The 263218-nt window shown below is 40.4% G+C and overlaps 16 protein-coding genes, 1 long non-coding RNA gene, 2 other non-coding genes and 1 pseudogene across 37 annotated transcripts; 9 read left to right on the top strand and 11 right to left on the bottom strand.

Moving 5' to 3' along the window:
* Positions 1 to 34607: 34607 nt before the first annotated feature.
* On the bottom strand, positions 34608 to 39857 carry ZMAT2 (zinc finger matrin-type 2). The gene is made up of 6 exons (XM_043913027.1): positions 39702 to 39857; positions 39281 to 39374; positions 38223 to 38346; positions 36931 to 37004; positions 36346 to 36491; positions 34608 to 35656 (listed from the first exon to the last, which is right to left on the bottom strand). The coding sequence occupies exons 1-6, from the start codon at positions 39717 to 39719 to the stop codon at positions 35513 to 35515; spliced, it is 600 nt and encodes a 199-aa protein (XP_043768962.1). The 5' UTR covers positions 39720 to 39857; the 3' UTR covers positions 34608 to 35512.
* An 888-nt stretch (positions 39858 to 40745) lies between these two features.
* HARS2 (histidyl-tRNA synthetase 2, mitochondrial) lies at positions 40746 to 47756 on the bottom strand. Of its 2 annotated transcripts, XM_043913013.1 has the most exons (14): positions 47708 to 47754; positions 47457 to 47607; positions 46035 to 46109; positions 45527 to 45646; positions 45312 to 45407; positions 44352 to 44477; positions 44158 to 44265; positions 43794 to 43892; positions 43410 to 43503; positions 42944 to 43071; positions 42609 to 42851; positions 42334 to 42450; positions 41961 to 42107; positions 40746 to 41544 (listed from the first exon to the last, which is right to left on the bottom strand). In XM_043913013.1, exons 2-14 carry the CDS (start codon positions 47562 to 47564, stop codon positions 41485 to 41487), a joined length of 1521 nt encoding a protein of 506 aa, XP_043768948.1. In that variant the 5' UTR covers positions 47565 to 47607; positions 47708 to 47754; the 3' UTR covers positions 40746 to 41484. The 2 variants fall into 2 exon arrangements, with proteins under 2 accessions (XP_043768948.1, XP_043768949.1); XM_043913014.1 differs by having other exon boundaries at positions 42020 to 42107; positions 47457 to 47756.
* Positions 47757 to 47830: 74 nt separating this feature from the next.
* On the top strand, positions 47831 to 60138 carry HARS1 (histidyl-tRNA synthetase 1). Of its 3 annotated transcripts, none has more exons than XM_043913010.1 (13): positions 47831 to 47991; positions 48265 to 48354; positions 53024 to 53143; positions 54626 to 54721; positions 55360 to 55485; positions 56110 to 56217; positions 56369 to 56467; positions 56695 to 56788; positions 56928 to 57055; positions 57152 to 57394; positions 58939 to 59055; positions 59244 to 59390; positions 59716 to 60138. In XM_043913010.1, exons 1-13 carry the CDS (start codon positions 47902 to 47904, stop codon positions 59785 to 59787), a joined length of 1530 nt encoding a protein of 509 aa, XP_043768945.1. In that variant the 5' UTR covers positions 47831 to 47901; the 3' UTR covers positions 59788 to 60138. The 3 variants fall into 3 exon arrangements, with proteins under 3 accessions (XP_043768945.1, XP_043768946.1, XP_043768947.1); XM_043913011.1 differs by having other exon boundaries at positions 59580 to 59721; XM_043913012.1 differs by having other exon boundaries at positions 47850 to 47991; positions 52963 to 53143.
* Positions 60139 to 60281: 143 nt separating this feature from the next.
* Positions 60282 to 63420, top strand: DND1 (DND microRNA-mediated repression inhibitor 1). The gene is made up of 4 exons (XM_043913020.1): positions 60282 to 60581; positions 60685 to 60802; positions 61195 to 61656; positions 62765 to 63420. The coding sequence occupies exons 1-4, from the start codon at positions 60558 to 60560 to the stop codon at positions 63226 to 63228; spliced, it is 1068 nt and encodes a 355-aa protein (XP_043768955.1). The 5' UTR covers positions 60282 to 60557; the 3' UTR covers positions 63229 to 63420.
* Positions 63421 to 63529: 109 nt separating this feature from the next.
* WDR55 (WD repeat domain 55) lies at positions 63530 to 68408 on the bottom strand. Its single transcript, XM_043913018.1, has 7 exons — positions 67906 to 68408; positions 65229 to 65329; positions 65057 to 65144; positions 64774 to 64953; positions 64577 to 64676; positions 64320 to 64489; positions 63530 to 64238 (listed from the first exon to the last, which is right to left on the bottom strand). Exons 1-7 carry the CDS (start codon positions 68094 to 68096, stop codon positions 63920 to 63922), a joined length of 1149 nt encoding a protein of 382 aa, XP_043768953.1. The 5' UTR covers positions 68097 to 68408; the 3' UTR covers positions 63530 to 63919.
* Positions 68409 to 71248: 2840 nt separating this feature from the next.
* Positions 71249 to 83411, bottom strand: IK (IK cytokine). Its single transcript, XM_043913004.1, has 20 exons — positions 83260 to 83411; positions 82627 to 82693; positions 80644 to 80736; positions 80068 to 80127; positions 78891 to 79058; positions 78552 to 78666; positions 78014 to 78084; positions 77879 to 77925; positions 76642 to 76805; positions 75626 to 75734; positions 75234 to 75273; positions 74855 to 75074; positions 74597 to 74615; positions 74053 to 74131; positions 73677 to 73757; positions 73069 to 73126; positions 72018 to 72106; positions 71729 to 71837; positions 71522 to 71556; positions 71249 to 71437 (listed from the first exon to the last, which is right to left on the bottom strand). Exons 1-20 carry the CDS (start codon positions 83273 to 83275, stop codon positions 71410 to 71412), a joined length of 1668 nt encoding a protein of 555 aa, XP_043768939.1. The 5' UTR covers positions 83276 to 83411; the 3' UTR covers positions 71249 to 71409.
* Positions 83412 to 83508: 97 nt separating this feature from the next.
* Positions 83509 to 85679, top strand: NDUFA2 (NADH:ubiquinone oxidoreductase subunit A2). 2 transcript variants are annotated; one of them, XM_043913029.1, is made up of 3 exons: positions 83509 to 83682; positions 83805 to 83911; positions 85482 to 85679. In XM_043913029.1, the coding sequence occupies exons 1-3, from the start codon at positions 83582 to 83584 to the stop codon at positions 85571 to 85573; spliced, it is 300 nt and encodes a 99-aa protein (XP_043768964.1). In that variant the 5' UTR covers positions 83509 to 83581; the 3' UTR covers positions 85574 to 85679. The 2 variants fall into 2 exon arrangements, with proteins under 2 accessions (XP_043768964.1, XP_043768963.1); XM_043913028.1 differs by having other exon boundaries at positions 83524 to 83682; positions 83805 to 83944.
* A 72-nt stretch (positions 85680 to 85751) lies between these two features.
* On the bottom strand, positions 85752 to 91444 carry TMCO6 (transmembrane and coiled-coil domains 6). 3 transcript variants are annotated; one of them, XM_043913015.1, is made up of 12 exons: positions 91251 to 91444; positions 91021 to 91133; positions 89143 to 89258; positions 88853 to 89036; positions 88456 to 88560; positions 88208 to 88293; positions 87867 to 87983; positions 87549 to 87660; positions 87259 to 87445; positions 87021 to 87115; positions 86426 to 86593; positions 85752 to 86194 (listed from the first exon to the last, which is right to left on the bottom strand). In XM_043913015.1, exons 1-12 carry the CDS (start codon positions 91333 to 91335, stop codon positions 86081 to 86083), a joined length of 1482 nt encoding a protein of 493 aa, XP_043768950.1. In that variant the 5' UTR covers positions 91336 to 91444; the 3' UTR covers positions 85752 to 86080. The 3 variants fall into 3 exon arrangements, with proteins under 3 accessions (XP_043768950.1, XP_043768951.1, XP_043768952.1); XM_043913016.1 differs by lacking the exon at positions 88208 to 88293 and having other exon boundaries at positions 87867 to 88003; XM_043913017.1 differs by lacking the exon at positions 88208 to 88293 and having other exon boundaries at positions 87549 to 87656.
* A 4834-nt stretch (positions 91445 to 96278) lies between these two features.
* On the bottom strand, positions 96279 to 96696 carry LOC122700275 (annotated as a pseudogene).
* A 2527-nt stretch (positions 96697 to 99223) lies between these two features.
* Positions 99224 to 102565, top strand: CD14 (CD14 molecule). The gene is made up of 2 exons (XM_043913019.1): positions 99224 to 99778; positions 99869 to 102565. The coding sequence occupies exons 1-2, from the start codon at positions 99776 to 99778 to the stop codon at positions 100985 to 100987; spliced, it is 1122 nt and encodes a 373-aa protein (XP_043768954.1). The 5' UTR covers positions 99224 to 99775; the 3' UTR covers positions 100988 to 102565.
* A 6003-nt stretch (positions 102566 to 108568) lies between these two features.
* LOC122700796 lies at positions 108569 to 118587 on the top strand. Its single transcript, XM_043913843.1, has 17 exons — positions 108569 to 108694; positions 108872 to 108957; positions 109028 to 109075; positions 109221 to 109340; positions 109926 to 110003; positions 110268 to 110350; positions 110860 to 110946; positions 111022 to 111138; positions 113705 to 113838; positions 115099 to 115307; positions 115380 to 115463; positions 116429 to 116482; positions 116577 to 116628; positions 116700 to 116770; positions 117164 to 117328; positions 118101 to 118259; positions 118342 to 118587. The coding sequence occupies exons 1-17, from the start codon at positions 108586 to 108588 to the stop codon at positions 118585 to 118587; spliced, it is 1902 nt and encodes a 633-aa protein (XP_043769778.1). The 5' UTR covers positions 108569 to 108585.
* A 1212-nt stretch (positions 118588 to 119799) lies between these two features.
* On the bottom strand, positions 119800 to 121700 carry LOC122700268 (probable UDP-sugar transporter protein SLC35A4). The gene has a single exon (XM_043913021.1). The coding sequence runs from the start codon at positions 121698 to 121700 to the stop codon at positions 120726 to 120728; it is 975 nt and encodes a 324-aa protein (XP_043768956.1). The 3' UTR covers positions 119800 to 120725.
* Positions 121701 to 122091: 391 nt separating this feature from the next.
* On the bottom strand, positions 122092 to 124625 carry LOC122700272 (SLC35A4 upstream open reading frame protein). Its single transcript, XM_043913030.1, has 3 exons — positions 124427 to 124625; positions 122936 to 123034; positions 122092 to 122326 (listed from the first exon to the last, which is right to left on the bottom strand). Exons 1-3 carry the CDS (start codon positions 124439 to 124441, stop codon positions 122129 to 122131), a joined length of 312 nt encoding a protein of 103 aa, XP_043768965.1. The 5' UTR covers positions 124442 to 124625; the 3' UTR covers positions 122092 to 122128.
* Positions 124626 to 124646: 21 nt separating this feature from the next.
* On the top strand, positions 124647 to 130971 carry APBB3 (amyloid beta precursor protein binding family B member 3). Of its 5 annotated transcripts, none has more exons than XM_043913005.1 (13): positions 124647 to 124809; positions 125365 to 125528; positions 125608 to 125684; positions 126462 to 126522; positions 126722 to 126868; positions 126991 to 127118; positions 127372 to 127377; positions 127536 to 127650; positions 127790 to 127874; positions 128114 to 128197; positions 128462 to 128577; positions 128716 to 128907; positions 130421 to 130971. In XM_043913005.1, exons 1-13 carry the CDS (start codon positions 124668 to 124670, stop codon positions 130655 to 130657), a joined length of 1554 nt encoding a protein of 517 aa, XP_043768940.1. In that variant the 5' UTR covers positions 124647 to 124667; the 3' UTR covers positions 130658 to 130971. The 5 variants fall into 5 exon arrangements, with proteins under 5 accessions (XP_043768940.1, XP_043768941.1, XP_043768942.1 ...); XM_043913007.1 differs by having other exon boundaries at positions 124659 to 125072; XM_043913006.1 differs by lacking the exon at positions 127372 to 127377.
* On the bottom strand, positions 129882 to 131660 carry LOC122700277. Its single transcript, XR_006342740.1, has 3 exons — positions 131547 to 131660; positions 130327 to 130416; positions 129882 to 130018 (listed from the first exon to the last, which is right to left on the bottom strand). It is a non-coding gene; the product is annotated as an uncharacterized LOC122700277 (long non-coding RNA).
* On the top strand, positions 131592 to 155617 carry SRA1 (steroid receptor RNA activator 1). 4 transcript variants are annotated; one of them, XM_043913022.1, is made up of 6 exons: positions 131592 to 131760; positions 131888 to 132013; positions 135910 to 136118; positions 136582 to 136690; positions 148920 to 148994; positions 154789 to 155617. In XM_043913022.1, exons 1-6 carry the CDS (start codon positions 131736 to 131738, stop codon positions 154929 to 154931), a joined length of 687 nt encoding a protein of 228 aa, XP_043768957.1. In that variant the 5' UTR covers positions 131592 to 131735; the 3' UTR covers positions 154932 to 155617. The 4 variants fall into 4 exon arrangements, with proteins under 4 accessions (XP_043768957.1, XP_043768959.1, XP_043768960.1 ...); XM_043913025.1 differs by lacking the exon at positions 154789 to 155617 and adding an exon at positions 151002 to 151108 and having other exon boundaries at positions 131700 to 131760; XM_043913026.1 differs by lacking the exon at positions 154789 to 155617 and adding an exon at positions 150734 to 150792 and having other exon boundaries at positions 131700 to 131760.
* On the bottom strand, positions 138204 to 143259 carry EIF4EBP3 (eukaryotic translation initiation factor 4E binding protein 3). The gene is made up of 3 exons (XM_043913031.1): positions 139937 to 143259; positions 138711 to 138884; positions 138204 to 138547 (listed from the first exon to the last, which is right to left on the bottom strand). The coding sequence occupies exons 1-3, from the start codon at positions 140037 to 140039 to the stop codon at positions 138519 to 138521; spliced, it is 306 nt and encodes a 101-aa protein (XP_043768966.1). The 5' UTR covers positions 140040 to 143259; the 3' UTR covers positions 138204 to 138518.
* Positions 145672 to 249897, bottom strand: LOC122700232 (ankyrin repeat and KH domain-containing protein 1). 6 transcript variants are annotated; one of them, XM_043912964.1, is made up of 35 exons: positions 249463 to 249897; positions 224125 to 224278; positions 215638 to 215794; positions 214767 to 214914; positions 213862 to 214009; positions 212265 to 212498; positions 209719 to 209813; positions 205776 to 206013; positions 205349 to 205540; positions 203434 to 203543; positions 193681 to 193737; positions 185838 to 185925; positions 184297 to 184424; positions 183960 to 184103; positions 182544 to 182646; positions 174526 to 175284; positions 168512 to 168657; positions 168231 to 168342; positions 167602 to 167747; positions 166959 to 167101; positions 166305 to 166518; positions 165294 to 165469; positions 164925 to 165087; positions 161808 to 161903; positions 161231 to 161347; positions 157748 to 157922; positions 156506 to 156962; positions 155905 to 156051; positions 154129 to 154278; positions 152336 to 153948; positions 149272 to 149448; positions 148006 to 148257; positions 147281 to 147456; positions 146424 to 146588; positions 145672 to 146144 (listed from the first exon to the last, which is right to left on the bottom strand). In XM_043912964.1, exons 1-35 carry the CDS (start codon positions 249751 to 249753, stop codon positions 146085 to 146087), a joined length of 7731 nt encoding a protein of 2576 aa, XP_043768899.1. In that variant the 5' UTR covers positions 249754 to 249897; the 3' UTR covers positions 145672 to 146084. The 6 variants fall into 6 exon arrangements, with proteins under 6 accessions (XP_043768899.1, XP_043768900.1, XP_043768901.1 ...); XM_043912965.1 differs by having other exon boundaries at positions 148006 to 148206; XM_043912966.1 differs by having other exon boundaries at positions 147281 to 147453; positions 148006 to 148206.
* LOC122701138 lies at positions 158634 to 158738 on the top strand. The gene has a single exon (XR_006342984.1). It is a non-coding gene; the product is annotated as a U6 spliceosomal RNA (small nuclear RNA).
* On the top strand, positions 221103 to 221209 carry LOC122701116. Its single transcript, XR_006342964.1, has one exon. It is a non-coding gene; the product is annotated as a U6 spliceosomal RNA (small nuclear RNA).
* Positions 249898 to 263218: the final 13321 nt, after the last annotated feature.

The following is a 263218-nucleotide window of genomic DNA, read 5'->3' as shown; positions in this document are numbered from 1 at the left end:
AGGTGGGTTCTTTAGCACTAGCACCACCTGGGAAAACAGGATACCCTCATGAGTTATACCCTTACTGAACACCACATACAAAAATTAACTCAAATAGATCCATGACCTAAATGTAAGACTTAAAACTGTAAAATACTTAGCTGAATACATGGCAAAAGCTTCATGACTTTCAGTTTGGTGATGATTCCCTGTATGTGCTACAGGCAACAAAATAAGAAATAGACAAATTAGACTCCAAAAAAGTTGAAAAATAATTTTTCCATCAAAAGACACTATCAAGGACTTCCAGTTTCTAGTTCTGAATGTAAGAGGCTTTGAAATCACCACTGCATTCTAACAACAAAAATTGAGCAGACTGAAAAAAAGTCAACACTCTCTTTCGGATATGTAAGAGAAGGAAGGACACAGGGCAAACCACTGCCCCCAAAATAAAAGAAATAGGGAAATACAGAAAGTCAGAAATTACTGACACAGAGACCCAAGAGCAATAGCCACTATGGGAATCAGAGCTGGAGCAGGAGTATTTGAATTGTAATGCATAAATTGCTGGAGGCTCAATGTGTTAGAGTCTCAGAGTTGAAAAATCTAGGGGGAAGCAGTTTGAGGTGAAGGAGGGCAAAAATGTTTTGAAATTTATCTCCCAGGACATGACCAGATTCCTACAGTAAATATCAGGAAAAAATCCCCTCATGTTTCTGGCAGTGGGAGGGGAAAAGGAACCATTGTGAAATACCCAGAGTACTCTTTGCTTCTTAATGAGGTTTTCCCTCAGGGGAAACTAATTAATGGAAGTTTAACTATTTATTGTTTATTATCAGAGCCTAACTGACCTGAAGGAACGGAAATACCCAATTCCAGCAGACTCTAACTCTTTGGCAGCACATATACTAAAAATCTAACCTTCCATAAGAGAGAAGAAAAACACCCAGTTCCAGGGCATTCTAGCTATCCTGTCTGACCTGTGGTGGAGGGAATGAGAAACACTTGTGAAGTTCATAGTGCAGAAGCATAAGGTCACTAAAAGACTGAGACCTAATCATAGGACTATAGAATGTTTCCCTTCTCCCCACACCTCACCACCTCATTATGATTAGACTAGTTATAAAAGTTCTTTTTACGGTTATATTATGTCCAACTATCAACAAAAAATTATGAGGTATACCGAAAAGGGGGGAAAAACTCCATAATTTGAAGAGCAGAGCAAACATCAGAACCAGACATGACAGGAATGTTGAGATTATCAGATTGGGAATTCAAATCAACTATGATTAATGTACTAATGACTCCAATGGATAAAATAGACAATATGTAAGAACAGAAGAGACGGGCAATGTAAACAGAGAGATGGAAGTCCTAAGGAAGAACCAAAAAGAAATGTTAGAGATTTTTTAAAAAATGTAACGGAAATGAAAGATGACTTTGATGACTAATGATGACTTTGATCTTCATTAGTCAATTGGACACGGATGAGGAAAGAATCTCTGAGCTAGAAGATGTATCAATAGATTCCTCAGAAAACAATAAGCAAAGAGTAAAAAGGTTTTAAAAAACAGAACATAAAATCAAAGGACAGTGGGCCAAATTTTAAAAAGTATAACATGCACATAATGAGAGTACTAGGAGAAGAGAGAAAAGAAAAAGAAATATTTGAAATAATAATGACTGAGAATTTCCTCCAAATTAATTTCAGACATCAAATCACAGATCCAGGAAGCTCAGATAATACTAAGCAGAATAAATGCCAAAATATCTACATCTAGGCATATCAGTTTCACATTATAGAAAATCAAAGATTAAATTAAAATTCTATTATTGTACTACAATTTTACTCTATGTTATCATCAGGGGAAACTGGGTGAAAGGTACACAAGATCTCTCTGTATTATAACTTACAACTAAATCTGAATGTACAATTATCTCAAAATAAAAAGTTTACTTTAAAAAATCCTGAAAGAGGCCAGAGGGAAAATACACTTTACCTATACATGAACAAATATAAAAATTATATCTGACTTTTCCTCAAAAACCATAGAACTTTCTCAACTTGATAAAGTGCATCCATGACAAGCCTATAGAAAGTTCAGTCCCTCAGTCATATCCGACTCTTTGCAACCCTGTGAACTGCAGCACACCAGGCTTCCCTGTCCATCACCATCTCCCGGAGCTTGCTCAAACTCATGTCCATCAAGTCGGTGATGCCATCCAACTATCTCATCCTCCGTCGTCCCCTTCTCCTCCTGTCTTCAATCTTTTCCAACATCAGGGTCTTTATCAATGAGTCAGCTCTTTGTATCAGGGGACCAAAGTATTGGAGCTTCAGCTTCAGCATCAGTCCTTCCAATGAATATTCAGGACTGATTTCCTTTAGGATTGATTGGTTTGATCTCCTTGCATCCAAGGGACCCTCAGGAGTCTTCTCCAGCACCACAGTTGAAAAGCATCAATTCTTTGGCCCTCAGCTTTCTTTATGGTCCAACTCTCACATCCATACATGACTACTGCAAAAACCATAGCTTTGACTAGATGGACCTTTGTCGGCAAAGTTATGTCTCTGCTTTTTAATATGCTGTCTAGATTTGTTACGGCTTTTCTTCCAAGGAACAAGTGTCTTTTAATTTCATGGCTACAGTTATCATCCAAAGTGATTTTGGAGCCCAAGAAAAGAAAGTCTGTCACAGTTTCCATTGCTTCCCCTTCTATTTGCCATGAAGTAATGGGACTGGATGCCATGATCTTCATTTTTTTAAATGTTGAATTTTAAGTCAGCTTTTCACTCTCCTCTTTCACTTTCATGAAGAGGCTCTTTAGTTCCTCTTTACTTTCTGCCATAAAGGTGGTATCATCTGCATATATGAGGTTACTGATATTTCTCCTGGCAATATTGATTCTAGAAAACACTTAATTGTGAAGAACTGAATGCCTCAATCTCTGACTGGAAACAAAGCCAAATGTCTGGTCTCGCTACTCTTTTTAGCATAGTGCAGGAAGTTCTACTCTGTGCAATAAAGCAAGAAAAGGAAATAACAGGCATATGGATGAGAAAAACAAAGCTTCCCCTAATTACAGATAACACAACTGTATACATTAAAACCTCAAGGAATTTTTAAAAACCTCCTAGAGAAGTCAGTTCAGCAATGTCACAGAAAACAAACATACAAAAATGAATATATTTCCATATACTAACAATGAAAATATACATACCAAAATTAAATTTAAAATACAATACTACCTATGTTAGCTCAAAAAAGATACTTAGGTGTAAGTGTATATCATATTCTGAAAACAACAAAACACTGATAAAAGAAATGGAAGAATATCTAAATAAGCGGGGATTTCTACTGTGTTCATGAATTGGATGACTCAATATGCTATGGGGAGATGTCACTTTTTCCTGAATTAACATATGGATTTAGCACAATTTCTACCAAAACCTCAACAAGATTTTCTATAGACATAGACAAGATTATATGGAATGGTAAAGGAACTATAACACCTCAAGCAATTTTTTAAAACAGTAAAAATTAGAAGGAACCAGTGTATCCTATTTTAGGAGTTATTATACAGCTGTGGAAATCAAGTCTGTATTATTGGTACATAAACAGACAGGTAGATCAATCTATGGAACAAAAATAATCCAAAAATAGACCCACTCAAATGTCCTGAACTAACTGAATTTGTCAAAGGTGCAAAAGCAATTAAATGCAAAAAAGACAGCTTTTCTAGAAAATACTGTTACAGCAATTGGACTTTGTTAGAAAAAACAAAAAATAAACAAAAAGACACACCTAAGTATCACATCTTATATTAAAATCAATTCAAAATGGATCATTACCATAAAAATAAAACATAAAACTCTAAAATTTTTACCAAAAATAGGAGAAAATGTTTAAGATCTAAGCATAGGGAAAGAGTTCTTAGACTTGATAGCAAAAACATAGTCTGTAAAAGGAAAAAATTGATAAATTGGACTTCATCAAAATTTAAGAAAGTTCACCCTGTAAAATATCATATTTAGGGTTTGGGAATAAAAGCTAAAATTTTGGAGAAATTGTCTGCAAGTGCATAAAACTGGCAAAGAACTCATATCTAGAATGTATAATGAAAAAACAAAATTCAACAGTAAAAAAGTGAATAGCCCAATTAGAACCTTGACAAAAGACATGAAGAAACATTTCACCAAAAAAGATATACAGATGTCAAAGAAACACATGAAAATATTTTCAATATCAGTAGCATTTGGGTAAATGCGAATTAAAACTATAATGAGATATCATTATATACCTGCCAGAATGGCTAAAATAAAAAGTTAAAATATCAAGTGTTAGCAAGGATGAAGAAAACTAGATCATTCATAAGTGGCTTCTGAGAATATAAAATACAACAGTCATTCTGGAAAATAGATTGGCCTATTCTTTTGGAATAGATAGACTTAAAATTGCACTCCTGGGCACTTATCCCAAAGAAGTAATAACTTACATTCACACAAAAAACCTCTAGATAAATGTTAATAGCATTATAAACATTGTTTACAGTATCCAAAACACTGGGGGAAAAAATAAGATACTCTTCAATAGGAAAATGGTATAAAAAACAAACCTGAAAAAAAAAAAAAAAAAAAAAACCTGAGGACTTCTCTGGTGGCTCACCAGTAAAGAATCTTCCTGCCAATATAGGAAACACATACTGGATCTCTGATTTGGGAAGATCTCACATGCTGTGGAGTGGCTTAACCCATGTGCCACAACTCTTGAGCCTGTGCTCTAGAGCCTGGGAGCCATGACTACTGAAGTCTGAACATCCTAGAGCAGGTGCTCCACAACTAGAGAAGCCAACACACTGAGAAACCCACACACTACAGCTAGAGAGGAGCCCCGACTTGTCGCAACTGGAGAAAAGCCCATGCAGCAATGAAGACCCAACACAACCAAAGATACTTTTTTAAAAAAGCTGAAAAATACAATAACTGAAGTGAAAAATTCGCCAGAGTAGTTCAACAGCCAAAACTAGTAGACAGGATAAAGAATCAGCAAACTTGGAAGGTAGGACAATGGAAATGTTTGAGGAACTGAAAGAAAAAAGATTGAAGAAAAGTAATTGGAGCCCTAAGGGACTCATGGGACACCAATAATTAGAATATATACATTATTGGAGCCCAAGAGTGAGAGGAGAAGGAGAAATGAGTAGAAAGATTATTTTAAAAATATACTGGCCTTCCCAGGTGGCTGCCAATGCAAGAGATGCAAGAGATATGGTTTCGATCCCCGGACCAGGAAGATCCTGTGGAGTAGGAAATGGCAGCCCGTTCCAGTATTCTTGCCTGAAAAATTCCATGGACAGAGGAGCCTGACTGGCTACAGTTCATGGGGTCGCAAGGAGTCGGACATGACTGAGCAAAGTGCACACATGTATCTACAAATCCAATAAACTCAAGGAACTCCAAGTAGAATAAATCTAAAGAAACCAACAGGAGAAGGAAATGGCAACCCACTCCAGTATTCTTGCCTGGAGAATCCCAGGGACAGGGGAGCCTGGTGGGCTGTTGTCTATGGGGTCGCACAGGGTCGGACACGACTGAAGCGACTTAGCAGCAGTTAGCAGTAGCAGTAAGTCTTTAGCTGTGGAAGCTATCAGTACCCCAAATCTAATGTAGGGAAAAGATAAGAGCAAGTCACTTTCAGCAAGAATGCCAAATGATTAGAGAACAGTATACAGTTGCCAAATACAGGTTTCACTTTCCCATGAAAATGCCTTTTGTCCTCATGTGCTAAGAGAGCTAATATATATATATATATATATGTATATATTTAAATTCTCTAGTATTCTGGCTCTCTTTGTTATGGAACAGATCTTAATAAGTGGTTTAATTTTAAAGAAAAATATTTTATTGAGACTTAATAGAGAATGGATTGTAATTATGGCTCACTCATTGGCATAGTTCAGTGTTTAAACGTGGCATTTTTTCCCCTCAGCTACAAGTTGCTAAGATTTGGTGCCTATGAACTATGATCATATGAATGCATGTGATAGTCCCATTCTTAGAATAATTACTTGTGAGGAACATAGATTAACTTCCTTATAAGAAAAAAAGTTTCTTAGGGGTTAGGAATCTCATGAACCTCACTATGAAATTACTACTGTGAACGTTGCTACGAAACTAGATTTCTGATTTAATTTGTCCTTCCTATCTCCCTTTATCTCTTTCTGTGGCGGAAACAGTGCTGTGTTTTTTATTTCATACAAGATAAAGACATAGAGAGAACGTCTCTTTTTCCCAACTTGCTCACTTCTCCACCTGAAGAAAAGTTTTGACATATATGCCTTACTGAGTATTTACACCCTTTAATATGACTTGGAATAATTTTTGAGGTTTACTGACAAACATAAAAATCTCTTTTGACTTTCATATGATTGTTTTATGATCACAGCTTTTCATGAATGTGGATATTCTATTTCTTTCTGATTTTGTCTCCTTAATTTAATTTGGTGGTGGTGAAATTTACTGGCTGATTTTCTTTTATTTTCCATTGAATGAAATTTGTGCTTGAATGAAGAGTGTATCTTAAACCCTTTTTTTGGACAGATTGCACTTGGATAAAATAGGCACCACTGTGTTGATAATGTAATTAAAACCATAATCATTATTTATCTATAAATGTGCCCATCATTAAATTTAATTATAGTGTATTCTTTTGTTGGATTTTAGTCTGCCACTTTGTAAAAATAACCATGTAATTATTATTTCAATTTTTAAAAAATTTGTGAATTGTAATCATTGTTAACAAGTTTTTAGAAATGAAGCATCACGGAGCTAACTGTACTCAGTTTTTAAAAAATTGTAAAGTTTGAGGTATATTCTGTGAATTTCTCTGAGACAAAAATGAACACTGAAAATAGTTGGGAAATTAACACAGGAAAATATGGATAGTGATTCCATGTTTATTTAAATTGCCATCATGGAGGTCAGAGAATGAGCTAATTAAGTAAAAGTAACTCTTATCTTTTGTTAAAAAAAAAGAAAAAGAAACCAACACTAAGACACATTATAATTCCACAACAGAGATTTCAATACTCCACTATCAATCCTGTATGAAATAACCATGCGTAAGATCAACAAGGAAACAGAAGACTTGAACAACTGTCTGTAGAAACTAGATACTAGAAACTAGATACAACAGACTTCTACAGAAAACTCCATCAGTAAAATATACACTCAATGTACTCAATGAAACAGTCTCCAGGATAGACCTTAACCAAGACATAAACCAAGTCTCAATAAATTTAAAAAGATAACTCACTAAAGGATGTTCCCCTTTAATGGAAATTAGAAATTAATAACAGAAAAAAATTGGGGAAATAAAAAATATGTAAAAATTAAATAATATATTACTAAATGACCAATCATCAAAGGAAGAAACATCAAAAAAAATAATAGTTTGAGGTAAATAAAAATACAGCACAACATACCAAACAATAATGGAGACAAGTGCTTAGAGGGAAATTTACAACTGTAAGTTCAAAAAGAAGAATGATCTTAAATTAATAAATTAAACTTCTACCTTAAGACACTGAAGGGAAAAAAGAAGAGCAAACTAAACCTAAATCAACCAGAAGGACATAAATAGTAAGACATAATAGATATTGATGAACTAAAGTAAAGAAAAAATAAAATATCAATAAAACTAAAAGATAGTTCTTTAAAAAGATCAGTAAGATTGACAAACTTTAGCTACACTGACAAAAAGAAAAGGAATAAAATTACTAGAATTGGAAATGAGAGAAAGAACATGACTACTGACCTTGTAGAAATAAGAACCATATATGATAAGGTTATATTGTGAACAGGTGTGGAACAACAAATTAGATAATGTAGATGAAATGGAAAAATTCCTAGAAAGACACAAACTACCAAAATTGATTATAGAAAAAATATAAAAATCTGAATAGACCTATAACAAGTGAAGAGATTGAGTTGCTGCTGCTGCTAAGTCGCTTCATTTGTGTCTGACTCTGTGAGACCCCATAGACAGAAGCCCACCAGGCTCCTCCATCCCTGGGATTCTCCAGGCAAGAACACTGGAGTGGGTTGCCATTTCCTTCTCCAAAGCATGAATGTGAAAAGTGAAAGGGAAGTCACTCAGTCGTGTCTGACTCTTAGCAACCCTATGGACTACAGCCTACCAGGCTCCTCCATCCATGGGATTTCCCAGGCAAGAGTACTGGAGTGGGGTGCCACTGCCTTCTCTGAGAGATTGAGTTAGTCATTAAAAAAAAAAAAAAAAAAAAAAAACTTCCCACAAGGAAAATCCCAGGACCAAATAGTCATTTAATAGAGGTTTTGCATCACACCTGCCAAAGAATAGGAAAAGAAGGAATATTTCTCAACTCATTCTATGAGGCCACTGATAGTAAAAGCAGACAAGATATTATAAGAAAAAAAAGAACACATAGAGACTTCCCTGCTGGTCCAGTGACTAATAAGGCTCTGCGCTCCCAATGCAGGGGGCCTGGGTTTGACCTGTGGTCATGGAACTAGATGCCACATGCCACAACTAAGAGTTTGCATGTAGCAACCAAAGATTTCACCTGCCACAACAAAGATCAAAGATCCCACAAGCTGCAACTAAGATCCAGTGCAGCCAAATAAACAAATAAAAAAATTTTAAAAACCTACCCATATCTCTTATGAATATAGACAAAAATACTCAACAAAATGCTAGTACATTGAATCCAGCAAAATTTTGAAAAGATAAAGCATCATGACTAATGGTGATTTATCCCAGTAATGCAAGGATGTTTCATCATCTGAAAATCTATTAGTGCAATACTCTAAATCAATAAAAGACAAAAACACATGATCATATTAATAAACGTTATTCTTTTTTATTTTGAGCCATGGGAAGTCCAAACAATGGCACAGAAATCCAAACATGGCTACATGTTGAAGTCTTTCCCAAGTGAGAACATAAAATTTAAGAGGCATTAATGAGGGTTTTGTCAGTTGAGGAAAAGGAGGAGGAGTAAAAGTAAGGAATCAGTGAAAACTGAACAAGGTTCTGGAAGTGGAAGATGGGTAAGGGAAAAGTAGAAAAGATATGGAGGGGAACGTAATGGGCTTTTGTGGATCTACAAATAAGGCATTTCTAACTTTCTCATGATTTTAATTTGCTTTAAGCAATTATTTTGTCAGGCAATTTTAAAGTCCAGTTTCAAGGTGGAAGAGTCCTCACAGAAATTAAATAAAGCATTCCACTGGGAAGTAGAAATATTATTTCCTTTGTGCCTCAAAATGAACATTCTAGTCCATATCAAAATTTCTCCAAAGTAACTATTATAATTCCAAATTATACCTGGTAAAACTGCACCAGTAAAAGATATATGAACGTAAATTAGCATACAGAGTTTCTACACTACCCATTTTGTTTTTGGGATAGATATTCTGATTATCTACAAACAGAAGTATAAAAAGTGAAGGCTTTCTTTGTTAATTAAATTTTATTATGAATTCTCCCAAACTGAGAAAGATGTAAATGTTGCCTAAAGTTCTTCCTAAGTTCCTAAAATTTATTTTTACCAGAATGAATTACTTGATGAAAACTAAGATTTCTAACATGAATAAAGGTCTTCCCACATACCATGCATCCATAGAGTCTCTCCCTGGTATGAATTCACTGAAATTGAGTAATCTGATAGCCACTATTTTGGGCTTTGCCACGTATTTTATATTTATAGAATTTTCATCATTATAAATTCTCTTTTGCATATCAGGATGTCTTCTTTGATTAAAAACTTTCTCACATTCCATATATTCATAATAATTCATACCAGTATAAATTCACCAACATGTATTAAGGATTGAATTATATCTAAAAGCTTTCACACATTCCTTACACTCAAAGAGCTTCTTGCCAATATGAATATTATCAAAGAACCTGTTGATACATGCTAATAGTTTTCCCATTTTGATTACATGCAGAGAATTTTTCGGCCAATATTAATAAACTGGTATTAAGTAAGTTGTTCATGCACAGTAAAGACTCTATTAAGTATTTATAGTCATAAAGCTTCTCAGCAGTATGAGTTCTCTAACATATAGTAAGGACTGAGTTAAGTCTAAATATCTTTCCACGTTTTTTAAAATTTGTATGCTATATTGGAGTATAGTTGACTTCCAATGTTGTGTGTATATACTTATATTCTTTTTCAAATTATTTTCCCATTTAGGTTATTACAGAATATTGAGTAGAGTTCCTGCGCTATACAGTAGATCCTTATTGCTTACCTATTTTTATTTTTTAGCATACCTATTTTAAATGTAGTAGAGTGTATATGTCAATTCCAAACTCCCAATTTATCCCTCCCCTCCCCACACCTTTCCCTTTTGGTAACCATAAATTTGTTTTCTAAGTCTATGAGTCTTTGTTTTGCAAATAAGTTCATTCGTATCATTTTTTTTAGATTCAGCATATAAACAATGTCATATTACATTTGTCTTTCTGTGTCTGACTAACTTAGTATGAAAATCTGCAGGTCCATCCATATTGCTGTAAATGGAATTATTTTACTCTTTTTATGGCTGAGTAATATTCCATTGGGGGCTTCCCCGATAGTTCAGCTGGTAAAGAATCTGCCTGCAATGCAGGAGACCCTGGTTCAATTCCTGGATCAGGAAGATCCACTGGAGAAGGGATAGGCTACCCACTCCACTATTCTGGGACTTCTCTTGTGGCTCAGCTGGTAAAGGATCTGCCTGCAATGCGGGTGACTTGGGTTTGATCCTGGGTGGGGAAGATCCCCTGGAGAAGGGAAAGGCTACCCACTCCAGTTTTCTGGCCTAGAGAATTTCATGAAATTGCAAAGAGTTGGACATTACTGAGCAACTTTCATTTTAACTATTCCATTGTATATACCATATCTTCTTTATCCACCAATCTGTCGATGAATGTTTAGGTTGTTTCTATGTCTTGGTTATTGTAAACAGTGCTAAAATGAATGTTTGGATGTATGTATGCTTTTGAAACACGTTTTTCTCCAGGTATATGCCCAGGAATGGGATTGCTGGATCATATGCTAGGTCTATTTTTAGTTTTTTGAGGAACCTCCATACTGTTCTCCATAGTAGCTCTACCAATTTACATTCCCACCAACAGTGAAGGAGAGTCCCTTTTTCTCCACACCTTCTCTAGAATTTATTGTTTGTAGACTTTTTAATAATGGCCATTCTGACTTTTGTGAGGTGATATCTGATTATAATTTTGGTTTGCCTCTCTCTAATAATTACTGATGCTGAGCATCTTTTCATATCTTGGTCATCTGTATGTCTTCTCTGGAGAAATGTCTATTTAGATTTTCTGCCCATTTTTTTATTGGGTTGTTTGGTTTTTTGGTATTGAGCTGCATGAGCTGTTTGTAAATTTTGGAGATTAATCACCTGCCAGTCAGCTGTTTGCAAATATTTTTTCCCATTCTGTGGGTTGTCTTGGCACACTTTAAAAACAATTTATTTTTAATTGAGGGATAATTGCTTTACAATATTGTGTTGGTTTCTGCCATACATCGGCATGTATCAGCTATAGGTATACACATATCCCCTCCCTCCTGAGCCTTCCTCCCACCTCCCACCCCATTCCACACCTCTAGTTTGTCACAGAGCCTCGTTTTGAGTTCCCTGAGTCATACAGCAAATTCCCACTGGCTGTCTATTTTACAAACAGTAGGGTATATGTTTCCATGATACTGTCTCAATTTGTCCCACCCTCTCCTCCCCTCCCCATGTCCATAAGTTTGTTCTGTATGTCTGCGTCTCCACTGCTGCCCTGCAAATAAGTTCATCAGTACCATCTTTCTAGATTCTGTATATATGCATTAATATATGATATTTGTTTTTCTATCTCTGACTTACTTCACTCTGTATAATAGGCTCTAGGTTCATCCACCTCATTAGCACTGACTCAAAATGCATTCTGTTTTATGGCTGAGTAATATTGCATTGTATGGACATTTAGGTTGATTCTGTGTCTTAGCTATTGTAATTAGTGCTGCAATGAACATTGGGGTACATGTATCTTTTTCATTATGGTTTTCTCAGGGTATATGCCCAATAATGGGATTTTGGGGTTATATGGTAGTTTTATTCCTAGTTTTTTAAGGAATCTCCATACTGTCTTCCATAGTGGCTGTATCAGTTTATATTCCCAGCAACAGTTTTACACATTTCTTATATTAATCAGGTATCTCACCAGTATGAATTCTCTCATATTAAGTCACTTGTACAGACACAATAATGACGTTTCTTACATTCATACAGATTATCATCAGTATGAATTCTCTGACTTAAAGAGTGAACTCAATTCAGTCTAAAGTCCTTCTTTTATATTCCTGTGATTTCTCACCTGTATGAATTCTCTGATGTTGAGTAACTTGTCCACACATAAAGGCTTTCCTTCACTCCTTACATTCATAAAATTTATCACCAGTATGAATTCTCCACCTTGAGGAAAGAATGCAATCAAGTCTGTAGACCTTCCCACATTCTTTATATTCCTATTGTTTTTCACCTGTATGAATATTCTAATGTGGACAAATTGTCCACACACAATGAAGGCCTTATCACATTTCTAATATTCATAAAGCATCTCACCAGTATGAATTCTCTAATACATGGTAAAGACTGCAATAAATCTAAATATTCTTCCATATTTCTTACATTCATTGGTTTCTCATCAGTATAAACTACCAATGTTAAGTAATTTGTATGCACATAAGAAAGGCTTCCCCACATTACTAATAGTCATAAAGTTTATCACCAGTATGAATTCTCTGGTTTACAAAAAGAACTCAATTAGTTCTAAACAACTACCTACATTCCTTATATTCACAAGATTTTCCATCAGTATAGATTCTCTGGTATTGACTATATTATCCACACAAATAACAACTTTCTCATATTCTTCTTTTTATAATTTTATTTATTTTGGCTGTGCTGGGTCTTCATCGCTGTGCAGGCTTTTCTCTAGGTGTGTGGGGGCTACTCTCTAGTTTTGGTGCATGGGGTGCTCATTGTGGTGACTTCTCTTGTTGTGGAACACAGGCTCTAGGGCATGTGGGCTTCAGTAGTTGTGGTGAGTTGGCTAAGTAGTTGCAGATCCCAGACTCTAGAGCACAGTCTTGATAGTTGTGGCACATGGGCTTCGTTGCTCTGTGGCATGTGGGATCCTTCCAGACCAGGGATCAAACCCATATCTCCTGAATTGGCAAGTGGACATTCTGCCACTGAACCACCAGGGAAGCCTTCATATTCTTAACATTAGTAAATTTCTAACCAATATGAATTCTCTATGGTATGGTAAGGACTGAGTGACTTAAATTTAAACATCTTCTCACAGTCATTGTGTTTTCACCAGTATGAGTTCTCTGATGTCTTTTTGTTTTGTTTTGCTTTGAGTTCCCTGATGTTGAGTAAACTGATATTCACTACTAAAGGTCATTCCACATTCTTTCTGATTACATTATTTCTAATTACAGCATGTTTTCTCTCAATTTTGATAAAGGTTGGATTTATGTTATTTATTAAACAGAATTTCTGTCTGAGTTATATGTTAGAAAATGAGATAACATGATCATTTTTGTAGATATTTTGTTGGTTCAGAAGTAACAGCAGTTTTCCATTGTTGAACTCTGCCATTTGATATTGGAATACATTCGTAAATGAATGTGGTTATGTTATACATCATTTTAACGTGTGTTTCTCACTTTGTGGTTTTTTTTTTTTTTTTTGCTAATGATGTATTGTTGTTGTTGAGCACTAAGTCGTGCCTGACTTTGCAACCCCATGGACTGCAGCACACCAGGCTTCCCTGTCCTTCACTATCTCCTGGAGTTTGCTCAAGTTCATGTCATTGAGTCAGCGATGCTCTCTAACCACTTCATCCTCTGGCACCCACTTCTCATTTTACCTTCAGTCTTTCCAAGTATCAGGGTCTTTTCCAATGAGCTGGCTCCTCACATCTCGCGGCCAAAGAAAGTACTGGAGCTTCAAAATCAGCATGAGCCCTTCCAATGAATATTCAAGTTTTATTTCCTTTAGGATAGACTGGTTTGATCGCCTTGCTGTCCAAGGGACTCTTAAGCATTTTCTCCAGCACCACAATTCGAAAGCATCAATTCTTCTGTGCTCAGCCTTCTTTACAGTCTAACACTCATATCTGTACATGTCTACTGAACAGATTTGCTGACATACTGAGTGTAGCATTTTAACAGCATCATCTTTTAGGATTTGAGATAGCTCAACTGGAATTCCATCATCTCCAATAGTTTTGTTGGTAATAATGCTTCCTAAGGCCCACTTGACTTCACACTCCAGGATGCCTGGCTCTAGGTGAGTGACCACACCACTCTGATTATCCTAGTCATTAAGACCTTTCTTGTATAGTTCTGTGTACTCTTGCCACCTCTTCTTAATATCTTCTGCCTCTGTTAGGTCCTTACCATTTCTGTCCTTTATCATGCCCATCCTTGCACAAATGTTCCCTTGATATCTCCAATTTTCTTGAGGAGATCTCTAGTCTTTCCCATTCTATTGTTTTCCTCTATTTCTTTGCAGTGTTCATTGAAGAAGGCCTTCTTATCTCTCCTTGTTATTCTCTGGAACTCTGCATTCAGTTGGGAATATCTTTCCTTTCTCCCTTACTCTTCTCTTCTTTCCCCAGCTGTTTATAAAGCCTCCTCAGACAACCACTTTGCCTTCTTGCATTTCTTTTCCTTTGGGATGGTTTTGGTCACTGCCTCTTGTACAATGTTATGAACTTCCATCCATAGTTCTTCAGGTACTCTGTCTACCAGATCTAATCCCTTGAATTTACTTGTCACTTCCACTGTATAATCATAAAGGATTTTCTTTAGGCATATCTGAATGACCTAGTGGTTTTTCTCCACTTTCTTCAGTTTAAGCCTAAATTTTGCTATAAGAAGTTGTTGATCTGAGCCATAGTCAGCTCCAGGTCTTGTTTTTACTGATTGTATAGAGCATCTCCATCTTTGGCTGCAAAGAATATAATCAATCTGATTTCAGTATTGACCATTTAGTGATGTCCACGTATACAGTCATCTCTTCTGTTGTTGGAAAAGGGTGTTTGCTATGACCAGTGCATTGTCTTGGCAAAACTCTGTTAGCTTTTGCTCTGCTTCACTTTGTACTCCAAGGCAAAATTTGGCTGTTACTCCAAGTATCTCCTGACTTCTTACTTTTGCATTCCAAAATAGATATAGCTACAATAATTTCCTAATGGACAAACAATATAAAAATATGTAAATCATGACATCAAAAATATAAAATACATGGAGCAGAGTAAAAAACTTTTGCATGTGATCAAATTTAAGTTGTTATCAGCTTAAAATAAGTTGTATCTATGTTTCAAGTAAGCCACAGGATAACTACAAAAAACAAAAATCTATAGTAGATACAGAAAATATAAAGAAAATGTAATGAGAGTACAATTGACACTTGAACAACACAGATTTGAACTGTGCAGGTCCATTTATTCACAGATTTTTTTTTTCTGAAGTAAATATTACAGTACTACACAATCTGCAATTGACAAAATCCTAGGATATGGAACTGAAGATACAGAGGAACCATAGATATGGTGGAACTGCATATAAGAAGGCCAATCATAAGTTACATGTGGATTTTTGACTGCATGGGGTGTTGTCACCACTAACCACTGTGTTGTTCAACTGTATACCACTAATACGGAAAACCATCAATTCACAAACAATGATAGACAAACAATTCACAACAAAGGAAGAAAAGAACAAAGAACTACAATATGGCTGGGAAACAATTAACAATATGGCAATAATAACTCCTTACCTACCAAAAATTATTTTAAATAAAAATGGGTTAAAATCTCCAACCAAAAGGCAGAGTAGCTAACTGGATTTTTTTTAAAAAGACCTTGAATATATGCGACCTACAAGGCACTCACTCTAGCTTCAAAAATACACATAGGCTCAAAGAAGATATTCATGATAATGGAAACCAGAAGAGAGCAGGGGTAGCTATACTCATATTGAACAAAATACCTTAAGTCAAATACTGTAACAAGAGACAAAGAAGGTTATTGTATAATGATAAAGGAATGAATTCAAGAGGACATACAAGTTGTAAATATATACATACCCAACATCAGACTACCTAATTATATTAGGCAAATAATAACAGATATGAAAGGAGTAATCAACAATAATAATTTCCAATTTTTTCCAATTTTATGTGTGCTCAGTTGTTAGTCGACTCTGCAACTGCATGGACTATAGCCCACCAGGATACTCTGTCCATGAAAATTTCCAGACAAGAATACTGAAGTGGGTTGCCATTTCCTCCTCCAGGGGATCTTCCCGACCCAGGAATTGAATCCACATCTCCCCTGTCTCCTGCATTGGCAGGTGGATTCTTTACCACTATACCACCTGGGAAGCACCTAATCAACAATAGAAGACTTTAATACACAAGTTTCTACAGTTAATAGATCATCCAGACAGAAACATTGAGCTATGCTTTAGATCAAATGGACCTAACAGAAATATATAGACTATTTCATTCAACGGCAGTAGAATATACATTCTTCAAAGCATACCTGGAACATTCTCCAGGATAGATCAGGTGTTAAGTCACAAAACAAGTCTTAGCAAATTTTAAGATTGAAATTATACCAAGTATCTTTTCTGATCACAATGGCATGAAATTAGAATTCAATAACAGGAGAAAAGCTAGAAAAATCACAAATATGTAGAAATTAAACAATATACTCCAGAGCAATGAATGGGTCAAAGACGAAATAAAAATAAGTGAAATAGTGAAAATAGAAATAAGTGAAATAAGTGAAAATAGAAACACAACATATAAAAATTACCGGATGGGATAAGGAAGCTGTGGTACATATACACCATGGAATATTACTCAGCCGTTAAAAAGAATTCATTTGAATCAGTCCTAATGAGATGGATGAAACTGGAGCCCCTTATACAGAGTGAAGTAAGCCAGAAAGATAAAGAACATTACAGCATACTAACACATATATATGGAATTTAGAAAGATGGTAACGATAACCCTATATGCAAAACAGAAAAAGAGACACAGAAATACAGAACAGACTTTTGAACTCTGTGGGAGAATGTGAGGGTGGGATATTTCAAAAGAACAGCGTGTATACTATCTATGGTGAAACAGATCACCAGCCCAGGTGGGATGCATGAGACAAGTGCTCGGGCCTGGTGCACTGGGAAGACCCAGAGGAATCGGGTGGAGAGGGAGGTGGGAGGGGGGATCGGGATGGGGAATACGTGTAAATCTATGGCTGATTCATATCAATGTATGACAAAAAAAAAAAATTACCGGATGCAGCAGGAATTCTAAGAGTAAAGTTTACTATACATTAATTTAAAAATGAATGCTCTCACATAACAACTAAAATTTACACCTCAAAAAAAAAACTAGAAAAATAAGAACAAACTAGGCTCAGTGTTAGTAGAAGGAAGGAGATAACAAAGATCAGAGCAGAAATAAATGAAATAGAGAAGAGAAAAACAAAGAGAAGATCAAGAAAACTTAAAAGATTTTTAAGATTAAATGAAATTGATAAAACTTTAGCTAGACTTACAAAGAAAAAAGAGTTAAAATAAATAAAATTATACATGAAAGAGGAGACATTACAACAGATACCCACAAATATAAAAAGGATTATAAGAGATTACTATATCCAATTATATGCAACAAATTGGAAAACCTAGAGGAAATAAATATATTCTCTATCAACTGTGAATCATGAAGAAATAAAAATCTGAACAGAGCAACAAAAAATAAGGACACTGAATTCAGTAAAATCCTTCCCAACAAGCAAAACCCCAGGACCAGACGGCTTCATGGGTGAATTCTACAAAACAGTTACAGAAGAATTAATACAAATTCTTCTCAAAGTCTTCCTAAATTTGGAGAGAAGGAAACAATCTCAAATTCATTTTACAAGGCCAACATTACCCTAATATCAAAGCCAGATAAGGATACTTCAAGAAAGCTACAGACTAAAAAAAAAGAAAGAAAGAAAACTACAGACAAATATCCCTGATGAATACAGATGCAAAATCTCCCAACAAAATACTAACAAATAAAATTCAACAGTACATTAAAAGGACCAAGTAACAAGAAAAAAAAAAAAGAAGGACCAAGTAGGGAAATTTCCTGGCCATTCAGTGATTAGAACTCTGTGCTTTCACTGCTCAGGGCGCATGTTCAGTCCCTGGTCAGGAAACTAAGTAAGATTCCCATTGGCCATGTAGCACAGCCAAAAAAAAAAAAAAAAAAAATCAAATGAGATTTACTCTTGGGATGCAAAGATGGTTCATCTTATGCAAATTGATAAATGTGATATTCCATACAAAATGAATGAAAGACAATAATAATATGATCATCTCAATAGAAGCAGGAAAAGTTTTTGAAAAAAATTCATTATCTTTTCATGATAAAAACTCTCAACAAATTAAGTATAGAAGGAACATACTTCAAAATAATTAAGGTCACATATAACAAGCCAATAAGTAACATCATATTCAGTGGTTAAAGGGTGAAAACTTTCCTTCTAATATGAGGAACAAGACAAGGGCGCCCACCCTTGCCACTGCTATTCAACATAGTACTAGAGTCCAGCTAGACAAATTAGGCAAGAAAAAGAAACAAAAGGCATCCAACTTCGAAAAAAAGTAAAATTGTAGATGACATAGTCTTATATATTTAAAAAATCCTAAAGACTCCACTCAAAAATTGTTAGAACTAATCAATGAATTCAGTAGTTTCAGCATTCAAAAACAATATTAAAAAATGGGTTGCATTTCTTTACACTAACAAACTATATGAAAAAAATCCCATTTAAAATAGGATCAAAAACAACAAAATACTTAAAAATAAATTTAACCAAGAAGTACATGAGTTATACAATAAAAGTTATATGACACTGATGAAAGAAACTGAAAAAGGGAAGTGAAGAGAAGTCACTCAGTTGTGTCCAATTCTTTGCGACCTCATGGACTGTAGCCCACCAGGCTCCTCGGTCCATTGGATTTTCCAGGCATGAATCCTGGAGTGGGTTGCTATTTCCTTCTCCAGGGGATCTTCACAACCCAGGGATCGAACCCGGGTCTCTCACATTGTAGACAGACGCTTTACCATCCAAGCTACCAGGGAAGGCTGGAAGAAAGAAAAAAAAAAAGCGGGGGTGGGGGGGGGGAGACACAAATAAACAGAAATACATCACATATTCATGAATTGGAAGAGTTGATACTGCTTTAAAATGTCCATACTATCCAGAGCCACCTATAAATTTAATGCAATCCCTAATAAAATTCCAATGACATTTTTTCACAGAAATAGATACAATTTCCAAATTCATATGGAACCAAAAATGACCCCTAGTACTGAAAGGAATCCAGAGAAACAACAACACGAGGCATCATGTTTTCTGATTTCAAACACTATTACAAAGATATGGTAATCAAAACACTATGGTACTATCATTAAAACTAAAATACAGACCAATGGAACAGAATTAAGAACCAAGAAATAAACCCATAGTTATGTGGTCAGCTGATTTTTGACAAGGAGCAAAGAATACTAAATAGGGAAAGTATAGTCTCTTCAATAAATGGTGCTGAGAAAACTGGATATTCACATAAAAAAGAATGAAATTAGACCAAGCTCCTTTCTTACACTATTCACATATATTAACTCAAAGTAAACCAAGAGATTAAATGTAAGCTATGAAATCATTAAACCTCTAGAAAAAAAATAGGGCAACATCTCCTTGACATAGATCTTGGCAATGATTTTCTGGATATGACACCAAAAACACAAACAAGAGCAAATATCAATGAGTGATATTTGTTGATATTTATCAAACTAAAAAGCTGCTACATAGCAAGAAAAATAATCAACAAAATCAAAAGGCAAACTACAGAGTGGAAGAAAATATTTGCAAACAGTATATCTGATAAGGAGTTAATATCCAAAATAGATAAGTGGTGAGTACAACTAATTAAAAAAATTTTTTAGTGGGCAGATATCTTGACTAGATATTTTTCCACAGAAGATATACAAATGGCCAACATGTACATGAAAATGTGCTTAACGTCATTAATCATCAGGGAAATGCAAATAAAAAACATAATTAAATATCACATATGCTACAATAGCTATTATGCAAAAAAATACAAGAAATAAATACTGGTGAGGATGTGGAGAAAAGGGGACTTTGGGGCACTATTAGTTGAAATGTAAACTGGTGCAGCCACTACAGAAAATATTTAGTATGGAGGCTTTGTAAAAAATTAAAAATAGAACTACTATATAATCTATCAATCCCACTTCTAGATATATTTTGAAAGGAGATGAAATCAGTTTCTCCAAGAGCCATCTGCATTCCCATATTTATTACAATATTATTGACAGTAGCCAAGACATGGAAACAACCTAGCTGCTGCCTCTCTCTCTCCTCTCACCTTTTATTTATTTATTTTCAGCCTAAAAAATTAAAACCTGCCATTTGTGACAATGTGGATAAACTTGATATTATACTAAGTGAAATATTAATAAGTGAAATGAAATATTATACTAAGTGAAATACATCAAACAGAGAAAGACAAATGCTGTATAATCTCTCTTATAGGTGGAATCTAAAATCATTGAACTCATAGAAACAGTAGAATACAGTAGTTGCCAAGTGCTGAGGAGTAAGGGAAAAGGGGAGGTGTTGGTTAAAAATCATCAACTTTCAGGCCATCCAGTGGTTAAACACCATGCTTCTAGTACATGGGGCACAGGTTCAATCCCTGGTCAGGAAACTAATATCCCACAGGCTGCCTCAGAACAGCTAAACAAAATTTTTTTTAAATTTATTTACTTTAATTGGAGGCTAATTACTTTACAATATTGTGGTTGTTTTTCCCATACACTGACATGAATCATCCATGGGTGTACATGTGTTCCCCAGAGAGGGGAGGGGTATGAACTTTCAAGTGTAAGATGAACAGGTTCTAGGAAACTAATGTACAACATGGTGTCTAGAGTTAACAATAGTGTATTGTATACTTGAAAGTTTCTGAGAATATTCTGTAATGTTCTCACCATAAAAACAACAAACTGGTAATTATGTAATACTAAAATGTGTTAAATAACTGTGATAAACATTTTGTAATATATACATGCATCAATATCACACACAACAAAGATCGAAGATCCCATGTGACCCAGCACAGTCAAATAAATAACTAATTTTTTTAAAAGACTCAGATGTATTCTTAGGATTAAAGAACACTTCCCTCCTTCCCATACACCTTACCACCACATCTTTAGGGATCCTGTAAAACAAAAGATTGCGACTGAAAAAAACACATATCAGATCTTACTTAACAAGTCTCTACATAGAACAAAAGACAACAAGGAAGACAAAAACAAGAACACTAGAGGAAATTTTAACCTCTCACACCTACAGCTATGGGTAAAAAGAGACTAACCCCCAGCCAGATGAACAAAACTTCACACAAACAAATCTATTTACCTCATTTTCTTTTAATTGGTACATCATGTTCAGCTTTCAACAAAAAACTACAAGCAATATTTAAAGGGATAAAGATACAGACTGAAGAGACAGAACAAGAATCAGAATCAGATATAACAGAGATGTTAGAATAATAAAGACTCAAAATTTAAAATAATTATCGTTAATATGTTAAGGGCTCTAGTGGAAAACATGCAAAAACAGATGGGTAATATAAGCAGAGATATAGAAACTCAAAGAAAGAATCAAAAAGAAATACAAGAGATGAAACTCAAATCAATTGTATATAACTTTTTCTAAAGGAAAATCCAAACAAAACAAAATTTCTCTCCAATTCTCCCAGAAAATTTTGTTTGCCACAAAGTGGCTATTGAAACTGTTGCAATACTATCAATTAAAATTAGAATCTTTCATGAATTTGAAGATGCTATGAAAGAAAGCACAACTATCTTGAACAGAAACTTAAAATGAGACCCAGTATCACTTTTTTTCCTCTTTCCTCATGGATAAGTTTTTCCCAAGTTATCCATGTAAAATGTCTTAGACCTACAATAACCTATTTTAAGTATATATTAATAACATAATTTGATACTTCAACTTCCTCTATTATCAATATGGTAATTATTTCAGGTGATAGATTGAACTTTCAATGAAGATTTCATGAAGTAAGTCTGACAATTCACTCTGCCACTTGAAGAAAAAATATCAGGTACATAAGGATGAGAGCAAGATGACTGGAGTCTGTTTTCAGGCTTGGTATTTCCAAAGCCAAACAGAATCCAAGTGATCATTATATAATGTTGGCTGGAATTGTGTTTCAGCTCTTGCTTGAGTCTGGAATATAAACAACCTTGAAATTGTATTCAGAGGGAAAGAAATTCTAAGAAGTGTTTATTTTTCAAATATGGATTTTAGAAGGGAAATAAATGTTCTAATTTACAAAAAAAGTAAATGCTAGAAATCACCAACACTACAACAGAAATGATGAATGCTCATCCGTAAAGTGGGCACAGCTAAGGAAAGAATCATTGAGCTTGAAGATATTTCAAAATAGAAACTCCCAAACTGAAAAACAAAGAAAAGAAAACAGTCGGGGTGGGGGGGAATGAAAAAAATATCTTAGAATTTGGGGACAATTACAGAGAAATGGAATCAATGGAATAAGTATAAAATAGAAAAGTATTGGGAGGGGGGGATCGGGATGGGGAATACGTGTAAATCTATTGCTGATTCATGTCAATGTATGACAAAACCCACTGAAAAAATAAAAAAAAAAACTGAGAAGGACAACAGCCATACATTTTTCTAAAAAAAAAAAAATAGAAAAGTATTTATTTTAAGAAATTGGTTCATTCTATTATAGAGATTGGCAAGTCCAAAATTTTCAGAGTGAGCTGTCAGGCTGCAGACAACAGAAGAGATGATGCTTCAGTTTGGTTCAGGTCTGGAAACCATCTCCTGCAGAGTTTACTCTTCCTAAGGGAAGATCAGTCTTTTCAAAGGATTGGTGAGGTTCAGACACATTGTGGAATACAATCTGCTTTACTCAAAGTCATTGACTTAAATGTTAATATCATCCAAAATATACCCTCACAGAAATATCCATAAGAGTATTTGACCACATATTTAGAGATTGTTACACAGCCAAGTTGAATTATAAAATTAGCCATCAAATCATGCAAACAAGAATAGAGCAGAATGGAATATTTTAGATGTTGAAAGAAAAAACTCAAAAAAAAAAAAGAAAAAGAAAAAACTCCATCAACCTAGAATTCTGTATCCAGTAAAGTTACTGTTCAAAAGTGAAGGAGAAAATAAAGACTTTATTACAAACCAATCACTGAAGAAATTTATCACCTGTAGATCTGCCTTGCAGGAAATATTTAAAAAGTACTTCAGAAAGAAATAAAATAATATAGATCTATCTAATGAAAGGAACAGCATTTGACAAGGAATAATGTAGCCACACATCGACCAACACCCAGTGGCCAGTGAAGTTTAAATGCTCAACAAGGACCAGCAGTGGGACAGCCATGGCACCAGGCATGTTATTCAGCTATGTCGAGTGGCTAAAGGGTATGTCCCTGCTCTTTAGGGCCTGACAAAATGTGGTCCACTGGAGAAGGGAATGGCAAACCACTTCAGTATTCTTGCCTTGAGAACCCCATGAACAGTATGAAAAGGCAAAAAGATATAACACTGAAAGATGAACCCACCAGGCTGGTAGGTGCCCAATATTCTACCAGGGCAGAGCAAAGAAATAGCTACAGAAAGAATGAAGAGGCTGAGCCAAAGCAGTGAAAGTAAAGTCTAATGCTGTGAAGAACAATATTGCATCAGAACCTGCAATGTTAGGTCCATGAATCAAGGTAAATTTGATGCAGTCAAACAGGAGATGGCAAGAGTGAACATCAATATTTTAGGAATCAGTGAACTAAAATGAACAGGAATGGGAGAATTTAATTCAGATGACCATTATATCTACTACCGTGGGTGAGAATCCCTTTGAAGGAGTGGAGTAGCCCTCATAGTCAACGAAAGAATCCAAAATGCAGTCCTTGGTTGCAATGTCAAAAATGACAGAATGAAAAAAAAAAAAAATGACAGAATGATCTCAGTTCATTTCCAAGGCAAACCATTCAACATCATAGTAATCCAAGTCAATGCCCCAACCTCTAATGCTGAAGAAGCTGAAGTTGAATGATTCTATAAAGATCTACAAGACCTCCTAGAACTAACACCAAAAAAAGATGTCCTTTTCATCATAGGGGATTGGAATGCAAAAGTAGGAAGTCAAGAGATACCTAGAGTAACAGGCAAGTTTAGCCTTGGAGTGCAAAATGAAGCAGGGCATAGCCTAATGGAGTTTTGACAAGAGACTGCACTGGTCACAGCAAACACTCTCTTCCAACAACACAAAAGATGACTCTACACATGGGCATCACCAGATGGTCAGTACCAAAATCAGATTGATTATATTCTTTGCAGCTGAAGATGGAGAAGCTCTATACAGTTAGCAAGAACAAGACCTGGAGCTGGCTGTGGCTCAGTTCTTCAGATCCTTATTGAAAAATTCAGGCTCAAATAGAAGAAAGTAGGGAAAACCACTAGGCCATTCAGGTATAACCTAAATCAAATCCCTTATGATTATACAGTGGAAGTGATGAATAGATACAAGGGACTAGATCTGGTAGACAGAGTGCCTGGAAAACTATGGATGGAGGTATGGAACACTGTACAGGAGGTGGTGACCAAAACCATTCCCAAGAAAAAGAAATGCAAGAAGGCAAAGTGGTTGTCTGATGAGGCCTTACAAATAGCTGAGAAAGGAAGAGAAGCAAAAGGCAAAAGAGATAGGGAAAGATATTCCCAACTGAATGCAGAGTTCCAGAGAATAGCAAAGAGAGATAAGAAAGCCTTAAGTGACCAATGCAAAGAAATAGAGGAAAACAATAGAATGGGAAAGACTAGAGATCTCTTTAATAAAACTGGAGATACCAAGGGAAATTTTCATACAAATATAGGCACAATAAAGGATAGGAATGGCAAAGACCTCACAGAAGCAGAAGAGATTAAGAAGAGGTGGCAAGAATAGACAAAAGAACTGTACAAAAAAGCTCTTAATGACCCAGTTAACCATGATGATGTGGTTGCTCATCTAGAGCCAGACATCCTGGAGTGTGAAGTCAAGTGGGCCTTAGGAAGCATCACTATGAACAAAGCTAGTGGAGGTGATGGAATTCCAGCTGAGTTATTTCAAATCTTAAAAGATGTTGCTGTTAAAGTGCTCCACTCATTATGCCTGCAAATTTGGAAAACTCAGAAGTGGCCGCAGGACTGGAAAAGGTCAGTTTTCATTTCAATCCCCCAAAAAGGCAAAGACAAAGAATGTTCAAATTACGGTACAACTGCACTCATTTCACATGCCAGCAAGATTATGTTCAAAATCCTTCAAGCTAGGCTTCAGCAGTATGTGAACTGAAAACTTCCAGATGTACAAGCTGGATTTAGAAAAAGCAGGGAAACCAGAGATCAAATTTCCCATATGCTATATCATAGAAAAAGCAAGGAAATTCCAGAAAAACATCTACTTCTGCTTCATTGACTATGCTAAAGCCTTTGACTATGTGGATCACAACAAACTGTGGAGTATTCTTAAAGAGATGGGAGTACTAGACCACCTTATCTGCCTCCTGAGAAACCTGTATACAGGACAAGAAGCAACAGTGAGAACCGGACATGGAACAATGAACTAGTTCAAAATTGGGAAAGGAGTATATCAAGGCTGTATATTGTCACCCTGCTTATTTAACTTATGTGCAGAGTACATCATGTGAAATGCTGAGCTGGGTGAATCACAAGCTAGAATCTAGATTGCCAGGAGAAATATCAACAACCTCAGACATGCAGATGATACCACTTTAACAGCAGAAAGTGAAGAGAGGAACTAAAGAGCCTCTTGATGAATGTGAAAGAAGAGAGTGAAAAAGCTGGCTTAAAACTCAACATTCAAAAAACTAAGATCATGGCATCTGGTCCCATCACTTCAAGGCAAATAGATGGGAAAATGTGGAAAGTGTCAGACTCCTTCTTCTTGGGCTCCAAAAATCACTTTGGACAGTGACTGCAGCCATGAAATTAAAAGATTCTTGCTCCTTGGAAGAAAAACTATGACAGACCTAGACAGTGTATTAAAAAGCAGAGCCATCACTTTGCTGACAAAGGTCCATATAGTCAAAGCTATGTTTTTTTCCAGCAGTCATGTGTGGATGTGAGAGTTGGACCATAAAGAAGGTTGAATGCCAAGAATTGATGCTTTTGAACTGTGGTGCTGGAGAAGACTCTTAAGAGTTCCTTGGACAGTGAGGAGAGTTCCTTTGACAGTGAGGAGATCAAACCAATCTCTCCTAAAGGAAATCAACCCTGAATGTTCATTGGAAGGACTGATGCTGAAGCCAAAGCTCCAATGCTTTGGCCATCTGATGCAAAGAGCTGACTCACTGGAAAAGAACCTGATGCTGGGGAAAATTGAAGGCAAGAGGAGAAGGGGGCGACAGAGAATCAGATGGTTGGATGGCATCACTGACTCAATGGAAATGAGCTTGAGCAAACTCAGGGAGATAGTGATGGACAGAGAAGCCTGAAGTGCTAGAGTTCATGGGGTTGCAAAGAGTAGGACACGACTTAGCAACTGAGCAATAACAATATAAAATATTTTTTCTTATTCTTAATTGATTGCAGGTCACAATTTGTTCAAAATAAAACAGAAACAACATACCAGATGGTTATAGCTGATGGATAAGCGATGATAGCAATGTTAGAAAGGGACAAGAAGAAATGGGGAAGACTTTGATATAAGGTATGTAATTACCCATAAAGTGATATAGTGTTATTTGAAAATGAATGTAAGACTAGTTTTAAATGTAACGACTAATAAATTTTAGAAGAAGAATAATCAATATACTAAGAGAGGTCAGGAACTGAAATCACATAAAATGCTCAATTAAAACCAGAATAGGCAGAAAAAGAGTGAAAGACAAAAAGGTGAACAAAAAACAAGGGCAGCAAATACAGATACAAATAAGGTAAATGTTAATCCAGCTATATCAATCATCACTTTAATGTGAATGATCTAAATATATCAATTAAAAGATGATATAGAGTAGATAAAAAAAAAAGACCAAACTAGATCTTGTCTACAAGAAACCCACTTTAGATATAAAGACATATATAGGTTAAAAATAAACAGATAGAGAAAGATATGCCATACTAACACTAATCAGAAGAAAGCCAGAAAGGCAGGGAACCCAGAGCTGTGCTCTGGGACAACCTAGAAGGGTAGGATGGGGAGGGAGATGGGAGGGAGGTTAAGAGGGAGAGGACATATGTATATCTATGGCTGATCATATTGATGTATGGCAGAAACCATCACAATATTGTAAAGTAATTATCCTCCAATTAAAATAAAATAAAAAATTTAAAAAGAAAGCTGGAATAGTTGTTTTAATTTCAGATAAAGCAGATTTCAGAGCAAAGAAAATGATCAGTGATAAATGTGGACATTAAGGTGGGGGAGGGTTCAGGATGGGAGACACATGTACACTCATGGGTGATTCATGTCAATGTATGGCAAAAACCACTAAAATATTGTAAAGTAATTAGCCTCCAATTAAAAATAATTAATTAATTTTTTTAAAAGGTGAACATTACATAATTTTAAAAGGGACCAATTCTCTAGGAAGACATAACAATTCTGAATGCACATGTCCTAACCACAAGCATTAAAATACATGAAACAGGGGCTTCCCTGATAGCTCAATGGTAAAGAATCCTGCCAGTGCAGGAGATACAGGTTCAATCCCTTGTCCGGGAGGATACCATGTGCTATGGAGCAACCAAGCCCGTTTGCCACAACTATTGAACATGTGCTCTAGGGCCCAGGAGCCACAACTACTGAGCCCACATGCTACAGTAACTACTGAAACCCCTGCACCCTAGAGCCCGTGCTCTGAAAAAAGAGAAGCCACTACAATGAGAAGCCTGTGCAATGCAATTAGAGAGTAGCCCCCACTGGCCACAACTAGAGAAAAGCCCATACAGCAACAAAGACCCAGCATAGCAAAAAACAAAACAAAAAACAGACCTCTCACTAACACATGGGTCAAAGAAGGAGTCACCAAAGATATTTTAAAATAACTTGAACTAAATGAAAATTTAAGTATCATATATCAAAATTTGTGGGATACAGGGAATTCCCTGGCAGTCCAATAGTTAGGACTCCATGCTTTCACTGCTAGGGGCCCAGGTTCAATCCCTGGTCAGGGGATTAAAATTCCACACTTGTGGCATAGCCAAAAAAAAAAAAAAAGTTATGGGATACAGCAAAAGCAGTACATAGAGGGAAATTTATAGCAATGAAACATATACTATTAAAGAAAGATCTAGAATCAATAATCTAAGCTTCCATCTTATGAAATAGAAAAAGAGCAAATTAAATCCAAAGTAAGCGGAAGAAATCTTTAAATATAATTAGAGGGGAGATACTTAAAATTTGAGTAGAAGTCAATGAAATTGAAAACAGGAAAACAATAGGCAAATTCAATGAAACTAAAATCTGGTTGTTTGAAAATATGAACGGATGAACCTCTTGCCAAGCTAACCAAGAAAAAAAAGACATAAGATACAAATCACAAATTCCACTGGAAATGAAAGAAGCATTATAATTATTGACCCCCAGACATTAAAAGAATAATAAAAGAATGGTAAGAACAATGCTGTCAAGGCTGTATATTGTCACCCTGCTTATTTAACTTATATGCAGACTATGTCATGTGAAATGCTGGGCTGGATGAAGCTCAAGCTGGAATCAAGATTTCCAGAAGAAATATCAATAACCTCAGATATGCAGATGACACCACCCTTATTGCAAAAAACAAAGAGGAACTAAAGAGCCTCTTGATGAAGGTGAAAGAGGAGAGTGAAAAAGCTGGCTTAAAATTCAACATTCAGAAAACGAAGATCATGGCATCCGGTCCCATCACTTCATGGCAAATAGATAGGGCAACAATGGTAACAGTCAGAGACCTTATTTTCTTGGGCTCCAAAATCACTTTGGATGGTGACTGCAGCCATGAAATTAAGAGACGCTTGCTCCTTGGAAGAAAAGCTATGACAAATTTAGATAGCATAATAAAAAGCAGAGACATCACTTTGCTAACAAAGGTCCATATAGTCAAAGCTGTTTTTCCAGTAGTCATGTGTAGATGTGAGTGTTGGACCATAAAGGCGGGAGGAGAAGGGGATGACAGAGGATGAGATGATGGTTGGATGGCATCACTGACTCAATGGACATGAATTTGAGTAAACTCCGGGAGTTGGTGATGGACAGGGAGACCTGGCGTGCTGCAGTCAATGGAGTCGCAAAGAGTCAGACATGACTGAGTGACTGAACTGAACTGAATAAAAATACTAACACTATATGGATGCAGACCTACTAGAAAAATAACATAGGAGAATAGAGAGGCATTATCTCACACCCATTAAGATGACTACTATAAAAAAAATGAAAACAAAATAACAAATGTCAATGATATGGAGAGATTGAAATCCTTGTGCACTGTTGATAGGAATGTAAAATTGTGCAGCTGCCATGGAAAACAGTATGGAGACTCCTCAGAAACTAAAAATAAAATTACCATGAAAGTGAAGTCGTTCAGTCCTGTCCAACTCTTTGTTACCCCATGGACTATATATAGCCTACCAGGCTCCTCCATCCATGGGATTTTCCAGGCAAGAATACTGGAGTGGGTTGCCATTTTCTTCTCCAGGGGATCTTCCTGACCCACGGATCAAACCCTGGTCTCCCACATCGTAGGCAGATGCTTTACCGTCTGGGCCACCAGGGAAGTCCAAAATTACCATATGATCCAACAATTCCACTTCTGGGTATATATCCAGGAAATCCTATCACATGCCACAACACATTATACTAAATGAAATAAGCTGGTCACAGAAAGACAAATACTGACAATTTCATTTATATGAGTTTCCTAAAGTAGTCAAATTCATAGTGACAGGAAGTAGAATGGTGGTTGCCAGAAGCTAGGGGCAAGGTGGGGGTGGAGAGTTAATAGATATGGTTTCAGTTTTGCAAGATGAAAAAAGTTCTGGAGATGGGTAGTGGTGATGGTTGCATAAGAATATGAACATAGTTAATTCCATTGAGTTAAATCCATTGTACTCTTAAAAATGGTTAAGATGGTAAATTTTTTCTGTGTATTTTACCACAATATTAAAAAACAAAGAAAACTGACCTGGCTTCCAGGTTGCATAGAATAATGCTCAATATCACTAATCATCAGGGAAATGTAAAACAAAATCACAAAGAAATACCACCTCACACCTGTCAGAATGGCCATCATCAAAAAGACAATAAACAAAAACTGTTGGCAAGAACGTGGAAAAAAGAGAATCCTCATACACTGTTGGTGGGAATATAAGTTGGTGCAGCCACTATAGAAACAGTATGGAATTTTATCAAATAAATTAAAAATAGAACTGAGGTATCTTGGAAAAATCAATTAGATTTGAAAGAAAAAAAAATCCTCTGGGCTTCAAGCAAAATGACCAAATTATTTAGGAAGGAAAAAAATCAGGTTGGCAAAAGGTTTCACAACAGCACACAAGAAAGGCAGCAAACAAGTTTTTAAACACCCTTCAGGAAAGAAGTGAGACCCAAGATTTATAACCAGCCAATATGTCCTTTACATACTAAGGCTATAGAAAATCAGCATTAAATATGCAAGAACTCAGAATACTGTACTCAGGAGTCTCTTTTGAGGAATTTACTAGAAAATTAGTTTCATCCAACCAAGAACTAACAGGAAAATTCAGAAAGCATCAGGATGGTTAGTATTAAATATACTAATAAGTTGTAGATCTGCAAGTAAAATAAAGGGGGTAACAAGGATGGGGAAAGAGTATGCAAATTGTTTTCTGAAAACAGCATGTCTCAATTTGGGAGGAGAGAAAGGGAAAAAAAGAATAAAAGAATTGATCTTTATGTAAGTAATGGGTTGGTTCAGCGGTAAAGAATTCGCCTGCAATGCAGGAGCCACAGGAGAAGAAGGTTCCATTCCTCGGTCGGGCAGATCCCCTGGAGGAGGAAACGGCAATCCACTCCAGTATTATTGCCTGGAGAATTCCATGGACAGAGGAGCCTGACGGGCTACAGTCCATGGGGTCGCAGAGTCAGAAGCAACTGAAGCGACTTAACACAGCACATGTACTAATATAAGAGGGAGTCAAGATATAGCTGACAAAGTAAACAATAGAGCCACCTATGGAAAAGTTATTTGAGGACTTAGAAAAGACAGAAGTATAACGGATAACTACTGGAACAAAAACGCAAACATTACTTAACATCAAAAGTAATTTTCAAAGGTTTTTTTTTGGGGGGGTGCGTGGGGGGAGGTTAGCACTTCCTTACTTCCGGGAACTACTGGATGAATCCAAGATGCGCTGGGTTCACCTCTGTTATTTTCTGCCCCAGTTGTAGAACCAGGCATTTCTCAAGGATCCCCAGTTCCTAGTCGAATGGGAGCTAAACAACCACCGGGAAAGGTGGTTACTTTCGCGCTTCCGGCGGGGTAGGAATCTCAAAACGCTCTCTCCGAGCGGGATCACTGGGAAAATGAAGGTGGGACAGCGGCAAAAGGACTGGAGAGCGCCCGCGGGTCTCGAACCACCCTCAAGAGAGAGTAATTTGACATGATGAAGTCGAAGGAACCGCTGAGCTACGGCCAGCCCGAGGACGATGTCTGTATTTTGTCCTCTTGACTGCCGAGAAAGAGTTGCGTCACAATAAACTAATCGGGGTATATGTGATCGGGCTAACTTGGCGACCTTAGAAAATCCATCTGCTCCCCCACCCCCAGTCCAGATACTTGGAGAGTGCGCACCTGTGAACACACAGCAGTAAGGGCCAAGTCTCCCCTCTCCTATCTCCTAGTGAGCTCTTCCGCAGTTGCTTCCGAGCCCTTTCACATCTATTACTCGGCAATCACCTAGTCTCTGACGTCTCCTCCAGCCTCTTGCTCCCCCGACAACACCCCCCGCCCCCCTCCACACAGGGCCGATAAGTGAACTTAACAATTTTCAGAGTGCCCTGAGTCAGGAGATTTGAATCTTTACAAGCTACAAATTCGGGCCTTATCTTGGAAATTTGCAGCTAACCAGGTAAACCCTAGGGTGCCTATCCCAGGTGTTACACAGTTCCCAGGTGTTATGTAGTATTATTTGTTACTATTTCAGAAAATTATTAGAAACTGCATATGAATACCCTATTCCTTTTGTGTACACTGTAAACAGCCAATTCCTACTTTTCTTCAGTTAACCATGTTTACGATTTCAGTGTGCATCCCTCCAGTTCTATACACACTATAAATATACACACAATAGTCTTGACTGGTGGGAGTGAGGGGTGCAGGTAGGCTTATTGGGGATTAGTTTGTTGGGTATTGTTTTGTGTTTGTTAACGTGTATTGGAGAGCTTTTAGTATGTATATAGATCTAATTCATACATACTGTAATGGCTGAATTCTGCTTGAGTATAAATGTACTAGTTTTACTTTAAATGTTTCACAGTTATAAACATAGCTGCACTAAATATCCTTGTATGTGTATGTATACATAAGCAAGTCTGTTTTTAGAACATATTTATACAAGTAGAATTGCTGGATTAAAGACTCTTTGTAAAAAAAAAATAAAATAAAAAAAATAAAGACTCTTTGTATTTAAATTTTTGGAGGTTATGGGAGAGATTTGAGAGGCCCTGGGGGTGCCTGAAGCCAAAGAATCATCAGAAGCCATACAGATCTTTTGTTCCCTAAATACTTTAATTGGCAATTCCACCAGAATGTACATTCCATGATAGTTGGGGCCTTGATACCTTGTGCCGTAAGATACTACCAGGACCTAGACAAGTTCAGCATCTCGGAACTCACTGAATGCATGAACTCACGTAGGCCAGTCACAGGCAAACTCTTCAATCAGAATGCAAAATTTCCTTGGATTTTTAGGAAGACCACAAACATCAAGAAAGTTTCTCTTCTGAGAAATTCTTCTAGGATTGCTCTAGGTTCCTAAATTTTCATCCCATCTCCTGCCTCCACCACTTTTAATTCACCAGCTTGAACCCCTCTAAACACCCATGAGCTAGACAGATCCCTTGGAAACTCAAACCACTTGCCAGTCCCAAGGGAACATAGAGAAAATGGACTTCAGAATTGCTTTTCAGTAGAGATAACCTGAACTCAGATTCCACCAGTACCAAAACGGGAGGGAAATCACTTGAAGTCAAGCTGAATTAGCTGCCTGAAGAATACTGAAGCACTGAAGGAACTCAGCACATTGACAAATTCTCCAGTCTGTCTTGAAAGGGGGAACAAAAGGACCCAGGGGACAAAGGCAGATTCTTACCAGAGGACCTGTAGAACAGAGAATCCTGCCAAGGAAAGCACCAACTAATATGTCTGCAACAAATACTGTAGGAGAAATTTTGAACTGGTAAAGACACTCTCAGTGTTTCCAGTGGCAAGATTCAGCATCAGAAATACAATTAGGTAAAAGATATGTCTGACAGTAAGGAAATTCTGCACAAAAGTCCAAACGGAAGAGTATATAGTACTCTGGGGGGTCCACAAGTGGTTCAGATGCTACATAAAGGTGTCAGAAGAGCTAGTTGAGGCAGAAAATGTCAACAATCCATATGGTAGCAGCCTTGTTAACCAAAATAGAGCCCACTTTTCAAGATACAGAACCAACTAACATTGTTATATTATTCACTTGCTTAAAACTTGTGTAATTACCATTCGTGTTTTTTTACTTTAAGGAACCGATTTCCACCCCCACTCCCCCCTACATCCCTGGGACCTGGCAAAGTACCTGATCCAGGGAATACCAAAGTTGTTTTTACTTTAGTTAACCAGTCTGTGCCATCTAATGCTCAAGTTAGACCAAACTAGGCAAGGCAGCTTCTCAATGGTTCTCAGTGGGGCTAGGGGAAGGAATTCTGCCCAGCCATCCCAACCTCCCAGGGACACAGACATCTTTAACTGTCACAACTTGGAGAAGGTGCTATTGGCAACTAGTGAGTAGATGCTAAATATACTCTAAATATCCTACAATGCACAAGGGTGCCCCCATAACAAAAGACTTATCCAGGCCAAAATGTCAACAGTGCAAAACTGAGAACCCTGTGCCTAGCCTAACTGCAGATAGTTAAGAAAACACTAAGTTTTCAACCCTGAGCTCTGCTGTTCCAAAACCAGCAGATCAAAGGAGGCTAAAAAATAGGAGAAGTTTTTTTAGACTCCTCCAGGCACAGATCCCATCAGAGGGAAGTATAACTCACGTCAAAGGACATCTAGAAAAAAAGTGACAGGGCTCAAATACAAGGAGAAGAAAAAGTGTGGGGAAGAAAAAAAAACAATACACTGGGAAGAATATGGAATGTTCCCACCAAATGTGAAATAGGCCCAGTCAATGCCATTTATTATACATGTTGAACAGCCTCTGAGACCCAAGGGCTCCCATATGAGGTTTTTTCCTTTTTCTTTTTTGCATCAAACAGGTTCTTCCAAGAGCCTGCTTACAAGGAAGACAAAAACAGAGTAATCCTCAATAAAATGAAACAAATAGGAAAAGCTGAACAGATTTTACATATGAAGAACAAAAGTTAAAAAACTCACCAGACAAAAACCACACCACTCATCCCATTTAATTTCCTGTTACATGCTCTGAAGAAGCTGAGAACACCAGGCCCCAAGGCAGCAATGCTCTTGAGGCTCTAGCTCAGGCTCCCTCTATGTGACAGATTCATGCACACGCACCCGCACATACCACAGATCCAGGCAGAAGTACACATGCATGCACAGGTGGCCAAAGAACCACAAGGGAGATGGGGGGGGGGGGGGGGGGGGGGCAGTCAAGGATATACTGTCAACTGGAAACTGGGGACCCAGAGAACCCTTCTGCTGTAGGCTGAGTCAAAATTAAAACAAAGGCAGAACACAGGATAAATGTAGGATGCTCAGATAAGAGTTGGACAGATGAAGAGGGAAAGATGCAAGGGGAGTTTCGGGAAAGCAGCCTCAGAAGAGGGGTTTTTCTTTATTGGGAAATCAGATGGTCAGAGGTCCTGTGTCTCCAGTGATATACTGAGGCTGAAGGAATATGCCATAGCATGTTCCTTTGCATTCTGTGCTCTCTCCCAAGGCAGAGGAAAACCAGAAACACCCACCCTCTAGCCCTCCCCATTGCCACTCTTACCAACTTTCCCCAGTACCTCCCCCAAAATGACATCCACACACACACAGTTAGGCCCAGCAAAAAGCCAAGCATAGAAAGCCTCAGTAACTCTTCTTGGTGGAACCAAAGCCAGAGAAGCCCATCACAGCTGCCATTTCATCATCCTCCTCAAATGTCAAGTCCTCCTCAGCCCTCCTTTTCTTCTCCTTCTGCTTCTCTTTCTTGTAGGCTTTGGCCTTTTCCTCCTAGAGGGGAAATCACTCAGAATCAGTTCAGACTCCTGAGCAAACCTTGCTGAAAGAGATAGGTGAGTGTCTTTTCCATCTTTAGAAGAAAAACATAGACAAAATTTCAAGAGCAAAGGAAAAGCCACAGTAAAGATTGTAAGGGACAGGAAAAAGAAGTCTCAGCCTGTGGAAAGCATTTCTCAATCCTACATCCCAGTTCATCTCTAGCTCACAACAAGGTGATGGGAGAAAAGCCATAGGGCATACAGTATATGCCAGGAGATGGTCTAAATGCTTCATGTAAATTACATACTAAGATCTCTATGAGGAAACAGAGGTACAGAGAGGTTATATAGCTTGTCCAAGATTCACAGCCAGTAAATGGAGGAAACAGAATTCTGACCCAGTCAGCCTGGTTCCACAGGCCTAATGGGGACTAGGTGCACTTAGTTAATAACTTAGTAGTAAAAAGAAAAAGAAAAGTATGGCCCAGAAAGTTTAGAAAAAAAGGACGGGTTTAGAGCCATTTCCTTCAAATTATGAGAGTCCCAAACAAGGGCAATAAATGTTTCCCTTAATGTATAGGAGTTCAGGAGACAAAATTCTCCTCTGGGAGTGGAAGTGGAATGAGGAAAAGAGCCTCCCCATGATGCATAACATAAAATTTAAAGCTGAAGAAGAAGGGACAGAAGGATAGTAGAGCCCACCTCTTCTCTGAGTTCCTTCATCCTTTCCTCAAAATCATAATCCTTCTGCTTCTCTTCCATCTTCTTCTTGTTGACTTCAAAACGTTTCTTCACCTGATCCAAGGTGGAACGTTCCACACGCATAGACATGCCCAGGTTTCGCTGATCTGGGTAGGGTCAATAGAAAAAAAGGTAAGGTTCTTAAAACTTCCTAAGTCCCTCAAAAAGTCTTTTCCTGACATTAAAAACAAAACCAAAAACTCATAAAACATGCAGTAAAAAATATTAGGACTAAAAAAAAACTTCTTGGCAGCAGCCCCCAATAACAAGATAAAGCAGCTTTCAACTACTCTTACTGAGCAAATGCACACCAATAGGAACAGTCAGGCCCAGGAGAAAACCATGGTTTGGACTTGTTGAGAGCCTAGAACAGATTCTCACCTCATGGACTCCAGGAACATTAAATAATGAAGTAAAGAATGGCCTGTGCTGAAGGAACTAGAGAATGCCCCAGACATAAAAAAGCTCAATAGAAACTACCCTCTCCCTTACCCCATCACAAAAATTCAATCTCAGCCTCAATCACAAACTACCTCCAAGCCTTACGTTTCTTTCCATTAATGTGATCCAGGAAGTTAATAGAGTCTTTCACCACACAGTCACAGACATTGCAGTAGTATCTAGAAAACAGAAAGAAACAGCACTAGTTTCAAATCTGGTTATAAAGATTTTATTGTTTTCAGCCAAGAAACTCATAATGTTTAGGTAAAAATTCTTTTTAGAGGAGACACTTCTCATTTCCACAAAGACTTTGCTCTTAGAAGAGTGTGGCTTGCAACCTCCAAGATGGCCCCCACAATGATACCATCTATATTTCTACCCTATATAGGCCGTTCCCAATTTGTACCAGGGTTACTCCGTGTGATCAATAGACTATATCAAAAGTGATGTTATGTCACTTCCAAGACTAGGTTTTCTAAAAAAACATGCATTCTGCTTAGTCTGTTCATGTAGATCACCTGCCCTGGGGAAGCCACTTGCTTTGTTGTGAGTAGCACTATGGAGTGGCCCATAGAGCATAGAACTGAGGCCTCCAAATCACAGTCAAGTGACAAGAGTTTGGACAAAGATCCTCCAGCCCTACTTACACCTCGGATGAATGCAGACCCAGCAGACACCCTGATGGCAGCTTTGTGAGAGACCCTGAGCTAGAACCACCTAGATAAGCCTTTCCCATATTACTTACCCATGTGAGATATTGTGAGCTATTCTTTATTTTATGCTGCTAAATACTGGGTTAATATATTAACACAAATAGCAACAGATAACTAACACAAAGAGGAAAGGTAACAGTGAGTTTACTCAGAGAAGCAGCTCAGAGAAGTGTCACTTGTTATCTGTGTTATGCTCCTGCTGGAAAACGCACGTAGACAGAGTAGTAGTGTTAGGCAAAAAGATGAAGAGTTCTTGTGAGACCTTTCTTCCTAAAGGTAAGGGTCTAGGAGGAAGGTGCACAACCAGGAAAACCATAACAACTACAACTTCTGTAGCCAGTCTTGAACCTCAACTCCCTTTATTCACCGCCGACAGTTTCTGGGCTCTATTCTAGCTGCACCTAATTTCTCCCCTAGAAATCTCCTCAGTAGTCCTTTCCTTCATTTCTTCCTTTAGCAGGAGAACAAATAATCCCTTTTAAGATATTAAGAAGTAGTTACAGTGCTAATATGAAGAAGCCTACAGAGTAACCCCCTCTTACAGACATGTTAACTAGAGACCCTGGAGGAAAATGGATGAAATTACAGGAAACAAGGTTGTTATTCTGGGGGCAGGTATCCTGCATAACACTTCCTGGCTGTTTAACACTTCCTGGCTGCAGAGAAAGAAGAAAAGCCACTCACCCTCCCATCTCAGACTGTGGGGTGGTCTTGGTAATGACAATTGTCTTCCCGAGTTTGGATTCCAGGTCCACCTTGTAGTCCCTATGCCGGAGAAGCTCTCGCTTAACTGGCTGCACTGGTTTTCCTGAAATATAATGGGGAAGGAAGTCCCTTCATTATTAGAGTTCCTTAACCAGAAAGGAAAAGAAATGCATAAAGTCCAAATTCAGAGGTCTACTTTCATTTCTTTTTTGAAACATGAAGCAAAGGACACAACAGTCACTTGTAGCAGCAGCTAAGAAGCTCAACACAAAAAATGACAAGCAGTTCTTAACTCTCTACATCTTTTCTCCACTTTAAAGCCAACGAATCTAAAAGCAATTTTTTTATTCATTAATTAACTGAACTGAAGGCAAAAGTTCTGAATTTTCCCAAAAAGCAAACTTTTAAAAGAACAGCAAGACCACTCTTAAAAGGGAGACCAATATTTAGGAAATAATCTGTTGCAGGCCAAGTACTATTATACAAGTAACATAAAAACTAAAAGATTTAGAGTATGTAATCTGGTGTGGAAGAAAGCAGAAGAATGTACTGTTTGAAAACAGACGAGAAAGTAAGATATTTCTTTCTACATAGTGGAATCTCTAGAAGAGGAGCACCAACTCCCTGACACTGTCTATCGCACAGAGAACAGTGCTAGACGCTAGGTTAAATACCATGTTTCCTGCTGGGAGAAAAAGAGGCTCTTCAATAGTAGTAACACACAGCAGCGAAATACTCCGCCTCCTGTCACTACTAAGGATTCCACTCTCTTCTCTGTACCTAAGGAAAGTACTAAATGAGCCAAGCAAAGGCAGAGCAAGAAAGCCGAGAATCACAGAGCTGGAAAGCACCTCAAAAGCACTTCAGTCCATCTCCTCGCTTTCACCTTATACCTGAAGAAACTGAGAACCAGGGAGGCAATACTCTGCCAGATATTACAGAAGTACGGAGGACAGCGCATTTCAACTCCCCACCCACTCTACAACCACTGCATCGCCTCTACAATACAGTTAGCACTTGATGGAGCAAGTACCCACCATCCTTCTTTTCTCTCTCTTCCGTGAGCCTCTTCTCGGCGAGCTTCTCATATTCATCTTTGTCCCACTTTCGGCGAAAGTCCAAGTTTTTTGTCTGGGGGAAGAAAAATGCGCTTAAGACTCGCCGCTCATCGTGTCCAACTCCTGGAAAAACTGAAGAAACCGCGTCCACGCTGCCAAGGCGGCCCGGGACTTGAAGAGAGCGAAGCCTCTCCGGACACCACTAGGAGGCTAAGGTTACCTCAGGACCCCATCCGAGCCCTCCCCTCCTCAGACCCTGCACGAAAGCCTCACTGGGGAGCTCTTGAACCGGAGCCATTATGTTGCGAAGAGGTGTCGGAAAGCCAATTGGGTGTGGAATATCCAGCGCCGAGAAACCACCCCCTAACCCCGACTCCAAGCCTCCTCACACAACACCTACCCCACTGCCTGACGCCATCTTCACTGCGAAGTGAATGGGAAGCCGGAAAATGCCGTAAAAAGCGGCCTTGAGCCGTAAAGCAAGCTTGCCTCCAATCAGGTTAAACGCTCCTGTTCTAAACGCGCTAAGAACTGGAGGGCTTCGAAAATAGGCTTGTCAGCCCCGCCTCCGCGCCGAGGAAGTAGCGCATGCGCAAGGAAAGTATGAAGCAACACGGAAGTAAGGGCGCCTGCAAACGTTTTTGCCCTGGCTTTCAAAACAGGCAGATTCAACTCGTCTTAACAAGAGGAAAATAAGATTCAGATCAGTGCTCTCTCATCTAGTCTAATAAACTTGCGTGCATTCCAGGAGTTTCCAAACCTTTAAGGCTGAAGCGCTGTTACAGGGTCTCAAATTAATTAGGCTTCACGTTAGTGCTTCACCGCAAGCACTAAAGATACAGCCTTAGAGCACTGAACTGTTTGTAAAGGTTGCAGCCTTCCCAACGCACATATACAAAGCGCTTTTTGCAGTTTGTCTCTTTATCTTGAAGCAATGCTAGCACCCTTTGAAAAGTGAAAGTTAAAGTGAAGTCGCTCAGTCATGTCCGACTCTTTGTGACCCCATGAACTGGGGCCTACCAGGATCCTCCGTCCATGGGATTTCCCAGGCAAGAGTGCTGGAGTAGGGTGCTATTTCCTTCTCCAGGGGATCTTCCCGACCCAGGGATCGACCCTTTGATTCACTCATTTTTCCTCCAGCTGAGAACATTAGGGTCATTTAATCCATAGGGCACAGTTTATACAACATGATCGCACTTGGAAAGGTGGGTACCAGCAACACTCCCGTGAAGAACTCTAGCAGATGTCTCACTATACACTGATTCAGTGGTGTGATTCTATCTCTAAATTGGGGGGAGGGGGAACTGTGGCCGCTCCCTTCTCTCAATACAGAAGCATCACCCCAGGGAGATTACTCCTAGCTCACAGAATCCTCCAGTGTACACTCAAGCATTTTCTATGGCCTATGCAAACCAACCCCTTGATAACAAATTACTCAAACTACTCCATTTAAATTTTATTTAATATATTATACAACCACTTCAAGAACAGCCACCTCCATGGCAGGACATGGAAATCAGAGAAGTGATTCCGGCACAGGTAATGGGCTCCAAAATCATATCTCCATTTTGTCAGGTCACCTATTAAGTTCAATGTTCAAGATTATTAAACAAACAGGCTCACCCTGTTATTATTAACGTGAATGGGCTAAAGAGATGCCACATCAATATGGGCAGTGCAATGCCCTTAGGATAGCACCTCTGTTTTAAACAGAACAGAAAGCAGTCACTTCCCCTCCTTGCTGTCTCCCCAAAACTCCCTGGACAGCCCATGACTAGGTTTTGGACAAACTTTCCAGAAGCCATAGTAGAAGGCTAAATATATCACTTTTGATCTCAATGGTTCAGAATCCTCTCAACCTGAGGTGACTTTCCCAGAGACTTGCTGACAGCAACCATCTCAGCACATTGTTGGTAGCATTCAATGGCATTTCAAACCTGCCATCTGCCTTGGCAGTTACAGCATATCTCTTTCACATACCAGCCATCATGTGTGCCCATGCAGCATAGCTGCTCACACTAGCCTAGGAGTCCTCAGGGCATTCTATAGTTCTGTACACAGAAAAGATAAGGATCCAGAAACACTTGTCACCCATTCTGGCCAGCAGGTGTGAAGTCCTTTAGGAAGTCAGTCCTAGGTGAAACCTTTTCTACAAAGAGTAGCAGATGGCATTCGGGTAATGATCAAGACTCAGACAGTCGTTTCTGAATTTCAGCCACTAGATTTTCCCGTTTAATGGCCACCTGAAACATAAGAGAAGCCTCATGTGACAAACTAGAGAGTGACACTAGTTTCTTAGCCTCTAATTTTCTGGATTCATTTACCTCTGCAACTGCTCCCACTACTTGGGCAACCAGTAGGGAGGAGTATGTGCTTCAACCTGACCTGGAGAATGTATCCCCTCAAAACTAAAGTGATTCAAACACCTAATCTATGTCTGTTTTGTTGATTAATCTTGAAATACCCATGGAGATTTCACTTGTCCTTTTGCCCATCCATCCAATCATCAGCTATAATGGTTGCCCAGGATGGAGCCTCATTCACCTCTATCACTATTAACCCTGGAGATACTTCCACAGCTAAAATATACGTATTTCTCAAAGAATCTAAGAAAGGTATGAACACTTGGTCCCTCCTATTTCTGGCTGGCCTGACTCACCTCCTCCCTGCTGGCCACTGAACGGAGCTTGATTATCCCTTCTTTCAGTTCTTGCTCACCAATAATGACCACCAGTGGAATGCCCATGTTCTCACAGTAGTGCAGCTGGGGTAGTAGTTTAGGGTTGTTCTTATACATCAGCTCTGCCTGAAAAGGGTGAAGTAAGAATAGGGGATTTAGAAGTTAAGCATACCACTGAAATCCCAGGAGCAAACATATCTAAAAAATAAGTACCTAGCCTACTTGTACTTAAGAAGATACTCCAGTGAAGACTAGAAAGGTCTTGAGTTCCACCCTAGGTATAAGCTAGAAGTGGGCCTGGTGCATGAATTCTACATATACCTAGATGGTGTGGATTTTAGCTCCTTTATACCTTGATCCCAGCATCCCAAAGCTCTGCAATTAGCTTCAACCGTTCTTGAAGAAAGTTCTTCTGTGGTGTGGCCACAAACACTTGGGTCTCTGTGGTCCGTATCTTCTCACCAAAAATCTAGTAAAAGAGAGAGAGAAAGTAAACTAATAATAACTTCTTTTGCACCAATATTTCAAAAAAACAAAAACAATCATCAAAAAAACAGTCCAACTGCACCTCCAGAAACATGAGTTTTTAATGCGTGCAGCCCCACTCTAACCCTACCAAGGACCTACCTTCATCCTCTGCTCCACAATGGAGAAGATTCGCTCTACTCCAATGCTGAGCCCCACACATGGCACCCTGTGGCCTCTGGGGTCAAACATGCCCACCAGCCCATCATAGCGACCACCAGCAGCCACACTGCCCACATTCAGTGGCTCCTCCTCAGCATGCACTGGGGTCTGTAGCAGCACTGCTTCATAGATCACTCCTGTATAGTAGTCCAGGCCTCGAGCCAAGCTCAGGTCAAAGGAGACCTGTGGAGACAAAGTTATAGTCAGTGTCACACAAGACTCAGGACCCTGAGAAACCTAGACACAGCAGGAGGTCAACTCCCTATTCAGCTAACCTTCTCAGCAACTCCAAATAAAGTCAGGTATTCAAACAGCAGCTTCAGGTCTCCCAAGCCCTCTAGGGCCTGCTTGTTCTGGGATAGTCTGGGATCCTGGAACATTTGCTCCACCAAGGATATCCCACCTGGGGAGACATGTGGGGAGAAAGAAGGTCTGTGTTATACACCCAGATGTGTTTCATTCAAATTTAACCCTAATGTGCTTCAACTAGTCCTCCTCATTTTCTTTAAAAAAAAAAAAAAAATCCTGATCATATCCAACCAGATTTCCCTCTTCTACCTCCATCTTTGATATCTGAAGACATAACTGGTTACAGTAAGTAAAAAGGTTATTAAATTCAAACCAGGCTCTGGAACTTAGCACATTTATGGAAAAGAGCTGTTTCAGAGGTAGAAGTTATACACAGATCACCCTTACTCTGGTTCTATCACCTACCTCTAAAATAAAAACACTGGTTCTTACCATGACATTGGACATAATCCCCAATTCGATCAGCCACTTCAGGAGCCAGGCCTTTCTTTACCACCATCTCATGTCTCACATCTTTCCAAGACATCTGCACAAACATCCAAACATTAGGCTAGCCCCAAGATCCCTCTTTTTCTAAATGGAAAAGGATATCTTGTTTCATTCATTAGGTATGTCATGAGTAGCTAACACTATATTCAGCACAATTAGAGGCAGTTTAGGAAATCTAGCCATAATCTCCACTGCACAGCAAAATTCAGGTCTTGTTTCAGAATGTCTCCTTACATTCCTCCCAGAAATAACTCACTTCTGGCCACCATCTCCTCTAAGGGTATAGGTTTGAAGGCAGGGTCTACTGAAGCGTGTCTTTTTCATTACCTTGTCTAGTTTGTCTACTGAGGAGCAGATGGCATGGAACTTGCTTTCAGGAACACCACAGACAGCAAATATTCCATCCAAAATCCGCCGGTCATTGATCTGTGAACTCAATGGAAGCAACCCAAATGCCTTGTCAATGACCTCCCCATCAAAACAATGGCAGTCCCAACACTCCTGACTCATAAAAGGGACAGAAGTTTCACAGAATGATTATATAGATATAGATATGAAATGCAACACTTGTACAAAGAAAATCCTAGAGCTATAGGCTCAATGGCTGGTGTCACCTATGTCTTGAGACAGTTTTGAGACAGCATTGAGCCAAATCCAGACTTCGCCCCTCAGTCCTCAGCTCTGGCCTCACCTTAATGAGAAAATCCCCCAGCTGCAATCCGCTAAGGATTTCACACATGATCTTCAAACATTCTGCATCAGGGATCATAGGGTCAAATTGACCAGCAATGTCAAAATCCTGCAGCAAAGAAAAAGATGGGGAAAAAATTACTGAGCAGCCAGGTCGTGGCCCCCAGAACTCTCAAACTCCATCAGGTTTCTTACACACTGGTAGAACTCCCGGTAGCGGCCTTGGACTATGGTTGGGCTCTCCCGCCGCCACACTTTTCCAACATGATAGCGTTTCATCTTCTTCACTTTATTCATTGCCAGATAACGAGCAAAAGGGACCTCACATAAATAGGTTAAGGAAGAAGGATACTGCATCCAAAGTTTAGGCCCAGTGGAAAGACATTAGGGAGGACTGGAGCTCTATCAATCAAATCTCATCCACTAGAATTAGAACAAGGACCTTCTTTGTCTCCTTTCTCTATACCCATGGCTTAGCAATCAATGTATGTTAAATAGTGTCAACGAAGGAATCCCAGCTAGCAAGACTGCAAGTTCTGTAAAAAGCAGTGGAAACAGAGATAGAAACGACTCAAGAACTTCAAGTCTGGGCATTCCCTCGCACTCAGATCAATTCTTAACTGTCTTAGAAGAGTCAAGCTTCAGAACCTGGATTTGTCTAAAATTTCTAAGTCAATTTTTCTTCAAATGCTCAAGGACCACCTACATCCTAATTCCCAAGTACCTGTTTAAAATACAGATTGCTAACTCCCACTCCAGCTACAGAAATAAGAACATCAGGGGCTAGAGGTCAAGAATTTGTATTTCGGCAAGCTTCCCCCAGGGATGCTGACATACTATTTTCCGGGGTGGGGGGGGGGGGGGCAACGCTGCATGGCATGGCATGGGGGAATCTCAGTTCCCCAACCAGGGATCGAACGTGCACCCTCTGCATGAGTCTTACCACTGAACCAGCAGGGAAGGTCACCTAACACACTATAGACTTAAACGACAATGCACTAAGACAGGCTGTGCTGGCAGAACTGCCTTCTGGAAGAAACCAGAAGTAAAGACTGCCGCCAACAAGACTATAGGGTCCCAGAGCCACTCTTTTCTGGTTAGTCAAAGATGCCCTCTGGGTTTGGAGAAAGGGAAGTCCTCCAGAACTCAGGATACAGTAAGGTCATAGCGCAATGACAGCAGCTCTCCGCCCTGATCCTGCAGGTCATAGATGAGCCCAGAGTCCTCTCCATACTTCTCAGTGAGCATCTCCTACAGAGGCCAAACACAAGTGCCATGTTAAAAGGAAAAGTCCAGAACATAGGCTAGAAGCCCCTTGTGAAATAAGGCATGTGAAGAAATGGGGTTCCTGCACTTTTTTCTCCTCTTACCTTTAGTTCAAATGCCGGGGTATCCAACCCCTTTGCTCCATGACGTTTAAAGCAGCTAACAACCACATCAAGAATTTTCTCCCTCACCACCATCTGCTGGGGACTAAGATCTCTGGTACCCTAGAAATCAAAAGGAGCCAGAGTGAAAACAAAACCAAGTCCATTTAAGACAAAGAGTTAAACTATATCTACAATCTAAGGTCTGGAGTTGAAATCACTTTGGGTTCAGATGACTATGAGCCCCACCCAGTACCTCCAGAATAGTAAAGACTTTTTTAAAATTAGTTAAAAAAAAAAACGTTAAAAGTAGGGAATTCCCTGGGGGTCCAGTGGTTAGGACTCTGTGTTTAGGATATGAGTTCAATCCCTGGTCAGGGAACTAAGATCCTGCACTGTAAGACACAGAGTATGGCCAAAACAAATGAAAACATTAAAAGCGGTTGGGAAGGGAAGCATAGGGCAGAACTCCAAGGCACTCTAATGGACAGGGTGAGATACAGGGTATTACCTTTGGGGTCTTGATAATAAAATTTGACTTCTCTTGATGAGGTTTCAGTTGGGATGTAAACAGTGCCTCTGCAACCTGGCAGAAAAAATGTGAGATACAGATCCTCTCATTCTGGCCAGAGGAACTTCCTTGGTGATCCAGCAGCTAAGGCGCCACACTCCCAATGCAAGGGGGGCTGGGTTTGATCCCTGGTCCCCTGGATCCCACATACTGCAACTGGGAGTTCCCATGCCACAACTAAAAGATCTTGCATGCTGCAACTAAGACCTAGCAGAGCCACATACTGGCAAGGACTGTGGTATCTCTGGCCCTGTGCACCACCAACCTGCAAATATTTTTGGCCCTGAGCAATAGGAACTCTGAACACTATGCTATCTATCCTAATCTCAGCGCACTTCCAAAAACCCAGCTGTATATGCAACACATATAAGATCAGGTGTTTACCATACAAGCTTCCTCACCAAATTTGGAGTTTCCAAATATATGGAAAAGTTTAACCACCCAAAAACAATGAAGGCACAAAGAAACCCAAGACTACCACCACTGACCATCTAGGAGTAGGGACTAATATGATCCCTAGTTCTGTTTCCACTCAAAGAGCAAAAAATAAAAATTGTTAATAAGACAGCAATGGTCATTAGGCTTAGAGATAGGGAAAAAATTAACTTGAAGACAGAAGAGAACCAGCCCAAGTACAGCGCATTCTCTTTCCTCCAAGAACAGAGAACAATGCCTGTGGAACAAACAGGAATGGATTAAAAAAAAAAAGATTAGTAGGATGCTGTGACTGCAAATAACAAAAGATATGCACCCTGTTGGTCATGATAACACAAAGCATCTACGAGGAAGTCAACAGTGTCTTTCCCAAGGTAAAACAGAATCTGTGATTTTACTACCAGCAGACTGTACACCCTTCCAGAAATATAGAGGGTGTAGTTCATACTTTGGCGGATTCAGTTCTCCAAGCCCACAGCCCCTCCTAAGGATCCATAATCTCTGAAAACTACAAACTGGGATGAGGGGGATTCATTTTGAGGTAAATTCTAACGTGAACTCACTCTACTTATGGTCGTTAGTGGGAATGTTCACATTCTTTGCTTAAATTTTTTTTTAATGTGTTTGACCCCAAAAGGTTCAGATAAGGATAGTGGACCTGTACTAAAATGCTCCCTTACTACGTAGCCATACGTAAGTCATTTAACCTTGCAGCCTCCGCTTCCTCAACTATAAAATGGAAATATAACCCCAACCTCTCAAGATTGCTTTGATGATTAAATCATAAAGCATCCTAAAAGGCCTTAGCTCTGTGTCGGTACATCTAGGGCACTAGATGTAATACGGCGGGAGTACAGGCTGAGAGTCCATGCTTTCAGACCTGGAGATCCTGCCCCGACAGACCACAGCTATCTCAGTCTGGCTCACCTGACTGTGAGAACGGACTGCCCTGATGCACACAGCACCGGGCGGCCGCCGGAGCTGACCAAGCAACACAGTCCAGGGTCTCCAATGTAGGAGTCCGAGCTGGGGCATCTTGCGGCAGGAAGCAGGATTTCCAGAACAAGAGGCAAAGGACCTAAGAATGAGGCAGACAGGACCCCAGGAAAGGTTACAGGACGCTGTGGAGGCGAAGCCGAGCACCAAAGATGAGATGAGTGCTTCTACACCTCTCACACCTAACAGCCGCTCCACTGCTCTCCGGCTCCCGCCCGGCCTCCACACATCCGATAGGAGCCGGAAGTGACTTTTTTATTGGGCGGTGGCTCTCTAGGCGTATGGGCCAACTACTCGATATCCGGAAGTCCTCCGAGTCGAGGCTGTGGCCACCGCAGCCTATCTAGCCAGCAGTCACATCCAGTCGGCAGCCAGTATGGCCGATCGTGCGGCTCTGGAGGATCTGGTGCGAGTTCAGGGAGAGCGTGTGCGGGGCCTTAAGCAGCAGAAGGCCAGCGCCGAGCAGGTGCGACCCAGGCGGCGGGAGAGAGGACAAAACAAGGCCAGCGAGGACAGAGCGGGGGTGGTCTGCTCAGAGGATAGGGATCTGGAAGAAGGGACTGGGCTGGTAAATAGCAGAACGGGCTGAGTGGGGAGGTAGTTGGGGTAGGATTTGGGGGAAGCAAAGCTAGGAGAGAGATATGGCCCACGTCCTGATGAGGGGGGGGATACTGAATGAATGGCTGGAGCGGGAGGGAGTGGCAGATGCGGTAGTCCAGCGCCGACTTTCCCTCCACAGATCGAAGAGGAGGTGGCAAAACTACTGAAACTGAAGGCACAGCTGGGCCCTGATGAAGGAAAACCGAAGTTTGTGCTCAAAACCCCCAAGGTAAATATCATTCCTTTAGGGAGCCTCCTAGAGGGTCCCTAATTCCACTCACAAGGACGCATATGCCTGCCTACCTGAACCAGATCACTGAGGAGGATCTGAAATACTGCATAGGATACAGCAGTTGCTCTTGGCGCCAGGCTGGACTGGACTCTATCTGAGTCATTCTGGGATGGCAAAGTGATGGAAGAAACTAGGCCAGCTGAGTGCTCGGGGGAGTCTACTCCTCCTTTCACTCAGTAAATATTACTGAGTGCTTACTGTGTTCCTAGCAGTGTACAAAGCAGTGAGTGTACCATGGTGAACAACATAGCCTGCCCTCAGAGAGCTTGGGCTTCCCTGGTGCATCGGTGATAAAAGAATTCATCTGCAATGCAGGAGACACAGGTTCGATCCCTGGGTGGGGAAGATATCCTGGAGAAGGAAAATGGCAACCCACTCCAGTATTTTTGCCTTGGAAATCCCATGGACAGAGGAACCTGGTGGGCTACAGTCCATGGGTTCGCAAGAGTTGCACACGACTTAGCGACAACACACACACACACACACACAGCTTACATCCTACAATGGAAACAGACTTGGGAAGAAAAATAATCCCACACATGGATATGTAATACAAGTTGTGTTAAGTTATGTAAAGAAATAGAAAGGATGCTCTGAGAAAAATAAGGGAGAACTGCAGAGTCTGAGGAAATAATAGACTAGTTGATCTGTAGATGAGTGGGAGACAGCCAGGTGAAGAATGTGAGGAAGATAGGTCCAGGTAGGGAAATCCTGAAGCAACAAAGAATCTTGGTACTATCTAAGAACTAGAAAAAGACTTTATGTCTGGAATCAAATAGAGAGGGACAGTAGAGTGGAATGAAGTTGCTAGCTCAGCCTCCATGATTTCAGTTCAGGTGACACTTTCTGTGAGTTCTATAAACTGGACTACTTAACCATCATCTAGGTACCCTTGGCACTTCATAAATACTCTGTTATTGCATTTATTGCTGACTTTTCATTATTCACATGGTTGATTTAACCTGAGAGGCTGAGACTAGGTGCGTGGGACTAAATAGGTATTCAATGAATATATGTGAAATTTACTTCCAGAGTAGGAGATGATTTGTCTTCCTTATGTTGAGATGTCACCTTTTAAGAGTAATTCTTTGGGCTCCTAAAATCATTGAGCTATTCTTTTCTACATGTAACTCATTTCAAACATTAAAAAGGCAGTGTAAAATCACAAGGCAGTAACCATCAATAGCTATTCAAACTATTGAGTGAAAAGATTAATGGGGATTTATTGATAGATCAGGCTGGCCTCACCTAAACCCAATGATCAATCTTAGCATCGCTAAAAGTAGGACTACCAGATATTATATTCCACCAGATGTGATGCAATAAGAAGTACACAGCACCACCTATGAAGTGTTCTTGCCAAGAACAGCTGAACCTGAATCTAATCAGTCTTCAGATCTAACTACCAGTTTACTGGAAATATGGGAAATGGAGGAACACAGGTTAAATGACCACATTGAGTATACTGTTAACCAAATCTAGAATGAGAAAAATTCTTTCAGAAAAATGACTCAATTTCCTCAATAAGAAAGGACAATTTAAAAAAAAAAAAAAAGGAATTTGTTGCAGATTAAATAGACGTGAGACACATCATCCCAGTACAAGACATGAAGTTATTTAGAATCTGATTCAGACAAGCCAAGCATAAAAAGATATGACTGCAACAATTGGGAGTAATAAACATGGTTTGGGCACCATCTAAAGGGTTGCTGTTAAGCGGGCTGATCTTAAGTTGTGTTGGTTGTAAGAAAGGTATTACAGTATTTTTCTTTTTAATCTTTGTATGTTAGAGAATCATACTGAAATATTTGTGGACGAAAGTATATGATATCTAGGATTTAATTTAAAATACTGCAGGAAAAAAATGCTGGGGCTTAGTTAAAAAATAGCAGATGTTGATAGTTGTTTAAGCGGGATAGTAGATACCTGGTGGTTCCGTGTACTATTCTCTATAATGTGTGTTTGAAAATTTCCATAATATAATGTTAAAAGAAAATGTGAATATAGTGAAGAGTTAATATCCACTCCAGTTTGTTGAAATACATTTCTTGACGTGTGATTCATAGTTAACAAAAAACTCAATATTACAGGGAAAGGACTCTTTCAAGGGACCTTCCTGGTCAAAATTACTTTCATAATGTTACATGCCCTTTTCATTTCATTTGCAATGAAGGTGCAAAAGCACTGGTGTGTAGAACTGCTGATGTCTTAGCACAAATCAACATGCTGGCATGGAGCTGTACTAATAGTCAGTTTATGTTCTTTACTTTCAAAAACTCACAGGGGAAAAAAAACATCAGTTTTACTTAAGAATGTCCGTGATAAAACAGTAAAAATTATTAATTTTACTAATCATTGACCCTTGAGTACACTTTTTTAATACTCCACATGATATAATGGGAAGCACGCATAAAGCACTTCTGCTGCATCCCAAAATAGAAAAAATACTTGGTGCCATGTATGAATTATAAGCTGAACTAGCTGCTTTTCTCATGGAAAACGTTTTGTATTTGAAAGAAAAACTAAAAGATAAAACTATTGTGTTAAAGATTTGGATATCTGGCAGATCTTTTAACAAAAATGAATAAAGTGCACCTTGACACCTCAAGGGAAACATTCAACAGTATGTGTTGCCAGTAAAATAAAATTCAAGTGTTCAAGAAAAAGTTAGAACTTGTTATTTTCCACCATGAGCCTGACAGCTTCCCAACACTTAAAACTTTTTTGATGAAATCTGTGGTGACATGACGGAGAAGGCAATGGCACCCCACTCCAGTACTCTTGCCTAGAAAATCCCATGGACAGAGGAGCCTGGTAGGCTGCAGTCCATGGGGTCGCTAAGAGTTGGACACGACTGAGCGACTTCACTTTCATTTTTCACTTTCATGCATTGGAGAAGGAAATGGCAACCCACTCCAGTATTCTTGTCTGGAGAATCCCAGGGAGCCTGGTGGGCTGCTGTCTATGGGGTCGCACAGAGTCGGACACGACTGAAGTGACTTAGCAGTAGCAGCAATGGTGACATGAACAAGTATGGTTTTCTGATATTGTATAATGAAGCATATCAACATTTGGAAGATCTGTATAACTGTTATCAAAGAACCAATATTTTCTAAATGACCAATGCATGATGTTATAAAATCATGCCTGGGTAAAATAGCCATTCCAAGTACAAGATAGAGTAACAGATCCTTTTAAATTGTAGTAAAATATAGATAACATCAAATTTGCCATTTCAGCCATTTTTAGGTGTACAGTTCAGTAGCATTTAGTACATTCATACTGTTGTATGACAATCACCACTGTTCATCCTCCAGAACTTTTTTGCCATACCAAACTAAAATTCTGTACCCATTAAATGGGGTAGTGATACCCCATTCTACCCTCCCTCCAGTTCCTGGTAAGCAGTGTTCTACTTTCTGTCTCTATGAATTCTGTGTTCCTTATAATGGATTTTAATGTGACAGTGTAAAAAGTTCATTGATGTAGTTTTAGATTCCACATTGTAACCAATCCTTAAGAAGCTTTCCCTCATCAGATTTTGGTGTAGTTTAGGAATATCTAAAGTTAGCTGAAAAGTTTATTAAAATATTCCTCCTTTTACAATTATACATCTCTGTAAGGCTAGATTTTCTTTATATACTCAACCAGAACAACATATCACCACAGAATTGAATGCAAAAAGCATATATGAGAATAGAGCTGGCTTCTGTTAATCCAGACATTAAAGATTTGCAAAAATGTAAATCAATGCCACTCTTCTCACCAAATCTCTTTGTTTTGGAAAGTAGTTACATTTTCCTAAACTGTTATTTTTGTTAACATGTAATGGATTTTCTTTTTTGTTAAGTGAATTAATATTTTTAAATGTTTGCAGTTTTCATTTCAAACATGATAAATATTGATAGGAATAATCCACTTTGGAGTCCTTAGTAAATAGTAAGAATATAAAGAGGTCCTACTTGTGAGTAGCATATAACAACCCAAACTAGAAGTTCTGACCTGAAAGAACAGAGTTCTGGTACTGACTGCCATGAACCTGCTGAGTGGCCTTAAATAATGATTTAACTTCTCAACATGTTCTAATTCATTTACTCAGTCCATGTCATAGGGCTATCAGAAACAAATTAAAGATAAGTAGTATTCACTAGGATTTTTTTTTAAGGTATGCTGGGAGAGAATATTACTTGTAAAATTTGGAATTCAATGAGTTAAGCCAGTTTGAGTTGCTTATATGCCTGGCATCAGGTAGATGTTTTCCGTTAGGCAAGGAAATGTTTTGTTATCCCAGAAAATTAGTTTAGGAAAATTTCTCAAGAGAACAGAGTTCCAAGAATTCGGAAAGATAGAACCAAAGTAAAAGATGCGTTAAAAAAAAAAAAAAAAAAAGATGCATCAAAATTTAGAAAGGTGAGAGCTAATAGGTGTGGTAGTTAATAGGGAATTGTTTGCACCTGTTTTACCGCTCAGTGACCTGTAGGGAAATCTAAGTTTGGGACAGAGTTTTCATTCATCATCATTGAAGTCACACTTGTATATTTCTAGACTGTATTGTTCTTTGTTTTTAAACCGCATCCTTGGTTCTCTGGCTGATTTTGACTCCAAGGGCACAAGAGATTATAGTCCCCGGCAGATGGCAGTTCGGGAGAAGGTGTTTGATGTAATCATCAGCTGCTTCAAGCGCCATGGTGCAGAAGTGATTGATACACCTGTATTTGAACTCAAGGTGAGAGATGGATGAGCAGAAATTATGTGGTGGAAGAATGGGAATACCAACAACAAAGAGGGTGGCAAGGGAGTGAGGCCCAAAGGCCTCTCTCTTATTGCAGACAAAGCTTGGTATTTTCTCCATGAGAAGGGGGGCAGGACTGGCATAGAGGGAGAGGGCCTGCTTTTTATTTACCTTGGTTGCAGCCAGCAGCTTCCAAAAAAGAGCCCTTTTCAGGAGTGGAAGCTGTTATGGCTCCAGACTACCCTGAATTCTGTGTCACCTGTACCCAAGATGTTTCCTAAATACAAGCAGATCAAACGTATAAAGGATAAATATGCAACCAAGTCGCCTATTGATGGACCCTGAGGTGTTTTCTAGTTCTATTAAAAAGCAGTTCTTGCATCACTCCCTGCTTAAAACCCACTGGCTCCCAGTGCATTTATAATAAAATCTAAGCTCTTTACTCAGGCTTACAAGGCCCTACATGATGTGGCAACTGCCTACCTTTCGCTTCTCATCTCATGCTATTCTTCCCCTTGCCCACTTTGCTACCATGGTTTTTTTTCTGTTCCTGGAACATACTAAATGTGTCTATCGTAGGGCCTTTGTTCTTGCTCTTCCCTCTTCCTGAGCTCCCTTTTTCCCTAGCTCTTTGCATGACTTTAATTTCAGAGTAAATTAGACATGATAGATTTTCATTTCATATCTTAATTAAAATGCCATTCCTCAAATAATCCTCTCCAATGTCTTTTCTAAAGCAACCCTTATCTAGCATATCAACCTATTTTATTTCCATTAAAGCAGCTATCACTATCAGAAATTATCTGTTAATTTGTTTCCTTGCATTAATGTACCGCCTGTCTCTTGTCAATACTTTAGAAGATCCAAGAGGGCATGGACTGCCTTTGTTCATAGATGGAGACACAGGGCTTAGAACAATGTCTGGTACTAGTGGGCGTTTATCTACAGGATAAATTCCCAGAGATAGAATTTCTGCATCAAATGGTTGTACTCATTTCTATTTCTACCAACTAGATTAGTTTTGCAAGTGCTGCCATAACAAAATACCATAGACTAGGTGGCTTAAACAACAGAAATGTATTGCCAGGAAGCTGGAAGTCCAAGATAAGCTGTTGGTTCCTTCTAAGGGTCACGAGGGAAGGATCTGTTCCTGGTCTCTCTCCTTGGCTTTTAGATGGTGTCTTTTCCCTGTGTCTTCATATTGTCTTCCCTCCTCTGTGTCCAATTTCCTTTTTATAAGGACATGAGTTTTATTGGATTAGGATTCACCCTAATGACCTCATTTTAGCTTAGCTACTTCTTTAAAGACCCTGTCCCCCAATAGAGCCCTAATCTGAGGTGACTGCGGGTTCAATATATGAATTTTAGAGGAAATGTAAGTTGAAATCAGTCATCATTAGAATGGGGGGTTTTGTTTTTAAAACTTCCTTTTAAATTTTTATATTTATCTTTGTGATCACATTTCTTTTTATCCAGGAAACACTGACTGGAAAGTATGGAGAAGACTCTAAGCTTATCTATGACCTGAAGGACCAGGGTGGGGAGCTGCTGTCTCTTCGATATGACCTCACTGTATCTTTTTAAACTTTGGATGGATTGGCCCTCACTGGGCTGGGGCTTTTTCTAGCCTCAGGTTTGAGGGCAGCTAGACATAGGTGGAATCAAATATAATGCATCTTGCAATCAGGAAATTCTTTCTCTAAAGCAGGAACTGAACTTTGGCTAAACAGAGCATAGCTAGCCGTAGAAGCCTTCTGAAATCCTGAGTGAGACCTCAGCTTTATGTCAGGGTCCAGTTCTGACTCTGGCAGCAATCCTCGGGCTTCAGAATACGTCTCCCTTGTCCTTTCTAATGGATGGCATTCTCCTTAATTGACCAAAAGTCTGTTTCCTTTATCTCCAAGCTATGTCAGAGAATCATCTGCTTAGACATCGCTGAATAGGGCCCCCTGTCTTCTCCCCGGCCAATCTGCCCACCCCTCTGCCGTGCTCACCACAGCCCCATAAGAAAAGAGCCTTAATATTTTTTGAGACTTCAGCAGCCCCTGTGGTAACAGAGTTGATTCTTGCTGATGTTCAGAAATGCTGTTAATCTTACAGGTGGTGATTTTAACCCACACAGGGTGGGGTTAGACCCCAGCTTCTGTTGGTGAGGATCATCAACTTCCAGACTGTGATAAGTAGGCCATTCTCCTTAACTTTGTCATCAGGTTCCTTTTGCTCGATACTTGGCAATGAATAAACTGACCAACATTAAACGCTACCACATAGCAAAAGTATATCGGCGGGATAACCCAGCCATGACCCGAGGCCGATATCGGGAATTCTACCAATGTGTGAGTATGGGGGCAGGCTGGGTGAGGCAGCACTCCCTCGAGCTAGTAGAACCTCCTGAGTACTCATGGTGTCCTGAACAAACTAGATGCCCCAGATAATGCTAACCCTAAGATTTCTTTAGTATTTTCACATACAGGACAGGGATTATTCTCCTCATTTTACATATGAGTAAACTTGAGGCTCAGGAAGATGAAGAGACTATAGGAATAAGAAGGGCAAAGTTAGGACTAGAAGTCTTGGTCCAGTGCTCTTTATATTAAACCACAGTGATAGGATGACAGCAAAGGATGAGGAAACTGGATTTGAGGTACTGTCATCCAGACTGGTGGCAGAGCTTCTAAATGAAGAGAGAAAATAATGGAGGCCAGGTAACTCCCCCCACAACAGTGGAAGGAAATAAGGAAAAATATTGAAAGTAATAGCCCAATAGATGGGAAGAAAACCAGGCCTGGTAAGAGACCCAGGAAGGCTGGGGTTTTCCTCTGGGCTGACAGTCAGACAGAAAATGAAGAACATGGCCCGCACATGAGTGCAATGAGGCCTCCTTCATGGAAAGCAGAGCTCCCAGGATCCTCCCTCAAGGTTAAACCCCTGAGGACCTCTAACTACCCCTCTCCCTACAGGATTTTGACATTGCTGGGCAATTTGACCCCATGATTCCTGATGCAGAGTGCCTGAAGATCATGTGTGAGATCCTGAGTTCACTCCAGATCGGCGACTTCCTGGTCAAGGTCAGAACTGAGTGGAGCTGTGGGGGGCAAAGCTGGGCCTGGCCTCTCACAGGAGAAGGTTCTGGTACAGAGGGAACAGTAGCCTAAGCATCCAGCATTATCAAGGGTCATGTAAAGAGATTCCTTATCACTATGCCTTGGGTCACTGTAGGTGAATGATCGGCGCATCTTAGATGGAATGTTTGCCATCTGTGGTGTTCCAGACAGCAAGTTCCGCACCATCTGCTCCTCAGTGGACAAGCTGGACAAGGTAACCACCAAACACTTGACTGTTCTTTTCCCAGGTGCAACCTTGCCCTGAGATATGGAAAAGATTAGGAGAGAGAGGGCCCTGCCTCTATGCCCACAGAGGAAGATTAGCTCCAGGATATACGTTGACAGGCAGCTTCTGCTCAAGACACCCCCTGAAGAGGGGTCATACTTGCTCTGCCCTGGGGAAGCTGTCCAGGGTTCCCTGACCCATATCTGTCTGCCCAGGTGTCCTGGGAGGAAGTAAAGAATGAGATGGTAGTAGAGAAGGGCCTGGCACCTGAGGTGGCTGACCGCATTGGGGACTACGTCCAGCAGCATGGTGAGAAACAAAGCCTGCCTCCCAAGCAGCCATCCCACTGCCCTCACGCTAAAGCCGAAATTCCCTTTTTGTGTGTGTATGCATACATGTATCTTTTTCTTCTTGTCAGTCAGTCTGGCTCACAGATCTGTCTCCCCAGGTGGAGTATCCCTGGTGGAACAGCTGCTTCAGGATCCTAAACTGTCCCAGAACAAGCAGGCCTTGGAGGGCCTGGGAGACCTGAAGCTGCTATTTGAGTATCTGACTTTGTTTGGCATTGCTGACAAGGTGAGTCAGGTTGGGATGGGAGTCTCAGCTGAGCTCCGGGGCTGGAGGCCAGCCCTTGATCCTTATCTGATACTGACCATGTTCTTGTCCCCCCAGATCTCCTTTGACCTGAGCCTTGCTCGAGGACTGGACTACTATACCGGCGTGATCTATGAGGCGGTGCTGCTACAGCCCCCAGCCCGAGCAGGGGAAGAACCCCTGGGTGTGGGCAGCGTGGCTGCTGGAGGGCGCTATGATGGGCTGGTGGGCATGTTTGACCCCAAAGGGCGCAAGGTGCCCTGTGTGGGGCTCAGCATTGGAGTAGAGCGGATCTTTTCCATCGTGGAGCAGAGGCTGGAGGTAGGGCTTGGGGCTGGGTGGAAGACATTCTGGGCAGCTGGTGGCACCTGAGCTATCTTCTTTGATCTCTAAGGAGGAAGTAGTACTGCACTGGTCAAGGAGCATCTTTGCAAAGAAAGAGAGGACAGTTGCTGTCCTTCAGACTCTTACCCTAATACAGGCCAGCTTGATGGATCTTTAATCATTCTTTCTTCACAAAGTCCTTTGCTCTGGGTCCCTACTTTGCTCAGAGCTGTCAGAAATCCAGGCCAATATATCTAAAGACCTGGATCTTTCTCATAATACAGAATACTTAATATTTTACTACTCTGTGCTTGGGCACTGTGCCTAGTGCTTTTCATGCACTGTCTAAAAAACTTCTTAGACAGCCTTCTGAGGGTGGTAGTGGTAGTAGTTTAGTCATGAAGTCATGTCTGACTCTTGGGACCCTATGGACTGTGGCCTCCCAGGCTCCTCTGTCCATGGGATTCTCCAGGCAAGAATACTGGAGTGGGTTGCCATTTCCTTCTCCAGGAGATCTTCCCAACCCAGGAATTGAACCCAGGTCTCCTGCATTGCAGGCAGATTCTTTACCAACAGCTATGAGGGAAGCCCAAGAGGGCAGCTACTTTTATTATTTACATTTTTCAGACAAGGAAACTGAAGATTATAGATAAAATAATTTGCCAAAGTTTAAGTGGCACAGTCAGAATTTGAATGCAGGCAGTCTAACTCCAGTCTTGCTCCCAATGACTCTGATACTGTCTCTAAGTGAGAAGCATGTATCTGAGGCTCTGGGATCCTTCAGATGGCTATCTTGACTCCCCAGCACCTACAGTAAAGTGAGGGAAGCCCTTCGTGGCCTCAGGCCCACTTCTGTTGCTACTGTTCTTAAGTAACCTTCCCATTGCTCCCATCCTTTTCTTGAGGTCACTGTTTTCCAACTGAAGTTCCAACAGGCAGCTTATATTGTAAGAACAATAGAAATAGTTTTCCATAAAAAGAAACAGGCAGCAGCAGCATTCTTTCTCCCCTCCATCCACACCCCTCCAATGGCTTTAGTGTAAGAGATAGTCTCTTGATTGTCAATACTAGAATTGCTAGGGGTGATTGGATTGCCTTCGTGAGTGCAGAATATCACTTCCTTATGATGGATCCGCAAGATAGTACATGGAGATAAGCTTGTTTATAAACTGTACATAAGCTACCTTTGTGTGTGCTCAGTCACTCAGTTGTGTCCAACTCTTTTCGACCCCATGGACTGTAGCCCACCATGCTCCACAGTCCATGGAATTCTCCAGGCAAGAATACTGGAGTGGGTTGCCATTTCCTTTAAAAGCTACCTTTACCCTCCATTATTTATTCTGGCAAGTCATATGCACAAGCCACTCAGTTCATTTCTTATTCTTCTAAGAGCTACTTCTTGCCTAATTGCTAGATGAGAAAAGACTAGCCTGCCCTGATGGAGTTGGGGCCTGTTCTCAGAATACTGACAAGAGCCTGCTCTGTTTGCTCACTGAAGGTGTTATAAAGGGTAGCTCAGCTCTTTCTTAACTCTTTTCTAGGCCTTGGAGGAGAAGGTACGGACCACAGAGACACAGGTGCTTGTGGCATCTGCACAGAAGAAGCTGCTGGAAGAGAGACTGAAGCTCGTCTCAGAGTTATGGGATGCTGGGATCAAGGTAGAGGAGGCAAGCCCCCGGGTGGCAGCACATTTGGGAATGCTGGACACACACGAAATAAAAGCTTGTCCACAGTGGCCCTGCCATTGCTGTGATTTCTTGGGGTGAAGATGAGAGTGAGGGGCCCCAAGAAGGTTGTCCCTGAGGACTGCAGAAGCCAGCCTTTTTTCTTCCCTGGTCCCCTGCAGGCAGAACTGCTCTACAAAAAGAACCCCAAGTTACTGAATCAGCTGCAGTACTGTGAGGAGGCAGGTATCCCACTGGTGGCCATCATTGGTGAACAAGAGCTCAAGGACGGGGTCATCAAGCTGCGCTCAGTGGCCAGCAGGGAAGAGGTAAGTAGGTGGGCAGGAAGGGGGAGGGACATGGAATGAATGCCATTTCTGGACGCTGCAGCCCACTCAAGACCTGAGCAAAAGTCTGGCATTCGTATTAGCCCCCTAAAGGACTAAGGGGGTAGGTAGCATGATACTATGCTTATGGTCTCCATCCCGACATACCCTGTGTCTCTCTGGCTTCCCCAGGAAGCACCGTCTCCCCTGACGTGTTGATTGGGTTCCTGCTCCCAGCGGAGCCAGGCCTGATGACTAGAGGAAGACATGGGCACTCAGCAGTGGAACACAAGATGCTCATACTACCTTGTCCTTCCTTCCTGGCCAGGTGGACGTCCGAAGAGAAGACCTCGTGGAGGAAATCAAAAGGAGAACAAGCCAGCCCCTTTGCATCTGCTGAGTTGAGCAAACTATCAGAAGAAAGTGGGACTGACACTATTTAAGGCTAAGATAAGACTCTGCATACCTACTTCAGCTTTGCACATTTCTGTCCCAACAGGAAGACCTGAAAAGTGGTCAGAACAGAGACTTTTTTATTTTTATTATGATTATTTTATTTGTAATCACAGACAAAAATGGTCAGGTACTATACCATTTTCCATATGGCTCTGGGGGCTTAGTCCTGCCAGTGTCCCTGGGCTACAGGGACCTGGCGCAAGATGGTCTCTTCTGCAGAGCCCTACAACCGGGTGGAGGGAACGTTCCCCACAACCAGCCTTGGAAGGTCCAATAAAATGCCTCAACCACTGGAGCCTGCCTGTGTCACTACCGCCTAGCCCTGCCTTCCTGGTCAGAGTCTGGGTCTCCCACTGCGACCACTTCAGCGATAGAAAATGGGGAGAGACACTTAACAGTAGCCCCCATGGGCTCTTCTGCAGGGTGGAGGGTGTCCCGGACGTTCTCATCTGTATGTAGCCTCCATCCAGCCAGTCTGCAAGCCATTTTTGAAGAGGTGGAGCAGTCTGCAGACGCACTTGCTAGGGTCTCTAGCTTTCACCTGCGGGTGCGAGGTTCGAACTGCGCAAGTTCGGCGAATACCCCACCCCCTTGGTGGGCGGGGTCGTGCTCAGAGCCAATGAGAGCTTGGGGGGTGGTGGGGTAGGGAAGCTTCCAGATAGGCAGATAGGGAGAAGGTTATAAAGGCGGTACGAGTGCGCAAGCTGGGAAGCCATGCAGTCCAAACGCGAATGTGAGGTAAGTGGTTGGATACTAGAGGGTTGATGAACCCTGGGCATCACTGGCGAGACGGGGGACGGACGCGGCAGTCCGCCATTCCAACCCACCCTTTTCCCCTCAGCTGTGGTGTGAGAGGGTGAATCCCGAGAACAAGGCGGCGTTGGAGGCGTGGGTCAGGGAGACGGGCATCCGGCTGGTGCAGGTGAACGGGCAGAGGAAGTATGGCGGGCCACCCCCAGGTAAGGTCGTCCCAGCCGTACGCCTGCTAGGGGGCTAAGCCAGCCTCTACGGCCCCGACTCGCCGCGTTCGGGGGAGGGAGGGGCCTGCCCCGAGGCTCCACTCGGAGTTTAGTCAGAAACCCCAAGCTACCCGTTACACGCCCCCCGCCCCCAGCAGATGAAATATGTAATCTGTGTCTTCCCACCCACCCGCCCCCTCGAGGAAGGGAGCAAGTCTAGTGTTAAGGTGCCAGCCCCATTGGTAATTCAGTCACTCGATTATGCCGACGACCCGGAGGAATACGGGTGTTTTACCCATTTTCACAGACGTGTGCACCCATACTCCCTTAGGACCCCGACCCAAGAACTTTCCGGTTGGATGACGGTGCCCTTCCCCACCCTCTTCTCCCAGGATGGGTGGGCAGCCCGCCGCCAGCGGGGTCGGAGGTGTTTATCGGGCGGCTGCCCCAGGACGTGTACGAGCACCAGCTGATCCCACTGTTCCAGCGCGTGGGCCGCCTCTACGAGTTTCGTCTGATGATGACCTTCAGTGGCCTGAACCGCGGCTTCGCTTACGCCCGCTACAGCTCGCGGCGCGGCGCCCAGGCCGCCATCGCCACGCTGCATAACCATCTGCTGAGGCCGTCCTGCCCGCTGCTCGTGTGCCGCAGCACCGAGAAGTGCGAGCTAAGCGTGGACGGGCTGCCGCAGGGCCTGAGCCACTGCGCCCTGCTCCGCGCGCTGCAGCCGCTGGGACCCGGCCTGCAGGAGGCGCTGCTGCTGCCCAGCCCCGGGCCGACGCCTGCACAGATCGCACTGCTCAAGTTCAGCTCGCACCGGGCCGCAGCCATGGCCAAAAAGGCCCTGGTGGAAGGTAGGACTGGAGACTGCGGGGGACCGCTGGTTGGGAGCACACACTTTATGCCGGGCACTTTACCTTTACAGGTCAGCATAGTTCAGCAAAGCGGGTTAAAGCTGCGAGAGCTTAGGGTCAGGTTTGAGACAGACTATTTGACCTCACGTTTTTATATTTCCACTGGTCCTACCAGCTATCAAAGACCTAAATGTAACACTTTCCACGCATTATCTCCTGACTTAACCCTACACACTAGTGAAACAGAACGTTGTCTCTCTTGAGATTGGAGACTGGTTTAAGGAAAATCGACTTGCCGGAGGCAATCAACTGAGCTTACCTTTTACACAATGTAGAACCTGCTTCCTGAGCCTAATTAAACAGCTTTTAGCACATTCTCTTGTTCTTGGCAAGTTCTTGGCAAGTATTCATGGTAAAGTTTAGCTATTGTGATGGTTATGAGGTAGACAAAGCCTGCCATCAACTAGTACCCCAAGGGAACTTAGAAGGTAGCAGTTATTAGGTCCCTTTGTAAATAAAGACAGTGAAGCCTAGAGAAGTTATTTAACTTAGGTTGCCTGGGGTCACAGGCTTCCATGGTGGCTCAGTGGTAAAAGAATCCAACTGCCAAAGCGAGAGACACACAAAAGACAGGCGTTTGATCCCCTGGAGGGGGAAATGACCACCACTCCAGTATTGCCTGGGAAATCCCTTGGACAGAAGAGCCTGCTGGACTACAGTCGATGGGGTTGCAAAGAACCAGAAACACATGCACACTTGGGTACCACCACCAGGAAATGGGGAGGTTAGAAATTAGATAGGCTTATGTGACTCCAGGGGCTTCCCTGGTGGCTCAGACAGTCAAGAATCTGTCTGAAGTGCTGGAGACCCAGGTTCAATTCAAGTGTCGGGAAGATTCCCTGGAGAAGGAAATGGCAATCCACTCCAGTATCTCTGCCTGGAGAATTCTGTGGACAGAGGAGCCTGGTGGGCTACAGTCCATGGGGTCACAAATTTGGACATGACTGACCAACTAACAGATTAAAAAGATGTGACTCCAAAGGACTCGAGAGTCTGGGAGTTTGGGCCTGGGGCTTAGACCTACCCTGTTTCTGCCTTTTTCCTGCAGGGCAGTCCCACCTCTGTGGAGAACAGGTGGCTGTGGAGTGGCTTAAGCCAGACCTGAAGCAGCGACTCCGCCAGCAGCTCATGGGTCCCTCGCTACAGTGCCTACAGCCAGAGGGCAGCCGATTAGCCCTGGCCAGGGACCAGGGGCTCGAGTTCCAAGGGTCTCAGGTTGCCTTGCAGCTGCTGTGCCAACGGATGAAGCTGGGCAGCCCAGTGTTCCTCACCAAGTGTTTGGGCACAGGCCCTGCTGGCTGGCACCGCTTCTGGTACCAGGTGGTGATCCCCGGGCACCCAGTGCCCTTCAGTGGCCTCATCTGGGTTGTGCTGACCCCAGATGGGCAGGATGGGCATGAGGTGGCTAAGGATGCAGTATCTGCACGGCTGCTAGAGGCAATAAATGAGTCTAGGGCCAGCCTCCTTTGGTCTACTGGGGCTGAGGCAGGAGGTACCATGGTTCAGCAGTGACCTTATCCTCTCCACAGGCAGCCTGTGTCAGCACCCAGCCCAGCAGGCCTGGGCAGCCGCTATGTGATCCCAAGAAGGGGAGGAGCCTGGGTCCTGCCCTAGACCTGAAACAGCCTCCCAACTGGGGCAGGGCCCCAGAACACCTGGGGGCAGCTCAGGTTTGGCCAAAGTTGTGGTGAAGGAACTTCTCTTCTCCCATTTTGGGGTTTCATCTGACCCCAAGGTGTTCTGTGTCACACACACACAGACACACACACCCTCTCTCCTCCTCCCACAGTTTAGTATGAATCTTTGCTTCTTATTTTCTTGTTTTGTCTTCTTTGTTGAAGTTTTTATTTGAGGGCTGGTGGAGCCAAAGAGTCAAACATCTGCCTTTGCCCCCACCACTTGGTGTTGTGGTTTTGGTGTATGTGTAGTTTTGAATTCTTCTATGCTGGTTGTATTTATATTAAACCCCTGGTTGGTGTATACCTGTGTCCGTGCTATCTTGCCCCAACTGTGGGCTTTGTTTTACACTGGCAGAGTGAGCAGCTGCCACAAAACCAGTACTTCCTCACACAATGTGCTGATCCTGAGCATCTTCTCATGCTGCACAATAGGATATTTTCAGTTCCCAGCCTCTCTAGTGATCCAACCCAGAAAACAAGACTTTTGTCCACTGAGAACCCATCCTGAGTTTCAGCTCATCCCTTCAGTCACTGTCATCCTCACTCTCCTCCTCCTCCAGAGTTGTGGCATCCTCTCCCTCTTCCCTCAGTCCTGCAAAGAAGTCATCAGTGCTCCAGGCCTTGCTGCTCAGTGCCTGCAGTGGTCCTCCCTTTTTCTTGCGTCGGCGGTAGTCATCCACCACCACAGCCCGCAGCTGGGCCATGTCCCAAAACTTGAGTCGCTGGTCATGGCCACTGCTGGCCAGGAAACGGCCACAGTGGGAGAGAGCTAGCTTCTCTATAGGCTCCTCAGCATGCTGGCCCACACTGCCCACCACTCGGTTCGGCAGGATGTTGACAGCCCTGGGCAGAAAGAAAAGTGTTGGGTTTGGGTTGGTTAGGTCTGCCCTTCCTATGACTTGAGGGCCATCTGGTTTCTCTCACCTGATGACTCCATCAGTAGAGCCAGTACACAGCAGACTCTCTGTCACTGGAACCATGCAGTCGATGGACTCAGCTCTCAAGGCAAAGCGGTCACTTGTGGCCCCAAAGCCATCCCAGTTGAAAAGGTAGATGGTACCTTCACTGGAGCCACACACCACCTTCTTCCCATACTGCAGGGAAACAGGGCAAAACATGTTTGTGGAGCCACATCAGATCAAGTCCCTATCACACCCTCATCTCACCCAACCCAATTGTACTTTCATAAGTGTGACAGAGGTGAGGTCTCCAGATTGGGCCTCAGAGAGCAACTCAAACCGGCGTCGCTTGATGTTGAAGACACCGAGGCAGCCATCTCCACTGTAGAGAGAGCAAAACAGCAGGCTTGGCTGGAGGTACTCATTGAGGGAGACATGTAATATAGGAAAAGGAGTGGGACACAGCTTTGAAGCTGTACCTGGCTGTCAGCAGCAGCTTCTTGGCGGGATCCAGAGCCATGTCAGCAATGTATTCCTCATGCTGCCGCATATCCATTAAGGGGCCCTCCTTCCTTTGGTCCCAGAGGCGGATGCCACCTGTATCATCCCCAGTGGCCAGAACATTCTCGTCCACCAGCAGCAGACTGTTGATGGGGGCACTAGAGACATAGATACAGAACTTCCTGGAGCACCTTGGTCCCAGTAGGGATGTACCGGTCAATCCTCATCTTTTATCTCAACACACCGTCGGCTTCCCCTTACCCGTGAGCCTTGGAAATGCGTCTTTCCAGTCGGCCCAGCTCCACATCTAGAAAATGGATGGCTTTGTCCTTGGAGACAGTAACAAGTTCTGGGGAGGAAACGCCCAGGTCATGGTACTGTTCATTGATCCCTTCCCACCACCACATTGCTGGCAGCCTTCCCTAACACTCACTCTGCCCATCTTCAGAGAAGACAACGGCTCGGCAGGACTTGAGGTGGTGACCTGAGGACCACAGCTCCTTGGTTTCTCCCTCTTGGCAGGAGTAGGAAAAGCTGGGGAGAATTGAAGAACAATGAATGACCCCAGACCTCACCTGGCAGTGTAGGACCAACTAGCCAACTTTCCATCTACCTAGGAGTTACTGATTGTACACCTCCAAGCCCAAGGAGCTTACCATCCCATTTTCCCATTTTCAGTGACTTTCAAATGTTACATCTTTTTTTCACTCAATGTATGTTTTGGGACCTCATCCCACCCCCATCCCTCTTCATCTTTGGAAACCCTAGCCTGGGGAAAGATTAAGTCTGAATCACTCTGGAAGTCCAAAACTAACACCAGAAGAACAGGCCAGAAGTTGAAAATGTAAAGATTAATAAAGACAGGGATCTTACACTCCAGGTCTATGGGAGCTAAGTGTGAAAGTGTTAGTCACTCAGTCGTCTACAACTCCGCAATCCCATGGACTGTAGCCCACCAGGTTCCTCTGTCCATGGAATTCTCAGGCAAGAATACTGGAGTGGGTACCCATTCCCTTTTCCAGGATCTTTCTCACCCAGGGATCAAACCCAAGTCTTCTGCACTGCAGGCATATTCTTCACCATCTGAGCCACCATGGAAGCCCAGGGGAGCTAAGGGAAGCCACAATTAATTATAGCACATTATGACAACATGCTGAAATAGTGGTAGGATGAAAAGGGAGAGAGAACAGAGAGATACCAGCCTGTAAGCTCAGCTTTAAGGCAAGTACCTGTCCAGAGATTATCCACAGTGCCTGCCTCAGCAGATCTTCAAAAAGGGTTCAATAAATGCTCTGTCCCAGTGTCTAACATGAAAAAGCTGCTTAATAAATATTCACAGACTGAATGAATACCTTGGAAGGGAAGAGAGTCCTGGAAAGCTAACCACATTGATGACACCTGAGTTGGATCATGAAGAGTAAGTAGTTCACCTGGCAGAGAACAAGGGGCAGATACTGGAGACAGATGCTAATATTCTTCCCACGGCAGAAAAAAGGGATGAGGAGAGTTCAAGTGGCAAGAGAGGTATGGCTAAATCTTGAAAGATGAGCTGAACTGGGCTTAAGACAATCATGCAGGCCAAACAGAAGTCTGAATTGAATTCTTTGGGCAAAAGGAACCTCTCTGGAATGGTCATGAGTTAACTTCAAGGCCTCCAGAAGGCAGTGGCTGAGGGCAGGAAGAGGAGACAAACAGAAGCCATGAGGGGTATGAAGAAAGGTGACTCCCAAGTACCTGACACTGTAAACGTGGACAGAAATAATAAACCTCTCTACAAAATAAGTATTATTGTTCTCATTTTGCTTTTTTCTGGCTGCGCCACTCAGCTTGCGAGATCTTAGTTCCCCAATCAAGGATCGAAACTGGGACCCTGGCAGTGAAAGCACCAAGTCCTAACCACTGAACCACAAGGGAATCACCCATTGTTCCCATTTCCAAAGATTAAAAAAAAAAAAAAATTTAACTTGCCCAAGGACACTGTAGCTAATGAAGGGTTTGGGATTTAAATCCATTAAGTAAATCTGATAGAACAACTCTCCTGGTTAGGGCCTTCCATGGCTTTTCACTGCTTCCAGCTTTTATTCTTTTATTTTTTATTCAAAAAGCAAACATGTATTGAGCACTCACCCTGGGCTAGAAGCAGCAGACATAATGAGAACTAAACAGACTACAGATTATACACTCCAGAACACCGTATTTCAAATTCTAGTCATGACCCATTAGTGAGTTGCAGTCAGCATTTTCTGTATGCCCACAATTACAATAGGATAAAATAAACCAGAAAATATCAAAGTGCACCACACAAAACATAAAAGGTATTTTTACTGTGGGGCGAGGTAAAAAGTTAAATTTTTTTTTTTTTTAGTGGAGGAGACAACATTCAAATTATTAACACAGATTACACATCATTATGCATTTTAGAAGGAAAAGGTAGATCTGGTGCCAAGGCAGATTCTAACAGGTAATCTAATTTAGTCTGCATCACCTTGGAAGAGTGAGGAGATGCTGAGAACTCTGGGACAATAGGTGCAAGAGAGGGAAATTCCAGGCAGAAGGATAACATGTGCAAAGGAGCTGAGCCTTCAAGGTGCATTTTTTAAAAGGTAACAATGAATAAGCACAGAAACAAAAAAAATCTGAACAAGGGCCAGAAGGTCAAGGCCTTTAACCAGATTAAGGAATCTAAATCCTAAAAACAAAGGTAAACTATTGAAGGGTAAACTATTCAAGGAAGTGAAGGGGTCGGATTTGTGTTTTTAAAACATCAGTTAAAGTGGGCAAGGAGGGAAAGCAGGGGGCCCAGTTGTTCCTGTTTCAGAATCAATACATATTTCGGTGGGAATTAAGTGTCTTGAAGACTACTTGTTCGCCTGCTTGTCCGGGCTCCGTCACGGCATTCCAGCCACTCTTTCAGTTCTTTCAAGAGATTTGTGTGGTAACCTGCTTAAAGCCGAACGTTATTAAACGAACTGGATAAGATTTGAGTCTTGTAAACTTAATCTCCCGGTAACTTTCTTTCCTCATCCCAGCTCCATTCCTGAGGAGCTTCCAGACTGAGCAGCCCTAGGCCCACCACACTCTTCACGCCCCCATCTCTGCCCCGCACTTACACGAACACGTCCCCGTCCACGTCCCCCGCTGCCAAGAGATCGCGGGCCGGATGGAACGCCAGCCCACTAGCCGGAGCCTCCAGGACGATATCTTCCGGAGTGTCCCGGATCCGGGCTGGGGCTTCTGTGGAGTCGGGATCCTCCTCGTCGCTCCCATCCTCCGCGGGCCTCTCCTCACACATGCGGTCCATGCACCAGATGACCTGAGCCGCGAAGGAACCGGGAGCTGAACCCAAGAACCAGCTACACAGCGGTAGGAATGGCCCAGGGAACCGCTTCAGGGTTGAGGGGCTGGACAGGAAGTGGCGTTTAGGCGTTCTCCGTAACCCGGAAGAGGCGGGGCCGGACTCGGCTCGTAGGTGGAAACGAACTGAGGATCTAGGCCGCTTATGCCGGGTACTTCCATGCGTTGCAATGGAGAGTTGCTGGGCTGGCTATACAGCACAACCGTCAACCCCCTCCTTGGCCACTTCACCTGGAGATGGGAACTGCGTTTTCCTGATCCAGGCTGACAGTTTGGTACTGCCTCCAGCAGTCAGCCATAAAGGCTAAGCCGGGAAGAACTTATGCTTTTGAATTGTGCTGAAGAAGACTTGAGAGTGCCTTGGACAGCAAGGATATCAAACCAGTCTATCTTAAAGGAAATCAACACTGAATATTCATTGGAAGAACTGTTGCTGAAGCTCCAATACTTTGGCCATCTGATGCAAAGAGTCGACTCTCAGGAAAAGACCCTGATACTGGGAAAGATTGAAGGCAAAAGAAGAGGGCGGCAGAGAATGAGATGGTTAGGTAACATCACAGATTCAATAGACATGAATTTGAGCAAACTTTAGGAGATAGTGAAGGAAAGGGAAGCCTGGTGTGCAAAAGGTAATGATGACTGCCTGCCCTCAGGGGAGGAGAGGAGGACGCCAGTCATTCATGGCTTGGTGAAAGACCAAGATGAGCCACAACCAGTTTGATCAGTAAGCGACAAAAGCCCACACCGCAAGAATTTGACTTGCCGGGGTCCCTGACAGCAGGCAGCCCACTCACACTTAAGCTGCAGCCGCGGATGGATACTGAACATCCTCGTGGCCAAACCAACAGTGCCCCACCAGTTCCTACTGTTTGGCTGCAGACCCTCAGCAGGACTGGGCTAGCAGTGCTGAGCTGGCAAGGAGTTGCTGAAAAGGAAAAATTGGCACAACAGTTCATATTCTGGTTACCAAAGATTCCACAAAGATGAGAGCACTCTGTATTGTGGGACACATGAGGAGGAGCCTGGGCTCCTGTCTGAAGAGAACGTTCTCACATTGTAGTATAAGGTAGTATAAGCCTTGTAAGACATCTTACATGCTGATACCCAGCTCCCTTAAGAAGAGGTGAAAGAAGTGAGGTTAGAGACCTCAGCGAGGCTCCAAGTCCCTGTATGGACTTGTGAGTCCTTGTTCCTCACTATGCAGCCACCTGGTTACTTCCACAAGGCTTGGTGGTACTTGCAGAAACTTATTTTAAACTGGTAGTCAACGGTCTGGATTTTATGTGACCCTCTAGGTATCTTCATTTGAGCCAGGTTGGTTTCTGTGACCTTTTCCCTAATTGTGACTGCTGACAACCACCATGAAATCAGGGTATCATTTACTGTCTGAAATTAACCCTTCTAGGTGTTATTTCAGACAGAGCCCAATTTCAGCCTCCTAGATGCCATGCACAAAGCTGGCTTCTTCAAAAAGCCCTTACTAGGGGGTATAGCTCAGTGGTAGAGCATTTGACTGCAAAAAGCCCTTACTCTCTCAAGGTGAAAGTAACCAAAGGCAATGGCTAAGGTAACCATCTAGCTTTTCTTGGATCCTGTAAGCCTTCAGGTTGTACCTCTGGGCAGGCAGTGGCAGCTATGGACCAGCCAGAAATAAATTGTGACCTTTGTTGACAAGTACCAAAGTGCTGGCAGTAAGCTGAGAAGAAAGGGATGGTGAAGGAGTGAGCTGAAAGCCAGAGAGCCCACACTTAGGCCCTGACAAACTGTTCAGTGTGTTGAAGGGCACCAAACCCCTCTTATCTAGGATAGGGATTCCTCAAGTGAGGGATTCCTCACTTCCCTTCCAACCCAGTAAGCAGTGATTTCTGCTTGGAATTACTGAAGATCCCAGGAGGGAATAAATCTGTGAAAAGTTTTTTTTGTTCCCAGAAGTGTTTCTCATCAGGTGCCTTCACCTAGAGTCCAGTCGTGCACAACCTTGGGATCAGACTGGCAGCCCATTGGGCTAACCTGAAGTCCCAGAGAACCTCTACCCTAAGACTAGGTCCCCAGATGAGTCTGATATTTAAGACCAATCATCCTTGTTTTTCTGTGCTATCAGTAAGGGTCATTCGTCCCTTCTCCACTGGGTATCCTGGCTACTATATATATTGCTTCAGTTCAGTTCAGTTCAGTCACTCAGTCGTGTCTGACTCTTTGCAACCCCATGAATCACAGCACGCCAGGCCCCCCTGTCCATCACCAATTCCCGGAGTTTATTCAAACTCATGTCCATCGAGTCAGTGATGCCATCCAACCATCTCATCCTCTGTCATCCCCTCTCCTCCTGCCCCCAATCCTTTCTAGCATCAGGGTCTTTTCCAATGAGTCAACTCTTCGCATGTTGTGGCCAAAGTATTAGAGTTTCAGCTTCAGTCCTTCCAATGAACACCCAGGACTGAGCTCCTTTACGATGGACTGGCTGGATCTCCTTGCAGTCTAAGGGACTCTCAAGAGTCTTCTCCAACACCACAGTTCAAAAGCATCAATTCTTCGGCGCTCAGCTTTCTTCACAGTCCAACTCTCACATCCATACATGACCACTGGAAAAACCACAGCCTTGACTAGACAGACCTTTGTTGGCAAAGTAATGTCTCTGCTTTTTAATATGCTGTCTAGGTTGGTCATAACTTTCCTTCCAAGGAGTAAGCGTCTTTTAATTTCATGGCTGCAATCACCATCTGCAGTGATTTTGGAGCCCCCAAAAATAAAGTCTGACACTTTCCACTGTTTCCCCATCTATCTGCCATGAAGTGATGGGACCAGATGCCATGATCTTAGTTTTCTTTTTCACTCTCCTCTTTCACTTTCATCAAGAGATTTTTTAGATCCTCTTCACTTTCTGCCATAAGAGTGGTGTCATCTGCATATCTGAGGTTATTGATATTTCTCCTGGCAATCTTGATTCCAGCTTGTGCTTCTTCCAGCCGAGAAATCTATTAACAGAAGCACAGCTCAGTAAAGGACTGAGCTGACTTTTTCCATGTGATTTTTATACAATCAGTGGGATTAGTCGACTTCTTGGTGTACCTGGGCCCTCAATATACATAAGATAAGACAGCAGGTTAACCAACTTTAATGGGATCAAAACATTATACAATAAAATTTATATACATTCACACACACACAAAAATCTTTCAACTTTTTTTTGGAATTGTATAAAGCAAGCAGTGGGGAGTAAATCCTTATGAAGATTATTCTTGGAGTTGGAACCAGAGATTTTAGTATTTTGGTCTTTTCACTTCAACTCTGCAATAGAAGGAGAAATGAACGTAAGATCAATATACTAAGCAATTCTCACCAGTCCCACAGAGGAAGAATGTTGCTGCTCACCCATCGGCTTCCATCTTCTTCCTCTTCTCAATGATCTGCAAGAAGAACAGTTATAGTTGACAAACTGCCAGTCTAAGCTCACCTGAAATCCAAGGCTGACCTCTCTCCTACTTCCATGGCTCTCCAACCCCTTGCCTGGTTCCTGAATCTGTGGGCCAGTATGTCTTCCCAGCTAAGGCTCTCCCACCCAGAATCAGTCCCACTTACCGCACTTATCTTTTTCCACTGGCGATCAAGCTCTGCTTTGTCATTGGTTTCCTTGAAGCGCCTGGTTTTCCGCCCTTCAGACATCTTGATGCCATACTGGAATGCAGCTCTGAAGGGAAAAAAAGGGGAATTGAGTGAAGAAAGCATCAGAGGTTGCAGAGCAGTAGCAAGATATTCCCAGAGGACCTATGAGCAGAGATCTGATTTCATAATGTTTCAGCCACACTACACCCTCTAACCACCCCCATCCCTCTCTTCACTCTTGGCTGTATTTAGTACCAAGACTCACTTGGGCAAAGCCTCCTTGTTGTTCATATACTCGCTATATTCCTCCTGGGTGTCAAAGTCCCAGCGGCCTAAAGGACCTTTCTTGTTACCCTGTTTCAGGACAGAATGGGGGGGGGGGGGGGGGCAGGGAAGGAAGAGTTGTCAGTGGAAATGAAATTTTAGCCCTTGATTAAAGCCAGGCTCTCCCATAATCCCAGGTTTTATCATCAATAAATCCTACCTTAATAAACAATAATAAGTGCTTACTATGTACTTACTATGGGTTAGGAAGATCCTCTGCAGAAGGGAAAGGTTACCTACTCTAGTATTCTGGCCTGGAGAATTCCATGGACTGTATAGTCCATGGGGCCGCAAAGAGTTGCACAAGTGAGGGACTTTCACTTCACTCACTCCTATGGGCCAGGCAATATTCTGCACACTTAACATGTACTTTATTTAATTCTCTCAGAAACTCTTCTGAGAGAACTTAAGAGTTCTCTCCATTTTCCTAATGAGGAAACTGAAGAATATGCAGTAACATAATTTGACATGGTCACAACACTAATACTTGGCAGAGCCAGGGTTAAGCAAGGCTCCAAAACAGAATTAAACCATGCTATTAAGCATAAAAGTACAGAGAGAACAAGGAAAAAGTTACATGACACTTCTTCACCTTTATGGGTGTTTGGTGCTTTTGTTTGTTTAAAAGTTAGAGGAAAATATCAATCCTGGCTATAATAAAACTCAAGTTATTTCCCTTCTTCTCCTGACAGTTATTTTCTAAAAACTGAAATTCTTTCTGCCCTTTTCTACGTGTGCACTAAAGACCTGCTTACTGCCTAAGATGGAAGTCAAAGCCTGGCACTTTATAGGAAATAAAAAGAAACACATTTTTGGCCCTATCTCATTTGACACTTTAAAACAGTTAAGCTGCCCAAGACCCCACAATGCCACTGCTCCTACTCCTCTAGCTGACTGGAAGATGAGCCTCAGGAAATGACAGCTGTTTTGGAGGAGGAAACAGGATATATGCTAAACAGTAACTGTTCCCACCCATTCTTCCAGCTCCACACCTGGTCCATTTTGCTATAATCCACCTCCTCATCACTGTCCACAGCCATGTCATCCATCCTAAAAAAAAAGCAACAGTTTAACAGATGGTGGAATTCTAGACACCTATGCTTCATTCAGAAACCTACCTACTAAGAGACTATATGCCTAGGAATAGCCATCCCTCCTAGGCCTCCCACACAGAGCCTAATAGAATACTTTGTCCAGTAAGAAGTACCTCTGGGTTCCAGCAAGTCAAATTTCCACCTCACTTCTACTACCCCTAACCTTGTTCTCCAGTCATCCCAGTCCACCTTCTTCAACAGAGTCTCGGGACTGCCCTGGTAGTCCAGTGCTTAGGAATCCACCCACTAAAGCAGGGGAACAGGTTCAATCCCTGATCTAGAAAGATTCCACATGCTGGGGGGCAACTAAGTCTGTGTGTCCCAACTATTGAGCCTGACCTCCGCAACAAGAAAAGCCACTGCAACTAGAGAGTAGCCTCCGCTCGTCGCAACTAGAAAAGACCCGCACACAGCAATAAAGACCCACCATAGCCAAAAATAAAATTAATCAAAAATAAATAAAAAGCTATGTGACGATTATTATTAAAAGAAAAAGTCTCACGTACGTGGCTGGATAGCACTCAGCATAGCTATTGGACATGCCAAAGAAATCTCCCAGCTGCTTCTTGTCCTCTGGCTTCTTCAGCATATGCTACATTAAAGAATATAATCCTACCAACAGCAGAAAAACTTCAAGCAGGAAGGGCCAAGGGCTAGAAGCCCCAACATGAAAACTCTTAAAAAAAGGGCTAGAATGTGAATGGGTCTTTTGAAAAAGTGGAAAATCATAACTTCATCCTTTTCAAAATCCAGCACAAAAAGATAAGAGCAAGACATGTGAGGGTGGGGGATAAGGGGTGGTGGTTATGGGGAAGCAGGTGGAGTTGGAATGAAAAGAGAACAGTTTGCTAGAACCCGTGAACACACTGAAATAAAGGATATGATTCAGTGCCTTCCCAGCCAGCAGATCCAGCAAACTTTTCATTGATGGACTTGATCAACTCCTTGGCAGATCCGGGTCCTGCGCAAGAGAGAACTCTGTTCAGACTCTGAAATAAGGAATTTACAACCTCTTCCCTACAACACCCTTCCCACCTGTGCTTTTTGTAAGAACATTTTTTTAAGCAACAGAATTCTTTTTTAACTAATGAAGTTTTAATCACATTTCAACTCAAAATGAGCTACTCTTCTTGAGATGCAGTTGTGTGCCCAGCATATCCTTTGCTCAACCCGCCTCACATCCTCAGAACCCCACAGCTGGGAGAATTACATCAAACAAAGCAAATATGGCCTACCATTGTGCAGGAAGAGTGAATTCCACACTTATCTTCTATCTACCCCATAAAGCAAGACATGGATCTTTCGAGAACCCAGAATCAGAAGTTCCCCAGTCCTGCCCTTGGCAGCTCTGAACTGAGTCAGACTCTCAGTCCAGAACAAAGCAGCACTGCCAAAGCCAATGCAAGATGCCACAGGTACAACTCACCTTTGTCAACATCCATGGGCTGGAAAGAAAACAGAAACTGAAGTGAGTGTCACCAAAAAGGATGCCCACTCATCTTTCCCTCAAGTTTGAAACAATTTGCTACCCCACCCCTTGCCCACATTTCCAGGACAGATTACTTGACCCAGTTGCTGCTATGGAGCCATGAGGCACCTATATAACTCATGGGGGTTCTACACCTGGTTGGGCAGCCGCAAAGATGGGCAGCCCCTCCATCTGGTGCCCGGGACTCCCACTCACCTCATCGTCCACTTTTGGCTTCTCAAAGTAGCTATGCCTCTTCTTCTCTTCTTCTCGTTCTCGGTCCCGCTCCCGCTCTCGGTCTCGTTCTCGCTCCCGCTCTCTGTCACGGTCTCTCTCTCTCTCCCGATCACGCTCCCGTTCCCGGTATCTCTCCCGCTCCTTGTCTCGAGGAGTCTTGGTTGTGGAGGGCACATAATCCCCAATATCTTCAAATATACTAGGAAAACAAATCCCAAGCGGACAAAGTCACACATATTTCCATCTCCCCCAACCATTTCTCCAGATTCTCACACCAAGGCTTCCCCCAAATGCCAAAGACAGGAAACCCAGAAGACCTTCTTCCCTCAGACTAGGAGTCAGGGGCTAGGACACATACTTCATGTCAGCTTCCGGGGGTTTCTTCTCTTCCATTTTCCCTGTAACATAAAGAGAGTAAGGAAAACACTCCTGAGTTAATTTCCACCCAGCCTCACCATGCTCCCCAGCTCTCAATACCCTTTTATACATCTTCTTTTTAAAAGATGGGACAACAAAAGCTATCCCTACTTCCCCTCCCCATGCCTCAAAACTGACCACTGCTTCCTGGGTGGGTCAAGCAGACAGAAACCAGATGTAACTATCCCCTTCCTAATGCTTCATCGCTCCCATTTTTCTCTGGTCCCCAGGAGCCTCCCGAAGTTCTGGAAACAGAAGGCTCCAGGAGACCTTGGTTCCATCCTCAAATGCCCCTCAAAGGGTAAGGTTCCTCTCCCTATCCCTCCAGGTTACCTTTATCTTTCTTTTTGAGCTTCTTGTTGCGGGTACCCTGCCTCAGATAGGAAAGGATCTGGGTGAGCTTACTGATGACAATGTCATTTGTAGTCAGTGTGGTCTGGGCCTGAAAAATCCAAGAAGAATGTTATCCCACTGAGCAGGACTCTCTTCATTTATTCATTCATTTACTTTAACAAACTGAAGGATGGGTGAAAATTAACTAGGTGAAGACAGGTAGAGTAAGCATTGTAAGAGGACATTCCAGACAGATGAAACAGCATACAAAGGCCTGGGTCAAAAGTGAATCTAGTACATTCAAGAAAGCCAGGATGATTGGAGAACAAACAGGGAAGCGTGGTAAAAACAGGTTGCAGAGGCTAGGGCCTTTGGCCATGATAAAGGCTAGGGCCTCACAGGCCATGATAAAGATTTTGCTTTTTATTCTAACAGTAAGAAATCATCAAAAGCTTCTAAACCATGATGAAACAAAATTCATGTTGTGGAATGATCACTCTAGCCATGTATAAAAATAGTGGAAAAGAGGATGGAAAGACAAGGGGAATGGTAGTGGCCATATAGTACAGGGTTTCTATTTGAGGGTGATGAAAATGCTTCTTTTTTTTATGAAAATGTTTTACAATTGACTTTGATGCCAGTTATACATTCACAGTATATTCTATGAACATACTAAAAGCCACTGAATTGTAAAATTTAAAGGGGTGAATTGCACGGTATGCAAATTACATCTCAATAATAATAAAAGTAAATACAATACTGAAAGGGAAACAGTGGAAGTGTGGAAACTAATTAGGAGCCTCTTTTAATAGTTTCAGCAAGAGATGATGGCTAAGACTGGAATGTTACTGCGTTACTGGCAGAGACAGAAAAGTCAATGGATTCAACTGAGATTTGGGAGGTTAAAATGTGGACAGGACTTGGTTAAATGCGGTAGATGAGGCTCAGGGCAACATCAAGGCTGATTACCAGGTTTAAGGCTCGTGTGGCAGGCTCCTGGGACTTGGGTCACTCACCTCCATGGTGGGGCAATCAGCTTTGCTGCGGATAAGAGTAGTGGGGATGTCTGTGTCGGCGTACTCATCATCCAGGTCTACCACATAGGCCATGCGGCCTGGAAGAAACAGCTCATTCCGCTCATATGCTTTGCTCTTGAAGAGCATGCGGTAAACATTTCGGCCTACAAAAAGAGAAACAGCAGCAAGTAGCCAGTAAGAACCTTCTACAACAACAGCTGCAGTTTACTTTTAGCTGATAAGTATACCAACGCTGAGAGTTAGGTGATTTACTACCACTTAATCTGACTGCTACACTCCTAGAGCTACTAAGAGACAGAACAAAGAATGGGACCCTGGCCATTTAATTCCAAAGTCTGAGCTCTTATCCACCCTTCTTACATTGCCTTCTAAATACTGTGAGCCTAGCATTGTATTAGGCCCTGTGAGGAAGAAGGATGAAGTTTAAGGTAATACTGATGAAGATTTGAAGATGGGGAAAAATAGCACTACAACATGCCCAATGTGATAGGCATGTTATACATTATCATTTCTCTTTGTCCCAATAATCCCAAGAGGTGAATATTAACCCCCTTTTGCAAGTGGACAAGCAGGAGCTGAGAAATTGTGTTGGTTGCACCCCAAATCACATGCCTTGCATGATTTCACCACAGGAGTCAAATGCAGGTTTCCGAATTTGGAGTTTTTAATCACCAACCATGCTACCTCCCTTAATGGATAAGCCCAAATCTGAGAGAGCTTCCAGTCTAACTGAGGGGACATTAGTGCGTGCGAGTGTGCTAAGTCGCTTCAGTTGTATCCGACTCTTTGCGACCCATACTATGGACAGTAGCCTGCCAGGCTCCTCTGTCCATGGGATTTTCCAGGCAAGAATACTGGAGTGGGTTGCCATGCCCTCCTCCAGGGGATCTTCCCAGCCCAGGGATGGAAACTGCATCTCCTGGATCTCCTGCATTGGCAGGCAGTTTCTTTATCACTAGCGCCACCTAGGAAGCCCAGAGACATTAGTAATATATGTGAAGTAACTACCGGGGACATTAGTAATATATATTAAATGAATAACTCTACATCTGAGTTCTATTAAGAGTAGTAGTATGTGGGAGCTACCCGCTTTAGGGACAAAAAAAAGAGATAAAAGTAGGTTGAGGGAGAAGGGAAGCCTATCCTGCCCAAAGCACTAAATTCCCCACAAGTCATCTGGAATGCAGAGGCACTAGGACAGAAATTCTATACTCACCCAAACGTGTTTTAAATTCAATTTTATTTTCAGGATCCTCATCTTTCCTGAAAAGACAGAACATTCTTGCTAAATGTGTTTCTATGTTTGGCCCCACCTTTCTAAACTCTCAAGCTCTCCCTAATGTTTACTTACTTAGTTTCCTTCTGGGGCTTTTCCATCATTTCTTCCTCCTCTTTCTCTTTGCTGGCAATTTCAGCTCGTACCTAACAGGAAAGCACTTAAGGTTTACCCATTTATTCACTTTACATATCTTTACTGAACACCATTATGCCACACTATGCCAGGAACTAAGAATTTAATACTAAAGAAAACAATATAGTCCTTGCTTTAATGGGGCTTATGAAAAGAAATGCAGACAAATTAAACAATTAAACAACAAAGTGTGATAACTGCTATAAATAAAACAGAAGAGCTACACAAGTGTGCAGGTAGTAGGAGGTGAGGAGTGGGGAGACAACCATACCTAGGTGATGAGGGAAGGTTTGCTTCCCCAAGAAGATAAAACTGAGGCTGAGACTTGAAGGACAAATAGCAACTAGTCCTACAGAAGGGTCACCGTTAGACCTTTTAGATGGTTTGAATTAAGAGCAGTCTCCCTCGTCACCCTTTAGGCCCTTACAAGAGCATTCAGCATGGCTGTATTACTCTCCACCTACCAACCAAGGCTCACCTTTTGAAGCAGAGCAAAATCCAAGCCTTTCACCAAATGGGTATGTTCCATGTCACCACCCAAGAATTTAGACTCCTGGATCAACTGTCTTCTTTTCTCTGCAGCTGATTTGTCCCTGGAGAATGAAACAGACCACGTAAGAACCATCATTTGAATAAATAAATTGAAAAATGAAGCCTAGAAAAAAAAATAACCATCCTTTGTGAGCTGGAAGTGCCTCTTGAAATGGCTTGGTATGGGGAAAAGACTTTCCAGAGCAAGGAAAATGAGAAGAATTCATACTGCCGCTGTATGACTCTGCAATGCTGAGAATCATGCCCTGGCCCGCTCAGTACTCACGCCTCAGCAGTGGGGCCCACAGCCCTGTAGTTAGCTGTGGTGCTAATCAGTTCCGTTTCCTCATAATCTTTGTTCACGCCATCCCGCCGTTCCTTGGCACGGTCCCGGTACTTCTCTGCTAGTTCTCTCTCTCTTTCAATTTCTTGTTGGCGAAGCTTGGCATAATAACTGTGACCAGGGAAAGGCAAATGTGTGAGGCTCAACCTGTTCCTGCCTGTTTCTTTATACCTTCATCCAACTCTCTATGCTGAAAGCTCATATATGTCCTGACAGAACTGCTGGTCACCTCTTTTTTTGTTTTTAGTATTTATTTGTCTGCACCAGGTCCTAGTTGCGACACAAGGGATCTTCAATCTTCACTTGGGCATGTGGGATCTAGTTCCCTGACCAGGGATTGAACCCAGGTGCCCTGCATTGGAAGCACGAAGTCTTAGCCACTGGACCACCAGGGAAGTCCCTGGCCACCTCCTGACAGTCCTCAAAATCAGAACTACAGCATCTTCCAGCTCACAGATATGCTGTTCTAAAGTCACCTCAGTATATTCCATCTGTTGCTTCAGAATCCTTCACTATCACCCAGTACTATATCACTGAGTCTCTACAGGTATGAGACTTTTCCATATGGCAACCAGAAAGTCACCTGAATGTTTATCACCTTCCAAATTTCACCTGAAAATAAGCCATTTCTTACCAGTCCTCCTCAAGAAGAAAGGAAAAAGTAAAGTTCGAGATCCAGGAAGCTTGGTGTCATATAAATAATGGCAATGACAATGATGGTGGCAACCAAGATTGACTGGATGGTTACTATATGCCAGGAACTGATACTAAGTGTTTACATGGACTGTCACAGTTGATCCTCATGACAACCTAATAAAAATTATTATCACTATCTTGATTCTACCCATGAGAATATTGAAGATTAGAGACATTGAGCAAAATGCCCAAGAATATCCAGGCTAGAAACTGGTAAAGGCGAGATTAAAACACCACAAGGTGGCTCCAAAGCCCTAAACTGCCCAATAAACTACATTCTAAATATCATTCCTCTCCACTACGAAAGCAGAGAACCTCAAGGCAAGAAAGGAAAACCTCAATCTCTTGGCTCCTAACTAGCCCCTATTCCTTACCCCCAAACACCATCCACCAAAAAACCCAATACTCCTCCACCTTCCTTTACCTTTTCTTTTTTCTCCTTCGTGCAGCTGGATCTTCATCCTCATTGTACTCCCTTGGCATTCTAGCAAAAAAAGAAATTCACTGATAGCAAAATATTGCCACAGCCCCAGAAATCCCAAGAAGTGGCCTTAAGGATTAAAGAAAAGCCTAGAATACTGACCAAAGCAAAAACTGTCCAGTTTTAATCAGGCAGAGATCCATGTCAATATTTGTAGGTGAGTCCTTCTCAAATTTTAGAAAGTATCACAACCATGTGAAAGATTACTAAAATTATATATACCCAAATATCTGCCCTAGAATCTGAGTCTGTGGGGCTGGAATGGATCCAGAAACCTACTTATTTAAGCACCAGCAGCAACTCTAGTTGGTCCAACAAATGGTCCGTGGAACATACTCCGAGAAAAACTGAGATCCCTAGAGCATCCCAGTCTTTCCTGGAGCTTCAATTTCAAGAGGGAGAGAATCACAACCATGGACTTCAAAAAAAAAAAAGGCTTCCAAGTTCATAAGACACCTAGTTCAATAAATTTTCCATAGGAAATAGTCAGAACACAGACTGGATTACCCCAGAACTTACTCATGGTGACGTGACTTAGAGGGTGGTGCAGAGGTAGGTGCAGCCCTTGGGGTCATGAGAAGTTTCCTGAAGTCTTCATTAGTGAGTTTTGATCTAAAGGGCAAAAATTTTTAAAAATTAGTACCCGAAGAGAATTGGAAAAGGAATATGTAAAAAATATGGTTTCACTTTACTAGAAATCAGGGAAATACAAGCTAAAACAAAGACATGCCCTTTTTAATGCATCAGTGCTAATGATTAAAAAGTTTGATAAATCAAGAATGAGTGAGAATTTGGGAAGTGGATATTCTCTTATCGCTAACAGGAATATAAATCAGCACAGATAACTAGGAGGACAATTTGGCAGGATCTTTCTTAAAATCTAAATGTGTAATATCCTATGATGCAGCAACTCCATTCATGTCTATTTAACCTGGTCAATTACTGGCATTATATGCATAAGGCCTGTAAAAGAGATCGAAGAGTTTTGAAAATAATAAAAACTTGGGAACAACCTAAACTCTCACTGGAGACTATTAATAAATAGACTGTGACAGTATTTCCCAAGTGTGGAGAACATACCACTGATGGTATAAAATGTAATTTTAACTGGTACAATGACCAAACTCAAGTAAGTTTCCTTTGAACTCTCTTCAGAGTAGGCCTCTTCCTTGGCCTGCTGAGCCCACTATAGCAAAGAATCCTGCTAGGTCTCCCCAAAAATGACTCTTCAATACTATGAAAATAGGAATTAAGACTATTGCAAAAGGGGGTAGGGATGAAAATTCAACTCTGAATACAACAGAGACAAAAGGGAATTTATGGAAAATTACTCAGACATCAAAGGTAGGGTGGAAGAGGAATTTGATTAGATATCGAGAGGCGTGACTGGATCTCACTGATTGATTGATTGATGGTATTTTCCATACCCTAACAGAATTCTTTGCTACAACTGGGTTCGGGAGACCTGGTAAAAAACATAAGCCCTGCAGAAGCCTGACTAGAGTTAGGTCAAGAAGGGAGTCCTTCAGCAGAGGTGTGCATTCCTACTTCGGGGCTGACTACATTTCCACTTGGGGTCACTAGGACACAGCTATCCCATACTATAGAGTTCTGAGGGTGGGATTTTAGGGTCTGAGCCCTGGCCCTGATCCACCAGCATTTTTGAAACCTATGTGGGGGATGTGCAGCCATCACAGTTGGTGGCACCAGTATGGAATCACTTCTGTGTGTACTGTGTGGCAGAGTCCAGCTCCAGCCATCTGGACACTTACTACATGAACCTCACATGCCTCTCCCTGCCAGGTAGTCTGAGGACCCATGCTCTCGTTGGAGGGCCATTGATGAGAAAAGGCATGAGCTAAGAGAAAGCCAAAGGACAAGATGTGAGGGAAAATGAAGGCAGGGTATCTTGCCTGGGAGGAAGATGAAGTTGAATATCACAGTAAGGGTGAGGGTTGGTCTCTGTTGCTGCTGAGGCAGAACAAGAATCAAGTAGGACTGGCTATTAGTATACTTGATGCCAACAAGTATGTAGGTAACAAGCAGGGTAGGAAAAACTTTCCCTGTACCCTCTTATATTCTGTACCAGAGATCTACAAATTAAACTGACAAAAGACAAACTTAAAAAAAAAAAGGAGTCCTTGTCACTGCCATGAAAAAAGGTAAAGTGGTTACCTCTAAAATAGGGACTGAAATTGGGTATGTTATCAAAGATAACATTGCCTTCATTCTGATGTTTTAATTTTATACAAAAATTAATTCCTAAATAATGAAAAATTAAACATAAATTTTTAAAAATTAGCACTCACCCTGCCATTATTTCCCCTCTAACACTTTGATGCAGTTGGCCTGACCCAGTTAAAGTTCACAGAGATAAAGGGGCAAGTGGTATGATTCTCTGACCATTCTTCCTGACAAGACATTGAGAATTCTTTCACCATCACCACCACCACTTCGCTCATTCCCCAGCTCATTTTCACGGTTCTACATCAAAACACTCACTGGTGGAAGGAGTGAGGATCGTCCACATCGTGGCCATCTGGAGCCAAGGGGTTAGAGAACGGCTCGCCTAAGAAAAAGAATTGATATTAATTTAATCAATCTCTTTAGAGTCAGATCCTGTGCAAAATTTGGGGATTCAGTAGTGAACAATACAGATGTCTTTTCCTGTCAACTTGCTCACAATCTGGTGAGGAAAAAAGTCAACAACCGCGACATTGACAATACAATGTAAAAAATGCTGAAGCAGAAAAATACAAGCAGCTACGGGAGAGCAGAGGACGGGACCCCTAAACCAGGCTGGAGGATCAGCCAAGAAATTCTAAACATGGCATCTAAGATACTACGCGAAAGATAAATTGACGTAACTGAAAATTAAGTGACAGAGGTTGGGGGAGGTTCACAGATAAATCTTATCTGTCGTGGGCTGGGGCAAGAACAAGATTCAGGGACAATCTGGAGCTTCCCGGCCTCATTCGGGGCCCAACTGCTTCGCCAGGCTCTAAGCGTCACACTCGGCCCGCCTCCACTCCGCCCCACCCCCCCACATATACGGCTTAAATTCTGAAGGCCAAAATAACACGCCAAATGTCCCGAGTCCCGCGGGGAAAAAAGAAGAGATGACCCGAGCCTTACTATCTCGCTCCGGCATTTCGTCCGCGGTGTTTCAACCCCAACAACGACCGAGGATCCGGTAACAACACAGACGCTACAGGAACTTCCCCACAATGCACCTCAGGAGACCACCCACAATTCCTTTCGGGCCCCAGGTTTTCCGTCTCGGCAGCGGGCGGAGAAATCAGAGCAGGAGTTGATTGGCAATGCTTTTATTGCATTGGCTAAACGTAGCCCCGCCCCTTGCGTCCGCCAACCTATCACAGGGCTGGAGCGTCCGAGGCTGATCTGATAGGATTACTTGGCCGGAAGGTCTAGGGCGGATGATTGAGTACTAGCCGAGATGGCGGCGGCTGCAGCGATTCGTGGGGTCCGAGGGCAATTGGGCCTTCGTGAAATTCGTATCCATTTGTGCCAGCGCTCGCCCGGCAGCCAGGGTGTCAGGTGAGGCGCGGCCCAGTGAGGCGGGTGGGCTTCGGGACGCCAGGGTCATGACCTCGACCTCCCGGGTGTTTGGAGAGGCCCGTGCCCACACCGCACGCGCGGTGCTCTCTCCTGCCCCGCAGGGACTTCATTGAGAAACGCTATGTGGAGCTGAAGAAAGCGAATCCCGACCTGCCCATCCTAATCCGCGAGTGCTCGGATGTGCAGCCCAAGCTCTGGGCCCGCTACGGTGAGCGCGGGACGCAGGGAACCAGAGACCCCGGTGAGGGGAACAGGGTTCGAAGAGAGAAAGGGCCGCCCAAGGTCACAGAAACCTATACAGGGACTGGGACTCAGACTTCAGCTTTGCTATGATCTTGTTGCAAATAAGGAAATATACATTTGCAGAGTTAGAGTGTTTGTATCCAAGTAACATGTGGAGGCGGGCCCTGCCCTGCATAGGAATCGTTTTTGTAGTTCAGGTTTCAGTTAAGGGAGAAGAGATGCTGGTCCAGTCCACCAAATGTAGGTCCTTTCAAGTTACCAGTGGTCAGTGCGGGTCCAGGTGGCATATGGGAATCGCAGTAGTAAAACCCTAAAATAATGCTATGTTGAGCATTTACTGCTAGGCCGTGTTGAGTGCTTTCCTGTCCAAATCTCTTGAACCTTAAGTATATGAGGAGTGGATTCCTTTTTCTCATCTTTTAGAGATGAGAGCGCTGAATGAACAATTGTGTGGAACATGCCTAACGTTATTCAGCTAAGATGCATAACACGGTTGAGCTTTTACATTTGTTCCCCAATCCTAGACTGCACTTCTGCCAGACTTAAGTAGCTGGCTCTTCCAGTTACAATTCAGGTTATTTTGTAGGTCTGAACTTCTGTATCACCTCCTCAAAAAGGCACTCCCTGACCAGTTATGTAACATTGCCTCTTTACCCTATTTCATTTTACCAAGTGTTTATTAACATACTACCTGTGTCATTTTACCACAATTTGAAAACTACTCTTATGTTGCCTGAATATAGACACACAATAAATATTCATACTTACTGAACAATTGGGCTTCCCTGGTGGCTCAGACAGTAAAGAGTCTGCCTGCAATGTGAGAGACCCAAGTTCGATCCTTGGGTCAGGCAGATCCTCTGGAGAAGGAAATGGCAACCCACCCCAGTATTCTTGCCTGGAAAATTTCATGAATGGCACAGCCTGGCAGGCTACAGTCCATAGGGTCACAAAGGTCGGACAGGACTGAGCGACTTCACTTTCACTCACTGAATAATGGTATTTTTAATCACAGCTTTTAATTACACTTTGCCCTAGGAATGTCTGGGGGAAGGCAGGGAGTCACACCCAGGGCAGATTGGTTTTAACAGTGCAGCTAACTGCAGTATGCCATGCACTAAAAGTTGTTTGCAGGAAAAAAATTTTCCTTCTGAAAGCTAGTAGACTAGAGGAGATGGACACACAAATAACTTTAGTTTATGAACTACAGGAGCCATTAAATGGGCACAATTAAGAGGCAGGCCCATGTAATACTCTGCTCACAATGGTTAATAATCAGTGCTACCATGCCCCTTAAAACTTCCCTGAACCACTTTCCTTCCCATTATGACCACCCAGAATGAGCCAAAATTCTATTTAGACCTGGGCTTCCAAGATATGTTAGAGACCCACTGGATAAATTCTAGGCATGTCAGATACCTTTTGGTCTTATCTCTTTACTACCCTTCCTATCCTACCAAGAGTGTAAGTAGAAGACTATTTTGGTAGCCTGTACAGTGCAGAGTGAATAATTAATAATCTTCCTGTCTCCTCAGCATTTGGCCAAGAGAAGAATGTCTCTCTGAACAACTTCAGTGCTGATCAGGTAACTAGAGCCCTGGAGAATGTGCTAAGTAGCAAAGCCTGAAGTCTCCACTGAGGATTAGGAACAACAGCCCCAGAGTCTGGGCTCTGCTGGACTGAGTACAATGTGGAGAAATGTATTCTGTTCTGTATAAAGATTGTGCTGAAAATGCTGTCTCAAGATGATCTGATTCTCATCCCACCGACTACCCCTTATTGTGCAACCATCTGAGGAAAAGCAGTTGAATATAAAAATAAGACTTTATTTTATTCTGTCCCATCAAAAGCCATGAGCCACTGAATCAAAAAAAAAAAAACGGAAAGAAAAAGAAAAAAGGAGATTCCAGGGACCGGTATTAAGTACACCACACTGAGTTCCATCTGGTCCTCTTGCCTGGACAGTGCTGGGTGAAAGGGGAAGAGCTGGGATCCAGAGGTCTTGGCTTAGGCTTAGGTGTGGGAGCTGAGGGCATGATACCATTATGGTTCTAAACCCCCAAAGGGGATTTATGGGCGAGGACACAGGAGTATGGGAGATAAGGAGTGGAGTACATGACTTTCAGAAGTCAGGTTACCCATGAAGAGCTGTCTGCTGGAGAGCATGCACGCGATCCTGAAGCTGTGCCACCTCCTCATGCCTTTGTAAGGCCTGCAGCCCTGACTGCTGCAAGAAGGCCTGGGCAGCCTGAGAGCAGGGAAGAAAGAGATTCAACACTGGGTCCCTGAGCTGCAGCACACAAACACCACAGCCTTGAGTTATCCCACCTCTTCTTGGAAGAGTGCATTCCCAAAAAGAGTACAGAAGTTTGAACCTGGAGCCCACATAGGCTAGCCAGGCCCAGAGAACTAACTAAAGACTGTAAGGAAGGGGGCCACGGTGGAACAGGGGAACTGGGGACTAAGGCCAGAAACCCACCCCTGGCTGATAGAGGAAGAGCAGCTGCAGCAGCTCCAAACTCTGGCCTACTACTTCAGTGTCAGAGAGGGCCAACGTGTCCAGCAAGGTGGGGAGCAGGAGCCCTGGCCATAGATGCTGACAGTAAGCGGGACCTTTCTCTGCAACGTTGCACAGAACTGTGAGCACCTGCAGACAGAAACATGTACACAGTCCCCACAAACAATGAAACCCAAAGATTTTAAAGATAGCTGGAATGGAGTGCTGACCACATGCCCAGTCACCATGCCAAGCACTCTTTTTTTTTTTTGCCAAGCACTCTTAATATGCATATTCTGTAATCCTCTCAGGCACCCTCTGGTAGGATTATATTCCCAATTATAAATGAGGAAACTGAAGTTTAAGGTGGTTAGCTGACATGCCCAAGGTTAATAACTAGTAAACTACAGTTTAGGAACTCACACCTAGACTGCTCTGTGATTGTATGGCTCTGAAGGAATCCATACCACACCACCTGCCAGCTCTCAGCTCAGGGTACTTCTGAGGGCTCAGGTCTGCTCCCACTGTTTTACACTTAGGCCACCATATCTTGGACCCAAGGGAACCAAATACCTACCAATACGCTCACAACATTAGACACTGACAACAAGTGCAAGAGGGGCTCAATCAGATCCAGGGAGATCAAGGAGGTACAGAAACTAGGGCTGTTTGCTGAAAGGGAAAATGTCAGAGTGAAGTTCCTCCAACTCAGGCATGAAACCAACCCACTCCCAATCCTACCCACCTCAGCCCAGACCAAGAAGAAATATTCCCAGGAGCTAAAGGTCCAGGCCAAGGCAGATTGTGGTGCTTACCAGTGAGGTTGTTAAGGAGCCAGAGGCCCTCAGGAAGCAGGCTGGGCTGTTCCTGGAGGAAGAACTGCAGAAGGATAAATAAGGCTGCCACAACACGCTCATCTCGGAGATGCACTGGCCCTCCCACAGTCTCTGCTGCTGCCTCTGTCAGCAAGTTGCTTAGACACCGAACAACAGGGCATACCAGCTGTAAAGACGAGCAGGGGTTCAGGTTTAAGGAGGAAGGGGCAACCTGCATACGAGCAGGAACTGAATCAGAAGGTCAGCCAGATATTGGCCTGTCCACGTACCAGCTCCAGTCCTGCATTCTTAGTTCTCTGGACAGCCACAGCCAAGTCCAACAGCAGCAGCCCCAGGGTGGTTAGAGCCCCCTGGGTGATGAGCAGAGCATTGTTGACCTGGCTGGGCAACAGGAAGCAAGCAGTCAACTACTCAGTCAGTCCTACATTAAGCCGGCCAACAGCCTAGGTCTGTGGGTTCCCTGGGCTCCAAGAAGAGAGGACCAGAGAAGAAAGAAGACTTATCCCAACAATTTCAGAAACTAAAGCCTGAATGTCATGGAAGGAAGCCCCAGGGGAAGTCTGGCACTTTCCCAATTGCCCTATTACCTGCAGATGATGTAGTGAAGGCACCAGGCAAACTCCACAGCTACCCCAAGGTTCAGCTTTGGGCCGGGTTGTAACAGTTGCAGTATGTGCTGGGGGAGAGTAGAGCCCAGGACGGAGCTGTCAGTAGAAGCAGAGCTCTGAGTAGGAACCATGGAAGGCAAGATGTCAATCACTCTTCCCAAACCCGAAGAGCAGGTGGCAAAGTGCCCAAAACCCAAAGCTCTTCCCAGTCAGGCACATGGGGTTAAAATGTCCAACGCGTTGGAAACAAGACTCAGTCAGGCATCCAGGGGCTACACTACTGAGTAGGTCACACCTGCCTACACATGAGTTTGACTTACGGGATGATCTTCTCTGGAGCCTCCTTAGCCTGCAGAAGCTGGGACAAGGCATATCCAAGGGCTTCCAGCACAGTCAGATGGGGAGACTAGGAGCAGAGCAGGGGTCTGACTCTGGAAGCTAGGCCGTAAGGTTTCCTACGACTTTCAACCTCTTAGCGCAGAGAAGAGGCTGCAGCTGCCTAACCAGAGCAGGTGGGCCGTGTGAGGAGATGGGTACTCCAGGAGGAAGAAAGGAGGTGGACACTCACCTGGATGCAGGCAGCCAAAGCCGGAACAATGCCCTGAGGCAGAAGCTGCCTTCTCACAGCCTCACTCTCCACAATCAGGTTACCCAGGGTATACAGACAGAGCTCCTGAGAGCAGAACAACAAAAGCACTGGGCTTGGCCTACCTCAGGATCTCAGGCCGGGGGTGGATGGGGTTGGGGGTGGGGGGGGCGTGGGCAGGGGCTAGGGTGGGAATGGGAAAGATGAAGCATCCCAGTCCTTGAGAATCTGGGCACAGGGGAGTGGCAGGTGATGGTGCATGTATGGCTGTGGCTGTCAGGGAACCAGGTTTTCCTCTTTAACCTACCTGCCAGCTCAAACTGGACCCAAAAGCATAATTTTTAAATCCAAACCAAAAACAAGGTAGGACAGGGCTTACTATAAAGTCTGAGCTGTGACCGGAGAGGTAGGTGAGAAGGTAGGAAGTGGCTGGCAGGCAGGCCTCAGCCACCGCAGACTGCTCAGAGTGAGAGAGCTCATGAAGGCACCGAGCCGCCTCAAGCTGCAGCAGGGCCTGGTTGCTGGTCAGGAGCCCGACCAGGGTCCGAATGCTGCCCTCCAGCCTACATGAGTGAGCACCAGAGTCCTTCTCAGCTGGCGGCCCATCCCCTCCACACCCCTGTCCATCCCCCAGTGCCCCAGCCACCCACTCACATCATCCACACTGACCTGATGAAGATCTGTTGTGTCTCAGGGTGTTGCAAGCCTCGACGAAGGCTGACCAGAGCCCTCTCCCTCTCCTTTTCCTCTATCCCCCGCTGGGCCAACCGCAGGAACTCCTGGATCTGCAGCACAGCACAGGGAAATGAGACATGGCAACACATCGATGCCAGATAGCAAGGCATGAGTTCTGCTCTGCCTACTTCACTTGTGAGCCCTCCAATATGGCATAATCCCGAGAACTTGTCATTCACACTATTATGGCTAATAAATGCTAACCCTGTAGTAGAGTGGACAGAAGAGGGAATCAAAACTGCATTTAATACCAGTCCTGCCACTTATTCTACAGGGGACTAAACCCAGCTTCTCACCTGAAAAATGGGAGTAACATCTACTCTGGTGTCTTACTGGGTTATTTCAAGAATAACATTTAAATCTCTCAGCCTGGCATAACCTATCCCTCCAGCCATTGTCCCCATACAACTGACACTGCAACAACATTTAGCATAACATGACTTGTTTTTTCAATGTTTCCAAGCTTTTGCAATATCCATCCCTTCTGCATGGGATACCATCCACAGGTCCTTCACTTCAGCTTTCTCTTCTAACTGCCTCTGGGAAATTAGTTCTTTCTGGTATCCTTTGGAAGACAGTGGTTTCTACTGTGCCTCATGTTTTCTTCACCACAGGTAGGAGCACATCTGTCTCCTTCAGTGGGTTGGGAACATGTCAAAGAAAGGGACTCTTCTTTTTTGTGTACCTGAGTACCCAGCATAGGTGTCTTGGTACAAAATAGACACACAATGAATAAATGACGTAACCTATGTATAAGTTCTTCATAAACTATACACATAAACATAGTATAAACATAGAGTAGGCCTGATGTTTGCTAAATGAATAAATGAGCTGAAATAAGTTCTTTTGTTCACTTATTCCATAAATGCTGAGCATCTACTATACACCAGATACTGTATAAGCATCTGAATTTTCAATGACGACAAATAACATAAAGTCTAGGTTCCTGTGGATAAAGTCTAGTTAGAAAAAAGGTAACAAACAAGCAAACAATTAGTATAATTAACATTCTGCAGACCTACTTTAGATGCAGCAAATGCAAAGGCCATAGAGAAGAATGGGGCTGGTATATTGTTCCAAGAACTGAAAAGAGGACAATGTGGCTGAAATGAGTAAACCGATAAGACTGCAAATGGCAGAAGTTATACTATGCTAGAGTGTGTAGATCAGAGGAAGGATTTTGGACGCATCTGCCTGATGTGTAAAGAATGAATTTTTTAAAATTAATTTAATAGGAGGCTAATTACTTTACAATATTGTGGTGGTTTTCGCCATACATCAACATGAGTCAGTCACGGGTGTACAGGTGTCTCCCCATCCTGAACCCCCCTCCCAAAGAATGAATTTGAGAGAGGCAAAATTTCGGTAGATGACCTGTTAAGAGGCTTCTGTTAAGTATGCAGAGAAAAGGGTACTGTCAGTATTGACGGCAACGCCATGTAAAGAGGTAGGAGGCAAAAAAGGGAGGGGAGGGGAAAACAGGGCAGGGGAGGGGAGGACTCGATGATGTACTGGTGTGGGGGTAAGGAAGAGAGTTGTCAAGAATGATTTCCTGGTTTCTGGCTTGGCCCACTAGACGGATGGAGAAGCAAATGGCAACCCACTCTAGTATTCTTGCCGGGAGAAGGCCATGGACAGAGGAGCCTGGCGGGTTACAGTACATGGGAGTCGTACAGGACTGAAGCGACTGAGCACTAGACGGAGAGAGGTGTTGAAGGGTCCGCGTTCAGGTTTGGAGACAGCCCTCCAGTACAAGAGAAGGAATCTGCCGCCTAGTGGGTGTGACTCTCAACACGCACCCTGACCGCTCACCTCGGCTTCTCCAAGGATCACGACCACACATCCCTCTTCGGCTTCCTCCGTAGCTTCGTCTCTCAGCAGCCTCTTGCTGACCAGCTGCTGCTCCCTCCGCGCCTTCCGCAGTGCTGAGGGGAAAGGAGACGGCTGAGCATGGGAGGGGAACCCACAACCCAGGGCTCGTCCCGTTGCCCCATCTCCGACCTCCATAACCCCATCCTCCAGTGTTCCCTCGCCCACCGCACCTGCCTCCCGCTCCCGCCGGCGGCACCGTAGCTCCTCCACTCCGCAGCCTAACGGCCTGAGGAGGCCTCGCCGTCCGCTCCACATGACAGAAGTGGAAAAATTCTGCACGAACTGGAGAGCCAACAACTTTACCCAGAGATCCAAAACAGGACACAGCCGGCGCAGGCGCAGCGCAGGGCGGAAAGGGAGGTGTCAGTGGGCGGGGCACGCAGCGAAGTGAAGGCGGGGCGGAACGAGGGGGCGCGACCACAGGCCGGCCTGGGCGAAGCGGCGAGAGGGTGGGGCAGACCGGGGGGAGGGAAGATGAAAAGACAGGATTGGGTGGGGCGAGGGCGGGGAGGGGCCACTGACTGAGGGATGGGACCTTTAGCCAAGCGAATTCCAAGTAGCAGCTGTGGCTTTGAGCTTCTTTGGTGGCTCAGTGGTAAAGAATCCGCCTGCCAATGCAGGAGACAGAGGTTCGATCCCTGGATAAGGGGATGGCAACCCACTCCAGTATTGTATGGGAAATCGCATGGACAGACAACCCTGGCGCAAAAGAATCCCACATGACTTTGCGACTAAACAAGCTGTCCCTCTGCCTTCGGTTTCTCGGCTGCCGACATCGGAAACCCCCGGCTACTAGTGTCAGCAAACACAACCTTCCCGCCCCTAACACAGTCTAAAAGAACATTCAAAACTATCCTGAGTTCTAAAGGGACTTCCCTGGAGTCCAGTGGTTAAGACTCCGCGCTTCCGTTGGGGTCGGCGAGGTTGGATCCCTAATCGGGGAACTAAAATCCTGAGTGCCGGTTTAAAAGCCCCCAAAGCAAAAAATAAAATAAAATTAAAAAACTACCCTGAAGATAACGAATGCCCTTTCACCAATAACAATGACTCTCAGTGATGAGTGCTAGCTAAATCCTGGACGCTGCCATGACAGTTATCCCCATTTTCAGTTCAGTTCACTTCAGTCGCTCAGTCGTGTCTGACTCTTTGCGACCCCATGAACCGCAGCACGCCAGGCCTCCCTGTCCATCACCAACTCCCGGAGTCCACGCAGACCCATGTCCATTGAGTCGGTGATGTTCATCCTCTGTCATCCCCTTCTCCTCCTGCCCTCAATCTTTCCCAGCATCAGGGTCTTTTCAAATGAGTCAGCTCTTTGCATCAGGTGCCCAAAATATTGGAGTTTCAGCTTCAACATCAGTCCTTCCAATGAACACCCAGGACTGATCTCCTTTAGGATGGACTGGTTGGATCTCCTTGCAGTCCAAGGGACTCTCAAGAGTCTTCTCCAACACCACAGTTCAAAAGCATCAATTCTTCGGCGCTCAGCTTTCTTTATAGTCCAACTCTCACATCCATACATGACCACTGGAAAAACCATAGCCTTGACTAGATGGACCTTTGTTGACAAAGTAATGTCTCTGCTTTTTAATATGCTGTCTAGATTGGTCATAACTTTCCTTCCAAGGAGTAAGTGTCTTTTAATTTCATGGCTGCAATCACCATCTGAAGTGATTTTGGGGCCCAGAAAAATAGTCAGCCACTGTTTCGACTGTTTCCCCATCTATTTGCCATGAAGTGATGGGACCGGAATGTTTCTGAATGTTGAGCTTTAAGCCAACTTTTTCACTCTCCTCTTTCACTTTCATCAAAAGGCTCTTTAGTTCTTCTTCACTTTCTGCCATAAGGGTGGTGTCATCTGCATATCTGAGGTTATTGATACTTCTCCCGGCGATCTTGATCCCAGCTTGTGCTTCCTCCAGCCCAGCGTTTCTCATGATGTACTCTGCATATAAGTTAAATAAGCAGGGTGACAATATACAGCCTTGACGTACTCCTTTTCCTATTTGGAACCAGTCTGTTGTTCCATGTCCAATTCAAACTGTTGCTTCCTGACCTGCATACAGGTTTCTCAAGAAGCAGGTCAGGTGGTCTGGTATTCCCATCTCTTTCAGAATTTTCCAGTTTATTCTGATCCACACAGTCAAAGGCTTTGGCATAGTCAATAAAGCAGAAATAGATGTTTTTCTGGAACTCTCTTGCTTTTTCTATGATCCAGCGGATGTTGGCAATTTGATCGCTGGTTCCTCTGCCTTTTCTAAAACCAGGTTGAACATCTGAAAGTTCACGGTTCACGTATTGCTGAAGCCTGGCTTGGAGAGTAAAAATCCTTATTTTACGGGTGAGAAAAATGAGACAAATACAATTATGGATCACTATTCTGCATAAAAGTGAATGGCAAAAAAAAGTGAATGGCATTATTTTTACAATAAAGTAATTGTTTCATCAACTTTGAGCACCACTAATCTACTAGGTAATGGGGAAACACTGGTGAATTAAACACCGAGTTCCAGGGAATTCCCTGGCAGTTCATTAGTTAGGAATAGGCACTTTCACTGCCATAGCCCCAGGTTCAATCCGCCCTCTGGAACTAAGATCCCAAAAGCTGGGCAGCGCGGCCAAAACAAACAAAAACTGTTCCATACCCTCAAAAATCTGAATTGTGCCCAACTAAGCCCTATTTCCTATTTCCTGCATACCTCTCCAGCCGTGCCTTACTCATCTCTCCTAGGATTTTTGTTCCCTAAACAAGCCTTGCACTTTTTTCTCTTCTGGGCTTTTGCACAGGCTGTTCCATTGTCTGGAGCCCAGTCTCTGCCACCCCACCTCTACTACAACCAGCCCCCTTCCTTTAACTAACACCATTCTCAAAATATCCACTGCCCTACTCAGAACAACTGGACCAGTGCCCCTGTTTGAGAGCATGTGGCATCATACACTTCTTCATAACCCTTTTCACAGCTGTCATTGTTACAGTGTAATTGTTTGATGTTTTCTCCTCCCAAACACCCTTCACAATTCCAAGAGAGTAGAGTCCTGGTAGCACTTAAGAATTTTTATTGAGGCAATTCCCTGGTGGCCCAGTGGTTAGGACTCCATGCTTTCACTGCTGAGGACAGAAAGTTCAGTCCCTGGTGGGCATCTAAGATCCTGGGCAAGGTGTGTGCCAAGAAAAAAAAAAGTTAAGGAATTCTTATAGAATCTGCTGATCATTTGAAATTAAAAGACACTTGCTCCTTGGAAGAAAAGCTGTGACAAATCTGGACAGCATATTAAAAAGCAGAGACATCACTTTGCCAAAAAAGGTTCAGTAGTCATGAGAGTTGGACCAAAAAGAAGGCTGAGCACCAAAGAATTGATGCATTTAAATTGTGTTGCTGGAGAAAACTCTTGAAAGTCCCTTGGACAGCAAACAGATCAAACCAGTCAATTCTAAAGGAAATCAATCCTGAATATTCAGGAAGGACTGACGCTGAAGCTGAAGCTCCAATACTTTGGCCACCTGATGCAAAGAGCTGCCTCATTGAAAAAGATTCTGATGCTGGGAAAAACTGAAGGCAAAAGGAGATGAGGGCAGCAGAGGATGAGATGGTTAGATAGCATCACTGACTCAATGGACATGAATCTGAGCAAACTCTGGGAGTTAGTGAAGGACAGGGGAGCCTAGTGTGCTGCAGTCCATGGGGTTGCAAAGAGATGGACACAACAACAATTTTTTGAAAGCTACTACTTAGGCAAAAGTGCAAGTAAGAACAAATCCAAGAAAGGAAAGTGTTCTTCAAACCAACTTCCTTCCCTTGGATTTAATTCCACTTCTTGGAGTTAGTCAAGGAAGTCTTTGATTTCTTCCATGAAACATCTAGTTAAATATCTGCAGAACATCATCTTATCCTCCACATCTTCCCTTCAGCTCCAGCATCCATCCAGCCTCTGGACAATCATTTATTGAGCATTATTTACTTATTTAGTGGAAGCACAGAGCCCTAGCCCTCGGACCAGCAGGGAATTCCCTGAGTATCATTATTGATGCACCATGATCTAGCTGGGGAATAGGATCTGGGTCTTGTCCCTTTCCTTATGGGACAGGCTGGCTTCTGACCCTACATCTTTCTCATAATATGAAAGATAAGGCAAGTCCCCAGGAAAAATCTATACTCTGCCCAGAGTGTCTGCTCAGTCACAGCTGCCCAAACTATTTTTGTTTTTGTTTTTTCTTTTTTGGTGGGGGAGGAGAGCTTGTTTTTTGTTTGTTTGTTTTATTGCACTTATCTGCCTGGCAACACTGTTAACCCTGTAAGAAATAGCCCCATGTCCTACTACAGGCCTAACTGTTTCTTTCTCTTTTTTTTTTTCCTTTTATAACTGAGATTTTATTGGTTGTTTTGAGGATCACTACACAGACATTTCAATTTGTACACAATTCTTCACATACGTACCAGAAATCTAAAATATCATGTAGTTGTGATTCTTAACAGTTATTCCAGTGACTTTCCAGCTTAAAATTTGGAGCAAACTTTCCTTAACAGGATATCAAGTACCAATATCTTCAAATATTGATATGTTGTTACATCATAAGTCCCACTGATTCACAATTTAATATCATATACACTACATACCCAAACTGTCGATCGTTCACAGCACATTAACCAAGTTACTAGGAAAACTGGACTACCACGACCAAAGATGTTATAGTATAGTGCACAAAATTCTGACCAGGAGAGCCAAGACCAAAAAGTGGTTTGCTGTAGGAAATAATTCTACCAAAACAATATGGGAAGAGAAGTGATTTAAAGTGTTCAAGACATTAAATGCACAACTGACTCCAAACTGCCATTTAGTATGCTTTTGTATTATAGGATATAAAAGCTACCCCCCATCTATGGAATGTTAAGCTGACACCCAAGACAATCAAAGCCTCCCATATCCAATATCCCACTATTTTCTGGTTGTACCAAAAAATAAACAACCAGCAAATGATTTCACCTCTTAAAAAAAAGCATTTACACTTAAAAAATGGGATGAGGTGGGATTCCCTCCTTTTTAAAAATGTTTCTAGAGCTACTAAAAAAACTTGCATTTACAAAATAGTTGATAAAAATATTCCTCTGGATTGTACAAGAAGGGAAACAGGGACCACTGACAGGACTGAGTGTGTGGTTATTTTTTTTTTTTTTTTTTACATCCCGAGTGTGTGGTTATTAATCAGACTTGGCTTCTTTCTCTTCTGCTTCATCAGAGGCTGGGCTCTCCTCGTTTTTAGTCTCTCCATTTTCTGCAGGCAAGTCTTCTTAAGTCTCTTGGTTGGCCACTTCCGCCTGTTTTCCCTTTGCTCCTCTTTTCCCTTTTGTTTGCACTTTTTTGTCTGAAGATTTATCCTTTCCCGCCGCCTTTTTTGGCTTCGTTTCCACTTTTGCAGGAGCCGGTTTTGCTGACAACCTCGCCGATCTCCTCTTGGGCTCCTCCTTCGCCGCCCCCTCGGCGGAGCTGACCTTCCTCTTGGGCATCGTGGCGGCGGGACGGGCGAGAGCCGGGTGCCTGAGGGCCGCGGCGCGCCGAGAGCCTTCGCGAAGCTGAGTAGCCTGACCGCTGCCGCTCCTCCCGCCGCCCAAGCTGGGACCCGCCTGTTTCTTTCTCTAGAGCTCCCACAAGTCCTTATTTTCTCCTGCGTAAGAATCCTGTTCACCATGGACTGTAGTTCTGTGTCTGCATTTGCCTCCCTCACCTTCTAGAATTCTTGAGGAACTGTGTGATGATCAGATCAGCATCCCAAGACTTGGCATCAGCTCTGGCACTTGGTAGACAAATGGTGGATATTTTTTGAATGAAGCTGTGACTTGGGGACATTTGCAAAACCATTATTGCCCCTCTTAACTTGGAGTGTCTCCCCTAAGATGATGGAATCTTTTAAACCATTTTTAAAAATTGAAGTATAGTTAATTTATGTTACATTAGTTTCAGGTGTACAGCAAAGTGATTCAGTCATTTATGTATATTCTTTTTCAGATCCTTTTTCATTACAGGTTACTATAAGATATTGAATAGAGTTTCTGCCCTACACAGTAGATCTTTGTTGTTAAGGTGATGGAATTTGCTGAGGAGTCAGGCTTCAGTAGCCTGGGTGCTCTGAATGCAGAGACTCTGATGAAGACGACAATGAAGGGCTACTGCTACAACCTTAGTGGTAGTGTTGGGATTCCAAGCCTGTTTGTCTGACTGCAGTCAGTCGGCGTATTTCACCCTGAACTATACTCATATCTTGGTCCTCAGGGATGTCCCAGTGACACGGTCTGGACTTTAGGCATGACTTTGGGTATTATTAGGACATGCCCAACAGGACATACAGGAGGCAGTGTGGTCCAGTGTGGGCTCCTTGTTTGCACTGGGGACAGATATGTAGTTACTTCTGGGGAAAAGGGAAGTGAGAATTCAAATGTTTTTATGTAGCTCTTTGCCCAGAAATCTAGAAGTTCAGACTTACAAGGGCTCTTTTAAAAGTACAGCCCTTCTGAAACTGAGGGCTGTCATCAACTAGATCTCGGGAACTATAACTTATAAATAATATCATGTAAATTGCCTTCATCAATCAAGCTCGCCTTAGCCTTAATCGTTGCTGCAAATTACATACCTTCATGTAGCTTACACAGTATGTCACAAGACTCCATTAATACCTCTTCGTGGGCAATACCTCTGATGTACGGATTGCTATAGTAATGGTTCCTTAAGCCGATTTTTCAGGAACTTAGAGTCAGCTCTTGTCCAGTTCACATTCCAGCTTATTAAGACTGCTTGAAACCACAACCCTCCAACCAGGTCTGTGTGAGTGCTGGATGGATGGCCTTTTGATGTCAGAGGGCTAAAACTTCACCCTCAGACCATGCTAATACTACCATTTTATGAATGTCCCTCCCATGAAGAAGCATGTAACTCAGACACACCAGCAGAGTACCGATTACCTCACCTTTTTTCCTATCCCCAATCACCTTCTTCTGCACCTCCAACCAATCTATACCCTTCACCCATAAGTATCCTAAGCCCCTTTCTGTTGAGGAGGTAAATGTGAGATTTGTTCTTCCTGCTTCTCAGATTCCTCATGAATAAATCCTTTCTACAAACTTCAGGGTTTCAGAGTTTGGCTTAATGCCTGTTGGCCAAACGAACCTGGTTTGGTAACACTTCCACACCCTCTGGGACACTTGCTTTTCTTTTCTTGAAAGAGTAGGTGAGTTACTAATTAATCCTCATTCAACACAGGTCCAGCTTTTCCTTCCTAGGACATAGGAATTGTGCTGGGGAGAGGGCAGGAGAGAGCTAGGTGCAAGTGAGAAAATTATATTAGGAATATCTTGTTTCTCAAATTTCAGGATAGAGAAGTGGAAACTAAGAGAGTGAGGCACTTGGCCGATGTGTCTCTGTTCAACACATAGACTTCTCTACTTTTAAGAAAGCTGTTACTTTAAAACTCATGAATCACCACATGGCACACCTGTTACACGTAACATTGTACATCAATTATACTTCGATTAAAAAAAAGAATCTATCAGGATTACCTTCTCCTAAGACACACCTGGAGAAGGCAATGGCAACCCATTCCAGTACTCTCGCCTGGAAAATCCCAAGGACTGAGGAGCCTGGTAGGCTGCAGTCCATGGGGTCGTTGAGAGTCGGACAAGACTCAGCGACGTCACTTTCACTTCTCACTTTCATGCACTGGAGAAGGAAATGGCAACCCACTCCAGTGTTCTTGCCTGGAGAATCCCAGGGACAGGCGAGCCCAGTGGGCTGCCTTCTATGGGGTCGCACAGAGTCGGACACGACTGAAGCGACTTAGCAGCAGCAGCAGCAAGACACACCAGAGCTGGTCGATGAAGATTTCTGCTGTGTCTGCAACTTCCCTGGTGGTCCAGTGGTTAAGACTGCCATTCCCAATGCAGGGGTGTGGACTTTCAATTCCTGGTCAGGGAACTAAGATCACACAAGCAGCAGGCCTGCCCCCCCTCAAAAAAAAATTAAAAACCTGTTACTTTCTTAATAAACACATTTAAAGAACAAGTCAGCAAAAAACAAAAAAAGAACATTGGGGGGAAGCTGTTCTTTAGACCAACTTCCCTCTCTCGAACTAGCCCTTGGAGTCAATAAATGAAGTTTGCAGTCTCTTCCACAATATATCCAGTTAGATATCTGAGGATATTCAGGGAGTTGAACTTGGTTGACACGAAGTTAATCACAACCACCAAGACTAGGGAAAAGTTATGGAAAGTACCCAGCCTGAATCACTGGGATAGGGGCAGGGGACATTGAGAATCCTGTCCTGAGGAACTGGGGATCTCTCTGTCTCCAACCCAGACAAGCCTGGAGGCATCTGAGTCATCTGGGCACTGCCTGGGTCAGAGGAATAGATGCCTTGCAAGATCCTTCCTGTTATAGCCCCTCTCCTGGCAACATCCTTCATTGCGAAATTTCCAGGAAGAGTAGCGAATGGGGTGGCTGGGAGGAAGAAAGGTGGAAAGTGACAGGGTTCAAAGAAGGGGGAGCAGAGCGACATCACAGGGTTACATAAACTCTCAGAGGCTGCCAAAGAGTAAGGACAGATCGGTTTGTGGAGCCTGGAAGCCGGCGTGAGCCACTGAAAAGGAAAGAAGCCACAGTCCAGCCGATAACCAGAGAGAGAGGCAGAGGCTCTGAGGATCTACCGACTATGGTGAGAGTATGCTCTTGGGGCCGAAGCGGGGGCTATTCGGGGAACCTTAGGAACCGGCTTGGGCCGCCCTGACCTCCGCTGTCTTTCCAGGTGTGCGTGCCCTGCCTGCTGCTGCTGCTGCTGCCGCCGCTGCTGCGTGTGTCTGCGGACACCACAGAGCCCTGCGAGCTGGACGACGACGATTTCCGCTGTGTCTGCAACTTCACGGATCCCAAGCCTGACTGGTCTAGCGCTATTCAGTGTATGGTTGCTGTCGAGGTGGAGATCCGTGGCGGCGGCCGCAGCCTGGAACAATTTCTCAAGGGAACTGACACCGATCCGAAGCAGTATGCTGACACAATCAAGGCTCTGCGCGTTCGGCGACTCAAGCTGGGCGCTGCACAGGTTCCCGCTCAGCTTCTGGTCGCCGTTCTGCGCGCGCTCGGGTACTCTCGTCTCAAGGAACTGACGCTTGAGGACCTGGAGGTAACCGGCCCGACGCCCCCGACGCCTCTGGAAGCCGCTGGGCCTGCGCTCACCAGCCTCAGTCTCCGTAACGTATCGTGGGCAACAGGAGGCGCCTGGCTCGGCGAACTGCAGCAGTGGTTCAAGCCCGGGCTCAAGGAGCTGAACGTTGCCCGAGCACACTCGCTTGCCTTTCCCTGCGCGGGGCTCTCCGCCTTCGAGGCTCTCACCACCCTAGACCTGTCTAACAATCCCGGTCTCGGCGACAGCGGGCTGATGGCGGCTCTCTGTCCGCACAAGTTCCCGGCCCTCCAATATCTAGCGCTACGCAACGCCGGGATGGAGACGCTGAGCGGCGTGTGCGCGGCGCTGGAGGCAGCGAGGGTGCAGCCCCGAAGCCTGGACCTCAGCCACAACTCGCTGCGCGCCACCGCCCCGGGCGCTACCCGGTGTGTCTGGCCCAGGGCGCTAAGCTCTCTCAATTTGTCGTTCGCTGGGCTGGAGCAAGTGCCTAAAGGACTGCCGCCCAAGCTCAGCGCGCTTGATCTCAGCTGCAACAAGCTAAGCAGGAAACCGCGGCGAGACGAGCTGCCCGAGGTAAATGACCTGACTCTGGACGGAAATCCCTTTCTGGACCCTGGAGCCCTCCAGCACCAAGACGCCCCGATGATCTCCGGCGTGGTCCCAGCCTGTGCGCGTTCGGCCTTGACCATGGGGGTGTCAGGAACCCTGGCGCTGCTTCAAGGAGCCCGAGGCTTCGCGTAAGGCCGTGGGGAAGAGAGGGGAGAGGAATGAATTGGCTCAGATTGCCCTGGCTCCGGGAGACCCTCGTCAGGACATCTCAACCAACCAGCCTTCCGCCCCATCCTTATTAAAATCTTAAACAGCAGATCCGTGTCATTCACTCAGCAGATGTTTACTGGGCACACTGCTGAGCAGGGAATCCATTATACTTAAACATTCTTCTTCCTAACTTGCTAGAAACCATACCCGCCCCACCATAGAAAAGAACTACGGGGGCAGAAGGGGCAGGGAAAAGTTCCGTGTCTAGGGCTGCGTGGGAGAACCAAGGGTTTCCCTGCGATTGGGGGTTTTCTGAACAGATTACTAGAACCTGTGTTAAAAGATGTTTGAATGGTAAACATGCCTGGAAGGATCCTCTCTGGTGCATTTTCCAAGACGCAGCTGCTCCCTTCCAAGGTTATAAAACCCAGAGCCATTTGCTTATTCTTACTCTTCTTTTTCCTCCAACCCCCAGTGAGGAAAGACAGCTATGCCACTCATTCTACCTAAGCTCTGAGGTTGATAATTTCAGGGTTGCTCTCCTGTAGTGTATGGCCTCTCTGCCTACAGAGGTACACTGATTTTCACTATCAGGTAATAATGGGGGAGCTTGAGAATGGGGAACTGATGCAAGATGCTGTAATTTAACCTTCTCTGAACCAGAGATTTTGCAATTATGCTAATATACAAATGTATGATTTTTCTTTGATTTGCAAACAGGATAACATCTTAGACCCTTCACAGCTTCTTTGGACCCCTTCACACAGCAATTACCAGTGTATGTCCCCTGAACCACATTATCTCAGTGACCTAGGACATCAACCAAGAGGGACTGTTCCTTCTAAGGGTTCCTTCTTCATCACATCAAGGAGGCAGTCACATCCATAAGGGATCTAGATATGTCTCAACGGGGACCTAAAGAGGAGTGGGGAGAGGCGTGTAAACAGAGCCCTTCTCCTGCCTGCGTCCCTCCAGTGTCCAGAACCACACAGATAGGAACAGAGAATGCACATTATTACATTGATGGGAGAGTTACACAGGTCATCAGACTACAGACTCAAAGAATCACAGGGACAGCTAAATAAACTGCCAATCTGTGTGGCCAGACCTCGCTGGCTCCATTTTTTCAGTTTCATCTTAGGCCCACAGTCCTGCCCCCTCCTCGCTCTGCATAACTGAGCTTTACTCTACTCACAAGAAGTGTACCCAAGCCAGATAACTTACCTAACAGCTTTTACTCTTACCTTCGTCTGATATGAAAACTAGAAGGAAAAAAAAAAAAGAAAACTGGAAGGATGCCTTTTGCTGACACAGGTGGTTAACGGTCATGAGACCCTCAGGGAGGAAAAAGCCCAGGTTCCCTTGGATGCAGATATGCAGCTTACTTGGTAGTCAAATTCTGTTTTTAGCCTTGGCCCCTTTAAATCTCAGGTATCCCCTTCGCAGAGTGCAGCTCTGAGTGCCTCTGGATCTTGGCTGTATGTAAATTCACAACACCTGCATTATGTAAGTAACATGGCTGTATGTCAGTACCCACAATAAACTTCAAACTGTACTTTATGGAGTTGCCTGCTTCGTTTTTTCATCTCAAAGTTCTTCCTCAGCTCGATGGATATTATTCAATATATCTGCCTCCCAACACTTTTGCATGTCAATAGTTTTCCCAATACCATTGTTTGAAAAGATATTGAATGGTCTTGGCACCCTTGTTGAAAATCATTTGACCATGTAGTTCAGGTTTTATATCTGGGCTCTCTATTCAATGGTGGTGGTAGTGGTTTAGTCATTAACTTGTGTCTTTTGCAACTCCATGGACTGTAACCTGCCAGGCTCCTCTGTCCATGGGATTTCTCAGGCAAGAATATTGGAGTGGGTTGCCATTCCCTTCTCCAGGGCTCTTTTCAATGCTACTGGTCAATATATCTGTCTTCATGCCAGTACCATGCTGTTTGGTTACCTCTGTAATAAGGTATGAAATCAGGACGTGTGAGGTCTCTAATTATATTCTTCTTTTCAAGATTTCTTTGACTTCTTGGGGTTCCTTGGGAGCCCATATGAATCTTAGGATGGATTTTTCTATTTCTGCAAAAAAAAAAAAAGCCATTAGATTTTGATAAGAATTTAATTAAATCTATAGATTGCTTTGGAGAGTGTTGATATCCTAATAATATTGTCTTCCAATCCATGAACATGGGATGATTTTCCATTCATTTCTATCTTTTTTCATTCTTTCAGCAATTTTTGTAGTTTTCACTGTACATGTCTTTCTTTAATTTCCAAGTATTTTATTTTTTGATGCTATTTTATTTTTTTCATTCTTTTTTGTATTTTTTTTCTTTTTTTTGATGCTATTTTAAATGGAGTTGTTTTTCTTAATTTCCTTTTCAGACTGTTCATTGTTAGTGTGTAGAAACTGCTGAATTGAAACAGACTGCCGGGACTTTTGTCAGGTACTCTTGTACTTATTTTGGCTGTGCTGGGTCATCATTACTGCATGCAGGTTTTCTCTAGCTGTAGTGAGCCATGTCTACTCTCCAGTTACAGGGCACGGGTTCAGTAGTTGCAGCACATGGACTCAGTAGTTGTGGTAGACAGACTTGCTTTGCAACATGTGCGATCTTCCCAAACCAGAGATCAAATGTGTGTTCCCTGCATTGCAAGGCAGATTCCTAACCACTGAACCACCAAGGATGCCCCAGGTACTCTTAACTATTAAATAAGCAGATGTGTGTCAATCAGTGCAAAATACAATAAAGATTTGTTAAAACAGAACAGTAGACTTTGTTTCAATGGCTATAGAAAGGAGGTGATTTTGTTTTTCTACGCATCTGGTCTGGCAGCAAGTTGTATTATACATTTTAAGCAATACATGCCCTGAAAGATTATATTTTCAGTTGTGTACTAAAATCAGAGACCATCTTTTTTTTTTCTTTTTACTAGAGTCATGCAAAGGAAATGGCAACCCACTCCAGTGTTCTTGCCTGGAGAATCCCAGGGACGGGGGAGCCTGGTGGGCTGACGTCTATGGGGTCGCACAAAGTCGGACATGACTGAAGTGACTTAGCAGCAGCAGCAGTGAGTATGAAGTAGTACCTCATTATGTTTTTGATTGATTTGCATTTTAATGACCAAGGATTTTGAGCATCCTTTCACATGCTTGTTGAGCTTCTTTGAGTAAATATCTATTCAAATTCTTTGCCTAGTTTTAATTTTGTTTATCTTTTTGCATTTCACTGATGTATAATGATGTTGAGCATCTTTTACTGCATTTATCTTCTTTGGAGAGATAGCTATCCAAATCTCTTCCTCATTTTTTTCTTGAGTGGTTTGTCTTTTTGTTGCTGAGTTGTAGGAACTCTCTATATATCTTGGATACTAGATCACTGTCAGACATATAATTTACAAATATTTTCTCCCATTTTGTTGGTTGTTTTTCATATTTTGATGCACAAACATTTTTAACTTTGATGAAGTTCAGTTTATCATGTTTTCTTTTGTTGTGCTTGCTTTTGGTACCATATTTGAGAATTCACTGCCAGATTATGTCATGAGGATTAATTTCTCTATTTTCTTCTATGAGTTTTATAGTTTTAACTCTTAAACTTAGGAAATTGATCAATTTGAGTTAATTTTTGTGTATGGTCTGAAGTAAGGGTCCCGTTTCATTCATCTGTATCTGGATATCCAGGTGTACCAGTGTCATTTATTAAAAAGATTAATCCTTCTAAAGTAGGAGATAGATGACCCCAGGCTGAACAGTTTCTCTCCTGTGGACAGAAACTCCATAAAGCAGGATGATGGAAGAGGCTGGGCTCTGCCCAGATAAGTGATAAAAGACCACATATTCTTGAAGTTAAGGAAACTCCCTGCCTACACATGTGCAGAAAGGCTCCTTGGAGGTCAAAAAAGATGGGGTGTCACTTCATAGTAAGTGAGGCAATCAGCCACAGGCCTCTTCACTAGAATCCAACTTGGCTAAGAGATGCACATGCACACAGAGGAGGACCCTGACATATACCAAATATGGGCTCAGAACCAGGCACATCAAAGTGATTGGCCAAAGAAAACTTGGAAGAAATGCCCCATAAAAGTGATTCAAACTACGATGAGGGTGCGACTCTCTCTGAGCCTACCCATGGGTCTATCCACATGTGTTATACTCTTTTTTGTCCTAATAAACTCTTGTTTCACTACTTTCCATTTTTGTGGGAATTCTTTTCTGCAAAGTCAAAAAGTCAGGGCTTTGTCACTGATCACCAGTCTAGTGGCTAGGATCTAGTACCCTGACTGCCTAGACCTGACCTCGATCTCTGGTCAGAGAGCGGAAGCCCCATCTCAGGCCGCTGCAAGCAGAGGTCAGCCAAGATCATTTCCTCACTGAATGTTCTTGACGTCTTTGTCAAATCAGTTGTTCGTAGAAACATGGGTTTATTTCTGGACCCTTACTGCTCTTTGACTAATCTCTGCTTTTACGCCAGCACCACAGCGTACTGTTCCACTACTCTTGCTTCACAATAAGTTTTGAAATCAGGAAGTATGAGTCCTCCAACTTTGTTCTTGTTTTATAAGATTGTTCTGACTATTCAGCATCTGTTGACATCCGTACGACTTTAGAAGGAGGAACAGTGGCTGAGAGTGAAGGAGTGAAGGAACTCCAATATTACACTAACACTAACTCCAATATTACACTAACACTAACACTCCAATATTACACTAACACAGAGAAAACGATGACCTGTCCTTTAGTTCAGTTATACCAGATGTCAGAGGGTGAAGCCATCTAATCCTGAGACCACTTCTGCTTTTGGAACCTGCCAAGATTGAGGAGAAGACAGTAAATCTGGTTGGCCCTGCTGTGGGTGATATTTTGGTAGTAAAATATAATGACAGGCTGAACTAACTACTCCTTATTTTCACATAACAGCTGGTGGTGGTTTAGTCTCTAAGTCGTGTCCGACTTTTGCGACCCCATAGACTGTAGCCCACAAGACTCCTCTGTCCATGGGATTTCCCAGCCAAGCATACTGGAGTGGGTTGCCATTTTCTTCTCAACGGGACCTTCCAGACACAGGGATTGAATCTGGGTCTCCAGTGCTGCACACGGTCTCCTGCATTGCAGGCGGATTCTTCACTGACTGAGCTACCAGGGAAGCCCACATAACAGCTACACAATGAGATATAATAACAGGCATTTTGGTAAGCATACAGTATCAATGATGATAGGCAAATGTATGGGAAAATACAAGCCTTCTATGCCTACCCCAAAATGATTCCTCCAAAGGTTAGGCATATTCATCTTGATACTATTGCTCCACCTGTTACACAGATGTACACCGAATACTCCAATATTTTGGCCACCTGATGTGAAGAACTGGCTCACTGCAAAAGACTCTGATGCTGGGAAAGATTGAAGGCGGGAGAAGAAGGGGAAGACAGAGGATGAGATGGTTGGATGGCATCACCGACTCAATGGACATGAGTTTGAGTAAACTCTGGGAGTTGGTGATGGACAGGGAGGCCTGGCATGCTGCAGTCCATGGGGTCACAAAGAGTTGGACACAACTGAGCAACTGAACTGAACTGAACAAACTGAACACGGAATATAGATGGTCAGACAGGTATGATTCTTTTGGCTGTAAGAGATCCTTGGTGAAAAACCAGGGTGATTTGTGATATAATGAAGAATATATCTGGTCTTCGTCTCCAGTTACTAGCACAAAGCTTCAAAAACCTTTGTAATTCCTAAGCAATAGGAATCTCTCTGTTATACTAATGAGATAACTTCTGGCAGGGTCCCTAGATAGCTTCAGGATGGAGGAGGTTGCTCACCAGAAAAAAGAAAAAACAGACTATTCAGGGACTTTCCCTGGCATTTCAGTGATTAAAACTCTGAGCTTCCACTGCAGGGTGCACAGGTTAGATCCCTAGTAAAGGAATTAAGATCTCGCAGGCCACAAGTGCAACCAAAAAAAAATTGCAGATGAAAGGGCTGGAGTTGGATTCAGTCATATAATTTATGATTTAATTAATCATGACTCATTGAAAAATGCTGGACAATGAGGCTCAGGGAGCTTCCTGGTTGGTGAACATACTGATGTACTGGGAAGGCACACCCTCACGCCATAGAAACAGGAGATCCTTCACTCAGAACCCTTCCAGGCCTTGTCTGATGTTGACTTAAAAAGTGACTGAGCACAGCAGAGCTGAGTTCTGTAAGTCATTCTATCAAAGTATGGAAGCTGCAGAAGCGTCTGAAGTTAGGGCAGTCTTACTGCAACTGTGTCCTCACCTGTGAAGTTTGGCCAGACTCTGGGGATCTTGTAACAGAAGCAATGTAATCCTACATGGAACATGATTCAATCACAGAAAGGAAAGAAGCACTGATAGAAGTGTTAGGTAGTTAGAATAGGAAACGGGAGTCCAGAATGGCGGTGGCTAAAAGACAAGGAAGGGAAAACCCGCGAAAATGGAACAAAGGAAGGTCCGAGGACCGGAGTGAGGACCTCAGGTAGAACAAACAGCACTCCTGGCTAGCCCAATTTACATAGGGCAGGCCCAGGGGGGAGGAAAAAACTTGTAAAAAGAGGTGCCAAAGGGCCGGGGGTCTCTGTCTCCTGCGCACTGGCGCGCTCCCCCACTCTCTTCTCTTTGAGTCTTTGGATTGGCATTCCCTGATGCCTTGAGGATGTATTTTCCTGCTATTTTCTAAATAAAATAGAGCTGTAACACAGAGCTGTAACACTGATCTGTCTAAGAGCTATAACACGGTCTGTTCGAGACCTGAGAGCTATAACACGGTCCGTCCGAGAGCTATGACACACCGAGGTCTCTAACATCCATCACTGCAAATTTTTGCTGACAGGAGACAGAAGAACTGAGGAGCAAACACTCGCCTGACAGATGCTACAAGCCAGTCACAAAAAGAACACATGTGAGTCCACTTATGTGAAATGTCCAAAATAGGCAAACCTAGAGAGACAGAAAGTAGATGAGTGATTGTTTAAGGGTCAGCATAGGGTGGGGGGTAATGAGGTTACAGTAAAGGAAATCGACTTTCTTTATAAAGGGATGGAAATGTTTTAAAATTAACTGTGGTGATAGTTATACATGTCTGCAAACTTACCAAAAACCATTGAAACACACACTTTAAATGGGTGAATTATATGCTATATGAATTATCTCTCAATAAAGCTATCTTTTTTTTTAAAAAGAGCAGTTATCTTTTATAAATACATACTGAAATAGCTATGTGTGAAATATAAAGTGTCTGGGATATGCTTCAGAAGAATCCACTAGGGGTGGAAAGGGGAACAGAAGAAATAAGACTGGCCATTAAGTTGATAATGGCTGAAGCTGAGTACTTGGAGTTTCATTAAACTATTCTCTTCACAGTTAATGTCTGAAAATTTCATAAGAGGAAAAAAAGAAAAATTCCATGCAACAGTCTGACTCACTCAGAAAATAGAGGACCGTCTCTCCTTAGTTATTGTTTAGAGGCCCCGCCCAGAGCCCTCAGGTCGGGGAGATGAATTATTGAGGGGAATCTGAGAGGCACAGAAGCCATGGAGTGTGGAGAGGCGATGGGCACAGGGGCTGCTTTGGGCCAGGGCCCCTCAGCCTCCGCAGCCCTCACTGACAACCCACAGGCCCGGTTGACCGTGGTGGTGGAAGTAGAGCGGACAAGATCTGGTAAGAAGCCCCCACACATTCATCTCAGAAGTAACACAGCCTGGGAGAGCCTCCTGGGAGAGGGGGAGGGCAAGGCCATCTCACTAGGAAACTGAGGCAAAGGTTGAGGGCAGGACTCGGGGGTCCTGGGAGCTCAGTTTCCCCCAGGAGTGTTGACATGAAGTCTACCTGTCTCAGGCCCCAAGGAGACCTGCTGCCCTACGCTCCTTCTGGAGGGGGCCAAGAGCATCTGCCTACTTCGGCCTGGGCCTCTGGACAGTCAGGTAGATATGGGCTGTGCTGGGGTGTGTGTGAAGATGGGAGTGACACTGTTGACTCCTGTCCTGCTCACAGGAACAATGCATCACCTTTGATAGAGTCCTGGGTTCTGATGCGGCTCAGGTACGGGGTTCTGATAGGGTGATGGGAGGTGGTTGGGAGCACTCAGAACCCTTGACCCTGGGGTGCTGAGTGCTTCCGAAGCTCTTTGCTCAGGGCGGGCTGGGTCAGGGTGCCTGAGTTGGGGGTGCGCCTGTGTCTCCGGCAGGAGGCAGAGCAGGAGCTGCTAGCACGAGTCCGGCCCACACTGGGCTCCGTGGGCCGAGGGTACAGTGTGGCCCTGCTGCTTCGGGGTCGGGAAACAGAGGCGCCCCGGCTCGTGCCTCAGGTGAGTCCCAGAGAAGGCATCAGGCATAGCTGTTTCGAGACTCACATGTTGCCTCCTCCAGGAGACCTCCAAGAACTTTCCCCTCCCCACCCTAGCTGGACTAGATGTCCCTCCTCAGGGCTCCTATAGCGCCCCAGAGTCCATACAGGTTGTTTTGCCTGCATCAGTCATGAAGCTGTTGAGAGGTCAGGGAAGGTGGGTGGCTGGCGTACATAGGGTGAGGGTCAGGGAGGGGTGATGTGCAAACATCAAATACTCAGGCAAATCTACTTTTCACTGTTCTTAGTAATACTGATAATAAAGTTGAAAGTTTTGTTTTTAGGCTTCATCAGAATGCCCCCAAACTAAAATAATTGCCTCAAAACCTTGTCATGAGCCCCTGCCCTTGCAAACATCAGGTCCCACTGAAAATATCTGTTCACTTGTCTGGCTTCCTGTGAACCATGAGCCCTGGGGCTATTTTTGTCTTGGCCACCCTGTCCACAGCACCTAGCACAGGGTCAGGCATAGACTTCGCCCTCAGGAAATGTTGAAAAAGAAATTAATTCTTTCTCAATCTGCACTGGACCCCTTTCTCCACTTCAGCTGCTACAGATGCTGTTTGAAGAAGCTCGGCCCCTCAAGGGCTCTGACGCTATGCTTAGCACTCTTAGCCTGGTACAGGTGAGGCCCTGGGGAAGGGGAAACCTGGGGAGCCAAGGCCATGGTGATGCTGCCATAGAGCCTGAGACTCGAGGGCAACCTGAAGTGCTTGAGTCTCTGCTGCTCACCAGTGTTGGCTTGCCTTGCTGGGCGCTCCTTTTTTCTGCCTGAAATGGCTGAATTCTGGTGTCCTGCTTGGCTCATGGGGCCCCAGTGGGACAGTCATGTGAGCCAAAGTGTGAGCAAACATTTGGTTTGTAACAGCTGTCGTGCTTGTGATCTCAGCTCAGCGCCAGTGGGAGGAGCCGGGACCTGCTGACTCCAGGGGCAGGGAACCTATCCGTGCTGGAGGTGGCTCCTCTGGGCTTGTGAGTGTCCAGGGCCCAGTGAGGTCTGAGAGCACTTATCTTAAGGCAGGGCTGACACCCCAAACCAAGTTGTTGGAGGCTTCTCCCTACTACCACTCCAAGGAAGAGAGGCTCTGAACTAGGGGTCATGCTTACAGGGCCTGGGTTTGCCCCCAGGACTCCCTCTCACAGTCCTCCCTTCATCCCTCTCACTCTTCTCTCCACCCCATCCATTTACACCTCCTCAACTCTGTCATCTCCATTCTAGGTGATCTGAGTATCTCACTGAGCAGAACTCCAGTTTATCCATCTATAAAACGAGAGCAGTCCCAACTACCTTGTTTCCCACACTGGGCAGATAATAGGAGAAAAAAAAAAGATCATAAGGATGAGAGGCTTCTAGGGGAAATACTGAGCTTGGAGCCTTGGGGATGATTCTTACAGGCTTTAGGGATGCCCATGGGCTCCCCATCCAGAGATTCTGGGGGCTGGACAGAACCCTTGTGCTTAGGAGCCTTCCCTTCCTCCAGGGTGGTGGAAAATGCCAGTGAAGTGGAGGTATCTGACTCAAGAGCTGCTTCAGAGCTGTACTTGCGGGCTGCATGTGGAGAAGGCAGGTGAGGACAGGAGGACACCTGTCACCCACCCTCACCCCCTGGTCATTTGGCCTGATCCTATGATCTCCATCACAGGAGCTGCTCTCTGCTCACTGTCACCATGTCCTGCCTGGGGCCTGACCCTCCTGAGGGGCCTGGGACCCAGGGCATGTGGCAAGGAGCCTTGCGGATCCTGCAGCTTCCAGGAGAAGTGTAAGTCTCATGGAGGTTTTTAATAGCTTTAGGGAAGGGTTGGGGAGGGGGTGGCTGAAATATGGATGTAGAGGCCCAGGGCAGCATCAGAGTCTCCTCTTTCCCTCACCTCTGACATGCTCAAGGATTTGCTCCCTTTAGTATTTCTTGTAAAGCAGGTCTACTAGCAATGAACTTCCTCAAATTTTTTGTTTATCTGGGCATATCTTATTTCTTGCCAGATGTAGAAAATTTAGCTGACAGGTTTTTTTTCCTTTCAACATTTTAACTATGTTATCCCACTGCCTTCTGGGATCCATGGTTTCTAATGAGAAATTGGTTTTAAATCTTATTGAAGATCCTTTGTGCATAGTAAGTCTTTCATAAGTTTGGGGTAATTTTGGAGCATTATTTCTTCAAATATTCTTTCTACCCTTTCCTCTTTTTCTTCTCCCTCTGGGACTCCCATTATGTATATGTGTCTACACTTGATGGCAGCCAACAGGTCTCTCAGACTCATTTTCCTTTTTTTTTTTTCTTTCTGCTCCTCAGACTGGATAATTTTATTTGACCTATCTTGGAGAAGGAAATGGCAACCCACTCCAGTATTTGTGCCTGGGAAATCCCATGGACAGAAATGTTTGGCAGGCTACAGTCCATGGGGTCACAAAGAGTCAGATATGACTTAACAACTAAACCACCACAACCACACCCAGATTTACTTGCTCAAATCTGCCCTCTAGTGAATTTTAAATTTCAGTTATTGTACTTTTCAGCTCCAGAATTTCTACTTGGTTCCTTTTTATAATTTCTATCCTATTGATAATCACTGAGACATCATTTTCTTGATTTAGTTTTCTGAAAATATCTAAGACAGTTGATTTAAATTCTTTGTCTACTGAATCCAGTGTCTGCTTCCTCAGGAGCAGTTTTTATTTGTTTCTTTCTTTTTTTCTTTTGAGTGAGCCATATTTTCTTATTTACATTCCTAATAATTTTTTTCTGGAAACTGGCCAATTTGAGTATTTTTGTGAAGACTATATTATTTACTGTGCTGGTCCCTTAAGTCTCCATTCTTTTTCCTCAGTGCTCTGGCATTTTATATATGATAACCTGGTAACTGTGAACGTCGGATTCTCCCTCCTTTCCAGGGTTTGACTTGTTGCTTATTGTGGCCATCAGCCATCCATTTATTTAGTTACTTTTCCAAACAATTTTTGCAAAGACTGTATTCCTTGCAGTCACTGAAATCTTCATTCTGCTATCTCAGTGCTTAGCCAATGACACAGAATTCCCTAGCCTCCAAGAATGCACCCCGACCTCAAAAAGAAGATAGGAAAGGGAGGAAAAAGGAGAAGGAGGAGAGGAAGGGGAAAGGGAATGAGGAGAGAGGAATGAAAGGAAGCAGGAGGTGGGGAGGAGGATAGGAGAAAAAAGGAAGAAAGACAAAGAAAAAAAATCTCTAGGTTTCTACACACTGACTTTGTGTTGGGTCACTCCTTCAATGCTTAGCCAGGCCATTTACAGCTCTGCCTTAGCTTCACATCCTGCTTGCACTCAGCCCTAAATCAGCCAGAGGTGAAAGCCTATGGTCTTCTCAGGTCTTTTCTCACCATGCACACTGCCTTGGACACGTGTGTGACTTTCTAGGTCCCCAGTACACACGGAAACTTTTCAAAAACTCTTATTCCCCCCAAATTTCACTACCCAACTTTTTTGTCCAGTCTTTTCATGTGTCTACTACTTGCCCTGTTATTTTTTTTCTTGTTCTTTCATCTCTCAAAGTCTAGAGGGACTACCTTCTGGCATAGCTCCTCTGCCCCAAGAAAATTCTAAGACAAGTGAAACAAAGGGAAACTCCTTTTGTCAGTCCTTTGTGTGAAACCCAGATAGTCAAAACAAACACAATTCCTTGGGAACGAGATCTACTCTGCTCCTTTCAGGACCAGGTACCGCCATCAGAAATGTGGGCTGTACTGGGGAGAAGGTTGGGGCTAGAGTAACTTAAAAACACCACAAAGATCTCTTACCATAGTTAAGTTGCCTTTCTCCTGGTTAAACTTCACTTGATTGCTGTAAACCTTTGACTAACTCCTAGAGTTCCACTAAGGTTGATTCTGACCATTTTTTTTGCCAGATGCTTCTGAGGAGGGACAAAGCCCTAGATTCCCTATTCTGCCATTTTTGTTAATGTCACCTTGCTTTGCCATTTTAAAATTGGGTTGCATTTTTATGTATGTGTGTATTTCCCCCCTGCAATGGAAGCACACAGTTCTAACCACTGAACCACCAGGGAATTCCCCAAGTTGTACTTTTTTTACTGAAGTGTAAGAGTTCTTTATATATTCTGGATACAAGTCCCTTGTCAAATATGCAATTAAATTCTTTTTTTACTATGAGGATGTATTATTTGCATAATTTAAAAATAATCAAATAAAGGTCTATACAAGGTCACAAATCTGTCTGGTGGTACACAAAAGTGACTGGAAATAGTCAACCTTTCATCAGAGTGTGATCTGGGCCAGTTCTCTCTCCATCTACCAGGGGCCATCTCCTTTCTTCCTCCCTCCCTCCCTCCCTCTGGCAGAGACTGTCCCCTGCTGCAGGTACTGGCTGGCAATGTGGCTGGTGAGGAGGTGGAGGGCTCTCTGACCTGGATTGTCTCATGGCTTCTGGAAGGAAACAACTACAGTAGCCTCCTTCTTCGCCTGGATCCTCAAGGTGACTTGGGGTAGGGTGTTGTTTCTTCGGGAAGTTCTAAGATCTGGCATTACCTGTCACCCAACCAGTTGCAGCCCCAACCCTAGCAAGCCCAGAAAGGGATGGGAGGGTTAGGATTCAGAAAAGTTCCAGAAGGGTTTAGCTGCCAAAGTCTGGAAAGGCAGGGCCAACAGTAAAAGCCTCACCCTTTCAGTGGCCTTCAATGGTGTATCAAGCATTTTTATGCTGACTAAAACCTCTGATTATTACCACAACTTCATGAGGCAGATAAAATCTATGGGTGAGGAAAGGAAGACAGGTTTAATTAATAAATGAGGAAAGGGAGGATCAGAGAAGGGGAGGTGCTTGCCTATTTTCACACACTCTTTATTATTATTATTATTTTTTTTAGTGGAGTGCAGTTTATTACACCAGCGGGCCCAAGGCAGAGTCTCCTCTTAGCCAAGGGCATTTGTGAAAATCTTTTATACCCCGTGTGTACGTGTCCAAACCCACCACCCCAATCCCTTGATGCTTACTAAGGAAGGGTAAATACAATCACAATAACTCACACACTCTTTAAAAGATCAGGACTCTGTGAAATATGATGTCAGAGATATGGAAGAGGTCAAGTGGAGGGTATAGAACAAACAAGAACTTAAGTTGATAATTGTTGAACCTGGATGATAAGAGAATGGACCTCCCAGACTCTGCATATGTCTGAAATTTTCTACTAATAAGAGTAAACAAAACAAACAAGAAAGTCTGGTGCTCTGTCTCCAAAATCAACAGACATACATTCATTTGGCCAACATATTCCCAGACCTCACCCTATGTCAGGCCCTGTGGAATGAGGAAAATAAGTTGGGGTAGTTCACATTCTCAAGGACAAATCAGGAAGTAAAAGAAGTGTGTTTATGTACAGACCAGTTTGGGATCATGGTTAAGGGCACAGGCTTTAGTGTCAGACAGAACCTGGCTTGAGTTTCAGCTTTGCCACTCACCAGGAAGTTGTTTGACTTCTGAGCTCCAGCTGCCTCATCTGGAAAATGTGGAGGGAGGCAGAGTAAATCAGAGTTGCTGTCTCATTGGAGCATTGTGTGGATAAAAGGAGACAATCCACAGAAAGCCTTAGCACAGTACCATCAAACACATGTAAAAGCCTGATAGGTGTTAGCTATTTTTATGAACAATACTCTCAATAAAAATTAAAAGTATTACAAGCAGTGTGCTTTGGATCTCAGAGGAAGGAGAGATTCATTCTGTATCTCCCCTTACTAGGCAGCCCCCTGAGCTTGTTCCAGTCTGCTTTGTTGGGGGCCGCAGGAAGGAGGAGGAAGGTGAAACACGTGAGGCCCATCCTGTGGGATGCAGTAGAAGAGGCCCGGGCCCGCCGAGCTGGTCTGAAGAGCCTGCGATCAGGCCTCCTTGGGGATGCCCTGACAGACAGTGGGCTCAGCCAACTGGGCAGGGCACTGCGGGAGCTGCATGTGAGCAAGGTGAGGCCTGGGGGTGCCTGAGCCAGCAATGGCCAGAGCCTGCCCAGAATCCTTTCTCTGTAGGTGGTAAAAGCCTGGAGCCAGCGTTGGGGAAGCTGGATGCTCAAAGCAGTCAAAATTGAGGCTGTGGGGCTCCCAGAACCACAGGTACAGCTTCTCATCCAAACTCTTGGGAGCCCTATTGATGTCTGCTGCCTTATTCTGTCTATAGAGCACTGTGAGGCAGCCCTTCCTTCATTCATTAATGTTCTCATTCTCAAACATTTACACTGATCACTCACTATGTACTGGGCATAACATCATGCAGGCCCTGGAAAACCCCTGTCCTCATGGAGTTTACAATCCTCTGGAGAGAAACTATTACTCCGTGATCAGTGCTCTGAAGGGCTGATCCGAAGGGTCCTATGCAGGCATGTGAGTTAGTCTTGGCAAGAGAGGGAAGTGATCTCATGGAAACTTGAAACCTGAAGGAAGTGACTAGCAAAGATGAATGAAGGACATTCCAGGCAGAGAAAATAAGAGGAAAATTCTCAGAGGTAAGTCCTTGGTCTCTTTGGGGAACAGCAAGCAGCTCAATCTGGTGGAGGATACAGTTTGAGGAAGAAAGTCCAGGGAGAAGGATTGGTGAGTGAAGCAGGGGCCTGGTCATGCAGGTCTTTGTAAATATATTGAGATGTTTGGACTTTGCCTTTAAGGTCAAGGGGAAGCCACAATTTATTTTAAACAGGGATGACAATACTGCTCCCACTTTTCAGCAAACGGAAACTCAGAGAAGTGATGTGAGTAATCCAGGGTCTCTAGGGTCATCAAAGGCAGCAGAGGTGCAGACATCCAAGTCTTAAGATCCAGAATAGTGCTTCCATTCTCTTAGGATGCATGGCCTCCCTTGGGCAGAAGGTGGCACTGTCTTCCATGATTTGTCACAGGGTGACAAGAAAGTAGCCTCTGTCCAACTTCTCCTGGTCCTTCCCTTTTCATAATTACTTAGTACTCATTTTTTTTACAGCCCTGGGCCTTGGGGCCTATAAACTCCAGGTTATTGAACAGAGCTGGCCACTGCTTAGTGCTTTGGGTGCCTTTTCTCATTTAATGCTCTCTACAACTTTTATCAGCTCCACTTCATGGACAAGAAAACGGAGGCTCAAAAGACTAGCCACCTGCCTGAGGTCATATAGCTAAGAAAAGGGGGTGGGGTAGGGCTGGGACCCTGATCCTGGGAGGAAAGGTACAGACTTCTCACTCATAATATATTCTCAGCAGGTGACACATTCAACAGCAAGCCCCAACCCAGGTCTCCAGAAGGAGCCTCAAGGTGAAGCTGGTGCTTGGGGTGGAGCTGGAGGTCTTCTCTATCTTTGGTTACTTAACTGCATTCTCCTCCAGTGGCAGGAAGAACAGCATCTATAGGACCTGATCTCCACCAAATGCACCCATTCAGGGACTCTGAGGAACAGGTAGTAACACCTTATGTACCCCAGAACAACTGGAAGTAAAGAGTCACAGAGAGCCAATAATATGCCTCCTCCTTACCTTGCCCTAACATCAGGGAGAAATGCAGAGTTTCTGGCAAATAAAGGGCCTGTAGAGCTATTGGATTCCTAAGGATGGGCATGGGAAGCAGCTGTTTCCCTACTGGGGCTTCCATGGCACCTCTTGGCAGAAATCAGTATCTCTCCTCCTCCCTCACAGCCTGAGTCTCTGTCCAGGGCACAGGTTGACAGCCAGCCTCCTGATGTCACTCTAGGGGCTGCCCTGGTAATGGGGCTCTGCTGGACAGGTTGGGCCCTTTGTCCCAAGGCTGTGTGCACACATGGGCTTCTGGCTGAGCCTAGATCGATGTCACGTAGGCCCAGCAGACCCCGGATGTGGCCCTGCACTTCTTCCTGGCTCAGGCCCAGAGGCACAGACTGCGAGGGCAGCACCAAGCGTGGATCCAAGAGGCGCTGAAGCACATCGAACAGGACAACGAGGTGGTGGCGGGTGACCAGGTCAAAGGTCTGGTGGCTGAGGAGGTGAGGAGGGCCCAGTAGGGGACTTAAGGCTCCTTCTAACCCGGCCAGGCAGGGGGCTGGGGGCTGGGATCCAGCATCAAAGACTGGGTGACACCCTCTCTCATGGCCCTCACAGCTTTGTGGGGGACACATGAGGCAATTCTCAGTGCTAAGTGCTGTGAAAGAGGGAGCTAGTGACTCACTGGAACAAAGAGGTGTACCTGGACCAGGCTGGAATGGAGCAGAGATTGCATCTAAGCTGAGGCTTAAACAACAAACAAATCAGCCAGAGAAATGTACTAGATTCAGATCCACAGGGCAGTTTGTGCTCATCCCGTAAATGTAACTTGTTTAAACAAGAAACAAAACATGTGTGCACAGAGGTGGGGTCAGGGGAGGTGGGAGACCTGTTTTGAGAAGAGAATTCCCTACCAGCGAAAGTCCAAAGGGAAGCAAAATAGGTTCTGGGTGTTGCGTATTTTCCATCTGGCTGGAGCCTGGCAGGTGTGTGGTCAGAGGCAAAGCTAGAGACCAGCTGGTGTCAACACTCTGCATTTGGACTTTACACCAAGGATGATGGTGAACTGTAGAAAGCCATGTCATCTCAGTCCTGTCCCTCACTAGACACGTGAATTTGAGCAAGTTAGGTCACTTCTCTGATCCACTGTTTTCAAATCTATAAGATGGCAACTACCTCAAAGGTTATCATTAGCTCAACTAAATCATAATATAATGTAGAGCCGAGCCTGGCACACACACTGCACTCCACAGAGAGCATGTGTTATCACTGAAGGACTCCAAGGAGAGGCAGAGATGGCACCGGGAGCAGACAGTGCTGAGATGTCAGCTGGAGGCCCTTCAGGCAGAACGGGATGCCGCGGAGCAGGACCTGACAGCACTCTATGACCTACACGTGCAGGCTGCCCGGGCTCAGACATGCCATGTGCTGCAGGTCAGTTGGGAGAGACAGAGGGCAGGCCTTGAGCTGGTCCCAAGGCTACCTGACTGATGGGAATCTTGGAATCTGGGCACAGGTATTTCGAGCCTGGCGGGGGCTGTGCGAGGAGCAGGTCATGACTACAGAGCATCACTACCGCAGCCTGCTGGCCGGCATCTTGCAAGACTCCATCAGCTTGGCCACACAGAACCAGGAGCTCCAAGCCCAGAATAAGCAACTTCGGCAGACTGGGTTGGCAGCGGTCGTGCTGGATACCTGCCCTGAGGAGAAATCTGGTGATCAGGAATCTGACAGGGGCACTTTCTTCTCTCCTCATTTGTAAAGGTCCGAGAAGGGAGAGGAAGGTGGGACACAACAGCCAAGCTTACCTCTACTATAGATAAATAATCACATCACTAACCAGCGTGCATTGTGCCAGTCCCTGTTAAATGCCTAATATCCCTTATTTGATTTAGAGATTTCCACTACCCTATATGGAGATGTAGGAGATATGGGCTCCATCCCTGGGGGTCAGGAAGATCCCCTGGAGTAGGAAATGACACAGAAGAGCCAGGCGGGTTACAGTCCATGGGGTCACAGTCAGACACAACTGAGTGCATGCACACATACACACACACTACCCTACATTGTAGTAGGTATCATCTGAGCCCCATTTCAGAGATAAGCCTACTAAGGCTAGGAGAGGTAAGTGACTGTTCAAGGACAGTCTGCTAGTAAGTGCTGGAGCCAGAATTAACACTCACACCTGGTTGGCTATAGTTCTACACTGCAGGCAGTAGCGGTTCACAAGTTATAGTGTGTATCAGAATCACCTAGGGAACTTACTGAAGAGAAAAAAAAAAAAGAAATAAAGATTCCCAAACCCCAATCCCTGAGATTCTGCTTCAGCAGGACTGGTTCCCCCGCCACAAGCTTACCAGGTATTTTACCACAGGAGTGGGGCCTGACATTCCTCTGGTCATGAGAAGAGACAACAGGCAGGCATATTGGTGAGGGATTCAGAGCATGAGAACCAAAACTACCTTGAGTCCTAAGAGTTCTCTAGCCTACAGCTTGCAGTCTCCCTTACTGAGTCCCAAGACTCCTCACAAATTCTCTATGGCTCAAGTTTTGGCTTCCCTGGTAGCTCAGTGGTAAAGAATCCACTTACCAATGCAGGAGACACAGATTTGATATTTGGGTTAAGAAGATCCCCTGGAGAAGGAAAGAGCAACCTACTCCAATATTTTTGCCTGGGATATCCCATGAACAGAGGAGCCTGGCAGGCTACAGTCCCTGGGCTCGCAAAAGAACTGGATATGACTTAGCAACTAAACAACAAGTTTTGTACTTCAGAGAAATTTCCAAAGCTCTGTGCCAGAGAAAATTTGGCTCCACAGAGTTCTCAAAGGAAATTACCATGCTGGCAAGAGCTGAGAAAGCAGCCTTTTCTCTTAATCTGTAAGTCACCCCATGATTAAGACACTCAGGGCACCAAAGGAATGAATTATGTTTGAGAGGAGCTATGCAACACAGAAGACACAGGACAATCATGACCAACTGTAGGAACCACCTACACCCCAGAGCACTTTATTAAGACCTTATTGCTTATGCAGTTAGACACTGATTGAGTTAAGCAAGTTTCCCTGTGCCTGGTCCCAGGTCACTCCATGTAGAGTTTCCCCAGGCAGATGGGAGCTGGGTCACTGCTAAGAAAAGGCAGGACCCAGAGAGGAAAGGACAACACCTCCGAGGAGCTCCACAGGGGACACTGAGCCTTGAGAGAGCCCTTAGGGTGAACAGAGAGATCAGGAGTGTAGACTCAAGCCAGGGCCCAGGGGCGACATTCCCTGAGATGAGTCAAGTCCCAGTCCTCTCTGAGGGTTCCAGAACAAAGGCTAGGTGTGGAGAGAGCAGGGGGTGTTACCTCCAGGTGCTGCTGGAGCTACAGAAGATGGCAGAGGCCTGGGTGATGGACATACACATAACTTCCGGCAACTGGGCTTTCCTACATGACACTGGGGGATGAGTTATGTTATGGGGGAGCCATGTACCATGGTTGGGCTGGAGCAGCCAGCACCAGGCCTGGAGGGCTACGGGTCTGCTGGGATGACCACAGTAGGCAAAGAAAGCCAACTGCTGCCCACACTTCACTTTAAGCAACTGCATTCACGCAGGATGAAGCAGCATGCCTCCTCCATTAGCACAGGATAACTTCTCAGGCCTCTGAACGGATGCTCCCCTAATTTCTTAGTCTGGAAGAACTTGTGGGGGCAGAAGAGTTTCCTTAATCAAACCCAGCCTTCAAGTCTCCCAGGGATAACCTACCTCCAGAGAGTAATGTGGCTGCTCTCACTTCCCCTGCTTTTCTCACAAGGCACTTGTTACAGGGCTGCTGAGGGGAGAGGTCAGCACTGGGAGGTGGCTCTGATGGTGGTGCCCAACCTACAGGTCAGGAGTCAGGGTGGAGGTGGTGAGGGGCTAGCGACTGCCATAGTACAGGCGTACTGCCAGGCCGATGAGCAGTGTGGCCAGGAAGAAGGCAGCGGTGAGCTGAAGCCGCAGCAGGGCGGCTGACAGCACGGCATTGACCACTAGAGAGCAGGACACAACAAAGAGGCGTGTGATGCTGCTGCCGTGTTTCATGACGGCCGACATGAGCAGTCCATTCAGTGCCTGGCTCAGCACCACGAGTGCCGCCCATCCTGAGAAACCCTCCAGGAGGCCTGGGCCCGGGCCACCACCTGCATGCAGACCTAGGTTCAGAAGCACACCAAAAGTGTACAGGAAGAGGTTTTGAAGGGCCAGTGGTAGCCGCTGCCGCTTCAGGAGCAGCTCTGTGTACACGGAGGACAAGCCGGAGATGAGGCAGTACAGGATGAGAAGCAGCAGTCCCAGTGGAGTGATGTGCAGGGGCATGGGGCTCGTGGCAGCTGCTGAAGGGGGCCCAGGAAGGGTGGTCCCTGGGTCTTGGAGGCCCCCAGCTGCATAGCAGGCTCCTGCGGCCATCAGCAGCAGCAGCGCTAAGCCCTGGCGTGCAGAGAGGCGGTGTCGGAGGCAAAGGCAGTAGAACAGGGCTGTGCTTCCAATCTTGAGATTGCTCAGCACTTGGTAGGTGCTGGGGTCCATGTAACGTTGCAGGTAGATCACCAGGTTGTTGTTGGCGCCGTACAACAGGGCTGACAGTGCAAATGGGGCAGCCTGGCGCCAGGGTGGGGTCCCTTGGGGCCATGCTTGCCAGCCCACCAAGAGGGAGAGGGCACAGAGCAGCAGCTTGGTCAGTTCAGTCAGCAGTACAGCCGAGGAGGGTCGGAAGGGGACACGGCCATCCACGTGGCACAGTGCCAGCAATGGGGCATGGGCACCGTACATAGCAGTGGACAGGAGCAGCATCAGGGTCCAGCGGGCCTGCCTGGGACGGCCCAGGCCTGGCACACCCCCGTCCTCTACACTCATGCCCAAACTAGACCCTGGGTGGCCTGTGTAGCTAGCAAGGGGGGGTAAGGTGGGGTGGGGGTTGTGATAGTTCAGGGAAAATCAAGTTATGGAGCTGGCTCCCAGGAGCGAGGAGCCTTGAGAGAAAATACTGAGAGTCAGAGTTAGCTGCAGACTCCACAGTAAGGGCTAGAAGAGGAAGGGTGGGTGGCTCTAGAAGCCATAGTCTTGGGGCCAGTCCCATGGGGTTATGGAGGCAAGGGCTTCAGGGTGTTGGCTGATGAGTCACTGTCCAGTCTCTGCAGGAAAGGAAGCAAGGCTGAAGGTGGTGGGAAAGCTGGAGACAGCAAATGGGTGAAAGCCAGGGTGGCCAGATATGGCATCTGTGGCTGAAGGCCTCCACCAGCTGCCCCCAGCTGCTCATCCTGCCTCCCTCATGGAATCCAGAGCTAGTCGGGCCCTTTGCGCAGTGATTGAAGATAGTCCCTCAATGTCTTCTCCACATTGGGCACAGCATATGCCTGAGCTACATATATGCCAGTGCAGGTGCCCACGGCAAAGCCCAATACTGCTGATGCCCTCAGTTTGGCCACCACATAGCCAGCCAGGAAGCCCTTGAGGAATGGGGAGGACAAGAATGAGGCATCCTGTGGAGGAAAATGTAGGAGAAAAGTCAGCCGGGCTTTCCTCTTCTCTACCTAGGAGCTACTCAAGCCGAGCTTAGCATATCCCACTACCTACTCCTCCTTACTCTGGAAAGCTGTAGTATGCTCACCAAAGTTTTTCAAGATTCTGGGGCAGAAAAAGAACCTAGGGGTCATGACCACACAATGTCAGAACCCTGAGGTCCGAAAGCTCTAACCAGAGAAGCCCACTGAGAGAGATGTCCCTGATGAATCTGAGCCCTGCCTGCTTCTCCAGTCTTATTTCCTAGCATGCTGCCCCTACTGCAGCCAGACCAAACTGCTTTCACCTCTCATGTTCATCATGCTACCTCCCACTACAAGGGTTTTGTCTGTGCTGTTCCACCTGCCTGGAATGTTCTCTCCTCCCCTCTTTACCCTGTTAACCCCTATTTAAGATTCTAGTTCAACTGCCATTTATAGGGAAACGTTCCTTGGGGTCACAGAGAACAGGAACTCAATAAACAACAACTTGCTGAATAAATCTCTATCACCCATTCAAAAGCATATTGGATAATAAAGCCTAAGGTGGGTGGGGTGGTGGTGGTAGGGAACAGGCACATCTTTCTTTACCTGGCCTACACCACTGTTGACTTCGTCTTCCACACGCTGCTGCAGGCGTTCCAGCTGGTTCTTGAGAAAAGCCAGGTCCTTAAGCTTGGGAAGAGAATCCTAGGACAAAGAAGAGGCTGGCTTCAGAAGGCTGACACAGCTCTCTACCCTGCTCAAGTCTGATGTGATAGTAGTAAAAGAAGAAAGGCATTGAAAAATAAAGAATTCATATGAGGGCCTGGAAAGGGATGACAGATGGGATCCGCACCGGTAACTTACAAACACTCTTACAAGAACTTTATACAGCAAGCAGCATATAGGGGAGAAGGGACAGCTAGGGGACCTTTAGTTAGGTTTATCAGGCAAGCACCAGTCAATGAGTGAGTGTGTGTGTGCACTCTTAGTCTCTCAGTCGTGTCTGACTCTTTAAACCCTATGAACTGTAGCCCTCCACGCTCCTCTGTCCACAGAGTTTTCCAGGCAAGAATTCTGCAGTGGGTTGCCATTTCCTCCTCCAGGGATCTTCTCCATCCAGGGATCGAACCCTAATCTCTGGCGTCTCTTGCACTGGAATCTTTACCACTGGGCCTCCTGGGAAGCCCACTAGTGAGTATAAGCTACCTGAAGGTCTGTCTTGTCCAATGTGTTTGGAGGCCTAACACAGGAACTGCAGGTACTTAGTAAATGTGTGTGTGGTGCTGAACTTCCAGATTAATGGTGAGTAATGGCCTGAGGCAGTTCCTTGGACAATTTGGGGGCAAACCTGATTTCTGCCTAGGCTTCTCCCCCTTCCTCCCTAAAGCCACCCCAAACGGAATGTGTGGATGTATGAGCTGGAGTTTGGTGAGGAGATAGGGAAGGTGGCTGTCTGCAGGAGCGTGAGCAAATGAATTCAGTGATTCTGGTCGCATGTAAGTATGAAATTAATAAGTGCCCAAAGAATGTGATCGAAACGGATGTGTCTCTGTGGTCTAGAAACTTCCCGTCTCTAGAAGGAAAATTTCGGGGGCTAAGGAATGGAGTAGAGTTAGGAGTGTCTGCAAGTAACTTAAGAAGCGCTATGGTCCAAGAGCGGAAGGTAGGGGGACACCTGGGAAAATCCCTGGCTTTGCTTGCCTGGCGTAATGCTCTGCCACCCCACTTCCCATTACTGAGGCAGCTGACAGGAGTAACTTCCCTTGTGGGCTTCTCTTGTGGCTCAGCTGGTAAAGAATCCTCCTGCAGTGCGGGAGACCTGGGTTCGATCCCTGGGTTGGGAAGATCCCTTGGAGACGGGGATACCCAGAACGGCTAACCACTCCAGTATTCTGGCCTGGAGAATTCCATTAACTCTACAGTCCATGGGGTTGCGAAGAGTCGGACACGACTGAGCAACTTTCACAGGAGTAAAAGTTTGCCCCCAGGAGAAACAAGGGGCACCCTCATGCAGGAGCCGTTTCAACTGCCGCCTCTCCCCAGAACTAAAAAGGTGTGAAGCCCACCCCAGACCAGACAATCCTCATGTCCACTCACCTTGTCATCCGCCATCTTCCCTGCAGAACTTGTTGCGCAGGCGCAGCACCGCCTCCCTCCTGGCAAACGCTACTGCCATCTTTACTGAGGGCACAGGTACTTCCGGGGCATTTCAGGAAAAGGTGAAAGCGCTTTCCTGACGGCCCCCTTTTCTCAGATACTCCCACGTGACCTCTCTCATTGAGCAGCGCCCCCAGCCGCGCCAGGCTACGTGTGCGCGTGCGCAGACGACCTGAACGCGATGATCTCACTTGTTCGCGTGTGCGTTCTGCGCCCATTCTCCTGGAGGATCTTCCGCCGCTTGATGAGCTCACAGTTGAGCGGTGATGTCAGCGTGTGCGCCGCGGTCCTTGAGCCTCCCCTAGACTCGCGGACGCGAACGCGTAGGCACTGGGAGATACGAACGTCTTGTTTACACGCGCCACCTCTAGACTGGAGGCGCTACCTTGGCGGGTCCTTTCCCCTAGGATCCGGCCTCTGCTCCTCCCCGTGTTTGTGCGGCTCCCGTTGGCCTGGCGGATTCCAGCGCAAAGAGGCTGGACTTGTAGGCACAGCAGCTCCGGAGGCGTGCTGGGCTGAGTGAGGGCGACCAGGGCTATGCTGGGCAAGGATTACATGCTGGCCATCATTCTGGTCAACTGCGATGGTGTGCACAGAGGGTCCAGATGGGAGGATCGGGAGCTGAGGGAGGGCGAGGGAGCGCGAAAGGCTACCTTAGGCTCAAAGACAGGGAGCCTGTCTTTAAGTTACTTGCGTACGTTATGTCTTGGGATGAGGACCAGGGGACAAATGAACCCAGATCTTTGCAATGCTGTATCCAAGGTTGGAAGCCGACCTTTAGACTGGACCTTCAGTGCAAATACGGGTTGGAGGAATAATGACAGTGTTATTCTGAGTCCACAAATAAGCCCTCCCTCTCCTATCCTACGTTCCTGTAGATGACTTGTGGGGGGACCAGAGTCTGGAGGGGGAGCCAGGCCTGCCCCCTGGCTGGAGGAAGATCCGCGATGCTGCAGGTACTTATTATTGGCATGTACCCAGCGGTAGCACTCAGTGGCAGCGCCCAACCTGGGAGTCAGGAGATGCAGAGGACCGAGGCAAGGTAGGTGGAGTGTGAGGACAGGGCCAGAGCTCATGTGTGGACCTATGCCTGCCACACTGACCTATCCCCCTCTCTACAGAAGACAGAGGGAATTTGGGGACTTCGGCCCCCCAAGGGGAGATCCTTCTCCAGCCTGGAGAGCTCACTGGACCAGAGGTAAGGGGGATAGGCCAGGCAGAAATGAAAAACTTGGGGTTCCATAGCACTCAAAGATGCAGCTGGACCTATTACAGTCTGCTTTCTGGCCCAAGTTCTGGGGTGGCACAGTGGTAAAGAATCCACTTGCCAGTGTAGGAGATGCAAGAGCCGTGGGTTTGATCCCTGGTTCGGGAAGATCCCCTGGAGGAGGAAATAGCAACCTGCTCCAATATTCTTGCCTGGGAAATTCCATGGACAGAGGAGCCTGGTGGGCCACAGTCCATGGGGTTGCAGAGTCAGAAACTACTGAACCACTGAGCACACACACATACACACTATGTTCTTGGTTCTGTCCCATATTCTTGATTGTCCCAGTGTTTTGTTCCTTGATCCAAGCTCTGTTTTTTGCTGTATGGTTGTTTTATGTATTCTGGGTCCTGACCTGTCATGTTCTACATCTTGCTGACTACCCTACCTTCTGTCCATGGAGGTTCCTATCCTGTGTTCAAGGGTCTTCTTGTCCTGATTTGGGGCACTGGTCCACATTTTGGACCCTATTGCATGCTTGTAAGTTTTATTCTATGTCCTGTGTGTTGAATTTTTCCTCCATTTCTAAGCCATGCTCTATATTACATTTATTTAATATGTCCTGGGCTCTGTCTCCCTCTGAGTTTACATTTGGGACTCTATATTCTGCTTCTTATCCCACATCTTGTACCCATCAAGTAGTCTGGTTCTCACCATTGTGCCTTCTGTAGGAATTGTGGTCCTCTTACGAGCTCTGCTCTATTCCAGTAACCCTCTGTCCTGGTATGGTGAAGAATCCTACATCCAGAGAATGGAGCCAGGGGCTAAGGTAGTGACTTAAGCCTGAAGGCCAGCCCAGGACTTTGGGGAGGGAAAGGTCAGGGGTGAGACTGGGCTGGGCAGAGGTGATAAAGGGTGAAGGGAGGTCTCCAGAGGGTTTATATATGTGGAGCCTGTGACACCACCCATCCTACTTCATCCTACTTCCCTTACTCAGGGTCCTTCTGTCCTTTCCTTCAACCTGTCAGTGCTTTGCAGTCCGCTCTCTGGGCTGGGTGGAAGTACCTGAAGAGGACCTGGTACCAGGGAAGAGCAGTATCGCTGTCAATAACTGCATCCAGCAGCTGGCCCAGACCCGTAGCCGGAGCCAGCCCCCAGATGGTGCCTGGGGTGAGGTGAGCTGGCTGATCCTTCGAGGTATTCAACCTAGCATCCAGCAGAGGTGGCTGTCCCTGAACTGCCTGTTCCCCATGGTAACCACCTTCATCTGAGCTCTGGCCTGATCTCTCCTTGGCAGGGCCAGAACATGCTGATGATTCTGAAGAAGGATGCCATGAGCCTGGTGAATCCCCTGGACCACAGTCTGATCCACTGCCAGCCCCTGGTGCACATCCGTGTATGGGGTGTGGGCAGCTCCAAGGGCCGGTGAGGACCCCCTGCATCCTTGGAAGTGAGAGTTGCTTCTCCTTCCCCCTTGCAGGCTGTGATCCCCACTGATGCTCATTCCCTGTATTGAACTCCTGGACACAGGTCCTCTGACATGGACCCAAGCTCTGCCTCCCCTGCCTGATCCAGCCCTGGTTGGGGAGGGTGGGCTCCAGCCCAGCAGGGACAGAAGGGGGAGAGTCTGAGAGGCTGAGCTAATTCTCTCCTGTGCTCCCACATGCTTCTGGAACAGTGACAGGTGAGTGACAGCCAAGTGCCTTGAGCTCCAGCCCTGATCTCCCTGTTCCATCCCTCCGTTAACTCTGACTTCCAGCCTCCTGCAGGCACTGCAGGGCCCCCACCCCTCCCCCAGCCCCATCTCCACTCCTGCCCTACCCCCATCTCTGACCCTGCCAGGGACTTCGCTTTTGTGGCGGGTGACAAAGACAGCTGTATGCTCAAGTGCCATGTGTTTCGCTGTGACGTCCCTGCAAAGGCCATTGCCAGTGCCCTACATGGGCTTTGTGCCCAGGTAAGGGCCAGGAGTGGGGCAGGAAATGTGGGTATGGAGCTGGGTCTGAAGCTGCTAAGGTTGTTGGGTTAGGGTGGTATTGGCTTCCTTACCTCACTTCCCCCTCCCTTCACCGCATGCTGTCTGCACTGTGTTTCAGATCTTGTCGGAGCGAGTGGAGGTCAGTGGTGATTCCCCTTGCTGCTCACTAGACCCCATCACCCCTGAAGACCTGCCTCGACAAGGTATGGGGGGGCAGGGCTGCAATGCAAAAATAGGCTACTTTGGTGAAAGTTGGGGAGGGGGGATATTTAGTACTTCTCTGCAGATAGAGGACTTCTGAGGTATCCTTTTCCCAGGGATCCCAAACCCTAAATTGGAAGAACATCCTTGGCCTTTTTCCTACTTGCTCCAGTTCCCTTAGAAGGGTGGAGAAAGGGGTCATTGAGAGAGTACCGAGACCAACTTGCTGTATATATTTCAGTGGAGCTACTGGATGCTGTGAGCCAGGCTGCTCAGAAGTATGAGGCACTGTACATGGGGACCCTGCCAGTCACCAAAGCCATGGGTGAGAACTGAGTGGGCTGGAGGGCTTGGGCTGTGTAAGGAAAGTGGAAGGTGGAAAAGGAAGGATCTACCACCATTTTTCAGAGTGCTCCCATGGCCTTCTGTAGCCTGGGATGTACTGCCCTTCTCCACTCAGGATTTGAAGCCTGGCCCCAGCTATTCTGTTCCCATCTCCCTGAATCCTAAGTCAGTGAGAGGGGCTTAGACACTCTTTGCAGAGCCTTCTTTACGTTTGGGAGACACTGAGGTGGGCATGTCCCCCCAGGCATGGATGTGCTGAACGAGGCCATTGGTACGCTCACCACCCGTGGGGATCGGGACACCTGGGTCCCTGCCATGCTCAGTGTGTCTGACTCTGTTATGACAGCACATCCCATTCAGGTACCAGCCAGAAAAGGGTGAAGTTGGGGGCTGTGGAGGGCTGGGCGGGGATGCTAAGGGGTTATTGCTTGCTGTTGGAAGTGCTCAAGGGGTCCAGCTAGTATCTGACCCTTCAGTGACTAGGCCTGATTTGGGCAGGCAGAGGCTGGTGCAGAGGAGGAGCCACTGTGGCAGTGTCCTGTGCGCCTCGTGACCTTTATTGGTGTTGGCCGTGACCCACACACCTTTGGTCTCATTGTCGACCTGGGCCATCAGAGCTTCCAGTGTGCAGCCTTCTGGTGCCAGCCCCATGCAGGGGGACTTTCTGAAGCTGTGCAGGCGGCTTGCATGGTGAGTTAGGGGTGGGAATGGGTGGGTGGTATTGCCCTGCAGCTGCTCTATTCTGTTCACTGGGGTTCAGGATTAGCAGCCTCTCCAGAGATCACAGACCAGCCATGCCAGGGCTGACTGTGGTTCAGGAGTATTTTATTTGACCCTCATGCTGTTTTTAGTAGGTTTTAATTGTCAATATTTAAAGACCAGGACATTTCACATAATAATAGCTATTCCTGTTTTTCTTTAAATATCAGAAGCCCTGACACTTGAGTCCATATGTGTACATTTCAGCATTGAGCTGAAATTGTGTAAGGGCTGTGCCGTATAGGGTGAACATTCTCTTTCCTGTTTTCTCTCATTTGGGTTGTTTTCTGGTTTCTGGGCATATGAATGTGGGACATTTGCACTCGGTTCAATTCACTTACTCACTGAAATATGAGTAGTTGCCAGAACTCAACCATACTTGACCCTGGGAATTCAGTGGTATGTAAGGCATGGCCTTTTCCCTCACAGAACAGTTAGGTTAGAGCACAGGTAGGTGAGAAGAAAGTTGTACATCACAGGATGCTGGAAGCTTTGGCCCCTTCAGAGGTTCAAGGAAACTCTCTGAAAGAAGTGATAGAAAACTAAGAGTTGCCGGTCCAAAGAGAGAAGTTATCCAGGTGAAGGGGAGTGGTTTCAAAGATGCACTGTCAAGTACAGGGAACCCCAGTGGTCAAGGTGAGAGGGATGTCAAGTGTCTGAAAGAATGTAGTTTATATGGAGTGCACGGGGCGGGGGGCAGGGCTCGGCAGGGGAAGGATGGATAGAATGAGAGACGGGCAGAAAGAAAGGCAGAATCCAGGTCACAGAAGAACTCGCAGGGTAGGGTGATGAGTTTGTTTCATCCTGAGGCACGCTGAGCTGTTGAAAGGTTTTGAGCAAGACAGTGAAGTCAAGTTTGTGGATTTGGAAGATGACTTAAACTACAGTTTGGATTTAAGATTTGGAAGACACCAGAGAAGTAAGAAGACCTTGTAAAACCCTGTTGAATTCAGGAGAGAGAAGAGCAGGGCAGTTTTGCACTGGGACTGGATTGTAGAATGTCCCCTTGATGAGGAACTCCACTTTGCCAGGGGCCAGTCCACTGTAAGGAGAGAGAGAGGAGCCAGCATAGTGGTAGGTATGGCTAAGAACACAGGCCCTACAGTCAGAATTAGTTTTGAATTCCATTAATTTCTGACTCTGTTTCCTTGGGTAAATCATGTATTCTCGTTGAATCTCACTTTCTCATTTACAAAATGGTGATTATAACACCTGATAAATAACTGGATCAAGTATACAAAGAACGTAACACAGTGTCAAGCATTCCTTAAATGCTCAGTAAATGCCAGGTTTTAGACTTTTTGTTATTGAGCTACCTGTGAATGTTGTAGGGGCTCCAGACATGGTTACCTGTTTCTTTCCTCCTGATGCCTTGTCCTGTGGAAGCTTTCAGGGAGTCCAGGGGCCGGAAGGAGCTGGATCCTCACATTCCTCTTCTCCCTAGGTTCAGTACCAGAAGTGTCTTGTGGCCTCTGCAGCTCGAGGCAAGGCCTGGGGTGCCCAGGCCCGTGCCCGCCTGCGGCTCAAGCGGACCAGCTCTGTGGACTCCCCAGGAGGTCCCCTGCCACTTCCCCTGCTCAAAGGAGGGGTTGGGGGTGCAGGGGCAGCCCCTCGAAAGCGGGGTGTCTTCTCTTTTCTTGATGCCTTCCGGCTGAAACCCTCTCTGCTCCACATGCCCTAAGTTAATTGGGGAGGACTGGGGAAGGAGGCTCTGGGTCCACGCCCAATTCTGTACCCCTTCTTTTCCCAGGGGCCTGTAGCCGCTCACCTTTTGGAGCCTTCTCTGCGTGCCCCACTGACACTTGCCCACCCTCTATTGCCCAATTCATTGTTTGTATGGGTGATTGAGAGGCCCTGTACCACAGCCTAGGCTGCAGACTCTCCTTTCCCTGGGTCCCTGTGTTCCTTGCCCCTGTCCAACCCTGGACAGTTGGCTCTACCTCAGCAACACTTTATAGCAAAATCAGTACAAATAAAAATCCCTCAGTGACCTCACTGGATGTAAGTATATTGGGCCTGGGACAGGGTTGGGGGTATACTCAGCCTGTATGAGATGAGTGTCTGTATCCGTCCTTGGTGTTGGCAGCTGCTAGTCACATAAGGGGATGAGAGAGTTGGAAATCTGACTTCATTTAACAAGTATATTTCTAAAGGACTTCTCTGTGCTAGGCATTAAGGTCAGCATTGGAGGTGTAATCAAATAGGGGCTCCACCTTCTGAGACTGTCAAATAAACGAAAGTCAAGGACTGAAGATAACATGCAGTACAACTGGGAAATCTCCGAGGGTTGTGGGAGCTCAGGTGAGACTCCTCAGAAGTACCTGGTCTGAGACACTGAAGTGTACTAGGCTTCCAGATAAATATATTCCAACCAAAAGAGTGTAAACGTTCAGGGAAGTGGACACAAGTTCTGGAAGTCCACTTGGCTAGACCACAGTGGGGCGTATGTGGGGCAGGAGCTTCTGGTGGGGTAAACTTGCTCCGGAGAGCAACTGTGATTTGGAGAGGGAACCCAAAGGGGTCTTAAGCTCCTAGAGCAGCACCTCCTGGAAAACAGCCTCATTTCCTACCATATAGTCAGCACTCCCGAGGGTTAACTAGCTGGAATAGACGGAGTTGGAGCAGGGCGATTTTCAGCGTTCCTGAATTGTCCAACCTGGAGGGCTCCAGGAAACGCCCTTTCGGGGGGGCGTCCCAGTCGGCTGGGTGCGGCCGCCCCGGAAATGACGTGATGCCCCGCTGGCCGTGCGGAAGTGGAGATGGCGGAGCTGTATGTGAAGCCGGGTGAGCGCGGCGGGTGGGCTGGGGAGCTTGGTCCTTCCCCGGCCCAGGCTGGCGGCGGTTACCGTGTGGGGTGCGGACCCTCTGTCGCCTCGCCGGGATCGCCTCACACGTCTTCTCACTTTCGCAGGCAACACGGAGCGCGGCTGGAACGATCCGCCGCAATTCTCCTATGGGCTACAGACCCAGGCTGGCGGACCCAAGCGCTCGCCGCTCACCAAGAGGGTCGCCGCTCCCCAGGATGGATCCCCCAGAGGTGCGTGACGGCCCTGTGCGCCGAGACCCCCCGAGAATGGGCTGTGTCGAGATAAGCTTGCCCCGTGAGCCTATTTTTCTCTTCTGAGGACTTACTGAGGGAGAGAGGTTGAAGTCCCAGAAAGGGGCTCGGTTCAGGCCTTTTTCTGAGCTCATCTGTTGCCCAGGTTTGTCTCCAAAGAATCTGTGCTTTCGTCCTAGGTGACCTCATCCAGACTAACGGTTTTTAACATAGTTTTTGTTCCCAAATTATTTTCAGATTCTATTTCAAACTTGGATCTTTTCTCGGAACCCCATGGTGGTGGTACACCCATTTGTATGTTCTACCTCGTCACTGGACTATATGATAAGCAACTCAGACTTAACATGTCATTCATTTAATCAGTATCATCTACTGAGCCCCTGCTGTGTTTGAAGGCAAACTAGACAGCAGTGAACAAGACAAAAAGTTTTGCTTTCTTGGCGTCCACAGTATAACTTTGGAGAAAGATGAAATGGTGGTAAGAACTCTGCAGAGAAATAAAACAGGGTGATGTGAGAGTGATTGGGTAACTAAGGTATCTGAGGGGCTGACATTTAAGCTGAAACCTGAAGGATTAAAAAGGCAAGGATCAGGTGCAAGAGCATTCCAGGCATTAGGAACAGCTAGTGCAGAAGCCCTGAGATAAGTTTGGCAAATTTAGACTAAAGGAATATCTGATGGCTAGAGCATAGTGGGCTAGGGATAGAGTTGAAGATGATCTGTGGCTGAAAGGGCTTCCCAGGTAAAGAATCTGCCTGCCAGTGCAGGAAATTGAGGAAACACAAGTTCAATTTCTGGGTCAGGAAGAGCCCCTGGAGTAGGAAATAGCAATCCACTCCAGTAGTCTTGCCTGGAAAATTCCTTGGACCGAGGATCCTGGTGGGCTACAGTTCATGGAGTTGCAAACAGTGGGACATGATTAGTGACGACTGATGTGACCCTGAATAGGGGGCTCAGATTCAGCTCTTTTCACCCCTCTCTTAGCCACATCTATAACACTGCAGAGTTATGATATAAATCAGTTTCTTAACCTTATCACTACTGGCTTTTGGGGCCAAATCATTCTTTTTTGTGAGGAATTATCTTGTGCATGTCAGTACATTGTAAGATGTCTGCAGCTCCCTGGCTTCTACTCGCTGGATGCCAGTGGCACCCACACAGTTGTGACAATCAAAAGTCTCCAGACGCTTGAAGGCAAAATCTCCCCAGACTGACAAACACTGATTGACTTACATCTTTAAAAGGATGTAAAAGGATGCTCTCTGGAAAACAGATTTTAAGGAAGAAGTGAAAGGAAAAACTATAACACAGGTAAAATATAATGATAATTTGGCCAGGGGTGGGAGTACTAGAGGTAGTAGTAATTGGGTGGATATGGGTATGTTATGGAGAAAGTCAGTAGGAATGAGTAGATACAGTAGGTGAGGTGAAAGAGGAGGCTGTGTAACTTAACTTCCACTTGAGGAATTGGACGGTGTTGTTCATTGATATGGGATAACTGGGTTTTGGCAGGGGAGGAGAAAAGCAAGCTTTCTGTCTTGGCCATGTTGAATTTGGGCTGCTACTTTGGGGAGATCTCTGGGCCTGAATTATAGAAATATGTCACTATCATATGAATAGTATTTGATGTCATGAACTTGAGTACAAAAAGTAAAGACAGGATTCAAGACAGAACCCTAGGTTTCTCTAGCATTTCAAGGTTGTGGCCAATGAAGTAAGACAAGTAGAGTTACTCTGGGAGAGAGTAATATCTTGATTCAACCCTGATGAATGCTGCTGAGAGGTAAGTAAGATGGAGAAAAGGGACTAGTTGATTGGACAAATGTAGCAATCACCAGTGATGCTAACAGAAGCATTCAGGAGTGATGAGAAATAGGGCAGTACCTGAGGATGGAATGTGAGGTAAGGGAGAGTTCTGTATGCTGATGGGATGGTTTAGTAGAGGAAGAGCTGATGGCACAGGGGAAAGGGGATGACTGCAGGAGGAAAGCCCAGAGAAGACAAGAGAGGTGGGTAGAGTCCGGCTGGAGAGAGAGCCTCTGGGAGGAGCAGGAGCCTTTCCTCTATTAGAGGAGAAAGGAAAGCAGCTCCAGGTGCAGGTGGGTAGGCAGAACTGGTGGTGGGAAGATGAGTGTTCTGTTTAATGACCTTTATTTTCTTGGTGAAATAGGCAGGGTCAGAAGTAGACATCAAGGAAAGGAAAATAAAGGGAGCAGGTAGAAAAGCTTATAGGCGATAAGATGTGAAAATAATTGTTCTGAAGAGGAGAAAAACAAGGCAAAGTATAGGATTTCCAGGCAGTGTTAGATGTTTTTTTAAAGTCTGTAGCTATGAATTTAAACCCATGTTCCCTGCAATTGAAGGTGGATTCTCAACCAGGGAGACCACCAGGGAAGTCCCTGTAGCTGTATGAATTTAAAGGGAGTGATTTTAATGCACCTTGAAAATCTGAGTAACTGTGCTAGAGGGTTAGGAGGGGTGGGCACTGTTGTTGAGAACAAGGCAGATGATGAGAGGCTGAAGGAGAGTGGTCACTGGAGGTGAGGTCAGATTGACAGACCAATTAGATGAATTATCATCCATGTGCATGTTAATACCTGAAAATAATTTTTGACTTTTCTTCTCCAGTATTCTTATTTTTCATAGTGATTCTGCCATCATGTCATTAAAGTCACCAAGAGTCACTGCTGGCTCCCATCTTTCACCCCCATTCCCATCAAGATTTGTTCTGTCTTCTCCTAAATAAATCAGACCTCCCCATTTCCCCTTGTCTACTCTCACTCTAGTCCATGCCAGCATTCTCTTTCCTGGACTGTTGTTAACCTCCCAACTGGTGTCCCTGCCCTTCTTTACCTATTCTCATCAACTTTTCACAGACCATACAGAGTGAATGCCATAAAAAACAAGTTTGGTGATGTCACCCCCTGCTTTTATAAACTTGGCGATGGTTTCCTGTTACCATTAATGGAGTAATAGCTCAAAACCAGGCTTCCTTGGTAGCTCAGCTGGTAAAGAATCTGCCTGCAATGCAGGAGACTCCAGTTCGATTCCTGGGTCAGGAAGATTCCCTGGAGAAGGGATAGGCTACCCACTCCAGTATTCTTGGCTTCCCTGTGGCTCAGTCAGTAAAGAATCCACCTGCAGTGCAGGAGACCTCGGTTCGATCCCTGGGTTGGGAAGATATCCTGGAGAAGGGCATGGCAACCCACTCCAATATTCTTGCCTGGAGAATCCCCATGGACAAAGGAGCCTGGTGGGCTACAGTCCATGGGCTCACAAAGAGTCGGACACAACTGAGTGACTAAGCACAGACAGCTCAAGACCAAACTTCTTCAAAGTCCTGCAGGGTCTGGACCACTACTTACCTTTCCAGTGAAAGCTCCTAATTTCTCAGTGTTAAGCATTTCTAGCCACACAGGCCTTGTTTCTGTTCCTTGAACAAGTCAGGACTTTTCCCTTCTCTTGGGTACTGCCCTTACCTCTACCCTAGTGTCTGGTTCCTTCAACTCTTTATGACTGCATCTATCTCATCCAAGTTCTTAACTTTGTGAGCACTTTTTGCTACCCACTTTAGCAGCTGTACCTATATTCTTACACTTAATCATAGTTATAGCCTTGTGAAATAAGTGCTGCTACTGTAATATCCCCATTTTATAGAAGAGGAGCCCAAACTCAGAGGTTAAAGGTAACTTCCCAAATGTCACGTAGTGTAAACATAGTGTAACACAGAGTAAACTTTGACGTCAACTTAGAAGGCCTTCCTTGAATACTCAGTCTAGGTAGGGTCCTCTACTACTATTCTGCTTTACCACAGCATCCATTTTTGTTTGTTTGTATTTAAGCCATGTTTGCTTGGTCCTGCTTTATCTTTTCAGTCCCCACTTCAGAGACATCTCCTGGGCTCCCCCCAGTGGGGCCTCCGCCTGCATCAAGTAAGGTTTCCAGACCCCCCCCATTTGTGGGGAGCTGTCCTCCCTCCAGAACGGTGCCCATGGATTCCCCAGTCGTTGAGTCTGAGACTCTGCTGGAAGATGTACTGAGACCTTTGGAACGGGCGTTGGAGGACTGCCGTGGCCACATAAAGGTAAGTTGGGAAAGCTCCCATCAACAGTCAGATGCAGGTGTGGCTCTCAAAGGTAGACCCTCTGATCCTATGAGCAGTCTTAAAGGAAAGTAGAGTGGTCTTCACCTCTTTGGCCCTTAGAATCCATGGACAGAGGAGCCTGGTGGGCTACAGTCCATGGGGTTGCAAAGAGTGACACGCAACTGAGTGACACTTTCACTTTCCTTATTGTAAAGCAGCACTATAGAATTAATTTTTAACCATCTGAAAAACTCCAGAAATTAAAAAATTCTAAGCATACACACATTTTCCTTGAAAAGAGATCCATAGATTTCATCAGATTCTTAGTGGGGCCTCTAATCTTTGCGTAAAGAACCATAACTCAGACTGAGTGTAAAGTTCCTGGATCGGACAGAGCATGTGCTGCCTACCCTGCCCCTGCAGGGCAGGCAGCACTGACTTGGAGGGCGCTTCTGTCTCTCAGAAGCAGGTATGTGATGACATCAGTCGACGCCTGGCTCTGCTGCAGGAACAGTGGGCTGGAGGGAAGCTGTCAACGCCTGTAAAGAAGAGGATGGCTCTGCTGGTGCAAGGTGTGGCGGGGTCCCTTGGTATAGCCTAACCCCTCATCCTGCCATGGTTGTCCTAGTTGGACTAGGTGCTGAGATTTTGACTGACTTGGGGAGGGAGGAGGAGTGGCAGCTATATCTTTGGCTCCAGGTTGCTTGCTCAGCCCCTCTCTCTCCTTAGAGCTTTCAAGCCACCAGTGGGATGCAGCAGATGACATCCACCGCTCACTCATGGTTGACCATGTGACTGAGGTCAGTCAGTGGATGGTGGGAGTTAAAAGATTAATTGCGGTAAAGAGGAGTCTGTTTTCAGAGGAGGAGGCCAATGAAGAGAAATCCATAGCCACAGCTGAGCAGAACCAAACTGTACCAGGTGTCCAGCATGACCTGTGATCCTGTGGGTTCCCCAGACTCATCTCACACCACCTCCTGTGCCTTGGCATGGAAGGCTTCTCTAACTTGACTTCTTTGTACCACTGGGGAGATGGTCTGCCCATGGGGAACTCTGGTCTGACCCATCTCTGGGGGAAGAGGTCCCACCTGGACCACAACGAAGTTGCTTGTTACCATACCATATGCATTTCAATAAAAACATCTCAATATAGTGGGCCCTGGGTAGGAGAGATGAGCCCTTCCTATGTTCCCTCTGGTGTCCTTGACTACTCTGCTCCTTGTTTTCCTCTATTCATCATGAATGGCCTTGCTAAGCATGAGTAGATTATCACCTGCCACTTTCCCCCAAATTACATGGAAACATCCCTTTCTGGGCTGAGTCATCTATGTTTGGATGACTTTGTTTCAACATGGAAACAGAGACTCAAATAGCATGGGGAGATTTTTTTCTCTCAAAAGGAGGAGACTGCTTATTTGCATTGCATCACCCTTGACATATGCAAGTGCTACAGAGATTATAACATAGCTATATAAATTGAAGGTGAAAAAGACCAGATTGCTGCAATATGGGAACATGATTTTTCCCATGGGGGCAGGGGAGGGGGAGCAGGATTATGACTCTTTATCTGACTCACCAAATAAGCTGCTGCCTCGGTTTGGGCCCTAAGGTCTTCTAACACTTTGAGGACAACAGAACCAGGTGGAAGGGGCCAGGAGGTTCACATCATGCTGTGAGAAGGGAGAGTACAGGTTTTCAGTGTTGGAATAAGGCTGGTACTTACAGGTGGGAGGCAGAAAGGGCATGGGGAAAGACCAAAGAAGGCTGTAGGCTGGGGCAGTGCCTCTTGTTTCCTGCTTTGAAACAACCAGGGAGGGACTGCTAGAGAGGCTGATTGCGGCAATGGTGCTTCCTGGAAAGGCTGGAACTGCCCTTGGCAGGGGTCAGGCTATTGCTGTTTATCGTTTGGCAGCTCCTATGGCCTGTCCCCAAAGCCTGCCTCAAGGTCTAATTGCTGCTGAAAGTGGGCCCAGAGGGGGCTAGGAAGGGACTTGGGACCTCTGATCCTAACCAGGTTTGCTGGGGCCCTTACATTATGGCTGAGCTGGGGAGATCAACATTGAGGAGAACACTGGAGCCAAGGCATTTCTTTGAATGTTTACTAAGCAGTCAGAAAGTGACATTCTCCATTCCCCTGGCCCAGCCTCAGCTGGAGCCCAGTGCCAGGGGTTGGGAGGAGTGCCTACAGACCAAAGAGAAAGTAGAGCTAAGGGCTTGGCAAGTTGCCCACTCCTATCCCTGGTCTAGCTGCCTCAGACCCAACATGGAGGCCCAGAACCAACAGATCACCCCCTTCCGGATTAGATGAGCCCAGCAGGCCTTTGGATACCCCAGAGAAAGGAGGTAGCGGCAGCAGCGTGACGGATTCCTCTCATTCCACACGTGGTCATCTGCACGGGATTAGATGTCCATTTCAAACTGTGCATCATCTGGGGAGAGAAAGGGCGGGAGAAATGGTTGCTGGGCTGGGAGCCTACAGCCTCAGTTGTTAGTTCAGACAGCCCCCTCAGAACTGACCCCCGCCCCCAATCTACATAATTGGGGCTTTTGGCTTCAAAGCCATATTAAAATTTTAGGTCCTGCTTTCCTTACCGGGTATCTCTTCCTCTGTCTCCTTCTGCTCCGTCAGCTCCTCTAGCTTGGGGGGTGGGGCTGTTGGAGGAGCTGTGACGCCGGGAATCTGAGGGAGGCAGCAGGGAGGCGTCCGGGCAGTGGGTGAGTTCTTGCACTCCAGCAGGAACTTTCGGTCGTAGATGATCCTGGTGCCTGTCAAGGGGTAGGGGCTAGGTAAGAGGCAGGAGCTTGGGTACAAAGCTATTTGGGACCCCAGACACAGGTCTTTTAAGGGCCAAGGGGTCATATCTTTCCTTTTCTTAAGGGCTACTGCTCTGCAGCCCAGTCAGGATCTCAGCTGACTAGCCCTCACAGCACTTGAAGGCTTCTGGGCCTAACCAAGATGTGTCTGAGCACCATAGAGCAAGTGGTGCATCCCAGCTGGTCTAGGCAGGGGCTTTTGGTTTAGGGGAGCTCAAGAACTTCTGGAGGTTCCTGTCCTCTGCTGGCTCTGAACTCTACCTATTTGGTTCAAAAGGTAGGGCCTAGCCCTTCAGCCTCAGTTGGATGAGGAAGCCAAAGAACAGATGTGAAGGCTAGTGCTGCCACCTGGGCTCGCTAATGGAGGGGCAGTGCTCCTCCTGTGAAACCCAGGAACAGGCTCTTCTCATCCTGACCCCTCCCAAGTCCTGTCAGGCTCACCTCAGCCCAGAGGGCTTGGCCCCTGCCATGTCCTCACAAGGCCCTATCCTCTTCTCACTCCTCCCCTTTGCCTGCATGGCAAGAATCCCAGAGTGGGTATGATTCCAGGCTGCTTCACCAATCATCCACTAGGCAAGCCAGCCAGCGCAGCGGCCTAAAGCCCCTGCCCCTGACTGCCCCCACCTCTAGCCCCCGATCCCCACCACTTGCAGCTCTGCAAAACCCAGTTGCTTCCTGCTGAGGCCACACAGCCGAGGGGCCAAAGCTCCTGCTCTAGCTCCCAGGTGGCAATACTGGCAGGGGTAGGTGAACAAGGAGCCCAGAACCCAGGCCACAGTGATGATATCTGCCCAGAGTCACCTGGAAAACAGGCACAAGGCCGTGTTGCATCACTTTGAGGTTTTAGAGAACCGAGCTTAGGTTCCAAGAACCCACCCCGCCAAAAGCTAAAACCTGCAAGGGGGCCTGCAGACAACTCCAAGCCCGTACCTCCCCGCCCATGTCCCGCGACAAGCACACGCAGGCCTGCCTTCTGCCTGTCGACCCTGGCCCGGCCCTCTGACCTCCGGGGGTAGTGGCGTATAGCGTGCCCCCCGGCGTGCTGCTGTAGCAGTCGGGCAGTCCTTCCCTGCCCCCAGGAATCGGGCAGCTGGTGGATGAGGACATAGAGAACGGAGAGAGCAGGAGGGCAGCGGCTGGTGCTGAGAACGCACAGCGGAGTCTGTGGCGGACTCTACCACGTGCGGCCGCAGCCACAACACCGGGACGACGTCACGCCGGGGGCGGGCCGGCTGTCACTCAACCCGAAGATCCCGCCCTACCCTCGCGGGAGCAAGCCCCAAACTCAGCGAAAGTTGGAGCATGTCCCGGGACCCGCAGTGGCCTCCAGTTCCTCCTGGCCCCAAATAGGCCGGCCTGCTTTTGCCTATGAGCTCTGCAAAAACTCAGTCATTTACTATTTACTGTTTCCAGCGGGTGCTGGGAACGCGTGAGGTATGGCACACGTTTTTTTTGCTTGTATTCATCCATTCCTCTTAACAGTTGGATAGTAAGACACTATTATTAGTTACAGTTACAAGTGAGGACACCAAAGCCCAGAGAGTTTAGGTCATGGTTGGAAGTCACGGATCTTGTATTAGGGGCAGGAGCTGGGATTCATACTTGAGTGTGTCTGATTCAAGTGTGTGCCCCTAAGCACAGCTATTATGCTCCCCCCCATTAATCAGTTTCAGTACAGGGTTAAAGTGTCTTGATGGCCTGGTGCACAGACATTAATTGAGGAATAAGTGGGCTGATTAAAGGATGAATAAAGGTTGCAAGATACTATAAGCCTGTTCTTTGATCTCTGCCGCAGCTAACCTTAGTTCAGTTCTATCTCTCAGTTGTATCCGACTCTGCGATCCCATGGACTGCAGCACACCAGGCCTCCCTGTCCATCACCAATTCTCGGGGTCTACTTAAACTTATGTCCATGGAGTGGGTGATGCCATCCAACCATCTCATTCTCTGTCATCCCCTTCTCCTGCCTTTAATCTTTCCTAGCTAACTTCACAACCTCAGAAAACTAAAGAAGGGCTGGGGGCTGGAGAGGAGGGCTTGGTTTTTTAGCCCTCTGGCAAGATAGTGTGGCTTTTTTTTTTTTTTGCCAAGTCTCCGAGCATGTAGGATCTTAGTTCCTCAATCAGGGATGGTATCCAAGCTCTCTGTGCTTCAGGAAGCACTGAAGTGTGGAGTCTTAACCACTGACCCAAGAGTGGCCTTTAAAGAGATTTTTTGATGTAGGCACAGTGATATGAAAGGAGGCAAGAGAGAGATGGTGAGAGAGTAAATACTAAATCGAGTACATTAAAAATCTCAACTTGATCTAGTTGTTTGCTGTTTGGCTTCCTCAAAATCAGTATACCCTTCACCAGTGTCTCCCTTCTCCAGCCACCTGATTTCATGCATTTATCAGTATTACTTCAGCTCTGGCTTCACCAAATTTTCCTTCAGCTCTGATTTCTTTACTTATTAAAAAAAAAACAAACGGTATTTTACAAGTCATTGCTTCTCAAATTTTACTGTACACATAAATCACCCGGAGATCTTATTAAAATGAAGATTCTGATACAGTAATTAGAACTTGAAATTCTAGGCTTTTAATAAAATCCCAGGTGATACAGACCCTTAGGTTTGCATGTCCTTAGAATCACACTTCAGGTAGCAAGGATATGTATGTTTTATTGTTCCAAAAAGGCTTTTGAGCCTCTTATAAAGTGGTATATGCCTGAAAGAAGTGTTTTAACAATAAGTGCTGGAGCATAAGGCTTGGGATCAGATTGTGAGGAACCGTCTATGACAACTCAACTTTTAAGCAAGGTAAGCAGTCTAATGAGGGGAGTGAGAGATGGGATGGAGGATAGTGAGACTGAAGATGAAGACTCCAGCCTAGTGAAATGGGGTGGGCAAGAAGACAGTGGCTGCGAGGATGGCGAGAAGTGAAGGGGATCCAGATATACAGAGGAGTAAGGATAACATGATTGACTTAAGGGTAGGGTGGGAAGGAGATAAGCTAGGGTAATTCCCAGTCTTTTGACTTGAGAGTCTTGGTAGTTTATAGTACCAACTAATATAATAAGGAAAACAAGGGGAGGGGCATATGTTATATTGGGGAGTATATAATGTGTGTGGAATGTTCAGATGGAAAACACTGGAGAAGGTTAAATAAGGAGCCAGATGTACAGATCTGAAGCTACAGAGGGAGAACTCTGGGCTAGTGATTCAGATTTGGGTGGAGTAAAATCTAAGGCTGTGGGATGAGATTCCTTGGGGAGAAGATACACCAAAAGAAGAGACCTGGGCACATCAACATTTCTTTAAGGGGTAGTAGAGGAAGAGGATTTCACCAAAGGAGACTGGGAAAGGTGAGTGAGAGCAGGAGAACTAGGAGACAAGTGTCAAAGTTTGTTAAGAAGGATCAGTATGGAAGTGAGGTCTCCCATCTATTAATCTCTTCTATAGAACAACAGCAGCAGTTACTACTACTATAAGACTACCACCAGAAGCTTACTTTTCTTGAGACACTGTGTGCTACAAGGGTTGGGGAACTAGAGAATAGGTAGTTGGGTTTTAGAGAGAAATCCAGATCTGTCATGCATTCAACCTGCATGAAGGACCAAGAAAGAGTTTAAATCAGAGGGTTTTGTCAACACTTATTGACCATTAAGAGTACAGGAGCTTTAAAAAAAAAAAACAACTTAAACTCAAGAGATCTGATTACACCTGTAGGGAAATACCAGGTCTCTGCCACCAGGCAAATTACTTTGAACTAACATCAGTATCATTAAAATAAGACAGGAAGAGATGAAGAGCAATCACAAAATAGGTTTGCAGTCTCATCATTAGATTTACAATCTTGTTTTCCAAATTAGGTCTTCAAGCTCAGGCTCCTGCCTTTGTTGGATGTGGTCTTAACATACTTAAGTTTTGGATACTCAACCACTTCCTACAGGAGAGAGTGAAGGCAAAGTAACCTGTCAATAACATTGACACATGGTGACAAATCTTTGAGCATGAATAGAAAATGCAGCATTATTAGAGTCCCTCACCCCAGGACAGGGTCCACTGGGAAGATGTCACAACCAGTCACATTTCTTGGTAGAATAGTTCCAGGACTAGTTAAAGAACAAGATGTTCAGAAGCTGTTTTCATACAGTTTGTTTGCCTCTTCCTAGGTTTACAATGTGGTACAAAGGTCTTAAAACAGTGGGACAGAACCACGTATACTAAGTACTCCTCCCTGTCTGGCTTGAAACTCTAATATGATCAGCCCTTCCCCTTCTAAAAGCCACCTCAAACTAAGGATGGTACCTCCTATACTAATTTTGAGGTTGGGAAGACTTGGTCAGAATTTACAAGATGGAAACTATAGTTCCAGGTCCTGAGATCTCTTACCTCTGGTTAGGAGAGGCCACCATTGGCTGTCCAACTCTCTTCTTCGGTCTGGTTAGCTGAGGTGATGAAATTTCCCCTTTGAGAGCAGGGACTGAAGGAAGCAGACTGGCCTATAAAAGGGCAAGTCAGCACACTGTAGCCATAATAGGTTTAAAGGGTCTTAAAAACATCAATACTGTTATTGGTGGTGGTATTTTATCGAACACTACTTGAAATAAGTAGGTTCAGAAACCTTGATGATAGTCTTATTTCTTGAATGAGCTCTTATTCATAGGGTTTGATCTATGCCTCAGCAGGATGTTCCTTTTATTTTTTCTTTTGTTTCAGCAGGATGTTTCTTAATGACTTGAAGGCTCACTATGGGTGTGCAAGGTTTTCTTCTGCCTCCAGTAAATCCCCCAAATCAATAATGGCTCTCACAACAGCAGGCTTTTGATTCCAAATGGTAGGGGCTCTCAAACCTCAGCCATGTATCAGCTTCTAGCAGTCCTATACCACATATTCTCATTCATGAGACAAGTAAATCTGTTAGAACTAGGAGACCCTTTTGAGTTCAGTTATACTAAATTTCATTTTCAGATGAGGAAAGTGAAGCCCAGAGATGAGAAATGACTTGCCTAAGGTCACACAGTATTGAGTAGCAGAAATGAAAAAAGAACTTAGTCTTCTGACACTTGTTCCACTCTACCCGCTCTGCCTCCCCGCAAATCCCTTGTATATTTGAAAGTAATTAAGTTCTTACCTGAGCTAGATTTAATCCAAGGTTCAGGTTGGTAAAATAGCAGTAAAGTAATGCCAGGAAGAGGCAAGACAGAGGAAGAAGAGATTATAGCAGGCAAAATGTAGTGGGGAGTAGGCTACTGGGATTCAAATAGAAAAGAAGGCGGTACAGATAAGAGGGCAGGAAGAAGGGTATCCTAAGTAACTGCTACAAACTGCACAGCTGCTATTTGTTCCTAATCCTCCTAGGGGTTTCTCATAATTGTATCCTCTTCTTATGGGTTCTAGTTCCTGACCTGTGATCAAGTTTCTCATTCTGTTGTCCTCAGGGTGTAGAAGATATTGGAAGAGCTCTTCCAAAAATTCAAGTGTACTTTAATTAGTTAAGATAGACCACCACTTAATTTTTGTCCCACTGAATAATTTACTTAATATTATCTCTCACTATACATTTCATCAAGAATAGTTCCATTCATTTCACTAATATTAGGTGATGTTTTCTTTTGGTTTGTTTGTTATTAGTGATAACTGGAAACAGTAAGATATGTAGGTGATCCTAGGGGTCCTTTGTTCCCCTCAAGGTGAGGTCTCTTGAGACTACCTCATGTGGTTATTAAGCACTACAAAGGCAATAGTGATTATCAACACCAGTGATAATTTCTAAATCCAATCAAAATAGAAAATAAGAAATCTTTCATATGTAATATGATACAGAAGACAAAAGAACCAGGTATGTATGTCTAAGATAGAACAAACATGGTGTGTCTCATCTAGTGGTGGCTCTAGGAGAAGGGCAGAGAAAATTAAGAACTCCTGTTGGTATGAGAGTAGAAAAATGTTTCTGGTATGGCTGTGCTCCTAGTTACTATTTTTCTGTGCAACCTTCTTTGCCTTAAAGTGTGTTCTGGCTTCTCTATCAGTCTCCAACATTTTGTTTTATTTTTTAGATTGCTTTTATCTAAGACCAAGTAATTCAACCACATTACAACATGAACAAGTTGATGACTGTTCTTTTCATTGGGATAGTTTTTTTTTCTCTATTGCATCAAATTCTTGGCATAGCCTATAGTTTGGCCAAAGCAATCCATTCCAGGGTTCCTGAGTTTAGCTTGTTCACCATATTGGCTCTTTAAGAAACTAAGCTCAGAATTAGTCACATATTTATAAACATTCAGCTGATCTGACAATATAACAGAATTATATGAGTCACCCCACCCCCTCCTATGTCCCAACTCAAAACTTAAAACACCTATAACCAAAATAAATCTTTAGATTAAAAAATCAGGAAGCACAAAAGAAATCTGAAAGGTGATCTGGGTATCTTAAGTTTGTTCAGTGTCATCTGACTGAAATCCTATTGTTCTTATTTACATACTCATGATCCACAAAGAGCTAAACCTTTTAATGGCCTATCTGCTAAAATCAGATAGGATACAGGGGCTCGAAACATAAACAAGGAATGTTTAACAGAGTTAAGTATACAACTCATTCTAGAAGTGCTTTTGCAAGGCAATCTAAGAATGGACTCTAAAGTGTAAAATGTGAGAAGCCTATTACAAATATAGTATTAACAACCTGGTTCAATATGATTGTGGATTGGGCAGTACCTGCATGACCACTGAAAGGATCACACCCCACTTCTAAACACTGTTCATCTTTTTATTGAATATTCTGGTAAATATTTCACATTAATACAGGCTACATTAAGTAGAGCCACTATATGACAAGAAATTTACTCAACTTTTTCCTTTTAAGTATGTAAACAATTGTACATGTATTTACCACCCTAAAAGGTTGAAATATGTAATCATCTAATTCTTTTCTGCATACAAGTAGCATTCAGTATGTTTAGCCCAAAGCACTAATTTCAAAATGGCTAAACTAACCAGAGAACATAATCAGGTGGTTAGGAAATCAATTTGTTCTTATACAATGGGCAATCAAATTTCCATTGCTAAAGCCTCAGATAAAATTTCTTAGGCACATTAAAAAAAAATCCCCAGGGTTCTTCCAAGGTCAAAATTTCTCAAACAAGGCTAAAGAGTAAGACCTTCTAACTTAGTTGACATATTTGAGATGCATGTTTCCAATATGAGGTGCCCACGTGCCAGGCCAAATCTGAAAAGGGGGAGGAAAAATTGGAATTTCTAATTAGGAATCTTTAGACATTTACAAAACGAATATATAAATGCAATGGCAATTCACTGTTTCTGCCTAGAAAGAATACAGTACATGAAACAAAATGTTAAGTAGCATCATTTTGATATTGAAAAACTTAATTCAGATCAAAGTGGTACGATGTCTTGACTTTTGATATTCAGAACTTGTTATTACCCAAAGAATTAAAAGGATGACATGATAAATCTGAAAAATAAAAGAGCATTAAGTTCATTTTACCTGCTGGGCATCAGTGCATTCAGTTGAATTTTGAATAACTTTTATCATAGGGTTCCAAGAAGGATCTGGGTTGTGAAGTCCATTAAACAGAGGGCCTCCTGGAACATCAGCAAGCTGAGGATGGGAGGGTATTATGGTGCCTCCATACATGGAAATTGGTAGACCCTAAAACAGCAGAAAGGTGTAATCATGAAATGACTATAAATGATGATTCCATAATACCAGCATAGATCTCTCTCATTTCCCTTCATTCAAAGAACTCCAGAGTATGTAGTATGTATAGCACCACTGTACAGAGTTGAGAAACTGAAAGTAGTTATCTACATCAGCAACACTTTTTCAATGACAATAGAGAAAACAAATAAATCCGATATTCAATGATTGGGAAATTTCCAACATTTTATGAACATATAATACCCCAACTTTCCCACATTTTAGATTTACTAATAAGCTTGTGCTAAGAAAAGTGAATTCTACACAATAGCATGCAGCCACAATCTGGCTTTATGGCAGCCTGGAAGCTCTCAGAGCAGACAAGAAAGCAATGGTGAGCTCAGAGCCAGCTTTCCAGAGGGAGAGGCCTCTCTTCTCAGCTGTGGCAGCCAGATGCAAAGCAGCAAAAGTCAAATCTTCCAAGTTTGGAAAGAAGATGGCAGCATCTTCAGGACAGTTTGAGGACAAGCTAATGTAAACAACATAACCCACTTTTGAAAACAGATAAAAGATCTGACAAATTCATAGAAACAAACTAGTTATACCAAAAAGGAGAATTATTTCAGTACAATTTACTCCTTAACATGTGACTACATTGGCTGGCAGAGTGTTAAAACAAGTTACAATGATGTCTGTCAACTCACTTTAGAAAAATCCACAAAACTGCTTGCCATAGGCTGATGAAAAATGTTAGAGGGGGCTACCATTCCAGAATCATCCCTCTCCATTGGCTGATGCTGAGAGAATGTGCTTGGGTCTGACAATTGTTGATGCATTGGATGGTTCCCTATCACAGACTGTGACCAACCTGATAAGCCTTCTAGAAAAAAGAATTGAATTCAAGAGTTAGGTATTTATCTGGATAAAATTGCAAAACATTACCACTGGAGTTTTTCATACTAAATTTAATTAAAAGCATTCCTTTGATAGCTCAGGACACATAAAAATCTTTGCAATCCAAAATAAAACCAAGTTCCTGTAACTGGATGTAGTCTTCGGAATATCCCAAACACTCTACCTTGTCCTTCAAAAGATTAAATGCTCTCTGAAAGAAATCAAGTAATTGTCCCACTCTCCAATGAAAAGCTTAAGAGGGAAAGGAAGTATGCTTTGAATTTTTAATTTCTAATCCACTCTGTATTTATTTTATATTTATTACTATCATACACATTACATCTATTATTAATATATAACCCCAACAAACATTCCAGACTTTGAGACTGGACTGGGCTCCTCAAAGGTTTAAACAATCCTATAGGTTAAGTGTAGGAATTAAGCTTATTTATTTAGATAAGGAACTAAGTTTAAAAGGCAAAATCTCACACTTTACTCAAGATATCCCTCTAGACAGAGGGCACTGTAACTGTACCTGACATGGCATTGACCCCAAATGACCAGATTCCACTGTGTCCAACAGGAGCGACAAAACCGGTTCCCACAGGGGCTTGTGCAACAGACCCTCCTTGTCGAATCCGGGCTAGTCTCTCTGTTCCAATGGGGGGAGGGATTTTTCGATCCTGACTGGCACTGCCTCCTTTTGGTTGGCCCAATGTTGGTGGGGCAGAAGTGGCTGAAAGAGGTGAAGATGATCCCGAAGAAACAGATGGAATAGGAGAGTCACCTGGTGGCAAAATATTTCTCTATTGTTTTATTACATATAAAAATTCAAATTATAAAAATACGAGAAACCTTGTTGGAAAGATCTATTCCACAACACAGGTTCTGGAAAGAAATTTTTCATTTTGCAAGATCATTCAAATGAAAATATATGAGTTCTATAAACATTATCCTATATTACTAATGCCTGAAGCAAGTACAAATAGTCTAAAAAAACCTTTTTTTAATTGAACTGAACAAGGCTAGAAAAGAAGAAGGCCCTATTTATTCTTGCTGTAGTTCTTTTGTCAAAGGACCAATATTCACTGACTACCTCATGATGCTCATTAAAAAAAAAATCAAATCCTGTTCACGTCATTTTAGAACTTCATCTATTCAAAATATTGAAATAAATAAGTCAGAACAGGGGAATATTTTTACTTATAAATGGCAATACAGTTTCCTCAAATGTAAAAATAAATGAGGAATCATACCAAACTGATTAGATATTTAAATAAAACCATTTCACAATACTGTCCTCAAAGCATCTTATAAAACTACTTCCCTTTTTCTTTTCTGTCTCTTTTTTTTAACTCAAGGCAGATATACTGAATGAGTTAATAACAAATAATGCTTAGATTGCTATAAAGTAACTAAATCCTTAGGTGGTGGTTTGGATACTAAAAGAGGTGACTCTTGATAAAAATGCCATGGTTCATCAGAAAATAGAGGATACAAAAAAGCTGAACTCAAACCAAGAGGGTAAGCAGCTTCTTCCTCAGTTTCTCCCTTTTCTTTCTACCTCTTTTCTTGATCCAAGTCTCAGTGTAACCTCAAATCTGGCTTGAAAGAATAGCCTGACCCTTCTCAAGTTTTCTATCCTATAAATGACTGATAATTTTGGACATGACTGCAATACAAACCTTGGGTATTTGCATATAACTTAGATTACTTAAAATTACAATATGGTGTTCCCTATAACAAATGACTTAATAACTTATTAGAGGCTCTTTGGGACGATTTCCTCCAGGATTCCTACATGAGTTTGAGGCGCTCGTCCAAGGGTGGGGAGAAAAATGTTGTCTGTTGAAACTAGGGGTCCCAACAGGAGCTGGCCCTTGCAGGAAAACCCGAGTTCCTGGTATGCTGGAAAAACTTGTCAGAGGAGCAGAAGAGGAAGATGGGGAGCTGCCTGATGGGTCAATGGACGGTAATCCTGAAATAAAACAGGTCCAAGACATCAAATTAGCTAAGGCTTTAAAAAATCAAAGTCCAAAGTTTACTTAATTCCTCTTTAAAAAAGAAGAAAGCACACAGTTTATTCTGTGGATCACAGCAACAAGAATCCATTTATACCACACTATATGTCCCAAGCCCATTTTTTTTTTCTTGCAGTCGAGAAGAATACCCCAGGCAACACTAGATATAGAAAGTCCAGTGTTTAGGAATGGCAGTCACCTGGAGTATGTTTCAGTTAAATCTCAAAGCCTTCATTGGAGGGGATATGAAATGACAGCATGTTGTGACTAAGTGTTACCTATTACTTGGAAGAATAGCTGTTCATCTCTATAACTATAGTCATTTCCTATGCAAGATGAATAACAAAATCTACCAATTTTTTTCTTCCTAACAAGGAGGAAAAGCATACTATTAAACTAAAGATAATTTCAGAACTCCATCTTATAAAAAAAAAATCAAAAGTTGCAAACTACATCAAAATTTCTATCAATATCTAGTTTACATAAGTCTGAATTTGATAGTCTTCTCAAATTCCATTGCTTTCTCTTGAGAGTGTAGTAGGGCAAGAGGGCAAGGATCTGGAAAAGGAATATAGGTGCTCATTTCAGGAAAAAGTTGTTAACATCAACATAAAAAATTCAAAACTTCTCAGGCAGGTCTTTAATTCAAAGGCTTTAGTATATTCACTGGGTTGTGCAACCATCACCATAGTCAATTTTAAAACATTTTTGTTCACACTAAAAGAAAATGTATGCATTACCTGTCACTCTCCACCCTCCTTTACCTGATCCATATCTGAACCTTTAAGCAACTACTAATATATTTTTTTCTCTCTAGATTTGCCTATTCTAGAAATTTCATATAAAAAGAATTATACAATATGTGGTCGTTTGTGACTGGCTTCTTTCACTTAGCAAAATGGTTTCAAAGTTTATCTAAGTTGTAGCACAAATAACTACTCCATTTCTTTTACTTTATCTCATAATACCAAATATACATTATACTGAGAATAATATCTTATTATATAGATACACCACATTTTGTTTTCCATTCATCAATTGATGGACATTGGATTATTTCCACTTTCTGGCTATTATGAATGGTGTTGCTGTGAGCATCTGTATACCAGTTTTTGTGTAGGCATATGTTTTCTCTTGGGTATACCTAGGAGAAGAATTACTGGATCATATGGTAACCCTTTTTAATTTCTTGAGGAACTATTTTTCCAAAGTCGCTGTAACATTTTAAATTTCTGCCAGCAGAGTTCGAAAGTTCCAATTTCTCTACATGCTTTTGTGTCTTTTGAAAGAAGAATGTCAACAAAAGAAACCACCCAGGCAGTTATGAAATGAAGCCAAACTTAATCAATCCTGGACCCTGGAAGGAAGGTCAAGGATTAATGCTTGCTTTAAAAAAAAAAATTTTTTTTTTCATTAGTAATAAGTAATTTTGATGTTACAGACCTGAACATCCCAAACCTGGTTTACTACCAAATTAGATGGATGATTTCCTTGACTTTCTTTTTTCCAGCCATTCATAATCTGCACATCTTCTGGGATACAGTATTAAGAGTGCCAAGAACTCAAACACTGGAATATGAAAGATCTCAAGCTCAACTCTAGCTAAAGCATCTAAATTCACGTATTAGTTAGTGCCAGTCATGTAAAGGATTAATTTAAAAATTAATTAAATTTTACCACAATCTGAGCACTGGCAATGAGCTCTTCTTTCATCCTAAGGCCTCTGAAAACTTTATTAGTTTGACCAAACTGAAAAGTTAAAGTAGTACCTATTTATAGAAAAGAAGAAAAAAAAAATCTTGGAGATTAATATTTTGGGCCACGGATGGTCTTATGTAACATTTATTTCTATTTGAGAGACGATATAACAGCTATGTTTTCCTGAAAAGGTAAGTAAATGGAAATGTATCTGATAGAAATGCTAAGGCTATGCCATATTAGTAAACTCACAAATTTTAAACAACTTAGTTTATAATTAATAAAAAGGAAATGGGCTCTGGGAAGTTTTCCAACTGGAAAAAAAATGCTCAATAAGTGGCACTATTACTTCTTACCCCCCGCATTCTAGGTCAGCCACAATTTCTAATTTGTCTTTTAGCATTTATTAGAGCAGACTGGACTAAATCAGAGCATAATAGAGCAGACTGGAACACAATTTTGGCCCTTAGACTCTGGAAAATGGATTCTGGCTTTCCAAATATCTCTGAGCCACCACTAGCTTCTTATCTTTCCAAATCTTTCTTATACTGCCTCAGCAGCTAATTTCTAATTTCAAGGAACAAAGAGCTGATTTGAAATTGTTTTTTAAAAATAAGAGCACATACACGACTGGATCTCTTCAAGCAGCTCCATCTATTATAAACAAGATGGGTTAAGACATCATTTAATATTCATTCTGAGTGCCCATGACTGAAAACAAAGAATGTAGATTCTGAATTGTAACCCAACCTTTTTAAATCTAAGAAATGCAAACACTCACTTTGATTTAAAAAATGTCTGTGAATTTGGAATCCTTGAAGCATCCTATGGGTCCCTTTTATGAATATATTATATCAATTCTAGAAAATGAACTGACACAAGGTGTAACTTCCTTGATAACAGATACAGAGAGATCATAAAAAAGAATATAAAGCAGTTCATATTTGAATGACTTACCTACAACCAGTTTTTTGTCCACTCAATCAGCAGTCATTAAGGGGTCTTTACTGTTTATGATATACTCTTATTTCTTCATGATATGCAATAAACATTATGTATAAAATAAATGCTTTATCATCTTTGGAAGGTTAAGATTATGCTGTTAAAGCCCAAAATTGCGCAGTCATGACAGTTACAATAACTTACCAACTGGACTAGTAGAAACTCGCTGGGAAGGTGATCTGAAGCCAGGGGCCTTGGAATTGTCAGGGTGCACGTTCTCCAAGTGTCCAAGTACAGAGCTACCCAGAAACGCTGACTGAACAGTGAAAGAGGCATCTGCAGCAACTCGTGAGGACAGAGGACCATCTCCCCAACCCTGGTTAGCTGGTACCTGACTGCTATCAAAAAGACTACTGAAGTGATTGAAAAGCGTGGCTGGGCCAAATGTAGGTGGCAAAGATTTATTTGCTGGGTTAATGTGCATCTGAGAACCATTCATAATGTTCATGGCTGAAGAAAGCTGCACTGTAGCTGGTGGGCCTTGAGGTGGTGTTAAAGGAACTGGATTTGTAACAAAAATGGACTGGGGATCCTGGTGTATAGTTGCATTTGGTACCACTGAGTAGAAAGAACCTCTGGGTTGCAATCGATGAGAAACTCGAGGTGCTGGTACAGCTAACTGAGGTAAATTACTGGTATCCTGATTATCAGCAGCAACCAATCTAGGTGATGCCAAAGTCAATGGAGCAGGTTCTGAATTAGATGCAAAAGGCATTGACATAGGACTTAAATCAGACACACTGGATGGCTGTGCTTCCTCCTGTGTGTTATTGGACGGAGGAGTGGGACTACCAGATGGGTGAGTTTCTGGAGCTCCTGGGGTGTTGCTGGCAGAGCTACTGCAGCTGTTGGCAGTTGAAGAGGGGGGACACAGGTTTGCCGTGGACTGGTCCTGTATGGACACTTTTTCTTTGGGGGCGGGCATGGCCGAGAAAGACTCCATCTTTTGTGAAGAAAGCTGTGCTTGAGAAGTACTTGCAGGCAGAAATGTGGTGGGAACTTGCCCACTAGTGATAGGTGCAGAGGAGACTGAAGGCAGGGAACTACAAGTGCTTGTCATAGAAGAAATCACTGTTGCTGGAGGGCTTGTCTTAGGCACACAGGCAAACAGCTGCTTTCTGACTGATGAAGGAGTCCGGGTATTAGTCACACATAGTTGCTGACTGGCAGCAACTACAGAAGAGACAGTGATAGGGCAACTGGCAGTAGCTAGTCCAGTAGACTCTGAGGGCAGAACAGTTCCGTTCTGATTAGGTAGACGGCCTGTATTATTATGCTTTGGAGAGCTGTTTGTGTTGCCAGGATTCACAGGTCTCACCGGGAATGGTCCCCAAGTGTTAGGAGAGGGTGAAAAGGTTCCTCCAAACTGGGCCATGGGTAAGCGAGGATGCCGAATCTGTTGCATAGTTTGAGCAGCCAACAGGGCAAAATGCGGGTGGGGATAAGCTAAGGGGAGAGAAACTGGGAAAGAAGAACGTACATTTGCTGGAACGTTCTTATTAAGTTTATTAGCAGGCTGGAACGTGGATAATGTTGTTGCCTGTGATGTTACAAGACTTGGAGCACCCAAGGGAAATGCATTTTTACTGGAAGCTGCTGTGGTGCCTACTCCAGATGAGAAGTTTGCATGAATGGCTTTGGTGCTGGCAGGTGTTCTGATATGGTTTTTAGGAATCAAGTCTTCCAGTTCCTTAGCAGGATCTTGAATAAGTGCATTAATAAGTTGAACTGCATATCTTGTTGATTCTGTACCACCCCTGGGGAGAAAACAAACAAAAAACAAAACAAGATCAAAATCATAAAAAACTAGGTAATCTTTACCACAAAATAAAATTCTGATTGTACCATGGCTAACAAAAATGTGCTTCTAATACAGTTTAACTTCCTCACAGAACTAACTATATATATATACACACACATATATATTTCACAATTACCTAATTGTGATCATTCTCTCGCCATTCTTATCTTTTTGTTTATCCACATCAATGTGGGCACCAGTAACATCTTGAATTGCAGTGATGTTGCATCCTCCTCTTCCCATTATTCTGGAAACCACTGAGGCTGGAACAGATAATTTCTTTGACCTATAAAAGGAAGACCACACACATGAGCATATGAAATCAAAATGTTTATTAAAAAAACATGTCTCAGTAAGTATGTTCGTGAACATCTGGAGAATACTATTTATCAAACCTTAAAGAGGAAGTTATTAGAAGCTTTTATTTAGAAACTGACCTCTTATTATATTGAATTTAATTTAGTAAAGATGAAAAACACATTGCCATTTGAAAAAATTATACTTAAGTCACTCATGATCTCAGCATTCAAACTATCACATGTTAACTGAATGACAATGATCATATATATTGATACTTTCAAAATTAAAATAATGCATACCACATTGTTAAACTCTATATGAAAATGAATACAGGCAGGTTATCAGTTTCAACGACTTTACTAAGCAATAAGCCTTGGAGTTGAATTACATAAAAAGCAATTCACAAGTGTGTGAATTCCACTTGTGTGAGGCAAGTGGAATTAGAACACCAGAGGCTGACACTGGGATCTGACAAGATGGCCTGGCTCTCTTGCAGGATTACTGTGGAAACCCAGTGTTTGCTGGCAGAACCAAATGAAAGCAACATCCATTATTTTCATGTGGTCACTGCTGGCTGTCAAGATTCCCCCCTTGAAGATTCCACCCTCAAGCTTTGAACTATACCTTCTAGAAGAATAACCAATTGCAGACTCTAAAATACATTTCATCATCAAAATTTAATATGCTAATGTAGACAAATTGGGATGACTATATTTAGACATTTTGAAAGCTAGAGCATAGACTAGGCCATAAATAATATAATACTTAAATCAATCTAATTATTAAGTGCACATCATTTCTCCTGTTCTGCCAAGACTTCTTCCTTTTCTGTTTGCTTCTAATGGACAAAAAGTCTTAGAAAAATTATACAATAAAACCTCAGACATCTTAGTCCTTTGGTGATTAAGTGCACACAAGTAAATCTGTGTCTTGTCCTAATTTCCTGTTTTAAAGCATGAGCAGAGGCTTGAGATACCTTCTGGATTGTGTGAAACATTTTAAAGCACTGGTCCCTCTCTGTTTTTATTCATCACGGTTTATGTATAAAACAGTGTGAATAAAAGGAGTTGTCAAATTAGCTGTAGGGTGTTGCTATTTGTCTTTATTTTTTTGAGGGAGAAGGAAGTTTAAATTTCATGAGCTCTTTCCCCACCTTTTATGGTGATCTAACTGCATTAGTTAAAAGCAGACAACGGTTCTTTAGCGAACTCTAACATTATTTAAATACCGTAGATGAACAAACTTGTCTGACTCAAAATGGGACCATTAAACAAATATCATAGCCCTCACTAATAACATCGTGACTTTGCTGTCAAGTGAATCTCTCTCTTAGGAAGTTTGTGACCTTTTTCTATGATTTGTCTGTAAACTGTTATATCTTATGCTTTAATAAAGTATTTTTTGTTTTTCTAAAGCCAACATTTCTTGTATCATAAAATATACATGCACAATTTACATACTGTTTCTAATTTCTAATTTTAGTCTACTCTGGATATAGTATGGCATTGTAGTTGAAATCACATTCAAATTAGTCATTAATTAACTGGGTAACCATCTCACAAGAGGAGAAAACGAGGAGATAAGTTAAAAAGATGAGACTAATTGTACTTACCTTCGGACAACTTCTTTCCATCCTTCCTCTCTTTTTTGCCCCCTTTTAGGGCTAGTCAGATTCAGCTTTATGTTTGGAGAACTTAATGGCAATGACACTGACTTGTAGGTTGTTGATAAGGAATTAGGATTCACTTCGCCTTCAAGTCTAAGAGAAATATCAAAATCCAATAAAAGATAAATTTTAAGATAGAAACTCAAGAGATTTGCTGAAATATTTGAATTAAAATTTGGTACATCAAATTATTAACAATTCAGAAAAACAGAAATAGGGCAAAGAGTTCATCATTTATTTTAGTATTAAAATGGATTCAGAAGCCAAAAGGACTATATATAATCAATGAAAATGACATAATTAAAGTAAAACCAAGGTATGCTAATATTTTCAACTTCAAAATTAAACCTTAAAAGTTCTAATAATTCCTTTCATAACTAGCACATGATTAGGAGGACACCAGTTTTAAATGTTTCAGTTTTAAATGTTGAAGACAGATAATGTGGTAGACTTAAATTGTTTAACACAACTTGTGTTACTTCAAGTTCTTGTGCCAGGTATGCAAAAGGAAAGGTAGGTGCAGAGTTAACAAGTCAGAAAATTTTACCGTGTCTGAGTTTTGGAAGCAGCGGTACTTGTCTTTTCCTCTTGGGAATGGAGTAGCAGTGAGGGATATCTCCTATCACTAGAGGAATTCACATCCATAGTGAAATTTAACTCTTGGCTTTTACCACCACTGCTACTCTCACTGTTGCAATCTGTGCTGTCCAAGTTATCTGAATCACTATTCCCACCTGTACCACCACCTTTGCTTTCTCCGTTTACTTTATTCTTATCTGCCTTTTGCTGTGCTAAGGATATATGTTGTTCTGGTAATATTAAATGTGCAGTGGGAGGAGTCTCTTTGGTTTTGTTCTTCTTATTTTTCCGGTTGGTGCTAGGAGTTGTCACAACATTGGCCCTTTTTTTCCCAAACACATTTGTGAATGTTGCAGATGTTGCAGAGATTCCAATTGTGGTGGTGGTAGTCGCACTAGGAGGTTCTATGGGAATTTCTTGCTCCACTGAAATTATGAAAAAGGATATAAATCACACTGAGAGCCACGGATCTCAAAACAGATTGTGATAGAATATACCTAATAATTCATAATTCACTCTTAGTCATACTTTCCTTTTATCAGTATTCACTAGTAAATAAACAAATCTTTACAGTTGTGAGAATGAAAATATCATATTTTGATGTCTAACTCAGTACAAAACATTAACATTCTTAAGCTTTGAAATGCTAGTCTCATGAACTAACCAAAAATCACAATACAGATTGGATTTAAGAAGTTTTTATTTATTTTTTTTAAGAAGTTTTTAAAATAGCATTTTAGAATTAGAATTCAAATAGAGCAAAATCATTTGCCTATTACTGTAATTGCCAGATTGTACAATAAACAATTCTTTGAGAGTAATGGGCCCCAGTGCTATACAGCTTCAACACTAAACCTTATTTAAAAGTTTACTGAGGAACTAGACCTCTCCCCAGTTTCTAACTGGGGAATGAGAGAGTAAGGAAGAACCTGAAGAAAAGCTGGCAAACCTCTTATGGTATCACTTTAGGACATACATAATTTTTACAGGGAACTTAAATTACACCTGAATGTCTTCCCCTTCTGTTTGTCTATGTCACTTTACAATGTAAAATACTTAGAAATATTGAATATAGAAGTCATCTGCCAATTTCAGATTAAAGTAATTGAATATTTAACTAGAATTAGTTTTGAGAGCAAAAAAACATTCAAAATGAAGCTGATAAACACAAAAGAATTTTTATCACTAATTCAGATGGTCCATTTCTCACCATCTTCCTCATTCTCCTCTTCATCTTCATCTTCCGGTAGTTCTGAATTCTCCTTAGGTTTGTTTTCCTCGTCTTCTTCCTGCTTTCTTTTCTGCTCCTCTTTTTTCTTTTTTCTCTTTTCTTTTCTTTTCTCTCTTTTAGCTGCAAGAGCCTGCTTTCTGCTCTCCTCTCTTGACTGTAATAAAATTGTTGTTTTAGTCACAAAGTCCGGCCGACTCTTTATCTCATCTTAACAATAATGCAATGATTCAAAATAAATAATGAAATGATGCTTTTGTTTATGATACATGGGGTTTCCCATGGGTGTCACTCTTAACACACATTTATAAAAGCAACAAAAGAAGAAACAGATATGCTGGACATCATCAAAATTAAAAGTTGTTGTGCTTCACAGGGATCATCAATAAAGTGAAAAAACATAAAATAGGAAAAAATTTTTGCAAATCTTACATCTGGTAAGGGTTTTGTATCAGGAATTGATAAAGAACTCTTATAACTCAACAATGAAAAGACAAATCAGTCAATTAAAAATGGGCAAAGGATGTGGAGACATTACTACAAACAATATACAAATGGCCAGTAAACACAGATGCTCAATATCACAAACCATCAGGGAAAAGCATATCAAATCACAATGAGATACCCATTTCACTGTCACTAGGATGGCTAATCAAAAAGACAGATAAATCATGGTTAGAATGAGAAGAAACTGAAGACTTCATACACTGCTGGTAGGATTATAAAATGGTGCAGCTACCTTGGAAAACAATCTGGCAGTTTCCCAAGTGGTTAAGCACAGAATTGCCATATGAGCTAGCAATTCCATTCCTAGATATATACCCAAGAGAAATGAAAACACATTCATACAAAAACTTGTATGCCATGCTTGCTTCAGCAGCAAACATACTAAAAAAAATTGAAGTAATACAGAAGGTTAGCATTGCTCCTGCATAAGAATGACATACAAATTCATGAAACATTCCAAGTTAAAACAAAACAGACAACTTGTATACCTATGAAGTGGAAACAAACTATATGTTCAACAACTAATAAATGCATAAACAAAATGTTGTATATCTATATAATGGGATATTATTCAGCAATAAAAAATGAAGTAATGATATATGCTACCATATGGATAAACCTTGAAAACATGAAGCAAAAGAAGCCAGTCACAGAGGACCAAATACTGTATGATGATTCCAAATTTCAAATGTCTGGAATAAGCAAATCCATAAAGACAGAAAGTAGATTACTGACTACCTAGATTTATGTGGCAGTGTTTAATTAAAATGCAACTGTTACAATCTTTATAAGATATTAACAAATTTCACTATGAAAATATCCATAGGAGGCCATTGTAGAAATTACTTATTTTCAGAAAGGGGAACATGACAATGGTTGACTCACATCATAAAGAAAGCTTGAAACAAACAGAAAACACATCAAATTACTCACATTTCTATGGAAATTATCTAAAAAATCCTCACCATATGAAACTGTCAATGAAGTCCAGTTGTCCTGGTAATTAAGTAAAGCACTTTCCTCAAAACTATAATTTACCATTCTAAGTCACAAATAAGCTATTTTTAACATTTTTATTTATCCAAAACCAGGTATCAGCAAATTATGGCTTGAATGCTAAGAATAACTTTTACATTTTAAATGGTTGAAAAAAATGAAAAGGCAAACATTTCGTGACATGCAAAAATAATCAAAAAATTAAAATTTTGATGTCTATAAATAAAGTTCTACTGGAACACATTCATTTAACTACTGTCTGTGGGTGCTCTCATACTACCAGAGTCAGAGAGTCATGACAGTGTGTGTATGGCCTACAAAGCACAAAATTTTACTCTTCTGCACTTTATAGTATGGCCAAACAAAGAAAAAAAAAAAAAAAAAAGATAAATGAAGTCTCTCAACTCCCTATGTAAATAAGAAAGGGTCTGAGGACTGAAAGAAGAAATTGCATATTCAGTTAACAATTATTTTATCATTTTCATAGCATAAGAGCAAAATGGCTGTTCAGGGAATTGCTGACCATACCCCTGGGGTAGTTACACAAAAATAAAATTACAGACATGGAAGGAACCATAGAAGTCATCAAACTTTAACTTCCCTTTATTTTAAAATGGTATTATTTTTTCCACTTGTGATTTTAACTATAATCAAGTTTATCATGGCAGTATTAAAATTTACTTAATTTCCTAATGATAAAACTTTAAGGTTTTTTACCTTTCCCCATATTATAAGCAATTTAACAGTGAATGTCCTTTAATACACTTGCATCTTTAAGCATTCGTCAAAGTATTTACCTTGGCTATATTTCTAAAAGAGGAATGACTGGAGTAAAGGTATGCACTTTTTAAAATTTAATTCATCAAATCATCTCCATTAATAATTACACTAATTTATACTGTGTATCAAAAGTCATACCGGAGTGCTAATTTCTCCACATCCTAGCCATCAACAGCTATTATCAAACCTTTAAATTTTTTCCCCCAAACATTTAAATTTTGAGTTTCCCTAGTCTGGCAAAGGTGGAGAAGGCAATGGCACCCCACTCCACTACTCTTGCCTGGAGAATCCCAGGGACAGGGGAGCCTGGTGGCTGCCATCTATGGGGTCGCACAGAGTTGGACACGGCTGAAGACTTAGCAGTAGCAGCTGCAGCAGTCTGGCAAAGGAAATTTAAATCACTCTTTCACTGTGCATTTCTTTGTTTATTCATGAAGCTGCGCCTTCTCCATCTATTTACTGAAAATTTATATTTCTTTTTCTGTGAATTGCCCATGAAATTATTTTTCATTCTGGGCAAGTTATCTTTTGTCTTATTGATTTTAAGCAACTTTTTATTCTGTTTTTTAACAAGTTTGTTTCTTTTAACAAACTAAGAATTGGTATCAAAATTTTAGCATCTCTAAAATGGATTTTTCCCCTTTCTTTTATCATCAATAAAATATCTTAATGTTAAGCTATCTCCCACATTCTAACTCTACTTGATTATAGTATTTATTCTTTTAATATAACTTCTGGGTTCATAAGAACACCCTCATTTTCTGAGGCACACTGAACCTCAGAAAAGTAATCTTTTAAAAAAAAATTTCCATTATACTAGCACATCCAAGGAAATTTAGACACTTACTCTTTAAGAATTCAATAAACCACTGATACCCCAGATCTTATAATAAATGAAAGATTTCCAATGTTTTAATAAATTTCTGCATACACTAATGGTAAAACAACTTAGGCAATAATATCATGTAGAAAACTGTGACATGTTTAAAAACTAATTCTTCACTTATATGATTAAAAATATTTTTTTGTATAACAGGTTAGAATAAAAAAAATTGATGGTAGTTTGATAATTTATCATTTTATAAAAAGAGATTTTGTTAAGATTATAGTCAAATAAGTAGCAAATGTATTCTACTAGATTTTCAACCAGTTCTAAAAAGGAAAATTATATTTCTCACTCACCTTTTCCAGATCAAGTTCCTTTAAAAGAATACTTGCATTCTTATTTGCTTCTGCAGCCTGTTGGTCTTTAGCCTTCACAATTGTCTCAACACATTGGTGACATTTTTTCAACAGTTCCTATACCAGAAATGGAATTATATAAATACAGAAACACATAAAGAGGCCAATAAAACTTCAGCTGGTAAGTATACCAAAGTTCAGGGCTTAAAGTCCAAATTACTGGATATTTACTAAACCAAATCAAGTTATCCTCTGAATCTAGAGTTTGACTAAAAAATCAAAATAAGCTACCATTTCCTTAAAAAGCTTATGTGTTCTTAGAAAACTGTCTTATCTGGCTAATAATCTAATAATAAAGTTTAGATGCAGTCGCTGTAATTACAGTCCATATTAGGAAGAAAAATCTCAAAATAATTTATAAATTATACTCATTCTTCATTTGCAAATGGAGAAACTAATCATTGAAAAATCAGGTTATCTGTCTTATAAAGGATGAAAAGAATAGGCTGTTAACATATACTTTGGTATATAATTCCATAAAGAATAAAAATATGCTTCAACAGCATATTAAACCTACCTTATCAGTGATTGTTGCTATGTATCTCATGCATTCTATATCCGAAGGGAACTGATTGACTTCCTTAACCAAATACTGAACAACTTTTACATGACCCTGTAAAAAGTACAACAAAAAGTACACAAAAGAAACCAATGAAAGCTGGCCCATATCCTCAAAAACTTAAAAGAGTAAAAGATATAGTAACACTTCAGAATTTACTAAACTTAACAATTGAAACTATGAAAATATGAACAGAAAGAGGTAAGTACAACATGCTGGGAAATACATCGAAGACCAAATGATATTTCTCCTGAATTTAATTTGCTCTCATCCCACTGAAAATAGAAATACTTTTGAATAGAAATAGAAATAAATCTATTAATAAAATAAAAACTGGTGATGCGAAATCTCTCTCAATATAAAAGGGAAATTAAATCTAAAAGAAGATGTTCTAAATTCCAAAGCATTATTTTGCCCCTTTTTGCCTTTTCTTACTGTTCATGGGGTTCTCACCACAAGGATAGTGGAGTGGTTTGCCATTCCCTCCTCCAGTTAGAACAACAGTTAGAACCTTACATGGAACTGGTCATTTTGACTGGTTCAAGATTGGAAAGGAGTACATCCAGGCTGTATACTGTCACCCTGTTTATTTAACTTATATGCAGAGCACATCATGCGAAATGCCAGGCTGGATGAATCACAAGCTGGAATCAAGATTGCCAGGAGAAACATCAACAATGTCAGATATGCAGATGATACCACTCTAATGGCAGAAAGTGAAGAGGAACTAAAGAGCTTCTTGATGAGGGTGAAAGAGGAGAGTGAAAAAGCTGGCTTAAAACTTAACATTCAAAAAACCAAGATCATGGCATCTGGTATCACTGTGGACGGTGACTGCAGCCATGAAATTAAAAGAAGCATGCTCCTTGGAAGGAAAGCTATGACACACCTACACAGTGTATTAAAAAGCAAAGACTTCACTTTGCTGACAAAGGTCCATCTAGTCAAAGCTATGGTTTTTCCAGTAGTCATGTACGGATGTGAGAGTTAAACTATAAAGAAGGCTGAGTGCAGAAGAACTCATGCTTTCGAGTTGTGGTGCTGGAGAAGTCTCTTGAGAGTCCCTTGGATTGCAAGGAGACCAAACCAGTAAATCCTAAAGGAAATTAACCCTGAAAAGTCATTGGAAAAGACCCTGATTCTGGGAAAGACTGAATGCAAAAGGAGATGGGGGTGGCATAGGCTGAGATGGTTAGATAGCATCACAGATTCAATGGACATGAATTTGAGCAAACTCCAGGAGATAGTGAACAACAGAGAAGCCTGGTGTGCTGCAGTCCATGGGGTTGCAGAGAGTCAGACATGACTTAGTGACTGAACTACAACAACAACTTTGGCTCTCTCTTACTAAACTAAACAAGGTGGACTGTCATATTTATCTGAGTCCTATGACTTGAATCTAGGTGAAACATTTTCTAGATGGTATTATCAGAGGCTTGATGATCTGTAATCATTAAAAGTACATCTATTTTAACAATGAAACTTGCATAGTTTCCCCTAATACTAAGGTTCTAAAACATCTTCAAGAAGTAATCTGATGGGAAAAATTCCCTGGTGGTCCAGTAGTTAAGGTTCTGTGCTTCCAGTGCACGTGGCACGGGTTTGATCCTTGGTGGGATAACTATAAATAAAATCTTGCACATGCCATGGTGTAGCCAAAAAATAAACAAACAAAAAAAAAGAATTAGTGTGATGGTGGCAAAAGCCAGAAAAGTGGTTGCCTCTGGGGCAGGGAATTAACTGAGAATGGGCATGATTAAAGTTTCTAGGATTATGGAAGTAGTTTCTATCTTTATGGGATGTGGGTTATATAGGTATATACATTTATTAAAACTCATTAAACTATGCATCTTAGATTTGTGCACTTTTAATATATATAAATTATATCTCAATTTAAAGAAAAGAAAAAATTGGAAAAAATATTTAAGATTTTTTAAAAGATAGGTAACTTACACTGCTCTCATTCAATAGCTATTTATTGACCATCTAGTGTGTGTGAGACACTGTGCTGAACAACTAGGTATAAATAGTGGTGAAAAAGACAATCATGAATCTTCACCTTCATAGATCTTCCACTCTAATTAGGGAGTGAAAGTGAAAGTCACTAAATCACGTCCAACTCTTTGTGACTCCATGGACTGTAGCCTGCCAGGTCCCTCTGTCCATGGAATTCTCCAGGCAAGAATACTGGAGGGGGTTGCCATTTCCTCCTCCAGGGGATCTTCCTGACCCAGGGATCGAACCCGGTTCTGGGGAAGATTCTTTACTGTCCAAGCCACCAGGGAAGCCCCTAATTGGGGAAAGGAGAATTAAAAAACTAACACATGTTTGCATGTACAATTACAAAATGAGATAAGGAAAATAATGGTGAACTATAAAAGAGAAGAAGAGAAACTTTTCAGATTGCAAGTTAGGAAAGGACTTTCTGAGAAATGATATTAAAGGAGTAGACATTAAAGAATGAGGAGAAGTGAGCCAGGTGAAAAGCAAGTGAAAGAATATTTCAGGAAAAGAAAACCAGTGAGCAAAGGGCCTCAGAAAGTTAAAAATTTAGTGAATTCTAGGCCAGTGGCTGAAGTGTAGTAAGCAAAGGGGCAAAGGGGAAGGGCAGTAGAAATGATTGGTCTGAGGCTGGCATGAGCCATATCATACAGGGCTTTGTAAGCCATGTTAAGTAGTTTATAGTCTATCACAATTTTAATGGGAAAGCTTTGTAATATAGAGCAGAGAAGTAAACTTTAATATATATATACGAGGTATAATAAATTTTTATGAGTCTACTTGTTTTTGTTCCTCTTAAACATCTATCTACTTGTAATATCTGCCCTGAAATCTCATGTTTTATGTACAAAAATATAACAAAACTCTTCAAGATACGAAGTTATTTAACAGCAAAGTTGCTTATAGGGAACTTCTATACAGCTCTTAGATTTGGCCACAAAGAGAGTACAAGATAGCAGAGGTGTGTATATAGAAACAGTGTCAATTCCTCAAGACCAATCTTTCTCCTATGACTTCAACTTAAAATTCAGCAGTTTTAAACAAATTCTGTCATTTTTGTCCACATAGAGTTACCTTGCGAAATGCTGACATAAGAGGTGTGATTTTCCGGTTATCAGCTCCATCCACGTCAGCACCTGATCGCACTAGCAACTGCACCACTTCAAAATGACCACCATTGGATGCCAACCAAAGTGGTGTGTTTCCCTTCTTGTTGCGAACATCAATATGGGCTCCCCTGTACAAATCAAAGAATGTTAGTATAGCTTGCTTCCTATGAGAAGGGGCTAACTTTTCCTTTTTTTCTCTAATTTATCTTTTTTCTTTTACAAAGTTCAAACAAATACTCTGTTCTTTTAAATGTCAAATAAAGTAAAACAATTTTATCACTCTGAAAAGTGAAAGGGATCATAGGAAATTTTTACAAATATAAAATTTACCTACCTATTAATCAGGAGCTCACAGAATTTGTAGTGACCTTTGTCCGCTGCTATTGTTAAAGCAGTGTCTCTTGAGGAAGGCACAGGAGGGGCATTGACATCTGCTCCTTTATCCAGGAGAACTCTTCCAACCTCTGCATATCCTCCAGAAGCAGCTTCCATTAAGGGGGTAAGACCAGTCTGTTTAAACCAAAAAATTATGTGGGTAAATTATATTGATTTATTTAAAGGACTGAAAAATGACTTGTAAGTGGATTCTATTTCTGATTTTCTCTCCCAAGAGAGCTAAGCAAAATTCACTCTTAAGCTTTACTAAAATAGCAAGTGAAAATTGTTAGATTCAGTTAAGACATGCTAGACTAAATTAACTTATACTACCTTATGGTAATAAAAAACACTTCATAACATCTCTGTTGTTATAAATCTACATGAGACAGTAACTGTCTCTTTTAAGAAATAAAAAAGTGATAATCAGGGAAAAAAATAAGAGACTTTCATTCAGACATTTTCAATTTGAAATGACTACTAGATTGACCATTGTCTGGTTATAAAGAATTATACATGAGCTACATGTTTCAGGGGCTCTAAGTACCTAATGGTTCTAAGAAGAGAAATTATAAACACTGACATACTAACTCCTACTTTCTAAATGCTACAATGTCATGAAATTGTCATAATCTGTTACAATCAGATTATAGATGCCTCAATTTCAGTTCCCTCAGTTTTATAATTTATAAAGTAATTTTTGATTAAGATTTTTACCAATGGTTAAAGCACATGTCTCATTAAAGGAGATCTTAGCTGTCTTTAATAAAGTTATGAACGGTGACAGTGTGTCACTGACCACTGGATAGCACTATTCTACAATCCTGAATAGGATTTTAGGGGCAGGAATTTCCTAATTTTAGCTTAGGAAAATTTAAAATAGCACATTTGAGTGTGCTATGCCATGTTATATTATGCTCTTTCTATTAGAAATATGTCTGAAGTAGTTGATAAGTTATAAAATGCTTACCTTTGCCCTATGTTCAACATTGGCTTTTCGATCCAGAAGCAAGCTCACTACTTCTGCCCGGCCTTGGAAACAGGCCAAGGTGAGCGCTGTGTTCCGATTGGTCTCTATTTGGGCATTAATATCTGAACCCATATCCAGCAGCAGTTTCACTGCAGGAACATGTCCATTCATTGCAGCCAACATCAGGGGAGAAATACCTAGTTTACTCCCAGTCCTAAGGGGGGAAATGTGCTCAGAAAATTAAAATAATATGTTGCCTGTTGTTTTTTTTAAAAGCAGAGAGAACATAAAAAATGAAAAAGTTTCAGTGAAAAGAAAGCTTTCTACCACCAAAGAATAGATTTTATTTGTTTAGTCTTATAATTAGAAAATCTCAAATTAAGAAAATCTCACAATTAAAAACACAACCCCTATTCAGAGGCTATAAATTTATAACTATATATATAACAAAGAGTTTTCTGAAATGAAACCTCTTTGAAAACAGCCACGTTAGCTGAAATAAGCTCTGATTACTACAGGAATAATTGTTGGCCTTGCAACTTTAGTATTATCTTGCTTAAAACTGGTATCTGTCTAAATATTTAGGGGAAAACACTTAACTTCAAGGTCATAATTTATTAATAATGAATAATAAAATGAACAGGTGATAGATACCTTGAATTAATTTCTGCCCCAGCATTAAGCAGAATCTTAATGATATTAACATATCCTCCAGATGCAGCTAGACTCAGTGGTGTATAATCAGATACATTCCTATGTTCTTTATTTGCACCCCGAGCCAGCAGCAAGTCTACCACCTGCAAAGTAAAATAGGAACAGAGAAATCCAGTTTACACCAAGGGTTCATCTTATAATGAAAGAAGCACAAAGAAATGGGATCTTTAAGTTCTCTAAATATCTAACATTTTAATCAGATACTAAATATTCAAATATTAGTACTAGATAAATGAATTCAATTTTTATCAAGGAATTCAGACCTATGAAATCCTAATTATACTGAAATAACAAGTTGTTACTCTTTCGCTTCCTCAATTATTAAGTGACAAATTTACATTTCATGTGTTAGGATTTTGCTCCATTCAGACTCAGTAAATGTAAGGATACAGAGAATTTCTATTTTGCCTAAAAAGGCATGAAATAGATTCTTTAAAAGGACATTTACTATTCTCATTAAATTTAATATAAAGAACATCTCAAAACACATGCAAGTTTTATTCATTGTAGCTAAACTACTAAGCACATGCATATTTAAAATACAAATAAAATGTTTACAAAATGAAAATAAACATCAGCATACTTCCTGACGTCCACCAGAACATGCTAATGAAAGAGGAGTATCCTTAGTTCGTTCCGATTGGGCTTCTATGTCTCCACCTTTATCCAAAAGGATTTCAACAACTCCAACATGTCCTGCTGTTGCTGCCAGGATCAGTGGTGTGAAACCTAAATCAGAAAAAAAAATTTCTCAGTCAAATTTGTGTTTTTTACTTGTTAAGCCACTGTTTTTTAATTCTTTATTGTTTTAGGAGGAAGAAGTCTTTAGGACAGATACTTAAAATCATAAAACTCCTTTAAAACTCCTTTAAACCCCAATTTGTTACTGACAAAACCGCATAAATACTTGATAAAAAGAAAATGCTAAGTCAAAGAAAACTATTCAAGTTTATACTCATAATAAACTTTGATACCTCTGTATGCTCTACTTTTGGACCAAGGAAAAAGCAAACACAACTTGCTGTACTTCCCTGGATGATCTATAATTTTTGAATTTCTGAATAATAATTTGGCTCTGTAGATGAAAAAATCTGGTATACTTAATTGAAATATGCTAACCCATCTTTTCACTGAATAGTCCAGGAACTACTTACCCATAGTGAAAAAAAATTGTTTTCTGACACTCAAGACTTTATTTCTAACACTTCTTACCTTTTTTGTCTCTGTGTTCAATTTTAGCATCTCGTGCTATGAGTACAGATACAAGCTCTTCATGGCCACCCGCACAAGCTAGGGTTAATGCGGTGTCATGATTGCTCTCAGTCTAGGAAAAGGAAACAAAAAAGAGGCAAACTTTTTTTCTGTTTACAGTGGTGTTATTGATTGAAGAGCCAATAATGTTAATTTCCACAATTAATGTACAATGAATCTTTTCCTTTCCAAAGATAAATGGAATGTCCATAAAATAAATATAAATAAAGCAGTCTACTTACATGTGCATCAATGTCAACTGAAGGATACACAGGGGGTATAGACTGGGAAGCCACATTGCTTGGAGACTGAGAACAGGGTTCAGGTGTAAGACATTCTGTGTTTTGAGAAGAGCTGTTCGAGCCAGTGGGCACTCTGCTACTCACAGCTGAAAAACAATATTCATATTGCTGAATTCTACTTAAAAGAATAAAGTCATTTTTATACAGAAAAACACAGAAAACAGAAAATTCTATAGCAGTAATACAATGTAGTAGTTAAATCACAAGCTTTGGAGTCAGATGGACATATGTTTGAATCCCAGTTCTACCAATGACTTTCTGATTTTGGGCAAGTAATTTAAACTCTCAGAACCTCAATTTCCTTATGTGTAAAATGGGATGATAAGTATAGTACCTCCATTGTAAGGTTGTTGGGAATAGAATACTGAGCATGGTACCTGGCATTTAGTGAATACAGAAGAAATAGCAGCTTTTTACAGTGTCAATAGGAAGAAAATAGTTTCCAATTTAAAAAAAGGAATTGTAAATCTTAGTTTGTAAAAGGCAATTAGATAAAAATATCCTGAAAATAATGCAAATTTTAAAACAAGAAGAAGAAAAATAGAAAGAAGATGTAGAAGAAGGGAAAGAACAAGTTAGAGTATCTCTCTCATAAATAGCAGAGAGTATGTATTTTTAAAATTCAATATTTACTGTGACAATTTGCTAAAATGAATCAGTGTCTGAAAACCAAACTGCTTTAAAAATGAACACTGGAACTTTTATTTGGGACCTTAAAATCTAGTGTCTGAAACTGAATTAAATGAAATTATATCTTTGTGGCTCTGCATATTTCTTTTCTTTCATAAAAGACAAGAGTTTGCCCCATGGAGGGGGAAACAGGACCCATCTCAGAGGGATGCTGTGAATTGTCTGTGAGATAATATATAAAAAGCATTTAACACAGTGTTTGGTATGGTAAGTGCCCAATATATGTAATTATCAGATATTTTATAGGACTTCAGTACTATCAATCACTGCACTGAAAAATAAAACATTACAATTCACTCAAGAAAGAAAAAACTCAGAAAAAATATATAATCAATAATATAGAAAAAGACAACAAAGTTTCAGTGATGGCAATTAACTTCCTCTTACCCATGCTAAAAGTCAATCAAAAACACATAAGTCATAAAGGAAAATGTTAAGCATTTCAATGGTTGGAGAATGTTTTCTCTCTAGAATTTTAATATGGCTAAATCCCAATCAAGGATACTTATGACCACAACAAGTATGAAAGATTAAGCGTAGTACTCTACTTCTTTATAAATAATAGCAAATTTTAAGGATGTTTCTACATCAGCTGTCCCTCCCTCCTCCCAACCAATATATATAAAATCATCTTGATCATATGACTTTCTGCAGCTTCCGTTACCACATAAATATACACATAAATATTTAGCCATATGGTTATAAATAAAAATGATTATAAACATTTGTTTTGCCTTACAAGAATGTGCATGATGAAAACAAAGTTTTAAAAATCTGTCACTGAATGAATTAAAAGCACATAGTATTTTGCTGCCCCCCTCAAAACAGCTGATAAGATTGGAAAAAAGTTCCAGAAACAAGACACTAAACTTTGATAAATAGCACCTTTTTAACAGTAAGATTTTAACAACAGTCTCATACTCATTGACATATATTTACTAAAGAATTACTTTTCTATCGTTAAATTTGTTTATTCATGCTATCTCTTTTTGTGATTATGAAAGACAGATATTAAAAAAAATTTAAATAGTTGACTAGAGTGCTATGTCAGAATGTGATGGTATAAAAGACTTTTTTTTACAGAGTTGGTTTTTAAAAAATACTTTAGTGCATTTAACAGCTCTATTAGCAAAAAAGTGTTGCTACGTTGATTGTACATTTTGGTACAACAGTATCCTAGAAACATTTTTTCCTCCTTGTAATAATGACAATCAGAAACATTCCACAGAAGTGACTTTAAAAGGATTAATTACATATGAAAAGTTCTAAAGATAAAACTAGAAAATAGCAAAGATTTTAAAAGTATATGTGGAATAAAGGATTTATTAAGATAAAATTATACCAGGACTATGACAATTTCAAAAATCCTAAAATGCTTCCTACGTCTGAACAAAATGTCTCTGAAAATGACCAAAACAGATCATTATCATGAAAGTCACTACATAATTCAAATTAAATTTATGTACTATCCTAAAATGGGGTGATATTTTACTTAATTCTTTATAAAATTTAAGACAGTTTTGTAGGCAATATGGAAGATAGTAATGCTGCAAGTTGTGAAAACATTAAATCACTGTAATCCAATTTAGGTAACAGTAACTGTATTAAATATTTCCATATAAATAACAATCTATAAATACAATATTAACATCTACTAAAAGAAATTATTAAAGATATTTTATTGTAAATTCCCTCAAAGATAATTTTAAATTACTTTATTCTAAAACCTAAATTGACTATCACCAGATTGCTTAAAGCAAGATACTTTTGAATTGTAATGTGTTGAGAGCCTATTAAGATGCCAACAACATTAACAATGTTCTAAAGTCACAAAACTGTATTAAACCATATACACAAATCATATCTTAATATAAAAATAATAAGGGAAATTGTTATTTGATACAACTTAGAATTCTAAGAAAATAATATCTTAAATATAAACTCAGAACTTCCAGTTGAATCAAATGGATGCATATTATATCTACGGTTCTTAAACCTGGCTGAATTTTTGAATCTTAACATTTAACTAGCAACTTAATTTCCATTAGCCTCAGTTTTCAACAGAAAAATAGATGGGAGATGGACTTATTTTCTATTACTAAATAGCTCGTGAAATTACATATATAAAAGCATTTAGCACTGAGCTTGGTAAATGGCAAGCACTCAATAAATGTAAATAAAGTGGTATTAGTTAATTTTTTTTAACTAAGGAACTTTATATATTAAGAATGAAAATTTTGCTAGATGTTTCTAGGACTGTTCAATGGTCAAAGCTATTTTGAATTTCTTTAAATTGCTGTTTATTTTCAGACCTTTATTCTAGACATTTGAACTGAGAATCACTTGCTATTATGATAACTTCAAAAGCCCAGCACTTACTTTCAGAAGAAATGGACCTGAAGTTTCCAATCCGAGTTTCCAATCCGAAAGTATACATATATTCTGGTTGGGACTATATCAAGTATGATACATCTAAGACTATATACTAAACTGCTGTCAGTCAACTACTGAAGTTATAACATTAATAAATTATGTATCTAACTAACTCGCTTTCATGACAAATATTTTGAGATAGAACAGCAGTAAAAAAAAAAAAAAATCCTGGGACTTCCCCAGTGGTCCAGTGGTTAATTAAGACTCTGCCTTCCAATGCTGGGGGTGAGGGTTCAATCCCTGATCAGGGAACTAAGGTCCCACATGCCTGGCGTGCTGGGAAAAATTTAAAAAAAAAACAACAAAAAAACAAAACCGTCCTAAGAGTAAAACTTACTGCTATTATCTAAAGTAAAACTGTAAGATGTATTCTCTTTTATTAATAAAGCATGATATCATATAAAGGCATGATAACTAGATTTGATATAGGTAAAATTAATTACATCTTTGGCCTAACCTATAATTTTACTGACATATTAACATATCGTATAATCATGGAACTAGGTATTTACCTAATTCATCCTTATCTAATTTTTTTCACCTTCAATTAAGAAATTAAGAGAAATTCAGACTTAATAAAATAACATTTTAAATTTTGAGGCAAGTCATCCTTTTTGCTATATATTTTAAAATATAAGCTTCAACAAAATGAAAAGTTTTTAAATAAAGATAATTTTTAGGGAATTCCCTGGCAATCCTGGAGAATTCCCTGGACAGAAGAGCCTGCAGGCTACAGTCCATGGGGTTGCAACAAGTTGGACATGACTGAGCAACGAACACTTCACTTCACTGGCAATCCAGTGGTTAGGACTCGGCACTTTCACTGCTGGGTACCAGGGTTTGTTTGATCCCTGTTCAGGGAACAAAGATCCCACAAGCTATGCCACACATAATTTTTAATGTATTGACAGATTTATACTTTAAAGCTTACTAACAAAAGAATATTGTACAATATGGTGGGCCAACAGTGTCACGAGACATTAATGTCTAAAAGAAAGTAAATTTTATTCATTTAGATTAATGTTAAATATAATTAAAAGATGTTTTCTAAACTGAGTTTTTGAAGTTTCATGTGAACTTTATAAAAGGTCACTTCAATTTAACAAATACTTCAGTGGAATAAATAGTATTTGACCTCCTCTACAAAAAATAGCCTTAAATACTACCATAAAGTTAACACCTACAAGTACCCTTTAGAGATGTTTCCTCCATTCTTTAAAAATAAAAAGGACAGGTCCTAAGTTCCAACAAACTAAACTGATCAATAATGCGGATTTCATAACAGCAAATGGAGTACTTAATTAGGAACATTATAATGATATTTATAGAACCCTAAGTCTTAAAAATGTTCCTTCCAGGTCATGAGTTTCATTATTATTAATCCTAATCATACTTTACACTCCAATATCTGCTTTAAACAAATTAGAAATCAGAACCATAAGTGAACTATAAAGTTATTCAATATTTATAACAACTTGCAATGCTAATAACACAAAGTTGATCTGAGTGAAGTGGTTGTGGGCTGAAGACATAAAAAATAAAATTAAAGAATAAAGAATCTAACTCCTTAAAACATTTCCTAGCATTTTAATTTTCTTTATGAAAACTAAGACATTCCTCCTCTGCACAGCAATATCTATTACATATCAGAGGAGCCTCAAAGGCACTCTTACAATAAACACTGGAAGTCATACACATGCCCAATAAAATTCCTGAATTAAGTAATTTTATTCCACATTTAAAAGATTCAGTAAAGATTAGGAAGACTAAAGGCTCACAGAAGAAGAAAGGAAACTGGGAAAGCATAACTGGGATGAGAGGAGGGGAGGAGAATATGACAAGAAGAAACAGACAACAGTAAAGAAAAAAAAATGTTGCAATCAAGAGACAGAGGACTGGCCTGCCTTTGAATATCACTCCAGCTACATCTTAGTTCTTGGTCTTCATCCACTGTCAACAGCCATTCTGGCTGCATTTCTGAACTGCGCTCTCATGGAGGTGATACATTCACCAGCCATCTTTAGGAAGGTAAATGATTAATTGCACTGTTTTCCCACTGCTGCAAGGACAATGAAAGGGAAAGTAAACTTGTGCACCTCATTTCATATCTAGTTGTAATTTTCCACACAACAATAAACAGAAACATATACTTTAAATTTATAAGGCTGGTCTCTTTTTTGCTTTGGTGATTACCTCTGTCTGTGTGTGTTTGAGTGTGTGTTGGATGTCTGTGTGCTTTCATCAAGACAGTTACTACAAAAAGCCCAATCTCCAAATCATTATCAAATGGACAATACTTTCAATGTACATTAGATCTTCTAATCACACATATTTTAACAATATGGAATGCTTACAGTTTTTTTCTGAATATCCCTTTTAATTAGAACGTTTAAATTGATCTAATAAAATCATGAAGAAAAAGCAGTGTGATTTAGAGTTCTGATTTTCCAAATATAAAAATCACCAATAGGAAAATTAAATGTCTAATCTTATATGATTATCTCTAAAGCCTGCAAAGAAATTCTACTTTGAGATCTCCTACCCAAGATATGAGACAAGGTGATTTTGATACCAAAGGTCTAAAATAAAGGATCATGACAACTTTATTTCTTTGCTTTTGCAAATAACGAAAAAGAAGAGGGAAAGCACACTTTTGTGTTTTAATGCTGTTGAGTTTAGTTAAAGTCACTTCCAAAACACCTCAAGAAATGATTTTAAAAACATAGTTCTAAAAAAGGAAAAATACCAAGTTGGTGTTTTTGGAAAGTTGTGTAAAGAAGTTGAGCACAAAAATTAAAGAGAAATTATTATAGGTATATTTCTTAACCCACCTGCTATCAGGTCATCAAGAGTGTCGGTAAGCGTCTGGGCTGGAGTTGCAACCATTAGTCCATCTGGTTCTTGCACTAACAGCCCCTGATCATGTCCAGTAATAGCAATCTGAGGCTGTCCTATAATCTGATGATTACCTGATACTTTCTGAAGTTCAAGAGAATTTGTCCCATTAGAACCTAATTCACTGGAAAAGTTACACTGTGGAGATGATAAAGGCTGGACTGGGACAAAATCAATTTGTTCTGCCGATGGTGGAGACTGTTGCTCATCATCAACATCATTATCTTTAAATAAGATTGTGTCAACCTGATGTAACTCTGAAAAATGATCCTCTGGGAGACTACCATCTCCTTCCCCTTCTGGGAAGACTCCTCTATGAGAACACTGCTGGTGTAGAGATACTGTGTCTTTCTGACCTTTGGTTTCCAGATAGTCTTTGGTAAATTGCTGCTGTGTTTTCATCTGCAACTGCCTTTCCACTTTCTGCAGTTCTTTCAGTATTTTCTTCTTCTTCTGGACTTGCTCTTCTCTGTTCTTTTTAAGTTCTTCTATCTTATCTTTGTTCAGAGGTTCACCTTGAATTAACTCCAATGATTTAAGCTGTGCTTTTTCAATAGCACTAATTCTTTGTCCCAGTTCATTCAGTTTTCCTTCAGTCTCCTCTACTATGCACTCCAAAGGCTGGTATGGGTGAAAAGGTGGCAGTACGTCCTGATCTGCTACCTGCAGGGAACTGGACTTCTGCTTGGATGTACCTAAGCACATGAAAAATGTTTGAAAATGTGCCATGCTAAAAAAAAAAAAAAAAGAAGAAGAAGAAGAAAGAAAGAAAGAAAGAAAAAAAAAAAACCCCAGCCCTCCCCCCACCCTCACCCCCCAGCATCCTCCCTCCCAAAACCCATATAACTAATGCTGTAGAATGAATGCTCAAAGATTCATACCAGTTGTAGCTAATGACCAAACTCTTCGATTTTACATAGCACAAACAGGGATGTTGCCAATCAAAAAAATGTGACTTTTTTAAACTTAAAAAATGCAATATTTAGGATTGGATGATTTTGAAAAACAAGTCAGGGGTAGGCAGAAAAGGAAAATCAAAGAGGAAAGAATCTCAAAATTCTGCTTATTAAATTGGACTTTCTAGAGAACATAAAATCTAAAGCAGAACCAAAATAATGTTGAGGGTATCATAAATGTTAGCGTAACTGCCCAATTTTTCTTTATACAATATTAACTGTGTAAGTACAGATTACTGTAAGAAATTATAATTTGTAGATCAAAGTGGGGAAAAGTGTTTTTCAAATTACCAAAATGTTTCTTTTATTAATTTAAAATATAGGTTGAAATTAATTCTTAAGCTATAACTTTCTAAATTGTTCATTAATTAAGTCAAACACTTCCATAAGTGTTTAAGTTCACTACCTGAACACCATATTAAACTTATATTACAAAGGACAATTATTCTGAGTTTAAGTAAACACTTCATGTAAAAATCTATGAGAGAAACAATGAACATTACCTAGGAGAAAATCAGACTTCCCATACAGGAATACTCATATTGGCAGTGTACATTAAAAATGAAATAATTATACATTTAAGTCAAGGTTTTCAGTTACACTTAAATTTACTCCCCAAAGGCAAAATAATTATCAATATCAATAATCCTAACATCTGGACATAAAATGGAAGAAATATTTAATAATCACTTTGAGGCCAGTTTAAGGTTTAATCTTGTTTAGGAAGAACTGGGGTTATTCTACAGTAAAAAGGAACAAACTACTGATATATCCTACAACATGGATGAACCTTGAAAACATTATGCTAAGTGAAGAGTCCAGGCACAAAAGACCATATGTTGTACAATCTCATTTATATCAGATCTATAGAGAAAAGGCAAATATAGAGAGACAGGTAAGGAAAATAGTGGTTGCCTGGATTATAGTGGTGAGAATGCAGGCTGATCACAAAGAAGCATGAGAGATTTTTGGAGTGATGGATCCAAAACCAGATGGAGGTGATGATCACACAATTCTGTAAATTTACTAAAAGTTATTGGATTGTACATTTAAATGAGTGAATTTTATGGTATGAAAATTAGGCAATATTAAAGTTGTTTAAAAAAAACTAGGTGAAAAATAGTTGTCTATTCTCAAGGATTGTGGTCAATATATATGAATAATATATGTAACTTCAGAGTTTTAAAAACTAGCTCATCCAATGCATTCAAAATGATTCCTAGGTCCAAAGGAAAAAAAAATAATCCTTTAGATGTTTAATTGTTCTGAACTGCCAGAGACTGACAAAACTACTGGACAAAAAAAATCAAAGATTTAACTGCTTCTTTGTTAGAAGAGGAGGACTCAAGACTGCAGGTAGCTCAAATAACAGCAACATGTTATTATCATAAAAAGCCTAACAGATTTTCCCCTAGATACTGTCTTTAACAAGGTCATACAACCAGTTCCAAAATCACTAACGATAATTACCCACATTCAATTTTATATTTCTATCTGAGCAAAGTGGTGGGAAGAGACTTTATCCTTAAAGAGGAAAAGCTGTTAGCCTGTGAGATAATTTTATACCTATTTCCATAAGATTATATAGGAAACCATGGTTTGCTTTACTTGTTCAAAGTACCTCATGACGACAATTAATGGTAGGAAAAAGGAGTTTAACTGCCACAGAATCTGCAAGCTCAGCAAGGAAATTTTCAGTTGTGTAACAAATTCAATGACATCAGCAGAGTAAATTCTTAAGTTCCGCAAGCTCCTCCAACATTATTTTAAAACACCCTTGTATAGTTCCTATGTAATTTGTATTTAAGATTAAGAAAACTAGGTTAAGAGGTCAACACTAAGACTGGTAATTAATTATGACCACACTGGACATTCTCAGATTTAAAATCTTATATAAATAGTAAGATCCAAAATAAGACAAGAATTTTGAGAATAGTAACAGAAAGAAATGGCTCTAACTTGTTAAATAAAATACAAAGAGCAAAAGATTAAAAAGAGTAACTTATTTAACTGAAATTGAGACAAAAAGCCCAAAATTTAGGCAGCAGAAAAAGCAGAGAATGGTGAAATTAATGCACAAAAGGCAGTTCTTCCCCAAATATCCAATGACTGAATATCAGTAACCATAGAAGTGTGTGATTGCCTAGATACACATCAAAGCACTAATAAAAGCTATAATATCATGAATAAGTCAAGTTGGTGAAAAATATTCCTAGAAGCTGAAGCAACTCCTTCAATTTAGGGGGAAAGGAGAGAATGTTAAACAAGTGTCCTTTTAGCAACAAAATTTTCAGTATGTAGGAAAGTAGCAGATGTCATTATATAAAAGATGTCATAAAAGAGCTCCTTCTTCCTCAAACATCTTGCACTGTCAGAGAAATAAATAAATCTATTCATTTGGTAGCACTGAGTGACATCATAAATTAATATTTAGGAACATAGGTGAAGTTACCATCTTATCTCTTTGGCGTGGTTTCTATCCTACTTCCTCAACTTTCACTTTTCCTCCATTAATTAAAAATGTTTCCAATAGGGTACTATGATACAGAGAGAGCTTAGAATGTGGCCTTTATTTTTTACTGGAAGTGAGAAAATGAGGTGGATATATACTTGTCAAATATTTAGTTTACTATAGAAATGAGTTTAATTCTATTAATCATTTTTGGGTCTAAACAATTAGTCCACTGGGAAACAGAAAAATAATGGCCAAAGGAAAATAATGAATGACATACAACTGGACCAAGGTTAAGTCAGTGTCCAAAAATAGAGTATCTGTGTTATACACCAACAGATTAAATCAACTGCTTTTACTATAAGCAGTTATATGTGAAAAGATATTAAATTTGGGCAAATGTAAATCCATACTGCCATGATTACTAATGGAAATCTACTAGAGAATATTATTAGTAAAACTTTCAGAGGAATATTCAACCTCATTTACTGTACATATAATTTTTCTATATAATTTTAATGCTTTGCTATTAAACTGAGAACTTTTCATGTTACCTACTCCAATAAACAACTCAGGGATATAAAGCAGTATGTTAACCTAATGCTTACTTTTCATGTATATTTTTGTTTTCAATCTTTTCCCTACAATTTAGAATACTACTTCTTAAGTTCTTAAACATCCTCTTTAAATACAATGTTACTCTGCTTAAAAATTCTTAACAAATTTCTCTTGCCTTCAGAATAATCTATATTCTTATCCTGGCATTTATTAATTTATTCAACAAATATTTAACGGCTAGTACAAGCAAGCCACAGTGGACCATACAAAGATGAGCAACATAAACCCTGCCCTCAAAGAGCTTACAGTCTAAAAAGGGAGATAAAAATGTATAAACTGAAGCACTGGCAGGTATGGAAATGCAATGGGGTGTAAAATACAGTAACCTAACAAATTGCTGGTGGGAGTGTAAACTGCTGTAGCATTCTAGAGAGTGAATTCATAGTACTTTGTCAGATAAACATTATGCATTTCTATGACAGGCAATTCTGCTCCTGAGTTTATCCCAAAGAAATTCTCACACAGATCCATAAGGGGACTGTACCAGAATTTTCACCATAGCATTGTCTGTGTTGGTGGGGAAAGAGAGACAATCTGGGTGCCCATTACTGAGAGAAAGGACAAGTGAAAAACAGGATATACAGGATAAACACTATGCTACAGGTAGAAACAATCTAGAGGTAGACATATGGATGGATCTTAAAAACAGTGTTGGGCTTCCCTGGTAGTCCACTGTTTAAGAATCTGCCTTAAAGCAGGGGACACTAGTTCGATCCCTGGTCCAGGAAGATTTCACAGGCTGTGGGGCAACCAAGTCCATGCACCACAACTACCAAGCCTACGTGTTACAACTACTGAAGTCTGCACACCTTGAGCCTGTGCTCCTCGATAAGAGAAGCCACCTCAATGAAAGCCTGCACACTCTAAAGAAGGTCCACTGCAGCAAAATATAGATAAATAGAAGATATTGAAAAAAATATTAAATGAAAAAAGTAAAAACCAAACAGGACATACAGCATATCACTTGTGTAAATTAAAATATAAAGAAGTGAACATCTTATAAGAACTTGTAAGAACAAAAAAATCTACAAATTAAACACATTAGAATGACTGACTGAGGGGAAATATGTATGGGTATGGAGAGAGTGATAAAAAGGAATAAAGTAAAACAAGACAGGAACCATGATGACAAAGTCCAGGAATTAAGTATGATTAACCCAACCTTCCATACTTGAAGTTCAAAGGGGAAGTGAAGGTGTAGGAGTGACCACAGACAGAAGGAAGATCCAATAAATACCACAGGAATTCAGGGAAAAGAAATGACTCCTCAAGAGGGGTTGAGGTGCACACAAAAGAAGTGTATTTTTTATCTTGATATCATTTTAATGTTTTGCAATAGATTAGTTAGTTCTAAGCTATACAACTGCATAGAATAATCAGACTCATAATTTAGGATCTCAGTAGAGTCAGTTACTATAATAAATTACATGCAAGAAGTGGCTTCAGTCAACAAATTTCTTTACAAAATTAAATTTGGGTGGTGGTGGTCCCTGGGAACCAATGTTCCCTGATGGTCCAGTGGTTAAGAATTTGCCTGTCAATGCAGGGAACATGGGTTGATTCCTATTTGGGGAACTAAGATCCCAATGCCACAGGGCAGCTAAGCCTTGTGTATCACAAGAGAAGCCACTGCAATGAGAAGCCTGCACTCTGCAACCAGAGAGTAGCCCCCATTCACCACAACTAAAGAAACCCATGTGCAGCAACGAAGACCCAGTGCTGCCAAAAATAAATAAACAAATAAATTTATTTAAAAATTAAATATGGAAAGACAAAGGTTTGATATTACTTATGTATCCTTTCCCAAGTGTACTCATAACTATAGATGATAAAGCAAAGCAATGCTAGGAAACTGAGTATATCACTCTTACCCAGCTTCATTTTTTTTTTTTTAATAAAGGTGTTTCTGAGGCCTTTATCAACGTCAGCTAGGATCTCAAATCTTTGAGAACTAACAATGGACAAGTGAAATTAGTTGCCTAAACCAGGAGACTATAGTCAAGATGGATGAAGCCTGGACGAATGGTGCACATGAAAGAAGAATGTTTGAGTAGAATATATAAAAAAACACCTGGGTAAGACTTACGGGCATGAATATATTTTAAAAGGATGCAAATATGCATAAAGACTTCAGACAGGAGTAAAATATTATAAACTTGAAAAGATAATTGCTAAGAGGAAAAGACTCCTAGAGAATAAGAATCCTCTCTCCAACCCTAGTTACATATGCAATGCAGATATCTATGGACTTAGAAAAAACAAAAAGGATCAAACAGCAAATTCATCACTCAAAGGAACTTCTCCAGAGACATAAGTGAGAAATTTTAGGCAGGAAAATTAAGAAGAAAATAATATATCTTTAATAATTTAAGATAGCTTTTTCTATCCACACAGGTATATTTTTACACCATCAATTTATTTTTCCTAATTTATAGTCATATAATATTCTATGATGCACTCAAACACAATGCATTATTACACCTTCATCCTGCAAAAAAAATGTTGGGGTTGGCAATACCGCTTGGTATCTGGCAACAGCAAGTGCCAACTGTCTAGATACAAGTGTTAATTTTTTCCTTCCCTAATAATTTAGTAAAATGAAAGATTCCGTAAAAGGTATGTTCAGTTTAATACTATTCAGTAAATAATAAAACATCAAAGTGAAGAAAATAAGTAGATACTAAGTATAAGAAGATATTTCAGTAAGCAAAAATACGATTACTCACTTGAGTATCAACTTAAAAATCATGTCCCAAACATTTCGGTTGACTTACATGGTAGATCTAAATTAAAAATGTCTTACTTCCTTTCTGTACATACTGTGTCCTTCCTAGCTCATTTCTTGGTTATTCTGTGGCTCTGTGTCAATAAATATTTTTTCAATTATTTCTTACTTAGTACTGAATTTCTCTAGTTAAAGTTACTACAGTCCTCTATAGGATATAGTCAAACAAAAAAACAACAAAACCTGAGGCTTTTAGGTTCAAATACTTTACTAAAGCCTATTAGCTGGTTAGGATCCTCAGATTCTTAACAAGTACATGCTTAATTTGCTTTTTATTTCTTAAGACTAAAAATAGCAGTCTTCATTTTCTGAAGTTAGAATAGCTTGGAAGCCAAAGGAAAACTGCTAGAATTAGCTTAAGTCAGAGAGACTACAGAAAAAAAAAGTTGTATTAAAGATACTAAAACATACTTACACACTTGATTATGATTTCAAACATCTACAACTTGTCATATAATGAATGAAATATGCTTATAAGTTGGTTTTATCTGTAATAGTTTTTAATACTTTACATATTACCTATTTATTTCAGAGAGCTCAGATATGACAACCATAAATGATTATCAAGTGTAGGTACTTTATATCTACAAATGAAAATGTAGCAGAAAAACAACAGAGCTCATAAACTTGAGTCCTTTAAACAGTGTATCGTCCTCCTTAATATTCCACTTGACTGTTATTCATATACTTTTTAATAGTTGTTTGTCTATGTTCACATACTGACAGATGTTAATCCATTCAGTGAAATGGATTTCATGAAAGAACCTAAATATAATTCTTAAATTGACACTCAATGAATTGCATCAATGATAATAGGACTTGACTGATAGCAAACACATATTTTCATTCTTCATATTATTCATATTATTGTTACTTTAATATAATGAAGTACTTGGTATATGCTTATTTTTGGCAGTGCCAGATGAAAACTACACCTAGAAGTATGTTACCATTTTAATAAATCATTTTCCTAGTACTTCTGTCTTTTCTATTTTAAATGGTATATAAGATGATTAGCATTTGTCAGAATTACCTACCTCAATTCTAGATATACAGTAACTGTGTACCATGAAAGTATCTTTATGAATTCACACATTAGGTGATAAAAATGCCCATTTTAAGGAAAATAATTCAAGAACTAACCTTTTTGTACTCCTAAAATGGCAGGAGAACTCTCCTGTAAAGTTCTGTCAGGTTCCTGAGGAGGTACAACCATAGCGAGAGTATGCATTGGCACACGTGGAACCTAAAAAATCAACTCAGAAAAAAATGATCTCAGACCAAAGAATAAAACAAACGTCCATAAATGAAACAGAGATCTTGATTTAGATTTTCTTCATATACCACCAAATGAAACAGAGATTTTGTTTTAGATTTTCTTCATATACCACCTAATTAACTTTCTTTAAAAGAAGAAGAGTGAAAGGAAGATGAGAAAGAAGGAGCAGCAGCATTGTTTACCAAGCAATAATTTCTGACAATACTGACAGGGCAAATTCAGGCAATTTACACATAGTCCATGCTTTAAGCTAAATGGAATTAATATCACTCTCTTGTTAAGGAGCAAGCCTTGCTGGTTTCAATTATAGCTAGGAGTAAAAGTAACATATTCAACTGATCAATTTACCCTTGTTCAAATTCTATAGGTCAAAAGAAAAAAATCCAACATATTTCCCAAATTAGTGTATTTCAGCAGTTCTCAGGATACCGTTGTAGAAAAGAACTTAAGATGTCACTGAACTTTGTATACTTATTATACTCTCTACATTCTCTCTGTATTTTTAGGTAGGTTTAAAAATTAAAGAATTTTTGGTGCAAATATCACTCACACTTTCCTCATTGACAAGAGTAGCTATCTCTAGGATATCTCTAGAAAAGGTATTTCCAGGATATCTCTTAAAGAGTCCTTTGGACTACAAAGAGATCAAACCAGTCAATCTTAAAGGAAATCAACCTTGAATATTCACTGGAAGGACTGCTGCTGAAGCTGAAAAAGACTTTGGCCACCTGATGTGAAGAGCCGACTCATTGGAAAAGATCCTGATGCTAGGAAAGAGTGAAGGCAAAAGGAGAAGCGGGCGGTACAGGAAAAGATGGTTAGATAGTGTCACCAACTCAATGGACATAAGTTTGAGCAAACTCCAGGAGACAGTGGAGGACAGAGGAGTCTGGCATGCTACAGCTCATGGGGTCGCAAAGAGTTGGACATGACTTAATAACTGAATAAAAACAAGTAGGATAATTAACACTCTTGGGAGGTACTAAGGGAAGAGCTTTCTCTTGTTTAACAACCCTAAAGACCTAGCTGAATAAAAGGACAACTTGGAATACTTATATGGTATCAAGTGTGTTTTTTTTTTTAAGAACTAAACACTATTTTCAGTAAATAAAGACAATTAAAAAATTTCCATGTACTTTTCAAGAAAAGCTCAAAAGAATTTAGGACAAGATTTATTCAAATTTTAAAAGAGAAATAAGCCCATTTTATCTAAGGCTAATTTTAAACAAAAATTTCCAATTTGAAGAATATTTATAAGTTTAAGTTCTATTTTATATTACCTGAGATTGATCTTGAGAAGGTGGGGTAAGCTGAGACACATCTGTGGTAGGAACTGACAGAACATTGTTTGGATAATCCAAAAGATAAGAAACAACATTAGTATGACCACCTTTTGCAGCTTCAATGAGCATTGTTGAGCCATCCTGAGAAAAATTGATATTGTAATTAATTATTTGTCAATTTCTTTTAATAATATGATTACTAAATATGTTTAGTTTCTTAGCTCATATAAAATCAAAACTTAAACAGTAATGAATATTAATAATATTAAGCACTAAAATATCTGAAATATATTTTAATAATGATATATAATTTCCTTCTTTTGAAGTAGAATACCTTGAGACGATGAGTAGGGTCAGCCCCATGAGCCAAGAGTAGCTCCACCACTGCCAGGTGACCCCCTGCACATGCCAGTGACACTACTGTATGATCATTATTGGCTGTAGCTCTATTCACATTAGCACCTTCAAAGAAAAATAAAAAGCAATCTTAGCAAAGCCAGCTCAGACAATATGATTTTTGAAACATTTCTTTAGTACAACATAGACATAAAAAAGTACAAAAATCATAGGTGTATAGTATGAAATATTTCTCAAAGTGAACACACTTGTGTAACCAGCACCCAAATCAAGAAACAGATTATCCACATTCAAGAAGCCCCACTTTGTGTACTCTTTCAGTCACTACCCACCCCTCCAATGATAAATACTATCCTGACTTCCAAACTGATTTTAGGTTTTGAACTTTGTATGAATGAAATCATATAGTGAACTCTTTTTGTGCCTGGCTTCTTTCACTCAATATAATATTTGTGAGAGTCATCTACATTGTTGCAGTCCATTCATTCAATACCACTTCTAAGATGAAAAATCTAGATTAATAAATATATATAGTTTAATATATACACAAGCACCAAATAATACTATTGTATGTAACTCTAAAGACATTTTTGATCTACTTCTAAAATGTGGCAGTATAGCCAGGTCTCAAGGTAGAGAACTTTTGAAACAATATTTAAGAGAAATATAATTTTTCATATTGTGTATTTTAAGAGTTAGAGACCTGGACATGAAGAGAAGACATAAGATCATCTGAATATATTGAAAAGCAATTTAGTAAGTTGTTCAATAGCTCTGTAATATAACCTAAAAAAAGTCTAAATGCAAAATCTTTTCTTAGCCTCTTTTTTTGGTAAATTAATTTTGATCCCCAGGAAAAAAAGACATTATTTTTAGTTCAACTACCTTTTAAAATCCCAAATGGATTCAATTAGATAGTTAAGACTACAGCAATGTTTGGTCTTCCTTTTTCCTTAATACCAGATTTATTTTATGAAAGAAAAATAAACCTATGGAAAACTATATTTAATTTTCAAAACTACCCAGCTGAACCTAATCCTAACTTACATTAAAGTACATTGGGGGGGGGGTACATTTGGGAAAGGCAAGGTACACCAATAAACATCCTCACATTAGCAACATGAGATTATTTTTAAGTTGTTAATACGGCTGACTTAACTGTACCATAAACAACGGTAGTAGACTTTGCCCCCTCTATCCTTCCCTATTTCCAGCAGAACTGCCCTAAGTGTTGAACAATACTGTATCTACTATATATATAGCTGGACATTTCACATTTGACTTTTCCAACTTTTGGGAGTAAGTATATACTGTTTGGTTGATGAAAACTCAAACTTGAAACTAATAAAGATTCCAGCAAAGTACCTTATGAACTCTGCTTCCTAAGAATATAAAGCAATAAAAGACTAGAATACAATACTCAGACTACAGGTAAAGTAGTTTTAACATGAATTGCAACAGTTCAGGAACTTTTTACAGAAGTTGCAGCTTGAAAATTCTCATTTGTACTTTCTTTACCTTTGCTAATAAGAAACTGCACGGTACACAAATGACCAGCTCTTGCAGCTTTCATTAAAGGTGTTCTTCCACCTTCAGATTCATGTTCCTAAAGAAACATAAAATAATCCGTTAGTGCCAATTCATTAACCATCTGTCTTAAACACTTAGTAGCAACGACCTAAGAAATAATGAAGATTTAATACTTACTCAATGCAATCACTTAGGCCACCTACCTCAATTCCTTGAAAATACAGGATTAATTTCAATCCACACTAGTTGGTGTAACTTTCTAAGAGCAAGTTCAGTTTTGCACACCAAACAGTAACCATTAAAAATTAGACTTATGTTTAGTTGGTCCCCAAAGAGAAATAACTGCATTTTTTTCTAATACTGTTTCCCTAATTATTCATCTGAACTCTGAAAAAGCCGCCTTAATTTTACAAGGTGATTATGAGGATCACAACATATCAGAAGCCAGTAAGAGTTCTATCAAAGGTGAGAAACCAGTCTGAAGAAAAACACTGTGGTATTTCAGGAGTAAAGGGAAAAGGAAAAAGAAAAACACAAATGAGCAGAATTTTTAAGAGTAAAATTAAATGCTTGAACAGTCAAGGCAAAAGAAGCAGTCTTACAATAGCAGAAAGATAGTGTTCTTCCTAGGAAGTTTACCAGCAAGAAGAATGAATGATAAAACAGCTTCCAACCATTCTTTATTAACTCTAAGGGCCCATGGACAGAGGAGCCTGGAGAGTTGGACATGACTGAGTGACTAACACACACACACACACACACACACACACACACACACACACACACACGAAGAATGAATAACTATAGACAATGCCAAAATAATGTGGTTTTAGAATGGATTTTGAACTTAAATTCAAATATAGATAAATGTAATATTCTGGCCATTAACTTCAAACAAAACAGAATACACATGAAGAGCATACTCAGAAAGACACAGAAAGTCATGTCAATACACTATATACTGGAATTCTATCAGCTAAACATTGGAAAAGAAATTCCTCCTTTAGCAACTGCAATTTACCCTCTGTCTCAGGGCCCTTTTCCTTAAGCTGCTATCTCTTCCCTGTAACACTTCTTTGTTAGCTCCTTTTCATCCTTGTTTCAAGCGTCAGTTCCTCAAAGAAGATTATCCTGAACCTTCTTGACTAGATCAATTTTCCTACTATCAACTTATAAAGAGTTCTATGAATTGCTCCTTCATAAGTTCCAAACACATATTAGTTTGGGTAACTATTTGGGTAACATGTCCACCACTAAAATGCAAGCTTCATAAGAACAGCAATCATGTCCATTTCTGCTTACCATTATATACCTAATATCTAAAACAATTAAGTACTTGAATACTGTTTACCAAGAAGGTACCTAAGCATAACTGACCTCTCAAATCTTCCCTCTCATAGAAATGAAGGTTGAAGTTTAAATTTTCTACTAGGTAAATAAGAGAAAGAGAAGTTAACAATAAATTAAAAGTAGTAGCTAAAATTAGATTAAGAAATTGATTATCTACATCAGATGATACATTATTACTAGATCATGGGTGGGCAACACTAATGTCATTTTTCCTTTTTTTTTTTTTGGCTTTCTTATCTCTTAAGCCTGGCAGTGACACCCATCAATGCAACTAGATCCCATGAATAGTGGCAAAGACAAAAGATTCTGAAAGCCTTATTTAGAACAAACTTTTAATTAAATGTTAATTCTGTATATTTAAAATATTCCCATAGCTGTTAAAAAGAAGAAATCAAAGAGTATAATCCCAAGAGCCTCACCTCAATTTTGAAATTTCAAAATTCAACATACTAATAAAATTTTGGAAATAAAAGGTGTTAAAAGCTTCCTATTTTCCTCCCTATAAATATACATTCATTCCTTTGGTTTTGAACAATTATGTTTGAGGAAACAGCTGATAAGACAATGCTGCAATTTTATAATGGATTTACATTTCTTGTCCTAAAATTAAAAATGTATATCCCACAACATGTATCACTTGACCCAAAATATCTGATCACTAAGTCCTTCTTTTAGGATAGGAATCAAATTTATTTGTAAAGTTGACCCTTGAATAACATGGGGCTTGAACTGTGTGGGTCCATTTATATGTTGATAACTAAGTACTACACTACATGATCTGTGGTTGGTTGAACACACACTACATGATCTGTGGTTGGTTGATCAAAGGGATGCAGAACCCAGAACAACATGGGTAAAGTTACATGCAAATTTTCCACTACACAGGTGGGCATCCCTAACCCCCATGTTGTTAGAAGGTCTGCTGGCTACTTAATGAATAGTACTACTATTCACTTATGAATGTTGGGTTTATTATTTCAGCCAATATTTGTTCAGTATCAATAAAATTTTAGAAAAAAAATCATGATTTTTCCCTGCATAAATATACAAAATTACTTTTCAAGGCTACAAAATTACTTTTCAAGGCTACAAAGTTAGGTATTGTGCAGTTTAACTTTTCTCTTTTTTGAAGAGTAACTAGAAAAATTAAGGGATTATCTATTCTTTGAACATTTGGTAAAGCTCACCGATAAATCCTTCTGGGATGCTCTTACCCTTTTAGGAGATGAGTGGTTTTGAACTATTGACTCAATTTGTAAAATAGTTATTGTTTTATTGAGGTATGTGATTGTAGAACTTCCTTTTTTTGCGCTGCACAATGCAGCTTGCGCGATCCTAGTTCATCAACCAAGGACTGAACCTGGGAACTCAGCAGTGAAAGTGCAGAGTCCTAACCACTGGATCACCAGGGAATTTCCTGGAATCATTTTTGACAATTTATAGAAAAAATCAATGTTCATTTACTTCATCTAAGTATTCAAACTGATTGTTCATACTGCCCTATAAATGGAGTTCTCTACTATATCAAAGTTAAAACTCTATTTAAGTTTATACCATGGATCTGTGCCTTTTGCCCCTTTGAAAAAAGCTGGTCTTATTTAATCTATTTAAGAATTTTTAAAAAATCATCTTTTATTTTGCTGTTTACCCCTATTTTTTAAACTTTTTTTGTGTACTACTCAATATTAACTTTTTTTTTTAACCTTATGTCCTTCCTTCTTTGTGCTGTTGTTCTTTGAGTAGTTTCACTTCCTTTCATTACAGACATACACACACACACACAATTTTCCTTCTAGGGTCCACTTTAGCTGTATCCTCTCTCCCAAGTTTTAATGTGTAGTTTTGGTGATAACAACTAGTTTGTAGTTTTTACTGTGATTGCCTTTTAAACTCATGAATCATGTAAAAGTATTTTTCCTCATTTTCTAAGTGTACGGGATTTTTTAAAAAAAGTTTTATTGTCAATTTGTAATTTTAAAACTACAAAAGATCAGAGAATGTAGTTCATAGGATGAAAAAGTTTGTTTTAAAAACTTTTTTGGTGGCCTATCATGTATCATTTTTATGTATATTCAATGTATTGGAAAATAATATATTCCATATTTATTGGAAACAAAATTATAGCTCTCTTTAAGAACAAACTTGATTTTTCTATTCTTAGCAATTGTTTTATCTGTCAGTTTCATGGAGAAGTGTGGGAAAAAAATCCTATGAGTAGAAATGTAGAACTAATTTTCTTGTAACTGTACTTTTCTATTTTAATTGGAGGGTAGATGTTAGATACTGATAAGTGACTGATTATTATACCAATGGGAGAAGCATTTATTTATCTCTAAGAATAATTTTGGCTTAAAATTCCATTTTGATATTAATATTGTCTTACATAACATTTTCCATTATCTTGTCAATCTTTCCCTGTTATTTTGCTTTAGTTCTTTCCCCTGAAGACAGAACTTGCTAGATTTTGATTTTGAATCTAATTCAAAATTCTTTGCCCTTTTAACAAATGAGTTGAACAGGTTTGTATTTGTTCTGATTAATAATATATTTTTCTTAGAAAAAAAAAAGATTCTTTATTCAGTACCTGATTATTCTCTCCTGAACAACACAAGAATTCTAACATGGTTTTTGAACTTTCTAACATATCCTGCTGAATTACATACTATTTCTGTCTAGATTTTAGCACTACTTTGTTTTTAAGCATAAAAATTTAGGTTTTATACTCACAAATTTGTATTTATAGTTTACCAGCTTCTGTGCTTACCAAGGCTTCTTGCATCCCACACCTTCCTCTGGGGTTCTTTTTTCTTCTTACTGATGTGCATGTATTTTAGTAGTTCTTTTGGCAAGGGTCTGAGGTGGAAAACTTTTATTCTTTATAGATCTGAAAATATCTACATCTGAAAATTTAAGTATGTCTTCTTCTTTGGAATGCTAGCAGAGTACAGAATTCTGTATCATGTTATTATCTTCTGATATTTTGAGGATATTATCCTCTGCTGTTTTCTGTAATTACTATTGTTGATGAGGATCTATTGCCAAAAATGGAACTGTTCTTTGAGAATAATTCATTTTTCCTATAATAGCTTTTAAGATTTTTTTTCTTTATCCTTAAAATTGTACAGTTTCATTTGTCCTTCTTAGTGATTTTTTTCAACCAAGGATTCCTGTCAGCCTTCAGTTCTAGAAAATTCTCCATCACTATCTCTTCAAGCAGTTCTTAGTAATTTTTTTCAAAGACTCATGTCAGGTTTCAATTCTAGAAAATTCTCCATCATTATCTCTTCAAGCATTGCCTTTGCTTGCTATTTCTATTTTCTCCTTCAGCAACTTCAAATATATATATGGTAGAGTCTATTTCCTTTCTCTCAATTTCTCTTTTATATTTTCCATCTCTTTATTTTTGTGCTGTATTGTATTTATTTATCATTTGATTCATTAATTCCTTATTCAACTGTCCAACATACTGTTTGTCCTATACATTTTTATTTCCACAATTTTTTTTACTTGAAAGTTTAAGTATTTCATATCTACTTGACCTTAATTCATAATTATCAGCTCCTGTTTCACTGCCTCTCATTATTTTATGGCTATTGTTCTAGTTTAAGCATGTTTAAAATCTCTGATTAAAGTCTTTTATTCAATTTTATTGGGCCTATATTCTCCCAGTTTGCTGTCTGTCTGCTTGCATTTTGACTATCTCTCTTGATGTAGATTTGCTCCTGAGCTTTATAATTTTTCTTATTTGAAAAAGTTCATTTTGCATGGGAGTTGGTTTTTTTTCTTTTATTTCCATTTATAAACTTACCCCTTCTCATCAGATGGTCTGAAAGTTACCTTAGTCTGGTCCGTTTCAGAAGTAGACCTTTACCTGGCTTCTTTTCCCATGAAGTTATTTCTGTTCTTCTTTCTTCTTACTATATCAAATAATTATGTCCTCCAAGTTCTCAGCTACACTGCTGTCTTTGCCTCTTCCCTCTATGAAGAACAATCTGCTAATTTTTAATGGTAATCCTGGGCAGTTGCTTTGAGTTTTTTTCCACCCTGCTTCATAGGCTGGGTAATAATAAGGTACCAGTTTCATGCTTCAATCAAGTAGACTAAATCTATTGGCCTGCTCTATGTGAGATACATTTAGTTCTTATTCCCTTAAAGAAGGTGAAATTCAAGCCCCCAGTTCCCAACTTTTTAGGTTAGTTCTCCTTGAGCCTATAGCTTCAACTGTAGATCCAGAGTCCATTTTTAGGCCATAAAGTTCTTTAACCTTGTTTCTGAGTATAGCTACATATTTTTGGTTTAGTTTGTTTCTCTCCCATATTTTATTTACTGTATCTATGTACTTGACAGAACAGAGAGGTTTCAAAGTATATGAAGAGACTTTACCCTCTCAAAGGGAAGTTATTTGTTACTTGTATTTAAACAAATTTGAGACAGGATTCATTCACTATACAATGAACTAGAAGGAAAGAACTTGGCCTTTAAAAAAAAATTATAAGGAGTTTTGTGTATTGCACAGATAGTTTAGAGATCAAGAAAAAATTGATAAAAGCTTTCCAGCTTTAAGTAGTAAAATCTTAAAATATGTATATGTTATTCCTTAATGAAAAGTTATTTAAAAACTGGGAGGTCCTATTTAGTTTATTAAGGTAAACTAATCACTAATAGTTAAAATATATTGATAATTAGAACTTACAAGCCTGCTACACTTTTGTTCATAAAAAAGGTACTGCAAAGTTTTGGTTCTGATGCATAAATACTATGAGAAAAAAGGTATAAGTTTTTTCTACTTGGCTTTAGATAACAAAAAATTTAGATTAAGGTTTTTTTTCTTTAAAATAAGTCAATTTCCTTTAAAACCACAGTCCGGGGCACCCAAGGTATTTGTTGAAGATTGTCACTATATCACAGAGGCAGTGCTTCTTGCAGTTGAAGGAGGACAATGTCTTGGGGTAAGGACCAGAATCAGAGGGGAGGAGAAGGAAACTTGTTTTATACTATGTACGTACTAACGGCTTCTTACATCTCCCTTAGTGAATATGCTCTTCCAACCTACTACTCTGTATATTAATCATTACCTTAGCAATTTGTTACTGATCAGATTCACATCCCTCAATAGAACTGAGATGGAGAAAGATTAAGAGGCACCATATTGGGGGTTTGTATTTAGCTCAGTTTCTAAAAACAAGTAACAAAGACCAAAACCAAGTTCATTCAGTTTGGATGGGGGAAGGATGATGATAAAGCAAAGATGAGAACAAAACTCAACAATGATGCAGAATAATCTACAGACTCTACAGTATAGACAGCAGAGTCTCTACAATACAGACAGCAGTGTCTCAAAGTATGGAATATAAAGGACTTATGAGAATCTCCTGGTATACCATCTAAAGTGCAGACTCCCCATTTCAGATCTGCTGAATCTGAACCTCTAAAAGGAGGACTGCAAACCTAATTTTAAAAATTATCCTCCAATAAATAATAATGAAAATCCCAAGTCTTAAGACTTATAGCTAGAGATATATTTATAATCACATCTCCTTTAACAAATACAGGGAGAAAGAAATAACTTTATGTGAACTAACACTCAGTTTTACATTCTTGACAGGAGCCAGAGTTACTACATAAACTGAGCAAAAGTTTACATTTTCACGTAATATTTTGTGAAAGAAATTTATTTACTTTATTCCAAATACAATGACTGTATAACAACTTCTTGTTCCAAAGCCAATAAAGGTGATCCTTAATAAGCATTATGATTAAAAGTGGCTTGATACTGAAAATTTTATTTTAGATGGCCTAAATTGTGATGCAATCACAACTTATTCTTAATTTAAAAATTAAGCACTGCTGCTGAGTATAAACAAATCTCCCTGAATTATAATGGTTATTAAATTTGCTTGACTTTTAAAACCATTAGGGCAAAAATTCCACATGTTTTTTTTTTTTCAAAAGAAAAGAAATGTTTGTTTATAAACAACAATTTTAGAATGAGGCTACATGAGAGGCTATTAAGAAGAAAATTTTAATTTTACAGAAATTAGGGCATCAGCTAGTAAATGTGTCACTATTTTTTCTTGTTGTTGTTTGAAGATTATATAACAAATAATCCACTGTATCACTCTAAATCTGAGTTTCAGACTTTTGTTGAACAAAGTTGAATACAAAGGGCTTTATGACTGAGGGGTATCTTAACTCTCTCCATAAAGGAGAATGCAAAAGAACTATCTGAATAGGAAAAACTATTTTCACCTAAGAGGTTTTTTAGGAATACCACATAAAGGAATACTAAGGAAGCAAACTACTAGTAATATAAATCTCTTTTTATTGGAACTTCATAATCTTTTTCAATCGAAGAGTATTTCCTTTGTCACCCAGCAGGGTCCTGGAACTTCTTGGCTGGAATTCAGATATCCAGAGTTCTGGTTACCTACATCATCTATTCTTTATGTAGTAGCTTACAAGCATCAAAGGCCACCCTCACCTGATGCTTGGCCGGATCTATGCCCTCCAAAATAGTCTTCATGTCCTCCTGCTTGTCCTGTGAAAGGAAAAAGAAGAACTCACGGATCTTATTCCAAAAATGAAAATCACATTTGGCCATGAAGACCTTGTGACTGGTACTTCAGGTGCTGGGCTTTGTTAACTCAGGATCTTCAACTAAAAAGATTCCCATCTGTAGAGACCATAATCTCATGAACAGAGTATGATTTCTTTAAGAGCATGATAATATGGTCTCTACCAATATAATTTCAACATAAACCTTAACATATGCAGACATAATTCTGCTAAATGTTTAGAACTCATGCCTTTGTCTCCAAATACAACTGAAACCACAGGAAAAAAAGAGCAGTATCTTAATATCTAACCAAGGAAAATAATTAAATTGAAAGATCTGTGAATATCAGAAACTGAGAGAAAGAGTAGGGAAAATATTGTAAGATGATTAAATAGTTCTGTAGTACCTCCTCTTCCCATTATAAATGCAGTTAGTGCTCACACTTCAACTAAAACAGGAGACTTGAAAGAACCTGAGAGATGGAATATCTGTATTTTCTCTAGATCTAGACTCCAGACAGGGAGAAAGTTCTTGCAGATGAGACAGGAAGATAGCTGAAGAAACAGCAAGGAGCACTGCCATCACCGACCAGGGTCAACTATATCTCCAAATAAAAGAAATGTGGCCTAGAGAAATCTTCACTCTAAGTTACTCCTACCTGCTACCCGGGAAGACATGCTTACCTAAGAAGGTGCAAGCTCCTATGGCAAAGATTTAGTGAGAAAATATTCTGAGACAACTATATGATATGAAGAAGTTGACTATTAAAGCTCACTTGTTCTTCCTTTCTCATCCCCATATGAGTTTCAACAAAAACAAGTCCCATTCAAATATGAATAGATAAGCACAAAGTATCCAACACAAAACATATTAAGAAGTTCCTATAAAAACAGAAAGAAAATTTAAGCCAAATATTCCCTTATACTTTCAAAAAATTAAAGGGAATACAAATGCTTTAAATAGTGGAACAAAGTGATATAACAGCAAGAGGAAATTTAAAAGTGAGTTGGAAGAGCAGAAGATACAAAGTAGTGAGGAAACCATGAAAATCACATTAGAAGCAGCAACAACTTTACAGAAAAAATAGGGCCCTGATGGATGGTCCCTATTAAGAAAGAATACAAAGGGAAAAAAAAAGAAGTGAAAAGAATCAGACATAAAGATAATACAAATAAGGGAGATTCAACATATGGATAATAAATGTCCCAGGAGAAAAAAGAACAGAAAAAGAAGTGTTCAAGGTTGTACTAGAAGAAAACTGGAGAAGGATGATAAGGAAGAGAAAAAAAGAAAAGGAGAAAGGAAAGAGGATGAACTAAAATCTTCAAATAGAAAGCATTCACGGTTTTCCAGGAAAAACTATTAAAAAATAATATACACTAGGATACATCCTGGGGAAATCATAAAGGTTTAATATAATGAAAGAATCTTATGATAATCCAGGCAGAAAAGAAGTCGCTTACACACACTTACATACACTGGGGAATATTCTAGCAGGCTTTTGCAATATTTAGTACCAGAAGATAATAGAACAGAGGGCTTAGAATTTTGAGAGGAAAAAAACCAGTGATTCAATAATTCTATATATAGCTACCTGGTGGCTCAGTGGTAAAGAATCCGCTGCCAATGCAGGAGACACACAAGACGCGAGTTTGAACCCTGGATTGGGAAGAGATTCCCTGGAGGAGGAAATGGCAACCCACTCTAGTATTCTTGCCTGGGAAATTCCATGGACAGAGAAGCCTGGTGGGCAATAATCCATGGGGTCACAAAGAGTCAGACACAACTTAGTGACTGAGCATGCACACACACACACGTTCATTTATAAATACAACAAACAGTAGTCTTAAAAATGCAAGCACCTGTAAACTCCTTTTTTTGGTGGAGGAGAGTAAATTCAAAACAAAATACCAATATCAGCCAGCCAAAACTTGAGTCAAGTTCAGGAAATCAGGATTTTAGAATCTATATAACATGAAAGACTAGTAAGGTAAACACTGAATCCACCTAAATATACAATTAAACAAATTTGAGAAATAGGGTCATAAAATAGAACATAAATGTTGTAAAATCGTAACAATGTAAAAATAAAATAACTCATGAGAATTCTGTGATGTAAGACGCAATCTCTTCTTCAGAACGGAGTTAATAAATATTATCTAAATATTAGATTTTTTAAAAACCAGTTTTTTAAAAAGAAAGTAACAAAACATTTCAAAATTTGCATTTGTACATGATGTCTGAATACTTCTCCAAGAAGTAACTTTATATCTGTGTTTTATATAGCTCACCAAAACTTTGGGAGCAATTAATGAGCAGCTAATAGGGCTACTTGGAATACTGTGATTCTTTAAGATAAAAGAAATATGGGGGCTATGATCAGACATTAGAAAATTAAATTATAAAAAAAGGAAGGAAGGATGACAGAAGATATGTAACTCATTTTAATGAGAATTAAGAATCAGGAGACCTCGATTGCTAATTGAAGTGCAGATTGGTTCAGCATTTTTGAACAATTTAGCAGCAGCTATCACATTTCTAGATGTGGACCCTCTGATAACCAGCAATTCTACTTCTAGGAATTTATCCCTATAGATGAACAGTGTATGTGATAACAAATCTATTCATATAAAAAAGAGATACAGCCCACAAACACAGGATATATACATGCTTGGGTGTACAGAAATATCTAGAAAGACACACAACATACTGCTTAAGTTAAAAAAAAAATTTTTATGAAGATTTCTATTTTGTAAGATTTAATATAGATAACAAACTGATCTTTCAAAATTTTTGTCTTTTAGGATAGGTCCATATCAAATCTTAATTTCCAGAAGTAAGAACCAGAGGGTGCCAATATATCCACATTCAAAATACCCAGTTTCCATTAGTTCAACTATTCTAGGAAAACCTCCCTCACAGTTCATTTGGCTGGTAGAATACAGTCCAAGAAAAGCCAACAGAGGTCAGAGAGCTTACTTTCTATGGTGAGGGAGGAAAATCAGTGACAGATCACCACAATATATTCAAGGGGCCCAATTTACTCAGTGCAAAAGTGCTTCAATTTTTATTCCAATGTTAAAAATAATAAATCTTAAAAGCTATGATCAACTCTACAGAGAAAATCAGTATAGTAAAAACCAAAATTCTATTCAAGTAAGGAATTATACAAAGCACTAAGCATTAGAGTATGTATTTCTTTCAATATGTGACTTTTCATCATATCTATATAAAATATCTCCAGAAGAATAGAAGGAAAGAACAACACTGATTGCCAATAGAGAGGAAAACTGGGTGCCCATGGGACACTTTAAAACTTTACAAATTTTGAACCATGTAAAGGCATTACCTATTTAAAAAATAAGAAAAACTACAACTAATTTGCATAGGACAACTATTATTCAATATGGCAAAGATGCAGAATTAGCAACACTGTGTACCTACTACACTTCTTTAGGTTGGTTCTACTTATTTTCTTTGATACTGCACCTACAGCAGATTATGAACATAAAGAAAGAAACCATGTCCTATTTTGTCCCTGGAAAAACTTGTCTTCCACCCTTACTTTCAAGATGGTGAACATCTTGAAGCAAAACAGTATTTCTAAATTCCTAGCCACTGAATATTACCTGTGTATACTTGAAAGCCAAAGCTGAAAAAACCATCTTAAAGAAATTTTGAAAAGTTTGAAGCCATATAAAGATGAGAAGAGGAAATAACAAAAGTTTATTCTGCTACTTGAAATAAAATTTAACTGAAGGAAAAGAAGAATAAATTCTTAATTGAACAATTCCAAAGATAACTGGAGAGATTTTATTCTTAAGGAAACAATTCACTTAAAAATTCATGTCAAGGAAACTCTTCCTACTTCTTTGACAGTATTTAAATAGGAAAAAATACTGATAGTAAAAAGATACAGTGGAAGACATAATGATTTAGCATTGTATTGCCAAATAATCTTTACTGGGGTGGCCTTGCTGAGTTACTGTATTTTCTGGGGATTGGTAACTTTTATCTATTAAAATATTTTATAATAAGCTAAACTGCTAACTATTAATTATAAATACCATCCAAAATTAATTTAATACATTTAATATACACACAGATTTCAAGAGAGAGAATCATTTGTGTAACACATCACTGCTATTAATGATGAGTCACAACTAAAATTTCATTTTCTTCAAGAATCCCATAGCACTTCACACATTCTTGGGCTAAGCACTCCTCTAGTCCATTCAATACCTCCATACAAGTAGCTGCTTAACTTGTTCTTTAAAAAACATAAAATTAAATTTCTTAACACACACCACTAAAGATCTTCTGGTCCAAACCCCTCATAAAAAAAAGGAAAAGGGGGAGAAGAGGAGAAAAAAAGAAAAAAAGCCTAGGGAGTCTCAGTGATTTGCTAGCACATTCAGCAGAACCAAAGAAAGAATATTTACATGACTTGGGTAAAATAGTCCAGAAAATAATACTACATTTCATTTTACAGATTAAATTACTGAGGCAACTATTTACTTAAAGATCAGAGGTTTGATGGCTATAATGAAAATTTAGGTCTTGTCTAATGTTCAGTAGCATCTCTAATGTAGAGTTCTTTCTAAATAACCTAAGTGTAGTCTTTGTCACTCATTAGCTCTCCATTCAGATGTAGGATTACCGGGTGCTTTCTGCAGGTACTTCTACCTTTTAGTTGATTTACTTTCAAATAGCAATGAAGGCCTGTAACATGCTAAAATAGATCATAAAAAATCTTTATATGAATACAACTAGAATGTATTTACCTTCTCTGATATCTATGTCAGTTGTTTATTGTGGGAAATACTACTTGAGTTCCTCTTTTAAAATGAAAGGCCAAGGAGCTGGAGACACAGAAGAAATACTAATTTATATATCACTCTCCCTTTCCAAATTTAGCTTTGTTGCATGAAGGAAATTCTGTAGATGACAGGTATTTCTTTTATGTTAACAAATGTATCAAAGTTTTAGTGTTGAAATTAACATGCCATGATGAAAACAGAAAGATTCCACTATCTTCACAAATGATTTGAAAAACACCACCAAGATCAATGGAACTCTGTACTGACTTTAACTTATAAGTAAGTACTGGGAATGTATTATACAATATAGTAAATATAATTCACACTGTGTGTTATATATTAAAGCTGTTAAGAGAGCAAATCCTAATAGATCTCATAACAAGAAATAATTTTTTTTCTATTTCTTTAACTTTGTGTCTACATGAGATGGAGAAGGGCATGGCAACCCACTCTAGTATTCTAGCCTGAGAATCCCATGGACAGAGAAACCTGGTGTGCTATGGTCCATAGGGTCGCAAAGAGTTGGACACAAGTGAAGTGACTTAGCACACACAGTATATGAGATGATAAATGCTCAGTAATTTATTATGATAATCCCAACTTAAATTTGTATAATGCTGTATGTCAAATATATCTTAATAAACCTGGAATTAAAAAATTTTTTAAATAAAACACAACAAAAACTATATATTTAAATCTCTCTCTCACTTAAAAACAGGAAAACAAAACAATGCTGACATGTTAACCAACACAGTGCTGCCACCTAAACATACTATCATTAGGGCCTTTGTAAACTCTGACCTGATGCAGTCATCTTTCATAGACATGGAGCAACTCTATAACAATAAAATCATTGGACATGGAAGCCAGGAAAACAAAGATAACAAAGTAAGTCAAGATTAAAAGCAAGCAAGCCAAAAAAAGAGAAAGAAGCAGAGTAGTGCTTTACAATCCAAATTATACTGTTGAATAGTTCATGCAAATTCTCCATCTTGAACATAAAATAGTGGGAAAAAAAAAAAGTAATAGTGAACAGGGAGCTAAAGGACTGTGGTAAAAGAAATCAAGCCATGTAAGTGCTTTAGCTGAAGTAAGCTATCAAGATACAAACAAGAATGAAACATTAAAACCATGTCTTCTGGTCTAAAAACCAGTAAATAGGGAGAAAGGCCTAGAGTAATAATTATACAGGACACCAGGATAGCGAATCAAAGACTATGGAACTGAATCAACTTCAGTTTTTGTTTTTCTAATACTGTAGATGTTGATTTTATTTTCTTTTTAATTTTTGGCAGCACAGCTGTGGGATCTTAGTTCCCCAATCAGGAATGAAACCTGTCCGTGTATGCTCCCTGCAGTGGAAGCATGGTCTTAACCACAGGACCTCCAGGGAAGTCCCTCAACTTCAGTTTTGAAATGGTATTTATTGGTTATTTTTGGCCAAGTAATTGAGTAGCAAATTTGTAAGGACACTGATAGTATATTTCTTTTCCGAGAAACAAGATTAGTTTTCAAAGGCAGGTATCTTCTCTTTTTTTAAAAAATTCCTTTTAGATTTTAAATATATTACAGAATGCTAATGCTTTTTAATAAAAACTTTCTTACAATGGATTTACCTCATATTATACCTGTCATTATATCAAATACTAAAAACAAATTTGGGCCCAATAAAAGATGCTGTGCTGAGAAAGTAAGCACATAAAGGAATACTATCTTTCAATATACAATGATTCCCATTACAGTGGTAACAAGAGGTGCAAATAGCAGGAAGATATGGATTAGGTGATTTGTTAAAGGCTCTCTGCTTATTGAGTAGTTAAAATGATTCTGCATGTTAATAGGGAGAATTTTCAAAAAACTCTGCAATTAATGGACAGTTTTTATTTCATTTAATTTTTGATTTCTAAAAGGAACATTTTAAATGGCTTACTTAAGACTACTAATCTCATTCAAAGGTTTTTAATAATGGGACTATCGACATCTATGTAATTATTACAAAGTTAGATAAGTTACATATCAATTCATAATCTTCTAAATATGATGGACATTCAGTGGTTTTTCTTTTACTAAAAATATCTATAAATACTTTTTCATTTTAAATATTTTTAAAACAAGAAAAAACGAAATCTCAAATAACTAAGATTCAAATGAGAACATGCACGTATTTTGAGGATCTACCTGAAAATACTCAAGTATACCATCAGTTCTGGCTGAAGATTTTTTAAAAAGCATTAAGTAAGAAACTGTCTAGATTTCCTTTAAAACTAAGTTCCAAAGTATACCTCCTACACAAGTAGAATGAAAAGCCTTAAAAACTCTCAGTTTCATCTCAGAAAACAATAAAAGGAATTCAAATTGTTGCATTACATTTTTATAACACTATAATTACCATCCTGATTCTGGTACAGAATATTTTAAAGAATGAGAGACAACGGCTTTTAAGCTCCTTTAAAAAACACAGAATAACAAAGCTTTGAATTGTGGCAAAAGTTAAGCTCTAAAAATCTGAGAAAACATGAGGTTAGTCCAGATTGTGTTTCAAAGACTGAACTGTGAGTTCTTATTTAAAACTGAAGGTAAAAATAGTTACCCGCAAAATGAAGATTCTAAAAAAAATACTATTTAACTTAAAGAACTACCAAACCTAGACATCGAGAACACATCTATGGGATCCAGAAATGTTAAACATCTCTACTCCATGCAATGGGAGTATAGAGTTTTTCCAATTCCAATCCACAGTTCTAAACAGATACTAGGAGATGACAGAAAAGAATGAAGGACAAGAAAGATGCTGCCTTTTTAGGTCCAGTTAGCAAGAATTATCAGTCATTTTTTCCTCAGGATTCAAGGACTGATCTGCCTGCTTTATTCACTTCTTGTTTTTCAGTAGGTCGTTCGTTGCCCACCTCTGGCTTACAGTAAATCCTGAAATTATTTAAAGGTTTTAAATATCAAACTTACTATACTTTTCCATACTTTCCACACTTTCTATAAAGAACAAGAATTGCTTTTTACAATCAGGAAAATAATATTAAAATTGAAATATCTCTCCCCAGACAGCAAAAGCAGGAAACAGGAATACATTTTTTTAAATGGAAAATTATATATGAAATAATTCAAAAGTAGAAAAAAGGAAAAAGTTATGCATATGAAATTATTAGATATAATAATTTACAACAGTGAAATATAAAAAGTAAAAGTTCAATAATAAGTGAATGATGATGGCTCATCAACTTGATGGAATATTATGCATAAGTTATAAACAGAGAATATGTAGCAATAAGGAAAAGATTATGATGGAACACACAGCTGGAAATTATAATGTAATTATACTTACATATAAATATGAATACAAGATGGTTTACAAAATAGAAAACAATTATGTTAGAATAACAGCATTACAATCTCTGTACTTAAGATAAATATTTATCTAAGCCATTTTTTAATCTTATATTTTGAATGTAAAACAATATGACAAATGAAAATCTATCTGCTTGTTGAATGAAATTCTTCTAAGGAACTTTAATCACAAGCAACTGAATGAATTACAGAAGACTGTAAGACATTTAAAAATATTTCATAACAAATTTTTAACTGTCAAAATCAGTAAGTTTTGCTTTACTTTATACTGCATTTAACAGGTAATTTTTCTTTTTCCTATTTAACATTTTTTGAAGAACTCCTAGCAAACAAGTTAAGGAAGTGACTTTGCTATGGAAAAATGAAAGAATAATGAATTTTATAAGAATTCAGAGGATAAGAATCTTAAATTTGCTTATAATATCTAAGTTTTTATGCTCTATCCTATTTATTTCAAGTGATTAAATACTTCAATTCTTAATTTTTATAGATGACCCAGAGCAACTCTTAAGGAAGGCAGAAGATTAAGATCTATTTAATATACCTGTCATAATTTTCAAACACAAAAATTACACCTCTTAGCAATTCTATCTGGCAGAACCTCATGAATGAGAATGAATGCTAGTGTTCATTCCCATATTTAATAGTAGTAGAAATCATGATAAACAAATAGCATAATTACATTATATACTTATTTTAGTTAGTAATTATTTTCCAACAATGTGCTGAGGGATTTTGGGAGGAACTGCTGTTACAAGAAATGGATTAAAAGACAATACTTAGAAAGTTTTCTCTATATAAGGGAAATTAGTAAATTTGATTGCCTACAACATTTTTAACTATGTATGCCTCACATAGATTTTTTAAAAATACATAAAGGAATTGTGAAAGAAACTCTAGAAAGCAGTTTAAAATACTCTCTCAAAAAGCAAACATTTCAGCAAGAAGTATAAACCTTCAAGTGGATATTATTTTACAATTTCCCATAGTTGTAAGGATTATTACACTCACGAACCTGCCATCTAATTTGAAACTTTAAAAAGCCAAAATAGAAGATATTAAAAGAATAGAAAAAGAATGAAATGGTGTAATAATGTTGTTAGGAAGATGACAGTAGCTGTATTTTAAATGTCTAACTAATTAGAAAAACAAAAGAAAAGTACTTAGTGATTTGAAAGGTTATTCTATTCTATAAACATATCATTGCATTTATATATCTCATACAGGGCAGTTAAAAAGGTTCAGGAATGTTAAATAGGACTGGAGTGAGAGGAAGAAAGAAATAAATGGTTTTACCTAGAAAAAAACAGTATGCCCTTTTAAAAATTATTTTCAAATACATTTAATAAATGCAACAGCTAAGAACAAGTAGCCAGATTTTCAAGTTATTTTATATAAAGCATGCAAACTATTAATCTGCTTTACTAGTGTTTTCTAAATGTTAAAAATAAAGGAATTAACATTCATACAAAAATATGTGAAATTAAAAATCTCTTACTAAATCGGCCCCTGCTTGAAGTAAAACATCTGCAACATCCGTGTGTCCATTTTCACAAGCGTAGGTTAAAGCCGTGTCTCCTGTTGCTGTTGTAGCATGAACATTAGCACCTGGCAAGCAAAAAAAATTACTTAATTTTATAATTTGGTGAAACTCATAAACTCTAAATATGAAAACATCAGAATATATTTTAAGAATCCTAATTTTCCTTTAAATATGCTTTGAAAAAATGCTTTTAGCCATAAAGAAACTAAACAACTAAAAACTATAATAGTCTGTCTATATACCCCCAGTAAGATATACTCTAAGAAATAAAAGAGCTACTAAAACAAAAAATATCAGTTTTCAGAAATCATATTGGCAGTTTTAGTTTCTTCTGAGACAATTTTATGAATCCTTTTTATGATTACATAAAATGTGATTCTCAAGCCACAAGACAGTTTCAGAAACAACCCACTTCAAATTAGCAAAAGTAGCTAAATGTGAGAATTAATGGTGACATGATAGAAAAGACAGTGTCGTGAGCTCTAAGTTTGAATATTGGCCCTGTCACTTATTAGCTTGATTTGCTTAGAGAAGCTATCCAGACAATGACTGTACATTGTTTCTATATCTATAAGACGTGTGTGTGCAGTGGTCAATGGTAATTAATAGAGATAACACATGAGCTGAGCAGAATGTCTAGTATCCAGTGATTTCTTAGTTAACATTATTTATTCCTTTTTTTAAAACTCCCTTAACAGTACCATGACTACTTAGAGGGATATGGGAAGAATGAAGACTGGTGAAGAAAGACTCTTGAATAGGACACAGACCATTACAGAAAATAATGAGAGAACAGTAACTGAAAAATATACATACATATACTATCTATAGCAAATAATAATTTTTGAGCCAAGGAAGAGGTCAGCTTGTATGGTTGGTTTGTGCAATGGTTCAAAATCTAAACAATCATTCAAACCATTAATGATCTGGATTAATAAATTATCTTAATAATAATTCAAAAGAAAAATTGATGCTGGTTATAATCAAATTAACAGTGAAAGCCCAAAAAGGATCAATAAAGTTTTGCTAATATTTCATTTCCCTTTATACATTAATTTCCTTATACATCAAATTTTAAACAATTTATTAGACATGGATTAAAAAAATCTGTATTACTTTCAAAGGAAATATAAAGGCTTATATCTGCCTGGATCGATTTTTTCATAAATTCTTAACTTGCTCTATATAAAACTATATGTAAAAACACTGATTTCTTACTACTGCTTCATAATATATAAAGCACAAATATTTCTGCCAAAAAAAATTTCCACTTTTTCATTCATTTTTTTTTTGAGAAGTAGGAAATGTTAAGAAATGACATTATCAAATGTTATAGAGGTTATCAAATTAAAACCTCTATGTCATCCCTATATTCTCTTACTGAAAGACTGTAGAAGGAGCTAATTTCTCCCCTTCAGAAACTACAAATCATTCAATGGAAAGAGAAGGCCAACGGGAAGTCTTACCATCACTAAGCAAACATTAACTACTTTATAAAACTTGTTTTTTTAATTTTTTTTTATTTTTTATTTTTTTAAAAAAGACATTTTTGGAGACTTAAAAGCCTAAGATGAGAGTTAAATTGTGGAGCTATTTTTCAGCCTTTGTAGAAATGAAAAAAATAAGAGTTAATTGTTAAAGTTATGAAAAGCAATATAAAATTCTTTCTCTAAAAGGCGTCTTTATTTTTATTTTTTTTTAGTTCTACCAGTTTATTGTTACCAACCCATCTCCCTCCACCCTCGTGCACACATGCTCAGTCATGGACTGCAGCCCGCCAGGTTCCTCTTTCCATGGACTTTCCCAGGCAAGAATACTGGAGTGGGTTGCCATTTCCTTCTCCATAAAAGGCATTTTTAAAGCCACATACCAGCAGCCAGTAAGTATTTAACCAACTCCAGGTGTCCCTCCTGAGAAGCCTCCATCAGAGGTGTGGAGCAGCCAAGTTCTATGTCAGCCCCTGCCTTAATCAGGAAGTCTGCAACTTCAGAAAAACCTCCACAGCAAGCCAACGTCAGAGCTGTTTCTTGGGTTTCTTCTGTCTGAGCATTTATATTTGCTCCTGGGGAAAGCATAAAAATAGATAAAACTATAGTTACAAAAGACTTACAATAAAGTGTTCTGATTTCTGATAATTATCTCTTATTTTTTCTGTTTCTGGTGTTCCACCCAGGGTGTTGAAAACTTATTTTATCATCAATGCAAACAATATCTTAGTTGTAATAAACTTCAGGGATACTGACACAAAAATTCAAAGGAAATTGATTTTTTTAATTAAAGAAGTAGAACTATTTTACCTTGTGCTAAGAGTAGTGCCACCATCTCTTCATGTCCCTCCCGAGCAGCTTCCATCAAAGGAGTATATCCTTCATCATTAACTTCTTCCAGATTTGCTCCCCTTTCAATAAGTAGAGCTGCCAATTCAACATGTCCTCCACAGGCAGCCAGCGTTAACGGCGACTCGAATGAATCTGCAGGCATATTCACTTGAGCACCACTATCCAAAAGCAAACGTGCTACCTCTACATGTCCATCCTGCAGATTTTCAGAAGTAAAACAAGAAGAAAGGAATTTTTGTTTTGATATTTTTTAAGTGGGAGAAGAAAAGCTACAGATTGTGGAAAGACAGGAGGGAAGAAAAGGAGAGGCAGCTTAGATGCATATATATTATCATACCCATCTGAGAAGTTTTTAAATCTGTCTTATCAAAAGTCCATTAAAATTATTTTACCTTACTTCAGAGTAAGCCCCAAAATTTCCACAAGAATCAGACTTGGTACATACAGTTACAATTTCAAGTAATTTTTAATTTCTACATTCTCTGAAGTTCAAAAAACTATTAAATCCATAGTCAACAGTAACTCAAAATAAAATAATTACTATTTATACTACAGCCAGGGTCAAATATAGCTATAGCCTCAAACTTAAGGGTCATGTTTAAGTGTAGAAATTGTGTTAGATCTATTTAAGAAACAAAGACCGAGGGAAAAATAACAACAAATTCTGTGAAGTCATTACCACTTGGGATTATATCACCAAGGTAAATCCCTGTGGACTGATACTATCCTATATTTTTTCTCATCACTAGCTTGTTGTAATAAGGCAAAGAATTTTACAAAGATGCAAAATATTTACTCACTTGTAAATAATTTTACCATGAGCCCATCTGCATAGACAGGCAATTAACAAAATATTCTCATGGAGGTATTCATTCTACCCCTTTATCATCATAAATACATTTCTTTAGTTTCAAATTCTTTGCTTCAAAATTTTATGGGTCTTAACTCCTGTGGCAAATGAAGACAGAGCTGGTATGTTGTTCTTTATTTTAAAAAATGACCCAAATATCTCTAATGGTAAGTAAAGAGAGTAGAAAAATAAGGTTTTATAAGGTTGCGAAACTCTTTTACTGAAGAACTAATGAAAAAAACCTTAAATATTAGGTTTCAGTATCTACCTAGAGTTTTATTATACTTAACTGAATAAGTTAGTTATAATCACTTTAGCTTTAATGTGAACAAATACTTCACGTTAAAATAAAACACATTTTTACCAAATTACTATATTGAGTTATTCCGTGTCTGAAATATACACCTAATTTAAAAGAAAATAAGGGTTTATGAGTGTCCACAAATCTGGGAACTACTATTGCACCCAGCTTCTTTAGGTTCCCAAGAAACTGTTTTGTATGAATTTAATTTTTGAAGATTCTTTATATATTCTGCTAACACATCTAGAGCACAGACCTTAACAGAGAAATTGTGCTAAGAACTTTTAAAATATTAATGAACAGTATTATTTCTAACAAAGGAAAAAAGAATACGAAAATAAAATTAAAAAAGAATAATCCACGCTTAAAAAAAAAAAATTGACCATATTTTACTGTACCGTTCAGCAGCACTAAATACATTCACATTGTTATGCAACTCTCATCATCATCTATCTCCCAAATTTTTCAATTTCCTAACATAAAACTCTGTCCCCATTAAATACTAAGTCCCCATTCCTCCACCCACCTCCCCCAGGCCCCAGGACATCTAACAACGTACTAAAAATAATCAATTCTTGGGCTTCCTTGATGGCTCAGTGGTAAAGAATCCACCTGCCAATGCAGGAGACATGAGTTCAATGCCTAGTCTGGGACGATCCCACATGCCAGAGCAACTAAGTCCATGTGCCACAACTACTGAGCTTGTGCTCTAGAGCTGAGGAGCCACAAGTACTGAAGCCAGCGTGCCTGAGAGCCCATGTTCTGCAACAAGAGAAGCCACAACAATGAGAAGCCCACGCACTGCAACTACAGAGTAGCTCCTGCTCGCCTCAACTAGAGAAAAAGCCCGTGCAGCACTGAAGACCCAGAGCAACCAAAAATAAATAAATAAATAAAATAATAATAAATCCACTCTTAAAGGCCCAATATCATTATCAGATTTTTTTTTTTTATTCTAAGAATTCAGTCTTAGCCATGAGCAGTAGCTGGGATTGGACTTACCCTCCTATCACAAACAACTATAAAAACTGGGATAAAACTACTAGAGGCACTGGACAGCAACCAAGCTAGGGTTAAGAGTTATAATCACTGAAAGAAGGAAGCATATGAGATAAGTGCTACATTCACTGTAACTTCTTCTCTTTAGGCATCTTCCAAACCATGGCCCAAAGAAATAAAGCGTAAACAAAGAGTGAACATCTTTAGGACCAAAGAGCTAAGGATCTAGGAGTAAAAGTGATGCTGCAATAAATTAAGCCTCAATAGGATCAGGGTGATTCACTGGTAATTTAAGTACCTGATAGAACAGAATGTAACAGCCTTAAAAGAGGGACAGGATAATCCAGAGCCTTGAAAAGGGATCATCTACAGCATATGGTTTACAGTAAAAAACAATTAGACATATCAAGAAACAAGAAAAGGTGATAGACCTCAAGAAATAAAATAATAAAAATTGACCCAGAATTGAATCAGATATACGAGATAGAAGAAAAGAACTTCAAAACAACTACTACACTGCCTGTGTGCAGCAATGCTAACTCAGTGCAGCCAAAAATAAATAAATAAAATTTAAAAAGAATAGAAAAACAGAGAAAAATCAGTGAAACCAAAAACAAGACTCATCATTAAGTTCATACGTAATCTAAAGGAACCCTGAATAGCCAAAACCAACTTGAAAAAGAAAAACAAAGCTGGAAGACTCATACTTCCTGATGTCAAAACTTAAACAAAGCTACAATAATTACAGCTTTGTGGTTCTGACTTAAAGACAAACATACAGGCCAGTGAAACAGAATAGAGAGACTAGAAATAAACCTTGCATGTATAATCAAATAATTTTTGATAAGAGTGTCAAGATGATTCAAATGGGAAAAGTCATTCTTTCTAACTTCGATGCTGGGAAAACCAGATAGTCACATGCATAAGCATGAAATTTAACACTTAACCTAATACCATATACAAAAATTCACTCAAAATGGATTAAAAACCTAAATAAAAGAGCTAAAACTATAAAACTTTTAGAAGAAAACACAGGACTAATGGCTCATGAAACTGGATTTGGCAATGACTTCTTGGATATGGTATCAAAGGCACAGGAAACAACAACAAAAATAGATGAAATGGACTTTTGAAAAACAAACCATGAAAAAATAAATAATGTAAAGTAATTAGCCTTCAACTAATAAAAATAAATGAAAAAAAAAAACCAACAAAAGCACAACTTTTGTGTACAAAAGGACACTATGAACAGAGTAAAAGGGCAGTCCATGAAATGAGAGAAAATATTTATCATATATCTGATAAGGAATTAAGATCCAGACAATATAAAGAACTTCTAATACTCATCAACCAAAAACAAGCTAATTCAAGAATGACAAAGGATTTGAATAGACATTTCTCTAGAAGATATACTGCCATGGAAAACAGTATGGTGGTGGTAATCCTCTTAATTATATTTATGATATGTGTATTTTACCATGATGAAACAGTTGGGAAGAAAATAAAAGTACATGAGTGTGCTGGAAATAACACAGCTAAGCTTGCCTTTTGTATGATTTCCTACATCAGTAGATTTACTATGAAAAGCTAAACACTGCACACATCCCTTTCAGTTCCTAAAAATGTACAAAATTTTCAGATTCTTCACCATCTCATAATAATTTTTCCAAAAAATAGTAATAATTCTCAAAGGCTTAAATACATATATGACCCTTTCGTCCCATATAATCTCAAGTGCAATTTAAAATTACCATGCAAGCCTCCATTAAGGCAGTGTGCATCTCATCTGTTTTGTGCTCTTGATCTGCACCAGCATCAAGCAGAAAGCGAACCATGTCCAAATGGCCTTAAAAAAAGAAGAAAACAAATTTTAAAACTATATTTCTCAAGAACTATCAATTTAATATATAAGTATTAAAATTGGAAATATTTTTCTTTCAGATGTCTATACAAAAATTTATAAGAGAACTTATTTTGCATTCAATAAATCAACAACAATTTTACAAAGCCAATCCAAAATAGTAAGCAGGCTCTCATCAAGGTCTTATCTAGGTTTTAAAGATCAAATTAGTCCAAAGCACATTAATTCAAGCTAGGTAAAGCAATAAAATGGTAATACTTATACTTTAATCTATATAAACTATAAATCAAAACACTGAAATAAAACAGAATGCCAAGTAAAGTATGTTTGGATCATATTTTTCAGAAAAAAAGCTTTAAAATAATAACCATAAACTCACTGTGGCAATGAGCAGGCACAGAAAACTCCATTTAAAATAATTTCAACCTTCTTGACACATTTAGTATATAAAAAGCCTTAATAGTCAATAAGAAAAAGACAAACACTCCAGTAGAAAAATGGATGAAGGACATGAAATGGCAATTCAAAAAAAAGAAATGAAAATGAATATTAAACTGATGAAAAATATATTAAACCTTCCTACTAAACAAATGCAAATTAAAATGAGACACCATTTTTTTACTATCAAAATGGCAAATATTAAAAAGAATGATAATACCCAGTGTTGGTGAGGGTGTAGGGTGGGGTAAAGGGCACTCTCAAACACTGCTGGTGGGAGTGTAAATTGGTTCAACCTTTCTAGAAGGCAATTTGGCAATATGTATCAAAAGCCTTAAAAATGTCCATACCCTTTGACCCAGCAATTCCACTTCCAGGAATTTATCCTAAGGAAATAATCAGAGATTAGGCAAAGATGTCTGCACAAGGATGTTATCACAGTGTTTTTAATAATAGTGAAAAACTGGGAACAATTCAAGTGTCCAACAATAGGCAATTATGGTGCATCCATTTGATGTATTTGGCAGAGATTGCTAATTCCCTACCCAATATCCATTCTTTCATTTTCATCCTGATTTCAACTCAGTGGCAACATGCCTGACTAAAAGACTACATTTTCCAGCCTCCCTTGCTGCTGTGTAGCCAATGAGATGCAGGAGGGACTTACAAGGCAGAACTTCCAGGAAGACTCCTTAAGGGTAGCTTACTAAGTTGGAAGGCATTCCTCATTTTGCCCTTACCCTCTGCATCCTTCCTACAATATGGATTGCTGGAGCCCTAGCTACCATCTTTGAGCATAGATAATAGGTAACCTTGAAAATAGAAACCACATACTAGGATGGTGGAGCAGAAAACCAGAATGCTGATATCTTAATAAAAATGGAACTGCCTTTTTAGTTCTAGATAGCCTATTTTTGTAACTTTTTAAATTTTTTTTAATCCACGCTGCTTGCAGGATCCTAGCTCTCCCACCAGGGATCGAACTTGGCATTCGGCAGTGAAAGCATGGAGTCCTAACCACTGGACTGTCAGAGAATTCCCAGAATTGTTTTATATAAATGAGAATAAGCTTCTCTTTTGTTCAAATCACTATTAATTTAGGTTTTGTAATGAAAGCAGCCAAATCTACCCCTAATTAAAAGAGTGAAATACCATGTGAATATCAAAAGTTGTACTACAAAAATACTTATTAAGATGGGGAAGTGTTCGTGATGTATTGCTAAATAAAATAAGCAGACTATAAAATAGTGTTAGAGTATGGCCATTTAGTTTTTAAAATGTATATATACATTTTGACCTGTGGACAATGTGGAGGGTTAGGGTACAGTCAAAAATCCACATCACAGTTGGCCCTCTGTATCCATGGTTCCATATCTGAGGATTCAACCAGCTTTGAACTGTTTAGTACTACAGTACATACTTATTGAAAAAAATCCATATGTAAGTGAACCTGTGCAGTTCAAACCCATGTTTTAAGAGTCAAGTGTGTATACATTTGTTTATAAATATACCTAAAAAACACACTGGAAGTAACTATACTAAAATATTGTTTATATGCTTTTTAAATATTTAGATGGTAACATTATATGTTATTGTAAAATTTCTTTACACTATTCTGTTTTTTAGGATTTATATATCATGTGACTATTATTATTTGAGTGTGTATTATTTTTGAAATAAAGATTGGAAAAATCATATAAAACAAAAGTTATTAAAGAATGAAACCCTCTAAGTCTGTGCTAAGAATTCTTGTTGACTTTACAGCTAGTTGAGTAAATTTTGAATTAAAATAATAAGAAAACATATACTATGAAACTATACTATAGGAAATACAGGCTAAAATGGACTTTCTATATAATGTCTTAGAAGCTAGATAATTTTATAGCACAGGGAAAGCATAAGCAATACAAAATTAACTCATACTCAGTATCCAAATATTTAAATATTCAAAGTTACTATGAAAAAACTCTATAAAACATATATACATTTATAGAATACCTTTGTAGCATGCAAGTGTAAGAGCACTTTCTTTGAATTCATTAGAGTGAGTGTTGATGCCTGCCCCATGATCTAGAAGAACTCTTGCAACTTCCACATGACCTGCACTGGCTGCTTCCATTAAGGGGGTATGTCCATTTTCATTATGATCTTCTATATTTGCGCCTTCATTAAGTAGCACTTTCACAATATCAACAAATCCTCCAGCACAGGCATAAGTTAATGCAGTGTTGCCTAACAAAAAGAAATTAAAAATATGATAAAACTGATACAATTCCTACTATACTATTGCTCTAGTTCTATCACTTCAATGACCTTACATAAACCACTAGATTTATTATCTCAAGTTTTTCATTGTATTGGTTAGAAGCATCATCTGAATTTTAATACTAATTAAAAGGTTTATTATAAATGGGCCAATTTACCTCTCCTTCATATTTCCTTAGCTTGTAAAATAAGACCGTCATCTTGAAAAATTACTTCAATATATTTTAAAATAAAATATTCTAATACATCACTCAAAGTATTGCTTTTTCTTACAACACTATACAACTCAGAAACACTTAACATTTTCTATGTGTATTCATTTCTTAATTTTCTTTTACCTCTTCTTTATCTTTATACATTTATTCATAAGACAATTCATTGTTCTAGATACATTTTCTTTCTGAAATATATGTTTAGCCTACATTTATGAGAACCCAAAGAGACAGAAGTAAATCTCCCTCAGCTTAAGTTAACTCCTTCAAAATAAAAATTTATTTTAAAGGTCATTATTCTTTGATCTGCCACTTATTTCTTTCCTGATTTGTTTTGAGGACTTTTATTATTAAAGGGAGTAGGGAAATGGTTTAACTACCCAATAGTATGAGACTGAAGAAGACTGTTTTAAAAGTTCAGCAAGAAAACTATCATTTTAAAACCAAAGTTGTTCAGAATTCAACTGTTTAACAGTCTCAGACATTAAGGATATTAATTTAGGTTGCATTTAACATTTATTTAAGTATGCTAACATATACTCAAATGTCACTTAATGGAACACTGATATGCTTTCATTATTGAAACTGTTTTTTAAACCATGTGCTTGCTTGAGATTAAAGAATCTCATTACTAAACGTATATTTACTGCAACTCAAGACATATGACCAAGAGTTATAAAGAACCTTACTAGAGTAGTTTTTATGTTGTCAGGAAAATACCTGATTAGTAAATGCATTCTGTACACTTGACATAAAAAACTATAAGGTTTTGACTCTCAGGTTAATATATACAAGGTAGTTGGTATTTAAATGAGACAAAGAATTGTGAAAGATACAGTTCATAAATCTGCCTCTTTAAACATTATATATCATTGTGGCAAAGAAATTGTCCCCAGCAGAAAAACTGTCAATACTGATCAAACAGAATGTAAGAGCATTCCAAAGACTTCTGAAGATAACAAATTAATCTGTATTTTGCTCAGAGATTCTAAACAATGGCTACGATTTTTCTGTATATTTACAACCAACTGTCCCTAGGAATCAAATTTTTATCTCTCAGGTTATAGTTATTCATATCAATTTATTATCCTCAAATGAACACATCATTTTCGACATACCTGTTGCAGACTGTGAGTTGACATCTGCATCATGAAGAAGTAACAATTTCACAATATCTAAATAACCTCCACTGGATGCCGCCATTAGGGGAGTTATATCTCCTTTATTCCCTCTGTCTTCAACATTAGCATGCATAGCAAGCAATACCTTTAAAACACATAGGCACACAGAGAGAAACTGTCAATTCTTCCAATTAATAGTACTCTAGGTACTATTATACTGAATCTGGGAAGATACTCTTTTAGAATGGAGACAAGTAAAAATAAAAATAATAACCTTTGGGGAAAATATGCTAGTGTTCACTGCTCAAAACACTGGTTAGACATTATATTTTACATTACCATTACATATTAATCTTTAAGTAAAACAGGTAATCACATAACCATCCAATTATAAAATTTAACTGCTACGGTCAAAAAAATTGTATTATGCTTAGGATTATCTAGCAAGAGAATAGCAAACCTATTCACAAGACAGAAGCTAACTGGTAAACACATGGCTATTTCCCAATATTGATCTAACAGAAAAAAATCAAACTAAAAAGAATTGGGATAATCCAGATGGAATGAAAGTAAATCAACATTTTCCATTATAGTTGTATATTATTTCTAATGGCAAGTTTAAAATTTACTATTATTAATATTATCTCATGTGGTTTTTTTTCCTTTTTTTCCCTATGTGTCTCTCATTCACTAGGACTATTTTTGAGTAAGTGGCAGAAAAAATGGACCATGCCAAGTACATGCACAGAAAACAAAAATTAATTATGTATCAGTTTCTATTTAACCTACTGCCAAAAAGGAAAGACCTTGGTCTCTAATGATGATTTTTCATTAATGATAAAAAATATATAAAACATCAAAACCTTCCACAATTCTGATCACTAGAGATTACTTCTGCTTACTTGTGCTAATTCATAATACCCAGCTGAACAAGCCAAACACAGCAGGCTTTCTCCTTCTTCAGTATGTTCATTTACACTTCTGCCTTCATCTAGCAGTTTACGAACAGCATTCACATCCCCATCGGAACAAGCTTCTGCCAGACTGCGACTGAAAACAAACCAACACAGAAAAACTCAAGGTCCTATGATAATGAATTGTATTAAATATATACAGTTAGTCATACAAAGAAAAATGCTGATATTGTAAGAAAAAAATTATCTGAACATTTATTTGCATACTAATTTTTCATGTATGTGCACCAAGCCAGAAAGCAGTAAGTAAATGTGAAAACAGCTGTCATTTTTATCTTTCAAAATGTCCTAACATATTGTCATGTCATATTAAGTTTTAAGTAAACTGTATAAAGCATTAGATGCCCAAGTTTTTAAACTAATGTAATGATTCCCAAAGACGTATTTATTTTAAATTTAAAATTTTACTCGGTAATAGTGAGGTGAGTAGAGGTAATAGAAGATGAAAATCTAAATAAAATTTTTACTGCAGAATGAATAACAAAATCAGTGAATCTCTAACCTTAATGTGCATACAAACAGCCCATGTTTCTTGTTAAAATGTAGATTCTGATTCAGTAGATCCAAGTCTGAAATTCTACATTTCTAATAAGTTCTCAGGTGATGCTGATGCTGCTAGTTCCAAGCACCATGTTTGAGTAGCAAGGACCTAGATTACTGCATTAGCAACCCATTTCATTTATTATTACTCAGGTGGTCAGTTTAGAGTTTCAACTATAACCTTTGGAGTAAGTAATTTCATTAGAAATGAAAATCAGATATAGAATTGAATACTCAGCAGAAGTCATTAAACACATACGTGTCTACTTGTCCTGCATTGTGACTGTTTTCCGCCCTCATCCGTGTCAGTGCAGCGGCAGCTTCATCCAGTGCACAACTTACTGAGGATGTCAGTCTTCGGAGTACCTCAGGATCTGCAAAGGCTTTACCATCAGCAGTTGACAATTTGCCAATTCCTTCAGTATGCATCAATTAGATGGTGCAGGGGAAGAAGAAGCATAAATGTATAAATTGTAATTACATTTCTAAACACTATTATCTAGGGCAAAATGCATGTGTAAGGCTGACAATTTCAATTTTGCCACTAATGTCAAAAGGCCATTCATAACTACCTATGTTTTAGTCTTTTCATCTTTACAATTCACATAATACTAATTTGTCCTCTACCTAACTCCAAATATAACTTAATGCTTACTGTAAAAAAATGGATGAGATTTCTATCAAAGTATAATTACAGCATCAGATCTAGAGTATAAGACCCTATCTATCTATTGATATTCTTAGCGGTAGTGAAGGAGATATTCTTTAATATTACAACAAACAATGCAACCCAAAGTTTCTTCCTTTGATTGAACACCCACCTAGAACCATTTTCTGGGTAAACATGGTAAATTAAAATAAATTATCATATTTTACATTTATTATGTGCTTTTAAACGTGCCAGACAGAAAGGAATAAAACCTAGCTCCTGTCCTTACAGAGCTCACAATCTGGTTGGTCTAGGCTGCCAATAAATCTTTCTCTCTAGATTCAGTGAAGAATCAGTAACAGAAAACTTTGTGGATATCACCACCTGTTACTGCTGAAAATGAGAGGAAAATAGCCAATAAAAATTTATAGAACAAAAAAAAAGGGAAAAATTGCACTGTAAGAGAAAAAATAGACATTGTGATGCTATCCAGTTACAACAGTATGGTAGTATGACACCTGCACAGAAAAATAATTCTATCAAGGATATATAATAGAGCCCCCAAGATCCTGGATTATTTGTGAGCTCAATATATGACAAAGGTGACACTTCAAATCAATGGAGATAAGAGAGCTTATTTCCTAAACACTATTCAGAAGTTGGCTATTTGAAAATTAGGTAAGATCTCAAATTCATACCATTTACAAAAATAAAAACCAGGTAGACTTAAATGAAATCTGAAAAGTACTATTATACTATGTAGTATTCTTCTATTGCTGATGTTAAGGAGGATTTTCTAGCCATGAGACCAAATCACGAAAGCTATAAAGTAAAAAATTAGTAAATGTGATATTAAACATGTTTATTTTCAATAAAAATTTCTATATAATTAAAGGCACCATAAATAAAATTAAGGCAAAATAAAAACTGGAAAAATTAACACACAATTAATTTATATCATTTATAAAGAACTACCACACAACTTGTTGATAATATTGACTGAACACAAACTATGAAATTGACCAAAAGAACAAAGGTGTGAGGCCCTTTCAAACAGTTGATAGGAAGGTACAGTAACATAAACTTGAGATTTCTATTGATAAGTTATCAAAATTTTGAATGCAAAAATATCCTGACCTAGCAGTATCACTTTCTAAAACTCTGTCCTATGAAGATACTTGTACAAGCAAGAAAAGTTATAGATATATATGGATATATAGATATATGGATATATATAAACTATAGCAGTATTTGTGATATAAAAAAATTGGAAATAACCTAAAAATATCAATCTGGATAGAAGGATGAACACAATAAATTAAGTGAAAAAAAGTGAAGTCGCTCAGTCGTGTCCGACTATTTGTGACCCCATGGACTATAGCCTACCAAGCTCCTCCATCCATGGGATTTTCCAGGCAAGAATACTGGAGTGGATTACCATTTCCTTCTCCAGGGGATCTTCCTGACCCAGGGATCGAACACGGGTCTCCTGCATTGCAGGCAGACGCTTTACCATCTGAGCCACCAGGGAAGTCCAAAAAAGGAAAGTGAAAAAAGGAAAATTATGATTTGTTAATATGAACCTATTTAACTTAAAAAAAATCATGTATATTCAAATATACATGTGTATTTATATAACTACAAGTGAAAGTCTGAAAGTATATGTAAATCTTGACAAGTATATGTAAACCTTTACAATCAAATTAATACATCTCATTGTGTTTTCAGTCAGTTCAGTTCAGTCGCTCAGTCGTGTCCTACTCTTTGCAACCCATGGACTGCAGCAAACCCGGCCTCCCCGTCCATCACCAACTCCCAGAGTTTACTCAAACTCATGTCCATTGAGTCGGTGATGCCATCCAACCACCTCATCCTCTGTCATCCCCTTCTCCTCCTGCCTTCAATCTTTCCTAGCACCAGGGTCTTTTCAAATGAGTCAGCTCTTCGCGTCAGGTGGCCAAAATACTGGAGTTTCAGCTTCAGCATCAGTCCTTCCAATGAATATTCAGGACTGATTTCCTTTAGGATGAACTGGTTGTATCTCCCTGCAGTCCAAGGGATTCTCAAGAATCTTCTCCAACACAACAGTTCAAAAGCATCAATTCTTCGGCACTCAACTTTCTTTACAGTCCAATTCTCACATCCATACATGACTTCTGGAAAAACCATAGCCTTGATGAGACAGACCTTTGTTGGCAAGATAATATCTCTGCTTTTTAATATGCTGTCTAGGTTGGTCATAACTTTCCTTCCAAGGAGTAAGCGTCTTTTAATTTTATGGCTATAGTCACCATCTGTAGTGATTTTGGAGCCCCAAAAAATAAAGTCTGCCACTGTTGCCACTGTTTCCCCATCTATTTGCCATGAATGGATGGGACTGGATACCATGATCTTTGTTTTCTGAATGTTGAGCTTTAAGCCAACTTTTTCACTCTCCTCTTTCACTTTCATCAAGATTCTCTTTAGTTCTTCACTTTCTGCCATAAGGATGGTGTCATCTGCATATCTGAAGTTATTGACATTTCTCCCAACAATCTTGATTCCAGCTTGTGCTACCTCCAGCCCAGGTTTCTCATCATGTACTCTGCATCATGTTAAATAAGCAAGGTGACAATATACAGCCTTGACGTACTCCTTTTCCTGTTTGGAACCAGTCTGTTATTCCATGCCCAGCTCTAACTGCTGCTTCCTGACCTACATACAGATTTTTCAAGAGGCAGGTCAGGTTGTCTGGTATTCCCATCTCTTTCAGAATCTTCCACAGTTTATTGTGATCCACACAGTCAAAGGCTTTGGCATAGTCAATAAAGCAGAAGTAGATGTTTTTCTGGAACTCTCTTGCTTTTTCGATGATCCAGCGGACGTTGGCAACTTGATCTCTGGTTCCTCTGCCTTTTCTAAATCAAGCTTAAACATCTGGAAATTCACAGTTCTCATATTGTTGGCGCCTGGCTTGGAGAATTTTGAGCATTACTTTACTAGCGTGTGAGACGAGGGCAATTGTGCAGTAGTTTGAACATTCTTTGGCATGGCCTTTCTTTGGGATTGGAATGAAAACTGAACTTTTCCAGTCCTGTGGCCACTGCTGAGTTTTCCAAATTTGCTGGCATATTGAGTGCAGAACTTTCACAGCATCATCTTTTTGGATTTGAAATAGCTCAACTGGAATTCCATCACCTCCACTAGCTTTGTTTGTAGTGATGCTTCCTAAGGCCCACTTGACTTCACATTCCAGGATGTCTGGCTCTAGGTGAGTGATCACACCATCGTGATTATCTGGGTTGTGAACATCTTTTTTGTACAGTTCTTTTTTGTATTCCTGCCACCTCTTCTTAATATCTTCTGCTTCCGTTAGGTCCATACCATTTCTGTCCTTTATTGAGCCCATATTTGCATGAAATGTTCCCTTGGTAGCTCTAATTTTCTTGACGAGATCTCTAGTCTTTCCCATTCTATTGTTTTCCTCTATTTCTTTGCACTGATCACTGAGGAAGGCTTTCTTATCTCTCCTTGCTATTCTTTGGAACTCTGCATTCAAATAGCTATATTTTTCCTTTTCTCCTTTGCATTTCACTTCTCTTCTTTTCATGGCTACTGGTAAGGCCTCCTCAGACAGACATCTTGCTTTTCTGCATTTCTTTTTCTTGGGGATGGTCTTGATCCCTGTCTCCTGTACAGTGTCACAAACCTCCGTCCATAGTTCATCAGGCACTCTGTCTATCAGATATAGTCCCTTAAATCTATTTCTCACTTCCACTGTATAATCATTAGGGATTTGATTTAGGTCATACCTGAATGGTCTAGTGGTTTTCCCTAGTTTCTTCACTTTAAGTCTGAATTGGGCAATAAGTAATTCATGATCTGAGCCACAGTCAGTTCCTGGTCTTGTTTTTGCTGACTGTATACAGCTTCTCCATCTTTGGCTGCAAAGAATATAATCAATCTGATTTCAGTATTGACCATCTGATGATGTCCATGTGTAGAGTCTTCTCTTGTGTTGTTGGAAGAGGGTGTTTGCTATGACCAGTGCATTCTCTTGGCAAAACTCTATTAGCTTTTGTCCTACTTCATTCTGTACTCCAAAGCCAAATGTGCCTGTTACTCCAATTGTTTCTTGACTTCCTACTTTTACATTCCAGTCCCCTATAATGAAAAGGACACCTTTTTGGGGTGTTAGTTCTAGAATGTCTTGTAGGTCTTCATAGTACCATTCAACTTCAGCTTCGTCAGCATTACTGGTTGGGGCATAGACTTGGATTACCGTGATACTGAATGGTTTGCCTTGGAAATGAACAGAGATCATTGTGTCGTTTTTGAGATTGGGTCCAAGTACTACATTTCGGACTCTTTTTTTGACTATGATGGCTACTCCATTTCTTCTAAGGGATTCTTGTCCACAGTAGTAGATATAATGGTCATCTGAGTTAAATTCACCCATTCCAGTCCATTTCAGTTCGCTGATTTCCTAAAATGTCGATGTTCACTCTTGTCATCTGTTTGACCATTTCCAATTTGCCTTGATTTCATGGACCTAACATTCCAGGTTCCTATGGAATATTGCTCTTTATAGCATCAGACCCTGCTTCCATCACCAGTCACACCCACAACTGGGTGTTGTTTTTGCTTTGGTTCCGTCTCTTCATTCTTTCTGCAGTTATTTCTACACTGATCTCCAGTGGCATATTGGGCACCTACCGACCTGCAGAGTTTATCTTTCAGTGTTCTATCTTTTTGCCTTTTCATACTGTTCATGGGGTTCTCAAGGCAAGACTACTGAAGTGGTCTGCCATTCCCTTCTCCAGTGGACCACATTTTGTCAGAACTCTCCACCATGACCCATCTGTCTTGGGTGGCCCCACACGGCATGGCTCATAGTTTCATTGAGTTATACAAGGCTCTGATCCATGTGATTTTGTATTATCTATTACATTTGTAATTTAGAAAAGAATTTTTAAAAATTCTTCTTGAAATGGCCTTAATTCTATTGTTTTTTTAAATCTCAAAGAACCTTAAAGTAAAAAATATTTTCAACTTTTTTTTTTTCAGTTAAAATAGTGTCAAGAATTCTGTCTTTAGGGCTCACTTCAGCAGCACATATACTAAAATTGGAACAAAACAGAAAAGATTAGCATGGCCCTTGTGCAGGGATGACGTGCAAATTCATGAAGCGTTTCATAATTTTAAACCTACATGTAAGACCAGAAACTATAAAACTCTTAGAGGAAAACATAGGCAGAACACTGGATGACATAAATCAAAGCAAGAGTCTCTGTGACCCACATCCTAGAGCAATGGAAATAAAAACAAAAGTCAACAAGTGGGACCTAATTAAACTTAAAAGCTTTTGCATAGCAAAGGAAACTATAAACAAGGTGAAAAGACATCCCTTAGCATGAGAGACAATAATAGCAAATGAAAACTGATAAAGGATTGATTTCCAAAATATACGAGCAGCTCATACAGCTGAATACCAGAAAAACAAACAACCCAATTAACGAGTAGGAAAAAGACCTAAACAGACATTTCTCCAAAGAAGATATACAGGTAGATGGCTAACAAACACATGAAAAGAGGCTCAACATTGCTCATTATTAGAGAAATGCAAATCAAAATTACAATGAGATATCACCCCACACTGGTCAGGATGGCCATCATCAAAAAGTCTACATACAATAAATGCTGGAGAGAGTGTGGAGAAAAGGGAACCCTCTTGCACTGTTGGTGGGAATGTAAATTGATTCAGCCACTATGGAAGATGGTATGGCAATTCCTTAAAAACTAGTAATAAAACCACCATATGACTGAGCATTCCCACTCCTAGGCATGCCCTGAGGAAACCAAAATTGAAAAGAAAGTTGTACCCCAATGTTCACTGAAGCACTATTTACAATAGTGAGAACATGGAAGCAACCTAGATGTCCAGATAACAGATAAATGGATAAAGAAGTTGTGGTACATATACACAATGGAATATTACTTAACCATGAAAAGGAAGGCATCTGAGTCAGTTCTAATGAGGTGGATGAACCTAGAGCCTATTATACAGAGTGAAGTAAGTCAGAAAAAGAAAAATAAATATCTTATATTAATACATATATATGGAATCTAGAAAGATGGTACAGATGAATTTATTTGGAGGGCAGCAATGAAGAAACAGACATAGAGAACAGACTTATTGACATAGGGTGAGGAGAGGAAGGAGAGGGTGGGATGCATGGAGAGAATAACATGAAAACTTAAATTACCATATTTAAAACACATAGCCAATGGTAATTTGCTGTATGTCTCAGGGAACTCAAACAGGGGCTCTATATCAAACTAGAGGGGTGGGATGGGGAGGGAAATGATAGGGAGGTCCAAGAAGGAGGGGACATATGTATACCTATGACTGATTCATGTTGATGTTTACAAAATCTGTGAAGCAATTATTCTTCATTAAAAAATTTTAAAAAAAATTATACTTATAAGGAAAAAAATCTTATCTTTACAAGTCTAGTAAAATTTAATACATTCTCATAATTAAATAAACATAAGTCTAAAAATTCCTCTTAAATGTTATAGGCTCATGAAATGTCCAAAAAAACAAATGAAAATACTAATGCACAAAAAGAAAGTATTCATTAAGCATATGACTTGGACAGGGCTTCAAAAGTACATTTTAAAAAACATTTGATAGGACTTCCCTGATGATCCAGCAGTTAAGAATCTGCCTTACAACACATGGAATGAGAGTTTGATCCCTGGTGGGGGGACTAAGATCCCACATGCAGGGTACCACAACTATCAAGCCCAAGTACTCTAGAGCCCTTGTTTCACAACAAGACAGAAGCCCGAATGCAGCAATGAAGAGCCTAGGAGCCACAACAAAGAGTGGAGCCAAAAGAAAAGAAAAAAAAAACTGTAAATTTTTCTAGATTAAATTCTTATGTATTTGTAATGTACACACATCTTTACACTAAATAAATAAACATAGGGATGAGGTTGGATGGCATCATTGACTCAATGGACATGAGTCTGAGCAAACTCCAAGAGATAGTGAAGGACATGGAAGCCTGGCGTATTGCAGTCCATGGAGTCGCAAAGAGTCAGACACAACTGAGCGACTGAACAACAACAGTAGAAGAAGGAAACATCATACAAAGTAAACATATCTCAAAAGCAATATACAAAGATTAGAAAAAGATAAACTCCCTCTTAAAACAATTTTAGGAAATGAAAGGCTTTCATTACAATGTGATGGAAATTTTGTTAGGCAAATTGTGAGAAGGCTTTAGAATATAAAAGTTATTTATTAAAGAAGTATATATTACTTTGAGAAAGCATGCTTATCACAGAGTTTTCTGTTGCTTCAAAATTGACACCATTTGGTAAATTCTGGTTCAATTTTGTGTTCAATTTTTATTTAAATGTCTTCTAAGTAAAAAAAAGCAATCTACAATTAAGTTACAGACTAAAGTCAGTAATCAAGTGCACAGTTCCCTAAAATCAGCTAAAAGACTCATAATTTGATGGATTCAATTTACCTTATACATTTTAATTTTACAGTGTAACTGGTAACAAGTTTTCCTTAATAACTAGCTACTTATCTAATACTTTAAAAATGCTGGTGTTATTGTATAGCAGGGAACTATATTCAGTGTCATGCAGTAAACCATAATGGAAAAGAATACATATATATGTATGACTGAATCAGTTTGCTGTATACCTGAAGCTAACACAACACTATAAATCAACTATATTTCAATTTTAAAAAAAGTTAGAGCTGAGCCTAGAAATCACTCACTGAGAACTTTCAAGCAAGAATTTTTTAAACATAAAATGTGAACATTTTCTTTAGGAAATTTTTTAAAAACCCTAAGTTTTACAGACTTCAAACTTTATATAGTATATAATTTGGTGATAATCTTGTATAACTTTGAATAGATATGGAATCTTGTTGTTGTTTTTTTTTTTTGCTGCTCACAGGATCTTAGCTCCCCCACCAGGAATGGAATCTGGGCCCTTGGCCGTGGAAGTGTGGAGTCCCAACCATGACCACCAGGGAGTTCTCTGGAGTCTTTTAAAGAAATGAGAAAGAGAAAAGAAAAAATAAAGTACCTGCTGCTTCCAGCAAGGCTTCTAGTCGTGCCTGTGTCTCTGGATCCACAGTGCGTAAGTCTGCTCCTTCTGCAGTGCTTGATAAGAATATCTCTGATGTTGTTTTAAGCACTGGGTTATCCAAATCTTCTTGGTCCAAAATAAATGATTCAACCTGTTGATGAATTAAAGATGCAATATTCATAAAGCTGATCTTAATATAGTTAGAATACTACAATTGAAGGTCATAGGACTTCTGATTTGGAATTTAAACATAACCAAATAAATTACTGCAAAAACAGGAGATTATGGGGACAGACTTTGAGGGAGCCTCCTGACTATCTGCTTATCTTCAGACACACCAGATTCAAGTTTCCTGGAGAGCAATGAATCCTCTGTGCCCACTACAGAGCCTGAAAAGCAGCATTTTTAAAATGAAACAAGTACATCAACACAGCCCCTAGGAAGACATATACAGGAATAGATAGTAAAACGACTAGATAGCATAAACAGGTCATTGAGGTATAGTTTCTCCTCTCTTCCAATCAATATAGTCAATTCTGACTCTTACACTAAAGAAAAGAATATTTAATCCACTGTCAAATATCTTAAGTGCTCTAGACAGGAAAACTTTATTAGGTTAGGAATCATAGCCATTTGTTCACTGCTCTATCCTCTGAGCCTATGAATATCTTGTATATGGTAGTTATTCAATACAACTTTGTTGAATGAATAGCATAAGTAAAATTAACTTATAAAAATAAACATGCAACCCTATAATTTTAAATTAATTGTAAATTTTCTTACCAAATAAAATATGTACAACCTTTTTGGGAAGCAATTTGGAAAAATAAATCAAAATGCTTTCAAAAGCACTTCTCTGATCCAGTAATTTCATTTAAAGAAATCTCTAAGAATTCACCTGGGCTTCCCTGGTGGCTCAGTGATAAAGAATCCGCCTGCCAGTGCTGGAAACATGGGTTTAATCCCTGGTCTGGGAAGATCCCACATGCTGTAGAGCAACTAAACCCTTTCGCCACAACTAACTAGAGCCTGTGCTCTAGAGCATGCAAGCCACAACAAAGGAAGCTGCGTGCTCTAGAGTCCATGTTCTACAACAAAAGAAGCCACCACAATGGGAAGTCCAAGCCCGCGCCAGCTAGCGAGTAGCCCCCACTCGCCCACAACTAGATAAAAGCCTGTACAGCATCAAAGACCCAGCACAGTCAAAAAAAGAAAAAGAATCCGCCCACAATGCGGGAGACCTGAGTTCAATCCCTGGGTCGGGAAGATAGTCCGAAGGAGCAAACAGCAACCCCCTCCGGTATTCTTGCCTGGGAAATCCCATGGACAGAGGAGCCTGGGGGCCTGCAGTCCATGGGATCGCAAAGAATCGGACACGACTGAGCGAATAACACTTCCACTTCCATCTTTAAAAACTTATCTGAATGCAAGAAAAAAAATGCACAGGGATGTTCATTGCAGCATTAACTAAAATTCCAAAAATTAAGTTAAAAAAACTACAATAGGGGATTTGGTAAGTACATTTTGTACATTCACAGGATGGACCACTATGCATTCATTAAGAATAATATTTTTGAAGCATGTTTAATAGTACAAGTAATAAAATTAGGCGAAAACCACAAGATTTAAGACTACAATCTTTATTTTGCAAAAAGTATGTACGTATATGTATGCAAAGATGATCATATGAGTACTCATGCATATATAATCATGAATACATATTTATATACCTCTATATGTCTATAATATGTAAATATGTCTAACCAGGCAGGTTAACATACTTGTAGACAGAAAAACAGGAACAGAAGGGTTAAGTACTTCTTCAAGGCTTCATAGCTAATAAATGGCAAAGTCACATTTCAAACACAGGCCATGTGACTCTTAGACATTAAGCAATAGATACTACCTGCCAAATTCATAAACAAAGTACCATAGTATTTGGATTACATTATTTGGAATATTTGACTAGTTGGTGATCAGTTTTCACAATGGATACCAAATAAAGATATCCTAATAAAGATAGTAAAGTTAAAATGATGTTGATATATTTTATTATCCAATGATGTGCTTTAAATAAAGTAAATCTTTAACATCATATCCAATAACACTGAGCCATGTACTGTGGTTTTTTTTTTTAATACAGCTTCTTTAATACGTAATTACAGACAAAGATGTCATTCTAGATCAAAGCCAACAGATCAATGTATACTATCAGTTTTCAAATGATTTGAAAGGTAACTGCTCATACAAGAAAGAGCTTGTTGCAAGCACAAGAAATTATTACATATTTTTAGATACATACACCTGCAGTTGTAAGGATAGTTAAAACCATTACAAATTCTGAAATTTATTAAAATCAGTATTTAGATGCTAATATGTCTATTTTATAAAAGCAACGGTCTCATACACCATTACACATATTACAAAGATAAATACAGATTACATCATGTAACATTTTAAAAATCCAAGATAAGGATTTCCAATTTTCTCCCATTCATTCTCCAATATTTACTGAAGTCTTGTTTTATACAAACTACTATGAGAATACAAAAATATGGTAGAAGAAATGTCAAAGACACCAACAACTGTCACAAAAGGCCTCCAAGAGAAATAAATGGTCAAACTATATGCATTAAAGAGAGCGAAATCACTTCCAGCCCCAGTACTCTAAGAAGACTTTGCAGAATCTGAGCTAGGCTTTGAAGGCTGCACAGAATTGCACAGGTGGTCAGACAAGTAGCTGGGGAGTAAGGGAATGAAATTAAAAAATGGACTTGAAGATGCATTTAAAAAGTGACAAATGATCCACTCTCAAAAATAAAAGGTCCTTTGTACATTGTTAGTAGAAGCAAAAATGATGAAGTGCCTGTGGGACACTGTTTGGCAGTTCTTCAAAAATTAAACACAGAATTACCAAATGACCTAGCAATTCCACTTCTATGTATACACCTAAGAAGACTGAAATATACATGTTCATACAAAAGTTTGTACACAGACATTCATAGTTGCATTAAGCATAGTAAACAAAAAGTGGAAACAACCCATATGTTAACCAGTAAACTGATAAACAAAATAATAATATCCATACAATGGAATTTTATTCAGCCAAGTTCATGTGCTTAGCATGGACAAAGTCAGATGCAAAAAGTTACATATTGTACAAATTTGCTTATATGAAATGTCCAGCACAGGCAAACCCCCAGAGACAGAAAGATTTTTAGTGGTTTCCTGAAGAGCTGGCAAAAGAGGAATGGGAATGACCGCTAACAGTATATACTATGAAATTATTACCACAATAAGTTAACATCTATCACCTCACATAATTACATTTTTTTTTCCTAGTTAGAATTCACTTAAATTTTTAAACATAGTTTTAGACATTTTATATTTAGCTTCTGACCCAAAAGATCAAATTTTAAATATCTGTAACACTTGTGGGGAAAATCTTAAGTTCCCAGAATGAGTTATACATAACTAGACATATAAATGACTTGAATACATTTGTGCCAAAAGGTACTCAATTCTCATACTTTTCTGTCCTACCCTCTGTAAAATCTTAATTGTCTCAGGATTTCCATGGTGGTCCAGGGGTTAGAAATCCACCGGCCAAGGCAGAGGACACGGGTTCAATCCCAGGTCGGGGAACTAGGATACCACATGCTGAGGGGCAACTGAGCCCATGCGCTGCAACTACTGAGCCAGAGTGCTCCCACTACTAAAGCCCTCACACCCTGGAGCCTGTGCCCCATAGCAAGGGAAGCCGCCAGTGCACCACACCTGGAGGGCAGCCCCTACTTGCCACAACTAGAGAAAGACCAGGTGAAGCAACAAGAGTCTGTGTGCTGCATCAAAGACCCAGCACAGCCAATTTTTTTTAATATAAATAAAAAAAACAAAAGCCTGTCTTAACATGGGATCAGTAAAAGGATAAAATATCCAGTTATGCCCATTACTTTGGGACTATTTGGAGGACTGCTTTTGGCAGTTCATAAATATCTTACTTGACAAACCTGCTGAAGCACATACTGTTGCAATGCAAACTGCAACAGCATTACCTCAAAATGTATCTGGCCAGTCAAGATGGAAACCATTTTCAGAAACATGGAAATGTTAATCAAGACCAATACCATAAATGAAAAAAAGAAAGACCAATACCATATGTTTAACATAAAGGCTCAATGATGTAACACCAAAAACTGTCTAAATAATAGATAAGTTCAAAGTAATGATATATCTAATGAAATTAGTCTTCATTATGCAAATGATGAAGAAGAAACACACAGCGTATGGATCACATACAGCTAAAGGATCACAGAAATTTCTTTATTGCCTAAAGATAGTTAGAAAGCTCACCCCTATCCAGCAGCTACACTAAGCAGCAAACATAATACATCAACCTACAGTGGTATTGTTTTTAGTAATGGCAAAAAAGTTTATTTCAAGTCTTAAACATGGCAGATTTCTTTTGTGTGTGTGTTTTATTTTTTTATTTATTTTTATTAGTTGGAGGCTAATTACTTTACAATATTGTAGTGGTTTTTGCCATACATTGACATGAATCAGCCATGGATTTACATGTGTTCCCCATCCCGATCCCCCCTCCCGCGTCCCTCCCCACATGGCAGATTTCTTTTCCAACTTCTGATTAGGTACAAAAATAAAAGGTGGAAGAAAAAGGATGTGAGAAAATCTGGCCCACAAAAAACTACATGTTTTTTCCTTACATATAGGTTTTTCCCCTTATGGGCATCTCTGGTGGTTCAGACAGTAAAGAATCTGCCTGCAATGCAGGAGACCTGGGTTCAATCCCTGGGTCAGGAAGATCCCCTGGAAAAGGAAATGACAACCCACTCCAGTAGTCTTGCCTGGAGAAATCTATGGACAGAGGAGCCTGGCAGGCTACAGTCCATGGGGTCACAAAGAATCGGACACAACTCATTGACTAACACTGTGACAACACTATCTCATCTAAAATGCTAAAGACAAACTCTTGAGGTTTTCCTCATCAAAAGTCTTTTTTATCCTTCCCTTTTTCTAAAAAATATGTCCAGTTTTTAGCTTCATCTAGAATTTAAACAACTCTAGTATTCTTGCCTGGGAAATCTCAGGAGAGCCTGGCAGGCTACATACAGTCCATGGGTTGCAAACAGTTGGACACAACTGAGCAACTAAACAGCAAGAAGAGAAAAGAGTGGAATAAACATTTTGTCCCATATAACATTTCAAAAATAAGCCACTGGATGGCAATCGTTACTAGGGAGAATAACCACAGACTCAGCTATTATCACCTAAAATAAAACCCAGCAACCCTGGCCAAAATCTAATTAGAAAAAAACCATTAATTAGCCTAAGCTACGATTTGGCCAAAACTCGCTTCCACCAAAAAAACAAACAACAAAAAAATACAATTTCTATCAAGTAAAGTAAGTAGTACTAAAATTAACACCTTCAATAATATTAATATGATTTAAGTCATATGACAGCAAAATAAAATCTCACCTGTACATTTGTTACCTTCTCTAAGGCTACATTTATGGAAATAGTGAGGGCTAGTTACTAGAGAAAATAGGTTAGTAAAAAACATTCTATCATAAAACATGTACATAACATTTCTGTTTCTATATTCTCTAGCTATATGGTCATACCATGCAAAAAGCAAACAAAGAATACCAACAAATGCCTTTTCACTTATAAACTAATTATTAAATTTTTATTTTTAACATGTTAAATACATTTGTTTTTTGAGTTACATACTGAAATATTAGTAGTCACAAATATTGCTTCTGGCAATCCCAGAACAATCATCAATCCCATGAATTCCCACCAGAGCTATGAGAAAGCTCAAGGGAAGGGGCTAAATCTTTATTTTTCACTAACTCTTCTTACAAATCTTTAAAAATAAAGCTTCCTTAAGATATTCAGATTTGATCATTAAAAATGAAAAGCTAAATAAAACATTTAAACATCCAAAATATTATATATATGTTTAAATGTATTTGCTATTACTTCTCTCTTGTTTAGTTTGTATCTGGAGAGATAAACATGTCTTACCTTTTCCCACCCAAAGTAAGCCCTCAACTAAGTCAGAATCACACCAATTTTAGAATGCAGGTGGCTTAATTCTTGTTTCTACTTGGAGCAGCAAAAAGGACGGGTCAGCATTCCCAGAGATAATTATTGAAGGACACAGTAATTCTTTTTTTGCAAAAAAGGTGGTACTCCAAACAGTCACATTCACCACAAACATGCTCCAAGATCCATTCAAAAGGAAAAGGTAATACAGTTGCAATTTGAGACCAAATAATGACAAATTTAGCAAAGAGTTTTGCTAATACTGTAAGGCCCAATATAATCAGCAACACTGGAAATAATGGAATGAAAAGGCCATCCTCCCTGCCACAAAAACTTTAGATCCACAGTCCTCTTCTCAAAAAAACATGAATGTTATCTTGGGATTTCTGAAGTTAATTAACTTCAATAAGCACAAGAGAGAACCATCAGGTTTTTCCTAATTCTCAGTTAAAGCTGAAGAAAATTAACTCCACTTTTGTGGTGATTGTTGTTATTTAGCTGCTCAGTCGTGTCCAACTCTCTGCAACCCCATGGACCTGCTAGGCAAGAATATTGGAATGAATTGCCACTTCCTTCTCTGGGGATCTTTCCCACCCAGAGATCGAACCAGAGGCTCCTGCTGCATCTCCTGCATTGTAGGCAGATAGTACTCCACTCCAGTCAACCACAAAAACTTCATTTCTAAACCATAGCTTTAATACTGAATCTATTATTTTTTAAAGTTTCTAAACATGGGAGAAAGGAAAGGAAATAATAGCTGCCATTAAGTGCATTTTCCATATATTATTCCACTCAATCATCTTTACTACTCAATGAAGTAGATTAACATCTTCATTTTAACTGAAATTCAGAAAAGGTAAAGAGACTTACCCAAGATGACATAACCATGTGCAGATCTGAAGCCATGTACTTCAGACTCCAAAGCTCATACCCTTTTCACTAGACTAAACTGTATTAAGCGACTGTTCTAAACAATGCAGTACGACTAAAACAATTACATACTAACCTAATACGTACTAAACAGAGAATCTACAAGCATCATAATGTCGAAGTTTAACAATAAGAGCAATGCCAGGAAAAAAATCTTTAAATGTAATAGATTATCAAGCCACAACTCCTCTCTGCTAGAGTTCTTAGGCAGACAAAGTATGCTTTTATTTAATTATTTCTGGTAGCTACAACTACATTATTTCTAACAAACAAATATATAACAAAATTTGTGCCACAATAGGTTTTTTAAAAAAGAGAAGATTGCTCACATACTCATTAGGAAAGTCACAAGGAATGAAGAACCTGGCAATTAAGTCCAAGAAAATCTTAATGTTGAAAGTAGAAACATTGTATCTGCCCTATCATAATAAATGGGTAAGACTGAGGTTAGGGAAAAGTCCTGGCTTCTGCTCATTACCCTAAATAAAAAATAAGCATCAAACACTCCAAATACTTGATTTGAGTAAGTTAAAAAGAGCCTCAAACACCCATAAACTTCCAATTCATACCAATAATGGGAGGAGAACATAATGACTAAGAGCAAGGAGTCTTAAAACACTAGCCAACTGTTGACAGTGCCATCTTAGGTTAGCTAACTCGTTTTACCGCTCTTAGCCTCATTTTCCTCAGCTTATAAAATAAGGATAATAGTAGTAACCACATCACAGGGTTATTGATGATTAAGCAAGACACTATATCTAAAACTGCACAGCAGTACTTACTTAACACATGGTAATCACTCAACAAGTATTAGCTGTTATTATTACTATTAATATTACCATTTTTATTATTAAGGTCAGTTTATCTCTTACTCTCCACAAAAATATAAAATCCATTACATTGTCTTAGGCTAACAAGTAATCTGAGCATATTAAACACTACACATATATTATTCAAGATACATTGGCTTATTAAATTCAACATTTAATAAGTACCTACTATGTGCCAGACATTCTACTACATACAGGGAACATAAAAATAAATGACATGATTCCTGCTCCTAAGACAGATAATCAAATAAATACAGTAACGTACTAAAGATGCTATTTAACAGGGAGTTATATATGGACAACATGGGAACCCAGAAGGAGGAAGAAATGGTCAGTTCCAGCTGGGGCAGTAATAAGGGAAATCAGAGCTGATGATCTGGAACAACGAAGTATCCAATAGGATGGGGAAGAGGGCCACTGTAACAGCTGCAGAGTAATAGTTATAAGCATGGGTTTTATATTCCAAGAAACCTGACTCAAACCCTGGCTTCATTATTACTAGATGTACAACTCTGTGCATGTTATATAAGGTCTCTAAGCTTCAGTTTCCTCATTTATAAACTGGGAATATCACTTTCTTCATATGATAGTTGCAAAGTTTATTTTGGAATATAAAGGTAAGCATTTAGTTCAGTGGACAATAAAAACTCAGCATGTAGTAACTATCATCCTGATACTAGAAGCCAAAGCAGTGAAGTAATTTACTCGGGACGTTTAATAGCTTGAAATGTTCAGAGAACTACAGCAATTTGGTATGGCTTAAATATAAAAAGCAAATAAAGGAGGATACGGCAAGGAAAGAAACAGAAACCAAATCCTAAATAACCTGGTATGCCATACTAAGGAATTTGATTTATCCTTTATCTAAGGAACGGGAAGGCTTTTTGCCAAAGGAGTGACATGACTGAACTGGCATTAGACAATTTACTGTGATAGCAAGGTAGAGAAGAATTAGAGGTTTAATCATAGAGGTACTGAACAGATAGAGCCAGGTATTACTACAGTAAGTACAAGTGAAAAATGATGGTTTGATTTACAGCAAAGCAATGAGAATACAGAGAAAGAAACAAATAAACAAGATGTTAAGAAATAAACTACAGGATTCAGTGCCTGTTTGGATACGTGTAGTAAGAAACAGCAGATGCAGTCCAAAGTTTCTAACTACACTGACTAGTTTCAGGGCAATGCAATTTACAGGGTGGGGGGGCAGGGTAGAGGGGAAAGCGATGAGTTCAGTTTTAGGACTTGAATCTGAGATGTTTATGGAACATACATACAGTAGGCAGTAGGAAATGCTCTTAGACTACTAAAATAGGTAAAAGAGGGAAGCCACACAGGTATCTAAGAGAAAAAAGCTCCTATGAGAGTGAAGTACAAATGCCAAAAGCTCTGGAGCAGAACATGCTTGGAGAGTTTATAGAACATAATGCAGTAGTTGTGGTTTTGCAGTCTTATGCTAATGAAATTTGTATCCTTTCATTTTAAATCACTTCCCCTTTAAACTTGTCACTTAAAGCCCATCAAACTCCTGAAAACACCCAAACATCAACCTTTATAGTGATCATCCAACTAACACAGGGCAATGATCCCTACACTGAGGTAAGGATTTTAGGCTGTCACAAGACTAGGAAAATATTAAATGAGGTTATGTAATTAAGGTACACATGCCTTGAACAAACACTCAAATATAATCTGTTACTATGCAAAAGTAGTTTAGAAGGGGAAATATACTTTGTATAAATAATTTACCTTGTTTTCACATTTCTCTGAAATGTTCATGTTCCTGAAAAGCCTGATGTCTTCAAGGGTAGGCACCACATTTTTTCATCTTTGTAATCTAATCCTAAACCCCAGAACAAAGCTTAACAAATAGCAGGTTCTAGTTAAATTATTGTGGAATCTGCAATACCAATCAGAATTCTTAAACAGAGTGCCAAGGGTTCTAATAGATAAAATTTTATTATGTAAGATATGAGTTCATGAAAGAGGCCCTACCCCAAACTAAACATTGCTTTTCCTCAGTAGAGACTGAGAATATGCTTTTAACAGATTAACAAGGAGATAATACACAGTAGTAAATACTTTTGATGATATATTTTTATATTATTCAAAATTTTGTTGGGGAAGGGGTGGTAATAGGTCAAATCCATGCTCCTGATTTAAGTATAGCCTTAAATAATAATATCTTCAAACCAAAAGAAAATAAACTTTTCTTTGTTAACTTGTCAGTCAAGTCCCAAGCACATCAGGTACTAAAACAGTATACATTCTCACTATTCAGAGCCAAACTAACTAGTAAATTAGCCTAATTGGGACCATTTGGGCAGTAATATCTAAGATTTGTTTGTGTAATAACACAGGTGATAACACTGGCTTGGGTGTCAAGCTAATAGTATGTTACTCAAATACTGAATTCATACCTCTTAAACAACTGTCAGAAGATGCCAGATGCAAACACTCTAATCGCCATGTTTTATATTTTATTCCATTTACCTGTTTATTATTCTGGAAAAAGAAATTCTGTCCATATTCCTCTTGCAGGCTATATACAGTCCACATCAGATGCACTTAGATTACAACTATTCAAACTAACCACCTCCTTCCTCTTCAAGTTTGTCTCCTCTCAAATATATACCCAGTGTCTTTCTGGGAAGGGATGCATAAAAAGACATTGCAACAACTTGTTCTTCTGATAGCTTGCAAACACAGGTTTAATTATAAGAGTTCCCAACATCCACCTTCAGTGTATACAAGAGGAGTAGAAATTTCAAGAGATGAACATTATTAATGGAGAAGGGGTGGGTTTTGTGTGTGACCACAAATTCTGTAGCATACAAAACACCCTCTATTAAGCCTCTTCTGAAGACTAGATAAAGAACAAGAACATATCTAGTAACCCAGAAAGGCCAAAAGAATCTCGAAAAAAGAATAAAGTGGAATACATACAGAATAGTGGAATAAAACAGAAATAACATTCCAAAAATAAAGCATCATATTTAAAGTCAAACAAATTTTGAAAAGGGGGCTAAGACACTTCAATGGAGAAAGAAATGTCTTCTCAACAAATGGTGCTGGGACAATTAGATATCTACATTCAAAAGAATGAGGTTAGACCTCTATCTCACATCTTCTGTAAGATCTCAAAATGGGACTCCTCTGGTGGTCCAGTGGTTTAAGCATCTACCTGCCAATGCAGGGGACACAGGTTCCATCTCTGCTGTGGGAAGATTCCAGATGCCATGGGGCAACTAAGCCTGTGCACCACAACTACTAAGCCCGCACTCTAGAGCCCCCGTACCACAACTACCAAAGCCCATGAGCCCTAGAGCCTATGCTCTCTGCAAGAAAAGCAGCCACTGCAATGAAAAGCTGTGCACCACAAGTACAGAGGAGCCCGCGCTCCTCAAAACTAGAGAAAGTCCACACATAGCAACAAAGACCCAGCAGAGCCAAAAATAAATAATTCCTTCAAATCTCAAAATGGATCAAAGACCTAAGTGTAAGAGCTTAAAGTATAAAACTCTTAGAAGAAAAGAAGAAAACAAGAGTAAATCTTCATAACTCAGAATTATGCAATGGTCTCTTAGACATGACACCAAATACGCAAGCAACAAAAGAAAAAATAGGTCAATATAAAAACTGGGTCCAACCAAAGATTTTAAATTTAATGGCAAAATCAAGAAAGTGAAAAGACAGCTGACAAAATGGGAGAAAATATTTCAAAATCACGTATCTGATAAGGGACAGTATCCAGAATACATGGGGTTTTTTCCCCTAAAAACAAACAAACATAATTCAACAATAAAAAGATAATCCAACCAAGAAATGGGGAAAAGATCTGAAAAAACACTTCTCCAAAGACATACAAATAGACAACAAGCACATGAAAAGATGCAACTTCACTAGTCACTGGGGAAATGCAAATCAAAGTCACAATAATCTCCATACCCTCTAGGATGGCTATTAAAAAAATGTTAACAAAGATGTGGAGAAATTGGAACCTTTATATACTGTTGGTGGGAATGTAAAGTCATGAAGTTGCTATAGAAAACAGCCTGGTAGCTTCTCAGAAAATAAAACAGTTATGATATGATTAAGCTTCAACTCCAAGGTATACACTCAAGGAAAATGAAAAGATATCATCATAAAAAACTTGCATACCAATGTTCATAGTATCATAATTTATAATAGTCAAAAGATGGAAATAATCCAAACATCATCAACCAATGAACAAAATGTTGTACATCCACAACATTTCAATTTAGTACTGGCACATGATAAAGTGAAAGTGAAAGTCACTCAGTCCTGTCCAACTCTTTGCAACTCCATGGACTGTAGTCCATGGAATTCTCCAGGCGATCTTTCCAACCCAGGGATCAAACCCAGATCTCTAACATTGCAGGCGGATTCTTCCGAGATCAGACGAGATCAGGTGCATTCAGGGTGGTATAGCCGTAGACTGCAGGTGGATTCTTTACCAGCTGAGCCACCAGGAAAACCCGATACGTGATACAACATGTAGAAATCTTGAAAACAATATAATAAGTGAAAGACGTGAACACAAAAAAATCACATATTGTTTGATTCCATTTATATGAAATTCCCAGACCAGACAAATCCAGACAGACAGAAAATAGATCAGTGAGTACCAAAAGCTGCAGGGACAGCAGAACGGGAAATGCCTGCTAATGGGTACAAGGTTTTGTTTGGGGTGATGAAAATGTTTTAAAATAGATAATGGTGAAGGTTGTACAATTCTGTGAATATATTTAAAAACAATTGAAATTGTACAATTTAAAGAATGAATTCTATATTATGTGAATTCTATTTCAATTTTTTCAACTTTAGGAATGTGAATTTGAAAAATACTTTTGAAATTTGTTAAATTTCCTATCTTGATAAATACACTGTGGTTATGTAAGAGAATGCCTTTCTTGTTAGGAAAGGTATATTAAAGAATTTAAGGGTAAAAAAGGCATGATGTATGCAACCCACTTTCAAGTTATGCAGAAAATAAATCTGAGAGAAAGACAGAGGATACAGGAATGGGATAAAATGAACACAATTGATCTATTTGGACAAAGGTTATATGGGAGGAGTTCTTTATACTATTCTTGCAACTTTCCAGTAAGTTTGAAATTATAAAAAGTAGCAAAAAAGAGAGGGAGAATATATCCTTGGAATCTGCTCTTTGATAATGATAGTTTGTGTCACATGTCACTGAATTTAGCAACTGTATATTTTTTAAAAGGCAAAATTAGAAATTTAGCAGAATAGGTAAACATGAGAAAAAAAAATCAATTAGAAGCTGATTAAGTGCTGCAAGTACAGTGTACCACTCAAGGTATCAACTGACACGGCCTTTACTGTCTGACTCGGATTTCATAAAATGCCTGTATGAAAACTTTAAAATTCTACATTATTAAAGAAAATACTACAGGTTTATTTATCTAGATTTAATACCAGATCGAGATAATTTTTTCAAAACTGAACTCACCTCCAGTGATAAAAAGAATAAAAATTGTTCTTTCTAGCATTTAATCTGTATGTGAAGCATTGTGATCAATCACAAATTAGTTAATATGAGGACAAACTAGGGGAAAAAACCACCATATTAGATAAACATCTACTTAGAGCACAGTATTCCACGTGAACTGGATTCAATGGCTTTGGGAAGACATTAGTGAAAGCTCAGTCTTCGAATGTTTCAAATGTTTTCAAATGTTTTGTCAATCTCAAGCTTTTTGATTTGCTAATATCAACTGTGGTGAATCAATTAAGTAAGATCTGTACTCAAACTTGTTCTCATAAAGCAATCTATAGATTCAGTGCAATCCCTATCAAAATCCTATAGCATTTTTCACAGAAATACAAAGACCGATCCTAAAATTCACATGTAATCTTAAGGAAACGTGACTAGTCAAAACAATCTTGCTGCTGCTGCTGCTGCTAAGTCACTTCAGTCGTGTCCGACTCTGTGTGACCCCATAGACAGCAGCCCACCAGGCTCCTCTGTCCCTGGGGTTCTCCAGACAAGAATACCGGAGTGGGTTGCCATTTCCTTCTCCAATGCATGCATGCATGCTAAGTCACTTCAGTCATGTCCAACTCTGTGTGACCCTATAGACAGCAGCCCACCAGGCTCCTCTGTCCCTGGGGTTCTCCAGACAAGAATACCGGAGTGGGTTGTCATTTCCTTCTCCAAAAACAATCTTGATAAAGAACAAAGTTGGAGGACTAATGCTGCCTGATTTCAAAACTTAACTACAAAAACTACAGCAATCAATACAGTGCAATAATGGCATAAAGTCAGTCATAAAAACCAAAGAAATAGAACAGAACGTCCAGAAAAAACCCTCCCCCATATGACCAATTAATTTCAACAAGGATGTCAGGGCCATTCAAAGGAGAAATTATAGTCATTTAAACAAATGGTGCAGGAAAAACTGGATATCCACAAGCTAAGGAATATAGTTAAGACTCTGATCTTACACCATATACAAAAATCAAGTCAAAATGGCTCAAAGATCTAAATGTAAGAGCTAAAAGTTTAAAATTCTTAGAAGAAAACATGGGGGAAAAAAATCTTCAAGACATTGGATTTGGCAACAACTTTATGGATATAAAAGGGCTTCCCCAGTGGCTCAGGCGTAAAGAATCTGCCTGTAATGCAGGAGTTGCAGGTTCAATCCATGGGTCGGGAAGATGCCCTGGAGGAGCATGGCAACCCACTCCAGTATTTTTGCCTGGAGAATTCCATGGGCAGTGGAGCCTGGCAGGCTACAGTCCATAGGGTCTCAAAGAGTAGCTTTCACTTTCACTTCCCAGTTAGACTGGAAGATCTATGAAGGCCAAGATTCATAATTGTCTTTTTCACCATTGTTTATATCCAGTTGTTCTGCACAGTGCCTGACATACACTAGATGGTCAATAAATAGCTACTGAATGGAGAACAGTGTGAGACTAAAGCAACTTAGCACACAAGCACGTTTTGTGTGCTTAGCACACAAAAGCACAGACAATAAGGGAAAAAATTAGATAAACTGAACTTCATCTAAATTAAAACCTTTCTAAAAATACTTTTATTTATTAATTTGGCTGTGCGGGATCCTAGTTGGGATGTGGGACCTATGATCTTTGCTGCAGCACGCAGGATCTTTTAGGTGCAGCACATGAGCTTTTTAGTTGCAATATGTGGGATCCAGTTCCCCAATGGGAAATGAACTCAGGTCCCCTGCATTGGGAGCTCAGAATCTTAGCCACTGGACTACCAGGGAAGTCCCTAAAATAAAACCTTCAATCCTTGGTTGCGGAACTAAGGATCCCACGTGCCGCTGGGCAACCAAGCTCCTGCACAGCAATTACGGAGCCCGAGTGCTCTGGAGATCGTATGCCAACTATAGCAGGCTTGCCCCAACATAAGATCTTGCATGATGCAACAAATACCCCACGTGCCAAAACTAAGACTCAGTGCAGTCAAATAAATAATATTACAACTGTTTAAGCACAAAAGGACAACAGAGTAAAAAGACAACCAATGGAATGTGAGAAATATGTGTAAATTATATATATATATATATATATATATGATATGATAAGGGATTAACGTCCAAAGAACTTCTACAGTTAATGAAGAAACAACTCAACTAAACATGAGCAAAGGAGGAATTTCCCTGGCAATCCAGTGGTTAGGACTCAGCACTTTCACTGTGGGGATGGGTGGGGCCAGTTCCATCCCAGGTCAGGGAACTAAGATCCTACAAACAGCAAGATGTGGCCAAAAAAAAGGGCAAAGGATTTGAATAGACATCTCACCAAAGAAGAGACACAAATGGCCAAGAAGCACATGAAAAGATGTTCAATATCACTAATTATTAGGGAAATACAAATTGAAACCACACCCATTAAGATGACTAGTCTCAAAATCAAAAACAAAACAGAAAACAAGAAGATTGGCTAGAATATGGAGAAATTGGAAACCTTGTGCTTTGCGAGTGGGAATGTAAAATGGTACAGCTGCTATGGAAAGCAGTATTGTGGTTCCTCAAAAACTTAAAAATAGAATTAACAGATGATCCAGCAATCCCACTTCTAGGTAGATACCAGAAAAGAATCAAAAGCAGGGACTTGAAAAGGTATTTATACACCCATGTTCACAGCAGCATATTCACAAAAGCCAAAAGGTAGAGAAGCAGTCCAAGTGTCCATCAACAGATGAATGAATAAACAAAAATGTTACATACCTAACAACAGAATAGTATTCAGTTAAGTTTCACACAAGCTTCCCTCCTCACTCAGAGTGTAAAGAATTCGCCTGCAATGCAGGAGACCTGGGTTTGATCCCTGGGTTGGGAAGATCCCTTGGAGGAGGGCATGGCAACTCACTCTAGTATTCTTGCCTGAAGAATCCCCATGGACAGAGGAGCCTGGTGGGCTACAGTCCATGGGGTCTCAATGAGTCAGACACGATTGAGCAACTAAGCACAGCTCACATTTCACACATGATGCAAACATGAACCTGAAGACACTATGCTAGGTAAAATAAGCCAATCACCAAAAGTAGAAAAACTGAATAATTTCACTTATTTGAGATATCTAGAGTAGACAGAGAAGGCAATGGCAACCCACTCCAGTACTCTTGCCTGGAAAATCCCATGGGCAGAGGAGCCTGGTAGGCTGCAGTCCATGGGGTTGTGAATAGTCAGACACGACTGAGCGACTTCACTTTCACTTTTCACTTTCATGCATTGGAGAAGGAAATGGCGGCCCACTCCACTGTTCTTGCCTGGAGAATCCCAGGGACGGGGGAGCCTGGTGGGCCACCGCCTATGGGGTCGCACAGAGTCGGACACAACTGAAGTGACTTAGCAGCAGCAGCAGAGCAGACAAAATCACAGAAAAGGAAGTTAATTGTGATTATTAAGGGGCTGGAGAAGGGAGGACAGGGCATTACTGCTTAATGGGTACAGAGTTTCAGTTCTGGAAGATGAAAAGGTTTTGGAGATGGCTAGTGGTAATGGTTTGGAGAAGTCAATGGCACCCCACTCCAGTACTCTTGCCTGGAAAATCCCATAGACAGAGAAGCCTGGTGGGCTGCAGTCCATGGGGTGGCACAGAGTCGGACACGACTGAAGCGACTTAGCAGCAGCAGCAGCAGTGGTAATGGTTACACAACAATGTGAAGGTACTTATAACCACTTTAAAATGGTTAAAATGGTAAATTTTTTATTTTTCTGGTAGTTGGGTGGTTAAGACTTCCTGCTTCCACCACAGGGGATGTGAGTTCCATCCCTGGTCTGGGAACTAAGATCCCACATGCTGCTCAGTGTGACAAAAAAAAAAAAAATAGGTAAATTTTCTGTTGCACATATTTTAACACAATTTTTTTTAGCTCTTTTCCTTCTTTGTCAAGTGTGTAAAAAGGAGTCCTCATTTTACAAACTCAAATCAGACAAGTATATGAGGGTATATAATTGGCATATTTATAAGCTGGATCCAACAAAAAACTCACTGCACACACAATCCAAAATACATTTGTCTGCATATTTACATAATAACTCCTACAAAGTAAATACAAAGTTAATTCTCATCACTTTATTCAGTACATATGTGATACATGTACTGAAACATACACAAACATATTTAAAACAAAGGAAGTTTTTTTAACCAGAACATCAAAGGCAACTTTTTTCAACTCAAGTACCAATTCATTATTTTCTGCAAATATATAGCAAGATTAATTTTAATGGTTCTGTTCAGTTTTAGTAAGTTATGTGTATGCTACTGAAATATAGCCAAAGTTTTAGATTTTAATTTCCAAGGTAACAGTACTTGTGACTTTGTTGTTTAGTCACTAAGTTGTGCCCAACTCTTTTGCCACCCCAGGGACTGACTGTACACAGCCCACTGGGCTCCTCTCTCCATGGATTTCCCAGGCAAGAATACTAGAATGGGTTGCCATTTCCCACTTCCTTCTCCACAACTGGGGGAAAAAAATGTTAAAATGGTGAATTTGGTTATGCATGTTTTACCACAATTTAAAAAACTGTTCATAACCTAACTGTCCTCATCACATAGCATCGTAACAACTTAGTAAACTGTTCTCCTGTTCAGCTCTTTGGTTCCTGGGGCTAATCCCTGGGAGTTTACTTGCTTTTTTTTCAAAACTGCAAACTAATGCAGGTGAATCAAAATATTAGGATACAGTGGGATATCTACATAAAAACAAACAAACAAAAAAACCCATTTTTACTAACAAAAGCAGCATCCATTAAGGGGAAAACTTTGTGAGAACAGAAGGATATATAGTGGAGGAAGAGCATAATGTACTCTTTGATAAACTGTTGCTAAATTTCAGCTTATCAAATAAAAAAGCTTTATATACAACTTTACTTTCCTCCCGGTTTAGGTAAAGTTGACCAGAAAAAAAGGTAAACCTGTCGACCATCATAAGGCAAATGATCTTCATTCACAAGAACTGTACACTGTAAGTAACTATAAGACAGCACACAGATTTTAATTTTTACAAATTAAAACCAATGTTTCCCATAGTGGCAAAGGTGCAAAGTTGGGTATCTGCCTTTCTATATTGGTACTTTTAATATTTAATTCTCTTAAAATGAATAATGAGAAGGCCTGAACTTTTCAAGTTTAAGAGCAATGACAAAATTACCTTAAAGTTGTGCTCCTCTGACTCCCACTGGTACACCTTTGACTGCCTTCTTAAAATATATTGATTCACATGGCAGTCATCAATTTCATTATATAATATAAAAGCTTTTCAACAAGGTCAACTACAGATTATATGCTAGTTTGAGACATGTGTTTCTTAAGTAAGTGTTAGTTGTTCAGTGGTGTCAGACTCTTTGTAACCCCATGGACTGCAGCCTGCCAGGCTCCTCTGTCTGTGGAATTCTCCAAGCAGAATACTGGAGTGGGTTGCTATTTCCTTCTCCAAGGGATCTTCCCAAAAGGGACAAAACCTGGGTTTCCAGCATTGCAGGCAGATTCTTTATCATCCAAGCCACCAGGGAAGCTCATAGGCATTTCTTAAACAATTAATTATTAATAAATTCATGTGTCAGAAGAGAAACAGTCAGCAGGACAATACAGCAGTTAACTACAATAGGAGTCACGTGACCTATTTTCTACTATAAATTAGCTGTGTGATCCTGAGCAAGTTATTCAGATTAATGGTTCCCAGACTTTTGAGGCTTTAACCAGAGTCCTAACATGAACTTTCCAATTTGATATTTTGTCAAACACAGATATTTTAAAAATTAATTTTCATAACAGTAAAAAGGGTACTAAGTCAAAATAGAAAAAAGTGGGAAAAGAATGCTTTATGAGAATTTCACTAAATTGTCCTTACTTTTCTGATTTCATTATAGATCTATAAAACTTCAATAGAGATTAAGCAAGTAATTATTGGAGGCAGAGCACTGGTAACCAAAAACTTTGCCTACTTCTTAATGTGAAATAGCATGAGTTCTGGATTCACATCCTAGCTTTATCGATTTCTAGCTGTATAAATAACACTAACCATTTTTGTTGTTTTCTGAATTGATCATTTCTCTGAACCTACACTTATTCATCTATGAAACTGTAGATAATACTCACCTCAAAGGGATGTTGAATGATTAAATAAAATAACCAAAGTATTTTATGTGTGTGTTAGTCACTCAAGTCGTATCTGATTCTTTGGGACCCCATGGACTGTAGCCCACCAGGCTCCTCTGTCCATTGAATTCCCCAGGCAAGAATACTGGAGTGAGTTGCATTCCCTTCTCCAGGGTATCTTCCTAACTCAGGGATCAAACCTGGGGTCTCCCGCATTACAAGCAGATTCTTTACTGTCTGAGCCACCTGCGAAGCCCTTATATAATATGGTATTGGAATATAACAAGCATTCAATAAATGGTAGCAGTTACCTAAAAATGAGATGAGATAGGACTATCACCAAGATTCGGTGACTATATAGACAAGCAACAGGAGAGGAAAATTGTAAATCATAATGTCTAAGAAGATATATTGAAAGAGTTCATTTAAAGTGCATTGAAAAAAAGATAAAGAATTTATTTATTAAAACTTTGGTTCTGTAGGAAGGTAAATTTTGCCAAAAAAAAAAGGAGTAGACTCCTCATTTCTTTTCTTTTTACTTGCCAACTCAAGACTAATACTAAAGCAACAGATTTTATTTATCTTATCTCATTGAATCAGAAGGCCAGAACTGATTTTCAGTCTACGGCCATACCATCCTGAACGCGCCCGATCTTGTCAGAACTGATTTTCAGAGGTCATCATTCTACCATCTGATAGGCTCAGAAAAGAATGTGCCTAAACTCATCTCCAAAGCTTCATTCTTAACATGTTTTATCACTTTGATTAGATAGAAAGTCTAAATTTTTATCAAATTCACCATTTAAAAATCTCACGTGAATAGTATGTTATCTTTTGTATCACAATCAGTTCAATTCAGTTCAGTCACTCAGTGTGTCTGACTCTTTGCAACCCCATGAACCGCAGCACGCCAGGCCTCCCTGTCCATCACCAACTCCCGGAGGACATCATTGTATAACAATGGGAAAAATAAAACTACACATTTGTATTTCCTTAAATTATTCTGAAAGGACATCAAGACATTAAAAGTATAAAGGGCAGGTCAGGATCTTTTTACTCTGTTCGCCTTATTAGTCTTATGAACTATGCAAATATAAATCACCTATCAAAATATACTAAATAATAACCAAAAGAAAACCTCTACATACTTAAAGTTTCACAATAAGGTTTTCCTCTACCCATACCTAATCAACTTTGTTTTGACCCGCCATTCATACAACCATACTCATCAACGAATCATTTTATGTAAAGTCTGAAGGCTTTATAGAATGAAACTTGTGCAAGGTTGGTACTCATGTAATATAAAAAATTTGCTATCGTCATAATATGTAATTCTTCTTTCAATTGACATTCTGATGTCTCCAAAATTTGCTCACTAGAATACAAAGGTACATTTCCTATTTTATCACTGTGTGTGTGTGTATGAGCTCAATCGTGTCCGACTCTTTGCAACCCCATGGACTGTAGCCCACCAGGCTCCTCTGTCCATTTGATTTTCCAAGCAAGAATACAGGAGTGGGTTGCCATTTCCTGTTCCAGGGGATCTTCCCAACCCACGGATTGAACCTGAATCTCTTGCATGTTCTGCATTCATAGGTGGGTTCTTTACCACTGTGCCACCTGGAAAACCCTGTTTTATCACTATTGCTGATAATTTATGGAATATAGCCTTTCTACCTTTAACAAAGTCCCCATAAAGGTTTTTTAGAAATTCATTTTCATGGGCAATAAATGAATTTTTCAAAAACAACATAGTATTTTAAAGTTTCCTAAAATTATAAATTTATCATGGAAAATTTATAACATTAAACCTGTCAGTACCTACCCTCTTTCCATTTCTCTCTTGTTCAGTTATGAACATAAGCCCTGAGATGTTATTAAAAGCAGTGACTCACCTTGTTTACCTGAACTTTGAATATAGAGTACTGATGACAAAATTGCCATCCCAGATAAGAGTGGGCCTCTAGACCAGTGGTTCTCAACCAGGGGTGATTTTGCCCCCAAAGACATCTGGCTTTGTCTAAGGTCATTTTGGGACTTCCCTGGTGGCTCAGTAGTAAGTAAAGAATCCAACTGCCAAGCAGGAGATGCAGATTCGATCCCTGGATGGGGAAGATCCCTTGGAGAAGGAAATGGCAACCCACTCAAGTGTTCTTGCCTGGAAAATCCCATGGACAGAGGAGTCTGGCAGGCTATAGTCCCATGGAGTTGCAAAAAGAGATGAATACAACTTAGTGACTAAACAACAACAAAGGACATTTTTAGCTGTCACAATTAGTTGTGTTTTACCAGCATCCAGTGGGTAAAGGATAGGGATGCTGCTGAAGTCAGGAGCACCCCTCACAACAAAGAATTAATATAGCTCCAAATTTTGATATGTTGTAGTTGAGAAACTTTGCTCCACACAGTAGACTGTAAATAACCCTAAAGGAAATGATCCATCTCCTATTAGAGAAAATCAGAAGGAACCTCTGTATGGCTTTTGCGTTTGACTCTTAACATAATTTTCAGGGAAAAAAAAAAAATTCCCTACAAAGCTTTTGCTATAATTTGCTATAAAATGTTAAACCCCTGCAAAAAAAAAAAAAAAAAGTTAAACCCAATTTCCTTTTGCTTTTACCTAATTGTAAATACAGCATTTGCCTCATATAAAAAAGCTTCAGCAATGCTTTCTAATTAAAATAATTTCTAATTTCTAATGTTTTAAGTGTGTATGGGAACAGGTAAACATATACGCATTGGCTTATATAGGCCTAGAAATTTTACTGAAAGGAAAACTGTAATACTCATTACCTCTGAGTGGGATCTGAAGGGTCAGTAAGGGTGAGGAGAACTTTTTACTTTTCATATTATATCTATTATCTACACTGCTGAACTTTTAGCCATAAGATTATATTACTTTATTATTTTTTTAATTTTTAAAGGAAGATGTCACACACGTATACATACAGTATATGCATACGTTCTTAACACAGAAAAATTAAAGGTCATAAACCTCACCAAAACCCTCTCTTTAGAATTTTATTTTCCTTTTACCTTACTTAAAAAAAAAAAGATTACAAATCTAAAATTAACATTTAAAAATTAGTTTTTAAATAATTTTCAACCTGACTTCTATTCTGAAAAATGGGTACATTTCAAAAGAATCCAGGGCAAGTTCTGACTTTTCTGTTCAAGGACCTTGACAGCTAATGAACATGCTCAACATGCCTGAAGAAACAGAAAACAAGTATCCACCCCAATGTTTAAAACAACAAGGATCAATTCTAATGTAAGAAATGTACAAAAAGATCCAAGCCACTTCTTCAAATTAAAAGGTCTTTTGACTTAGCCAGCAAGAGAAAGTACTTTGTTTTTTTTTCTCAGATGTAGGCTCTAAAAAAGAATAGAAAAGAGATCCTTAAAGTATTTATATCTTTGTATACCAAATATATACTGCCTACTCAAAATCCTTCAGCTAATTCTAGAGCAAATGCTCTAAGCCTCCATATTTCTTATTCATTTCTCACCTAGGCCTGCCCCACTTGGGGAACAAGACAAACTTCACTCACAAACTCTTCTCTCTGAATGTCTCCATTCTAAATATTTGGTTCTAAAACAACTAGGTATGATGAAAATAAAAATTCTACTATTATTCATCAAATGTCAGTTGGGTGAGTATTTTTTGAAGAATATTACTTATGATCTTTCTACACTAAATAAAACTCAAAGGTAATAATAAGGGAGAAGACTATCATCTTGTCAGAGAGAAATGAGAAAATCCAAGAAATCTGCTTGAGAAAAAAAGGTCATTTCACTCACAAAGGCACAGACTATACCCTACCACACATTCAACATACACTAGATATTCCAGGAATTTCTTTTTTATATGATATGGATGAATAGGACATAAAAATAAAATTTCTTGTCTCCTCAGGTTAAGAAAGAATCTATATGCATATTAAGCATTATCTTAGGCTAGGCTCAAGTTTGTGGGTACTCCAGAAATCTCTATCCAAAAGTGACGTCTACCTATATATACTTAATATCTAAATCCCTTAAGCATAGAAAATTTAGGAGAATAAGAGGTTCTCCTACCATTAGCCTAAGTGGCTGAAGGAATCGTGAATAATTTCTATGATAACACCAAAGAAAATCACACAAAAGGTGTGAATTCTGCTCACAGCTTTAACAGCCTGGTGTGGAGACTCCAAATGAAATAATCTGTGTGTCTGAACAAGTCTTGCAAAATTGGTTACTTCAAAAGCTCATTTCTCCAGCTATAACACACAAGCCCATAGAGTTAGAGTATGATAACTATGGAGTCTCACTAGCATTCTACCTCTGAAGAAATTTAAGACTACTACTGAAGTAAAAACAAATGTGTGATCTCTCACTTCATCAATGACAACTGTGCAAAAATGGTCCAGAAAATCAAGAACATCATCCTTCTATCACATTCAGACCAAAGCAAACTTTTTCAGTTTCTCTAACAAGTTTCAAAGAAAAACAGACTCTAATCTTTACTTCCTAGGTACAGAGTAACTATATTCTAGGTTCATTTCTCATCAGTTTTCATTCAAAGTCTAAATGAAAGCCTTCCACAAGCCCAGGAGTGGAAGTGCTCCAGAGACACTTTACGTTAACTGCCTACTCAAAATCCTGTACCACCTTGGCTTAGAAGTTATTTCTCTTATAGTGAAATTCATAGAGACATTCAAGGAACTGTCTCCTTTACAACACACAAAGTTTATTTCAAGCAAAATACTGGGGTTAGAAAAAACTAAAAGAATTCCTGTTCCGATCAAGAATGGGAAGACCGCACTAACAGTATTTTACAACCCACAAATACAGTTTCTCCTTATGCCTCTCAATACAACAGCCAGGACAGTTGTACATACAGAGAAGCCCCTGTACTTTAAGACCAAGATCAGAGGTTAAAATAATTGGTCATAGGGGATGAACCAGGCATCTTAGAATCAAAATAGAATATTCTAAGCTCTTAGAACAACAGTCACCACAGGACAGAACTATAACAAAGCCATAGTCAGGGGGAGAAAGTACAAACGTAAAATATCTCCTTTAGCCCTAGAGCCCAAAAGTTGATGCCTCCCATTCTAGGCTGCCTAAACCTAAAAATGTCCAGTATGCGCCTAACAGCTGAAAGGAACGAAGATCCTGATAACAAATTTCCCTCACTGCAAAAGGTATCCAAAGGGGACCTCATCTTCTCCAAGCCTAAAAATCTCCAGAGTTCAGCTATCCAGCTGATGCGAAGCCCAAACAAGCACTGGAACCTTCTCTTCCTGTCTAACTTCACACAAAGTCCCAGGTGCAAGGACCCACGTGATTTCTCAGCGCAAAAGCAGAGCTCCTTAGTACTCACCTGTCTCAGACCAAACGGGAATTAAGAACCCTCCTTAAGCACACAAGTAAGGCATAAAGCAAATAATGCCCAATCCTTCAACTCAGAGGAGACACACAGTACAGTGGCAATGCTCTTTACGCAAGCCAGCCCTCTCTGTCCGTCTCTCACCCTCACCCTCTCTCTGTCCCGCTCTCTCAGTACCAAGGGCAGGGACTCTGGCAAGACCCCGCCCCCACCCCCGTCGCCAAAGCGGGGTGGGCGGGAGGTGCCTGAGGAGTCCCGCTTCCCGCGCGAAGCTCAGAGACCAAAGGACTCCCTATTGTGGGTCTGTGGATGGTGACGGGAACCGGTCCGACTCGAGCCGAAGAGTAAGCCGAGGGCGCACTAGGCCCGCACAGCCGCCACTGCAGCCAGGGAGCCGATCGCTGACAGTGAACGACTCCATCTGGGCAGCGGGAGGGTGGCCCGAGCCTTGCGCCGGCCCAGAGAGAATTCGTGCCTCAAGCTGTGTGGAAAGCAGGGGTCCTAGAGCCGTACCTCGGACACCTCGTCCTCGTCGCTACCAGAGGCACCGCCTCCACCCCCGGTCCTCAGGACAGCAGCCGCCAACTTGAAATCCAGCGCCGCGTCCCCTCCGCCTGCACCACTGCTGCCGCCACCGACTCCCGGAGCCGGCCCGGCCTCCCCGAAGAGTCTCACAGTGCGGATTCCCAGCCCGACCCCTCCCGGCGGAGGCGGCTCCGAGGCCCCGGCTGGGGCGGATCGCGGAGCCACCGAGTCCAAGTCCTCCTCAAAGGAGGTGCCGCCGCCTCCGCCGTCGGTCAGCATGGTTCGCACGCGGAGCCGGAGACGCTGCCGAGTCACTCGCGGCCGCGGCCACCGCCGCCGCCGATCCCGGGAACGAGAGAAGCAGCAGGAGGAAGAAGCGTCTCCTTCCCCCCCGTCCCAGCAGCGCCACTAACTTCTCACTGCCTAACCTGCTGCCTCCCGCCCCCTACACTCGCCACTGGCTGCAGCTCCCCAGCGGCTGCAGATTATTGGTCAAGGCGACCCGTCGCTCAGACTCTTCGTCACGCGCTGCTCGCTGGCTCACGGCCCTCAAGCTGCGTTGACCAGCGCAGGCCTAGGCGGTTGCGAACACCCGCCTCCTATTCCCCACGCGCCGACTTCCGGTCTTTTTCTATGTCTATTGGCCAGTTTCTCTGACTATCGCCTCACGACCTTAAAGTGGATTAGTTGGCCTTGTGGTCAGTCACAGTGACCCCAGACAATGGGAAACTTCATTGGCGACATAAAGTGTCGGTCACTTTGTCACAGGACGTCGCGTGGTACAATTGGTCAGTAAGGATACCATTCATCCCGCCCCCATCTGAGGTGACGGGAAAGGGTTGGGGAATTTCCACTCTTGATTAAAATGACGGCTGAAGTGACGACCTGCAAGAATTGGTGAGATTTGGAGCGAATTCACCCAGGGTTTAGTAAGGCTCTTACGTCAAGTGTGCAAGAGGCACGGAGGTAACGCAGCTCCCACCTGTCGCTCTCCGCCAAGGCGCCGAGAGTTGCTGCACGGGGATTGGAGGGAAGAAGCTATCAGTCTCAGATAGGCTCCACCTTCCTGCCAGTCCCTGGTTGGAGAAGCGGTGCGTCAGTCACTAGAGAGGTCGCCTCCTCTGGGACAGGTGAGGCTGTATAAACTCAGCTTCAGGCTGTTTGGGTGGGAGTAGGGGATTAGGACGGGCGAGTGAGCGGGGACGTTCTGGCTGCGTGCCACTAGCCTTTCCGAGCGGAGCCTAGACCGCCGAGCTGAGGGAACCAAAGAGGCTGCTGAGGATGACCGCCGGGAGGCGATTCGGCCAGCCGGCCAGCCTGGACGTGGCTGGGCGCGGCTGTTCTACAACCTGCGGGCGGGGTCTCCCCGCGGGGCTACGTTCCCTTGCCTGTTGAAGGCGGCGGGCCTGAGGGCTGGACAGCGCCATGCCTCAGTACTGGGAACTGTCCCACGAAGGAGGGTGGGAAGGCCGTGACAGCGTGCGGAATCACATCGCGGGGCAGAACGCAATGGTTCAGAGTGCGTGCTCTGGCGCAGTTTCGAGTTTTAGGGCCGCCACTTATTTGCTGTGTGACCTCCCGGCGTTAGTTGTTTAATCTCTGTGACTTTCATTTCGCTCGTCTGCAAAATGCGGATAATTTTAGTACCTCCCTGATTCACTTGTTATGAATAAATTGGTAACAACTTAAGGTGCTTAGCAAAGTGCCAAACTTATAGCAAAGACTCATTTTTTTAGTCACTTTTCCGGAGTCCTCTACCTACCCCTGGCAGCCAAACTAATTTTTGTCAGGTCTCTGTGATGCGAAACAAGGCTAGCTAAGGGGGTCTTCTCCCCTTAGCTCTAAGGAGCTCTCTCTTTACCTCTATTATCTCTCTCTATCGCCTTTGTCAATAATGAGAGCTTTAAAAGTTTGAATGGCGAATATTCTTTGACCCAGAGAATGTCCATATGAGTTTAACCACGAGAGACTGGCTAAAAACAAAAGTTTTGGTATTGGCTACCCTCTTGCAGCTTTAACAAAGGGCTTTGTATATCTTGATTGTGTAATTTTTAATATTTCACCTTCCTTGAACTGAAATCAAAAATTATTTTGAAAATGACTTTTAAAATAAATTCTGTCAAACATTTATTTAAAGAGCATTTTGAAGATGGTGAACATTTGGTAAATGCTTGCTTGGCATTTGGTAAATGCTTGGCATTCCACATGCCAAAAAGAGAATATTTTACAAGAACAGAACATTTAAGGTAAATATTCCTTCTAGATAGTACATCGTAGAAAGTGGGGGGAAAGTACCTTTTCTAGAAAACTGTTTTGATGTAAAATGCCATGTACACTGGCTTTAGTTAGAATTTATGGAGCTTAATTACCTTATATCTTCAGTAGACATGTGTGACTAGGTCACAACTCAAATTAATAGCACCAACAAATGAAACCCAGCACTGCCCAACCCACTTCAAAGCTGGATTATCCAGAATTGGTATGGCTACATCCTTAGGCAAAAACAGGTATTGACTAGTGCAACACTACAAAGGAACTGTTTGTCATTCTTACCACTAATACAAATATAATTCCTGATAAAGCTCCCTGAACAAACTCTTTAAATTCATTTAAACAAATGTAATGAATCTCAAGGACAGACAGAAAGAAAATCTGGATATATACATTTTCCCCAGTATATTTAAAAAAGAAAAATATACTCTCTACTTAGTTCCTAGCAACCTACCCTGAATATAACTGGGAAAATACGATTGAGCAATGACCTTTGTTTCACCAGGAACTGTACCTGAGACACATGTTGTCAGTAGTTTGACAGTATTGGAGTTAGGACCTCTCAGTCTCCTAGATTTTGGTGACTGCTATAAAGATTCTATATTAAGTATAATTTAATATTTCTATATATGCAAAATTCTTGTGGTTTTACAAATGTGAAAACTAATTGAAAAATCATCATATCAAGTAACACATTTGATGAATATATAAAGTCATACTCAGGACTTCCCTGGTGGTCCAGTGGTTAAGACTTTGCTTTCCAATGTAGGGGGCACAGGTTAGATCCCTAGGAGGACTAAGATCCCACAGGCTGTGCTGTGCAGCAAAAAAAAAAGTCTTATTCAGGGTAAAATATCAGTAAGTATTAATGTGATTTAATGGGTAACCTTGGTTTTGATATATATTAAGATGGTATTTACTACTGGGAAAAAAAATACACTGATTTTTCAAATTCTGAATAAGTAGTGGAGTACAATATCCCTCTTAAAAGTATATTTGTTGGAAATTAACATTGGAATAAAATATTTTGCACAGAAAACCAATGGGAATACTTATTAAGGTATAGTTGTAATGTGTTGCAAAGCACTGTCTTCCTTCTGATCATCTTTCAGACAGAGAAGGAAAAGGGAAGACTGTATAGCCCAAAGATTTTTTAAAGAAGTTGTGGCTCTTGGTCTTAGTTGTTCCTCAGCATGTGCAATCTTCCGAAATCAGGGATTGAACCCATGTCTCCTGTGTTAGCAGGCAGATTCTTTACCACTGAGCCTCCAGGGAAGCTTTTTTTTTTTAACCAAACAATGCTACAGATGCCTAACTTTCTAACCTACTGTCCATCCTCCAGAAAGTTCTGGGCACAACTTTGTACAATTGAAAAATCATACAATTGCAACTAAATCGAAAGCTACCACTTATTTAAGCTGTAACTGAATATACCTGCAAGATGTATGAATCAAGCATATTTTAAAAAATAATGAGCTATGCCTGCAGCTGGACTACCCACCACACAGGCTAAGAAAATTATACCAAATTATTCAGGAAATTTACTGAGCCTACCCCAAAATGGGAGAAGTATATGTATGTATATACTTATATACACTTGAGTGTGTGTGTGTGTGTGTGTGTGTGTGTGTGTGTGTGTGTGTATTTCAAGCCTGTAAAACTGTCAAGTATATAAATACCTCTTGTGGTAGAATCACTCAAGTTCTCAATGATGGAGAGAGGAGAAAGCAATTAATATCCGTTTTCTTTCTTGGGATTCTGTCATGATTCCATAATCCTTAAATTGTTGGATAAAGGACAGCATGTCAAGGAAAATATGCAATAGGGTTGAGAGGAAGTAGGAGTTGATGGGACGATCTCTAAACTGGAAATCAAAAATACCAAGTCTACTTCAAGTGACTAGTATACTTCTATGTGTGATGCTATGCACCTTGACCAAGAAATTTTGTATGTCAAGTTAACCTTTTGAGGTACACTTTATTTTTTCTAGCTAATTTTTTTCTCTTTTTTCTTAAATACTTTAAAAAAATATTTATTTATTTTTAGCTGTGCTGGGTCTTTGTTGTTTCATGGGCTTTTCTCTAGTTGTGATTGGCAGGGGCTACTCTAGTTGCAGTGCATCAGCTTCTCATTGTGATAGCTTCTCTTGTTGCAGAACATGGGCTTTAGGGTGTGTAGGCTTCAGTAATTGTGGCATGTGGACTCAAGAGTTTTGGTTCCTGGGCTCTAGGGCACTGACTCAATAGTTGTGGGCTATAGGCTTACTTTGGAGAAGGCAATGACAACCCACTCCAGTGCTCTTACCTGGAAACTCCCATGGATGGAGGAGCCTGGTAGGCTGCAGTCATGGTGTCACTAAGAGTCAGACATGACTGAGCGACTTCACTTTCACTTTTCACTTTCATGCACTGGAGAAGGAAATGGCAACCCACTCCAGTGTTCTTGCCTGGAGAATCCCAGGGACGGGAGAGCCTGGTGGGCTGCCGTCTGTGGGGTCGCACAGAGTTGGACACGACTGAAGTGACTTAGCAGCAGCATAGGCTTACTTGCAGCATGTGGAATTTTCCCAGACCAGGGATGGAACCATGTCTCCTGCATTGGCAGGCAGATTCTTTACTAATAAGCTTGACTCAGGAAGCCCCTTGAGGTACATTTTAAAGGTACATAACTTAAGAGACATTCCATATTACAAAGCATAGTCATCACTTCAAATCAAATATCATACATGTATGGAGAAAGTATTGTATATTACATGTAAAACCAAGATGTTAATAGTAATTATCTTTGGATATTGGAATTGTATGGAGATTTATTTAAATTTTTTCTTTTTTGAATATTTATATTTTCTAGACTTTTTTCCCCCCACAATGAAGATATATTTTTTGTGTAATAAAAATTTAAATAAAATATTTCAAATTACATTTGCAGTTTTTTCACATGTTCATTCAACTCACATTTATTTAATTCCTGTTGTACATGGTACTTTGCCAAGTCTTTAGAGAAAACATAAAAGAAGCAAATGATTTAAAGTACCTCTTTTCAGTTACACTGATGAATATACTTATTAACTAAGATTTGGTAGTAAAATGCAAGTGGGAATAATAAAGAATACTATTAAACAACCAAAAAGCAAATTTGACTACTGGATAAAGCACAAGCTGGAATCAAGATTGCCAGGAGAAATATCAATAACCTCAGATATGCAGATGACACCACCCTTATGGCAGGAAGCAAAGAAGGACTAAAGAGCCTTCTGATGAAAGTGAAAGAGGAGGGTGAAAAATCTGGCTTAAAACTCAGCATTCAAAAAACTAAGATAATGGCATCCGGTCCCATCACTTCATGGCAAATAGATGGGGAAACAATGGAAACAGTGAGAGACTTTATTTGGGGGGGCTCCAAAATCACTGCAGATGGTGACTGCAGCCATGAAATTAAAAGATGCTTGCTCCTTGGAAGAAAAGCTATGACCAACCTAGACAGCATATTAAAAAGCAGAGACATTACTTTGCCGACAAAGGCCCATCTAGTCAAAGCTATGGTTTTTCCAGTAGTCATGTGTGGATGTGAGAGTTGGACTGTAAAGAAAGCTGAGCGCCAAAGAATTGATGCTTTTGAGCTATGGTGTTGGAGAAGACTCTTGAGAGTCCCTTGGACTACAAGGAGATCCAACCAGTCCATCCTAAAGGAAATTAGTCCTGAATATTCATTGGAAGGACTGATGCTAAAGCTCCAATACTCTGGCCACCTGATGTAAAGAACTGACCCCTTGGAATAGACCCTGATGCTGGGAAAGATTGAAGGCAGAAGGAGAAGGGGATGACAGAGGATGAGATGGCTGGATGGCATCACCGACTCAACGAACATGAGTCTGAGCAAGCACCAAGAGATGGTGATAGACAGGGAAGCCTGCTGTGCTACGGTCCATGGGGTCGCAAAGAGTTGGATATGACTGAGCGACTGAACTGAACTGAATAAACTACTCTGCAGTATTGAGTTTAGGCAGAAGCTTTGATTATTATCATTTTGGACTCGGAACTAACTGAGGAAAATAAAAGAAGTAAAGCCTTCCAAATGGGAAGGAATGGCTAAAAGACTAATTTGGTCAGTGCAGGGAAATCAAAGAAGATTAAAGAGAAATTTGGTTAAAGAAATGTTGAATACTGGATGGAGGGCTTTAAATTTTACTTCATAGTTATTGAAAAGAAAAAGTTACCAAGATAAAAATTGTCAAAGGGAGATTACATCTTTTTGTTTGGTTTTGTTTTGTTTGGACTGCATTGTATGGTTGGGATATGTAACAATGAGGTACTGGAGTCTAGGAAACAAGCAGTCTTGCTGTTGTGTTTAGTCATGGTGTGAGGTAATGAAAGCCTGAATCAGGGGAGTGGCTTTCAGAATGGAGAGAATGGAACTGTCAACAAGCATAAAAATCAGCATGACTTGGTGCCTGATGAAATGTGGGGAACAATAGAGTTAGGAACAAGTTACTCCAGAGAAATAAGTACAAACTTCTGAAGAGAAATGTGGCACTGTGTATCAAGATCTTTCTTTAAATTTTTATTTCCTCCTATTGTTGTTGTTCAATTGCCAAGTCATGTCTAGCCCCTTGCAACTCTATGGACTGCAGCACGCCAGGCTCCCCTGTCCTTCACTGTGTCCCAGAATTTGTTCCAATTTATGTCCATTGAGTCAATGATGCTATCTAACCATCACATCCTGTGCTGCCCCCTCTCCTTTTGCCTTCAATTTTTCCCAGCATCAGTGCCTTTTCCAGTGAGTTGGCTCTTTGCATCAGGTGTCCAAAGAATTGGAGCTTCAGCATCAGTCCTTCCAATATATATTCAAGGTTGATTTCCTTTAGGATCAACTGGTTTGATCTCCTTGCAGTTCAAGGGACTCTCAAGAATCTTTTCTAGCACAACAATTCAAAAGCATTGATTATTTGGCACTCAGCCTTCTTTATGGTCCAACTCTCACATCCATACACAACTACTGGAAAAAAGAACTGACCGTACCAATTGCTGGTGAGGATGCAAAACAACAGGAACTCTCATTCATTACTGATGAGAATGAAGAATGGTACAGCCATTCTGGAAAAGAGTTTGGAAAGTTCTTACAATGCTAAACATGCTCTTTCATACAATCTACAAGTGTAGTATTAAGTATTTACACTCGTTTGAAAACATATCCATGTAAAATCCTTCACGGAGATGTTTATAGAAGCTTTCTTCATAATCATTGCTTCTGGAAGCAACCATGGTGTCCTTCAATAAATGCACGGGTAAGCAAACTGTGATACAGCCATACAGTGGAATACTATAAAAAGGATTGAGCTGTCAAACTATGCACAGACCAAGATGAATTTTAAATGCATATTGCTAAGTGAAAGAAGCCAGTTTGAAAAGGCCACATACTGTATGATTCTATTTATATGATATTCTGGAAAAGGCAAAAGTATGGAGATAGTAAACAGATCAGTATGCCAGGGATTGAAGTAGGGGAAGAGTTGAATAAGTGAAGCAGAAGATTTTTTACAGTGGTGAAATTCTGTTATGATATTGTATTCTATATGATGCTATTCATTTAACAAACCTATAGAACATTACAGTACAAAGAGTGATGTTTAATATATGAAAAAAATTTTTTTTAATCATTTAGTAGGCCAGGGTATCCCAGAATGGAATGCAGACTATGATGAAAGAATCTAATTATATCACAGATGTGTGAAACAACCTCACTGAAGGGAGTGGAGGAAAATATACTGACCTATGTAACTTTGGAAATAAGTGGTGGCTCTAAGGCTGAGCTTCCCTGGTAGCTCAGTTGATAAAGAATCTCTCTGCAGTGCAGGAGGCCCCGGGTTCGATCCATGGGTGGGAAAGATCCCTTGGAGAAAGAAATGGCCACCTACTCCAGTATTCTTGCCTGGAAAATCCCATGGACAAAGAAGACTGGTGGGTGGCTCTAAGACTAAAGACAAAAGAAACAGCACATAAGCACTGTACTATTGTTGATCAAGTTGTTTCCCATGGAGATACACATTAGCAGTTTTGAAACAACTATGTATATGTATGGGAATTGAACAATTATGTAAATAGATGACAGATGGTAGGAGCCTACTTTCTCACAGTTGGAGTGGAACATTGCAGATAAACAAGGGGAATAGGCTACAATGATTTGTGAGGTGATGGCTGTCAGAGTTGGAAACATCAGTATGAACTCATATTTAGTTTAATATAGTTACAAGTGGATATATGTAGAAATATATGTAGGTATTTATATATACACAAATTAGATACATTTTTTTTCTTGCTCTGTCAGCTAGAAATGACATTCCAGTAGCAACATGCATACTTTATACCCAGATCTTGGTTTTTAATATCATGCTTCAATAAAAGGAACCATGGATGCCTAGAGAAGTGACTGATTCTAGGACTGGGGCAGGAAATATACAAGATGAGCCTAGATCACCTCATAGTGCCAGAAAGGAAGAAAGTACTAATCATATACAAAATAATGAGGGTATCTCAGAGAGATACAGGAGCTAACTGAAAGAATTCCCAGTGGCCAAAGCTGAGACAATTTGAGCAAATCAATAGTAGTGGATTATAACCCAAAGTATAAAATAAATATGAGTTCACATGGATATAAGTAAATGACTGAATAAATGAATGGAGAGAATAAATAAATCTTCCATGTAGAAAAATTCCAACTTTATGTAGTTACTTTGCTCTCAAGGAGGTGAAGCGTAACTCCCTTTTAAGTGTAGGCTGTGCTTAGTGACATCCTTCTAAAGAGTACAGTATGGAAAAGGGAGGGGGAACAGTAATTTTATAGTGGACAAAACTGACAAACACTACTTCAGCCAGGTATCAAGACTAACATCAACAGTTGTGAACCATGTTGATAGTATATATCCTTGACATTATGTGCAAGTAGTCTAAGAAATGCCATAGTCAAAATGAAACCAAGGAGACATGATGACTAAAAGTAATGTGGTATACTGAATGGGATCCTGGAACAGAGAAAGGATATGAGGTAAACAAGAAAGAAATCTGAACAAAGTATGGACCTTAGTTGATAATAATGTGTCAACCAGCTAATAATAATATATCAATGTTGGCTCAATAATTGTGACAAATGCACCATACTAATGTAAGATGTCAGTTGCAGAGGAAACAGGATGGGCTATTTGGGAACTCTGTATTATCTTTGCAACTTTTCTTTAAAACTATTCCAAAATTTAAAGTTTTTATTTTAAATTAAATTTTAATTACTTACATTCATTTATTTTGTTTTTATTGAGTTTTTCCAGTTTTTTTTGAGATATAATTGACATATAATTTTTGACACTAATTGTATTAGTTTAAGGTATACAACATAATGATTTGATATATGTGCATGCGTGCATGCTTAGTCGCTTCAGTCATGTCCGACATTTTGTGACCCTGTGGAATGTAGAGGGCCAGGCTCCTCTGTCCATGGTATTCTCCAGGCAAGAATATTGGAGTGGGTTGCCATGTCCTCCTCCAGGGAATCTTCCCTACCCAGGGACTGAACCTGCATCTCCTTTGTCTCCTGCATTGCAGGTGGATTCTTTACTGCTGAGCCACCAGGGAAGCCCAATATGATATATGTATATATTTGCAAAATTATTATCACAGTAAGTTTAGTTAACATATGTCACCTTACATAGTTATAGTTTTTTTCTGTGATGAGAACTTTTAAGATCTACTCTCATAAAATTTTCTTTTAGAAAATGCTTATTCCTTGGGCTTCTAGGAATTTAAGAGTTAATCAGACATGGCACAAAATATATAGCAAAAAAATTAATAAAACCCAAATATCTAACAGGAATTGATTGATGTTAGCTGAATTTTGCTATACAATTTGATCATAGTCACTAAAAATGAAGTTCACATTATATTAAATAAAATATAAAATTATAAAACAAAGGGTGTGTAGTAATCCCAATATACTAAAATGAATAGAATATGCCTATACATCAAAATGGCATATACCAGGAGAGAGATTATCTGTGGATGGTGGGATAATGGATGATTTTTATTTATTTTATTTATGTTTTCAATTTTTCTATGAATAATGTATTACTCTAGTGATCAGGAAAAATTTAATAAAGTTTGTTAAAAAAAATCACTTTTGGTATAAAGCCAAGTAACTGATCAAATAGGATATTTATTGGCAGTGTTAGAAAAATTAAGCAGGAATGATTCTTTTTCGGATTAAGAAGTCTGTTTCAGAAAACAATGTGAGGAACTTAGCTGATATAGAACATTGCATGGTAAGTCAGCAAGAAACCCTCAAGAGAAATATATTGAACAGAAGCAGATGTATGTCTTTACCATAACTGGAAACAAATTTTTAAAAGATGTCAAGTTGTAGCTTTTCACAAAAGAAACATCTCTTTGCAAAAAGTCATGTGGTTTGCGATGAAAGTTAAGTCGCTTACCCCTGAGGTGGGTCCTTGGTAAACATGTTTTAGGTATTGCCTGCACTGAAAGATGCATGCTGAAAATGTTACTAGTAGCAATTCTGTGAGCTTCCCACCATCCCTCAGTACTAATTCAAAGGGAAAGTGAAGAATAACTCTGAGAAATAAGAACCAGCGAGTATATAGGGGTTCCAGTTCAGCCCAGATCACTAGTCCACAGTTGTATAAATACATTGACAAGAACAGGGTTCAAAGAGAATGCAATCAATAGATGCCTTGGAGAAAGCCAAAACCATACCATGTGCATCACAATGAAGCTCCTACCCCTCCTGTTCCACAGTTGGAGAACCTGAGGCTAACCACTCCAAATTTCCACTTGTGTCCTACAGCTTGGGCAGCCACATCCATCTTCTCTAGAAGCTCTTCTTGGCTGGTACCACAGCCTTCTTCCATAGACTTTAGAAAGTCCCAGGACTGGCAAAGGTTTAGAATCTCATGGTTTGAGCATTGTTAAGTAGTAACTGATGAGAGAACAGTTAAATAGTAACCCTCACAGCAAGAATCAACTTATTTTTCAAGTCATAGTGGTCTGGCATGTAGTAAATCAGCAATTTTGAATCAGAAGAGCTCTTAAGGAGTCCTTTAGTCTTTTAAATAAGTACTCCACCTTTTAATAAAGGAGAGGAGGAATGGGAATTAGTGTCTGTATCTTCCAGGAAAATCTCTGGTTCCTATATGACCCCATCTATCTAACCCTCTGTTTTCTATAAAAATATGAGGTACATTATTGCTTACCAAAGTGAGAAGACAGCAAGCCCAGGATTCCAGCTCAGGGAGGAATTTTGACTTACATGTGAGAACTGAGTCATTCCGAAGGCTGATCTTAGAGACTCTTGTGGAGTGTTTGAACTGAACTCAGTTTACCACACCCCTTGTTCATCAAGGCAGGCTCATAAATCAGGAGACGCAGCATGGCGTTCACCTGCAGGGCAGCTACAAATGCCACCTCCTAGATGTTCTGCCCTAAAGAAGTGGCATGGTGTCTGCTATGGCCCCAAAAAGATACCTATGGACAGTCTAGTTGAGACATGAGTCTGATACAAGTTCACAGAAGCTATAAGAAAAACTGTGTTCAGGACTCTGCCTTGAAACTTCTCACCTAAAGGGCCCTCTTAAGTCCTGGCATTGGCACACCGGTGACAAGAAGAAAACAGCCAGAGTTGGGACTTTTCCAGCAGACATAAGTAGATGCAAAAGGTTTGTCAGTTGAAGATTGCTTCACCAGTACAAGAGTTATGTAGGACAAATGTCTGAGAAGTGGGCAAGCCTGTCAGTGGCCTCTGGGGTTTGGCTAAAGCCCTTGACTGTCCCAATACCTCTGCCCATAATCTGGCAGGGTTTTTATACAAAATTGAGCCATAATAGAGAATCCTAAGAAAGCAGCAATGTTGGTCTATCTAGTTGGGATTTTCAATGAGTACTAGGATCCCTGAAGAGTGACCAAAGGATTCAGAAATATTAAAAACAAGCAAACAAACCCTGGAGAACAATAGTGAGACCACTGTTCAGACCCTGATCATCTCATGTGAAGTGAAAGTCGCTCAGTCATGTCCAACTCTCTGTGACCCCATGGACTATAGCCCGCCAGTCACCTCTGTCCATGAGATTCTCCAGGCAAGAATACTGATGCAGGTTGCCATTTCCTACTTCAGGGGATCTTCCTGATACAGAGGTCGAACCCAGGTCTCCTGCATTGCAGGCAGATTCTTTACCATCTGAGCTACCAGGGAAGTCCAATCATCTCATACGCAACAGTTACACTCAGAAGTCCCATGTTCCTTTCTCATATACCTTTATCAGTGTGAGGCTGTCATGGCTAACACCATGACAGGCAGCCTAGATTAGGAGTAGGCCTGGTTTCCCGGGGTAACATAATTATCAGGCCTCCTGGAGCCAGCCAATCAACATATGCCTAGCAAGAAAAAAGGGAACCTATCAGGGGAAAGCTGAAAGCCCCACGTTGGGCCAACAAAAATTACCTTGCAACTGTGTAACCAATCCGCTTGCACCAACTACCTACTGTGTAACCAATCCGCTTGCACCAACTACCTGCTGCTTTTTTTGACCTAATAAATACCTGAGAGAACTGGTGCTCGGGGCCTTTTCGTCCTCACACACTTGGTGAGGGCGGGAGGCCCTGGCTCGAGTCAGTAATAAATTCCCCTATTGCAAGTTGCATTGTTTCGAGGAGTCTTCTTTCCCGACCGGGGACTCAGACTATGGGCAGAACATTTGGGGGCTCATCCGGGATCCCTTGACCGGGGAAGAACGCTCTTTGGAACAAAGGGGAAAAAGGACAGGTAATAGCACCGGTGCTCAGGTAGGTCTGGAAAAGCCCAGTGTAAATCCGAGGCCCTGCTGTGAAGCAGGAAGATATCTGGCGCAGGAAGCCCAGTGTAAATCCGAGGCCCTGCTAAAAGGCAGGAAGGTGTCTGGTGTGAGGGAAAGTTTTCCATGAGGGAACGGATTGGCCGTTCCGGCTGGCATGAGGCCGAGGCCAGCGAGCTTGCTGGAAGGCAGCCAGCTCTGCGGGAAGGAGACCTCCTCTCCTAAGCCCGGATCTGGGGAACAGTGGACGCCATTCGGTAAGGTGACCCTTGTTCCAGAAGATAGGGAAACTCAAGGGGTCCTGCCCCCCATTTCTATGTTGTCGGCCGATGTGTGTCTGTCTATGTGTTACGCCCTTTCGCGTCTGTATAACTGCCGGCATTGTCTCCTGTCTCGTTGTTCTCTGGTGTGTCGTTGTCTACTTCCTCCTATAAAGCCTTGGAGCCTCATTTCTGTTTCTGAGAGTTTCAGTGAACAGGCAGACAGTTGTCGGGGCAACTGACGAGTCCCGGCCAGGGCTACTCCCTGGCAGATTCTGAAGGCCTCCCAACAAGTCAGCCCCAGTAACGGGAGCCCAAGAGGGTGAAACTCTTTTTTTTCTCGTATTCTAAACCGAGAATCTGGCCAAAT

This window comes from Cervus elaphus, chromosome 9, assembly GCF_910594005.1.
Source record: "Cervus elaphus chromosome 9, mCerEla1.1, whole genome shotgun sequence".
Taxonomy (NCBI): domain Eukaryota; kingdom Metazoa; phylum Chordata; class Mammalia; order Artiodactyla; family Cervidae; genus Cervus; species Cervus elaphus.
This window is presented reverse-complemented; position numbering and strand designations above follow the sequence as displayed.

Coding starts and splice junctions, on each gene's coding strand:
- EIF4EBP3 (XM_043913031.1), bottom strand. CDS start 140,039: ATGTCCTCATCCACCAGCTGCCCGATTCCTGGGGGCAGGGAAGGACTG. Junction 138,885..139,936: donor ATACGCCACTACCCCCGGAG/GTCAGAGGGCCG, acceptor ACCCCTTGACAG/GCACCAGGATCATCTACGAC. Junction 138,548..138,710: donor GACAGAGGAAGAGATACCCG/GTAAGGAAAGCA, acceptor TTCTCTCCCCAG/ATGATGCACAGTTTGAAATG.
- APBB3 (XM_043913005.1), top strand. CDS start 124,668: ATGATCTCACTTGTTCGCGTGTGCGTTCTGCGCCCATTCTCCTGGAGG. Junction 125,685..126,461: donor GAGAGCTCACTGGACCAGAG/GTAAGGGGGATA, acceptor GCTCTATTCCAG/TAACCCTCTGTCCTGGTATG. Junction 127,651..127,789: donor TACATGGGCTTTGTGCCCAG/GTAAGGGCCAGG, acceptor ACTGTGTTTCAG/ATCTTGTCGGAGCGAGTGGA.
- SRA1 (XM_043913022.1), top strand. CDS start 131,736: ATGGCGGAGCTGTATGTGAAGCCGG. Junction 131,761..131,887: donor GGAGCTGTATGTGAAGCCGG/GTGAGCGCGGCG, acceptor TCACTTTCGCAG/GCAACACGGAGCGCGGCTGG. Junction 136,119..136,581: donor ACTGCCGTGGCCACATAAAG/GTAAGTTGGGAA, acceptor TCTGTCTCTCAG/AAGCAGGTATGTGATGACAT.
- LOC122700796 (XM_043913843.1), top strand. CDS start 108,586: ATGGGCACAGGGGCTGCTTTGGGCCAGGGCCCCTCAGCCTCCGCAGCC. Junction 111,139..113,704: donor CTGCAGCTTCCAGGAGAAGT/GTAAGTCTCATG, acceptor TCCCTCTGGCAG/AGACTGTCCCCTGCTGCAGG. Junction 116,629..116,699: donor TCTCCAGAAGGAGCCTCAAG/GTGAAGCTGGTG, acceptor ATTCTCCTCCAG/TGGCAGGAAGAACAGCATCT.
- WDR55 (XM_043913018.1), bottom strand. CDS start 68,096: ATGGACCGCATGTGTGAGGAGAGGCCCGCGGAGGATGGGAGCGACGAG. Junction 65,330..67,905: donor GTGGACGGGGACGTGTTCGT/GTAAGTGCGGGG, acceptor AATTCTCCCCAG/CTTTTCCTACTCCTGCCAAG. Junction 64,677..64,773: donor AAGCTGCTGCTGACAGCCAG/GTACAGCTTCAA, acceptor CTCTCTCTACAG/TGGAGATGGCTGCCTCGGTG.
- LOC122700268 (XM_043913021.1), bottom strand. CDS start 121,700: ATGAGTGTAGAGGACGGGGGTGTGCCAGGCCTGGGCCGTCCCAGGCAG.
- DND1 (XM_043913020.1), top strand. CDS start 60,558: ATGCAGTCCAAACGCGAATGTGAG. Junction 60,582..60,684: donor AGTCCAAACGCGAATGTGAG/GTAAGTGGTTGG, acceptor TTTTCCCCTCAG/CTGTGGTGTGAGAGGGTGAA. Junction 60,803..61,194: donor GTATGGCGGGCCACCCCCAG/GTAAGGTCGTCC, acceptor CTCTTCTCCCAG/GATGGGTGGGCAGCCCGCCG.
- IK (XM_043913004.1), bottom strand. Junction 77,926..78,013: donor AAGCCCCAGAAGGAAACTAA/GTAAGTAAACAT, acceptor CTGTCTTTTCAG/GAAAGATGAGGATCCTGAAA. Junction 75,274..75,625: donor GCTCAAAAAGAAAGATAAAG/GTAACCTGGAGG, acceptor TTTATGTTACAG/GGAAAATGGAAGAGAAGAAA.
- ZMAT2 (XM_043913027.1), bottom strand. Junction 38,347..39,280: donor AGAGAGAGAAAAGAAGGATG/GTGGGTACTTGC, acceptor ATTATATTTCAG/GAAAACCAGTGCAGCCAGTT. Junction 37,005..38,222: donor CCACAGTCTGAGATGGGAGG/GTGAGTGGCTTT, acceptor TCTGTTTTCTAG/ATACTACTGCAATGTCTGTG.
- LOC122700232 (XM_043912964.1), bottom strand. CDS start 249,753: ATGCTGACCGACGGCGGAGGCGGCGGCACCTCCTTTGAGGAGGACTTG. Junction 184,104..184,296: donor ACCCTACTCATCGTCTCAAG/GTATTCTACTTC, acceptor AATTTTTCTCAG/GATGGCTCAACAATGCTCAT. Junction 149,449..152,335: donor AGTTTCTACTAGTCCAGTTG/GTAAGTTATTGT, acceptor GTTTTATTTCAG/GATTACCGTCCATTGACCCA.
- HARS1 (XM_043913010.1), top strand. CDS start 47,902: ATGGCCGATCGTGCGGCTCTGGAGGATCTGGTGCGAGTTCAGGGAGAG. Junction 54,722..55,359: donor CTCTTCGATATGACCTCACT/GTATCTTTTTAA, acceptor CTTTGTCATCAG/GTTCCTTTTGCTCGATACTT. Junction 56,468..56,694: donor CAGTGGACAAGCTGGACAAG/GTAACCACCAAA, acceptor CTGTCTGCCCAG/GTGTCCTGGGAGGAAGTAAA.
- HARS2 (XM_043913013.1), bottom strand. CDS start 47,564: ATGCCCCAGCTCGGACTCCTACATTGGAGACCCTGGACTGTGTTGCTT. Junction 44,266..44,351: donor ACCGGGAGTTCTACCAGTGT/GTAAGAAACCTG, acceptor TCTTTGCTGCAG/GATTTTGACATTGCTGGTCA. Junction 43,504..43,793: donor CAGTAGACAAACTAGACAAG/GTAATGAAAAAG, acceptor ATGTTTGTGCAG/ATGTCTTGGAAAGATGTGAG.
- LOC122700272 (XM_043913030.1), bottom strand. Junction 122,327..122,935: donor TCAACAGTGGTGTAGGCCAG/GTAAAGAAAGAT, acceptor TTTCCTCCACAG/GATGCCTCATTCTTGTCCTC.
- TMCO6 (XM_043913015.1), bottom strand. CDS start 91,335: ATGTGGAGCGGACGGCGAGGCCTCCTCAGGCCGTTAGGCTGCGGAGTG. Junction 88,294..88,455: donor CTTTGGCTGCCTGCATCCAG/GTGAGTGTCCAC, acceptor CTCTGCTCCTAG/TCTCCCCATCTGACTGTGCT. Junction 86,594..87,020: donor CTAATGTTGTGAGCGTATTG/GTAGGTATTTGG, acceptor TTCTGTCTGCAG/GTGCTCACAGTTCTGTGCAA.
- NDUFA2 (XM_043913028.1), top strand. CDS start 83,582: ATGGCGGCGGCTGCAGCGATTCGTGGGGTCCGAGGGCAATTGGGCCTT. Junction 83,683..83,804: donor CCCGGCAGCCAGGGTGTCAG/GTGAGGCGCGGC, acceptor CCTGCCCCGCAG/GGACTTCATTGAGAAACGCT. Junction 83,945..85,481: donor GCAGGGAACCAGAGACCCCG/GTGAGGGGAACA, acceptor CTGTCTCCTCAG/CATTTGGCCAAGAGAAGAAT.